At 39.2% G+C, this 225,040-nt stretch overlaps 3 protein-coding genes and 1 long non-coding RNA gene across 7 annotated transcripts; 2 read left to right on the forward strand and 2 right to left on the reverse strand.

The window, feature by feature from the left end:
- Positions 1-6,949: 6,949 nt before the first annotated feature.
- waca (WW domain containing adaptor with coiled-coil a) lies at positions 6,950-30,749 on the reverse strand. Of its 2 annotated transcripts, none has more exons than XM_026364455.1 (13): positions 30,502-30,749; positions 30,282-30,312; positions 29,356-29,548; positions 23,083-23,174; positions 20,957-21,072; positions 20,727-20,842; positions 16,281-16,535; positions 10,009-10,131; positions 9,604-9,752; positions 9,323-9,447; positions 8,848-9,040; positions 8,596-8,723; positions 6,950-8,474 (listed from the first exon to the last, which is right to left on the reverse strand). In XM_026364455.1, the coding sequence occupies exons 1-13, from the start codon at positions 30,540-30,542 to the stop codon at positions 8,405-8,407; spliced, it is 1,632 nt and encodes a 543-aa protein (XP_026220240.1). In that variant the 5' UTR covers positions 30,543-30,749; the 3' UTR covers positions 6,950-8,404. The 2 variants fall into 2 exon arrangements, with proteins under 2 accessions (XP_026220240.1, XP_026220238.1); XM_026364453.1 differs by having other exon boundaries at positions 9,604-9,755.
- Positions 30,750-31,067: 318 nt separating this feature from the next.
- Positions 31,068-148,698, forward strand: mpp7a (membrane protein, palmitoylated 7a (MAGUK p55 subfamily member 7)). 2 transcript variants are annotated; one of them, XM_026364451.1, is made up of 17 exons: positions 31,068-32,018; positions 52,866-53,034; positions 64,681-64,799; positions 76,545-76,622; positions 90,322-90,402; positions 94,313-94,444; positions 107,756-107,837; positions 108,252-108,337; positions 108,795-108,869; positions 109,683-109,879; positions 110,549-110,613; positions 122,843-123,013; positions 128,600-128,680; positions 138,916-139,009; positions 141,139-141,247; positions 142,186-142,329; positions 146,569-148,698. In XM_026364451.1, the coding sequence occupies exons 2-17, from the start codon at positions 52,998-53,000 to the stop codon at positions 146,746-146,748; spliced, it is 1,731 nt and encodes a 576-aa protein (XP_026220236.1). In that variant the 5' UTR covers positions 31,068-32,018; positions 52,866-52,997; the 3' UTR covers positions 146,749-148,698. The 2 variants fall into 2 exon arrangements, with proteins under 2 accessions (XP_026220236.1, XP_026220237.1); XM_026364452.1 differs by lacking the exon at positions 31,068-32,018 and adding an exon at positions 46,764-46,835.
- LOC113164912 lies at positions 81,060-83,987 on the reverse strand. Its single transcript, XR_003299045.2, has 5 exons — positions 83,916-83,987; positions 83,583-83,732; positions 82,687-83,042; positions 82,188-82,352; positions 81,060-81,785 (listed from the first exon to the last, which is right to left on the reverse strand). It is a non-coding gene; the product is annotated as an uncharacterized LOC113164912 (long non-coding RNA).
- Positions 148,699-166,181: 17,483 nt separating the features above from the next.
- Positions 166,182-212,995, forward strand: armc4 (armadillo repeat containing 4). Of its 2 annotated transcripts, none has more exons than XM_026364445.1 (21): positions 166,182-166,247; positions 166,772-167,013; positions 167,359-167,513; positions 167,920-168,118; positions 168,268-168,374; positions 168,918-169,054; positions 170,381-170,497; positions 173,220-173,437; positions 174,085-174,234; positions 174,672-174,825; positions 181,919-182,065; positions 190,986-191,195; positions 192,485-192,718; positions 193,080-193,190; positions 193,307-193,461; positions 198,932-199,112; positions 199,212-199,273; positions 202,449-202,563; positions 205,786-205,974; positions 206,198-206,419; positions 212,296-212,995. In XM_026364445.1, exons 1-21 carry the CDS (start codon positions 166,185-166,187, stop codon positions 212,410-212,412), a joined length of 3,285 nt encoding a protein of 1,094 aa, XP_026220230.1. In that variant the 5' UTR covers positions 166,182-166,184; the 3' UTR covers positions 212,413-212,995. The 2 variants fall into 2 exon arrangements, with proteins under 2 accessions (XP_026220230.1, XP_026220231.1); XM_026364446.1 differs by having other exon boundaries at positions 167,443-167,513.
- Positions 212,996-225,040: the final 12,045 nt, after the last annotated feature.

A 225,040-nucleotide genomic window follows, 5' to 3' on the forward strand; every position in this document is an offset into this window, starting at 1 on the left:
TTTGAAAATCAATCTCACAGGACACACCAGGGTAACAAGAAACACTTGTTCCATGTTCCATGCTCACTTAAATTTTGGGTCAATGGATCAATACAATGATCTAGATGTAAACACAATCAAATAAAGTAGTTGATGTTGATTCATCTGTTGATCTTATGCTCAAATGTCTTCGGTGTACATTGAACACAAATAATTTCCAATATTTTTAGAGTAAAGTGTATGTGTAACAGAGGCCAGCATGACTTTTAGTTCCTGTTTTGGGGGAAACTTCGAAGCTTTTTAATTCTTAAATTTTTGAAAATGCTTTGAAATCATGTTGATAACTTCATGTTGCCTTTTGTTTGACCTTAACAGCTATTTGTTACTGTCTGATGGCCTTCGAGCTCCTCAGAGGGTAATGTAAATGTTCCTTTAGGGAATGATAATACTTCAAAGATGTGTTTGCTTTCCCACGTTAGGAGACATTTGTAGGTGTAACCTACCTAGTTGGGATTTTGCCTCACAAAAGAATGCTACTGTTGGGAGCATGGCGTGGGGGATCTGACTGAAATAGTTAACTATAACCACAACTCAGTTCTCACCTTTAAAACAAAGCTTTCAAAGAGGACTAAATGTCCCTATTTTGCTAAATAATACATATAGATAGAATTTTTAAATTTTTAATTTATTTATTTTTAAACTAAAAAACCTAATAAAAATAAAGACGACTCCTCTCTCAGAACAAAATAACAAGACAACAATCAAATGTGGACTTTTAAATATCAGGTCTCTCTCGTCTAAATAAATCCCTTTTAGTGAATGATTTGATAATTGACCTGGCTGCAGCAGGATGAACATGTCTCTCTGAATGAGTCGACCCCCTCAAGTCATGTTAATTATCATGTTCCTAGAAACACAGGTCGGGGTGGAGGAGTAGCAGGAATCTTCCACTCAAGTTTGTTAATCAACCCCAGACCTAAACATAGTTTGAATTCATTTGAGAGCCTCACTCTTACCCTCTCTGATCCTAACTGGAAAAATCAAAAACCAGTCCTGTTTGTTATTGTGTACCGTCCTCCTGTCCCTTACTCTGAGTTTTTAACTGAATTCACAGACTTTCTATCTGATTTAGTTCTTGGTGCAGATAAAGTCATTATAGTGGGTGACTTTAATATCCATGTAGATGTTGATGATAACTGCCTCAACACTGCATTTAATTCACTATTAGACTCCATTGGTTTTACTCAAAATGTAAATAAACCCACTCACTGTTTTAACCACACCTTGATCTTATTCTGACATACGGTGTGGAAGTTGATCAGTTAATAGTTTTTCCCCAAAACCCTCTTTTATCTGACCATTTCTTAATTACATTTGAATTTACAGTACCAGACTTTACTAAACCTACAGATAAGATTCACTACAGTAGATGTTTATGTGAAAATGCTGTTGACAAATTTAAGGAACTGATTCCATCTTTTATTTCAGAGCCATGTACCAACACAGAGGAAGGCAGTTATTTCAATGTTACTCCAGCACAATTGGACTATCTTGTTAATAGTACCTGCTGCTTCACTTGGAACAATACTTGATGCTGTTGCTCCTCTGAAAAAGAAGCTAGTGAGTCAGAGGAAGTTAGTTCCATGGTACAATTCACAAATCCGTAGCTTAAAGCAGAAGCTGGAAAGGAGGTGGCGTTCCACCAATTTAGATGAATCTTGCCTAGCCTGGAAAGATAGTTTAATAATATATAAAAAACAATAACATACAATAACTTGTATGAAGATTTCCAGTCAGGATTTAGAGTACATCATAGTACAGAAACAGCACTGGTAAAGGTCACTAATGATCTCCTATTAGCATCAGACAACTGTCTACTCTCTATACTCGTCTTGTTAGATCTTAGTGCTGCATTCGACACTATAGATCACAACATTTTATTACACAGACTGGAACATGTCATATATGTATATATCAGATAGATTTCAGTTTGTACATGTAAATGATGAATCTTCCATGCACAGCAAAGTTAGATATGGAGTTCCACAGGGATCTGTGCTTGGAAACACTCTATAAATTTCCATTGTTATGCAGATGATACCCAGCTATATTTATCTATGAAACCAGGAGAAACTGATCAATTAGTCAAACTTCCAGCATGCTTAAAAGACATAAAGGCCTGGATGTCCTCCAATTTCCTTCTCCTAAATCCAGACAAGACAGAGGTTATACTGTTTGGGCCTAAAAATCTCAGAGACACTATGTCTTCTCACCCTTGATGACCTAGTATTGGCTTCAAGTAATACTGTAAGAAATCTCGGAGTTATCTTTGACCAGGATATCTCCTTCACTTCATACATCAAAGATATCTCTAGAACTGCCTTTTTTCACCTGAGAAACATTGCTAAAATTAGGAGCATCAATGCAAATGCCACCATTTCATGTCATTAACTTTGTGTCTTCTCTCTCCTGTAGTTGTGTTTCCTCCTCGGCCTGGAGCTGTACATCTCCAGAATCCAGTTGACCTGCCCAATGTTCTTGCTGCTTGTTGTTGTCGTTATTGTCTGCTGTTCTTGTCTCTCTTCTCTTTCCACTCACCCCAACCGGTCGAGGCAGATGGCCTCCCACTATGAGCCTGGTTCTGCTGGAGGTTTCTTCCTCTAAAGGGAGTTTTTCCTCTCCACTGTTGCCTAAAGCTTGCTCAAATGGGATTGTTGGGTTTTCTCTATAATTTTTTGTATAAATATTTTCTTTAAGGTCTTAAATCTTACACTGTAAAGTGCCTTGAGATAACTTCTGTTGTGAATTGGTACTATAGAAATAAAACTGAATTGAATTGAATTGAAATAATCTTCAAATTATTTTCAATTTGAAGATTTAAACTGCAAACTGGTGCTCTTCATGATTAGTCAGTCACACACCTCGTCAGACAGACTTCCCCTAACACCTCCTGGCTTTCTGTCTTTGATGTGAACCATGTCAAGGCCTCTGTAGAATCACAGACAGACTGTCTCTATCTTCCTTGATCTAATTTATTTTCTTCAAGTTAATAGAGCAATTATTCTCTACATGAGAGTGAGTGCTTTAAATGGTAAATGGTCTGCACTTATATAGTGCTTTTCTACCTAACTGGTACTCAAAGCGCTTTTACACTGCATCTCATTCACCCATTCACACACATAGTCACACACAGATGGCAGATGGCTGACCTGATCTGACTCACCGGGGGAAACTTGGGGTTCAGCATCTTGCCCAAGGACACTTTTGCATATGACATGGCAGCTGGGAATCAATCCACTGATCCTATGATTAGCAGACAACTGCTCTACCTATTGAGCCACGACACCCATAACTGGTTAACTGATCTGTGAATACATAATGTGATGATACCTAACTGTTATCTCTCCTCTTCTGCTCTCCCCTCTCCTCTTCTCTCTCTTTCCCTCTCTATTTCCCTCTTCCTGTCTCTCTGTCGAGCTACATGTTGTTCCACCCTCTGCCCTCTGGACCTGTCTGACTCGTCCTGGTGCCCCACTTCTGGTCGGAGGTCTCTTCCCTTGGATCCCTCGTATGGTCCCTATGGGATGCGTGTGGTGACTGGGGTTTGTCACACGCTACCATTAAGATGGTCCTGGCCTTGGCGGATGTCGGAAGCTGTTTCTCTGAGGTCTTGACTCAACGCTTGATAGTCCAGGACTGGAATTTTATACGAGTCCAACAGAGCCTGCAATAACTAACTGGACTCCACAATAGCTTATAGACACTAACTGTTATACTGGACTGCCTGCTGCCTACATAGCATGTAATCACCCATATGAGGATGGGTTCCCTGTTGAGTCTGGTTCCTCTCAAGGTTTCTTCCTGTTGCCTTCTCAGGGAGTTTTTCCTTGCCACCGTTGCCCTCGACCTGTTCATGTAAACTTCCATAATTTATTTGCTTGTATAAAGCTGCTTTGTGACAATGTCAATTGTAAAAAGAGCTATACAAATAAAATTGATTTGAATTGAATTGAATAATGTGTTGCACAGGTTGTTTTAGAGACATTCAGAAGCATTCATGGATTCAGCTGATGACATTCACATTTGTTTTTGTTTGTTTCAAGTTGAGAATATTCTCAGTAGCATTCTCTGTGTGTATCTTCATAGAGTGGTGACTTTGTAGCTAATATGTGTTTAATGCTTAGGACCATCTTTAGTGCCTGACCACATAATATAGAAAAATGAAAATAGTGCAGCCTTATTTTTATTCTGCAAGATTTTATATACAGTATATACAGTATGACTATTCATTTAGGCATATTAAATTAAATTATTAAATTAAATTATTTAGTTCTAGAGGGTGGAACTATTTTGGTTTCAAAATGGTAAAGATTTATGCATAACACAATATACACATCTTCTCATCTATCGCAATAAATATTGTAGGATATGATTTGTCTTGAGTGGAGTCAAAAGAGTTTGACATACTATATATATATATATATATATATATATATATATATATATATATATATATATATATATAGAGAGAGAGAGAGAGAGAGAGAGAGAGAGAGAGAGAGAGAGAGAGAGAGAGAGAGACATTGCCAAAATAATTAAAACAAACATAACTGACACATAAACAGGTAAAAAGTGGTTAGTAAGTTAATGAATTAAGTAAGATGTCTAATAAGTTAAAACAGTATATACGTGCACAGATGTACAATGTAAAGATGCAAAAAAAAAACCCAACAGTTTAATTATGAAAAATATTTAAATGACCTTGTCATCACGCCACATGGGTGATTCTTTTTTTATAGACACAAACTTAGATGAGTTTGACTTGTTTTCTTTTACGACTGACACCACAGTTGTTGGTATGTTACGCAACTTTTTAATACACATATACAATTTATTATTTAGCATTCTTATTTCGTATCTTAAGCAGGTGGGTATTGCCATGGAAATGTGAAGTCAGAACTCAGAAGACCTTCGAAAATCCACCATGTTCTTGGTTTTAGAGGTGTTTTCAGTAGGAAGCAGTTTTTCTGACTCCAGTCACTGAAAGATTTTACCAGTGTACTCTTCCTTACCATTCCTGATACATGCAACAACTGCAGTATCATCAGAGTACCTCTGAATTTGGCATCACTTGTAAGTCTGCTGTGAACAGTGTGTACAGTAATGGAACCAAAACAGTTTCCTGTGTAGCCCCAGTGCTACTTCAAACTTTACCAGAGATGCAGTTCCCCAGCTTGACAAACTGTGGTTTTTCTGTCAGGTAATCATTGGTCTAGGAAACAAATGAGGGGTCAACCCCCATCCCTTTCAGTTTTTCTCTAAGGATGATTGATTGTATTGTATGCACTTAAAAAATCCAAGGACATAATCCTCACATAACTTGCAGGTTCTTTAAACCCTCTCAGATCATATTGTTCGAGAGTTTTTATCTCTGTTTTTACCTTTGAAGTCATACTTTCACTCATCCGAAAGACCGGAGCGCGGCAGCTGCTCCATCACCATGGAGCCAGCTCCATTGTTTAAACCCGGGATCAGCTGATCGTACTGAGGACGGCCGGAGTAAAAGATGTAACTTTGTCCAGGACTTTAAACATTCCCTAAGAGATCAGAAGGAGGACAACGAGGGGATGTAGGGAAGGCAGAAAACAGCAAGGAGGAAATAAAGAGCGGAGAAGAGCGATGCGCAGAGAGAAGGTGAGAAGATTTAAGCTGCATCTCCCCTCTCTGATTATGGGTAATGTGAGGTCACTGGACAATAAGATGGACGAACTGACAGCTCTGGTGAAGATAGAGAAAATCTTTGTAGATTGAAATCTGATGTATTTTACACAGACTGAATGAGAAAAAGAAGGCATTCAGGTCAGGAAACAGGGAAGCAGCTAGGAGGGTCCAGTGACTGCTGTCTCTCAGGATCAGGGAAGGGAAGGAGGCTTGCTGGAGGAAACTGGAAAAAAGCTGCACAAGCCTGGGGGCTTAGTGAGGATCACGTTTTTTGATTGATCGAGTGCATTCAACATCATCTGGTCTGCACTGCTGGGAGAGAAATTAAATAACATGCAGGTTGATTTTGTGGATGATGGACTACCTCACCAATTGTAACCAACCAGAACTGTGTGTCTGACACTGTGTTCTGTAGCACAGGTGCTCCACAGGGGACAGTTCTGTCTCCATTCCTATTCACCCTGTACACCTCAGACTTCAGGTACAACTCAGAGTCCTGTCATCTTCACAAGTTCTCTGATGACTCTACAGTTACTGCAACATGAAGGTGACACTAACAGACTAAACAAACTGATCTGGAGAGCTGGCTCTGTTCTGGGGGTGGAGCTGGACCCTCTACATGTTGTAGCTGAGAGGAGGATGCTGTCCAAACTCTTCTCAGTCCTGGACAATCCCTCCCACCCACTACACAGGGTGTTGGTTGGACAGAGGAGCACGTTCAGCCGGAGACTGATCAACATTAAGTGCTTCACAGCACGTCACAGGAGGTCCTTTCTACCTGTGGTCATCAATCTTTACAATTCCTCCTGTCTGTAAGGGGGTAGATAGCTAAGTACACAATTTAAATGTCTCTTTCTTGATCACAAAGATGAAAAAGTATTTCAGGATATCTGTCTGTGATTTATTGTTGTTTATACATTTGATATTGAAGAACAGATTTTAGGAATGTGTAATACTACAGTTAAAAACCATGTATATAAATCACACTAGAGCAGAAACACAGCTTATCACTAGAATTTCTAGCTACATTATACAGCTGTATAGTACTGTAATGGATTTTACAGTAATTAACTGTTCAAATAAATTAAGTAGCCAAAAACACCAGCAGGGGTTAACAGTGAATTTAACTTGAACTGTTAACAGACAACTGATCATGACAACACAAAGCATCCATTTCAACTTGGACCAAAAATCTTAAGTTAGAAGACAGGCTGAATTTAAAGAAACATAAAAACCAAAGAACAAGATGGCCCTGTGAAGGCATACTTTATTTGTCAATATACTTCAAGAAACAATGTACAAAGCAATTATGTGGTCACATGTACTGAATGTGTGGCGTAGTTCAATTACAGACTCAGTACATAGTATGGTGGCAAATGGGCATCTGCAGCTGAGGACACTGCTCTTCAACAGTGGAGGAAAAAGGCGGGACGTATAGAAAAATCAACCATCTGAATGACAGTCCCGCTGAGAATTTTTGTTCTTGGTCAAATAGGATAAAGGAAGATTTGGGGTTTACAGATAAATGAGGATATTCAACAAGGCACTAGTGTATGAATTAGCTCTAATAATCCAATAAAACAACCAGTGCATTGTTTTAGATTAACATGTTTATTACAATACATACATTTCACATTTGAACCTTCTTGCGCTGCACTGAGGTGATCCACATCATATCTGCCACCTGTAATACCACTCCTACACTAGGTGCAAATGAAAACACATGGATATCACTGTGATTGACTGCTCTTATAAATACAGCGTTTTTATTCTGCACGCTCTTCTTAAAAGTTGACCTTTATGTTAGCAACTGTACAAAGGAATGAAACAATGGTAACACCTCAGCTTTAAAAGTTGGACAAAAATGAAGAGTGCAAAGTATTGATGATGAAGTGAGGATAGTAGGATTGGTCCAATGCAGGATGCCGTCACATCGCTAATTTTTGTTTCAAATTGCTCTCTCCACCAGGCACTATTTTTCAAACTGGGAAATGCAGGGCCAACTGAAGCTGCGAATAGATCACTGAACCATTGTGTGCACTTAAGATAGACCTGCAGAGGGGTATGTTTAGCCAAGCCTGAGGACATTTTACAGTTTATCCAGAGAGGGCAGAGGAAGAGAATCTATATAGTTGTCAGTTTACCAAGATCTGAAGAAAAGAACTACTTCGACAACAGTGTGTTATGCTTTACGCTTTAGGCGTCTGTGTATATAGATGGCTTCATTCTTTTCTCTTTTTACATGCATGTTACACATGTTCAATGGTTCAATGATCTATAAATTGACAAAATTAAGCTTTAAGTTTGTAGACAAGTTAACATGTAGGAAAGGCTAGCTAATGAACATAGCAGCCTAGACATTAATTAGTTTGGATGACAAAAGCTTTGATACTGGCTTTCCATGGCTTCAATCTACAAAACATATTTACAACAAAGACAACATCTACAATAAATCTACATTTTCTTCCTCTGTGGGTTTTTACAAAACTTGTAAATTACCCTAACCTTCTCCCACAACAGCTCCTCATTTCTCCTTCTTGGTTCTCCCAGCTCAAGAGTCCAAATCCAACCTGACTGCAGCTCATCTATGTGTAAAGAGTCGGCTCAAGAAGAAGTGAACAAGCTGTCTCATCAGCTTTCAACTATGTGCAATGGGTATTCCCTCCTTTTCCAAACACCTGCATCGACTCGCAGCCAGAAGTTCTCAGACCATAAAAGAATTTTGATTCTTTAACTTTTCAAGTTCTTTGATTTGCTGTCTTAGAAAAAGTATCCTGGGGGTAAGAAATTGAAACAACAATAATTAGTTGTATTTACAGTTTTCTTTCACATGTCATCTGGTGCATGTCTATATTCTATAAAAATAAATAAATAAATAAATAAATAAATTTGTACCTCTGCTCACGCAATGTTGCTTGTATTTCACAGACTCTGACCAAAGACCGGAGGTTTTTGAGCTCAGTGCAGTTTTCAGACATACAAATGCTCCCCATGGTATGTGCCTCTTCTCTGAGCCGTGAAGCCTTTGATAATGTTTTAAAGAGAAAAAAAAAAAAATCAAGAATACTGCAATTAATAGCCAGAACCAGCTTTAAAGCCATTATTTCGTTATTAATTTAAACTGTTTTAACAGTAGGCACAACAAACCTGTTTTTCTGCATGTTCAGCAGGCCAACCCTGCACATGTTTGATAAGATTCTCATTAAAGTGTGCAGCAAGGGTTGGAGTGAAGGAGCAGGATGGTCGGCTTGTGGTTGCACTGGGCAAAGCTGAGGAAGAAGCAGCATTGCTGCTGCTGGAGGTGATGTGGTTGGGACCTGGGGAGGGACTCCTCTGACTGCTGCAAAAAACACAAAGATGAATGTAAGCGTTGAGACATTATGATTTAATATGAGCTTTCTGAAACTGCTGGTCTGTCACAAGACAAGACTTATCAACCTGTTGTCAGACACCAATAACCAAGCAGTGCAAAACTGGAGCTGTTGCCTGGCTATTGGATATTATGGCATAAACAAGACACATATCCTCAGACATTAACCATGGCTATTATTTGACTTCCCATGCTTCCTACTCTTGTTGAACTTCAAAGAGATTATTGTTGTAATGGTATGGTTGTACCTACCCTTGGCGCTGCAGGGTGCGCGGGGAGGCTGTGGTGGCATCGTGACTATGCTGCTTATCACTAGAAAGGGCTTGTTGGCATGTGGGTTGCGGATGACATGCCTGCTTCACTGCTGGCGTGTTCACCTGAATGTGGAAATTTATGACTACTACATCAAAACTGGTCCTCTCCACAGAAACAAGATATCTCACTTAAATCTTATGCTTGCCTCTATTAAGCTACTTTTTCCACCCAACTCAATACTGCTGCTAGACCCTTAAGACACTGTAAATCATTCTTACTTTTTGCTGGGAGATGACAGGCTGCGTGCTGAGGATGGGCTTTAGGGGACCAGCATTAGTTTGTGGTGTGCTAATCCTTGGAGAAACATAGGACCTGGGTGACGAAGCGTCCGATGTTAATGACATTGGTGACTGGCTTGATTGCTGTGCTGCTAGAGACACACAAAGGAAAGACAAAACATAAGCAGATTCAAAAGCTACTGCTCCTTAAGTAAACCCTCTTAAATACAAGCAAGAATTTTAGTATGGTATTTTGGTTTTCCATTGGCTGATAACCCTAATCACAGGAAACCAAAAGGAAACTCAGAAGTTGAACATTTTTGTCACCATCCATACTGATCACCTAACTGACTATATTTGCACACCCTGGCAGATAAAATGTGCTTCTGCACAGACTTCACTTACCTTGGTTGGAGAGCTGAGCAGCTTGAGAGAGGATAGTAGTGATATTGAAAGCTGACGGTCCTGCAGTGAGGATCTTATGGAGCATTGTCTGTAATGAAGCTTGTGTGACAGCAGCTGTGAGAACTACAGAAAACAAAAACAGATTGCATCAGCATCAAGAGTCACAATTAAAGGAAACAACTCAAAATCAATGGCAGTTTCCAAATAATGTCACAGTCAAGTTTGACTGGTTTAATGTAAACAACTACAACAGAGGGTAAACCATTTTTCCCTTACAAATATAGTCCCTCTTGCCCTAGGTTGCAAACAGCAGCAGCAGAGTGGCATAAAATGAAAATCTGTATAAATCACCTCTAATGAGAGACCATGTTCACCTGAAGATCATTAAAGAAGATCCTTTTAAGATTTTCAAGCAGTGAGAAAATGTAATTACAAGTAATGTATACCAGTGTTTCCCGCACATAGACAATACCTGGGCGAGCCGCCTAAGTATATTTGGCCACCCGTGATCAATTAACTACAGATTATTATGATTTATACACATTCACTGTTCATGTAACTTCCATAGTTTCTTTGGTTGTTTAAAGCTGCTTTGCGACAATGTCAATTGTAAAAAGTGCTATACAAATAAATTTAATTGAATTGAACTACAGGAAGCTTTCCCCTGTGCTGTACCTGTAGGTTACCTATTTGCTGCTTAAAATGTCAAACAGCAGCTTAGCTGTCACTAACATTAATTCCATGATGACACTCAAATGTATTATTGTCGATGTGTACACTTTGCGAGAGCTGGTGGAGAAACAGGCAACAGCACTATATGTAGCCAAAGATTCTCTATTGTAGGTAAGAGGTATCAGCTCATAACACCTCTCAACAATCAGTGCTACAAGAGACCAAACATCATCTATAGAACATAAGATATCAATCCGTAACACCTCTTACCCTGGTAAAGGTCACTAATTATCTTCTCTTAGCGTCTGACTTCTCTCTATAGTTTTCTTGTTAGAGCTTAGTGCTTTTGACACTATAGATCACAACATTTTATCACAGACTGGGACATATCATTGAGGTAAAACAGGCAGCACCACGCAGGTTTAATTCTCATCTCAGATCAGATAGATTCCAGTATGTGAATGTTTATTAGATTACGCAGGACAGATACTCAATCTCAGAAGGGATTACATGCAGAAGATAAAAGGAATAACAGAAAAAAACACACATCTAACAGAACTAGACAGAAAACAAATTGCACCTCGAGTTGCACACAGTTAAATCTACAGAACAAAAAAGGCAAATATTAAGCATTCTGTGCAGTTGTATGTTGAGATGATGCAGAATGCTGAAATGCATGTAAAAAAAGATAATGAATTACAGAATATGTCACAAGCTAGTTTGGATAGGTTGAAGCAAGAGAGATCATATCTCTCATCCGTTAGCTTCTCTCCATTGGCTCCTTGTAAAATCCAGAATAGAGTTTAAAACACTCACATTTAAAGCATTTAATAATCAGGCTCCATCTCATCTTAAAGACAAAGGCAAACGCCCTCTTTTCATTTAGACTAGGCTTAAAACTTTCCTTTTTTTTTATAGAGCTTATAGTTAAGAGATGTCTCTGTCTCCCTCTTTCTGTACTCCTCTACAGGTATTCTCAGCCCCAGGAGATGTGTATCTCCTAAATGCAGTTACTGGCCCTACCAACCCAATCAGTGTTTTTGCTGCTTGGTGGTGTTTTTTTTGTTGCCTGCCGTTCTTTTCTCTCTTCTCGTTTCACTCACTCCAACTAGTTGAGGCAGAAGGCCGCCCACCCTGAGCCTGGTTCTGCTAGAGTCTGTTAAAGGGAGTTTTCCCTCTCCACTGTCACCTAGTGCTTGCTCAAGTGGGGTTGTTGGATTTCTTATAATTTTGTATAGTTATATTTTGCAACGTCTTAAACCTTACACTGTAAAGTGCCTTGAGATGGCTTCTGTTGTGGTTTGGTGCTATGCAAAAAAAAGCGAATTAAAGAAAAGTCTTCAGTTTCAGAAACACTTGAATCAGGACCATCAGCCAGATCTTTAAGGTAAACAGTTGTTGGAAAACAAGCTCTGCCAATGTCAGGAGGGTGTTGGGAAATGTGAAAACTCAATTACATACACTCACCGGCCACTTTATTAGTTATATCTGTCCAACTGCTCGTTAACGCAAATTTCTAATCATCACATGGCAGCCACTCAATGCATTTAAGCATGTAGACATGGTCAAGACAAGCCAAGACAGTCAATATCTGCTGCAGTTCAAACTGAGCATCAGAATGGGGAAGAAAGGTGATTAAGTGAGTTTGAATGTGGCATGGTTGTTGGTGCCAGATGGGCTGGTCTGAGTATTTCAGAAACTGGTGAACTACTGGGATTTCCACGCACAACCATCTCTTGGGTTTACAGAGAATGGTCCGAAAAAGAGAAAATATCCAGTGAGTGTCTTCCAGTACCTTGTTGAATCTATGCCACAAAGGATTAAGGCAGTTCTGAAGGCTAAAAGGGGGTCCAACCTGGTACTAGTAAGGTGTACCTAATAAAGTGTCCGGTGAGTGTACCATACAATCAATAAATAATCTTCTTCTGCATATATAAAAAAATTTAAAATAAAAAAATAATAATAAAAAATAAAAATCATGAAGTCACTGCTGCTCAAAATTAAGGGAAGACTAGACTCAGAGCTATGACTCTGTCAAACTGGCTACAGTGAAGTGAAATTAGGGTAAATTGAAATGTTAACAATGGTCAGATAAAAAAGGTTTTATGGGAAAATTATTAAATGATCACATGATTACATGAATGTCACAGTCACCCACTATAGTTACTTTAAGTTCTAAAAACTAAATTAGATAGTCTGAAAACTCAAAAGGGACTGAAGGATGGTATACAATAACAGAACTGCTTTCTGACTTTTTCAGTTTGAATCAGAGTTACAAAGAGTGAGACTAATTAATTAATTATTATACTGAATTATTACCAGGTCTGAATAATAAGCTTAAGTAGAAGATTGCTTCAACCGAAAACATATGGGTTTGGCATCAAAAGGTCAATAACAAAAAGATGAAGATTTCAGCTTTTATTTCTAGGTGTTTACATCTGGATCCAATACACAACTTAGAAAATAGCACCTTTAGCCAGTACAACCATTTGGATGTCCTGAAAAAGAAAGAAACCACTGGTAAGAAAAAAACTGCTAATGACCACCAGAGGGCAGGCAGGAATGTATCACAATCTACTGTTGGCAGAAGACTTTATAAACAAAAGTACAGGGGCTACACCAGAAAATGGTAATCACTCAGTAGCAAGAAGAATAGGAAGGCCAGGATAGAATTTGCTAAAAAGTAAAAAAATAAAGAAATTAGCCAAAAAAATTCTGGGACGGAAAGTCCGGGAAGTTAAATGGACTGAAGAGACAAAGATGAACCTTCACCCTAGCGATGGAAAGACCAAAGTTCAGAGAAAGAAAGATGCTCATGATCCCAAACATAGAAAGCTCATGTATGAAACACATTGGAGGTAATGTCATTGCGTGGGCTTGCATGGTTCCTTCTGGGACAGACTCAATATTCTTCATTGGTTGAACATTGAACAACTGAATGAGGCTGCAGTGAAAGCCTGGAATAACATCACAAATCAAGAATGCAAAGGTTTGGTAATGTGGATGTCATAGACTCGATGTAGTTACAAGAAATGGATCTGTAACTAAATATTCAATAGTCAGTCTCTGCTGGGCTTACTTAAAGACCTGGTGTCACAAAGCATCCCCAGGGCAGTCACATGATTTGCCCACAGTGGAATGTAACCCGTAAGTGGAAACACAGTGGTAACTTGGTAAATACTATATGGTCTGCACTGCAGCAACAACAGTTCAATATGAGCTGAACAGTACTTTTCAACAACCCGCACGTCCCCACACGAATACCAGGTCTGGCTTGCTTTCTGAGAGTCAGGTTTCTGTAAAAACAAAAGCACTGCATTCCCTTATCTCACACTGAGTTGTAGTTCTTGTTCTCAGCTCATCCATCTTGTTTTCAAGTAAACAGACAGTGTCATTTAGCAGACGCTTTTATCCAAAGAGACTTACAAGTAAGGAACAAGGCAGGCAAACAAGTGGTAGTGGTTGAGTAGCCGTAGCTAAGCAATCTTTCTTGCCACATCTCTGCCTTGGGCGCACTGTGTGTCGGCTGTGTTGCTCACGTGACCCCTGTGCTGCTTTGTTCTGCAGGCTAGAGTTGGCTGAGACCTGACACAGGAGGAAGTCACAGACGCCTTATCGGAGAAAGTGAAGCAAACATATCAGCCACGGTGGGCGCCATGTTTTTTTTCTAAAACTAACATTAAACAGCAACTTTCAACATGGCATGTAAACATTTTACAGTGTTTCAGTTTTCTTACAGCTTATACTTAGAGCCAAATATTACACACCTTGCTCTGTTTAAACATAAATAATGTTAGCTTGACTGATACCCTCTTAGTCAAAAGTTGTTAATCAGCTGTTTGTAACAATGTTACCATACAGTGCTTCGAGGTGAATAATACAAAATTCTAATTCTACTACCACTGGAATTTTATGCAGTGTGTGTCACACATGACTATCTGAACATAAAAAAGAAAATGAAAAAAAGAATGCCCTGCAATAATTTACACAGACTGCTGTTGAAAGATTAGGTCACTCACCACATCTGATGGATTTAAGAGTTCAGTCAGATCTTATGAGGGCACACAAGATAACTTAGATAGTAAGAGTACTTAGATATTTAAATGCATACATGCTATAAAAAATGTGTACAGGTTGAAAGGTCTGCTTCATTAGGTGCAGATGCGTTTACAGGTAAAATGGTGAATACATGCTAAATACTTAGGATCCAAATGTACAGGTGCTGGTCATATAATTAGATCATCATCAAAAAGTTGATTTATTTCACTAATTCTGTTCAAAAAGTGAAACTTGTATAATATATTTATCCATTACACACAGACTCAAGGGTTTATTTCTTTTAATTTTGATGATTAGAACTGACAACTAATGAAAAATCCAAATTCAGTATCTCAGAAAATTAGATTATTGCTTGATCAACTCTTTTAAGATATTTCTGTCATTGTGCTGAAATATTTTAACTTCCATGTGATGGTCATACACTTTGCACGTGAGCATGTAGGGAGAGTTGACCACAAATGCTCTGTACAGATTGGATAAAAAAATGTGGAGAGGTTTTCAACCTGTGAAGAACTTGGGTACTTAAAGTTAAAGCAGAAAAGAAGAAATCATCTCTAGGAATACGCTTTGGAGCTGTGAGTGAAGACATTTCAGGTGAAACATGTCATGCAGCAAGTATCTCAACCTGACCAGCTTAAATTTTGTTTATTCCACTGCGAATTATTGTTTATGGTTACTTGAATGTAAATTGCCTGTTTTTTTATGTTTTTCCAAAACGTGGATTTACAGATTTTGAGTTCAAGCTACTTAAAAGACTTTACGTAATGTTTCACAATATTCAAATTATATTCAAAGTTATGCAAAGTTTTAAGTTACAGTTCTTTTTTTCCCCCCACAGGTAATGAATATGTACAAGTTAACCATTATTGATTTTGATTGGTACTCTGGAAACAAAATATCAAGTAAAAAGTTGTTATAGTTAAGAGATGTCTCTGTTTTTTTATGAAATAAGTTTAAACTATTTGTTAATGTATATTAATTTATTGGATTTTACAGTGTGCACAAAGAGAGGTTGAAAGTGTTGTGGGTTACCTCCTGTGCTCCCACCCTTCCAGCACAATCAGAAAACAAAACTTAAAATTACACACAGACTTTTTTGTCTTGAAAACCCAGACTCTGTTCAAGTTTTCAGCTGAGATTGTTGTGTTCTGTTTTTAGGCTGAGCCTGAGGAGGGACTGTGTGAATTTTGAATTGACAATTCAAAGACTGGTTTCCTCAAAACAAAAGGAGGGAGTGCACTTCTAATTTGATGTGTGTCTACATGCAGTAATATCTGTACAAAATAACCAAATACTGGATTGCGATAGATAATATGAGGTCTTTAAGGTAACAACACGAACACTACAGTATATAATGGTATCAAGTAAGATTGGGCTCAAAACTGTAAATAGACTGTGTAAAGATCATGTCCAAGCTTCTGACCCTGAGAAGTCAAACCAAAGCAGTACAAACATCACTTCACTACAATTAGTTTTTCAATATTGCTCATTAAACCCAGTCGACAGCGCCACAAGATTATATATATCAACCATTTTCTTACCTTCATTGATTTTTGCCATGTCTACACTGGCATTGTTGAGCTGCAAGGCAGTCTGAAGTGCTGGTAGAAGTTGGCGAAGGAGGGTAGGATCCTGAAGTAGTGGAGGAACAGGGGACTGTGGGACTGGAGAGACAGGCACTGTAGAGGCTGATGAACTAGGGGGAGCTGATGACGGGTTCAAGCTTCCTGAGCCTGAAAATGATGACTGAGATTGGATGGCTATGGCTACTGAAGGCTTCTCCACCTGGACTGACTCTGTGGAGGGAGCAGAAAGGAAGATTTCACTAACAAAGGCATTCTAATAAATCCATCCACATAATGTGGATGCAGTGTGTAGTGTATATTAAGGTATATTAACATTGGAAAGAGACTAAAAGACTTGCACATGCTGTTTTATAGATAATTACAATTCTAGACTGCATCAAGGAAATTATGCAGTCATTAACAGTTTAAAAAAAAAAAAGATCACACATCATAGTAAACAATAATAAAGTATATATATATAAAAAAAAGGATGAAACAAATAACATGCTATTAAACATCATATTTTATTTAACAATTTAACAGAAGCCCTGTAAACAATCATTATGGAGCCTCAGCTGTACAGTCATGCAAGTGTCCAATATTGTAAACTTGCACCTGCCCCGCAAAGCTCGATACAGGACCCAACCCCTTACACACACTTCATCTCCAAATTAAATCTGCACCTAACCAGATGCATTACTGTAAAACAAGTAACTTATAAAACTATTTAAGCACATACAGCAATCAGCTACAACATGAATATCACCAGGTGGTTTTAGCGTTCTGGTCAACAGGGACTCAGCATGGGCACTCCAACTACTCTGTGGCTATGCAGACTCAGACCCAGAAAGTTGTAATGCACTGTGTGTGATCTAGCCCACTGGACATTAAAACCAGGGGCCTTATTTTGTTATTTTACCACAGAATCAGTATTGACACTGCTGCCATTGACAGGTCTATAGTATATTTTTCTACTATTCTTGTTGCACATCAATAAGAATAAATAAGCTAATTCACTGTGTTGTGAATTAGGGATGTACCTATCTGATATTAATATTGGATATCAGCACCAACATCAACTAAAAAGCTAGATCAGGTATAGACAATTCTATGATTGTGATGTGTGGTATGTCACGCATTAGCAGTATGGCTGTTGCCTTCATTAGATATATGTACACCACCGCTCAAAAGTTTGGGATTGCTTGCAAATTTCTTTGTTTTCCAAAGAAAAACATTTACATGCAATAGAGCTTTAACGTTTTCACAAACTATTAAAATTAATCAGATGATTTTTAAAGAAAGATTTACATTTTTGCATATATGTCTGTTATTAGAAATTGCCAGTCCTCTGCATCAATCTCCTGGCATGGCTGCTAATTCAAGTTAATTATTTTATAAGGCTAATTGATTATGAGAAAACCCTTTTGCAATTGTGTAGTACAGCTTACAACCAGTGTAATAATGGAGCAAACAAGGAAGTATGGCATTCTTTAGGTTTGACTGGGGACAATTTCATCCTACAACAAGAGAATAACCCAAAGCACACCTCCAAAATGTGTCTGCAATATTTGAAGAATAAGCAGTCAGCCGGAATTCTGACTGAAATGGAGAAGCCAGCTCAGTCTCCAGATCTGAACTCTATTGATCTGTTGTGGGAGTAGCTTGACCGTGGTACGGAGGTCCATCAAGCCAATATATCTTGTTGGAGAAACAGGAAGCACGGGTTAAAATCTCATCAGATTACCTTGAAAAATTGACAGCTTGTATGCCTAAGGTCTGCCAGGCTGCAATTGCTATAAAAGGCGTTTCTTTATATTAAGGCAAGTCAAGGTTAACTGACAATGTCAGCATGTCCTATTCTTTTGCTATATTTTCTATTGAGACTAATTTTGTGTGTTTCCTTGAAAAACAATACAATTTTTAACTGATCCCAAACTTTTCAGCAGTATATGTGGAAGTATACAGTTTATTAATTCAACAATAGGACTGGATTGGGAATTGGTCAAAAAGCCAAGTTAAGGTATTGATTTCAGAACTGAAAATGTCAGATTGGTACATCTCTAGTTGCAATATATATCAGGTTGTATGTTCCTAGTTACATACAGGAAGACTTCAACCACTGCTCCTTAAACAATACGCTCAAACTTTAATCAATTGTTAGATATTGACAAATTAATCTAATAACTATACTTATTTTCCATCAGATTTCTTCTGTGGTGGCTATCCTCATTCTCTCTCTGGTGCTACCCACCCGCATTTAGTTATTTATTAGAGGGGAAATTGCCGTTATGGCTCAATAAAAGGAGCATAAAAATCTGTCCATCTTCTGTTGCTGTTTTCCTTAGATCACAACTGCGTGCACCTTATCCCTGCCTACCAAACTTGTCTACAAAGGGGGAAAGTGACCACTAAAAAGTTACAATTTGTTAAAAGATAGCACTGCTGAAAATTTCAAGGCTCTCCTGGACAGTATTGTGTGGGATGAATTCACTCAATTATCCAGTGAAACTGATCAGCTAACAGATGTGGTCAGCTTGTGGATATCTTGCAAACTGAAACTGGTATTTAATAACAAAAGACCTATTTCTAAGAAGGGACATTTTCAGAGTTACACTCTCTGCAGAAGGAAATCGAATGTGAAATCCACAAAGCTAAACTACACTACAAATAGGTCGAACATAAACTCAGCATAAATAGAGAGTCTGCCTGGAACAGCATCAGGGCCATGGATAGATAAATGACAAGGACAGTAGTAAGGTGGCACCAGAAGAGATTTTATCTGACCTAGAACTGGCCCAAGGGCTGAATAAATTATTTTCCAGATTTGATGTGCATGCTTCTAACATAGAAACAACTGCTTTGAAAAATAAAATCTGAACAATTCCTTTCACTTATGCCCTGTCTTTGAGGAACAACAGTTTGGGCAGACTCAAGTATTCATGGTCCTAATGCCAACAACAGCCTAACTCCAAGGAAATGTGCAGAGCACCTTGGTCACGTTTTTACATACAGCACATCCAGCCTTATTTATGTTACAGCCAAAATGGATTAAATTCATTGATTGCCTCAAAATTCTACAAAAAATACCCCATTATGTAAAATTTAACTTTTTTTTTTTTTAAATCTTGATATTTAAAAAAACAAAACATGTATTTACAGCCTCTGCTCAATAATTTGTTGAATAAATTTTAGCACCAATTACAGCCTCAAGCCTTTTTGAGTATGATGCCACAAGCTTGGCCCACTTAGTCTTGGGCAGTTTCTCACATTCTTGAGGTACCTCTAAAGTTCTATCAGGTTTGATGAGGAGCGTCGGTGCACAGCTAATTTTCAGATGTCTCCAGACATATTAAATCGAGTTCAAGTCGGGGATCTGGCTGCACCACTCAAGGACATTCACAGAGTTGTCCTGTAGCCACCCCTTGGTTATCTTGGCTGTGTGCTTAGGGTTGTTGTCCTGTTGATGAACTGTCGCCTCAGCCTGAGGTACAGAGTGCTCTGGAGCAGATTTTCACAAAAATGTCTCAGTACTTTTCTAATTTTTCTGTACCCTTTCCCAGATCTGTGCCTTAATACAGTCTGTCTTGGAGGTCTACAGACAATTCCTTGGATTCATGGCTTGACATGCACTGTTAACTGTTGTAGAAACATCTCAAGGATAATCAGTCAAAACAGAATTCACCAGAGCTCAATTTTGAGTGTCATGGCAAAGGCTGTGAATACTTATGTACATGTGATTTTTTCCCATTTATTTACTTTCTGGATACACTCTACATCTTCAATTGGTCTCTCAGCCAGCAGAGAGAGTTGATACTATGGAAACAATCGACGGCTGTCTCTGTTGCTAAGGTTTCCCACCCTAAAGTTGCTTCCACACACGTACTGACACCCTAAACTTCTCCGGACCCAAGCGTTTGTGAGAACACAAACTTTCAAGCTTTGAGATTACCTGGAATCTATCCTGAGTTTTCCCAGTGAGCAAAGTAGGCGTTTCTTTTTAGCTGGTCTTCTCAGCACAACAACAGAAAGTTTAGGAGCTTAGTTTTTTTGTTGTTGGACCACACTTCTTTTTGTTCAGGAAGTTATATTTCCAATCACGTGTATGTATGTATATTTAAAATGGTGCTCTGAATCACTGCTTCTTGAGTTGAATGTAACCACAAATAAGGATATGTGTATTTATTTTAGGCGTGATGTAGCAGGCTCTGACAGCACAGTACATGGCTATAGAAAGAGATAAGATTAATTTAAATGGTGTAAACAGTGTTATAAAAGTTAGAGAAGAATTAAAAATGTGATTATTGTGAGATCACGAGCAAATCAAAGAAGCATACATATATAGAAGACAACATAAGACATCTGGATTATTCACAGAAGACCAGTGAGGATAAAATGTGGTATACTAGTGTAATTAAGACTTACTAGAACCAGTAAAGGCAGAAGCTCCCGTTGCTTGCATAGCCTCCCTTCTGTAATCCCGGTCCTTGGGGAAACTGTTGACAATCGCAGTCTTTATTGTCTCTTTATGCCTCTGCTCTCTATGAAACACACATACAAGCATGACTGCAAACAGATTTTAGCCATGTACCATGTCCAACCTATTTGACACATCAAAAGCTTTTAATCAAGTGTTGCACAACAATTATTGTTACCTTTCCACCCACTCTTTGGGCTTCTCCCATTGAGACACCTCTGTCCTGCAGTTGTAGTAGTACTTTTTTCCAGATGAGCTGATGTGCTCTGACCAGTCATCACCAGGTTCGTAGGGCTGTGAAAAAGTGCAAATATTTAGGAATAGGAGGTTAACCTGACAGAAAGCAATGGAGCATGTTTTTAGATGGTCCAATACAATAGCTTGCAATGTAATCACAAATATACAAAAGAAACTGGAGTTGTAGAACAGCAGACTAGCTTTAGTTGGGTCATTTTCAGATGAGCTGTTAGAGTGGGAGAGAAGGCTTATTTCAGAAATAAGTCCCAGAGATAGACTGATGAAGTCATCAAGGTGAAACAGTTTGCTTTTTAAAAATGTCTAGTGTATTGTTATCATTAGCATTTCATTTGTGTAGCGGCAGAGTAACAGTGCGGGAGGGGACAAAACACACATTGTCTGAATCAAAGAAATCTACGGTGCAAAATTTAATTATATTTCACTTTTGTGTAATTTTTATTTGCAGTGAAACTGAAGCAGCATGACTCTTTGCCTCATTCACTTTCGCTGGCATGTTGCTCTCATTTGTAGACACTGGGCGTTGTTCGTTGCACTAGGTAATGTAAATGTATCATATGCCATTGCATCATTATACACAGTATGTAAACAAAGTGGCCAAAACATTGGAAATAAGCAAACTGAAAATATATTGTTAGAGAAAAACTTAAAAACTTGCTGTAATTCTCAATTTGGCTCATTACATAATTTAAAAACAGGACTGCATGATGTTACTGAATGACAAGAAATTAAGATAATGAAAGTACACGTTCTAAGCTCTCTCCTGCCCAGTTAACCCCTCCCTACATTACATCTTCTATATCACTACAATAACTGAACATTCCATACCACGCTTCCCTCCATAATCCAGGTTTTGCCAATAAAAATTTATTAAAAATTAGTTTGTAGATTCTAACCGTATGTAGAATCCTGTCAGTTTACTGAACAACTGTAGCCATTACATAAGTGCCACAACAGCGGTAACTTAAAAAATGATTCATCATTATTAATAGTCTAACACAGAATCGTCAGTCGGAATGCAAATTCTCTTGTGTACTTTCTACACTCGGTCCTCATGTTGCGTTCTGCGTTGCATCATAGATTTTAATTTTACTGTAGGGCTGATCCATTTGCTGTGTAAAGTCAGTTTGTTTTCTGTTTTTCTGCTTAATTGCAACATCACACCGTATTTACAACACTGGCATTTATGTGTGTATCGTCTGATGAGACTTCCCAAATTATTATTATTATAAAGAAAACAACATGGACAGTACAGTCTGTGATAAGTGCCACTAAAGACATATGTCACTGCAAAGTTCAGTATAGCCAGCAAACCGTAAACACATAGCTTCAGATATCTACAGCATGAAGTTAGTGCTGCTTAGAAATTATAAATTGGGACAGCTACTCATTCCCAGTACCATTCATCTTGGAGCCAAATATCCACTCTCTGCTTTCTTCTTCTTTCCTGTCCGTCTCTTTTCCTTTTGCAGTTTGTGAGTGAAAGTCACGTTATAAGTCATGCCAATGCAAGACATAACACTCAAATCCAAAACAAATTAGTAATTTAAAGAACTATAACTCTAACTTATCATAGGTAGATTAAATATAAATATGTATTATTTAGTCTATGTTACATCTTACAATTTGAAACATGATTAAAAATAAGACTTTTAAGACATTTTAAGACAATAAATTTTAAAATTTTAATTTAATACTTTAAGGATCTGCAGGAACCCCGTAAATATAAACAAAAAATGTAATAAAATAAAAATACAATAATACAATAATAGCAATAAAAGTAATACAGATTAATACAAATTTTGTTTTCAGTCTTTAGTCTTTTCAGTAGACTCCGTCAGTGGCTGAATCTGCCAGAGTTCATTGTGAGCTGGATTTTTGTTAGTGACAAAAGTTTATGTATCTTTTAGCTGACAGGTCAGGATGTGCCAGTAGTGAGATATTTTAACACAATGTTAATGCACAAACCTTGCCTATTCCTATGTTATTTTTGCAAATAAACTAGATAATATACTTGACTCACATCAGTCTTCAAAGTGCAACACTTACTGTGTCTGACGTCTTGCTGGGGTTAGAATGTGTGTTGGAGTTGTGAAGGGAACTGTGGTTGTGAGAATTTTCTTGTGGAGAATAACTGGTCCCTGCAACAAAACACGTATGAACAAATAACGTTATCAGTAACAGCCAACAGCAAGCTAAGCTTAGAACAATAGCATAGCCAGAAACCTGAAAAAATATAATCATTCAACATTTGTACTACTGTTGAAAGGTTTGGGTTCCATGAAAATATACATAAAATGAACAGTACTGCAGCTATTGATTACTTTAGTAATCAAGTATTCTGTAGACTATTGCAGCAATTAGATTAATATATTAAAAATTGATTAAATTGACGATTGTCCACATAATTCTGCCAACTATAACCCAAAACACATTTACGTAAGCATTCCCAGCGTTTGCTCAATACTAAGTTAAAGCACCTTTAGCACCAATTACAGCCTCAAGTCTTTGGAGTCTGATTTTGGGGAGTTTCTCCCATTCTTCTTTGCAGTACCACTCAAGCTCCATCAGGTTGGATGGGGAGCATCAGTACACAGCCATTTTCAGATCTTTCCAGAGATGTTCAATCAGGTTCAAATCTGGGCTATGGCTTAACCACTCAAGGACATTCACAGAGATGTCCCATAGCCATTGCTTTGTTATCTTGGCTGTTTGCTTAGTGTCATTTTGTGGAAAGATGAATCATCTAGTCTGAGGTCTAAAGCACTACGGAAACTGGTATTCACCAAGTAGGCCTCTTTACATTGCTGCATTAACCTTTCCCTCAATTCTAACAAGCCTCCCAGTGAACTGAAAAACATTCTCGTCTCTCCACAGAGAAATGCTGGAGCTCTTACAGAGTGACCATCGGGTTCCTGATCACCTCCCTGATTAAGGGTCTTCTCTCTCCATTGCTCAGTTTTGCTGCATGGCCTGCTCTAGTAAGAGTCCTAGTGGTTACAAGCTTCTTCTATTTATGGATAATGGAGGCCACTGTGTTCATTGGGACCTTCTAATGCTGCAGAACTTTTTCTGTACCTTTTTGCCCAGATCTATGCTCCAATGCAGTACTGTCTGAGGTCTACAGACAATTCCTTGGACTTGATAGCTTAGTTTGTGAGCTGACATGCACTGTTAACTGTGGGACCTTATATAGACAAGTGTATGCCTTTTCAAATCATGTCCAATCAACTAAATTTCCCACAGGTGGACTCCAATCAAGATGTAGAAATACAGTATCTTAAGGATGATCTGTGAAAACCTGATTCACCAGAGCTCAATTTTGAGTGACATGGCACGGCATGACATTGTTTGTAGAATTTTGAGGAAAACAATCAATTTATTCAATTTTGGAAAAAGGCTGTAAAATAACACAATGTGAAAAAGTTAAATACTGTAAATACTTTCTGGATGCACTGTGTGTCAGTCAATGAATTATTGTCATTATCATTAATAATGTAAAACTGTGCAGTTGTATGCTTTTGCTAAGCAGTTACATTGTAGTTTACATGAATGTCTGCTCAGACTCATAGTTCTAATAAGTTTATGCATAAGTCCATGTGGATATTTGTTCCATGAAAAGAGCTCCTATCATAATGAGGACTGTCAAAACATGGCGTGAAGGTGCCTCTAATCACTTGCAGGACTGCTACAATAGAACCATCTGGGATATTTTTTTACACAAAGACCTAGAAGACTACACAGCAGCTGTTCTAAGCTACATAAAGTATTGTACAGACACCGTTACTGTGGATAACATGAAGGAGAGAAACATTGCTTTCAAGTCTGGTGATGCAGCACAATATAGTGCTACTAGAGCAAACCTGAGGAGATGCATCAGAGAGGCCAAGGTGGCATGTAAGCACACAATAGAGGACCATATTAAAGGCTGTTATTTTTAGATTTTACCTCTGCGTTTAACACTATCCTCCACCATAGGTGTTTAAACTGGCAGACCTGGGACTTTCTTTAGCACTGAGCGGGTGCATACAGCGCAATGTCATTATATGTGGCTTAAACAAAGGTTCAAGGCAAATAACTTGCATCAAGGATTTTTTGTAATTGTGTTGTCCAGCTTACTCAAGTCATTGTCTCAGCCCTAACATAACTAAATACACATGAAATACACTCATCGGCAAATGTGAAAATAATGATTTGCAATTGAAATAGTAACTGTCCCGCTTTACTAAATCTTAAAACCCGGAAAAAAGTTAGCATTTTTGCACTTCAAGTTCTTATAAAGTTAAAGGGTTTTTTGACTGGATTTTTGGTTACATGTAGTATGAAATTCATACTACCCCACCCCCCACACCAGATAAAATACAAAATTTAAACAGACAAGAGGCTGCAGCAGGAACACCGAACTGTATTCTTATTCTTTTCTCTCATGTACGGTGGCAAGAAAAACTTCATGGTTTTCTGCATTAATTTGTCATACAATGTGCTCTGATCTTCATCTAACTGACAACAATAGAAAAACACAGTCTGCTGAAAATAATAGTACACAAACATTATATGTTGTCATGTTTTTATTGAACATAACATGTAAACATTCACAGTGCAGGGTGAAAAAGTATGTGAACCCCTAGCCTAATGACTTCTCCAAGAGCTAATTGGAGCCAGGAGTGAGCAAACCTTGAGTCCAATCAGTGTGATGATATTGGATGTGTTGCTGAAAGCTGTCCTGCCCTTTAAAAACACACACCAGTTTTGGGTTTACTGTTGCAGCACCATTGCTAGTCTCCCTAGGCATGGTCGTCCTGTAACTGCAAGTGCACAGCGCAGAATGCTGAATGAGGTAAAGAAGCATCCTAGATGATAGTATCAACTAAAGACTTACAGAAATCTCTGGCACATGCTAACATTTTTGTTGACACGTCTACAATAAGGAAAACATTAAACAAGAATGGAGTACATGGGAGGACACCACAGAGGAAGCCATTGCTGTCCAAAATAAATATTGCAGCATGTTTGAAGTTTGCAAAAGAGCACCTGGATGTTCCACAGCACTATTGGAGAAAAAAAAGGCACAGCACACCAACATCAAAACCTCATCCCCACTGTAAAACATGGCAGAGGGAGCATCATGGTTTGGGGCTGCTTTGCTGCCTCAGGGCCTGGACGGATTGTTGTCATTGATGGAAAAATGAATTCCAGAGTTTATCAAGACATTTTGCAGGAAAATGTAAGACCATCTGTCGCCAACTGAAGCTCGACAGAGGATGGAAGTGATGCAAAAGGGACAATGACCGAAAGCATACAAGTAATTCAACAAAAGAATAGCTCCAACAGAACAAAATACACCTTGTGGAGTGGCTCAGTCAGAGTCCTGACCTCAACCCAATTGAAATGCTGTGACATGACCTTAAGAGAGCGATTCACACCAGACATCCCAAGAATATTGCTACACTGAAACAGTTTTGTGAAGAGGAGTGGTCCAAAATTACTCCAGATCGTTGCAAATACAGGAAACGGAGGAGGGTCAACCAGTTATTAAGTCCAAAGGTTCACATACTTTTTCACCCTACACCGTGAATGTTTACATGTTATGTTCAATAAAAACATGACAACATATAATGTTTGTGTACTATTATTTCCAGCAGACTGTGTTTTTGTATTGTTGTGAGTTAGATGAAGATCGGAGCACATTTTATGACAAATTAATGCAGAAAACCATGAAATTCCAAAAGGTTCACAAAGTTTTTCTTGCAACTGTATGTATGCCTGCTTATTACACTCAAATCAGGTAAAGCTGGCAAAACAATAGCAAGCGGTGGCACATGTGCTAATGTTTGGCTACAATAGCCATGCAGATCAAGAGTTGGAGGAGGATCAATGAGATGAATATTACAGAAAATGTAACAAAAACTCAAGGGACAGCATTAAAGACATTCCAACAGAAACACCACAAAGCTCAAAAGATGAGGAGATTGTTGACAAAAAAACGTCCAAGGAATTTGGTAATGAGGATATATTTTGGCTATTTAAAAAAAAATTAAAATCCAACTTTTTAGAAAAAGATACTGTCAAGATTTAAGCTGCTGAATTAATTAAATATCTCCACATCAAAAAAGTAAAAAAGAAAATTTTAAGCTCAACAGAAGCAGCGATTTAATTTATATGTTGATGTATTTCAATTACGGATGTCAGCAAGTATGCCCATTGTTGGCGAGCAGCTTAACTGCTGACGACTGAAGACAAATGCCTTTTTTCCTAAAATCTGAATATTTTCACATTCACCAATATTTTCTTATTTGGGATTTTTTCATACTGTACATAAGTAAATCTATGTACACTTATGTACATTTGAGTACTGAAATAAAATGCTCAAATGTCATGTATATGTAAAATAATAGATTACTGCATTTACAGATCACAGATTCTACAGAATTTTAAGTAGAATAGTATTTTAATCATCAATAATCTTTTTAATAGCATTGTCCTTAGGGATGCACCCAAATCGATCTTAATATCAAATATCGTCTCTAATGTTGCCTAAAAAGCTGTATCAGGTATCGTATATGGGACCAATCAACTGAACTGAGTTATTCATTTATTTCTATGTATTGCGATGTGTGCTACATTATGTGCCAGCGGCATGTGGAGCAAGTAAACTTGACTAAAAACAACATGGAAACAGACAAAGACTCAGCTCTACAGAGGTAGCCTATGCCATTTCACACTTGCTACACCAACAAGTTTAACAACTACTGTATTTTCCGCGCAAAAACATGCGAAACGTGCTAACTTATTTTTAATTTCAGGAGAATTAGGTCCAGATAATGTGCACAGTTGTCCTTTGTCAGACTCAGATTTGTTCTCTAATTAAACTCCTCTTTATTCCAGTGAAGGGTGGGGTGGCTGTGTAAGGCATGCAGAAGGAGCGACATGACACAGCAGACTTTGCACTAGCAGAACTTGTGGGATAAAGTCTAGGTAACCTCCAGACTGTCTGACATGAATATTAGCATTCTTACTTTCAGTTCACTTAGTTACTGTCTAAACATGTGATCAGGGCTCCGGTGCATGTCTTATGATTTTGAATTCCTGTTTGCACCAATTTTTTACAAAGCTATTTGAGGCACAAGTTTAAGTCAAAGCTGACGTCCTCATTGTCATCCATAAGTGGAGGAATACAGTCTATTAAATCAACAATTGCATCAGCTTTGTATTATTGGATATAATAATAATTAAAAAAAAACTCTGGTGAATGATGCCCAACAATTGCCCCTAATTTAAAGCATCCCATTTATGTGCCTTTTTCTCCATTTCTGTGAATCTCCATTTCTAATTCCACTCCTACACAGGTGGAGTCTGTGTCGATCACTAGATCTGATCACTCATTCCTTCATTTACATACATACTTATACAATAATGGCAGAGCTGCCACACAATTTGCCCAACCCTCTGAGGGCAACTTGAACTTCAGTGTCTTGACAGGAAGGGCCAGACAAGGAAGAGCCAGATATCAAACCACCAACCCTAATATGAGTGTAGGACTCCTATACCCTCTTTCCACAGCTGCACCTGCTACAGACAAACTTAATATTTTTACAATCACTACATTGTCTGACAAAATGAACCAAATGCAGGCAATTGACAGCTGCTTTGATGCGAGGTCACCAATACTGACATTTATCCACCACTTGCCAAACTCATTCAGAACAACTTATATGCAATTTCTAAATATAACAATATTCTCAACTCAATAATTCAGGTCTAACCCCCCCAACCCCCCGTCCACTGTGCTCGGCCAGTGAACGATGTCTGGGTACCAGCACCCCACAGTAGACACCAAGGAAAACTCTTCAGCTCAATAATCCCACAATAGTGGAATGAGCTGCCAAACGCTCAGCCACCTCACTTTCAATATAAAAAACCCCCAGAATTTTTCCGCATCTTCCAAAGAAAAAAACTTTTCTGCTTTCTTGTACTTACATCTCTTGAAACAGAAACCCTTTATGATAGCACTTTGCTTTGACGTTTTTTTCTCCTTGACTTAGATTTTGTTTGCTTCCCTTGTTCCTCACTTGTAAGTTGCTTTGGATAAAAGCGTCTGCTAAATGACTAAATGTAAATGTAAACAATATAACAATATGCAAACACATTTATTTTCCAAACGCTAATGTTTTCTCACATTTCTAAACATTGTACAGTGGTAAAAATAGCATCACTGTTTCTGGCTTATGTATGTCTATGCAGCAACATATATTGTTTGTAGCCATTGAAGTTAACATGTTTGTGTCTAAACATATTTTATTCTCAATAACTGCTGTACCTCACCTCCATCCCTGTCTCTGGCCCGGTGTGTGTGCACAGCCTTTGATCTGCTATGCCCTGTACTGTCGATGGGCTTGCTTTCAGGGCTGTCAGACCTTCTGAGTATTTTGCACGGAGGAGTCGCATCTGAGGAGTCTCGCATCTTTTCAAGTCTGTGGTCCCCTCCTGGATGGCTCTTAGATGAGTATTTGAGAGTCTGCAGAGATAAATAAAACATGTCACTATAAAATAGTGTCTTGTGTAGACCTATTAAAGTACTATATACAAATAATGTACACATCAAGCTTTCTCTGCAATGGTAATATCCACTCATGCATTTAATTATTGATGACTTCAGAGCAGTCAATTCTTTCTAATACTGTATTACTAAATAGCCATTATAGTTATGCTGGTATGGCTGTTTACTGGTTTCTTACCTGATAATAAGTATTGTATGTTTATTGACATGTTTATAGTTTATGACAATAACGTAATGAAGTAAACAACATCAAACAACACGGTATTAGCCAATTTATTGTCTAGTAACTATGTTTGCAATTTAAATACGATTACAATTATTTGGCGTATACAGTGAAAAGAACATAATGTTCTGAGAGCTTTGTTACTTATATCCTTGAAATTTCAGATTGTGGTTAGGCCTTAATCGTACAGGCTAGCAAGCAAGCTAACAGTATCTGGCTATGTACTCGCTTTTATCTTTCCCAAAACCGCGGAATTTGACAGGTTTTTGCTGTCTCTCTTGTCTAGCCTGACAATACGTACGTTAGGAAACAGTTGCAGCGCTCAGACATGAATTTCAAGTAAAATAATTTACTTTTCAGATTATTTTCCGCACTGCCTGGGGCCTGTTGTGCTCTCCAGAAGCCTGAACTAGAGAATCCATTTTAATCTTATTTGCTGCTAGCATGCTACGGTTAGCTAGGCAGTACCTGATAGGGCTGAGAATCTCTTCGGTCGCACCTGGAAAGACAAAGAATACATAGTAAATATGAAACTTGACATGTCAATACTGACAAATAGTTAAAAGTGCAACAGCTAAACACGCAAGTTTGCAGACACTTATTTTGAATTCAGTAAAAATGGCGGATTGTCAAGGCGTAACGTTAGCTACAAGAAAAAGATGCTAAGTAACATTTAAAATGTGTTTACCCATCGCCGAGTCTCGGTTGTTTCCTTGCATACATTACCATCAATGCCGTGTTAGTGTGTTTGGAGTAGGATATGAAAGATTTATAACGGTACTATATTTGTCTTGTTAATTTAGCAACCTAGAGTCGTCACTTATGTCGACCTAGCTTATATGCAACTATTTCAATGCTATCGACAGCACTAGTTGAAAGAGCGCCCTCACTCAGTCCATGTCCTCCTCACACAGCCAACCGTATCACCATCACTATCTATCGAGAACCGGAGCGCAGGAGCGGCGCGCAGGGCTGCCAGATATTACACATTGACGAGTATGTCAAATGCTCGTAAAGTCCATGCTATCTAAAATATTTACATTTGCTAAATAAACACAGATTCTGTAACACAACAAAATCATCCACTGTCAGGCTCAAAGGTAAAAATCATAATTTTTATATATCTATTCGAAGACATCGAATATATGTAAAAACTTTAAAATACAACAGACAAAAGTGGATATTGTTTCAGATCTGGCAACATCGTCTGCAACTCAATTTTCAAACTCCCCCTTCCGATGGCAACATCCGGGAAACTGTAGGCTGGCTGGAGAGGAACCGCTCCTCCCCTGGAAGACGGAGTCAGACAAGACGCTACAATCAAAAAAGACCGTTTCTAACTTTTCTAGCAGCACTCAAGCTTTTTACAGAATGAATAAAATCTATTTTGTTCTCCGGTGTGTTTATGGTTTAACCTTCATGTGACTAGTTCGAGACGAGCTGCGCCTCGGACGGGAGCACGGGGTGAAGACAAGACGCTACAATAAAAACGGGACAGTTTGAAATTCAAGCTGCTGTTTTATACTCACACACATCCTGTGAGGTCGGATAGAGAATCTATAAAAGTCTATTCTATTGCACTTATAAATGAGTTACAACTGTAATGACTCAGTCATTAGGAGTTTATAATGAAACTATAAATGTACAACATAAATCAATCAATACAAACCGAGATATACATTTGAGAAAGATTATGTAGAGATCATGGTTAAATATTTTAGCATCAGGTTTTAATGAGGCCACTGTTTCAGATGACTAAAATAACATCTGCACAGATGCTTTATCCCTGATCATCTAAACAGGCCATTAAGTCATTTGACTGACTGTTTTACATTTATAGTTTAATCGGCCACTGACATTATGGCATGAAAGACATGTAATAGATCGTGTGTCAGACCTCACAGGATGGGAGCAGGGTACAAACAGAACTCCGGAGCTGTCCGTCTCCGCAGCGTCTTGTCTCCGCCCCCTGCTGCCGCCGCCTGTTCCCGTTCGAGGCGCAGTTCATCTCGAACGAGCCTGTTTGGAAAAGTCGTACAGAGTGTGTCGGCACACACAGACGAGGGTGATCTCTTCAGCATCAAATAATCACGGGTTCTAAAGTGGAGAATAAAACAACGGAAAAGTTTGGATTTCGAAGAAGCCACAGGAGTGGGCTGCACCGCGGCCAACAATAAACCACTGAACTTCGACCTCCGATGCAAAGTGAGTAAGGCTACCATGTTGTATCAAATGTTAGCTAATAAAAAGCTCAATTTACAGCTTCGAATCAGTGGAAACTAAGACGGAGCCCCAACTGGAATCTGAGAAATAGAGTTGTTTAATGGTGAATGCATAATATCGATGTTGCATACGAACGGCTGCTAATATTATTAGATTAGACTTGGTGTGTGGTGCCTAAAACCACAATCCAGACATAATAAAGGAACTCTGTGTGGGAGCCCTTGTTCACGTTTGTGAACATGTTAAAACAGTTTTCCTTAAAGAAAAAAAACGATTGATTTTTCTCTCTGACACCCTTAAATGTCGAATTAACTTAACTCAAGTTAGTTAATGTTGCTGCAACAACAACAAAAAAAAACACCTGTTGTTGTTGATGTTTTGTATTAAAGCACATTCCCTTCGAAAGGTGGGTGCAGGGAGACTTCACGTTCACACAAACGTCTAGTGACCGCCCACCTAACGCTAAAGACTAAATGAAACACTTGCAGCAATGATAACATACACATAACAGGCAATATTTCTCGTGACAACTTCCCAAACCCACACCCTGTGTAGAGCCTCCAGCTTTCCAGGAAGTATAGCGTGTGATCAGCCGCAGCTGACTGAAGGGAAGAGTCCCTCCCTTCGCCCTGCGAGCTCAGGTGTGGGAAGACGGAGCTCGTCATTTGGGTGACAGCCTTTGGCCAGCTCCCATTACTTCTCCAACTCAAATCACGTGTTTTTCATTCTTTGAGAAATTCTTTCTCTTGCTGTTCCTGCTCACACTGCTTAGTGTAGTGGTGAGCTCACCACCTTCTTGAGATGGGGGGTTCGAATCCCAGCCGTGGCCTAGCTTCAGTATGGGTCCTTAGGCAAGACCTCCGTGCGCTTCCCCTGCCTTCCGTTGTAAGTCTCTTTGGAAAAAAGCGACTTGTAAATACTAATGTAGATTTCTATTGCCCAATGATTACTAAATTTATAAAAAAAAAACTAAAGTCCAATGCGATTATACACAGCATTTTATTAGTATATACATAGTACCAATGTTGTAACACAGTACTAATTACACACTAATATTGTCCACACTGTTATTTCTAGGTACTACTACTACTAGGTATTATCTCTTTTGTAAGTAGACTTCCAGCCTCACCTTGCTTTAGTTTATCAGTTCTTCCTCTCTTTCTGGTTTAACAAACAGCAAGTTGCTCATTACTGCCCCCAATTCAAAAACACATCTGGAGGATGCAGAGGATGATTTTACCTATTGTAATATAATTACCACAATGTTAGAAAGTTTGTACTGTACATGTTTGGTAGAAATTGGGGTGTATTTGTAAGGTAACTGCCATGATTATTGTCTAATTATTATAGGGTTAGAAAATTGAGAAATTGAAATTGTGATGGATTTTGTGATTATGCCCACACCCCCCAAAAATATCACACACTCTAATATATTTATATTTATATTTTGTTGGGCCGCATTTAGCTTTGATTACAGCACACATACGCTGTGGCATAGTTTTGATAAGCTTCTGCAATGACACAGCATTTATTCCTGTCCATTGCATTCATTTTTCACCAAGATCTTGTTTTAATGATGGGAGAGTTGGACTATTGCGCAAAGATTCTCAATTGAGTTAAGGTCTGGACTCTGTGGTGGCCAATCCATGTGTAAAAATGATGTGTCATGCTCCCTGAACCACTCTCACAACTTGATCCCGATGAATCCTGGTATTGTCATCTTGGAATATGGCTGTGCCATCAGGGAAGAAAAAAATCCATTGATGGAATAACCTGGTCATTCAGTATATTCATGTAGTCAGCTGACCTTATTCTTTGAACACATAATGTTGCTGAACCTAGACCTGACCAACTGCAGCAACCTCAGATCATAGCACTGCCCCCACATGCTTGTGTGGTAGGCAGTAGGCATGATGGGTGCATAACTTCTCTTCTCTCCAGCTATTTTGTTATAAACTGGAGGGGTTCAAGTGAGGGTTGCCAAGAGACACCACAGTGGTGTGGATGACATGTTATGATCACCATTTATTCGTACACTGCCATTTCATTTACCCTAAATGAAAGAGGAAATGAATGGAGTAATTTATTCCCATACAAAAATAGGCAAGTGAGTGTTGTTATTTATTGTTGTGTTTATGATTTCCTTTTGACTGTGGACAAAAGGATAATGGCTATTCTTTTTTTTCATCATGAGGAATTTGCTTGTCATGATATCTGCAAAAAACTACAGTAATTCTGGTGCTGTACTGAAGTAAAACACTAAAGCAGTAGGTACGATAAACTTTTAGTGTGTTCAGTATTTCTGTATGAAGCATGTGAGGGGTTTCTCAGCTCAGGTCTTTGATTGCTGCGTCATTGACATATTAGGGTGAACCGACTTTGAAATATGAAAACAAGAATGTTATTTGCAGTTGCTCAATCCCATTACAGCCTGAAGAGTAAGACAGAGTGCTCACGTAATGTTTTTGTGGTCTTAAAAGTGACATTGTTTATAGTTATAATTGTGTGTTGGAATTTTATAAAAAAAATAAAAGCAAACATGTTAGAACTACAAAGACAAACCTGCCATCAGTGTAAGAGACCATCTGTGAATCACTCTACATTCACTTAGTGAATGTAGAGTGAGTGCCTTTAAAAAATATTGACCCCCTTGAATATTTTATCCTTTTACTGACATTATAAATCATTATAAATCATGGTCAATAAAAGTTGGTGGCTTTGACAAAAAAAAAAATCAGAAAAATAACTTGACTTTTCTACAAAGTAATTTCAATTAAATAAAAATATCTAAGGTAAAATCAGTGTTTGCATTAATATTCACTCCCTTCAGGTCGGTATTTAGTAGATGCGCATTTGGCTGCAATCACAGCATGGAGTCTATGTGGATAGGTCTCAATTAGGCTTGCACATCTGGACAACACAAATTCTCTATTGGATTGAGCTCTGGGCTTTGACTTGGTCACTCCAGAACATTCACCTTGTTGTTGGTAAACTATTTCTGTGTAGCTTTCGCTGTATGCTTCAGGTCATTGTCTTGCTGAAAAAAACAAACATTAAGCTTTAGGTGTCTTGCTGACTGAATAAGATTGTCCTCCAGGATCTTCTGCGAAGAAGCATCCCCACAGCATGATGCTGCCACCATCGTATTTCACTGTGGGAATGGTGTGTGTGGTAATGTGCAGTGTTTGGTGTGTGCCAACCATAGCGTCTTGTCTGATGGCAAAAAAGCATAATTTTGGTCTCATCAGACCAAAGAACACTCTTCCACTTGACCATGGAGTCTTTCACATGCCTATTGGCAAACTCAAGTTGTGATTTAAGATGAGTTTTCTTCAACAGTGGCTTTATCCCTGCCACTCTCCCAGAAAGCAGTCTCTCCAATCTCAGGTGTTGAAGCTTGTAACTCCCTCAGACTAGTAATCAGTGTGTTAGGGGCCTCTCTCACTATTCTCTTTCTTGCACGGTCACTCAGTTTGTGTGAACGTCCTGTTCTAGGCAGATTTAGACATAAACCTTCCATTTCTTGATGATGGATTTGGAGATTTGTTCTTATCCGTCCCCTGATTTATGCTTTTCAATGACCTGTTCTCTGAGTTGCTGGGAGTGTTCTTTTGTCCTCATGGTGTAATGGCAGACAGGAATACTGATTAACCAGTGACTGGATCTTTCAGACACAAGTGTCTTTATACTGAAGTCATTCAAGACACTTTCACTGCACTCAGGTGATCCCCATTTCTTTATTGTGAACCATAAAAACCTTAGTGCTAGGGAACATTTTGAATATATTGTCAAGTCAATTAAACTTCTGAAATATTGATCTAATTAGTTAAGTAGCAGAGGGGATGTTAACCAGTTTCAGCTGCTTTGGTGTTAATAAAATAAGCAACAGGTGCACTAGAGGAGCAACAATGAGACCACTCCCAAAACAGGAATGATTTTACAAGTGGTGGCCACTGACATTTTTTCGCTCCTCATCTTTTCTGACTTTTTTTTTCACTGGATTTGCAGGGTCAGTGTCACTACCGGTAGCTTAAGGTGATACCTGGACTCTACAGAGGTTGCACAGGCAGTCCAACTCCTTTAGGGTGGCACATTGATATGTGCCATTGTCTTAATGTTTACAGTGTCTCCCAGGACAGTCTCAAGAGCATGGAGGAGATTCTAGGAGACAGACAGTTAAACTAGGAGATTTGGACAGGGCTGTAGAAGGCCCTTAATCCATTAGCAAGACGGGTACCTGCTCCTTTGTGCAAGGAGTAACAAAATGAGCAATGCAAGAGCTCTACTAAATGACCTCCACTGGGTCACTGGTGTGAATATTTCTGGCCAAACATTTAGAAACAGACTTCATGAGAATTTTCTGAAGGCCCGATGTCTCTTGTAGTCTTGAGTTGCTGCAATTAAATTTTAGGAAAATGGACTAACCTGCATAATTTTTTGGGATGTTGTTAAGTTCAGTCCTCTGAAGGTAGGTTGCTAATTTTTATTTCCATCAAATTATATGGCCGTCTTTTGTTCCAAACATATAACTTAGTCCTTATCAGTATAAATATCCAAGATGAATTTCCCCCCTTATGTATTTTCAAAGTGTTCTTTTAGTTTTTTTGAGCAGTGCATATATAAAACATCTACTACACTAATTGAATCAGTCCCCGTACTTACTAATATTTTTGTCAGTTATATTATGCAGTCATGTATTTTTGTCCAACTCAAGTTGTGTGTTTTTCTGAGCTGATGGACAGAAGTGAACTTATTGGGATCTTTCTGATCTCCTGTGTTTATGAGAAGACATAGAGGCATGCATTACCATGAATACATCATTGTTTGTGTATGGCTGCTATTAACGTAACTGTGTCAAAATCAGACTGCTTTTTAGATCACATTAGTTCACATTCTATCTCTTTTTTACTTTAAATACTATGTTTAAAGCTGACTCTTGTCCAAAACCTCTATTTGTTCGATGCATCCGCATTGTGCTGCTACATTTACAGCGTTATCATTGTTTCTGACTCGACCAAGTTTACAACAACATTTTTAACACATTCAGGTACATATTTCTGTGCTTAATTCCATGCTTAATTCTTATTTTAATCACTTTTTAACAGAACACAAAATTTACAATTATATAATCACCCTCACTAGAAAGGGTCAAAAGCAATCACAAGTAGCAGGGTGATTTTTGCAGTGTGACTGGAAAAAAGACTGGATCCCAATTTTTTTACATCAAAACAAATGACAAGCACACAGGCACATATGATTCATATAAGAATTATTTCTTAGATTTAAAATTAACAAGCAAAAATATTTACAAATAAATAAATAAAAATTTAATTAAATATACCAATATGCTTCATCAAGCTCCTCCTCCCAACTAACACAAATGGTGTGAAACCATTTGCTGCAGATCTCACACTTTTCTGTCTGGTTTGACCTAAAAAGAAATTTAAGTTAGGAAATGCAAAGACTTCTTTATGTTTCCTGCTGGTTGATGCAGTAGGTCCAGTGGTTGAGGAGGAGGAGTTAAAGAGGTATATTAATATATATATTTAAGACAATACAATAAGAGAAAAGGCTAAGAAACATTTTGTTTATGCTTCATCTGAGTTATTGCTCCCAGCATTTAAAAACATTTTTTTTTCCATTCAACCTATATCAAGCATTTACATTGGTGGAGGGGAGTTGTTTGGGATCCCCAGAGACCACTGCTCATGGCTGATGCTAAAAATATGTTATACATATAAATACATTTCTAAATAACTTCTATTCATTGCCATTCTTAATAGATTTCAATTTTCAGATGTACCAATATGTAAACAAAATATGCTTTACCATCTTCTTTGGAGGTGGCGGATGATATTGTTGTCCTTCAGCAGGCGAGCTCATGGGGGATGGTGCTGCTGGAGGCATGCAGCTTAGGTCTGTGAGAGGCAAAAGAGGGGGCCCTGTGGGCTGACGGACTGGCAATGGAAGTGCTGAAGGTGGCAGGTGGAGCTTCCCCCGAGAGGTACTCTTCTTCTGCTGCTGGGGTGAGAGCAACCCCAGCAGCAGAGGTACAGGAAGTGGGTGCTGAGCTGATGTCTTCAGCCCGCTATTGCTCCTGGTCTCTTCTGGCCAGAGCTTGGGCCTCTATCCTTCCACATCCTCCATGATAATGCTGATCATCTCCTGAGCCATCAGCACTCTGACCATGCTGGTGTAGTGAGCATAATTGATGTCTAGGATACCCTCCCACGGTCAATGATGTCTAGGGTCTGGGACATTAAGCGATGGTGTTGCCGCTCCCTGAACTTGATCCACAACGTCTGGCCAAGCACTGTCTTCAGAGCTTCTGGGTGGTGGAAGTTATAAATGGCCAGAGCATGGGCCATGAAGTGGGACTTCATCAGTGGAAACCCATGACTGGCAGAACAAAAACAGTAGCCTACTCTAACAGGGAATTTTCATCTTCAGGGGTGAGAAAAGCCCTGCCCTCTGCTCTGGACACCCTTCCACCATTCCCTTCTCTAAGATTAGATATTTGTTCATGTTTCAGTGATTAACAAAAAGAATGTCTGCATGTTGATCCTATAAAATCTTGTCTGCATCTACATCTTTTCAGTCTGCTTACCGTAACGTATAAGCCAGTTTATCTTACACTAACATAACATTTTTTATGTGTAGATTTCGTCTGTTCACCATTTTGCTAGCGATCAATAAAACATTACCTGCGAAAAGACAGAAAACGGCATAAAACCAGAAGTAACAGCAAACAGCAGTCTGATGTACATTTACAGTCATTTGTCAGATGCTTTTATCCAAAGCGACTTACAAGGGTAGGCACGGTAAGCATAAGGAGGTCTTGCCAAAGGAGGTACACTACACTAGCCAGCGGATGTGGACACGTATCCACCCTGTAGAACACAGGTCTGATCCCCAGGCAGAAGACCTGAAATCCACCAGGAGCTGAGGAGTTGAAGGTGTGGAGCAGGAGAGAAGTGCTGAGAAAAGCTGCTGAGATGAGTCAACTGCACTGATCGCAGACCAGACTGGACATGACTTAAGGAAGACAGTGCTGACAAGGTCCTGCTGCCATCTGACTTCTCGGTTTCCATTGCTTCCAGCAAACTCAAGTAACCTGGAGAAACTTAGACTGACTGCTTGATTTCTTAACTTAAAGGCACCTCTCAATTTACTGCCGTTGCTTCCCACAAACTTTATCTGCTGTGTCTCACCTCTCTAATTTTATATTATTATCATGCTATTTATCTACTCTGTATTTTTGTACTACATTTTAAACTTATTCTAGATTAGTTTTGTTGTTTAACTTTTAATGTCAGTTTAACTCTGCTGCTGACTCTGACTCTATGACATATGAATTTTCCCTTCGGGTATGAATAAAGTGTTATTTATCTTATTTTGGAGGTCAAATATCTAAAGCTGTCTTTAGCTCAATAATTTGAGCCTAATGACACCACCGATTTTATTTTTAATTTGCCCCTTCTTTTAAAGATTTACTTAACTAATCATATTGGACTGTCCGTCACATGGTGCCATATCAAGCTGACTAGCTGTGAGCCAAACACTAATTGTTAAACAAATTTATTGAAATTCCTTTGACTGGAAGTTTGGACTATAGCTCTGAAATTAAAGAGTTATGTTTATAGTTTGCTTTGGATTGTCAAACCTTGATAACCAAAGGCATGTGGTGTCCATGCTGCAGTGTGTATCGGAGTAGTTGACTTTGTCTACAATGATGACGATTGCTCCATCATGAAGTTTGTACAGTCAGTTTAATTTGAATAGAGTTTGAATAGGTGGACTCGACAGGGTGGAGTTAGAGTTTGGTTTGTAGGTTCGCTAGGTCATAAATATACGATAATTGATATGAATAATCAAAAATCCATAGCAACTATATTTAATCTAATTTTAACAGCATCACAGTACTAAACAATAACACACACAATTAGCCACAATTAAACATCTTTCTGTTGAAATAATCTGACACTGTTACATAAAATAGTTTTTTGAATGTATTTAATGTAGGGTTGCTTGATATCTTGAATATAGGCTACGTAGGATATTGCATTCTGGAATACCTTGGTGACAGAAAAGGGGGACAAACGATGCTGAAACATGGTGAACGTAACTTAAGAAGACAAACTTGAAACTTTAACATTTTTTAAATCATAATCTAAATTAAACTCAGGATTGCAACCTGCTATATGTTAATAGATAGTTTGAAACAAGAATAGAAATGTAACAATCTATGTATAGAGTCTTATGTGATTTTTTTCCTATAACAACTTGAACAATTCGTTGTGCTTTCCCCTTTTTTGCATGCAAGTTTAAAATTGTCCCAATAGAGACCACTAACGAATATAAACATACATGCAGGCATATGTTGCAGGAGCTACTAGAACCATCATACTGGTGTGATTGTGTCCATCAAAGGGTTGAATTTAGCATCTAAAAATACTTTTAAGGAGATTTCAAAATGTTAATTTTATGTCACTTATACAACACCAGTTTTTGGACTTTCAGTGTTTAAAGCAAGTAGCTGTTGGAAAATAGGATGTGCCAACTTGATTGAACTTGAATGCAATCTTCTGCTTTGCGAGGATGTATTGCTAGACAGGAGATAAAGTAAACTAGCAATAGTCTTCTGTAGCTCCTTTTCTGTATTAGTGCAACTCAGATAACTAAACATAACTAAAACAGACTCTTTGTAAACTAATCGCAAATAATATAATTCAAATACTGATCGGTCCATGATTATAGTCCTTTAGGAAGCCTTTCTAAAATTTGGTCATTACTCTTGTAATGCTAAGATGGCTTTTTCTGTTTCTTCCAGGTTCATAGAAACAAAGCAACTCTTTCTTTGTTTGTTTTAAGTCATTCCTTCAGTGGCTGGAGTCTAATCTACTGACTATCAGCAGCTTCTGCCACAGACAGGGAAAGCCAGATACAGAAAAAAGGACTGAGATATATAGGGCTGTTGGGGGGGTTGGGATGGAGGGTGATGACTGGACTATTTGGCATCAAGTGAACAGAGCAGTATTGTGTGCCAGTGGACCAATGTGACATAGACTGCTTCATTATAGGATATAAGTGCAACAAAATGCAACAAAACCATGTGGGACATCTGCTTGGAAGACATTCACAGTTTAGTGCAATTTGAGATCTGCAGTCCAAGAAAATTAGGAAATATAAAATATTAAAACAGTCAGTTCTATGTTTTTAAAGTTATGTAGACCCAGTGGTGGAAAACATTTTCAGTGATTGGGCAGTCAAAAATGTCTTCCCTTACACGTAATAAAACTTCTTTAAAAAGAGGCAAAAAGATAAAATTTACCAAGCCACTAACCACCTCTGCACTCTCAGCTGCCTCACTCTCAATCTTTAAAAACCTGTTGAAAACAGAACTCAAACCTTTCTCTGCACTTAAATCTTTCTTTGCACATAAATCTATCTCTTATGATTCTCTAAGGTTCTTCTCCTTGGCTTAGATATTTTGCTTTCCTTGCACCTCACTTGTAAGTCACTTTGGATAATGGCAATTTCTACAATGTCTACGTCCTTCTTCTATTCATGGACTATAATAATAATGAATACTTTATTGATCCCCTTGGGGAAATTGTGGGTGGACAGCTGCTAGACGGTATGTCAGCGCTACACTACGGGGTTTCGGTGTCTTGTCCAAGGACACCTCAGCAAGTAGCCAGGAGGAACCGGGAATCGAACCACTCACCCTGGGGTTCATAGGCGACTGCTCCCCAGTAGCTCAGGGGACTATCACCTGTTGTGTGGTGTAAAAAAAGCATGTCAAGACCTGACTTTCCAGACATTAGCCAGAGCCTAATGCCTGTTTTTCATTAATGCCTGCCCACTTATTATTTTCTATTTTGCACTAGAGGGGAAAATCTGTTTCTGATGCACTTTTACATCAGTCTTCTACATATGGTCACATTTACTGTACGTTAATGTATGTTTGTCATTTTGTAACATTCTAAATTATTTAAAATATTTGAACAACATGAGACAATGTTAAATGTGTAATGCCAACTCCCCTCATTAGCTTTGAGTGTTTCGTGATTATTATTCATCATAATGAAGGAGTGAACTTTTATCTGTCTCTTCTTGTGTGTCTTATTTATTAGACAGTGAGACCATTTAATTCACTCCAACTTCTGACTAGACTGGTAAGCTGCATATGAGAATGCAAATGTCCAAGTCATTCAGCTCAGAGATTACCCAGACTTTATCTCGCAAGCCCCTTACACAGTACAATGTAGTGTAACCAGTTTCACTTGGAAAGTTGGGTTCCTCGATCAATCACATAGTTCTCTTTGTGTTGCGTTCTCATGTTTTCCCTTACATAAAGAGTAGGAACTTTTTAAATCAATTAATTAACCAATGAAAATCTGAAACATCTTTTGTGCAGACACATCATTATCTGAGATTTTACATTTCAGACTCAAATTTAGATCTTTTATTGTTACGTATTAGTTTACAATCGTTTACAAGTAAAAAATATTTTTTTTCATCTCCAAAACAGCAGGGCAGCTTTATCTGGAACATAAATAAATTATTAAATAAATAAATTATATTGCAGTGTAACAGTAAGAATAGTTAAACAGGGTGTGTTGTGCCTGTGTAGGTGTGGATATATGTGTGTGTGTGTGTGTGTGTGTGTGTGTGTGTGTGTGTGTAGTATCTATAAAGCAAAGTCCGATGTGGAATGAGAAGAGGAAGAGCTGTTGTCGTAGCATGCTTTAATGCAGCTAGTGGTTCTTCTCAATGGTTCCTCAATAGAATATGTGGTCCCCAAAGAACTTAAATTTACTAACCCTCTCAACAACAGACCTTATTATGATGTGGTATGGTCTCTTTGTGTAGTTTGCAATCACCTCCTTAGTTCTTTTTAATATTGAGTGAGAGGTTATTCTGACACCCCTGACATGTCAGGTTGCTGAAGACTCTCTCAGCTTTGTCAGTAATCAGTCCAATTAACATGGTGTCGCTGATGAATGATCACTACTTGTAGATAGTTGTGTAGCTGTGGTTCTACAGCGAGAGGTCTCAGGATACAGCCTGTTTCAGTCTATGGGTGCCTCCCAGTTAGGCACAGAGGATGCAGCCTATCCACAATTCAGTTGCACAGACTGTGATTGAGGCCTAACTCTGTGAGTCTGATGTCTGGAGAGAGTTATGCTATTGAATACTGAGCTATAATCCAAGAATAGCATCCTAATGCTTCCTCCATAAGGTTCAGGGTTGGTGGCATCTTGTTGGAGATATGGTCTTTGACAGTGTCAACACTGTTTCTAAATTAGTTATTTTTACCAGTTCATTGTATAGCTAGGCACAAGTATCTGCAGCAGCTAACATAAGTTGATGATACATCAGGGTTTTCAGGACTGTTTGAGGAAGTTGGCCTGACATAACCAGTTTCGGCCTTGAGCCTCGAATTCAAACACAAATGTTTGTTGATAGCATGACAGATACATTTTTAGTAGTTTACTAGTGATGAGTGAAAACTGAACTAGAGTTCTTTTTGCGTCCAACAGCACAGTGTTACTCATGTACTAATAGGAGCATCCATATTTCTTCTTTTTTTTTATTAGCTCTCTTTCCTTGTCTTTTCTTTTCATTTCCAAACTTTAATTGATCTTTGTCCTTCTTTGTTATTGTTTTCTATCCCTATGTTATTCTTTCTCTTCTCTTGTTGTTGTGCTGCCAGCTCTATAAATAATTCATTTGTTAATAGGCTCACTTTTACTTCCAGCTGCAGCTCTGTTAACTCATCCTGTGCATGTGTAAGAGAAGCATGTAGACCTGAATTTTTGTCTCAGTTTGACTGTTGCATCTGTCTATCTATCTACGTATCTATTTACGTTTATCCTTACACAGGAGTTTTAAATAGGACTTGGCGTCGCCCATTCTGGCCCCAGGAATACACTTGACTATGGCCGCTGGAGTCTCTAACGTCACGTTTCTCACTATAGAGCTGCCAATGACCAGGGTAGGTTTCTCAGTGGGTGTGTCACTGAGTGAGGAATTGGTTAGAAACGTGAACCTGGTTGTGGTGAACATTGGATGACTGTCTAGGATTATGCTTCCTAAAAACCGTCACCCAGCTGGCCTCACTTCCTGGCTGCTTGGGGAACTGCCGGAGGACAGCTATCTAAAGGCCTATCTAAAGGCTAGGTGGCTCCACTCCGGCTACTGGGACCTGCCTAGGTGGCTTGTTTTCCATAGTGCAGAGCCAACTTTCCAATTCTGTCAGCCTCGCCTCCAATGCTGCAAATAACCTATATTTATTACAAATCCCCTTATCGCTAAAGGAGGCCCAAGTTAGTTAAAGCTAGGGTTAGTTGAGCAATCAACCGGAATACTGAGCTATAATCTAAATAAAGATAGAATCCTAATGCTTCCTCCATAGGTTGGTGAGTGCAGTGTAGAAATTAGTGCATCTCTTTTGACTTTAGAAGGGTTCAGGGTGGGTGGCAAGCTGAGCAGCAAGCAACAGCTGCAGCTCTGCAGCATCTGTGAACATAGAGTTGATGTGACTTGCCAACTTGCCAACTCCAACTCTGCTCAAACAGTGACTGATGGTGCAAGCTGACACTGATGTATTTTGGCTTTGGAGTCAAGACCTCTAGTCTCTTTGTAATATGTTGGGCTCTTTGGTTAACATGGGTTAAATGTCTCTTCAATTTCTCATCAATTCTCCTCTTGCGGCCACATCCAGGGAGGTTGGCTACAATCTTGTGAAACCTCAATTTCTGAATAATATGTGCAACTGTATTCACAGGAGAATCAATCTGCTTGGAGATGGTCTTATAGCCTTCACCTTTAAGATGCTTGTCTATAATTTTCTTTCAAATCTCCTGAGATAACTTTCTCCATAGCTTTCTGTGGTCCATGTTCATTGTGGTTCACACTACAATACCAAACAGCTCAGTGGCTACTTTTCACCCTTTTAGTGAAAAGTCAGGCAGACTGACTCTTTAAAAGGGGTACTATCTTTAACAGAAGTCTGCATGTATTGTTTTGAGGATTAATGCTTTGGTCTCTCCCTCCTCATAAATAAATACAATTTAATTCAAGCATCTTGGGTTCTGCAGGATTAAACAAAGCAGTGAAGCACTCACTATTGTATATGTATTTTGAGTGTGTGTTTTACTCCTGCTTTGTCACTTCCACCAACCTCCATCCATCCATCTTTCTGCGTGAATTTATAGGATAATCCTCCCATTTCAGTTTTAACACTAATTGAAGTGGTCATTAACAATTTATGGGAACCTGCACACTATGAATGGGTGTGTGGGTGAGAGACAGACAGTGGAATGTGTGAAGGGTGACTGATAGTGACTGTGACGTCCTTCCCTGTTAATGGGTCAGACAGAGACAAAGAGCTGCTGTATCTGCATGGGAACCAAAGGGGAAACATGGGGAGGGGGCAAAGAGGTGGAAGAGGTTGAGAGTGCAATGTAGGGCTGTGACTCATAATTATAGTTAGGATATTGTGAATTGTAGTTATAGCATAATATATAATTATTCTATATTTATGTGAAGAGGAGATAAAAGTATATAAACTGAATATTCAGTGTAAACTCAGTACAGTTATGGTAAGTACTGCACTACACGTAGAAGCACCACTTCAGTTCATTTACTAAGTTGAAGTACTACATACATACTTAAAATTTAGTCTGCGTTACTGATCCAAAAAAATATCAAAACCACATTATAACATGAATGTAAAAATAAAAAAAGTAAACTGCAAAGAAATATATTTGTTTATATTTGTATGATATTATATTTTTTATTTCACTATTTCTGCTAGTATGAGGAGCGGTGGAAGGAATAGTCGTCTGTGATTGTACACATAATTAAAAATATTATTGCCACAGTGTAGAAGTACTGTATTAGAAATCAAAGTTGCTACTTCTGACACTAGTGACAAAATACATGTAATAGGAACAGTTGAGATGTTAATGACAAATGCTGCAAAAATAATAAGTACTACGTGATACGATTTTTGTCATATAGTCATTATCGGTGCTTGTGTGGCGACAGAACTACGTCAGCGTGACAAACAAAACAGGCTGCTTGCTGTCACTATTGTCATTACTATGTTATCTGTCGTACTCTTGTCAAACGAGTGCAGTGTTTCCCTTTGGGGACAAGTCAAAGTGTGTATGTGGCACTTTTGGCCTTTGCGGTTCCTCCTTGGTTATACAGGTATTTCCACTGTGACAGTGACAGTGGATGAGATTCTGTTCTGTTACATCTGAGGTCACGATGAGGCCAGAGAGGAAAGAGACCAACACATAAAGTTATGCAGTCAATTATAAAGAAGCTCACACACAAACACACAGACAATGCAGTCTTACATTTTGTATTACTTTTCAGAATAGTTTCTCTGCACACTGTCCGACTGAAGGTTTTTAGTGAGCTGGTTACACCACCTAGTGGTCATGTATTGTCACTGTATTACAGCATATTTGATTAGGTTATTCTAGTCTGGTTTGATCAAGGATGGATACTAAAAGGCTCTGTGAGCTGCTTGTAAAGTCATGAAAAAAGTCATACTGGTAATATACTAAGCTGCATTGTGTGGGTACTTTAAGTGTAAAGTAATTTGAAAAAAGGGTGTGTGAGAATGTTTTCAGGAAGCGATAGAAACTAGAGTTTCAGGTCTGTTCAGGTGTGCCAATTCCCCAGGCGGGTGCTTGTCTTCCTGCATTGGAGGATTTAGTTTTCATGCACTGTAATAGTTGTATGGGAGTGCCTGCTACCCCAAAATAAAATATTCTGGTAAGACCAGAGCTGCTGAGCTTTTATCTCTGACTGTTTTCATGATTGACCTGAATTTGTTAAAACTATATTTTAGGTGTTCTATATTCATTCTGATCTGTGCTGGAACATGCAAAGTCGTTTATTTTTGGTGCACAGGTTTCACTCTGCTTGTTGCTGGTTGTTATAGGGACAAAGTCACCCTCACATTTAACCATCAGATGTTTTATTCTTAATATCAACTCATCTGGTTAACTTTGTTTAACATGTTAAGACAATAATGCAGGAATAACTTTGTTAAGTGTGTTTAAGAGAACGCTATACTGCAGACCTGGAGGTGTGACATCAGGAAATAGCGTGGTTGCAAAGACTTAATGTCTAGCTTATCTAGTTTGAACGAGAGCTCACATTCCCATTTATCTGGTCATTTCTTACATAGAACATTCTCATGTTCATTGGCATTCCACATTTGATCCCTTCATCAGTTTCTATAAATATTTTAGTTGTATGCATATAATTCCCGATGCTCGTCATTGTAACTGCTCTTCCACAGCAGTTGCTAATTCGAGAAATTTTGCAAAAATGCTGTGCTTTGATAATAAATATATAATACTGGATTAAATATAAATGTAAACTGTGTATTAAATGAGCTAATTGATTTAAAGAAAAAACACATTTACTACTACTGCTATTACTACTAAGAGTAATATCAAATAATGCTATAACATTGAGTTCTTTATTTCAGTGTTTATGCAGACGGAAGAGAGAGAGTACATGTGTGTGTGTTGACTTGTGTACAGTAATAATTTGTGAGGTAACTTTGGAGGGAAGCTAACTGATGTTATCTGACTAATTATTTGGCCCAGGAGCAAAACCTGCAGTATTTATTTCACCATTGCTAGACACTCTAACTCTCGTTGTTCGTTGCAAATGTGCTTCAAGAGATCATTACTATAAATTTGATAAAGAGAGGTACGTAATGCTCCTGTAGATATAAAGTCATATTTTGTAAATTGTAGATAACCTCAGATTGGAGTAAATCAGCATATATTGGTGTTAGTGGATAGTTTGGTAGTTATAGTTTATAGATAGATGTTGATAGTTTACTCTGAACTGGTCTTGTGAGCTCTCCCCAGAGCAAGTATGACTGCGTTAGCTTTAGATGGGCTTCTGTCATTTGATGATGGTCAGTATTATTCATGGTGGCCCTGTAGAAACTGCAAATAGCAAATAGATCTCCTTTCTGTCACATATGAGACAGTCCAAAAAAGAAAAACCTAACACTCCAACAGCATCCTGGTGAGATTTCAGTGCCTCTGAATGGCAAAGCTCACCGATGCTGTGTCCTGGTGTAGCATATCCTGTTCAGATGGAGGAAGCATTAATGCAGAACTATTTCATCCAGTGTGTGTTGTATGTGCATGACATGTTACCAGTATGTTTTTTTTTATTATGATCTTGTTGCCATTTGCTGTCATCTTTTTACTGTATAGTTCACTCTTCAAAGAAGGAAAACAGAAAAACGAATATAAATGTCCACATTTGTTAAGAGGTTCTTAGAAGAAGCTAAATGACAGACAGTTCCACTCTTTCCATCTTTCCACTCATCATTCCATCTCATTTAGATATGCTGATCAGCCAGGAAAGCATGGGGAAAATTCAATTCAATTCAATTCAGTTTTATTTGTATGGCACCAATTCACAACAGAAGTTATCTCAAGGCACTTTACAGTGTTTAAGGTTTAAGACCTTACAGAGAATAATTATACAAAAACGATATAGAGAAAACCCAACAATCCCATTTGAGCAAGCTTTAGGCAACAGTGGAGAGGAAAAACTCCCTTTAGAGGAAGAAACCTCCAGCAGAACCAGGCTCATAGTGGGCGGCCATCTGCCTCGACCGTTTGGGGTGAGTGGAAAGAGAAGAGAGAAAAGAACATCAGGCAATAAGACAACAACAAGCAGCAAGAACATTGGGCAGGTGAACTGGATTCTGGAGATGTACAGCTCCAGGCCGAGGATACCTGCAGAAAAGTACAGAGAGAGGGAGACAGAGAGGAGGAAACACAACTAAAAGAGAGAGAAGACACAAAGTTAATGACATGCAATGGTGGTATTTGCATTGATACAGGAGAAAGGAGAGAGGAGAGGAGTTCAGTGTATCAGTAGAGGTCCCCCAGCAGACTAAGCTATATCAGCATAACTAAGAGATGGTTCAGAGTCACCTGATCCATCTCTAACTATAAACTTTATAAAAAAGGAAAGTTTTAAGTCTAGTCTTAAATGTGGAGAGGGTGTCTGCCTCCAGAACCAGAACTGGGAGCTGGTTCCACAGGAGAACCACAAGTAAACCTGCAGTCTGAGAAGGTAGAGTTCTGCTTGGAAGATAAGGAACTATGAGGTCTTTAAGATAAGATGGAGCCTGATTATTAAGGGATTTATAAGTGAGGAGAAGAATTTTAAATATAATTCTGGACTTTACAGGGAGCCAATGGTCTCTCCATCTCTGTCCATTGGGACAGGATGCTCCTAATTTTAACAATATTTCTCAAGTGAAAAAAGGCAGTTCTAGAGATTTCTTTTATGTATTAAGTGAAGAATCGCAAGGCCCTACAGCAGATAGTGAGGACAGCTGAGAAGATCATTGGAGTCTCTCTCCCCTCCATCACGGACATTTACACAACACGCTGCATCCGCAAAGCTACCTGCATTGTGGACGACCCCACCCACCCCTCACACCCAATCTTCACACTTCTGCCATCAGGGAAGAGGTTCCGGAGCATCCGGGCCCTCACAACCAGACTGTTGAACAGCTTCTTCCCTCAAGCCATCAGGCTCCTCAACACACACACACAAAAAAACTGAACTGAGCACACACATACACACACACACACACACACACACTGGATTTGACATGTCCAACTTGCTTTTCTTGCACATCATTTCCACCATTGTTTTTATAGTACCTCAGATGTAAATTGTACATTTCAGCTACTGGTCGCTGCTGTTTTGTGTTTTGTGTTCTGTTTTTGCACTGTCTTCAGATGTCTGTCTGCACTTTCTCTTTGTGTTATTGCACTGTTTGCACTAGGTTGCACAGGATGCACTTTATGTGGCTAGGACCTCAGCCCCATGTTCTGTCTTCTTAATGTCTTATGTAGCACCATGGTTCTGGAGAAACGTTGTCTCATGCAGCACTAAGATCTAACATGACGAGTATAGAGAGTAGTCCATTGTCTGATGCTAATAGAAGATCATTAGTGACCTTTACCAGTGCTGTTTCTGTACTATGATGTACTCTAAATCCTGACTGGAAATCTTCATACAAGTTATTGCTGCGCAGGTGGTCATACAATTGCTTAAACTACCTTTTCAAGAATTTTAGAGAAAAAGGACAGATTGGATATTGGTCTATAATTCACTACAACCCCTGAGTCCAGAGTAGGCTTTTTGAGTAGGGGCTTGATGTAAAATGTAATGCTGCTATGATTAACAACACCACTAAGGCATTCTTCCTCAGGTTTCACAAATTGAACAAGCACACACAGACAGCATCTGCCATACTGTACATACAGAACTTTATTAGTGAGAGATGTTTCAGGGAGTGTCCAAGCTATGCTTTTAGGTTGTCTACTCTCTGCCACTAGATGGTGGCAGAACCAAACCAAAGGGGAAACATTTTCATCAACAGAGCACTTCATTGTACTCCATGGTTTGTCCACATGGCAAAATTTGTTTTTACTCCCTCCATAATCTGATATTGTGTGATCTGAATGGCAATGGTTAAAGCAATTTGACAGTTGTAAATGTTTTTTTTCCTGTTATTATCCTTTTGGGCCTTGTAAATAGTTCCACCTGTTTCCATTTTTGCAGTGTTCTTTTTATCCTTCAGAAGCTCTATGAAAGGAAATATAGATCCTTCTTCAGATCTGGAAATATGTGTTTTTTTCCTTGATTGCAACTAAATGCAAACAACTGACATTACAGTTCAACAAACCCCTTTTCAATCCTCCTCTTTCAGTTGTCTTCGCTTAAAGACATAGCATGTGATGTTTTAAAAATATACTTCAAAACACCTCATAACTCCTATCCTCTCCTCTCCTCTAGCCATTCAAATGCCACTGTTGCACGTCATTAACTGTTGTGTTTTCTCTCTCGTAGTTGTGTTTACTCTTCTTTTTCTATAGGAGCTGTATATTTCCTGAGTGCAGTTGCTGGCCCTACTAACATGACCAAACTGGTTTTTCCTGCTTGCTGTTGCTTTTTTGTTGTTGTTGTGTACTGTTCTTTTAGCTCTCCTCTTTCCACTCACCCCAACCAGTAGAGGCAGATGGCCATGGCTGAGTCTGGTTCTGCGTGAGGTTTCTTTCGTTAAAGGGAGTTTTTTCCACTTTCTCCTAGTGCTTGCTTAAGTGGGGTTATTGGGTTTTCTATGTATATTCTATATTCTAATTCAGTATACAGTTATATTTTGTAAGGTCTTAAACCTTAAACAATATAAAGTTCCTTGAGATGAAATCTGTTGTGATTTGGCACTATATAAATAAAACTGAATTGAGTCGAATATTCTCTAATTGTTTGTCCAAAAGGCTCCACTGAGGCCTTCAGCTGAAGTCAAATCATAGAACAATGGCATTTTTTTCACATTTGTTACGTTGAGCCATTTAGGCTTGTTTGATACTTGACCTCTGTGTGTGCTCCTTTCCACAATATCAACATCATTGTGAAAGGCACTGGTAATAGCTTGTCTCAACTACTACAATGTCTCACGGGGTTACTGGTATGCACTATAAAACCCCATCATATGATCTACGAAAGTGGAATGAGCTACCAACCCCTGCATGCTTAGCAGCCTCGCTCTCGGTTTTCCAAAAATCTGCTCAAAACAGAACTCTTCCACAATTTTCTCTGCATTTCCCAGAGCACTTTACTTTGGTGTTTTTCTTCTTGGCTTAGATATTTTGCTTGCCTTGAACTTCAGTTGTAAGTTACTTTTTATAAATTCATCTGCCAAATAACTACATGTAAATGTAGATGTTTGTACACACATAGGGCTTACTGTCCACTCAGATGTTGTCATAGAACTTGAGTGAGTGTGTGGCTGACATCCTCTAGACATTGAGAGGGGTCCCTGTTCCCAATCAGTTCATTTACAGCAGTCATATAAAACGGTTACAGTTGACTTTCTCGAGAAAGTTCATTTCCTATCCTGGTTACTGTCATCGGGGTAAGGGATCAGAGAAACCCGATTTCCTGAGGTAGATTTCTCCTGGAGTACGTGGATTACTCTGCCATCTAAACGCATAACCATGTTTCTAATTGACTTTCTGCAAGAGCGCATGTGCATAACAAAGGCTCCACAGACTCACCACTCTACTACTATCAGCTAAGAAGTGCTGCTGAATGAAAGGAGATATCATTACACAGAGCGATACAATCTTGTCTTCTCAAGTCTGCCTGAAATTAAAATATAACGAAAACCAACACAAAGTTCCTTGTAGACATCTGAATAATCCACTTTCACTGTTCATTTCTTTCTCTCCATACAGCTGAAAGCTGTAGACCACGCTCCAAAAATCAGCCCTGGGCAGAGGAGAAATCAGATTACTCTTTTTCTGCATATATACTCTGATTTCCATAACAAGGTTTCTTGAGTGCATGTGAATGTAAATGCATTCCCCTGTTACCCGAGAAACCTGGTTTCGCTCAGTAACCTGGTTACCTGAGTCCAGATAAACACAAGACTCAGTTTGACCTAGGGGCCTGTTGAGTTTTCTGGTGGCCTTTCAAAAGATGCTACAGTGTCTTTTGTTTTTACAAAGCTGGGACCGGGTCCCTCCAGTTCCCAAGGTGTTCAGGATTTTGTGGTGGGATAGTTCTGTGTGTCTCTTTGTCTGTGTGTGTGACAGCTACTGACTCACTGAATAAGTTAGGATTCCATAACAAACACTGCAATATCTGTGCACACATCATATTGTCTGAAAGACTCACACATGCTTGTGACCATTTTGCCATTTGACAAGTAGGCATTAAAATCTTGTTTTCATTCAGGACACCATGGCATAAGACCTGTCTTCAGATTCAGCTAGTCTACAGAGTAATCAACAGAGAACCCCACTACTGCGACACACTACTGCCATTTTCCACAGTCTGTGGGGAAACGGGAAACAGCCTTTAGGAGCCATGCCTGCCTTGGCCTCAGAAGCCAGCCACGAGCCAGGTATGGATCCTTCAACGTTAAGTACAATCTGTAAAGAATTTCTGCATAAAACAACTAAGTCTTTAAGTTGGCCTCAGTCTTTTTCTATTTTCTTTCTCTGTGTGTGTGTGTGTGTGTGTGTGTGTGTGTGAGGGTGTGATGTCAGACTGAGGAGCATTTCAAGCTTGTCAATGCCAGAATTGCTGCCAAATATGACCACGTCCCTCAGGGACCTCCTTTTCCTCCTTCTCCTCCTCCTCCTTAGTCTTGCTTAATGGCTGGTTACGTCATCACACACCAACTTGCACATGTAGAGGACCAATATGTATGAAAGGACTAAACAGAAATTTTAAGTACCGCTCTGATGAATAAAGATTATGTGTGTTACTGCGTCCAGACTTTTAACAGAATTATTGTACCCCCCGTCATCTTGGAAATTCATGCAGACAAAGTAGAAAGCCATATTGTCAATTATGATTAAAGTCATTTCGGGCAATTATTAGGGAAGGACTCGGGTTTCCAAATAAAGCGTATATATACTCCTTTGGCCCATCTCTTCTGGTTGCCCTTTGATGTTCTGTGCAGAAGTTTTGTGTGCATGTGAATTGTGAATGTTATGTTACGGATTTCAAGGCTGGGTGAATTTAGAAATACTAAGATGTATTATGGTACCAAAGTTTACACAGAACTATCTTCATTCATCATAGTATTACACTTGGTATCATAATAATGTTGTTGATTTATTAGGTAAAGATCAAGATCATCAAGTCATCTGAACAGGTAAGCATTGAGCTCGAGCTAAGGTTAGCTAACTTTAATGTATCAAAGCTACCAGTAGAGATGGTATTTTAAGTATTAATACTCTGTGGTGCTCGTCACATGCTGTATGTATTTGCAACATCCTCAATCTGGCAATTTGGTTGAACTTTGAGTCTAAGGAGGAGGGGTGGGGTTAGACAATGCTATTCAGTATTTTGAATTTACACTGCAGTACCACTTTTAAATGTCTGATGTCAGTCTTACATATTTAATAATAATAACAATAATAATAGCTTTATTTATAGAGCACTTATCAAAATAGAGTACAAAGCGTACAATAAATCAGACAATAATTAAAATAAAATAAAGTCAGACAATTTTAAGGATAAAAAAGATGGTTAAAAATTGACAGCACAAGCATCTCACATACAATCAAAAATGGCAGTTTGGTAAAAATGCGTTTTAAGATGATACTTAAAAGATGACACTGAGTCAGAAAGCCTGATTTTCGTCAGGCAGATCATTCCAGAGTTTTGGAGCCATGACGGAAAAGGCTCTTTCTCCCTTTGATCTTAACCTGGACCTTGGTACAGATAGAGGTCTACTACCTGAGGATCTCAGGTGGCGTGGAGGATTATATGAAATTAAAAGACCTAAGAGCTTTAAATGTAATCAATACAATCTTAAAATTACCTCTATAATGAACTGGTAGCCAATGCAGGGCGGCAAGAATAGGTGATAAATGGCTAAATCTCCCTGTTATAGTCAAAAGTCATGCAACTTAGTTCTGGACAATTTGAAATAGTTTTAAGTCCTTTTGGTGAAGACCAGAGAAAAGGCTGTTCCAATATTCGAATAATCGTCTCTGCATAACTAAAAGTTAACATATATCTAATTTTACCTATATTCCCATGGTGATAAAAACATGACTGGACCTTAGTTGTGTGTCATTTATTAAACTTGGATTACTATTGAGAAGAATCCACATACACAACTATAGAGAACTCAGCTTAGCACGGTCAATGGGTGTGATAGGTAGATACAACTGTGTGTCATCAGCGTAACAGTGGAATGAAATATTATGTCTGTGTATAACATCTCAGAGGGGAAGCATGTATAATGAGAATAATAATGGACCAAGTATTGAGGCCTGGGGCACAATATATTGAGTAACTGAGAGGGAAGATGTAAAGTTGTCATTAGACATACAAGACTTCCTATTAGTCAAATATAATGCAAACCAAAGTAATGTTGTGCTAGATAGACCCACCCAGTGCTTTAATCTAGCAGAACTGCATGATCAATGGTGTCGAAGGCAGCACTTAAATCCAACAACACTAGGATAGAACATTTACCAGCAGCATCACCAATTAAAAGGTTGTTTATGCCTCATAGAAGGGCTGTCTCTGTGCTGTAATTTTTACAGAAACCAGACTGGAACTTTTAAAAAATATTATTTTTATTCACAGTTTTTACGACAACAAGCATTGGTTAGAGTTTTTTTTGAGAATCTTTGTTAATAGGGTAATTTGGAGATGGGGCAATAACTGTCAGGTAAATCAGGTCCAGGTTTCTTTAACATAACAACAACCTTTAAATAATCAAGGACACAGCCAGTACACAGTGATCTGTTGAATATAGAGAGCAAATGTGGTTGTAAACATTTAATAAAAACTTATTTGAAATAAAATCACACAGACTAGATGTCGCATTCTGGTAAATTATGGTAAGTACCTCTGACAGCGTAATGGGCATCCATGGACTTCAGATATGGATAAGTCACTTCCAAGAATGAAGGATTTTGAATGATCCCACATCTTATTGACTCTACTTTAGAGACAAAGCGTGACTGGAACTTTTTGCAGTCAGTAACAGAAGGTACAGAGTACCAACACTTCCATGGAAGCCAATCCTAGTGGACACTGAGTGAGAGGCAGAGAACACCTTGGACATGTCACCAGTCTATAATATGGCTAGGGTGGAGGCATTGTTGGGAAGTTCTGTGAAGGAATTAGATAACTGGAAGTAATAATTTTTATATTATTTATTTGTTAAATGCAGCTACACTTCTGAAAACCTGCACATCAGCTACAGCAGGATCCTCTATGTAGCTACAATCCAGCAAAAATTCACATAGACAAACAATATCTGCTGCCAATGTTTGTGTGTGTGCAGTGGCTGCCAATAATGACAGTACGGCATCAACAACTTTACTTTATTTTCTTTACCTGTCCAGCTACAGAGAGGAAGAAACACAAAGTTAATGAAATGACATGCAATGGTAGCATGAGTGGATAGAGGAGAGGAGCTTAGTGTGCCAAGGAAGGTATCCGAAGCAAGCTAAGCTTAGAGCCCACAAATTTATGCTCCAGGTTTGGTTATACTCCTCACCTGGCCTGAATAGGCTCGTTAGGTGAAACAATGGAGGGGAAATTGTGAAGGATGTAATACTCACACCTCTGCCAACCCCTCCTATCCCCTAAGGTGGGTGGTTGGGTGTGTCCAACCTGGTGCAGGTGTGAATTGGGAGCTTTCTGGGGCTTGATGAAAGGGCAGCATGATAAATATGAGACAGGTTCTGTCTAAGGCATACACCTCTGTTGAGTGAGGGAGAGTTGATTTGCACATGCAAGGTTTCCTTCACACCTCTCTCAAACCACGTTGGTGAAGATTCTCAGCCATCTCCAGGTGACTGGAGTCTCAAACCTTCAAACTTCATTGTCCTCGAAAGAGTGTCCCAAGATGACGTGTAGCAGCTGTTTGGTTTCTCCAATGTACAGCTCAGAGCATTCTTCACTGCACTCGACCGCATACACTATTTTGCTCTTCTTGTCTTTTGGAGTCTGATCTTTGTGGTGAACGAGTCTCTGCTTGAGTGTGTTGGTGGGTTTGAAATAGACATGTATGCTGTCTTTCTTCAATTAAGCTTCTGTGGAAGTGGGGATGTTTTGCGCTCGATGGTTCAGGGTCCTGATTACTCCTAGCTTGCGTTATAGTGAATTATGTGAGTCAAACAAAAGGTACTGGGCAGTGTTGTTTTCTGTAAATCTCTATATCCTGTCTGCCATCTGTCCCAATGATGATTGCACAGTCCGGGAAAGCCAACCGGTGTCTTTAGTGTCCTCCCTGGTGAATTTGATAGTATGTGGTCTGTGAAGACCTGTACCTCCTAGATCTTGATCTTCACCCAGATGTCATCCACATATCTGAACCAATGGGTTGGTGTCATCCCCGGGAAGGAGTTGAGAGCTTTCTTCACCACTTCTTCTATATATAAGTTGGCTATAATGGCTGACACAGCCATGTTTCTGTCATCTCTGTAAGTAAGGTAGGTGTTCACTTGACATTTCTACACCAATGGAAGCTCAGTGCCTGCAGATGAGGACTTTTCTTTGCCTACCTTTCATGAAGTAATTGCTGCTGAGAGTTAAGCAGGGATTAGGCTCAACAGAGCTATGTGTTTAAGAAACCTGGGGTTGTTCCTATGTGTCTCTAATGATGAATGATTTGAGGTTCTTTTTTCTATATTATATATAAATGGTCTTTTCAGGCTTGGCAAGAATTATCTAAATAAGTGGAACGCTTACTGACATACAACATCTGGTTTATACTGTTGAGTGGTCAATAAGACACCTGGGGAGAGAATGGGTGTTTGCTCCTTGTAGTCCCATTTCCTCCCTGCTTCTGCACTTACAGTATGTGATTGCAGTCATGCAGTAGACTGGTTCATTTGTGGGGGGGTAGGTAGACTACTATTTATACCATATTTGATACATGAGTTTTTGAAACCTCTAAGTCATCAACAAAATCACTACTTTGTCTTTTGTATACAATCTAAAATGTGTTCTATTATCTCTGCACTGCATCAAGTAGAGTGATAATATTTAGGTAGAGAAATCTTTGCCAGTTTTAGAATTAATTGGCAAGGTTATTGTTACTAATATTTCAGTATGAGTATACAATGTTTTGAAGCAACTTATAATTAATATATATTTTTTACATTTTTTTCTTAATGTTTTAATGGTGTAATAATAGATTTAAGACTTTTCTAAAAACTCTTAGCAGTGACTGACTGCAAGTCTGCATGTTTTTGCGGAAAGTGATAGATGAAGCATTTCAGCCATCTTATTTATTTCATTTCTGAACACCTGTTTGAGAAGGTGATAGCTGGATAATAATACTGTGTAAAGCAGATATTCCTATGCTGAATCCTTCTGATTGCTTTATTCCTACCACATACTCATATTCCAGTGGGCAAATGAATACAGACAAACAAATCTCTGAACAAATATGTTGAGTTATACATTTTTTTTCCTTTTTTTTTTTAAATCAAGGCTAACAGTACATTTTCCATTCTGATTTCAAGAGTCAAACATCTGGCCTTGGCCAGTTTCAGCTTGTGGGAGACACTTGGGAAGGTTGGGGTAGGATGTGCTGCTTCAAACCATTTGTTGTGATCCCTAGCCAGTTGCTGGCTCTGTACTACGGTAATATATAGTACACATGGAAACACAACGATTTGTTGCTACTGGAAGAACTCTGTTCCCATTTACATCAGAACTTAACATTAAGGGTGCAACTGAGAGAGATAATTATTTGAATAGTGCAGCATAGTTGTATAGTGTTTCGCACTCCGAGTAGAAGAGCCTATGTTAAAATCTACAGGTCTTCTCTTGCCTTTTTTGTGTAGTTTATATGTTCTCCCAATGTTTGCATGGATTTCCCCTGGTACTCTAGCTTCCCCCAACCATTCAAAGACATGCAGTTGCAGTTAGGGGTTAGTGTTAATTAATTACTCTAAATTGCCCATAGGAATGATTGGTTGTCTGTTTCTATATATCGGCCCTGTGATAGACTGGTGACCTGTCCAGATTGACCTCTGCCTCTCGCCCATGACAGCTGGAATATGCTCCAGCACTCCCGTTACCCTTGAGAGGAAAAGTGGTTAGGATAATGGATGGATGGATTTGTTTGAATATGAAGAATTATTTGTGTGATCAAAATAAAGACTTTCAGGTGGTATTGGTACGTCTCTTTCTGATACTTCTGATACTTCTTTAGGACTTGTTAGAAATAGGTAGCTGGCTATGACTTTAGACAGAGCATGATGGCATTTTGCATGCTGTTCCACAGTAAACAAAGTTGTAAGTTCATCTGGATCTAACCAGCTTCTTACAACTTCTGTGTTTTGTCATCATCTTCATCATCAAGACTCTGAGAGGGGATGAGGTAGATGTGCACTGTAACTTTGACTAAGTAAGTACCAAGTTCTCTTCATTCTGTTGCAGGTAGTTCCACCAAAATCTTAATTGTGTTTGTGATGTGATTGTTGATTGCATTCAGTTAGTTGCATTCAGGCCTGAGCTCCTTTCATAATGTGTTGATAACACTTTACACACTCACGTGTAAAGATATGATGAAGCATGAAAGAGAGGATCGCTGAAACCCTTGCTACTGTATGTAAAATACAGTGTGATGTTTAAAATGACTTGCAATAAAGGTCTGTGTCTGCTCTCGTGTTATTACCCTGCCACTGTGAGTACACTTTGGGTGGCTCAGTGGAGAACATCCTGTTTATTCTCCTGGTTTCAACTTCTCTTCAGCCGTGTTAGCCTTTGCTTGGCAGTCTCCAACGCCTCAGGTATGGTCATGTTACTGTACCCTTAAGTACGTCATTCTTCTTCATGATGCCTTTCTCTAATTCTGATAGTTGGATAACTTCTCTCCGTGTTGCCTTGATCTTAGCCTCCAACCGTTTCCATGGAGGATACTGCACCTTATGGCTTGTGTTGATCTTAAAGCCAAGTACCTCAAGGGTCAAAGTTGCTGTGCTGTATTTCAGCTGATTGGTCTCAGTGATGGTCATAGTAGGTATTGTCTGTAGTGCTGCATTCACATCTTCTAGCAGACTTTCAGAAGGTACTTATTCCACTTATTCTTGGTAACCGGCCTCGAGGGCTCCAGGTGTCCATCTTAGCCATTAGCCAAAGGTCTGAAATTCAAAATTACCTCTAAATAAATAGCAGATGATTTAATGTGGCAGAAGACACTCTGTCTGCCCAGTAGCACCACATGACATGAACTAGCAGCTGGAGTGTGTAGTGTAGTGGTAAGATCTGTGAGATATGCTTACCCATGCTAAGGGGTTACCCCAGCAAGACCTCCTTGCACTTAACCTGCTTTTGCCTCATGCTCTTTTAGGTCGATTTGGATAAAAGCGTCTGCCAAATGACTAAATGTAAATGTAAACTAAACTGCTTGCTCTAACCCAGTTCTAACCCAGTTCCCCAGTCCAACAGTTCAGTGAGTCAGTCATTCACCCAGCCAATGACGTCAACCATTGTTTTCAATCAGTCATTCTCAGCTATGAATTACTCCAGTTGTGTTTTTTTTTCTTCTCTCCTTCCTCTTTTGCACTCTGTACTTTGATGAAAGTCTCTGAGAGCTGGCCAAGCTGTTCAACTTTGTTTTGACATTTCAATGGTTCCACCATTAATGTGTTTAGAGTTTCTTCACTTGATCAGTGACCTCTAATGTATACACTAGTTTAGGAAATCATGGCCATGCTGAAAACCAGAACAAATGAGTATGCTACTACTCCATCACCTACTGGTTTTGTGTTCTTTCCTTCTGAGTGTTTCACCTCCTCTCTGCTTAATCTTAAAAACAATCCACAGGTAATTTCTGTTTCAATTAAATTTGAAATATTCATTAATTAAATATTTATTTTATAATCTATTATATTTATTTTATAAATAAACCCCGAAAGGGAGTTCAGCAATTATTGCTCTCAGGGATTTACTAGAGTACTAAGCCGATCTATGCTGATCTATTTCTCAAAAATCAAAAATTAACTGTTTGATGATCTCCACATACACCTGGAAAAAAGCAAAGGTCTGCTGTCCTTGTAAGCTCATGATATCAGTTGGTATACATCTAAGCCTGTTCACTTTAGTCATGCCCTTGCACAAGTTTGAAGGTTACTGGAAATCCATGTATACAGTGGGTATGGAAAGTATTCAGACCCCCTTAAATTTTTCACTCTTTGTTATATTGCAGCCATATGCTAAAATCATTTAAGTTCATTTTTTTCCTCATTAATGTCAGTACCCCATATTGATACAAAAACACAGAATTGTTGACATTTTTGCAGATTTACTAAAAAAAATCGAAACATCACATGGTCATAAGTATTCAGACCCTTTGCTGTGACACACATTTTTAACTCAGGTGATGTCCATTTCTTCTAATCATCCTTGAGATGGCTCTACACCTTTATTTGAGTCCAGCTGCTGTTGATTAGGAAAGCCACACACCTGTCTATATAAGACCTTACAGCTCACAGTGCATGCATGCATGCATGCCTTTTATTGTCACTGTTCACATATACAATATGCATTATATACATGTACAATGAGATTGAAAGCATCTCACTGTTGGTGCAGCATGCTTAAATATAACATAAATAAATAACAGTTTCAACAGTAGCACCACAAAAAAGGTAGCAGTCATATGTAAATATATCAATATGAAGGTGGATAAAAAAATTGCACAGCAATTGTGAGTATAACATTCAGTGGTGCATACAAGGTGTTTTTTTTACAACTACGTTTAGTAGTTCGGATGATTCAGTGCATATGTGGCAATGATGGCTTTTGGGAAAAAGCTGTTCTTGAGTCTTTGTCCTCGTTCTGTGGCACCTGTAGCACCAGAAGAGAGAGCCGTGAGCCGCTGCGACTGTCCGTCGCGCCGCCATCTTGGATGAGGTCAAAGGAACTGCCTGAAGAGCTCAGAGACAGAATTGTGGAAAGGCACAGATCTGGCCAAGGTTACAAAAAAAATTCTGCTGCACTTAAGGTTCCTAAGAGCACAGTAGCCTCTATAATCCTTAAATGGAAGACGTTTGGGATGACCAGAACCCTTCCTAGAGCTGGCCGTCCGGCAAAACTGAGCTATCGGGGGAGAAGAGCCTTGGTGAGAGAGGTAAAGAAGAACCCAAAGACCACTGTGGCTGAGCTCCAGAGATGCAGTTGGGAGATGGGAAAAAGTTGGAGAAAGTCAACCATCACTGCAGCCCTCCACCAGTCGGGGCTTTATGGCAGAGTGGCCCAATGGAAGCCTCTCCTCAGTGCAAGACACATGAAAGCCTGCATGGAGTTTGCTAAAAACACCTGAAGGACTCCAAGATGGTGAGAAATAAGATTCTCTGGTCTGATAAGACCAAGATAGAACTTTTTAGCCTTAATTCTAAGAGGTATGTGTGGAGAAAACCAGGCACTGCTCATCACCTGTCCAATACACTCTCAACAGTGAAGCATGGTGGTGGCAGCATCATGCTGTGGGGGTGTTTTTCAGCTGGACGACTGGTTGCAATCGAGGGAAAGATGAATGTGGCCAATTACAGGGATATCCTGGACAAATACCTTCTCCAGAGTGCTCAGGACCTCAGACTGGGCAGAAGGTTCACCTTCCAACAAGACAATGACCCTAAGCACACAGCTAAAATAACGAAGGAGTGGCTTCACAACAACTCCGTGACTGTTCTTGAATGGCCCAGCTAGAGCCCTGAGCTGCAAGGAGAAATGGCAGAAACTTGTTGCATCTTTCCCAAAAAGACTCATGACTGTATTAGAGCAAAAGGGTGCTTCTACTAAATACTGAGCAAAGGGTCTGAATACTTATGACCATGTGATAGGTCAGATTTTCTTTTTTAATAAATCAGCAAAAATGTCAACAATTCTGTGATTTTCTGTCAATATGGGGTGCTGTGTCTACATTAATGAGGAAAAAATAAACTTAAACGATTTTAGCAAATGGCTGCAATATAACAAAGAGTGAAAAATTTAGGGGGGTCTGAATACTTTCCGTACCCACTGTATATCCAGTAAATGAGTAGAGTGGCAACCTGTCTGCAGCCTTTGTCCTGCACATGTAAAAAGCTTTTTTTGTAAAAAGCTAATTAGAAACCCAGCTAGATATAATACATGGCTTTCTAATCAGAGTTAACTGGGAGAAATATACCTGGGGAAATCAGGTTTCTCTAATCTCCTACCCCGGTTACGGTAAGCAGGTTTCTCATTTACATGACAGTTAAGAAATCAGCTTACTCCTTCCTTTGACAGCTGGGTAATGTGTAATAAAATGTGAAATAATTATATAAAGCCATATATATTATATGAACTTTTGCACATATATATATATACAATGCTGCTCAAAAGTTTTAGGCAGGGGTGAAAAAATGCTGTAAACAAAGAATGCTTTCAGAAATATAAATGATGAACTTATGGCAGCATCAATTCTTATAGGCACAGTTGCACAAAGTCAGGGGTTTTGTAGGATTATAGTCAGGTGTATGATCAACCTATTATACCAAACAGGTTCTAATGATCATCAATGTCACACGTTGGTTGAAACCTAGTCATGAACTGAAACAGAAACAGCTGTGTGGGAAGCTTAAAACTGTGTGAGGAACAACCGAACTCTGCTACCAAGGTGAGGTTGCGAAAGACAGTTTCATGTCATGGCAAGATTGAGCACAGCAACAAGACACAAGGTAGTTATACTGCATCAACAAGGTCTCTCCCAGACAAAAATATTAGAGCACACTGGGGTTTCATGATGTGCTGTTCAATCTCTTTTGAAGAAGCACAAAGAAACGGGCCATGTTGAGGATCGTAGAGGCAGTGGTTGGCCAAGGAAACTTAATGCAGCAGATGAAAGAAACATCGAGCTTATTACCCTTCGAAATCGGAAGATGTCCAGCAGTGCCATCAGCTCAGAACTGGCAGAGACCAGTGGGACCCAGGTATACCCATCTACTGTCCGGAGAAGTTTGGCCAGAAGTGGTCTTTATGGAAGAGTTGCAGCCAAAAAGCCATACCCCCGATGTGGGAACAAGGCCAAGTGACAGTATGGACGAAAACATAGGAACTGGGGTGCAGAAGAATGGCATCAGGTGCTTTGGACTGATGAGTCAAAATTTGAAATATTTGGCTGTGGCAGAGGGCTGTTTGTTCGTCGAAGGGCTGGAGAGCAGTATAATGAGTGTCTGCAGGCATGATGGAAGTTCCTTGAACGTTTGGGGCTGCATTTCTGCAAATAGAGTTGGAGTTGTTCAGAATTAATGGTGTTCTCAATACTGAGAAATACAGGCAGATACTTATCCATCATGCAATACCATCAGGGAAGCATATGATTGGCCCCAAATTTATTCTGCAGCAGGACAACGACCCCAAACATACAGCGAAAGTCATTAAGAACTGTCTTCACTGTAAAGAAGAACAAGAAGTACTGAAAGTGATGGCATGGCCCCCACAGAGCCCTGATCTCAACATCATCGAGTGTGTCCTGGATTACATGAAGAGACAGAAGGATGTGAGAAAGCCACACAGAAGATCTGTGGTTAGTTCTCCAAGATGTTTGGAGCAACCTACCAGCCGAGTTCTTTCAAAAACTATGTGCAAGTGTACCTAGAAGAATTGCTGCTGTTTTGAAGGCAAAGGGTGGTCACACCAAATATTGATTTTATTTAGATTTCTCTTTTGTTCATTCACTGCATTTTGTTCATGAAAAGGTTTAACACTTCAATTTCTGAAAGCATTCTATGTTTACAGCATTTTTTCACACCTGCCTAAAACCTTTTCACAGTACTGCATGATTATATATGTATATGTCAACACATGCATAAAGTGGCTATGTCTCCTGACTGCATTTGTTTGTGTATACAATATGTGTTCCTGCACATGCATCCCTTTTCTTTAATGCAGTATTATGTAAATCTTGAATACATGGATATCTCATCGTACATCTTACATGCAAGATGTATACTATTCTTTCTAAATGTATGTGTATATGTGACCATGCATGGATACATTCATACTGACCCTGTTTCATCTGACACTTGTTCAGGTCTGTGGGAGCTGCTGGCAGGTCTGCCCTCCCAGTTGCAGCCCCATGTCAGCTGCCCAGAAGACAACAACTTCCTGCAAAATATGTTTGGGGAGAGAAACCTCTGCTCGCTGGTTAAGGTAAAACAAAAAACAAAATGTCTATAGTGTTGAATGTATGTGTAAGATCTCACATAATGGGTATAGGGACAAGGTGCATTGTCTGAAGCTAAGAGAATATTGTTAGTGAAGTCAATGCAGCTGCGAGGTTAAAGGTATAGTTGGCTCAACAGAGGTATGACTCTTTGTCAGCCTGGATACAGTGCTGAAAAGAAACCTGGGATTGGGCTTTTTTAGATATTATTTTTAAAACTGTCTTTCCAGACAGGAAGATTCCTCTAAATTCTAGAGTTTTGGGATAATGCTGCCTCTATTTTTAAATGAAGGTTGGTGTACAGACGTCACAGTGTTGAAGAAATTCTGCAGCCCTCACTTAGAGTGTTTTTTATCTACTGCCATCCCTTTTATTCACCGTGGGAGTTTGCCTCGTTTGTTCTGGTCAGGGTTCTGGAGAGGCCTGCGGCACATCACCAACTACAGGAAACCATCTCCACACCCTGAGGCTAGCAAACGCCTGGCAGACGACCTGAACAACTTTTACTGCTGGTTTGAAAAGAACCACCTCACACCTCCTGGCCACACAATAGGCTTACCTGCCCCCCCCCCCCAACATTCACACCCTCCCATCTTCAGACCCCCTACCTGCACTAAAGATCTATGAAGAAGATGTCTGTTGCCTCCTTCAAAGGCAGAAAATCAGAAAGGCTATGGGACCCGACGGTGTGTCCCCAGCCTGTCTGAAAGTCTGCGCTGACCAGCTGGCGCCGATCTTCACTCAGATCTTCAACCATTCTCTGCAGCTGTGTACAGTGCTCAACTGCTTCAGACAGTCCACCATCGTGCTGCTTCCTAAGCAGTCAATCATCACCAGCCTGAACGACTACATACCTGTCCCCCTGACTTCTGTGGTCATGAAGGCATTTGAGAGGCTGGTGATGAACCACCTGAAGGACATCACAGACCCCCTGCTGGACCCCCTGCAGTTCGCCTATAGGAAAAACGGGTCAGCTGATGATGCAGTAAACCTAGGACGTATGCAGTATGCAGACGACATGACTGTTATTGGACTGATCCGGGACAGTGATTAGTCTGCATACAGGCAGGAGGTGGAGCAGCTGGTCCAGTGGTGTAGTCAGAACCAGCTGGAGCTCAACATGCTCAAGACTGTGGAGATGACAGTGGACTTTAGGAAGAACCGCCTGTCTCCCCTCCCCCTCACCATTCACTATACCACAGTATCTACCGTGAACTCATTTGGGTTCCTAGGTTCCATAATCTCCCAGGACATGAAGTGGTCCTCCCACATAGAAACAGTCCACAAAAAGTCTCACCAGAGGCTGTTCCTGAGACAGCTCAGGAAGTTCAATCTGCCCCAGGAGCTGCTGTCCATGTTCTATACCGTCATCATCCAGTCCTCTGCACCTCCATCACTGTGTGGTTTGGTTCAGCCAGCAAGCAGGACAGGCACAGACTGCAGCGAGTGATCCGGTCAGCAGAGAAGATCATTGGGACTGAGCTTCCTTCCATCCAACACCTGTACCGGTCCAGACTCAGAAATCGCGCTGTCAGTATCACTGCTGACCCCACACACCCTGCACACAAACTGTGCAAGCTCCTCCCCTCTGGCAGGTGCCACAGAGCTATAGCCACCAGACACAGAGTCAGCTTCTTCCCCCAAGCTGTGTCTGAGCTGAACTGTCCAATCCCATAAAGCAAGGACTCAGCAATAACCCCATGTGATATAGTGTGCTGTATATTATGTAAATAATTGCAACTAAGCATGTAAATAATTAATGTTTCATGCAACCAGAGGGTACAAAAGACAGTCAGACCACATCCAATTCCTTGCTTGTCCTGTGCAAACTTGGCCAATAAAGCTGATTCTGAAGGATGTGATGCTCATACCTCTGCCAACCCCTCTTATCCCCTAAAGTGGGTCCAACCTGGTGCAGGTCTAAATTGGGCCTCCATTTTCTCGGGAATGATGAAAGGGAAGCATTATAAACATGAGACAGGTTTTGTCTGGTGCCTCCACCTCTGAGGGCTTAATTATTTGCACATGCAAGGCTTCCCTCACACCTCTTTCAAACCACTTGTCTTCTAATGTGTCTGTCTAATGTGTGGACCTCATTGTCCTCGAAAAAATGCCCTTTGTCCTTAAGATGAGCAACTGATTCAGTTTCTGAGGTGTTACTCCTCCTGTGCTTTGCCATCCTCCTGTGTAGCGACTGGTTTCTCGAATGTACAGCTCAGAGCATTCCTCCTGGACCACATACACTAAATTGCTCATCTTGTGTTGGGGGGTGAACGAGTCTCTGAATGAGTGTGTTGGTGGGTTTGAACTAAAGAGGAATGCTGCTTTTCTAAAAATGCTTTTCAGCTTCTCCAAAACCCCAGCCACGTAAGGCATGACCAAGTTTTTGCTTTGGACCTGGGACTGGTTATTCCATTGTTCTTTTTCTGCAACAGGATGCTTTGAAGGCTGACTTGGGGTATCCACAGGTCTATGTGTCAAGCAAAAGGTACTGATCAGTGTGGGTGGGTTTTCTGTAAATCTCTACGCCCAGTCTGCCGTCTGTCCAAATGATGACTGCACAGACCAGGAAGGCCACCGGTGTCTTTAGTGTCCTCCTTGGTGAATTTGATGTTTTGATTTCTGTGGTTTTAATCTTGGCCAAGAGAGAAGTACATAAACAGCACACAAGGCTCTCTCAGTGTAGTTCTAATGTTAATGGCCACATACATTCCTCCATATAGCTTAATGACATCCAAGCCTACAACTCATTTCTGATTAGCTATACTCAGTTACATTATTATTATGTACATTATATATTATTGTATTATTTGACTTATTATTATTTATTATTATTTGTTACTTATTATTATTATTATTATGTTACTTATTTATTATGTATATTATATTGTTACATGTCAATGTCTAATTATTATATTATGTTACATTTTTTTTATTGTTTTATTATTATTTTGTTATAGTTAGCATGTTTTATTTATTATTTTATTATTATTATATTCACAATTTTATTCATTATTACAATTATTATTATTATTCTTATTAAGTTATATCTATTATTATTTTATTATTCCATTATTATATTCTTATATTATTATTCAATGTATTAGTATTATTATAATACCAATTCAATCAGTTTATTGATATAGCACCAATTAAAACAGAAGTTATCCAGGCACTCAGTACAGACTTACAGAAATCCCAAAAATCCCATTTGAGCAAGCTTTAGGCAACAGTGGAGAGGAAAAACTCAACTATTTGGGGTGAGTGGAAAGAGAAGAGAGAAAAGAACAGCAGGCAATAAGACAACAACAAGCAGCAAGAACATTGGGCAGGTCAACTGGATTCTGGAGATGTACAGTTCCAGGCCGAGGATACCTGCAGAAAAGTACAGAGAGAGGGAGACAGAGAGGAGGAAACAACTACAGGAGAGAGAAGACACAAAGTTAATGACATGCAATGGTGGCATTTACATTGATATAGGAGAAAGGAGAGGAGTTTATCAAGAGTTCCCCCAGCAGACTAACCTATATCAGCATAACTAAGAGATAGTTCAGAGTCACCTGATCCATCTCTATACTAACTATAAGCTTTATAAAAAAGGAAAGTTTTAAATCTAGTCTTAAATGTAGAGAGGGTGTCTCGCTCCAGAACCTGAACTGGGAGCTGGTTCCACAGGAGAGGGGCTTGATGAATTACAATAGTCCAGTCTGGAAGTAACAAATGCATGGACTAGTTTTTCAGCATCACATAGTTTGTCTGAGATTTTAAGGTTCAAATAAAATAACCTCTGTCTTGTCTGAATTTAGGAGAAGGAAATTGGAGGACATCCAGGCCTTTATGTCTTAAGCATGCTTGAAGTTTGACTAATTGATTAGTTTCTCCTGGTTTCATAGATAAGTATATCTGGGTATCATCTGCATAACAATGGAAATTTATAGAGTGTTTCCTAATAATATTGCTTAAGGGGGACATATGTAAAGTGAAAAGAATCGGTCCAAGCACAGATCCCTGTGGGTTGCACACCATAGCTAACTTTGGTGTGCATGGAAGATTCATCATTAACATGTACAAACTGAAAACTGATAGATATGATTTAAACCACTCTAAAAACCAGACAGCACTAAGATCTAACATGACAAGTATAGAGAGTAGTCCATTGTCTGATGCCAATAGAAGATTGTTAGTGACCTTTACCAGTGCTGTTTCTGTGCTATGATGTACTCTGAATCCTGAAATCTTCTTACAAGTTATTGCTGCGCAGGTGGTCATACAATTGCTTAGAAACTACCTTTTCAAGAATTTTAGAGATAAAGGGCAGATTGGATATTGGTCTATAATTTACTAAAACCCTTGAGTCCAGAGTAGGCTTTTTGAGTAGGGGCTCGACTACAGCAACCTTAAAAGCCCGTGGTACGTAGCCTATTTGTTAAGATAGATTGATCTGATCTAGTATGGACATGCTGATCAAAGGTAAGACATCTTTGAGGAGTCTAGTCGGGATGGGATCTAAAAGACATGTTGATGGTTTAGAGGAATTAATTACTGAAATTAATTCAGAATGATCTACGGGGAGGAAGCAGTTTAAGTACTGTCCATGCTGTATGCAGGGAGGATCTGCATAATGGTCAGATAAAAGAGGGTTTTGGGGAAAAACTATTAACTGATCAATTTCCACACCGTATGTCAGAATAAGATCAAGGTGTGATTAAAACAGTGAGAGGGTTTATTTACATTTTGGGTAAAACCAATGGAGTCTAATAGTGAATTAAATGCAGTGCTGAGGCAGTTATCATCAACATCTACATGGATATTAAAGTCACCCACTATAATGACTTTATCTGCACTAAGAACTAAATCAGATAGAAAGTCTGAGAATTCAGGTAAAACTGAGTGTAAGGGACCGGAGGACGGTACACAATAACAAATAGGACTGTTTTTTGATTTTTCCAGTTAGAATCAGTGAGGCTCTCAAATGAATTCAAACTATGTTTAGGTCTGGGGTTCATTAACAAACTTGAGTGGAAGATTGCTGCTACTCCTCCACCCCGACCTGTTTTTCTAGGAACATGATAATTAAAATGACTTGAAGGGGTTGACTCATTTTTTCATGAATTAAGGGAAGGGGACAAGGCAGACATGAACTGAGAATAGGATTTATTAGAGAAAACTACCAAAACCGGGAAACTAAGGGGGGTGTCAACAGACACTACAAAAACCAGTCAGAAACACGAGGACAAAGTAAAAACATAAAACTACAAAAATGGTGGAAGTAACAAACCAGGAACCAAAGTACAAACGAAAACCGCTGCTCAATGGCAGGAAAACACTCACATAAAACCAGGGAATAATGTCCAAAGTTCAGAGTAGGGCAAAGTCCAGAGAATTCAGGGAGGAAAGCAGACGGGACTGAGGAGGACGAGCAGGAGCAGGCCTGAGAGCAAGCAGGTTTTAGCAGGCAGGGGAAAGACGCTGGAAACAGGTTGAGCACTGGCTGGTAACTGGTTCGGGAACAACGACGATCCGACATGGGGAAAAGGACTGAGGAGAGTTTTTGTAGATTGAGGGAAACTCAGGTGGAGCCAATATGCAGGTGATTACAGGGAGCAGAGGGAGAGAAGTGGCTGGTGGGAGGAGTCCAGAGGGAGAGGGAGAGGGGAAAATCCAAGGCTGGCCGGGGCCAGGCTGAAACCGTGACACATTCAGACTGACATTTTCATCCTGCTGCAGCCAGTGTATGTGCAAGTGTATGTGTGCTGATCAATGCTTCCGTTCTTCTGTCTCAACTCAAATTTTTTTTAGAGGAGGTTGACGCTGAGTATTCAGGTTGTCGACTTTTCACCTTCAGCTGACTTCCCTTGTGGGATGCGCTGACGACCATCAGCACACCAAATTGTGGCAAATTCTGCAGCCATAGTGAGATCAATAAAGAATCACAAACCCAATCTGTCTATCCTCAGACTGAAGACACTACTTGGATGAGTGAAATGTTTCAACCTTACAAGAAGGAAATCCAGTTGCCATGAATCAACTTCCAGATACCTTTACTTGGATGACTGAGAATCTTCTCCAACAACAAGAAATTAGGGAAGAGAGTCAGGTTTTTTATTGTTTCCTGACCTTATGTATGTGGCAATGCATGTATTGATATACAGGAACACTTTCTCACTGCAATACCAACCAACCAACTATGCCAATGGCAAAAAGGTGTGCGTGCACTTGCGTGTCAAGTCACTTTTTCTATTTTAGTAGAAAAAAGTACACCCAATACAGTACAGTTACTGCAGGTATGGAATGGAGTGCAGGCATTTATGATCAAACAATTTCAGCACATCAAAGAATCACATTGTTCAGCAGTAAGTGCCCGTTCTACTTTTACTACTTTACTTTTTTTACTCCTTTTATTTCAATGGAGGAGAACTTGAACTGCTTTTTGCGTCTCTTAGAATAAACACAGAGGTATAAGCGGAACCTGCACCACTCTAGAGAAGCACAACTATGTGTTTCCTCTGGTCTCAACTTGGTACTGTGATGTGAACCAGCCTGTCAACTAGTGAGCCAAATAGACAGCTAAGTAGACTTTGAATCACTCAGAAGTAGAGAACAACCTTCTCCTCTTACACCAGAGACCCGTACTCAGATGCAACATTCAAATGAACATGTCTAACATCAATGGCACACCATTAATAAAGCCTTAATTGCTCCTTTCCTTTAAATCTCCACCACCAGATCTCCAGAGATTTCAACTTTTAGTCCACAAGGTTGAGAAGGGGATACTTAGAGAATGGCTAAACAGCAGAAAGAAAACACACACATCATGTTAATCTGACGGGCTCAGCATCTACTCAGATTGCTCATATGGAAACACTCAGGCCTCACCTGGGTAATTATAGAGCATTAGTCAGTCTGTCTGGAGGGAGAAACAAGGACCATAGGAGGAAGTTTCAGATATGGAAAAAGAGACAAGAAACAATTTGTCTCATTTTGCACACTTTTCATCAGTACAATATTAGAGCTGACATGAGATGTACGTAAGTACTGGTCTGTATAGTCATATAGATAGTTACTTGTGTGCTTTCTATAAATTCTACTACACAGTCTGTTCTACTGCCTCAAAAGTTTTGACTTTCCACTCCACAAAAAGAAAAACAAACAAATAAACACAAGAAATATAATACAATATTTAAGTTCTACCTGCTTTAGGTAGGACTCGTTATGAAGACCAAATTTCTGTCAGCAGGTTTTTAGCTATGCTTTGCAATCCCTCATCATGTGGTCATTTGATTTTTCTTTAAATTAGTTGCTAATAGGTTTGGCATTTGCATTAGTGTAATACAGTGATGTGGGGTTGCCATGTAAAAGCACTGTAGCTGCTGCTCGAAAGTTGCTAAATGATACCAACAATGGTTTTCTTTTGACCATTTATGCTTTCCACACACCAAAACCTTACTACTTTGTTCCTGGCCTCCATTATCATGGAAGATCACAAAAAGAGAATTGTTCTAAGCCTCTCTCTTTAAGTTGTTTAAGTCTACTGTAGGAAAATGATGTGTCATGCTGCCCGAACTACTCTTTCACATTTTAATCCCGATGAATCCTGGCGTTGTCATCTTGGAATATGCCCGTGCCAACAGGGAAGACAAAAATTCCATTGATGGAATAACCTGGTCATTCAGTATATTCAGGTAGTCAGCTAAGCTCATTCTTTGGGCACATAACATTGCAGAACCTAGACCTGACCAACTGCAGCAACCTCAAATCATAACACTGCCCCCACAGGCTTGTTCAGTAGGCACTGGGCATGATGGGTGCATCACTTCATCCACCTCTCTTCTTGCCCTGATGTGCCTGTCACTCTGAAATAGGGTAAATCTGGACTCATCAGACTACATGACCTTATTCCATTGCTCCAGAGTACAATCATTATGCTCCCTAGCAAATTAAAGCCTTTTCCAATTAGCCTCACTCCAGTTTTTATTCATGGATTGGACAATTCTTCCCAATTTTAGTAGTTTCAGCAATCTCCTTAGATGTTTTCTTTGCTTTATCCATGCCAATAATTTGACCTTTCTAAATCGGATTAACATTTTTTAATGACCACAGGATGTCTTCCAGCATGGTTGTTTAAGAAATCAACTCACTGAATCTTACCTATTTGCTTAGTTAAATCCAGGTATGGATTTTGTTGGACAGAAAATGTATAATTTAATAGCACACACTTGGGAAATAAAATACACCTCACAACCACATTTTTAATACTTTTACACATGAGAAATGGGTGGCTTAAAATAAAAGGTGCTATCTTCCAAGTTGTGTATCAGATCCAGATGTAAACACCTGGAAATAAAAGCTGAAATGTTGATATTTTTTCTCATGTTCATTGAGGAGAGTGTATACTACCTCACAGCATCACAAAAAATACAAACCGTAAGCAATTACAAACAATGTTTTTTCCTTTTCTGGTGTTTTTACTCTCAATTTCATTTAAACTTGGACCTTTTTTGACATGGACTTGACTCAGACTCAACTAGCTTGGAATTGGAAGTAAAGATGGACTTGATTTTGAACCTGTCTCTTCTGCCTTGTTTTACATACTAATACCACTACAATTGTTAGAGAAGATTTTGAATCCTAGTCTTTGATTCAGATGTGTGTCCAGGAGTTGATCTCTAGCCTGAGTTACACTGTCCTTGGCTCCTTAGCTGCCTGACCAATAGGAGAGAGAATGCATTATGCAAAAAGCTGGGTAATGACTTTAAAATACATTACTGCACCGTTGTCAGGCACTTGGAAAGTGTCCTGAACTCTAAATGAAGGCATTTCAATCTTACAACAGAGAAATTCCACTGCAAATAAGTATATGGAGGTGCTGGAGAAACAACTACCTAAGCAGATGTCACTAAGACTGTGGTATGTTGGCACACTGAAGCCACTGGCAACCTCTCATTTATTTAATCTAATTTCTTACAAAGATGATCAAGATAGATGAAATAACCAGTCTTTCTTGCCTGTTGTTTTTATAGGCGTCTACAGTAGAATAGACAGAGTAGGTAAAGCACGGGTGTTGTTAGAGTTTCATGAACAGTAGAGAAAAACTGTTATGAATAAGTGGGTATATGGAATTAAACAACAACATTTTTCCAGGAATTGTCCTAAGTGGCAGTCTTCAATTTGATGTCATAAAACACGGAACACACTTAATAGAGTTGAATTCAGCAGCATTTAAACACTGAAATGTGCTGTGCTTGGCTTACTGTTTTTTAGCACCATTAAATTCTTTTTTCCATTTTCAGCAAAGTAAATGCAAGTTGCTTTCTTTTCACTACTATAATGTTGATTATTATATTATGGAGATTTTTCTCTGATTTGAATTGTCTGGTGGTGCCAACTTTGTTGGTCAAACTCCATACAGTAAAAACTAAATGTAGAATATGATGGAAATATGACATTTTTGTTTGTTTTGTTCAGTGCTGCACACAGATCTGTTATTGTCTGAGGCTACTTTTCATGTTTCTAAGTCTTTTACCTTTATCATAATTTTCTTTATTAATACATCTTTTTTTTTACTTTAAGTTTCCTTCTTTTTAATTTTCAGTTTTTCCACTGATGGATTTAAACTCACCTTTTGTCCCCATCCTTATGTCTGTTCATGTACCTCTCCAGGTATTTGCAGACATACTCTATTGCTTGCTCTTACCACACGACAGTCCTATCTGTCTTGTCCTGGAGGTCCTCAAGTAACAGCTTTTTGCACTCTACAGCTGAATTGTGCAGCCATCTGCCTTCCTTAGACCATCAACAGATTCGCTCCCTGACATACCTAATGCACCATGTTTTATAGCCTCATAGTGTTGGCTTTTTCACAAGTATTTGAGCTGACCTTGAAACATTGCTGTTCTGTTGGCCTAATAGGCCGTGATTTATCAATGGAGACTGTGTGAATAAGTCCAGCTAAAGGCAAAGCTTTTAAGGCCAATGTTGAACTAGAAATGTGGAGAGCAGAGAGTGGCTTGAATATATGTGTAACTCATAGCTACATTGTGTTTTATTACCAGAAGTCAGAAAAGTGTAATACTTAGATAAACCTGCTTGGTTTGTGACATCTTGTTTTGTTTAAAAAAAAAAAAACATTTTTCTAAAATGTGCAAAACTAGCAAAAGCACATGAAGGTTTATTCACCAGTAATGTTTTGAAGGTGATGTACACTATAGTTTGGGATCACTTAGAATATTTATTGTTTTCCACACACAAAATTAATCTGAATAGGAAATATATCAAAACAAATTATTTAGATGGAAATGATGAATGTACTCTTCAATTGTACTCTTTAATGATAGTTCTTTCTCTCTGGCTATGTTGAACCTGTAAACAAATAAACAACTGCTGATGTTAAGGTACTAAACTGACCTAAAATGCCATGGTCCCTTGTTTGCTCCATTATTACAATGGTTCTCAGCTGTGCAACATAATTGCAAAAGGGTTTTCTCATAATCAATTAGTGTTATAAAATGATTAACTTGAATTAGCAGGCATACCAGGAGACTGATGCAGAGGACAATTGCTAATAATAGGCCTCTATACAAAAATGTAAATCATTCATTAAAAATTATTTGATTAATTGTTTGTGAAATGGATAGAATAGTTTGTGAATTGCATGAAAATGTATTTTTCTTAGGAAAACAAAGAACTTGTTTGATCCCACACTTTTGAGCATATGCGTTATACATCACATTAAACGTCACTTCGCTAAAGCCAGGGTGCCAGTTACCTGTGTAAAATGCACACTCGAGCATCTTTAAGATGGCGTGTTGAAGAATAACCTTCTCACCAATATTATGCCGTTTTTGTGTAAAAGAGGCTATAGTATCATTGTACTGTGGTGTGTGTGTGTGTGTGTGTAAATGTGCATATTCAAGATTCCATGTGTGAATTTAGCCTTGGAGACACTAAGCTGGCCAAGGGGGTTATCTGTTACTCTCTTCCCAGTCAGAGGTTGCTTTTTTCCACCATTGTGCTGCAATGAGACATTCAGTTGGATCGCCAAGCTAGAGCCCAGCTATCAGTCAGACCCCCAGCCTAGTCGCCCTTAATATGGTGGGCATAAGACAGACTCAGGATTACTGTTGGGTTTATAGTTTTCCCTGTCTCTTCTCTTCTCTAATGGGACCTGAGAGCATACTGTCAACACATTCCTGCAGAGCTACTCTTGAATCGGGAATTCAAGGGATGGTTGTAGACTTTTTGTGACTGCGTGTGGGTTGAACGTGTGATTTTGGTATTTGACTCTGTGTGTGTGTATACTGTGTGTTCCATCTCTGTTTTACATATTAGTTTGTTTTTGTTATTGTGTTTTTCTGTGTGTAAATGTCTAAACACATAAGTCAGACCTGTTTTCCATTTTAGTAAGTCTTTATAGATGAAGCTTTTTCTCTCAACATTGTGCAGTTGCTGTGTTGAACGTGACAAAAAAATGTTTAGCCAATTTAACCAGACTCTTGAAATGATTTGGAATCACCAGACTACTCAAAGGCATAATGGAAACTTTTTATACAGTGACTGTACAGAGTCTTGTGTGAATGTGTGTGTGCTTGTGTAATTTTGATGCAAGGTCAGTCAATATACTGTTATACTTCTATAATATGTGGTTGTGAACTTGTTTTTACGTCTGTTTGCTGAGCGAAGTGTTGTCTAATGTTGACCCCCTTCCTGTCTTTTTTCACAATTTGTCCTTTTAGATCCATGAACGGCTGCAGCACTATGAGAAGAACAAACCCATCCCCATTCTGAACAGTGCTTCAGCTCTGGCCCATAAAGTAAGTTGATTACACTGACTGATGGCAACAAATGAAATGAAAACAAACAAACAAACAAACAAACAAAAAAACATTTGCATGTCTTACTAAGGTGTCACCATGCACATTCAACATGACTTCAGTCCTCTATGGCAGACATTCTTCAAGTCTGTGGAACTGTGTTGAAGAAACCTCTTTCCAAAGATATTTCTTAAGCTAGCATTTTGATGATAACTGTGAGCGTTGTCCAACATTACAACATAGGTATATCATTAGGACAACTTGCCTAATATTGTGCTGTTCCCCCATTTGCTGCCAAAACACCCTTGACCCATCAAGGCATGGACTCTACTAGACCCCTGAACGTGTGCTGAGGTGTGTGGCACCAAGATGTTAGCAGCAGATCCTTTAGTCCTGTAAGTTGCAAGGACTTGTTTGTCCAGCACATCTCACAGATGCTAGATTGGATTGAGATGTGGGTAATTTGATGGCAAAGTCATCACTTCAAACTCGTGCTCCTCAAATCATTTCTGAACCATTTTTGCTTTGTGGCAGGGTGCATTAACTTGCTGAAAGAAGCCACAGTCATCAGGGAATACTCTTTCCATGAAAAGGTGTACATGGTCTGCAACAATCCTTAGGTAGGTGGTAGATGTCAAAATAACATTCACATGGAGGGCTGAGTCCAAGTTTTCACAGCAGAACAATGCCCAAAGCATCAAACTGCCTCTGCCAACTTGACTTCTTCTCATAGTGCATTCTTGTGCCATGCGTTCCTCAGGTAAGCAATGGCCAGCCTTCACTCCCCTTGTGCATCAATGAGCCTTGGCAACCCATGACCCGGTCCCCGGTTCACAACTGTTCTTGCTTTTACCCAGACATTTAGTCATCACAATTTGGCCGTCGTTCATGGTAAATGGTAAATGGTCTGCACTTATATAGCGCTTTTCTACCTAGCTGGTACTCAAAGCGCTTTACACTGCATCTCATTCACCCATTCACACACACACCGATGGCAGAGCTGCTATGCAGCTGACCTGACTCACCGGGGGCAAATAAGGGTTCAGTATCTTGCCCAAGGACACTTTGGCATGTGACATGGCAGCTGGGAATTGAACCACCAATCCTGTGATTGACAGTCAACTGCTCTACCTATTGAGCCACAGCCACCCACCTTTGCGCATGACAAATCAACTTTGAGAACAAAATATTCACTTGCTACCTACTATACCCCACTCACTAACAGTTGAGATAGTCAGTGTTATTCACTTCACCTGTTAGTGGTCATAATGTTATGTCTGATCTGTGTACAAATAACCTTCTATATATATATCATATATAGATATATATCATCTAGTGCTTATGTGTCACAACCTTATGCACACTGCTATGCAAAGTAGAACTAGAACACATTTAAATTGATAGTGAAAGTGCAGTGCCTATGAAAAGTATTTACCCCCTTGGATGTTTCATCATTTATTGACATCATAAATCAGTCATGGTCAATAAAAGTTTGCGACTTTGACAAAATGAAAAACTTAAGTGAAAACAGGTTCAAAAACAGTAATGTCAATCAAATAAAAATATGTAAGATGAAATCAGTGTTTGCATTAATATTCACCCCCACTAAAATGACCTAATCCAACAGAGGTCCAGATATTTGGTGCTAGCAGTCCCACAATTAATTAAATGGGGATCACTTGAGTGCAGTGAATGTGTCTCAAGTGATTGCAGTATAAAGACACTTGTGTCTGGAAGGTCCAATCACTGGTAATTAGTATTCCTGGCTAACATTACACCATGAGGACATAAGAACACTCCCAGCAACTCTTAGAACAGGTAATTGTAAAACATAAGTCAGGGGATGGCAACAAGAAAAAATCTCCCCGGAGTTCAGTGAAATCATCATCAAGAAATTGAAGGAATATGGCACATGTCTGTATCTGCCTAGAACAGGCCATCCACACAAACTGAGTAGTACAAGTAGTAGTAGAAAGAAACTATTGAGAGAGGCCACTAACACACAGATGACCTTTCCAGCAGGACAATGACCTGAAGCATACATCGAAAGCTACACAGAAATTATTTATCAACAATAAGGTGAATATTCTGGAGTGGCCGAGTCAAAGCCCTGACCTCAAAAGAATTTGTGGATGTACTTGAAAAGGGCTGTTCACACCGATCCCAACGCAACCTGACAGAGCTTAAGCAGTTTTGCAAAGAAGAATGGCAGAAAATTCCAGTGTCCTGATGTGCAAGCTTAATTGAGACCTACCCACACAGACTACATGCTGTGATTCCAGCTAAAGATGCATCTACTAAATACTGGCTTGAGGAGGTGAATATTAATGCAAAACCTTTATTGACCATTATTGATTTATAATGTTAATAAAATTATGAAACATTCAAGGGAGTGAATACTTTTTATAGGCACTGTAGATATTTGGGCCTTTGACACATGAAGGACCACCTGTGTGGACCAAATGTAGAAGTTATTTAGTCTCAATCAAGTTATGACACAAAAATAACGTAATAATGTGACACTTGAAAGTGCTGTGGAGCAGAAAAAGCAGAACGTACTTGGTGATATAAGATTCAAATAATCAAACTACATGATACCTTGATTTATAATCAATTGCAGGTTACTTTGTAATAAAAATCCAAAACATTTATGCCAGGAAATGTAAGTTATCAAGCTAGCATGGGATATGAGGAGTGGCAGCTCACCATTGGCCTCTGTGTAACATAACTAACACCATTAACATTTTCATCTGTCTTTATTCGGCTGTTGAATAAAACATAAGGATTTAATAATAATAGACATTTAGAACAAGTAAAATGAAGTCCGTGAAGTTTGATTGTCCATTGAGAAGCTAATAACAGAACACATTTTTTACAGAAGTATTAGGCATGTAGTATTCCATATTGCATCTAATTGTTGTTAATTCTAAACATCCTTAACCTTGTGAACCAGGTGCATTAAAGGTACCGTACTGTAAAGAGAAAACACTTGTAAAGAACTCAGAGAAAAAGGCCAGTTTGTCTCAGGGCTTAATTTTAAGTGATTTCATCTCAATTGCACACCAATGTTTTTTCACATGGTCTAATCACATGAAGTTGATTGGATTGGCATATTTAAAATATTACATCAATGACAATTTATCAAGATTCGCATTGACCTTAAACCAGAGATGCCCAAATTTCCTACACTCACATTTTGCCAGTAGTTGTTAGTAGCCTTGACCAGCTTTCCTCTCCCTCTTGCCTAAATGACTAGCCTTATGCCAATAAATTGAAATCCCAGCTCTTCAAAAACAGACTAAGACTGCATACAAAAACGACTCATTAGGAAAGACAAAACATGACAGCTAAAGATGACAGCAGCAGAAAAACAACAGATGATTAAGTTTCATCATATAAAAACAAGTGAGGAGGAGAGGCAACATAGTAAATATTTTCTTTCCATTACCCCTGCTGCTCTATACAAGCTGTGGAAGACATTTAGTCTGATTTATTGCACAAGCGTCTAGTATCCTGACATTTGTTGCATTATTGTTCATGTGCAATATTTATTAAAAGCCACGTCTGCAAATAATCATGCATTGTTCCCCTCATGTTCACATGTGTGCCCCCACAAAAAATGTGCACCTGTGAAACCCCAAAAACCATCCTGGCATGGTGAAGGGAGGGGAGGAAAAAACACATTTACTGATGTGTGGTTTAGTTTTAAATCACCAGGCTTTGTTTATTGTAATCAATGTGTCTCGGACTGTTTCATCTCTTCTAAAGAGCCCACAGCCATACGTAATGTTAATGAGTACTGAAACATAAGAAGACAAAGCCCAAAGTACAAGCTGGATGTATGTTGCTCTTTTTCTTTTTGTCTACCCAGCTGTTAGTACAGACAAAAGTCACGGCTAACCAGGTTACGCCACAAGATTTCAAGCACCCAACCCATACATTCAAGCACCCAACAGAATGTAAAGGATTTCTTGTGCTTCTCTTTTCATCCCATATTGTGGTAAGAGTTGATAGACTGTTGAAGAGACTCCAAACAATTAGCCTCTATAAGCTTTTTACACTTTCTTTTCTCATTCTTTTTGTTGAATCACAGGCTTTCAAATTTATGCTTCCTGCACTGTAAAAAAAAAATTGTGTTATTAACGGTGAAATACCGGCAGCTGTGGTTGCCAGAATTTCACCGCATAAAATAGGGTGAAAATGTATGACACATTACGGTATATTTAATAAGAAACCGTACATTTTATACTTGGCAACTTTTTTGGTTTACATGAAATTACTATAAAAACACAGGTTTACTGTAAACCTGTTTACGGTAATTTACTATAAAAATAACTGCTATAGTTAAATCTATTGACAGATAAACTATGTAAAATAACAGGTATACTGTAAACCTAGATACAGTTCTTTTTCAGTTATAAACACAGTACAACAGTATACAACATTACTGCATTTTATTGCAAAGATTCACAGTTACGGTAAAATACCGGCAGCTGTGGTTGCCAGAATTTCACCGTAAAAAATAGGGTGACAATGTATGACACATTATTACAAAGATTAAAAGTTGCGGTAAAATACCGGCAGCTGTGGTTGCCAGAATTTCACCGTAAAAAATAGGGTGACAATGTATGACACATTATTACAAAGATTAAAAGTTGCGGTAAAATACCGGCAGCTGGGGTTGCCAGAATTTTACTGTAAAAAGTACGGTAAATCAAATAAGGCATTACAGCTGATTGGCATAGATTTTACAGTCAACAATTACTTATAATAAATTCCAAAATAAACATATAAATACATTGTAAAACAACAAACTATAATCATTAAAAGTTAAGGTTGTGCCTTTAAGCATTCTGTGTTGATCTGCTCCAGTAAACTGCCCATTTAACTCACAAAGTAGTTTTAAGAGCTTGAAAAACAGCATGTATTTTTAGGTCAATGTACAGTGAAATTAACAATATAAACATCATAAGAAAATGTGGCCACTTGCCCAGGATGAGTAATAGGTCAGACATGACTGAAGATGGTGCTCAACATGGTTTAGAGTCTCTCATGAACGTGATATTCCATAAACTAGAACCCATGATGTATGTTGTCATCATTTCTTCTAGAACATTCCCAAGATGTCCATAAGGTGCACACTGTGGACTGGCAGGTTTTTCTCTGCAGCCAGAAAACATAAACAAAGCAAAATTAAAATTGATGCAGTGATGAGCATTATACCCACACACATATATACAGCCTTACATACACAGTTCCAATTAATTTTACGTGATAGAAAGTTGAAGTATAGTTTTGCAGAGCATGTTATGAGTATATGGGCAAAATATAGAATCTGACATATTAATCACCAAGCAATCAACAGCATTACCAGCCTAAATACTCAGGTGTCTCCACTTAGGCAGGCAGACAATTCACAACTATACTTTAGAGTTCTGGTTTCTTCTGTGTATAATGAAGCTGTTGCTTTGAGAAAGATCAAGTTGAGTCAAGTTTAAATTTTGATTGCACCTTTCTATTTTTTATTACACTAACATGAATGAGGGGGGCAATAATACAGCTTACCTCTAATTTGTCTAAACATCAGCGGTGTTTAACTCATAAGGTTCACACTTGAATGAAGTCTGAAGTCCTCTACAGATGTGGAATGATGTTCAGGAACTGGAACTTTGAACAGGTCTTGTCATCATTCGCGTTCGTCAAGTATGACGTGGACTGGCATGATCCACTCTGCAGCCAGAAAATAGAAGCAAATGTTACATTGATGCAGCGTTTAAGCATAATGCCTAAACACAGATATTTGATATATAGTTTTACAGGTCATATGTTTATCAACAGTATCAGTGTGACACACAGACACTAACATATTTGTCACTAAGACACAATGCAACAACAACAATACAATTATACATTCACTGAACCAGTCACAAAATCCACAGTCACATTTCAGACTGCTTGTTTCTTTTGTGTACGATGAGGCTGTTTTCTTGAGGAACATAAACTCTATGAAATTGAAATTGTGCTTGCATCTACATATTGTTTGCTAAACTATGCCACAGCTTACCTCTAATTTGCCTTGACATCGCTGGGGTTGACATGATGGAAGACAGACATGGAACAATGTTCTGAACAGGGAACAGTAAGCAGATGTTGGCACCAGTTTGGCTTTAAGACTCAAGTTGCCCATCATGTTTACGTTCTGGACTGTCACGATCCTCTCTGCAGCCAGAAAACAACTTGTTAGACAAGGTACTGAAGACAGATAACTAAGACTCAACTAAACAAATAATATAATTTTTTATATTATTTATTTTTTAAATAAAAAATAATAAATATAAATGCAATTTACTTAACTTAAAAGAGATTGCTAGGGAAATCTCTATGTTCTCGTGACATGTGGCCAGTAGAGGAAGATCTGACCTTGAAAACATTAGTAGATCCTGTTACTGGAGAGTTCACTGCTCATTTTCACACTGGTACTGCGCTATTGCCTCCCAACAGTAACGCTAACATTAACAAGAGCAGATACCTTGTGCCTCCACTAAATGTGAGCTTTAAAAGCTCTATATCTACAAAATGTCTCGTTGCAACCAGCTCAACACTTGAATAAACAATGTGGTTCATTACGATGAAGTCTGCCGTGAAGGACTTAGTACTTCAATGTTGTAAGCAGAAATCACAGAAATTACATCTACACATTTTGTTGTACACTTAGCTAGCTAGCTAAACACATTAATGTTTAACACAAATATATCTAAGACAGTTAGATGTAAGACAAATGTTAGCTAGCAAGTTAACTTGTAAGATTAGCATTAAGGTTAGCTAGCGGCTACCGTTAAAAACGTTAAATAAATAACGTTTTGGGAACACGTCGTTAACCTCAACTTTAATGTCAATTACAATAACCGTAACTTTTAAGAAGAAAAATGACCGAAGCGTTATTTTAAAGCTCAAACTTACCTCCACACATTGCTCCTCCAGGGTAACATTCAGGAGACGCTGTATTCCGCGGTGCTGCTCGGACAGAAGCGGCGCCAACTGTTCAGTGTCCGTTAACATTTGAACCACAGTTTCCCGCTCTCTGAATACGTCAGTGCTCCGTCTGTTAGTCTTTAAATGACGGTGGTTCACAGTTAGTTTGAGAAAATAAAATAAAATAAAATACATTTACAACCAGTAAACCATATGTTACGGTAACTCACCATATATTACGGTAACTCACCATATGTTACGGTAACTCACCATACTTTCATTATTAAGTATTACGGTGATATAAATGGACCTGGTCATTACCAGTATGGAGGCTGATCCCAGTGTGGGCCGCATTTCAAATCCTATTTATTATATTTCCAGTTTGTGCTGTAGGTACATTAGAGGTCAGAGGTCAACAACAAAACTAATAACAACATAATTAAGACAAACTTTTCCAGAAACTTGATACATGAGATATTTTTCAACACCAATGACTTTAATTTCTTCAAGAAATGTATTATTCATGTTTTAGTTTTCCATCACACATTAAAGCCTTACAAGTGCATAACATAAAATGACAGATAATAACAGTATATGTAAACATATATTTTATTTCAAAATCAACATAAATACCATATTTTTAACATCTCCTTTCTGTAGAAAAAAGAAAATGTTTTTGTTGAATTATAAAAGGTTTTAAACCGTAAATTTCAATGTATACGTCAACAAAATCTGTAATTTAAACCAAATAATACCATTAATTTTACGATATTTACTTGCTTGTGGCCTTACGGTATTTTCCCATTAATTTTAGCTAAATTTTATGTTTTAACGGTAAAACTGTGTTTTTTTACTTTCACAGTAAAAAGTACAGTTACATACTGTTTCTTGATTAACAGTAAAAAAGTGTATCTATTACTGTGATATATTGTTTTGCATTTAACGGTAATATACTGTTGCTATTTAACAGTTTTTTACCGTAATTTCTACAAACATTTCTTACAGTGTGCTATGCCCCACAAATACCACAATATCGAGTCCCCCTGCCTTGGCTAGTGAAAAAAAAAAAAAAAATCCTAGCCTGGAATATTTTTACAGCAGATTGTTTTTCATCCATGTCACTGCTCCAAATGAATGCTATTGAAGTGGTAGCTGATGCTTTAAGTGTTATGGGAGAGATCTACATCCTATCTTGCTCTGGCTTCATTGCCTAGCACACACACTGACACTGCTCAAGCAAATATAGTACTGCCACACACAATGATGCACAGTCTCTTTCTGGTGCCAATTTAGACTGAAACAGGGTCATTATGGAATGTAAAATTAAATCTATCACAAGGGTTAAAACAGGTTTACACACAAACCATCACTATGCAAGTTGAAGGCTGCTGATTCAATCAGTAACTGTTAGTCCTGTTAAAAGATAACAACATCAATAGTGTGCTGACTGCCAGCACCTTGTTCCAGCTCAGTGTTCACTGCTTGAACTAAGACTCTCAATCCTCCTCCTTTACTCAGTTCTTCCTTCTTTAAAGCAAACTGTTTTTATTTCTTCTGGCCAGTTTCCTAAATTCTTTACATTAACCCAAACACCTTCTGTAACTTGGGAATACCTCTGGGTGCCATCAGAGAACACTGATGTGGAGCACCTGATAAATGAGAATGAATGAAACTCAGGCCAAGGATCACCAGAATCTGACTGAATAAAGATTTAATCTGAGAGTTTAGCTCTAAAATGTTAAATTAAAAGTAGATGTGTTCCAGTTTTCATTTTAAGGGTCAATAATGATTAGAAAATGACTTTTTGATGTGGGTGATTTTTATGCATAACTAATAGCACTTTCAATACAGCTACCCTTTTGTTTTGTTTGACCAGTATATTATAAGGTAAATTTTTGTAGTTTTTGTCTGGTGCATTCTGTCACCAATGATCATCCTTGAGATGCTTCAAAAACTTGATTGAAATCTACCTTTGGGAGATTCATTTCATTGGACCTTATTTGGAAAGGCATACACCTATCTATAGAAGGTCCCACAATTAACAGTGCATGTCAGTGCACAAGCCAAACTATTACTCACATCTCTTGAAACAGTAACACTTTTTCGATAGCACTTTGCTTTGATGATTTTCTCCTTGACTTAGATTTTGTTTGCTTGCCTTGTTCCTCACTTGTAAGTTGCTTTGGATAAAAGCGTCTGCTAAATGACTAAATGTAAATGTAAATGTAAAGTCCAAGGAAATGTCTGAAGACCGCTGAGACAGGATTGTAAAGAGGCACAGAGGTAGGGAAGGGTACAGAAAATATTCTGCAGTACTGAAGGTCGCAATGAACACATTGGCCTCCATTAGCCGTAAATGTAAGAAGTTTGGAATCACCAGGACTCTTTCTAGAGTGTGCTGCCCAGCCAAACTTTGAAAGAGCTCCAGCATTTCTTTGTGGAGAGAGGAAAACATTCAAGAAGAACAACTATCTCTGCAGCACTCCATCAATTAGGCCTGTATGGATTGGCCAGACGGAAACCACTTCTCAGTAAAGCTTTGCCAAAATGCACCTGAAGGACTCTCAGATCGTGAGAAACAAAAAATGTCTGTACTGATGTAAAAAAGATTGAACTTTTTGACCTGAATGCCAAGCGTCATGTCTGGATGAAACCAGGCACTGCTCAGCACTTGGCCAATACCATCCCTACAGTGAACCATCATGGTGACAGCATCATCCTTAGTGGCAGGAACTAGGAGACTAGTCAGAATTGAGGGAAAGACAAATGCAACAATGTACAGAAACATCCTTGATGAAAAGAAGTTCCAGAGCACTCTGTACCTCAGACTGAGGCGACAGTTCATAAACAGGACAACCACCCTAAGAACACACTCAAGATGACAAAGGATTGGCTATGGGACAAATCTGTGAATGTCCATGATTGGTCCAGCCAGAGCCCAGACTTGAATTCGATTGAACATCTCTGGAAAAATCTGCCCAAAACTAGGTGTGCCAAGCTTGTAGCATGATACTCAAAAGACTTGAAACTGAAATTGGTGCTAAAGGTGCTTCAAAAAAGTATTGAGCAAAGACTGTGAATACTTATGTACATGTAATTTGTATACATGTAATATGTATAATCATTTTTTATTTTTAATAAATTTGCAAACATTTCAAACTTCTTCCACTTCATTATGGGGTATTGTTTGTAGAGTTTTGAAGTAAATAATGAATTTAACCCAATGTGGAATAAGGCTGTAACATAACAAAATGTGAATAAAGATTAAGCCCTGTGAATTCTTTCTGGATGCACTGTATCAACTTAGTGAGACCTTAGGATCTTAGACCTTAGATCTCAGGGTCAGCACATAGCTATAACGCGGCATGCAGTAAATATCATCACACATAACAAATGAAATACAATCTCAGCGGAGACCATCGTTTTTTGCATTCTCCCTCTCTATAGGTCTGATCTAAAAATGGAATATGTGATTCTAACAGGGAATCCTGAAGGTAGAGACCAGAGGGCTTTGTTAAGCATGTTCCATCAATCTTCCACACTGAGTTATAGGAAAACATGAGGAACGGAAAATTTACAGTTTTGTCTGTGCCTCCCTCACTGTAAAGGGCTTGGTGATGAGATGATGGATGTATCGGAGCAAGAGATGTTCCTTCACTAAAGACCTGACTCCATCTTTACCTTGCCTTTCCTGTATTTTGGTCTCTTTTCTGACACCTTTTACACATGTGCTTTTTCTTTTCTGTAATTTTGATACAGTGAAGTATTAATGCAGTGTTCATTAAGGTTCAGTAGCCTTGGACATTTTGTCTATTCAAATCCCATAGGGATGGTGTGAAGGGGTCAAAACTCACAAAGGTCAATCTGAAGACAGCAGAGTAATGACTCCTCTCCCTCCCCTCAACATCCTGTGGGTCTGTTGGGGCAGTGTCCCCTCCTTAAACACAGTCTAACTTTCAAGCCCTGTGCTTTTACTCCTCCCTTATTCCGCCACCACAGGGATCATTAGTCAAACAAACTGTTTTTTTCTAGCTTCTGTCATACACACCTTAGTCTCACTAACACACACACACACACAAGGATACTACATTCTGATGAGATTTCCCTTTTCACCTTATCTATTGTGTGATGACAGCAGGCACAAGATGATGTATGATTCATGATTCAAAATTTAAAAATGTTAATAATCCCAGCACTCTGTTCCAGAGGGATTAGGGTAAGAAGAGAGGTGGATGAAGTGATGCACCCATCATCCCTGTTGCCTACCCTACAAGCCTGTGGGGACAGTGCTTTGATCTAGGGTTGCTGCAATTGGTCAGGTCTAGGCCAATGGTCTAGCAATGTTATATGGCCAAAGAATAATGTCAGCTGACTACCTGAATATACAGGTTATTCCTCCAATGGAATTTTTCTTCCCTGATGGCATGGGCATATTTCAAGATGACAATACCAGGATTCATCGGGTTCAAATTGTGAAAGAGTGGTTCAAGGAGAATGACACATCATTTTCACACATGGATTGGCAACTGCAGAGTCCAGATCCTAACCCCATTGCAGTCCGACTCTCCCATCATCAATGCAAGATTTTGTCAAAAAATTAATGCAACTCTGGACAGGAATAAATGTTGTGACATTGCAGAAGCTAATTGAAATGATGTCACGGTGTATGTGTGCCGTAATGAAAATGTAAAACAAAACACACTCACAAAATATTAGTGATTGTGTAACTTTTTTTTTGGACGGCCTGTGTATTTTAATAGCTCACATCAAGATCTGTACTAAGATGAATAGTTTCAGACAGTTTTCACTGCCAGATGTTATTTAACTGTTTTGTTAATTTATGGTATCCACTGACCATCACTTTGAAAGCAGAGAGAACATACGCTTTTAAAAAATTCTTTTACATCAGTTTTTCAGTTTTCAGCTTCAAGAAAAAATAGACTTTCGTATTCCAGCAAGTTCTTATTCGATAAGAGTTAAACATGAATTATTGTTTTCACTATCAATTCAAATGGGGGATGGGATTGGTTTTCTAAATAGGGCCTTTGAGATTGTGGATTGAGAAATATCTTCAATGTCTGTACTGCTCCATCTGATGTTGAAAACACATCGTATGACCATCTGTATACACTTTCTTGTACAGTCCTTCCTTCCACTTAAAGATACATGATGGCCTAGTCTGTAATTTCTATAGTATAGTTGAGATTAGCCCCTGATCCCAGTTCAGTATAAGTTTTTTTTTTTGTTTTTTGTGGGATAGGGCACTACTTCTCTCTACACTTCACATTCTGTAGGACCATCCATAAATCAGACTGCAGACAGAGGAGCGTGGCCTAGGCCTTAGAAGCAGTCACTTGTCTTAGAGCTACAAGAGATAAATCATGAATAATGTCCAGCTCAATCCCACTGCTCAGAGCCTGGAAACACTGTTTCCTAAGGGAAATAGACCCTGCATTCTGCCAATAAATGTTTTGTAGGACATCTGGACCTCCTACCCCCTAAATTGGGTGGTTTTGTGTGGCCAGTCTTGTGATTGTGTGAGTTGAGCCTAAACTTTTTTGGGATGGATGAAGGGGCAGCATGAATAAATAGAAGACAGGTTATGTCTAAGGCCTCCGCTTCTGTTAAGTGAGGGGGTTAATTAAATATCACCTCACACCTGGCTATTCAGTGTGAAGTGAAACCAACCTTGAATATATATTTGTCGTCTCTAACTGACTATCCTCAGACTAAAGATTGTGTGTCTCAGGTATGAAGGGTGCCTTCTCCAGACCTGTGTCTTAGACCAAGCTTTCTGACACTGGGCAGCATATTATGCTCCAGTCTTAAGATTTTATTTTACCCTGCACAGATTCAAGACACCCTGTGCCAGATGCAGTAAAGCAGCCGCAGAACATAACCAAGCGTCCTCCATGTGTAACAGAAGGCAGAGTGTTCTTTTCTTTTTATAGTTGTTTGCGTCTGTGAACATAGAACGTCACATGCAAAAAAGTTTTTTTCTTATCTCCTGAGACAACTCTCTCCTCAGCTTTCTGTGGCCCATGTTCAGTGTGGTACACACCATAATAGCAAACAGCACAGTGACCACTTTTTACCCTTAAAATAGGCAGACTGACTGATTACAAGTTTGAAGATACCTGTGATGCTAATTACAGGACACAGTTTAGTTGTCCATATAGTTAAATTATCTTCAATCTTCTCTAGGTGTACAATCATTTTTGTCCAAGTCAGATTCATCAGTTCTTTGTTTTTAAATGTCTTGTGAACTGCGTCTCAAAAGCAATGTCTGATTTTAATTTTTAGTACATTTTTATTTATTATTACTTTTGTCAGTTTTAAGTTATTTCAGTGACTATTGTGGGTTTTTCTTACATTAATATAAAGGTACCAACAATTTTGTCAATGTGTGTATATGTTTTCCATATTATTCTGTAAGCCTTAATGCCATAAAGTAAATTGCCTTGAGATTATTTTTGTATTGAATTGGTGCTATATAAATAAACTGAATTGAAAATTGACAGTAATACAATACATTTTTTGAACTTAGTTAAAGCAAGTTTGACTTTAGCATGGCATTTGTTGTTTCTGGTTTTCTTTTTTGTAGTCTAGGTGTAGGTGGAACATGGTCTGTGAGAGGTTAGAGGAATGAAATAGAGCAATGAATAAGATGTTTTGAGAAACATTGTAAATGTATTTATGTGAACACTCTGTGTCTTCTCTTATTTAGGTGTCTGAGGAACTGGGGGAGAAATTAGCCAATGGAGAGATTAAAGAGCTTCGTAAACTACTGGCAAAACCCCACATGAAGGTGAGTTTGACTGTTGTTTTTAAATATAGTTTTTCTTCATTGTATAGTCAGTAACAACCACAACCATGTTATTTCTGGAATCTTGGCATTAATCATACAGGTATCACTGATGTCATTACACAAACAGTATGAACTGTTTCTGTTTCTAAGATCCAGGTTTCTCTTGGCTTTTGCCACTGACCTTGTTAGTCAGACGAAGAAATTTACACTTGTCAGGTATGTCAGGCAGATCTGTCTGTAGTGATAGTAGTGATACACACACATATAATAATAGAATCACACTCAAACGCTCTCACACAGGCATTGTCCTGTTTTCTTGTACCTTACCTCTCACAGAATGTTGGCTTCAAGAATTATGTATTAAAACTTAGCTCATTTTCAGACTCAGTCTGTCTTCCTGGGCACTTATATACCAGCCAGTCTCAGTGTAAATCATAGGACCAGTGGTGTAAAACACAGGCAGATGTCTGCAGCCTTTGAATAGCATCTCTGTGTCATAGTATCTGTATCACTCCTGATTATGGCTGAAAGGATCCATTCCTAGGTAGGAAATATATATTGACCCATATTACCCCTCCTTAGCAAGCTCTGTGTATTCTTTGTAGTGTGCAAACCCAGCCATAAATTAACTCATTACCAGTTTCAAAAGGCCATAGGATGTGTAAGGTGTAAGGTTATGAGTGTAAGGTTTAGGACCTTACAAGATATAATTGTAAGGTACAGAATTATATCGAAAACCAAACAATCCTATTTGAGCAAGCACTAGGGAACAGTGGAGAACAAAAACTCCCTTTAGAGGAACAAATCTGCAGCAAAAGCAAGTTCAGGGTGGGTGGCCATCTGCCTCGACCAGTTGGGGTGAGTGGAAAAAGAAGAGAGAAAAGTAAATGGTAAATGTTCTGCACTTATATAGCGCTTTTCTACCTTGCTGGTACTCAAAGCGCTCTACACTGATGTACTGAAATAATATGATTTGACAGTCAAGTATTCATTACATGCAGGCTACTTAATAATATATTGCAAAAAAGTTGTGTAACCGGACCTCTTTAAATTTCAGTTGAATACCCCTGCTCTACACTGATCCCAGCTGAAAAATGAGCAGTCCAGTGACACGGCCATGGACTTTAATTAGAGGCCAATACCAGGAATGTATGTGAAGGTTTATTTAGTCAAGGACAGTGATCTGTTTTTCTAGGCTCTCTATTAAGCATAATGAACACAATTAACACATAATGAACACCTTGTTCATATTGCTGTTTACCTGCTTCCCTCCCAGCTCAAAGCTGTCACTGTGGGTCAGAAATAGCCATGCTTCAGGCTCATGGTGTCAGCAGTAATGAAGTAAAATTGGATCACACTTTTTGTTTAAAAAAAAAAAAAACAAAGAAAAAAACTTCTCTGCATAATGTCCAGAAGTTTGTTTTGGTTACATTGTGTCACATAGGTACACAGACAGAAGCATAAGAACCATGCACTCATTGGCATGAAAATTCTTTACTGTCAATACACATGTACTGCATTATGCAATTTGTAATACATGTACATCTTTTCCACATTTTCTCACATTATGACCACAAACATAAATATATTTTATTGGAATGTTATGCAAAATACGCGGCATACAATTAGAAGTACAAGTAGAAAGAAAATTATACATGAGTTTTGTTTTTTATTACAAATAAAAAACTCAAAAGTGCAGTGTGCAAAAGTATTCAGCCCCCCTCAGTCAATACTTTGTGGAACCCCCTTTTGCTGCAATTACAGCTGCAAGTCTTTTGGGGTATGTCTCCACCAGCTTTGCACATCTAGAGACTGAAATCTTTGCCCATTGTTCCTTGCAAAACAATTCAAGCTGAGTCAGATAAGAAGTGTTTTGTAGACTCCAACAGGTTTTCCTCCAAGATTGCCCTGTATTTGGCTCCATCTTCCCATCAATGATGTGCAGTGTTACATTTCCACCACACATAGCATTTTGCATTTAGGCCAAAAAGTCTGACCAGAGCACCTTCTTCCATGTTTGCTGGGTCACTCACATGGCTTCTGGCAAACTGCAAACGGGACTTCTTGTGGTTTTCTTTGAGCAATGGCTTTCTTCTTGCCCCCACCTGAGCTGTAGATCTCTGCAGTTCATCCAGAGTCATCATGGGCATCTTGGCTGCATCTCTGATCAGTGCTCTTCTTGTTCGGCCTGTTAGTTTAGGTGGACGACCATGTCTCGGTAGGTTTGCAGTTGTGCCATTTTCTTTCCATTTGCGGATGATGGACTGAACAGTGGTCCGTGAGATGTTCAAAGCTTGGGAAATCTTTTTATAGCCTAACCCTGCTTTAAATTTCTCCACAGTTTTATCCCTGACCTGTCTGGTGTGTTCCTTGGACTTCATGATGCTGTTTGCTCCCCAATATTCTCTTAACAAACCTCAGAGGCTGTCACAGAACAGCTGTATTTGTACTGAGATTAAATTACACACAGGTGGACTCTATTCAGTCATTAGGTCAACATTCAATCAGTCAGCAACCATCAGGCAACTTCTGCAGGCAAATGCACTCAGAGAAAAGGGGGCTGAATACTTTTGCACACTGCAATTTTTTAGTTTTTTATTTGTAAAAAAAAAAAAAAAGAACTCATGTATAGTGTGTGTATAGAGGTACCTGCCAGTTTGGTGTGATTGTTGTCTCTCACAACAATCACACCAAACAGACAGTAGGGACTATGACAGAGAAGGCTAGAGAGTTGGTTGACATGATGCAGAGAAGGAAGGTGGAGATATGGTGTGTCCATGAGACTCAGGTGGAAAGGTAGCAAAACTAGAAGCTTAGGATCAGGGTTCAAGTTTGGAATAGGAGTTATGCTGAAAGAGAAGTTTGTCAGGAATGCTCTGGAGGTAAAAAGAGTATCAAAGTGATCACTCTGAATCTGAAATTGAAGTTGTGATGTTCAATGTTGTTAGTGGTTATGCCCCACAGGTAGGATGTGAATTAGGAGAAAAGTAGAAATTTTGAACAATTTCCTTATATTTACAGTTAGGACAAAGGGAATCAATGCAACCAAGTACTCAAGTATACACAAAAACTGCGTGTGCATTTGTGTGTATGCTTGTCACCTTTCTCAGTTGATCTCAGCCAGGGAGACTCAGTTATGACTCCTCCTCTCATCTGGCCCAAGGTAGTAACATCTTGAACACTGTACTGCAGCATGCTACCATGTCATAAAGCATAGTACTTTCTTTTCCGTCATATCCTTCTCTCAGTCCCTCTCTTGCTCTATAGTTTGTTCTGGCACAGAGGGTGGAAGATGTTTTTCCTCACTCCCCCCCCCCCATCTTCAACCATGGAAAAGTACCACAGTGCCAGTTGAATTTTGGTGTTGGACATGGAGTTGTTAAATAGTTTGAAAATAAACGTTTCAATGGCATCGTTCTTGTCTGCGTCCTGTCTCTTTTTCATGTCTGCTCGTGAAGGTGTGAAATATCTTAAATGGTTGAGAACTACATTACTTTGAGCCTGCTGCGAAACAGCACAGAGCATTGCTGAGTGATCACTACTTTGTCCTGGAAAGCATTTGTACTAAAATCAGTAGCCAAAAACAGTTGCCACCCCCAACTTACACTTAAAGGCCCTGGTGAGCAGTGGTCCAGGGAAGGTGGTAGTTGCTATTGATCATCAAGGTATATGCAGACAGAACAGAAGTTACTGACCCTGAATAACCCAGCACCTTAGTCAGACACCCTAATACATATTCATCCTCCCTGCAGGCTGCATTTTTCCTGCCATGCTGAAATAAACAAATGATAGATTGAACTCTTAGTAACATGTATTGCTATACTCTATTTCTAATTAGATTAGGGTAAGGCTAAGGCCTTTGCCTGTTTTTTTTCCTCCTATTAATCTTCCATTTTTTGTCTTCTTCTAGATCCTACTGTCAGTCCACGACACAGTTGCCCAGAAGAGTTATGACCCTGAATTACCTCCATTACCTGAAGACATAGAGGGTGATGAAGATTCAGTGAAAATCATAAGACTGGTTAAAAACAAGGAGCCTCTTGTAAGTAACCTTGTCAGTTATCTGTAGAAATTATGTATTTAACTTGTACATACTTGTTTTCAGAAACCCCTAGGTTTACAAGGTTACAAGTAAAATAATTCCTGTTAATGCCTGGTTAACCAAAGGATACAACAACCTTATTTTGAGTTATGGATTTCCAATTCAAAAACCATCCTGGCAGCATCAAGTTGGCTGGTATTCTCATTTTCACTTCACCCCTTGAAATCCTGACCATATGCTTTTTTTAAGCCTTCTTGCATGTTTCCCCTTTCCACCCTTTCTGTGCCTTTGTTGTGATTCCGTGATTCTCTAAACTGACCTCTCTGACCAACAATACATAAAAAATCAACTGCTTAACTTCTTGATGGCTTTTCAAAGACTCCCATCTGTCATCATAGCACTTTGCCATGTGCTAAGGCCCTGAATATAACTGTATACAGAATTATATAGAAAACCCAATAATCTCAGTTAAGCCAGCACTGGTTGACAGTGGAGAGGAAACACTCCCTTTAACTGAGGAAACCTCCAGCAGAACAAGGCTTAGGGTGGGCAGCCATCTGCCTTGACGAGTTGGGCTGAATGGAAAGAAGAGAGAGAAAAGAAAAGCAGAAACCAAAAGAACAACAACTGTGTTTGGGTTTATTTACATTTTACGTAAAAGCAATGGAGTCTTGCAGTGTATTAAATGCACTGTTGAGGCCGTTATTTTCAACATCTGCATTAAAGTTAAGGTCACCCACTGTAATTACTTTATCTATACTAAGAACTAAATCAGATAGAAAGTCTGAGATTTCAGTTAAGAACTCAGAGTAAGGGACAGGAAGACAGTATACAATAACAAACAGAACAGTTATTTCACTTTTCTAGTTAGGATTAGAGAGGCTTAGAGTGAGGCTCCCAAATGAATTGAAGCTATGTTTAGGTCTAAAGCTAGATTAATATGTATATTAAGCTTGAGTGGAAGATTGCTTCCACTCTTCCATCCTGACCTGTACTTCTAGGTGATAACATAATGATGTGACTTGAAAGTTTACGCATTCAGACTGACATATTCTTCCTGCTGCAGCCAGGTTTCAGTAAGACACAATAAATATATTTGATGGTCACTCATCAAATAACTTACTATCACTTACTGTGATGTGATGTCTCAGAAATTACTTCAGGTAATTTTATTCAAATCTGACACAAATTGTCACCTTGGGTCACGGATGAACAGATCAGAATTTGGTGGCCAAAGGTAGAAGTAACTGTGATCTCATGTACATCCCATTCTTGTTAATGCTATGTCTCAGAAATACCTGAAAGGAATTTCTTTACATCTGGAACAAATGTCTGCTTGGATTTATTAGAGTATGAGTCTAGACATATGTGCGCTCAAACTATACAGTAAACTTCACTGGTTAGTAGATGTACATGGTACATGTATACTTTTAATGAATACATTTGGGTGTGCTTATGTGAAATGATAGTATTCAGTAGCTCTGATTAACTGCTATGATCACTGTAAAAACTAAATTCTCTGGCAGGACAACCTTCCTTTTCTTCTACCTTAACCATTTTCTGTTGTAAACTTACTGACTTACTATTGATTTATTAGCTCAAGTTTCCGGACAAATAAAAACCTTGACTTTGGAGAGAGTTATAGATGGCACAACTGCTCAGTCATTCCCTTTTATTGATAGAATATGTTATTTTGGATAACACAAATGTTTAGGTGGGAGTCTAATATGAGGGAGGTTGCGTCACGATTAATCAATCGTCACAGTATGTGACATTGTAGATGATATACTGTTGAAATTTGCCTCAAGTGATAAATGGCTTGAGTTGATAAGATATGATAAGATAAGATTTATTTATTTATTTAGACTTTATTTATCCCACGATGGGGAAATTCTTTTGTCTACAGCAGCAAGGTGAGACAGTATAGAAGAATAGAAGAACAGTTTACAGCAGACAGCATCAATATTAACTATACAAGAAAAAAAAAAAAGTACAATCAAGTAAAACATTTTTAAGTAAAGAGTCAGTAAAAAAATCTTTAAATTATACAACAATTAAATTACATATCAAACAACAATAATATAACCAGTGAGTACATATTGTGTCACTATAGTAGTGTATTGTAAAGTCTGATGGATGTGGGGAGGAATGTCCTGCGCTAGCGCTCCTTCTTGAACTGTGGGTGTAACAGTCTCATGCTGAAGGAGCTGGTCAGGGCCTCTACAGTTTGGTACAGGGGAAGGCAGGGGTTACCCATGATGGATGTTAGTTTAGCCAACATCCTCCTGTCCGCCACCTCCTCGATGGACTGACTCAGACTGATTAATAGAAAAATTATTGACTAAAGTTGGAGGAAACCAGAAGGCATTGGAGATACACAATTTATATGTTGCAGCTAAACAAAGAGAATTTTTTTTCACCTTGACTAGGTGTGATTTGGTATACCTGTAGAAAGACTACAATGTATGTACCATCCATTTGACAGTCTACATAGCATTCTAAATGACATCATCTTGTCACCATTTTGGCCTGGCACCCGGCCAGCTTTGGATTTTCCCCAGTTCTTCCTCTCCCTCTCCCTCTGGTCTCCACCCACCAGCCACTTACCTGCTACCTGCTCTCCCAGTCACTGTTTGCACATTGGCTCCACCTGTGTTCCCCTCTGCCTACAAAACCTCTCCTCAGTCCTCTCCCCGGTGTCAGATCGTCATCATTCCCCTGCTTTCTACCAACCTGCCTGCTCTCGGCCTGCTCGCAATCTGCTTCCAACCTGCTTCCAGCCTGTTATCAATTGTCCATTCCCGACCTGCTATCAACCCTGCTCCTGCTATCAGCCCTGCTCCTAGCCTTCCTCCTGAGCCCTGTTTTCTTCCCCCTCTGGACCCTCTGGACCTTGCCCCTCTGAACTTTGGACATTAATCACCAATTTCTGTGAGTTGTCTGCCTGCCATTGAGCAGTGGTTTTCTTTTGTACTTTGGTTTTTTTTGTTTGTTACTTTGTACCCTGCCATATTGGTAGTTTTATGTTGTTACTTTGTCCTTGTGTTTTTGCCAGTTTTTGTAGTGTCCGTTGACACCCCCCTTAGTTCCCTGTTTTGTGTGGTTTTCTGTAAATAAATCTAGTTTTCCATCCCTTCCCTAATGTGTGACACAGCACCATTCAATACTGGATTCAGCAGCCCAGCTAGAAGATACCAATGGGTCAGCTGGGTTTCTCATCATAATCCGAGAGCTTCATAGCTATATTTGTTACTACACCTACAAATGTAGATGACATGTCCAACATTAATATTATAAAGGCTCCAACTGTATGATTGATTTCAGTGGATTTTCTTTTCTTAATAAGTAACCTGATAATTGCAATGAGACATGAAAGTCTTGTGATTTAGGTTTCCATGGATGGTGGTAACTAGAATGAGCTATTGGCAGTTTAACATTCCATGGTTTCCTCATCTGTGGCAGGCAGGCCTTTTCTTCTGTCATAATCAGGAGGGTAAGTTTGCGGATGCTCTGTTTCCATTTGTCTGGAAGCCTTCATGAGGTAATTTGTCTGGATAGTTGCAGTAACTATCCTTCTCAGCTGAGTCTAAATAACAGCTAAATTATTATATATTTAACTATGCAGCCTCACAGGATGAAATGAAGATTGAGTTTTTGGAGAAAGGTTGTTTATTGAGTAAGTTATCAAAGGACACTAGACTAGATAGATGGATGTGTTTTAGAAAAAACATTGTCTGTTTACATCAAAAAGTGGAAAGCAAGAGGAAAGTAATGTCACTAACTGGGAATTAATGGAACACCTAATGAGATTAGCACAGGGAACACATATGTTAGTGTTTTACAGATAGATCTATGTGCTTTAAAAGCAATATATTTTTCACTTGATGGATTAGACCACTGTGCCTTGGGACTGCTGTAAAAGAAGATGGAGCACCACATTTGAAAACATGCAGTGCTGATTTGAATGGCTTGCTGTAAGTAGTACTGCCATCCTTACTAAAAAGAGGTTGTTATTTTATACTGAGAAAGTATTGTTTAAACTATTGACAAACTCACTGTAGATCATAAAACTTCTAAATAAAAAGGGGCACAAATTACTTAATGTTTTTCTATAATCTAAATAACTACCTCAATCACTGATGTTATTGTGTAACATTATACAGTAACATCACATTTTATATCCTATATTATATATGTACAGTATTTTGTAATGTAGGTAGCCATTTAAATAATGTAAATGCAATACCAATGGAAACTGGAGCGGTTATGTCTTCTATAAAAGAAAATAAGAAGTAATATGTAAGGCATTGTTTTGCATAGACATTTTACATTTACATTTACATTTACATTTACATTTTTACATTTAGTCATTTAGCAGACGCTTTTATCCAAAGCGACTTACAAGTGAGGAACAAGGCAAGCAAACAAAATCTAAGTCTAAGTCAGGGATTCTATTCTCATATGTAACGCTATGGAAGATGCATAATAGAGCTGTCCCCTCTATTGTTACTATGTATTAATTCCAGTAAGTTCAAATTATCATCAATGTTGTAAGCTCTGGCCTCAGTTAGACAGTAAACAATGACTGGCAGTGCTAAGCTTATGTTCCCTAAAATGGACTCCCCTATTATTAAGGTGGTTTGTTTGGCCCCATTGTCAGAATCTGAGCCGGCATGCAGTCCAGCAGGGCTAGAAACAGGGTCCTCAAGGCCCACAAAACAGCTGGCAGTCAGAATAGGTAACTGCAAACTATGCTATGCAACCAGTTGCTTACCCTTTTGGCCTTTCTGACACTGATGAACAGATACAAACTTGTGCTAGTGCTATCAGGCTTGCTGTTAAGCCTGAGGGTAATCCTGTCTGAATTCAGCATGCCCGTTGCTTCTACAGTAAGATTAGGAGCTTTAACTGGCGGCCTAACTGACCTGTAACACTGTAACGCTACAAATGTTTAGATAAAAGCACTGCAAATATATAAATCAGACAACACTTAAATTGAAAGTTTATGATCTAGTCTATCACAAATTATCATAGGTCAGATTTAGGTGGTTATGCTGCAGCTTTATGCTAGTGTGCATAATATGTCTATATGTATAAGAGTGTGTTTGCATTGGCTATGTTCCATACCTGTTGAGAATGTTCAGGGATCATAAATACACAGAACAATAATACAAAATCTAACAAAGCAAAAAAGAAATTTGTTTTATGCAAAGCAGTTTGTTATGTGTGTGCTTGTACAGCAGCTGTTATACTACCCTCTCAGCAGTTAAGTTGTGAACATATAAAACATATTCAGGCAAGGTTTCAGGGTGCTTTTACACCTACAGGCTTTAGTTCGATTAAATCATTAAATCATCAAAGTTCTTTGTTGTCTTGGTGCAGTTTGTTTTGTCTGGTGTGAACACAGTAATTGCACTCGAGTGCGCACCAAAATAACCGCAGCGAGATCCCCAAAAAGAGGTGGTCTCGTTCCACATTATTTAGTGAACTCTGGAGCGGTCCTCCTGGTTAGAAAGCGTACCGAACCAAAACGGGACCAAATGCTATGAATCGCATAATTTGAAGGCTTTGGGTAGTGTGTAGATTTCCATTTCTTTCATTTGTCCACCAAAAACATGCTGTCTGATTAATTGAGGACAAACGTGGAGATGTGAGGAGGTGTGCCTCAAAAACACCAGGCCTAATGACTATGTAAGCGATGTAACAAAATAAACAATAATGAATGGGATGACCAATTACCGTTAACATTCATTGTGAATTCATCCCTCTCCTGTCACACAAACGTACGTACGAACTTTTTCTGTTCCTGCGGCAGACACATCTGACTAATAAGTGGAGAGAACGTGGGATGCTTTCACACCCTAAGGTCACACCCTAATGTGGGAAAGCAACCTCAAAAATGGCTGGAGAGTGTCTTCTGGATTGATGGTGACTTCATGAAAGAAGTTGCATAATGGCGGGTTGGCTTATATGGAGAGACTGGTGAACAGCTTATACACGACACATACAAGAAACGTGCATATAATACAAAATGACCAAAAATCTTATACTATTATAATAGACTATACTAGTCTATCATAACTTGACTCAGTTTACTTGATGATTCATGCAGACAGTATGGAAACAATCAAGATCCAAAGGTGTGAAATACAGTAACCACACATGAAGAGTACATACAGATTCACAGACCCAGTTTCACAGGCACTGTCTGAAGAACTGAGGTAAGCTGCTATGTGTGTTATCCTTAGCAACTGGGTAATGAGTTGCTCTACCATTAAGGCAGGTGAGGAAAAGGAAAGAGGTGGTCAAAAAAGACCTGAAGTTAAGCTCTCTTGTCAGAGGGCGGTCTGTTGCACCTGGCAGCTTTTCGTTCCAGTGACTAGGAATGAGAGCTGAAGTATAGGCTGGGAAAATAGCTTTTATTAGTTGCAATCAAGCCATTCCACCTAACTCCCCTACATGTTTTTCTGGGTTTTGGGTAATTCTTTACAGAGCTGTATTGATCTGTAAATGTGACCATTACATCTGATCATGAACAAATACACTAATATTACATGATTTTACTCTTTCTGAGCAACACTGGAATATGTAGCAATTGAGGAGCTTTGGTACTCATAACTATTTTGGGCTTGGTATGTGTATGGAATGGTCATTTGTGTTAAGTATGTGGGGCTCTTTACCATGTCAGTGAGGTAAGACTAAATGACACACTTTAATACCAGATATGACTGGTGGTAATTGTATTTTAATGTCCATGAGGCCCATTTCCACTTTGTATTTGGTTTTTCCATGGTCAACATGTGGTGTGAAGACCACTAACATGTGTTTCCAATATACTGGTATTTATAACTCCAAACATAGCAGTCAACACAGCAGTCGGTCAGGAGTTTATTGTTGCCGCTGCACTTTTACAGTTAAGTGACATCATGTCAAAACACATAGATCCTTCTGTCTAGGCCATTTGTGTTAGCTTTCCTTCATCACTGTCAGTTTGTATGGAAAATGAATGTTTGTCAAATGCAACAGTGTTCTATGTGGTTTACAGGGAAATGTTTTGAGTGGTTGTTACAGCTGGAGGACTTAAAATGTTTAAAATGGATTTCCATGCTTGTTTTTCCCAGCGGTGTTAAGAATAGTGAAGTGACTAGTTGTTAACATGGCTAAGATAAAGAGCTCTTAGGATTCTTCTATTCCACTGTGGCACTTTGTAGTCTGACGACACATAGCTTGCTCTACTGTAAAGCCTGAGACATAAGTACAAGCCTGCCAGGTTCCATCAGCCATCCAGCTTGTTCAGCAGCCAGAGGGCACGCAAATTGCTCCATAAAGACTCAATCTGCCTAGATTCTGCTCTTACTCCTCTTATCTGCTGCGGTTTCATGAGACGTCTGTGCTGACAGTTCCCTGGACAATAAATTATACATTCCAATCAGTCTAATCAGTCACACGCACATACACAAAAGTGTGGATCCAAATTTCAATCCCTTTTCTCTCTTTTTTTCTGTACTGTATGAGGTGTAAGCCATTTGTCATCATGTGTGCTCCAGTGCATGTGCTGGGAGGGGTTATAGCTTGATATGGACACTCAACAGTAACAATCAGACATTTATCTAGAACTTAAGGAACAGATCTGGGACCCATGGCTGCCTATAAAGCTGATCACATTAGGAGTGGAGTCTTCAGATTGACTTACTCATAGCTAATTGACTGAAGCTAGAAGGCTGCCCTCAGTCCAGAGTGACCCACCTCTCATCTCTTTTTGTTTGTTGCTGCTTAGTGTTAGTGTAACAAACACCTGGAAATAAAAGATGAAATGTTGATCTTTCGTCCAAACCCAAATGTTTTCAGATTACAGTAAAAATCAAGGAACTGGCCTCACTCCCCACCAATACCTTTGGAGGGGAATGGACATTCTTAGTGGGAGCAATATATTATGAGCAAATGAACTGATTATACTGTAGTCATGCACACATGTACAGATGTATAACTTCCAAAAGTCAGTCTCTGCCATATTATTGACCACTTTTACTGCAACTGCTCTACATTTGCATTATAAAGTAATTAAATCCTGTATTATTTAAAGTCAGTCTCACATGGAGGAAGAATGCCTTGCTTCTGGCTATAAAGTATTTTTCAAAACATTGCAGCCCCCACCACAAGTCAGATCCACACATATGCTAATTGTGTCCTATATTAGGTGGACTCATATTCACCTTGTCTTTGTCAACCTTGCTGAACAGAATACACGTCTTTCTCTCTCTGCTGATATTTTGCAGCTCAAAACAGTCTGAAAGTAAGACTTAATTTTCTGTAGAGCTTTAAAGTAAAAAAAAAAACAAAACATACCAGTGCAGTTGCAAAAAAAGGTATCAATGCAATTTTCATCCAACAAATGAAAAAAATATTCCTCACATATTTAAAACAAAAACACACATTGGAAGGCAGTGGATCACATGAAAATTGCATTTGAGTATTTTGACTGACTGCAGCTTTAAATAACTTCTGGAACTCCTCCTACAAATCTGTCTAGTGATAACATAATATGTTTCTAATCTGGTCTAAAAACACAGAAAACAGTCTATTTTAAATGGGCATACTCACTTCATAGGGATTTTGGTTCTGAACCCCATAATTTTTACGTGCTTATTGTGCTGCTCTATAATAAACACACCCTGTGTTGTGATACTATCAATAAAAGCCATAAAAATGGTTTTCTAAATGGTATCACAGTTTCAACATGCAGTTTAACCCATATATATCTAAACACGATTTACAGTCGCAACAAAAAGTATGTGAACCCTTTGAGGTTACGTAGAGTGTTGCATGAATTGGTCATAAAATGTGCTCCGATCTTCATCTAACTCATAACAATACAAAAAAACAGTCTGCTGAAAATAATTGCTTTGCTGCCTCAGGGCCTGGACGGATTGTTGTCATTGATGGAAAAATGAACTCCAGAGTTTATCAAGGCATTTTGCAGGAAAACGTAAGACCATCTGTCCATCAACTGAAGCTCCACAGAGGATGGGTTATGCACCTTAAGAGAGCCATTCACACCAGACATCCCGAGATTATTGTTACACTGAAAGAGTTTTGTGAAGAGGAGTGGTCCAAAATTACTCCAGATCGTTGTGCAGGTCTGATCTGCAACTACAGGAAACGTTTGGTTGAGGTTATTGCTGCCAAAGGAGGGTCAACCAGTTATTAAGTCCAAAGGTTCACATACTTTTTTTGTAGTATGTTTGTGTTTTTGTTTGTGTAGTATTATTTTCAGCAGACATTTGTATTGTTGTGAGTTAGATGAAGATCGGAGCACATTTTATGACCAATTTATACAAAACTCTACGTAACCTCAAAGGGGTCACATACTTTTTCTTGCCACTTGTATATCTCCACACCATATGAGTCCACAGATAGATATAGACATGCAGTGCAGAGTACATCTGTGTAAATTGTGTGGACAGCCCATTGTCATTCCAGACTCTAAGGTCCAAGGCTGGCTCTCTGTTGTTTCAGACTGCCACCAGGGACCCCAAGAGACTCAATGAAAACATCTATCAAACCACTGGAAATTAGCCAGAAGGGGAATAAGAGAGAAAAAGGAGAAAAAGAAAGTTAATAACCACATGTTGGAATACTCTCTGTTGTCTGTCACAGTCTGACTTTCCTTGCAGTACTCTACTTTTAAGGCTCCAAAAAAGGTATCTCTGGGGTCCACTGGATCACAGAAAGATGCTTCAGGTCAGGCTGTGGGTGCTATATTTGACCCTGACACTGGGGAATGACAGTGCCTTACCCTCTTGCTGACCTGTTCCATTGATTTCTCTCCTACTGCATTTTCTCAGGTTTTTTTAATAAGTCCAATTATTCTGTTAAATTCAGCTCTCAGCAGACACTACCACTGTGTTATCCTGATGTCTTTTCCTGCTCCATGTCTTTACCAACACCGAAGGCCTTGAGGAAACCATTATATAGGAGGAAAACCATTAAGTGTTAATAGGTCATGAAAACAACAAAGATGACATCCTAATAGACTGGTAAAGTGGCCCAAACCAGAAGGTCTTTGGTCTTCTAGCCAATTGTTTTGATATCTTCTCTTGTGCTTTTGGTCAGTGGTAATAGTCAGAACTACATTAGGCCTGATGGAGATCAAAAGGAGAAAATGACACAAACTGGAGCAGCATGACACATGGTGAGCTTTTGTTACAATATGAGTTACAAACCAGAGTGGTAATGGGTTTGTGGGGACAGTCAAAGAAAGCATGACTGCTGAGCCCTGTTCCTAGTTGTGTAACAGAAACAAAAACAATTTCAAGTATAATTGGAATAGCAGCTAGGAAAGTGTGGAAGGATAAATTGACATTGCAACAAATTCTATGTAGACTAGACAACACATCTGTCTAAGTTGGGTTGTCAAACCCAACTAAGAACTGCAGCCCTAACCCATGTTAAGGTGAAGTGTGCTCGCCTATTACATCCTAAATCCCAAATGGTAAGAGTGATCCATTGAACAGTGTTCCTGTGACTGATTTAAAATAATACATGAATACATCCTATTGTTATTTTGGAAGGAGAAACATTATTTAGGTTTACTGATAAATGCATCATCATAGTTTATGTTTATATCCACCCTAAGGTGAATGCAAACGCTGCCTCAGAACTCATTGTACAAATGGTGGGGAAACCTGAGTCACTGTTCCCATAAGGATCCTAATTTTATTATGGGTCACATGAACCACCGCTCTTTAGGCAATACTTGTAGGATGTTGTATCATGTTCTGCGCCATGGCAGTTATACATTCAGCTACCTTATTTTTAAACAGCCACTAGACACAATCAACTTATATAAAGACTAGTTTTACCCTCTGCTATTACTATGCTAAATTCAGAGAGCAGTGTGGGTGGCTGTGGCTCGATCATTGAACCCTTATTTTAAAAAGTTGAAAGTTGAAACTCTTCTTCTCTGTGCCTTATTAGCCAAGCACCCAGAACACAGAAGAGGAGAGGGAAGACTTGAACAACTGTGTATTTGTGTGTGTTCTCAACCTTCTATGACCACCTTTCAACTTTTCTCCACTTTGTTGATACTGCCTTGGTTTACAGCATGTGTTTTGCCCCACACCCATAACCTTTTTCAAAAGGGTTTACACACTGCTCGAAAGAATTAAAGGAACACTTTTTAATCTGAGTACCAGATAACTTCACCTGGGCGACTGAGAATCTTCACCATTTGGTCAGTTAAATAGCAGAGGTGGTTGTTAATTAGTTTCAGCTGCTTTTGTGTTAAATTGAAATTGATATTAACAACAGGTTAACTAGACGGGCAACAATGAGACGACCCAAAACTGGAATGGTTTTACAGGCAACATTTTTTCTCTCATCTTTTCTGACTAGTTTTGCATTTGGCTACAGTCAGTGTCACTACTGGTAGCATAGGAACCTGGATCCTACAGAGGTTGAACAGGTACTCCAATATAATACATCAATCCGTACCATTGTAAGAAGGTTTGCGTTGTCTCCCAGCACACGCTTAAGAGCACAGAGATTTCAGGAGACAGGCAGTTAGTCTAGGAGAGCTGGATAGGGCCATAGAAGGTCCTTCAACCATCAACAGGACCAGTATCTATCCTTTGTGCAAGGATGAACAAGATGAGCACTGTCAGAGCACTACAAAATTACTTTCAGCAGGCCACTGGTGTGAATGTCACTAACCAAAAAATCAGAAACAGACTTTATCAGGGTGACCTGAGGGCTAGACATCCTCTTGTGGATCCTGTGTTCACTGCCCGGCACCGTGAAGCTCGATTAGCATTTGGCATAGAACACTAGAATTGGCAGGTCTGCCACTGGGCCCCTGTGCTTTTCATAAATGAGAGCAGGTTCACTCTAAACACATGTGACAGACATGAAAGGTTTTTTGAGAAGCCGTGGAGAACATTATGCTGCCTGTCTTTAGCATGACTGGTTTGGTGGTGGGTAAGTGATGTTCTAGGGAGGCATATCAATGGAGGGAAGAACAGACCTCTCCAGGCTAGACAACAACACCCTAAATGCCATTAGGTATCTGGATGAAATCCTTGGACCCACTGTCAGACCTTACACTGGTGCAGTGGGTCTTGAGTTACTCTTGGTGACAACAATGCCCAGCTTCATGTGGTGAGAGTATGCTGGTAGTTCCTGGAGGATAAAGGAATTGATACCATTGACTGACCCCCATGCTAGTCTAACCTAAATCCAATAGAACATCTCTGGGACATTATGTTTTGGTTCATCCAATGCCGCCAGTTTGCACCTCAGACTGTCCGGGGGCTCAGTGATGCCTTCTGGGAGGAAATACCCCTGGGCATCATTTGTTGTCTCATTAGAAGCATGCCCTTATGTTGTCAGTCATGCATACAAGCATGTGGGGGCCATACAAAGTATCATTTTGAGTTGCTAAATAAAATTTTAGTAAAATGGACTAACCTTCAACCAATTAAGGTTGATAATTTTAATTCCATAGTTTTTTCAAAGTGTGCCCAATGTACTGTAACAAGTAAAATGTAAAAAAAAAAAACTTTTATAGGTTTAATGTGAAATGTAGGTTTGTCATGGCAAATGTCTTTGTTTTCCAAGTCAAGTATGTATAAATATACTTTGATTAAAACAACCAGATGTTGTTAATCTTGAGGTGGACAGGGATTGGCTTATATTCAGGCCACAGCAGACTGTGATGCATTGTTATTGCTTTTCAGCCAACGGAGAACAAGTTCAGTTCTCATTTGGAAACCACTTCTAGCTTGCAAGCTAATTTATTTTTGGTCAAATTGATCTTGAAAAGCACTATGTGTGTTTTAATGCCTGTCAATCATGACCAGTGCTACATTTTTCCTTCCACTGATTCGTGTATATACAAAATACTGTATTTCAAATAAAACTAATATTGTTGTGTCAACCAAATCTACATCTTCGTAAAATTGTTTATAAAATATATTTTAATTGCACTCAAAAAAAGCATTTTTCCTTAAAATGAGTCCCCAAAATATGTCCCCCAAACTTAGAATAAGTGTTTTAAACACAAAATTCAATACTCATACATGAACTACATACATGTATGAAATGCATACAACACATACATGTATTTCAAACATGTATGTTTTTCATGTATGCAGTGTAGGTTCTAATATTTTTTAATAAGATAAAAAAGAGATAAGATAAATCTTTACTGATTCCTCAGTGGGGAAATTCAATTGTTACTGCTTGCTGACATTATTGGACATTATCATTAACCATGAATTTAAATTCTCCTGTTTCTTTTTTATTGCTTTGTAGGGAGCAACAATAAGGCGTGATGAACACACCAAAGCAATCATTGTGGCCCGGATCATGAAAGGAGGAGCCGCTGACAGAAGCGGTCAGTTCTCTTTTACTCTCTTACATGGGGTCAACTTTGTAGATTTTTCTTTTGATATGAGAATGTGATTTACCGTACCACTAGATTATATGGAGTATGCAACCATGAAGGGCAACTGTGTATTCATTTGAATTAATTTGAATCCAGTTATGTCCAGAAATTCTACCATCCCATTTTGTAAATAAAAACATTGTTTTCATTGTGTCCAGTCTATTCCTTAGCTCTCCCATAGTGGAGCCAAAGGCACGTTTTATTGTGTGTCATCAATAATGATTTGATTGTTCTCCAATCTCTAATGCGACAGTGGCATTATACATTAATCCCCAGGCTTTATAAACAATGGACTTTAATGCGTTAGCCTTATATTAGAACATTAGAATATGGAATATATGATTAGATCTTTTTCTGTGGTAGGACTGATTCATGTTGGGGATGAACTGAAAGAGGTCAATGGAATCCCTGTGGATGACAAGAAACCAGAGGAAATTATTCATATTCTGGTAAGTCTCATCTATTTGTGTGTTTGACTTCTGTCCTTCTGTGCTTCTGCTCCACTAATTTGGTAAAAATAATATTTTTTGTTTGTGATTACAAAAACCTCTGTTAATTTATCCATGAACCCACGCATGCCACAAATGGGCTGAAAACCAATCTACTGGCCCAGGTTTAGCCTGATAGTTAGTTTGTCCAGGTAGGCTCTGTAGATCTCAAATGAGCTCCAACATGGGCCTAAGCCTAAGGAGGACAACTGTAAAAATAGAGAGTCTCTCTCTGGAGGTCTTCTCAGACACCAAGGCTTTCAAAGCAAATGATACTATATATCCTTCCAATGCAAATTAAACATTGCTTTAAAATTGTGTGACTATGATTGGATCAGGTTCCCTGTAAAATATTTGCAAAGAGAGAGGACTTGAGTTTCTCACTCATTTAACTCTACTTAATGTAACATATCTGCAGGCACAGTCACAAGGAGCCATTACCTTTAAAGTTCTTCCTGGAGTCAAGGAGGAGGTACTGCTCAACGAACCAAAGGTACTACTGTATGTTCTGACCTGGCTCAACTGTACTCCTGCTGAACATTTCTGTATGAATGAGTGTTCCAACAGATTTAAATTGTCCTTAAGTACTGATCAGCACAATAAGTTGTAGTAGACTGTAGCAATAGACTGAATGACATATTGCCATCATTCATGGTGACTGCACCAGTAGCCATAAATCTTGAGTGTTGTTTAACTGCCATTCCTATCAGCATACCATTGTCATGAATCTCACCCACTATGTTGCTGATACACCTCACTTGTTGAGCTCACATGCTCATCTGTCATGAGCATCTGGATTCAGTGGTTGAAAACTGTTTAATATAATGCACAGCCCAACTCTATATGTGCAACCAAGGTGAATAGGGAAGTTTGAATCACCAACACTGTTTGTCATTGTGCAATGCTTGAAATTGGCTGGAGATTTTAGGAATTCTTCTGAAACACAACAAGGCTGTGCCTAATACTCAACCACATATGCATGAAAACAACCTTTACACTTACATCAGGTAATGGAGATGCATCACCATGCAGCTAAGTGGTGAACAAACAGGGCAAAAAAGTGTTAATAGAACAACATGCAGAGATTTATTTGCCCAGTAGTTAAAGCTTTCAACATCTTATTGTTATACCCTTTACAGAATTTACCCTGAATATTGACTGGGGATCATCATTGTCTGCACGTGTTGTGATGACTAGGAGTTCAAATATGCTATCAACATGTAATTGAATTTTCAGAAGCATTGTTTTTTTCTGTTGTTACTTCTGTCCAGCTCTTTGTTGTGATCTCTTTCTTTCTTCTCCTGAGGTGTTTGTGAAGGCACTTTTTGACTATGATCCCAAAGAGGACAAAGCTATCCCATGTAAGGAGGCGGGACTGGCCTTCAATAAGGCCTCCATCCTTCAGATCATGAGCCAAGATGATGCAACCTGGTGGCAGGCCAAACTTGAGGGTGATGCCAACCCCCGCGCTGGTCTTATCCCATCCAAACACTTCCAGGAAAGGTAAGAAATAATACATAGAGAGCAACGGCACTGTCTGCTGTTGCTGATTGCAGAAAACTGTATTTATTGTGATCACATAAGTTTTATCCCCTTTTTTCTTTCCTCCTTTCTTCCTTTTTTCTTGCTTCACTCTGCCAAAATAGTCTGGATTTCCACACAATGTCTGGCCTGAAATGAGTAATGACAGAAAATGATAGCGCTGGTACCGATCCACTTTGGACAGCAAGTGGATGGAAAATCGCACTTCACTGTGCACTAGGACGGTCATACTTGATATGCAACACAGAGCTCAGGAGACCTGGGCTGTTTCTTGGCACCATCTGAGTGCACCCTAGGAGAAAAAGAAACACACACGCACATAGGAAAAGGCAAAGGAAAGAGGGCAAAAGAAGAGTTAGAACATTTCACAAACATTCAGATTTATTTGTGCAGTTTTGTGAACACCTAGTGTGTTTTTCCTTTACCTTCTTACTTTTCCCCTGTTTTCTTTCACCAAGTTCAGCTGACAGAATGAAACTGGTGAATAGTGAAATATAGGTTCCCTGTAGTGTAGCAGGAAGTGTTTATTATTAATAGTGTATTCATTGGTACTTATGGTATTTATTATGCATTACTTTCCATTTCTAAACTTTCTTCTATCTATCCTTGTCTCTCTTTTCTTTCTTTCAGGAGATTTGCACTGCGACAACCTGTTGAAACTATCCCATTCCAGCGGGCCTCTAGCAGGCGATCATGTAAGGACATATTATCTACTGTAAAACCTGAACAAACCAGATCACAACACAAAACGCTACAGCATATTGCAACTGGTGGGTGAGCTTATTAACTTTAAGAGAAGTATTGTCAGGACTCACTTTCACTCTCAGGCAACTTCTGAGGGCTCAAGCCAAGGGCTACACTGTTTCACACATGTCATCAGAAGAAGTTTTGTGTCTGGATTTACCTTCTTTCTTTTTTTCCTGTCTGCTTCATGTTCCACTTTCTCAGTGGTGTCTCTGGCCCTGAAGCTACAGGGAAGAAAACGTGCCAAAAGAAATCGGGGGCAAATTGTATAGCTGTAGTTCAGTAGACTCATTAACCTAAATCATTTTGGTATATTTTAGAGATAAGGTTATTTCTTTTTTGGCTGAGCTTGACAGAAGCATAAATTCTAGAGCTAGGCCACTTTTACTTGTAGTGGAGCATTTAGATATTGCAGGACTACAACTTTCAGAATAAATATTTCCTCCAATTCTGATCAATATAGTGCTTCTGTGGTGTTGTACTATGACATCCTTATCTAACATTATGTTTGTCTCAGACATTTGTACTTCCAACTTGTAACATGTAATTATTCTCAGAGGGTTTTTACTTGTTTGCTTTGTATTTGTAGTTGTTTGAGCTCTGGATTGCAAGCAAATCATTTGTTTCTCAACATTTAGCAAGAATTCTCCCCAGGCTTGGTGCAGAATGAATTACTGCTTTGAAGGGACTTGCAACACTTTAATGTGTTCCCTTTAAAGTTTCAAAATTCCTTTTATAAGATGAGGTAGTTTCAAGTGCATAATAGTATACTGGTTGTCTAGGTCAGGAGAAAGAATCAAAATTCTAAATTTCACCCCACACAAACTTATGTTTTTGTTTTACTCACATGACTTTATGTATGATCGTCTCCTCAGTGTTGGTGATTTTAATATATAAGTGTGTGAGAGACTTTTTAACCATTATTGACTCTTTTAATCTGGTACAATGAGTGGCTGGTCCCACACACAAGCAGGGGCATACATTAGATCTTGTTCTCTCTCATGGCTTGTCTCTGTCAAACTTAAAGACCTGCATTAATGTGTTCTCTGATCACCTGTCCATTTTATTTGATGCTGACTTTTCCTGTGCAGCAGTTAAATCGCCTGCTCCTGCTTGCCTGTGTCGGATTTTTAATTCTTCCACTGCTGGTCAGTTTGTTCTCCCTCTTGCTTGACTGTTGATGTTACAACAGAGGAACTCAGCTCCTGGTTTCACTCCTCCTGTTGTGCCCTACTGGACACTGTGGCCCCATTAAAAACTGTGTTGCCTAAAGCTAAATCTGAGCCTTTGCTCAGCAGCAGGACTTGTGAAGCTTGGCAAAAGTGTCGAAAAGCTGAGCGCAGGTGGAAGAAGGATGGTCTGCAGGTCTCCTTTCAAATTCTAAAGGGTTGCTGGTGTCAGTATCAAAATACTGTTAAAGATGCTAAAAAAAGAATACCTTTCAAACATTATTGCATCAAATAGCCAAAATCCACGTGTGTTATTTAAGACAATTGACTTTGTTTTAAGCCCCTCAACAAGATTGTGCTGCCTGGAATCCTCTGCTGAAATGTGCAATAATTTCCTGCACTTTTTTACTGAGAAGGTTGTCGCCACAAGGGCCTCCATCTCAGCTCCTGCTGTTGACCCATCTGATTGTGCTCCTTGTTTGGCTGTGTTTCATACGCTTGAGCTGGTAATACTCCCGCTTTTGGAGGAAGTGATTAACCACATCAAGCCATCGGGCTCCCCTCGAGATGCTCTCCCTCCTCATTTTCTTAAAGTGGTTTTCCCCAGTATAGGGCAGTTGGTTTTTTCCACTATAAACGACTGCCTGACTTCAGGTGTTGTCCCGGCAAATTTGAACATGCAGTGATACAACCCCTGCTTAAGAAACCAGGTCTCGACCATACTGAGTTGGCAAATTTTAGGCCCATCTCCAAGCTGCCCTTTATCTCTAAAATCCTAGAGAAAATTGTTTATGTGCAGTTGAAATCTTTTTTAGTTGAGCAAATTCTTTTAGAGTTTTTTTCAATCCGGTTTTAAAACCCTGCATAGCACAGAGTCAGCATTGCTAATCGTTTTTAATGACATTCTCCTGGCAACTGATGCTGGTGATTTTATAATCCTTGTTTTGCTGGATCTGACTACTGCTTTTATTATTTATTTATTTAATATTTTATTATCTCGGCTGCAGCATCTGGTAGGCATTCATGGTACCGCTTTGGTCCTATTTGGTGGACAGAACCATAAGCATGAACCTTGCTGGTTCTGAATCATCTTCAGCTCCCCTGTTATATGGAGTTCCTCAAGGGTCAATTTTAGGGCATCTCCTTTTTTCCCTTTACCTACTTCTCTGGCTTCCATCCTGAGGAAGCATGGTATTTCTTTTCATTGTTATGCTGATGATGGTCAAATTTATATGCCACTGAAGAAAAGTGATGACTTCTGTATAAAATTCCTTTTCACATTGCTGACATTAAGGAGTGGATGGCCCTAAGTTTTTAAAAGTTTAACAATAAAAAAAACGAGGTGATGTTGATCGGTCCAAATGGCTTCGGTAAACCCTCCCTGGTTGACCTTGAGAAGCAGACTGTGTCAAACTTAGGTTTTAAGATGGACTGTGATTTCAAATTGGATCAAATTTGGAGTCAATCAATTTTCCCTTGCACGTCTCCAACTGGTCCAAAATGCAGCTGTTCGTCTTATGGTTGGGGCACGGAAAAGGGAGCACATAACTCCCATCCAGGCATCTCTCCACTGGTTGCCTGTGCATTTTAGAGTTCATTTTAAAATGCCTTTATTTGTTTTTAAATCCTGCCCCCACTTATCTTGCTGAGCTACTTATCCCCTATGCTCCTTCCCAGTCTCTCAGGTCAGCTGACCAGCTTCTCCTGACAGTACCGAAGTCAAGGCGGAAGCCTAGAGGGGACATATATGTGGTTTTATAGGTCTGTTCTGATCTTGCAAAGCCTACTGAACAAAAACCTAGTTCTTATTGGTCATATTTTTCATGTAGATTACCACTCTAAGACAGAAATGTCCATTTTCTCTTATCATGGCAGTAAGCCATTAATGTAACATCACTCTTTCAATATGTAGCTCTAAACTTAGCATTAAGCTATTTTTCCTGAGATTCAGACCTGCAGTTGAATTAGGGATGTTGTCATTTCCTGGTGATGTTCAAACTTACACTGGCATACATGGAGCAGAAAGGCCAAAAATAACTTTTAAAATGTTGTAGCCTGACTGTTCATTTACTATTTCAATTTAATAGCCCCCCTTTTAAACAGTGAGCAGATGTAAAATGAAGTCTGCTGGGGCTCCAACCAATTAAACATTATTTTCCTTTTGAAGTTTAGCAGTATATTCTGGTGTTCAGAATAATCTATTTGGATTGTGAGCAACACATTGAGTAAATAAAATTGAATTGTGTTTAGAAAAATCCAAACTGAAAAGATAAAAAAGTCCCCACATTTCTGCATTATGTATTAATGGAGGACTAGAATCAAGAGAAAAACTGTTTTTAGCAGATGTAGTTCTGTGGAGGAATTGTGGCTGGGTCAAGAGAGATGGGGGAAGATAAAGTTTGGGTTCTGGCCCTGTATAGACCTGCCCAGCTGGGCTTTTGGGGCTATAAACTACAGCCTAATTGAAGGATGCTGTTGAGACCCCACTATTCATGAGCAGAGGCAAGAGGTGGTGATTGAGAAGGGGGTCCCCTTTTCTCTCTCTCTCTTTCCAGCCCGGGAACTCTATTGGCTTGTACAATATTGATCTTGGCGACAAGCTGTGGTGAGCAATGCTTATCCATGTCCATTTACACCTAACATTTGCAAGATATAAATAATCATTTTCTGGACTTCTGCTTTTTCTGCTTCTGTGGATTTATACCTTGGTTATAAAACAATAATTTAAAGTACCATCAGCACCTCTGTTTAATCCAATTACTAATCAGGCAGAGGGGTTAGATCTACTAAACAAAACCTAGTTCTTATTGGCCATACTTTTTATTGTAGAGTACCACTCTGAGACAGACATGTCCATTTTTCCTTAACATGGCAGTGAGCCTTAATGTAACATGACACTTACAATATGTAGCTCCAAAATAACCAATGGAGCTACACTGACCACCTCTAAACCTAGCATTAAGCTCTTTTTCCTTTATTTAAACTTGTAGTTGAATTATGGATGTTGTCATTTACTGGTTATGTTCAACCCTATACTGGCATGGTGCAGAATGGCCGAAAATAACCTTTTAAAATGTTTTAAAATCACCAGGCTGTTCGTTTACTATTTCAATTTAATAGCCCAGTTCCTCTTATGAGTTATGGGATTTGTATCCCCTTTTTTGTAAAGTGAGCAGGTGTAAAATGTCAATTTACACCTAACATTTGCAAGATAAAAATAATCACTTTACAAACCTTTGCTGTTTCTGTGGATTTATACTTTGGTTATAAAACAAATGTTTAAACAGTTGATCTGTTTAATCCAATAACTAATCAGGCAAAGGGGGTTAGGCTAACTTTTTAAAATCTATAGTTGTTAACCAAACATGGCACACCACAGCTCTTCTGTTGATACCTGGCTCTTCCCCAGCTTCACCGTCTGCTCTCTCTGAACATCCTAGTGACCCTCTGGGTTTTCATACAGCATGCCTGTTTGTCTGACATACCAGCTGGGGAAGAGCCAGGTATCAACAGAAGAGCTGTGGTGTGCCATGTTTGGTTAACAACTATAGATTTTAAAAAGTTAGCCTAACCCCCTTTGCCTGATAGAAGAAAATAGAAGAAATTGCAGAAATCTTGCAGTAATCAAAGCTAAAAGCAGTCCAACAAAATATTAGAGTGTATGACTTTTTTTTGGAAAGGCAGTGTATGTGTCCTGCATTCAATAGTTTACATTACATTTTACATTTAGTCATTTGGCAGATGGTTTTATCCAATGCAACTTACAATTGAGGTACAAAGCAAGCGTAGAAGCCAGGAAGACAAAAACCTCCAAGTAAAGTGCTTGAGAAAGAGCTGTTTCAGTTCATGAGGTATAAGTGCAAAAAAAAAAGTTTTTCCTTTTTTTTTTTGAGCTAGAAAAGTGGAAGTTGAAGGCATAAGTGGTCCCCATGGTAATTGGAACACTTGAGGCAGTGACCCTCAAACTCACAGATTGGCTTCAACATAGACTTCAACTAAGATACTGCGCAGGACCCTGAAGATTCCACGACTCATACAGCGAACCCCCACTTGAAGGGCAAAGACAGGGGTTGAGTTTCTACATCCTACTTTTTTTTTTGTGCATGGACTCCCATGTAAAAACAGTTCTGTAGTGGTACACTAACTTGTGGTGTGCTATTTCTGCTCTCTTGCTGACAGAATGAGTTTGCTAGCAGATCCTTTCACAGATTTGCAGAATGTTTGCCTCTGCTGTGGGTCTGAAAACATCCTTGAATAGGGCTCTGGTTGGATTTGGGCTAGAAGTATAATTTGTTTTCCATGCTTTGTTCTGGAAGTCCGGCTAAGAGCCAGCCTTATTGATGTGGTCCTGGTCGGACTTATTGACAATTATACGGGCCTACTTAGGTTCGGCAGACCTTTCCAGATAGCTGCTTCCAATACCCTTACTTGTACAGACAGTGTTCCCCATAATGTTTTTATTATCCCTGTCATTTTCTTGACATTGGATAAGATATTGTGCCCAGGGAGACAAGTCCATTTTAGCTGGCTCAGAGAAAAATCCTGTCTGTCCATTTTTTTTCTCACTCTCTCTCTCTCTCGCAGCTTCTAAACTGCTGGATTGGGATGTAAAAATGAAAAATTTCGGCATGTCCAGTCCCTGAGGAGGCAGGTTTTTATGTACCTGGACTCTCCAACACAGTTACTGGAGGTTTTGTTTAAAGTACTCATATTACATGGTGTATGCTAGCTCTGGCACTATGAAATGCTTTTTGTATAGAGATCTAGGCCACAAGCACCTCACCTGTCCTCACCAGCAGTGAGAGGCTGTGGCTGGGGCTGAAACGCCCAGCGCTGGGCAGAGTGCTGAGACGACCTGAAATGGTTCTGAGGGTTTGTCGTCTTCAGGGACAGCTTCACAGAGTTACACACCACAAGAGAATAATAACTTTTTGGTTGAAACTTTTCGCAAATCTGGCTAGCGCTCTAACTAGCGGATTATTTTCCAGAAACCGAAAAATGTATCAGGTCTGCTCATTTATTGGATGAAAGGACAAGATTACTGAGAACATTTTTCAGTGGTTTGAGGAAGGAGTCTCTGCTAAAGAATGCAAAAATGGTAAAATGTTTAAGAGAAAATAAGTAAATATGTTTGTGAGCACTGTCAAAGCCCTGCAAAATGACCTCTGGCCGGCCACTGATGCAAATGTCTCTAACCAAACAATCAGAAACAGACTTCATCAGGGTGGCCTGAGAGCCAGATGTCCTCTGCCCGGCACTGTGGAGCTCAATTAGCATTTGCTATACAACACTAGACACTAACACTAGAATTGGCATGTCTACCACTGGGCCCCTATACGTTTCACAGATGAGAGCAGGTTCACCCTGAACACGTGACAGACATGAAAGGTTTGGAGAAGCCGTGGAGAATGTTATGCTGCTTGTGCTGCATGACCGGTTCGGTGGTGGGTCAGTGATGGTCTGGGAAGGCATATCAATGAAAGGACTCACAGACATCTCCAGGCTAGACAACAACACCCTGAGTGTCATCAGGTATCGCGATGAAATCTTTGAACCCACTGTCAGACCCTACAGTTGTCCAGTGGGTCTTGAGTGAGAGTCTGTTGGCAGTTCTTCGAGGATAAAGGAATTAATACCAGTTACTGACCCCCACGCTCGCCTGGCCTAAATCCAATAGAACACCTCTGGGACATTATGTCTGGGTCCATCCAATGCCATTTCATCAAATGATGTGGCATCCTTTCATTCCTAACACATGCAGTCCATATAGTATACATATCCAGCAAGATTTCTTTCTCCCAAGTATTCCTTTAATTTTTTCGAGCAGTGTATATATTGAACGAGATGTCACCTGTGACAACATAATATAATATAATCTTTTTAAATAAAGCACAGATTACAGTATAATAAAAAGACTGTATAAATCAGGGGTCACTAACAGGCGGACCGCAGTCCAGATCCGGACCCAGAAGCTGTCCCATATGGACCGGGAGCTACAGACCAAACCCAACGTTTTGATTCAAAATCTAGCGGGAAATTTAACCGTCACGGCTATTTCGATCTTTACAGTATTTATTTAGTGGACGCGTGAATGCATTGTCTAATTGAATGCGAGTTAAGCGATCCCACGTGACTTTACTTAGCCAATCGATTCTGTGGATCACAGGGGGTAAATTTAGCGACTCAACAGTAGATGAGAGAAAGTTCAAGGTTGGAAAGAATTAATAAAGAAAGACAGTGATAACAGAGAGACGAAAGAGGAGAAAGGGCGGGGGGGGGGGGGGGGGGACAGACGACAGAGAGGGAGAGATACAGACGACAGAGAAGAGAGATACAGACGACAGAGAGGAGAGATACAGACATCAGAGAGGAGAGATACAGACGACAGTTGATAAAGGGACGGTAAGACTCAAAAAACAAGAGATAAATATAAAAGGACTAGGGGAAAGGGGTAAAAAGGACTTACACTACAACTGTGTTAAAGTGTTACACTTAAGCTCTCGAGTGTTATATCTGGGCTCAGTGGTCAACTGATTGTATGCAAATATTGAGTGGGCACTGCAGGGATTTTTCCCCCAAAATGTGTTGCATAATAAGGTTCTTTTCCATTTTCATGGGGATATGCTGCTTGTGCTCTTGAGTTTTTTTCCTTGTTGGTTTCTAACTTAGAAACCTTTTCTTATGCGTTACACTATTTAAACTTCAGGTTTCACAGAATATTCAGTGAACACACAAATGTATAAACTCTGAGTGGCAGCTTTTTTGCCAACCTCAGGATTACTTCCCAAGACCTATGCCAAACACCAGTTCATTTTCCACTCCTTTATTTTCCCTTCAGGCCTGCCCTTCCTGTCACCCTGCCTCCTGTATGAGGCCAGTGACCTCAGACTCTCCCTTGCTACTTTGAACCCAAACAATATCCAGCATTTTATGGCGTTAGCAACATTTTTGGACTTGTAACAGTCCAGAGTGAGAATGAACTCTGGACTGGAAATGGAGAATAAAGAAAAATGTGAGTTATAATAATATCTTCTCTATGAGAATATGTGTTGCTTTGCTTCTCTGTCTGTTGAATGTGGTTGTATGATTTGAAGTCTGCCTGCCCCAAACGGTTTAAAATCCTAGAATTACTGATGCTTTTACATTGCAACTGAGGGAAAATTATGAGGTGGTGGGAGGGAATGTGCAGTTGTCCTACGTTTGTTTTGCCTTTCTCAGTGATGCAACATGTGTAAGGTCCATTGCCAAAAACAATTCTTGGGTACTACTTCTACATTCCTGTGCTCAGATGCAGTCTAGACAACAAAGGCCAACATGACAAGAGGAAAAGCTGTATGCTTTTTTTTTTTTTTTAACAAAGTTTTCCAACTTCAAAGTTTCCCTTTAAGTATTTTATTACCATACAAAGAATTGAAGAAAGAAAAATGGTTTGTTTTCAAGAAGAAACTCCACATCACATATCTATGAGCTTCTCACAATCGCTTTAAGTTGTAGTTATCCAGCAAAAAATTGAGACACACTATACAGTACACTGTGTTTCTACCCTTTCGTTCTCACATCTCTTGAAACAGAAACACTTCTTTGATAGCACTCTGCTTTGATGTTGTTTCTTCTTGACTTAAATTTTGTTTGCTTACCTTGTTCCTCACTTGTAAGTCGCTTTGGATAAAAGCGTCTGTTAAATGACTAAATGTAAATGTAAATGTAAGATGTTTTACCTTAAATTAGCATGTCCATATTAGATCTGAGTAATTTATATTTACTAACAGGCTAAGTACCACAAGGTTTTATGGTTGCTGTAGTCCAATCACTACTCAAGAAACAAATCAATTAGTCAAACTTCAAACATGCTGAAAAGACATAAAGGCCTGGAAAAAATAACCTCTGTCCTCTAAAGACAGAGGTTATTTTGATTGGTTTTAAAAACCTCTGAGACATGATGTCTAATCATATTGATCATAGTTATGCTTTTATTTTGGCACAATTCTGGTTCTTCACCTTGTCTACAGTTTTCAGCTTTTCGCAATCACCTTGATTACTCTCATCTGTCTCTCATTGCCTTCCTCTTCCTTTATAAACCCTACCCCATCCAGTACTCACATTCAGATAGTTTTTTTTTTCTTAGTTTTTGTGCCTGGTCTCACTTTTGAAGGATATCTCCTTTTGTTTGGTACTTTGTTTTTTTTCTCTTATTACGTGGTTAATCTCTACGATGCTCATTTACCTGTGCTTCCAGCATGGTCAGGCAGATATTTATTTTCAGTTTTTCACTGTGGTCTTGCACTTTATTGTGTATAGAATAAGGTTTACACAAACTGTAGCCAATTTGAATACAGCCAGAGCCGACTGACAGTGTGGAAAGTGTCCTGCCCCTCCCTACCATAAGCCTTCCTCACCACTTCCTATCTATCAATCCAGTATTAGACATGCCTAATGAAGCAGAAAGAACTGGTAATGCTTCTTACAGTTGGTACACACAAATGGAACTTACAAGATGCAGCATCATGCTGAGAGAGTTTTACTAACATCATTTCCAGCTGCCTTTACTTGTTAATTCCTTACCTGTTGTCTCCATTACTCCTGAGGACAGAGGGCCACTGTCAGGACAATCAGGATGTCACCTTCAGTGTGGTCTCGTATACAGTAGTTAGAACACTGGGACATCGCAACCAGTGGTTGAACCTTTTTCTTTTTGTGTCTGGAAGACCTGATGTTGTATTGTCCTCAGGCTTCTCCTTTTTCAGTAGACAAATAGTTGACTTAAGTCTTTTTGAAGCTGTTTTTTATGAACATTATATTATTTTTAACACTGCATATTTGTCTGTGGTCTACCTTTGTTGTACTTAAGAGTTTTAGCAATTCACAGGATCTGTCAAAGGGCAGTTTAAATTCAAAACAGCTGAGGCCTTTCTGCAATTTATCTGCACTGACTTTTCTACGTGTCAGTAAGATACCACATTGGAATTACATGCATACATTTATGACGATGTTTTGACGAAAAAGCTAATCTTCTCCCAAGTCATAGTTTTCCTGCCGACTGAATAAGATTGTCCTACAGTTTGCCGCATTCATTCTACCCTCTACCTTAACAAGCCTTGAGTGTTTAGTGTGCTGTGTTTAGTGTGAGCCAAATATAGCTTCTTGTCTGATGACTAAAAAGCACCATTTTGGTCTCATCAGACCAAAGAACCCTCTTCTACTTGACCATGGAGTCTTTCACAAGCCTATTGGCAAACTCAAGTCATGATTTAACATACAGTTTTTTTTCAGCAGTGGCTTTCTCCTTGCCACATTCCTATAAAGCTGTGACTGGTGAAGAACCCAGGCAACAGTTGTTGTATGTACAGTCACTACTATCTCAGTTGCTGAAGCTTGTAACTCCCTCAGAGTAGTCATCAGTGTATTAGTGGCCACTCTCACTAGTCTCCTTCTTGCATGGTCACTCAGTTTGTGTGGAAGGCTTGTTCTAGGCAGATTTACACATGTACCATATTCCTATAATTTCTTGATGGTGGATTTTACTCAACTATGAGGGATTTTCAGTGCCTTGGAGAGATTTGTTTTGCATCCATCCCATCACTTATGCTTTTCAATGACCTGTTCTCTGAGTTGCTGGGAGTGTTCTTTTTGTCTTCATGGTGTAATGGTGGCCAGGAATACTGATTATCCAGTGACTGCACCTTGCAGACACTGGTTACACGGTCAAGTGTCTTTATACTGCAATCACTTGAGACACATTCACTGTACTCAGGTGATCCCCATTTCACTAATTGTGGGAGCACGAAATATCTGGACCTCCGTTATATTAGGTCAGTCATTGTAAAGGTGGTGAATATTAATGCAAACACTGATTTCACCTTACATATTTTATTTAATTGACTATACTTTGGTTTATACCTGTTTTCACTTTGACATTAATGAGGTATCTTTCTGAACTTTTATTGACCATGATGGATTAATAATGTCAATAAAAGGATGAAACATCCAAGGGGGTGAATACTTTTTATAGGCACTGTATTTTTGTGAAAGTTCAACGTCTACACAGTCAAGATGTGATACATGATGTTATTTCAAATCTATTCAGGTGTGTATAAAGGCAAAATCATAAAACCTCTGTCATTGTCAGAATACTTCTGGACCTAACTATACACATGCACATGTAATACATCATTATTCTGCTCCTGTGACATACAGTGTGTTTCTTTGTAACTTAGCAGAGCTCAGTTTTTTATTACGAGACTATTGTGCCATTTCCAACGAGTTGTGGAAAATATTATAAGGTGGCATCAGGAGGCATTTCAACTTCTGTTTCTCCTCTCAATCCATAAATTCTATGCTGCCTTAATTTGATTCTGACATTTTAATTTTTAGTTCATTTATTACTCATTAAACACTGAAATAATGACAGAAAATGATAAAAATAAATACGGCCTAGACAACAACATAAAAATGAAATTACTGATTCCCTTGGGGAATTTGTTGTTGGGCTGCCAGAGAGTATATATCATAATTACAGGGTGTTGGTGTCTTGTCCAAGGAAACCTTGAAGCACATCATAAACTGACAGTTATGTGAACATTTATTAACCAAGTTGCAGCAATTTCACATGCTGTAGCAGTTAGTTATATGAAAAGAACATCTAAGTTATTCTGTGCTACACAGTTAAAAAAAAATTGCGAAACAAATTTAGACAAATGGGGATGTGACACTCATACTTTGATTGAAAAGTAATTTACTGTGTAAATTAAGACTAATTTAGATAAACTGGATGGTATTAAGGAAAACTGACAGTGGGTTAAAAGGTATTTATCTACAGCAAAGATAGCTATATCAAAAAAACGAGCTCTGAGGAGGTATTTTCCATTACCCTCAAACAGCTATAAATCGAAATGCACAGCTGCAGACTTATATGTACATACAACCTTGTTGGAATTTACACCCATACTTTTTTCTGCTTTGTAAATTAATGTGTTTCTTTCTGTCTCCTATGTCTTTTCATCTGGACTTCCAGCTGGGTTCAGAAGAAGCTTCCGTCTCAGCAGGAGGGACAGAAAGACCAATAAATCCATGTACGAGTGTAAGAAAAGTGAAATGTATGACATGGCTGATGTGCCCACATATGAGGAGGTCACCACATACTGCAGGCAGAGTGGAGCTAAACACAGGCTGGTGGTTCTAATAGGTGAGTCGAGAGCATGAATCAAAAAATATCATTCCTTACTTCATACTTTGTTTTTCAGTTTGGGCAGGGGGGGCACTCTTACTTTGAAATCTGGCACAGAAAAGACTATAGATTTTAATACAGATTTTTTTCATAGTCACACATCACCAAAACGACTCTGTCACTCTGTGAGTTTTGCAGCTCCAGAAGCTACAGGTGGCTTGGCCTTGGCCTCCTACAGCCCCTTCTTCAATGCTCTCCTGCAGTCATACTGGGTCTTTTAATGTAGACTTTTAGCACTCACTGGAATCATCGAGGCAGACTGCATATTAATCAGTCACATTTAGTAGTTCCATCTACAGCACCTCACTCTCAATGTCGTTTTAATTTTTCAAGATGATGGAATTGTTAACACTTGGCTGGAGGAGCAGGTATTACAGATCGCTCCAAAGAGCTTTACATCATGCCAAAGTCTTGAAATGAATTTAGTGGTTCTTCATTCTGTTTTTATTGTTAGAGGACGAGCATTGCCAGGAAATGGTGGAACAATATGCTAAGCCAGGTGCAACAGTAAAAACTTAAATCTTTCTCAGGACCAATGGTGCCATAAGTGACTTTTAGAATTTTCCTTTTTAGGTTTGCTACTCTTAATAAAAAATGACAACAATGTCTCAGACAGAGATGGAACAAAACATTCCCTAGTTTTTAAGTGTAATTCCCTCCAATCTATTTCCGTTCAGATGCACCAATGCAAGAGGAGCTCAAAAACTAGTTGCCGTATTTAAACATTTGTGAATTTTATCAACAAGTAAATTCCACTGTAACAATGTCTTACTCTTGTTTTCTTGTGCAAGTTCTTTATAGAGTGGTGCTCCCTGCCTGATTAGCTAGGTCTTGTTTCACTTAAAACACAGCACACAGAGCATGGACTTCATCAGACATGTTGCTAATTAACAGGCCCATTTTCATTACAGCATGTCATAGTTTCTCACCGGCATTTCTGAAGCTGTGCCTGTCATGCTAATGTAAATATTTTCAATTAACTTCCACAATTTAGAGGACAACCTTTAGACAGTTTTACATGAAACAAAGCAGAGTGCCAAGGAAAGCCCTGCTTTATGTTTCCCTGTCTCCCCCTTACCTTCTTCCCCTCCCCAGAGTCTCTTGATTTGTCTTTTTAAAAATCTTTTCTGTACAGCTTTTTTTTTTCCTGTAACTTCTCTTGCTTTTTCTTTATTACTTAGGGGTGAGACACTTTATGTGCCACATATGCATCCTCATAAAAAGAAAACTAAAGAAATCTTGAAATGAATAAAGAAATGTGTAAATGGAAATAGTAAATGGCTGAATGCCATACTCACCATTTCCCTGTATCTTTTTTGGGAATGCCTAAAGCTGGTTCCACATTTCCATGTAACCTGACAAATGTTTTTTACTTATTTATTTTTTTATACATTTTTTGCAACATCATACAATAATGCATGTATGATGGTTTACATGGTAACCAATATATAAAATAGGAAATCAGTTTTTTCCTATTTAATATGTAGTACTAGTGCTTTGCAAATGATTTGTGGTTTAGTATTACTACCATCCTTTTATTGTGTTACCAGCATAGCTTGTGCTTTGTGTAGCCTTTTAATAAGACTTGGCCTTTCTGCACAAACTGTAGGTCTGTAATGTTAAAGACAGCTTCTGTAATGAATGTGGTAATGAAGTCTGACACTTACGGGTACAACAATGCCAAGCCCAGAAGTACCACGAAAGGGGCCCGTAGGAAAGACAGATGGAGGAAGAGAAAACACATGAACACATTGTAAAACCTGCAGCGTGGTCTAGAAAGGTTTGGTGAGTTAGGCTTTTTTGTGGTTTGTGGTTTGATTTATTTGTGATTTATGCACATGTTGCTGTTGTATTGGGGCATTGTTAAAAACAAACAATGCTCAAAGAGGTAAATTGTCTGCACTTATAGTTATGTTCAGAATAATAGCAGTACAATGTGACTAACCAGAATAATCCAGGTTTTTAGTATATTTTTTATTGCTACATGGCAAACAAGTTACCATTAGGGGCAGTAGACCCAGCATTCATGACATGCATGCTCTTAATTGGGCAATTAGTTGAAAGGGAGGGTGGGGGGTGTTCAAAAAAATAGCAGTGTGGTAGTCAATCAGTTAGGTCATCAATTTTGTAAAAAACAGGTGTGAATCAGGTGGCCCCTATTTAAGGATGAAGCCAGCACTTGTTGAACGTGCATTTAAAAGCCTGGAAAATGGGTCGTTCAAGACACTGTTCAGAAGAACAGTGTACTTTGATTAAAAAGTTTATTGGAGAGGGGAAAACCTATAAAGAGGTAAAAATGTATTTAAAAAAAAATTATAGGCTGTTCAGCTAAAATTATCTCCAATGCCTTAAAATGGAGCGCAAAACCAGAGAGATGTGGAAGAAAAAGGAAGACAACCATCAAAATGGATTGAAGAATAACCAGAATGGCAAAGGCTCAGCCAATGATCAGCTCCAGGATGATCAAAGACAGTCTGGAGTTACCTGTAAGTACTGTGACAGTTAGAAGACGTCTGTGTGACACTAATCTATTTTCAAGAATCCCCCACAAAGTCCCTCTGTTAAAAAAAAGGCATGTGCAGAAGAGGTTCCAATTTGCCAAAGAACACATCAACTGGCCTAAAAAGAAATGGGAGGAACATTTTGTGGACTGATGAGAGTAAAATTGTTTTTTTTGGGTGAAATGGCCACAGACAGTTTGTGAGATGACCCCCAAACCCTGGATTCAAGCCACAATACACAGTGAAGACAGTGAAGCATGGTGGTGCAAGCATTATGATATGGGCATGTTTCTCCTACTATGGTGTTGGGCCTATTTATCGCATACCAGGGATCATGGATCAGTTTGCATATGTCAAAATACTTGAAGAGGTCATGTTGCCTTATGCTGAAGAGGACATGCACTTGAAATTGTTGTTTCAACAACACAATGACCCCAAACACACTAGTAAACGAGCTAAGTCTTGGTTCCAAACCAACAAAATTAATGTTAGGGAGTGACCAGCCCAATCCCCAAACCTTAATCCAATCGAGAACTTGTGGGGGGATATTGAAAAGGCTGTTTCTGAAGCAAAACCAAGAAATGTAAATGAATTGTGAAATGTTGTTAAAGAATCATGGAGTGGAATAACAGCTGAAAGGTGCCACAAGGTGGTTGACTCCATGCCACACAGATGTGAAGCAATTAAAAAAAACTGTGGTCATACAACTAAATATTAGTTTAGTGATTCACAGGATTGTTAAATCCTAGAAACAAAAGCATTTGTACAAAATAGTTTTGAGTTTGTACAACCAACGGCAGACACTGCTATTCTTTTGAACACCCCCCCACCGTCCCTTTCAACTGATTGCCAAATTTCACAGCCTTAAGAGCGTGCATATCATGAATGCTGGGTCTTGTTTGTTTTCTGAGAATCTACTGCACTAGTGTACTGTACTATAGCAATAAAAATACACTAAAAACCTGGGTTATTCTGGTTAGTCACATTGTACTGCTATTATTTTGAACATAACTGTATATAGCGCTTTTCTACCTAACTTGTACTCAAAGCGCTTTACACTGCATCTCGTTTGCCCATTCGTGCACACACTAATGGCAGAGCTGCTATGCAGCTGACCTGACTCACCGGGGCAACTTGGGGACAACTGCTCTACCTATTGAGCCACAGCCACCCCGACCAGGCTGGCTGCAACTTATCATTGATGTCATAAGCAGCAAGCAAGTGAGCAATATACAAGGTGAAAATGGTTTTATGAGCATGCAGAAATTGGAATGTTAGTCATTCCAAGGGTAGCATAAATCACTCGGTCCCTGATGGCCCCTGATATCTGTCAGTTTGTGGACTTCTGGGACCACATGTAGTGGACCATCTGTACATTTGTGATAGTGCCTCTATTGCCACCTCCACATATGTGTATAACAACATTGGTCTACAGCACTGCGTTCAAACAACCCTTCTGCATTCCTCCCAATTCCTCTGAATACCATCAGTCCAAAGGGGATCAGATCATTTTTTCCAAGTGTATTGAAGAAAAAGCTTTTATCACTTAACAGCAGCTGCACATTAGGTCTTAAAACCATATGTTAGTGCGTGTAGAAGAGGGAAAGCATAGGGTGTGAATTTGTCTATGTAAAGGCTGCCTGTGTTTAGAGATTTATCTAAAAAAAAAACCTTGTTGTCCACACCTGTATATCAGGTTATGATTCAATCCAAAATCTTTGTGCTTTACACCAGACCAAATGTAGAGAAATAGTGCCGATGGCACAATAGAAAACAGGAGCACCTTCACTCTTAAAACTTCAGAGCTATTTTTTTTTCTTCTGTTACTCCCACTTTCCACCTAATCCACATCACTGAGTGAACTCATTGTCCATTTGTTTCAGAGGAGCAACCTGTTAAACACATTTGCCTGGAGAAATGAATTTCCATAAGGGTTTGATTGTAGTGCATGCCCAGAACGTCAGGCATGAAAAGAATGTCAAGCCCAGATCAAGCGCTGTATCCAACTGTCCACACACTACAGAGCCGTGGTAAAACACTAAGCCAGGCACTTGTAATTCCAAAACAGATTTCTTGTCCAGTTCATTGAAGACATTGATGGCAGTCAGTTTAAATTAGGATGATGTAGCACCCTGGTATTACAAAACAAAACACTGGAGAACAGCTTTCAGAGTGAGTACAAAATGAGGCAGAGAAAAAAACGCTAGAGAAACAGAGAGAACAGATTCAGTGACTTTCACCAAACTAAAACCAGTGCAAACGAATCCCCATGAGCATCTACAACTTTTGTATTTCTATTAAATTAGGATCTGTGTATGTTTTAGTTATTTGTTCAAAATATTTTGACATAGTCAACAATTTAAATTTCTTCAGTGTGACTGAACTTTACTGTCTCCATAAAGTAGCCTCGCTTGTGGCTCTCAGTGGTCAAGTGTAGGCCATGATCTGAGGTCACCCTGATCACCCCAAAACTCCCAACAGAAAAATGAAGAGTTTTGTGCTATGACACCAGTTGTGTCTATTGTGATCAATACATGAATGTAGATTTAAACATGCATTTGGTCATAAACTCATGTTTTGGACTAGGACTGCAACAAGTAGTTTCACCATTAATTAACTGACCAAAACAATTAAACAGTTGTGAAATTAAAGTAGCCAGGTAATGGAGCTAAGTTTAGGTTTTGGAGCTAAAGATGCATCACTTGTCAACATTCCAATAATGTCTACAAAATTGTAGTACTGTCATGAACATATTTTCATTAGAGATGACGTACACCTAGGGATTCATAGACAACTGCCCTACCAATTGATCCACAGTTGTGTCTTAAAAATCAATACAGTATAAATTCAGTATAGTCTCAGTTCTGCCTTTTCAGCTGTGTGTTTGTTGCATACTGTAACTTGAGAATGGCTATCTACATAGTTTAAGTGAAGACACTTGAATTAATATGTTCAACTTAGCAGATATTTCTCTTTGGAGAGAGGTGGTGATAGATTCTGTAGCGTTTTGTGATTTTCATGGTGTACTTCTTTGTTTATGTAGGACCCACAGGTGTTGGCTTGCATGAGCTTAAGAAGAAACTGTTAATTTCTGACCCTCAGCACTTCAGTGTGACCATCCCACGTAAGTTACCTTCTCTCTTTGTGGTACAGTCCATCTTCACATTTATTTAATTTATTTTTCAGTCTTCATCATGCTTTCTGTGTATCTTCTTTTTTGTTGCCAAATATATTTTAAATGGAATGAAGAGGTTTGACTTTGTCCACATGCTGCACTTACATTAGTTTAAAAGTAAACATGCTGGACTGTGGGAACCCTTTTAATTGCAGAAAAAATAAAATTGAATAAAGCTGACATATAATAAACTTTACTACATTTTTTGCAGGTGAGCTTACCTATTACTACAGTTGAAAACAAACAATCCTTGCTGTGAGTTCACTGTATCTATAATATACAGAGGTTATCAAATGAAATTTAAAGAGGTACGGTTACACAAATTTCTTGGAAGCAAAGGTCCAGAAGATAATAATGTCTAACTATCTACTGTGATATTATTAAGTAGACTGCATGTAATCAGTACTTGACTGTCAAATCAAATTATTTCAGTACAATTTAAAAACCTTTTGACAAATTTATTGTTATGTAACATCGAACTGAGCATGTGGATCAAGATCCCGGTGGACTGGTCATACTGGGCTCTGTCGTCTGTATCTCTCTCCTCTCTGTCGTCTGTATCTCTCTCCTCTGTGTCGTCTGTATCTCTCCTCTCTCTCCTCTCTCTCGTCTGTATCTCTCCTCTCTCTCGTCTGTATCTATCCTCTCTGTCGTCTGTATCTCTCTCCTCTCTGTCGTCTGTATCTCTCTCCTCTCTGTCGTCTGTCTCTCTCTCCTTTCTGTCGTCTGTATCTCTCCTTTCTGTCGTCTGTCTCTCTCCTCTGTCGTCTGTATCTCTCTCCTCTGTCGTCTGTATCTCTCCTCTCTGTCGTCTGTATCTCTCTCCTCTCTGCCGTCTGTATCTCTCCTCTCTGTCGTCTGTATCTCTCCTCTCTGTCGTCTGTATCTCTCTCCTCTCTGTCGTCTGTATCTCTCCTCTCTGTCGTCTGTATCTCTCCTCTCTGTCGTCTGTATCTCTCTCCTCTCTGTCGTCTGTATCTCTCTCCTCTCTGTCGTCTGTCTCTCTCTCCTTTCTGTCGTCTGTATCTCTCCTTTCTGTCGTCTGTCTCTCTCCTCTGTCGTCTGTATCTCTCTCCTCTGTCGTCTGTATCTCTCCTCTCTGTCGTCTGTATCTCTCTCCTCTCTGTTGTCTGTATCTCTCCTCTCTGTCGTCTGTATCTCTCCTCTCTGTCGTCTGTATCTCTCTCCTCTCTGTCTCTCTCCTCTGTCGTCTGTATCTCTCTCCTCTCTGTCGTCTGTATCTCTCCCTCTCTCCTCTTTGTCGTCTGTCTCTCTCCTCTCTGTCGTCTGTATCTCTCCTCTCTCTCGTCTGTATCTCTCCCTCTCTCCTCTCTCTTGTCTGTATCTCTCCTTTCTGTCGTCTGTATCTCTCCTCTCTCTCGTCTGTATCTCTCCCTCTCTCCTCTTTGTCGTCTGTCTCTCTCCTCTCTGTCGTCTGTATCTCTCCTCTCTGTCGTCTGTATCTCTCTCCTTTCTGTCGTCTGTATCTCTCCTCTCTGTCGTCTGTATCTCTCCTCTCTGTCGTCTGTCTCTCTCCTCTCTGTCGTCTGTATCTCTCTCCTCTGTCGTCTGTCTCTCTCCTCTCTGTCGTCTGTATCTCTCTCCTCTCTGTCGTCTGTCTCTCTCCTCTCTGTCGTCTGTATCTCTCCTCTCTGTCGATTGGCTAAGTGAAGTCACGTGGGATGGCTTAACTCGCATTCAATTGGCCAATGCGTTCTCGCATCCACTAAGTAAATAGCTGCGCCGTTTAAAATTAAGGTGTCCCACTAGATTTTGAAACAAAACGTTCGGTTTGGTCTGTAGCTCCGGGTCCGTATGGGACAGCTTCTGGGTCCGGATCCGGAACGCGGTCCGCCTGTTAGTGACCCCTGATCTATAATGTAACAGCACTTCCTGCTGAGAACATAAAATTGCTCAGAAAGATGAAATAAGCACAAGGTAAATTGATTAAATAAAGCTTTGTCAGGATCATGTGTTGGTGAAATGTTGTTTACTTCATTTCAATTCAATGTAAGATCATGCTTTGCATCATAAGCTGTTCCTTTCCTTCTCCATACTTTTCTCTTTCCATCTTTCTGGTACGAGTTAATGTTGTCAGTCAAACGAATGTGATTCCAAAACTGGGAATGATCTTTGTGTTTTCTGGTAAAGTCTAATTATGTTCTTGAACCTAACCAGTGGTTTGCACCTTGTTGTGAACACTGTTTTGACAATGACACGCCTACCTCCTCAAGAGTGTTCTTAACTTGGTTAGTTGTCAAATGGTTCTTCTTCATTGTGAACAGAACTTTGTGGTTTACATAGGCCAAGTGCTACAAAAACCTACCTTAATTTTATTTTTTATTAACCTAACTGCATGTATAGTGTATGCATTTAAGCAAGGCAATGACAGTAATTATACAGCTATTCAATTCAATTCAATTCAATTCAATTCAGTTTTATTTGTATAGCGCCAATTTACAACAAGTTATCTCAAGGCACTTTACAGTGTAAGGTTTAAGACCTTACAGAGTATAATTATACAAAAAATTATAGAGAAAACCCAACAATCCCATTTGAGCAAGCTTTAGGCAACAGTGGAGAGGAAAAATTCCCTTTAGAGGAAGAAACCTCCAGCAGAACCAGGCTCATAGTGGGCGGCCATCTGCCTCGACCGGTTGGGGTGAGTGGAAAGAGAAGAGAGAAAAGAACATCAGGCAATAAGACAACAACAAGCAGCAAGAACATTGGGCAGGTGAACTGGATTCTGAAGATGTACAGCTCCAGGCCGAGGATACCTGCAGAAAAGTACAGAGAGAGGGAGACAGAGAGGAGGAAACACAACTACAGGAGAGAGAAGACACAAAGTTAATGACATAGAATGGTGGCATTTGCATTGATACAGGAGAAAGGAGAGAGGAGAGAGCAGAGGAGCTCAGTTTATCAGTGGAGATCCCCCAGCAGACTAACCTATATCAGCATAACTAAGAGATGGTTCAGAGTCACCTGATCCATCTCTAACTATAAGCTTTATAAAAAAGGAAAGTTTTTAGTCTAGTCTTAAATGTGGAGAGGGTGTCTGCCTCCCGAACCTGCAAATCATAAAAAAACGTCAGGCCACAAGGCTTTTAGAAGAATGTCCTTTGGACAGATGAGACCAAACTGGAACTTGATACCTAATGTGAAACATGGAGGATGCTTGCTTATGTTCTGGGGCTGCTTTACTGCATTTAGCACAGAGTGTCTTGATTCTGTGAAGGGTACAATGAACTCTCAAGACTATCAAAGCATTCTGGAGCAAAATGTGCTACCCAGTTTCAGAAAGATGGGTGTCAGTCACAGGTCATGGTTCCAACAGTAAAATAACCCAAAACAAAGAGCTAAAAAAACAGAAGAATAGCTAAGAACAATTCGCAGGACTATGTTAATTGGGCTTTTATATGTCCTAATCTATATTGAACATCTGTGGAAGGAGGAAGGCCCTGAAATGCCAGTCTGGAGAAATCACCCTTCAAACCTAAGCAGGACCAAAATATCTGTTATGCAGAGGTTTTATTGAGAGCTACAGGAATTGCTTGATTGCAGTTGTGCAATAAAATATTAAGTTGAGGTATAATTTTTGTCCAAGCCAGTTTTATTGATTTGTTTTTTAGATAGATAGATAGATACTTTATTGATCCCCAAGGGGAAATTTTGGTGTTGCAGCAGCATTACACACAAAAACATTTGAACATTGAGTAACATGATCTACACAACAATACACGAGACACAGTACAAGAATAACACACAGAATAGACAGTAATACCAACTAAACACACAGTAGGACTTGAATGTAAAGTGACTTAGTTACACATTGTTAAACCATCAGCATGGACACTGACTCTCTGTCAGGGAATCATTGTATAGGCTGATGGCTGTTGGCACAAATGACTTCCTGAACCGTTCCTTGTCACAGCGGAGCTGGAGAAGTCTCTGGCTAAAACTGCTCCACTGTTTGACAAGTGTGCTGTGGAGAGGATGTGAGCTGTTCTCCATGATGCTCAGCAGTTTGTGCAGCATCCTCTTCTCCACCACCTGCTCTAAAGGTTCCAGAGAAGCCCCCAGCACAGAGCCAGCTTTCCTGATCAGCTTATTCAGTTTCTTAGTGTCACTGGCTCTGATGCTGCTGCCCCAGCAGATGACAGCAAAGAATATTGCACTGGCTACAACAGACTGGTAGAAGATCTGCAGCATCTTGTTGCACACATTAAAGGACCTGAGCTTCCTCAGGAAGTAGAGTCTACTCTGGCCCTTCCTGTATACAGCCTCTGTGTTGAACTTCCAGTCCAGTCTGTTGTCCAGGTGAACTCTCAGGTATTTGTACCTCTCCACCACCTCCACCTTCTCACCCAGAATGGACACGGAGTCAAAGCCAGTTTTCTTCCTCCTGAAGTCCAGAACCATCTCCTTGGTCTTGCTTACATTCAAGGTGAGATGATTGTTCCCACACCACTTCACAAAGCTGTCCACCAGACCTCTGTACTCGGTCTCCTCCCCACCGCTGATACACCCAACCACTGCAGAGTCATCTGAGAACTTCTGTTCTTGATAGGCAAACTGCAGTGGGTCTAGTGATGTCTCAACCTGAGGTCTCAAATGAGTCAGAAGTTTTAAAAGACTTCTGTTGAACCACAACTGAAAGGCAATGTCTGATTTCCAATATGTATTTGTACATTTCTATTCAATATTACTTTTGTCGGTTTTAAGGTTTTTTAGTGACCTTTGTGGATTTTTTCTTTCTTTGACAATGAGCATACATACATAACAACAGTTTTATCCATGTGTTAATATGTCCCCCTTAGGCAATTTTATTCATTCAAGTCACACATACATTTATATTGTTATGCAGATGACACCCAGCTATATTTACCTATGAAACCAGATTAAACAAATCAAGCGAAGTCATCTTCAAAGTTCAAGCATGCTTTAAAGACATACACATCCAGGCATGGATATCCTCTAATTTTGTACTCCTCAATTCAAACAAGAGTGTTTCTTCTGTTTGGTCCTCAGACATGTTATCTGATCATATTGTTACCCTAGGTAACATAACATCAAACCACAATACTATAAGAAATCGCTGAGTTATCTTTCACCAGGCTATCTCCTTTACATCTTACATAAAAGAAATCTCTGGAACTGCCTTCTTCCACCTGAGGAATATTGCTAAAATTAGGAGCATCCTGTCTCAAAGTAATGCTGAAAAACTAGTCCATTTGTTACTTCTATAGTGGGTTACTGTAATTCATTATCAATAGGATGTTGTAATAACTCCCTTAAAAGCCTCCAATCAATCCAAAATGTTGCAGCCAGAGTTATGACTGAATTTAGCAAGAGAGATCATATTTCTCCATCATTAGCCGCTCTCCACTGGCTCACTGTAAAATTTGGAAAAGAATTTAAAATATAGAATCCCAGGCTGAGCCTCAGAAACCCCCGGCACTTCTCTACAGGCTCCTCAGTGCCTCCTCCATATGACTCACCCACCACCCACATGATGTCTATTTCAGCAGATCAGGTGAGAAGAGAGCTGAACAGGCTTCACTCCACAAAGGCTGCAGGGCCAGATGGAATTGGCCCAAAAGGGCTGAAAGCCTGTGCTCCTCAGCTGTGTGGTGTTCTCCAACTCATCTTCAACCTCAGCCTGCATCTGAAGAAAGTTTCTCTTGGGTGGAAAAAGTGGTGCCTAGTTCCCATGAATAAGATGCCACGTCCCAGTGTCCTCAAATGACTACAGACCAGTGGCTGTGACCTCCCATATTATGAAGTCTTTTGAGAGGCTGATCCTTGAGTCCCTCTCACCTCTGGTAAAACCATCACTTGATTCCCTCCTGTTTGCCTATCACCCCCAACTTTAGGTGGATGATGCCATCATACATTCAATTCAATTCAGTTTTATTTGTATAGCGCCAATTCACAACAGTCATCTCAAGGCACTTTACAGTGTAAGGTTTAAGACCTTACAGAGTATAATTATATAAAAATGGTATAGAAAACCCAACAATCCCATTTGAGCAAGCTTTAGGCAACAGTGGAGAGAAAAAACTCCCTTTTGCAGGTGGCTGTGGCTCAATAGGTAGAGCAGTTGTTTCCCAATCATAGGATTGGTGGTTAGGTTCCTGGCTGCCATGTCACATGCCAAAGTGTCCTTGGGCAAGATACTGAACCCCAAGTTTCCCCCGGTAAGTCAGGTCAGCTGCATAGCATCTCTGCCATCGGTGTGTGAGTGTGTGTGTGAATGGGTGAAAGAGACGTAGTGTAAAGCGCTTTGAGTAACAGCTAGGTAGAAAAGTGCTATATAAGTGCAGACCATTTACCATTTACGTTCAGAAGAAGAAACCTCCAGCAGAACCAGGCTCATGGTGGGCGGCCATCTGCCTTGACCGGTTGGGGTGAGTGGAAAGAGAAGAGAGAAAAGAACAGCAGGCAATAAAGGCAACAACAAGCAGCAAGAACATTGGACAGGTCAACTGGATTCTGGAGATGTACAGCTCCAGGCCGAGGATACCTGCAGAAAAGTACAGAGAGAGGGAGACAGAGAGGAGGAAGCAGAACTACAGGAGAGAGAAGACACAAAGTTAATGAAAAGCAATGGTGGCATTTTCATTGATATAGGAAAAAGGAGAGAGGAGAGGAGCTTATAGCAGCTTATAGCAGCATAACTAAGAGATGGTTCAGAGTCACCTGATCCATCTCAAACTATAAGCTTTATAAAAAAGGAAAGTTTTAAGTCTAGTCTTAAATGTAGAGAGGGGGTCTGCCTCCTGAACCTGAACTGGGAGCTGGTTCCACAGGAGAGGAGCTTGATAGCTAAAGGCTCTGCCTCCCATTCTACATTTGGAAACTCTAGGGGCCAGAGGTAAACCTGCAGTCTGAGAACATAGAGTTCTGCTTGGAAAATATGGAACTATGAGGTCTTTAAGATAAGATGGTCAGTGGTCTGCACTTGTATAGTGCTTTTCTACCTAACTGGTACTTAAAGCGCTTTACACTGCATCTCATTCACCCATTCACACACACAAGCACTCACACTCACACACTGATGGCAGAGCTGCCTTGCAGCTGATCTGACTCACCGGGGCAACTTGGGGTTCAGTGTCTTTCCCAAGGACACTTTGGCATGTGACATGGCAGCCAGGAATTGATAACTGGAAAACTATGATTAGCAGACAACTGCTCTACTTATTGAGCCACAGCCACCCTGTAAAGATGGAGCCTAAGTGCTTCATATGTGAGGAGAATAATTTTAAATTCAATTCTGTATTTAACAGGGAGCCAATGGAGAGAAGCTAACGTAGGACAAATATAATCTCTCTTGTTAATTCCAGTCAGAACTCTGTCTGCAGCATTTGGATTAACTGGAGGCTTTTTAATGAGTTATTGGGACAAACTATTAATAATGAATTACAATAGTCCAGTCTGGAAGTAACAAATGCATGGACTAGTTTTTCAGCATCACTTTGGGACAGGATGCTCCTAATATTAACAATGTTTCTTAGGTGGAGATTTCTTTGACGTATGAAGTGAAGGAGAAATTCTGATCAAAGATAACTCCAAGATTTCTTACAGTGTTACTTGAGGCCAGAACTAAGTCATCTATGGTAAGAATGTGTTTAGACATAGTGTCTCTGAGATTTTTGGGACCAAACAAAATAATCTCTGTCTTGTCTGAATTTAGGAGAAGGAAATTGGAGGACATCCAGGCCTTTATGTCTTTAAAGCATGCTTGACACATCCATCTGCTCCATTACACCTACACCCACCTGGACAGGTCTGGGGCCTTAGTGAGGATTATGTTTTTTTAATTCTCCAGTGCATACAACAGCATCCAGCCTGCACTGCTGGGAAAGAAATTAAAAAACACACAGGTTGTCACTGATTTTGTAGATTGTGGACTACCTCACCAACTGCCCCCAGTACGTTTTGCCTGTAGAACTGTGTGTCTGACACTGTGGTCTGTAGTACAGGTGCTCCACAGGGGACAGTTCTGTCTCCATTCCTCTTCACCCTGTTTACTTCAGACGTCAGGTACAACTCAGAGTCCTGCCATTTTCAGAAGTTCTCTAATGACTCTGCAGTTGTAGGATGTATTCAGGGTGGAGGTGTCACCAGGGTCGACAGTTTTCTGGACTGATGTGGACTCAACCATCTTTAACTCAACATCAGTAAAACAAAGGAACTGGTGATGGACTTTAGGAAATCTGCAAGTCTTCTCATCCATCTCTCTATACAGGATGAGGAAATTGAGGTTGTATCCGAGTACAAATACCTGGGAGTGTACTTGGACAACAAACTGCACTGGTCAAAGAACTCAGCAGCAACTACAGATTAAACTTGTCAAAAAGATGATGCTGTCAAATATGGTCATGCATCACGCTGTGTTTTCTTTTCTCTTCCTTTACGTTCTTGCCCTGTCTGTCTTCCCTATCTGGTTTTCTAATGCAGGACACAAAATTAATCTCTTTAAACATTAATGGAGAGAGAGACACACAGAAAATATCTTTAATATCCTAAATGTGTCTTTACCTTTTTTTCTAAACAGAACAGCCACCCCTGAACTGAAGTTACTTGCACAGCTAATGTAGGTGTTCTATTTACTAGAGAGGTGGTGATAGGTAGTCTCCTGATTCTTAGAGTAGAAATTGAGTGGTCTGTGTTTTTGTCTTTTTAAGATGTCTGTAAATATTCTCAGTCATTCAGGTGAAGTTATCTAGAAGTTGAGTTATGGCAACTGGACTACCTTCTTCTTAGGTCAAAACATTAAACTACTTATCCAAGTAGCTTCTTCAGTCGGAGGAAAATTGGTTGGAGGCTACAAATTTATCCTCCAGGTTGGTTTCACTTTACACCTGGTCTGAATAGGCTTGTTAGATAAAGCAATGGAGGGGAGGTTGTGAAAAGATGTAATAGTCTCACCTCTGCCAACCCCTTTAACCCCCTAAAGTTGGTCATTAGGCGTCGCAAACCTGGTGGATGTGTGTATTGGGCCTGATCTTTCTGGGAATAGCTGAAAGGGCAGCATGACAAACAGGGTCTGATAAAGTCTATCATTCCCATTTATTTTCTGTACCTCAGGCATTTGCTATGGGTGATGACTTTTTGCTTGGTTACATTTGGTTACACAGTTGGATGTATGGTGAAGCTGGGGATAGGACTGAGTCGGCTGCTCCCTGTACCATGGAGATTAAGACAGGGCTGCCCTATTTCAGGACAGTTATACAGTCTTGCTATCACAACTTTGTTGTGCAGGCTAAGGAGCTGGCAAAGTGGTGTCTAATTGCCAGGGCTCTCCAACTTATGTTCCCCTCTTACTGTATTTGCTTATACAAATGATTTAAATATTTTTGTTACAAATCACAGGGATATTCATTGTTCAGACTAGTTAAGACCAGTTCAGTGTTCAGGAGTTAAGATTAAGGTTTGCGTTCGGTTGTCTAAATGGAAATGGTTTCTACTCCTGTTGCCCTGACTCCACCAAACAGCCTAATAGAAGACATTGAAAGAATCATCATGAAGGGGGGCCAACGCCTGATTGACATCCATTCCAAGATTGCGTCATTCAGGCTTTACATTGCACAGAAACTGCTGTATAGCTGTGGTCTACACTGGCTAGACACTTCTTCACTGTAGCTGAGGAGAATAGGATGCTTGGGGTATGACAACTTTTCATCCTATGAACTTAAGAAGTGAATTTCACTGGTCTGACACCATTCTACAGCTCTGTACTGTAGGCATTGCAGGTTTTTAAATCTGTGCATACCTTTATTTTTTTAACTACTTTATAAGGACTCAAACACTGCAGTCTATGAGCTTTCAAACTAACTTTAAAGTGGCTAGGTGCACTAAACTGGGACGTGTAATATGTGTAATAATGTTGTCTATGGACACCTTGAAAGGGACCACCAGAGACAGGTTTTGCTTTTTCAACATGTAATAAGACACAGTAAACCTCTGATAGATGGCAGTTAAGTGTGTGAGATTAGTGGTACAGGTTGTGTAATTTATAGTGTTATTGCACAATAATATATACAAGGCCTGGCGTAAAGCACTATGGGTTCCAGACCTCCAGTGATGTTAATAAGCAGCTCAGTGCCGATTTTTCTGCCCCAAAAGTGAGTCAGGCAGTCTGGGTTTGAGGTAATCACTCTTTCTCTTCTCTCTGTCAGACACCAGTCGGACCAAGAGGAACCAAGAGAGTGACGGTGTGGAGTATCACTTTATCTCCAAGCATCTTTTTGAGACAGATATCCACAACAACAGGTAGGCAAAGTAAAGAAAAAAATGTATATATAAGTAGAAAAAAGTAACTAAACAATGTTTAAACTTTAGAAGCCTGTAAACTGTTATTTGTGAACAAACAAACTTTTCCAGTTTTGACAGGTTAAAGTGAAAATAGGTTGTAACACCCTACTGCATATGGTTAGTTTCTTGCTGCCCCCCTTAAAAAGCCAGTTTATGGACTTGGATACGGTCACCAGCCTTACATTCACCCTCTTTTAAAGCATTAACTGACAGACTGCTTTCACCTGTTTACAGCCACAATAGACAAAGCACCTGTAATGTAGTATTTTTATTCTTAAAATATTTGTACTTTTTCTACTTTTCTGCTACTTCATTACAGTTTCATTAGAATTTCTAGATGTAAAATTACAACTTTGGTCCCATAACATAGCATTATTTTAAATTATCAAATACTGTGTTTAGAGTATGTGAGATTTGAAACTCCAGCAACAGAATACCTCTCTATCTGTCCTCTAAACCTCTAAAAGCATAACAACAGTGAACCCAGCAGTCTGACAGTTCCAGTTGCTGATTCTGGTAAAACATAGCCTCCTTGCTGTTGTCTGTGTGTCTTTCTAACTGAGTGTGAGCTGGTGTTGACAGGGCCAGACCCTGAGCTGGTAACATATCACAGTTGCACCAAGGACTTCTGTCTCTGCTTGCTTCTTTTCCAAGACATGCTCTATGAAGCCACTCCATGACCCGCCTTGACACTTTGTGCCAAGAAATATGAAGTGAAAGTTGTAGACTAGTAATAGTCATATGAAAGATCAATGCCTTTCTCCTCGTCTCACTCAAGCTGGTGCAGTGCACATGCAAAATAAACGAAAACATTTATGGATACAAAAACACATATAACCTACTGTACATATGACATAGATACCTATTACAATGATTACACACAGTTTCCATCCAATTCAATTTTCTTTGTATAGCGCCAAAATATAGCAACAAATGTCATCTCAAGCCACTGTACAGTATTTTAAGACCTTGCAAAATATTATTGTATACAGATTTATATAGAAAAGCCAATAACCCCACTTGAGCAAATACTAGGCGACAGTGGAGGGGAAAAACTCCCTTTTACAGAAGAACCCTCTGGCAGAACCTCCAGCAGAACCAGGCTCATGGTGGGCGGCCATCTGCCTCAACCTGTTGGGGTGAGTGGAAAGAGGAGAAAGAAAAGAAAAGAAGGCAATAAAAAACAACAACAACAAGCAGGAAAAACAATACACAGGTTGGTAGGGCAAGTAAGTACACTATGAAAATATACTGCTCCAAGGCTTAGGATACCTGCAGAAAAAGAGAAGGAAGACAGAGAGAAGAAAGCACAACTACTGGAGAGGGAAAACAGAAAGGGTGTCAGAGCTTGCAGAGAAAATAAGGGAAATTGAGGACTGCATATTTAGACCATGTTGCGGTGTAGGTCGAGGCATGCAATGTTTTTAAGGACTCTGTGGGGTGAGTGACAGAGCTGTGATGTGGGGTAGTTGCGTGGGACACATTCCACACTGAAATTACAAGGTAACAAAGTAGATGAGAAGTGAGGTGAACTTGTTTGTGTTATACCTCATTGCATGCAGTAAAAATAATGCAGCTGTGCTCTGTGCAGAAATACTGTACCATGTGTTTAGCTTGAACTACTTTCCCAAGGGAAGCCCTGTTTTCTGTCTAAATGGCAACAGTTCTACAACACATTCTCAATGTAGCAAACCTGCACTGGCATATTTCACTGTAGTCTCTATGCCTTCTCTTCTGACAGCAAATGGTGCAGAATGCTGAACGATGTGAGTTTTAGTAAAACGTTTTACTAAACGGGCAATTACCATAAACCAGTTTAAGAATAGTGTAGCATTAAATACTGTATAAAAACGTTACAACAGACTGTCTGTTTTTTTAGGTTCTGCTGTCTTCAGATATGCCAGCATTTGTATGAGTAATTATGTATTTGTGGGGTTGTTATATACTGTATATATTTTTTCATAGTGAATGTGAGGAGTGTGCTGACAGCCAACCAGATTAGGACAGGATACAGTATTATTTTTCCAAGGAAAAATTACTGTTGCAATCCCGAACAAGGCAAATTGTTTTTCCTTCTCGCCTTACAGGTTCATTGAATATGGCGAGTACAAAGGCAATTACTATGGGACAAGTCTGGACTCGATACACTCTGTTCTCTCCAAGAACAAAGTCTGCCTATTGGATGTTCAGCCTCACGTGAGACATACCTTTCTTCTGCATTCCATCATCCCAGCACATAATTTCGCTGTATTTTAATCCTTTGTCACTTCTGCCATTACCTATTTTAGAAGCTGATCTCTCTTTTCTGGCTTTTCCTATTTAAAATGCTAAAAGCATTAGTGTATCTTCATGAGATTTAGCTTTGTGCACACTGTGCTTTATGTGCAGTGTGCTTCATGGTGCACCATGACCAGATATTAGAAGAATTGTGGTCTACTTTATAAGTAAGGAACAGCTTACCTGACTTAACATCTATAATACAAAGGTCAGGGTGAATGCCTTTTTTGTCTTTAATGATGCTGAACCAAAGTTTCAACATAAATGAACAATGGTTTTAGGTGTAGTCTCCAATCTCAGTTTCAGTCTCAATTCTACTACCTCGTTGCACATTGTCACCTCTTGTTGTCGAAGAGGGACACACAGACATAATAAGCTCAATCTGATATTCCCCAAGTAACAGGGATAATACAGTTGTTCTGATCTGATTCTGATTGTACTGATCACACGTTGTTTTGAAGCAGCCACGTATTTGCATACATGGCTAATGTTTATATTTTTAGTTTGTTTTGTTTATTAACATTAATTTAAATTTAAAAATTAATGTAATTTTCACATTTTCATTTAATTTAATAATTATAGTTTAAATATTGAATTTAAACCACTTGATTGAATTTAATAATCATGAGGAAATTCAAGACACCCAAGTGGTGTAGCTGCCTTGCAAGGTGCCAGGGCAACTTGGGCTTTAGTGTGTTAATCAAAGAAACATGTACATAAGCACAGCATCAAGTATGCAATTGAGATGTCCCAACCTAACTATTATGACAATGATAAAACTACTTCATCAACACCATCTTACTTGCTTGGAGCTTTGTTCCTTTACATTTATATCTGCTCTCCTTTATTCTGTTTAGACAATAAAGCACCTGCGAACGCCAGAGTTTAAACCCTTCATAGTGTTTGTGAAGCCTCCGACAATTGAGAGGTTGAGGGAGACCAGAAAGAATGCCAAAATGATATCAGGCAAGGGTGACAAGGAATCTGCCAAAACATTCACGGTAAGATGATGTCTAGAGAGAAATACAATACTTCTAACACAGAATCTCAAACAATGATAACCATAATACAGTATGCTGTTTAAAGAGTGATTTTTCCTTCTTGAAGTATCACATAGGTCAGGTTTGCCTTCAGACGGGCAGAATTAACAGCCAGCTGTATTTGCAGCAGCTTGCAGAATGTCTGTCGGCTGGTTAAACATGTTCTCATCTCCTGTCTTAAAATTATGTCTAAGCATATAGGGTTTTACTGCAACCCTAAATATTACCATTAAATCCTATTTCACCTCAGAATCTACATGGTCTGGACCCTGTGTACACACATCTTTATCCTAGCCCAGTGGTGACACAGCTCAGACCAATTAACCAGTATTCTAACCCTAACCCATATATCATGGATAGAAACATTACATTATAGCTTGCATGTACAGGCACAAGTAAAAGTGAACTTATTCCAGGTGGGCATTGCAGGAAATAAACAAACAGAAAACACATATGACAAAACAGAAATGTGAATACAGGAACCCAAACTAACATAATTTTTAATCCTACTACTAATCTAACTCTCTCCCTAACTCTCTCGCCCTTTAAATTCATCAGCATTGCACAACTGACAATATTTTGTTGCCTCTATGTGTTTTGACCTGCCACAGCATTCTGATTCCTAAGACAAGACAGGTAACAGTGTCACCCTTAAACTATTATTATAAGTATATATCTCTCTGTTGCATCACGTCATAAATACAGAGTGGAGCTAGGTCAAAGCTGAGCTGCGCTGAAACTCCAATTTATTTAAATTCAAGAAATACAAATACACCTCTATAAAAATGTGTGGAGACATAATTTAGCTCGGTATCAAACCAGTTTTTCTGTAACTGTTTAACTGTAGCTGTATGTGTGCTTTAATGATAAAGGCAGGAACTTATTTGTAAAAACCAGCTGGGTTTTTTTAGCAGTTATTTAAATAGAGAGGAAATGTGGTTTTATCGGAATAGCTGTCTACACGAGAACACAGACACAGGTAAGTTCTTTGAAACTGTATTTATGAATGAACAGTACAAAAATACAATGCAAATTACACACTACCATGCAGTGAATGAAATACAAATACAAGGTACTTTTTTGATTTTCTTTCTGCCTTTCTTCTGCTAAATCTTAACGACATTCTTGCAAGACACGTCCCTTAACAGTGACAAATGAATCGTAACACATAGATTTACTATACATTACATCTTTTTAAGCTTAAATTTAAACTAGAATTATATATTTATAAAATGCTATAATTCATAAACACGTATTAGTTTGCATTGTGAGCTTCACATAAAACATTATTCAGCAGCATTTACAACTGGCATCTATAAATCAGATTTCCTGGTAAGGGCAATGTGTTTATGTTTTAAGCAATGATAATTAAAGCTGACTCATGACTCATTTGTGAAGTTGTGAAAAGGTGAAGAGGGATTCCCATTTCAGAAGAATTTCCAATAACATGGTCACAGTAAAACAGTGGTAAAATCAAACTGAGAGTCCATATCCTCATGTTGTGTACTGCAATTATCTATGCTATATTAAAGTATTTAAACAGATTAATGGGGAAATTACTCCTGGCAGTGGTGATAAATGACCCACTGGTGTTTTTCTTCTCAAGTTTGGCCCTCCAGAAGTGGCATCACCTCAAACAGCGGTCCGTTTTTTTGGTCTAGATGACAGCAAATATAGAACTGGAACAGAATAACAAACCTTCTGCCCTCTGAAGTCATTTCTTCTCAGCCTGTATTCTTCCTATCACTCTCTGTGAAAATCTAGTCTGCTTTTCTTACATGGCTGTCTAGCATGTACAGTTTCTACTGAACAGAAGTAATTTGCCCAAAGATTAAGTTAAATTACAACCATTTAATATGAAAAAAGTTTGCAAAATTAATGTAATTACCTGGAACTTTGTGTAGTATTACAACATTATTTCAACTAATTTACTTTGCCAAAAAGAGCAACTTGCATGGGGAATGGGAAGCAGAGCCTTTAGCTACCAAGCCCCTCTCCTGTGGAACCAGCTCCCAGTTCAGGTTCTGGAGGCAGACACCCTCTCCACATTTAAGACTAGACTTAAAACTTTCCTTTTTTATAAAGCTTATAGTTAAAGATGGATCAGGTGACTCTGAGCCATCTCTTAATTATGCTGCTATAGGTTAGTCTGCTGGGGGAACTCTACTGATAAACTGAGCTCCTCTCCTCTCTCCTCTCTCCTATATCAATGCAAATGCCACCATTGCATGTCATTAACTTTGTGTCTTCTCTCTCCTGTAGTTGTGTTTCCTCCTCTCTGTCTCCCTCTCTCTGTACTTTTCTGCAGGTATCCTCGGCCTGGAGCTGTACATCTCCAGAACCCAGTTGACCTGCCCAATGTTCTTGCTGCTTGTTGTTTTCTTTATTGCCTGCTGTTCTTTTCTCTCCTCTTTCTACTCACCCCAACCAGTCGAGGCAGATGGCCGCCCACTATGAGCCTGGTTCTGCTGGAGGTTTCTTCCTCTAAAGGGAGTTTTTCCTCTCCACTGTTGCCTAAAGCTTGCTCAAATTGGGTTATTAGGTTTTCCATATCATTTTTTGTATAATTATACTCTGTAAGGTCTTAAACCTTACGCCTTGAGATTGTGAATTGGAGCTATACAAATAAAACTGAATTGAATTGAATTGAGCTTTTATAGAGCAAGCACTAGGCATCAGTGGAGAGGAAAAACTCTCTTTAATGGAAGAAACCTCCAGCAGACCCAGGCTCAGGGTGGGTGGCAATCTGCCTCAACTAGTTGGGGTGAGTGGAAAGCGGAGAAAGAAAAGAACAGCAGGTGACAACAAACAACAACAAGCAGAAAAAACACTGGGCAGGTTTGTAGGGCCAGTAACTGCACTCTGGAATGCTCTAAGGCTGAGGATACTTGCAGAAAAGATTAGCAACAGAGAGGAGGAAGCACAACTACAGGAGAGAGAAAGCATAAAGTTAATGACATGCAATGGTCAGTCTAGAACTGTGAGACAGGCTGCTCCTAATTTTAGCAATATTCCTCAGGTGGAAGAAGGCAGTTCTAGAGATTTCTTTTATGTATGAGGTAAAGGAGATATCCTGGTCAAAGATAACTCAGAGATTCCTCACAGTAGTACTTGAGGCTGATGCTATGCAAATGCGGGGCGACATGTAGGTCAGTTTTTTGAGCAGTTGTCTGTTAACCCCAGGGTCAGTGGTTCAACTCCCAGTTCCCCCTGGCTACATGTTGAGGTGTCCTTGGACAAGACACCAAAACCCCACAGTAGCACTGTCATCTACTGCAGCTGTCCAAACAACAATTTCCCCAAGCAGTCAATAAAGTATGTCATTATAACAATAATTTAAAACTCTTTGAGATCATGTTTTTATAAGTTAGTTTGTGCCAATATTCTGTGTTTCTGTGTATTCTACCATGTCTCTAGAAGACATTGTGATTTGCAGTGAGAGTAGAGAGCAGGTAGAGGAACAGCTGAAGAGGTGGAGGTTTGCTCTGGAAAGAAGAGGCATGAAGGTCAGTCGTAGTAAGACAGAATACATGTGTCTGAATGAGAGGGATCAAGGTAGAAGCGTTAGGTTACAGGGGGCGGAGGTGAAGAAGGTGCAGGAGTTTAAGTACTTGGGGTCAACAGTTCAGTGTGATGGGGAGTGTGGAAAAGAGGTGAAGAGGCGAGTGCAGGCAGGTTGGAGCGGGTGGAGGAAAGTGTCAGGAGTGTTGTGTGACAAAAGAGTGTCAGCAAGACTCAAAGGAAAGGTGTACAAGACAGTGGTGAGACCAGCTCTGCTCTATGGGTTAGAGACGGTAGCAGTGAGACAGAGACAAGAGGCTGAGATGGAGGTAGCAGAGATGAAGATGTTGAGGTTCTCCTTAGGAGTGACCAGGTTAGACAGAATAAGGAACGAGCACATCAGAGGGACGGCTCACGTTGCCTGTGTTAGCGACAAAGTCAGAGAGGCCAGACTGAGATGGTTCGGACATGTTCAGAGGAGGGATAGTGAGTATATTGGTAGAAGGATGTTGGAGATTGAGCTGCCAGGCAGGAGGACAAGAGAAGTGTATAACAGGTTCTGTACAAGCCTCTTTACATTTATTTGCATGTTTTTACACTGTGTAATTTGTGTTTACAATTTGTAAAGTTTTCTGTCATGTTTACATGTGTACGGTAGTTTTCACCTCCATCTTCTTTTTTTCTATTGTCATGTCACAGGAGGAGGACTTTCAGGAGATGGTGAACACAGCCTTGATAATGGAGACTCAATATGGCCATCTTTTTGACAAGGTCATAGTGAACGATGACCTCTCAGCAGCCTTTAGCGAACTGCAGTTGACACTAAAGAAAGTGGAGACTGAAGCTCACTGGGTTCCAGTCAGCTGGATTCACTCCTGAATCAAAAAGTAGAAGTAGGAAAGGTTTTTGACAAAAATATGCAGGTTTTTCTTTTAGTTATATTGTGGCTGGTTTTAGGTGTGGATTACAAGACTGCTTCTGTGTTGCCACACATTGGTGCACAGAACTAAAAATATGCTTTTGTCTGGTTTGATTTAAACCTCAGCTATAACCTGGATGTGAGGCTCTAGATCTGACCAGGTCTGACAGGATCAAGGCTTAGGGCATCTTTCCAGAGTATGTGCTTGAGCATTGATCTGAGTCACTAGACTATGGCCACAAGTTGAAAGTCCAAACCAGAATGTGGAAGGAGTCGGAACTATTGCAGTGCCAGCAATCCTGCCAGCACATGTGAGACCCCTGTCAACCAGGACTACTTTTAAGTGTATAGTGTGTTTATGATAGATAATAAGAAACCAAAGAGATTGACAGAGATTGATAAAATGTTTTGGTGGACAACTTAAATGCACTGTTACTCACAACAAAATATTGTGAAATACACTCTGAAGAAAGGTCAATAAGTGTAATTATATTTAAGAGAAATTAATATATTTTCTCATATCTTTACAAGTTTTGTATATCTTCTATCTGTGTACCTATAGTAACTTTTTGGGAACCATTATCTTATCTAGCGACCTCTATTTTTTCAGTAGATGCTTTCCTTTAGTCTCTCATTCTCTCTTGTGCTTTGATTTTATTGCCCTGGTATTCTACAACAATTAATATTATTTTATTGTGAAAGGAAGTATTTTAAAGGTATTTGTATTTTGTTATATTTCATTAAGTAGCATTTTCAAAGACCACCATTTTTATGAAGGTGCCCAGCACAACATCATTGCCATTGAGGTTTCCCCTTGGTTGTCTGCTTGAAAAAAATTATTGTGTTCTATTAGAATTAGAATTTTACTTACATAAAAAAAATACTTAGCTGGGCTGCCAGGATTTTAACACAAAAATGCTATGGAGTTGAGAATTACTTATTACAATAAGTTGCTGATTTGAGTGATGTATTCACAGTGTAACTCACTTATTTTCTACTCAGGACCTTTATTTTTTAAGTTTCTATAGAGATATTTTTAACTTTTAGGACAAGAATCTGCTGTTAAATTATCATTAATATTTATATTTGATACATTTCCAAGATGATTACATTAATCCAATGTCCATTTACATTGAATATTAAATGACTATATTAGCATAGCCTGGGACCTCCCTGCTCAGATATATGCCAGCTAACACATTTGTTTTGTAAAGATATGCATTATTTTGTAAGCTTGGGGTGCTCGCCCCTGCTTTTTTTATTTTCCTACTATTTCCAGTGTCTGTTCTAGCCTAAATATCTCTAGCTTTATACATACCATACCATACGTAAGTACAGTATCAAGCTTTTTATGTAACTCATAGAAGAAAGCAAGTAAGCACCCCACAGTCAAACTGAATACAATTTTTTAAACATACTTGAAAAATCTACTACTGTAGGAATTCTCTTCACATGCACTAGCTTTATGGTTTAAAGTTTAATTTCCCAAATTCTCTGTGTTTGTCTGTGTTTATTTTCTACCGCTGACTATGATAATGATTTGTTTGATTTCTGTCCATTTTTAAAAAGGGTAATATGTGAGTATCTTTCTACTCTGTATAAATACATATTTACAACAAAGGGCTTGAACACTTCCTGTCCTGTTCTACTAAGCTTCTCCATGTCTTTATTCTTATTAGTAAAGTGGGTTACGATTCTACATGTTATTTGTTGACCTCTTCATATCTCACTCGGCACAGTGTCCATGAAATATTTTAAATTTTTGTGAATATTTTTCGAATTTTTTTGAATATTTCTTGATTTGTTGCTGTAAATGAAATGCTACTTAGATCCAAGGTGTATGCATTTACATTATACTTGATAACATCTAAGTTTGTATTAAAGGATATTGGACTTGTGCCATACATATCGATCAGATTATAGTATCTCTCTATCAGAAAAATACTAGTACTAGTATGTTCTAGCTGCTCCACAGAAGTAGTCATGCTAAAGTCATACTATTAAATTTGATGTTGACTATGTTTGTGTTCATTGCTTGACAATGCAATACATTTACATTTACATTTACATTTACATTTAGTCATTTAGCAGACGCTTTTATCCAAAGCGACTTACAAGTGAGGAACAAGGCAAGCAAACAAAATCTAAGTCAAGGAGAAACAACATCAAAGCAAAGTGCTATCAAAAAAGTGTTTCTGTTTCAAGAGATGTGAGAATGAAAGGGTAGAAAAGTTTTTTTTTGTTTGTTTTTTTTTTTAAGTGCAAAGGAAGATGAGGAAGAGTTCTGTTTTCAGCAGTTTTTTAAAGTTCAATACTATTAATGAAATCATGAATTGAATCAATGAATGTCAAGTTCTGTTTGTCTTACTGCTGATGGAGGGGTCAGAACACCTTAAAAATCTTGGATAAATAAACCATGTAAAAAAATGTTAATATAACACTGTAGATAAAAAATGGAAATTACTGCAGTTGCACCACTCCACACAAATCTATTGATTTCTTCTCCTGCCCTTATTAGTCTCTTCAGTGAAGCTTTGAATGTTTAAGTCGTATGCTTTATTGCACTTTTGAACTCTATAAATTGACCAACCTTTACACCAAAACTAATTTTTGCAGTATTTTGAAATGGAACATGCAAATGAACATTATTGGATGGAAACACATTTTTAGGATTTACCTTTGAATATAGGTGGAGTAAATAAACCCCAGTGTCCTGCTAAAGCTGTGTACCAATTTGCTAACTCAGATGTAACTTGAGCATATGGATGAATTGGGGTAGTAAAAAGGGTCCCTCAGTGTCCAAGTAGCAACCCACTGGGGAATTTGAACATCTCCACTTGATGAAGTTAAAAAACAATCCCATCAGTCCAAAACAGATTCAAGATTCAAAAAACTTTATTAACCCAAGAGGCAACATGTTTTGCCTTAATTCAGACAGAAGAACCACAACCAGAAAAGATCTAAGCCAACACAAATACAAAATAAGATCAATACAAAAAAAGTCAATATATACACAGAATATGTAAAGATGGATGACAATAGGTCAATAATAATAGTGTGAAATGACAACAAATATGTAAGTTAACTTGTGTCAACCTGCAAGTTTTTTTATTTCTCTTCCAGCAGTGCCGGCCAGATGATATTAAATGCACTGGAGAAATCAAAAAACATGATCCTCACGAAGGTCCTGGGCTTGTCCAGGTGGGTATAGGTGTGATGGAGCCGATGAATGATGGCATCATCCACTCCAAGTTGGGGTAGGTAGGCAAACTGGAGGGGGTGAAGTGAGGGCTTGACCAGAGATTGTAGGGACTCCATGTCAGCCTTTTTAAAACCCTTCATAATACGTGAGGATGGAGCCACTGGTCTGTAGTCATTGAGACTGTAGACACTGAGACATGGCTTCTTTTTACGGGGACAAAGCACAACTTTTTCCACCCAAGAGGAACTTTCCAGATGTAGGCTAAGATTGAAAATATGTTGGAGAACACCACATAGCTGTAGCGCACAGGAGCACAGGTTTTCAGTACCCTTGAACTAATTCCATCTGGCCCTGTAGCATTTGTGGAGTGAAGCCTGTTCAGCTTTCTCCTCTCTCACCTCATCTGATGAGAAAGACATTGTGTGGGTGGTGGCTAAGTCATGTGGGGGAGGGACAGAGGAACCTGTAGTTAAGCTGAAATGCAGGGGGTTCTAAGGCTCAACCTGGAATCTATTGATGCTGGACTTGCAGCCAGTGATGATCCTCATGCCCTTCCAGACCTCCCTGGTGTTGTTTTGCTTAAGGCTTTGTTTGGGCTTCCTCCTGTAAGCCTCCTTCCCCTTCCTGACAGATAGCAATCTCTGGACTCTCTTCGCTGCCTCCCCTCCTATTCAGTGATGCAGTCTGTTAGTCTATCAGTGTCCTGACTATGAGGCTCACACAAAGTCTTCCAGTCTGTAAAGTCAGTCTGTAAGTCAAAGCATCCTGCAGGACAACAGTGGCCTCCTCTGTCCATCTTATTATGGTTTTAATGGTGGCAGGCTACCTCTGAACCAAAGGTGTGTACTGTGGGAGGACATATACCAGGTTGTGATCTGACTTGCCCAGAGGGGGGAGGGCAGTGGTTACCTTAGGTGACATTTCCTTCAATTTTCCTCCTTTCCATACTGCTCACTTTAATGGCTGTGTGAAGCACGAAGGCAGATGAAGTGATGTGGAGAGAAATGTGCCACAGATAGTCAGAAAGAGTTAACAACATTCACTCACACACATTAAGAGCTAGGCATAGTATCGATGGCCCCGCCCTTCTAATTACCATAAGAAAGTAACGGGAGACTCAGTGGCTACCATCTTTATATACAGGAACATGAGCAAAGGCAGGGTGAGTGAGTGAGTAGGTAAGTGAGCAAAGTTTTCCCTTTCCACAAGCCATCAAGCTAAGTTGTCTATGTTTAACCTCAGTCTATTAAACTGCTAAATCACAGCTTAGGCCTCAATGATTAACAGTAAGTAAGAGTCTGCACTGCAGCTGTTTTGCCATTTAAGGGAAAACTTAAACAGTGACATACTATAGACAGTGTGAATTGACTTCAGTTCTTTTTTTTTAACTAAGATTCTCATAAAGTGAAGTAATTTGTTGCTAAGTAGATTGTTCTTTAAAGCAGCTTTTACAGTAAACACTGAAAGGTCTGCAAAATTGCACTCCACAGCTACAGCCAGCCTGGCATTAGAAATATTAGAGATGATGGTATTATATGTACAGTTAGGGTTGGAGTGTGTTGCAAGCATCAAACCCACATTTAGCAACTGCTTATACACTGCCAGTCCAAAAAAAAAGTCACACACTCTAATATTTTGTTGGACCGCCTTTAGCTTTAATTATTTCATGCATTTGCTGTGGCATCATTTAGATAAGCTTTTGAAATGTCACAACAGTTATTCCTGTCCAGAGTTGCATTAATCTTTTGTCGATATCTTGTTTTGAACAGCTGCGTAAAGTCTTCTCCAGCACATTCGAAAGATTCTCGATGGGGTTAAAGTCTGGACTCTGTGGTCGTCAATCCATGCTGTGTCATACTCCCTGAACCACTCTTTCACAATTTGTGGCATATGAATCCTGTCATTGTCATCTTAGATACCACCCATACCACCAGGAAAGAAAAAATCCATTGATGCAATAACCTGGTCATTCAGTATATTCAGGTAGTCAGTTGACATAATTCTTTGGGCACATAACATTGATGAACCTTGACCTATTTAACAGCAGCAATTCTAGATCAGATAGCACTGCCCCCCCAGTTCTGTGTGGTGGGCACTAGGTATGATGGGTGCATCATTTAATCTGCCTCTCTTCTTTCTTTTTTTTTTTAGTATGGCCAACGTATTTACAAAATGCAATGACATTGTTCAGTAAAAACACTAAAAATCTTTTCTTGTACTTTTGTCAGATAAATAAAGATTCAATCAAATAAACAAATCAAATTTTAGTTCTTATTTAATTAAAGGTTCTGGACATTGTGGACATTCTGGACATTGCGTTGCAGTTTTTGCTTCTGGTTGTGTTTGTATTGTAGTCTGTGGTCAACATGTCATGAGATCTAAGAATCTAAGAAATGCTTACCTGGAAAATTAACCTGCAAAATAGTCTAGGGTTATTTTTTCTACATCTTGTACTTTCACCCATTACTTTGTCTGTATAACTGATTCTGATGACAGAGAGTTTCAGCCACTGTCAGCTACACTATTATGCCCCTGGTTAACTAAAGGTAAACCTGATAACACCTGCAAAAATGGCATAAGCTGATCTACAAAGGGTGCGGACCGCATCTTTGACATAAGCAAAATAGCACATGTTGTGGATTTTGCCACGTCTACTCGGCCAAGTTCCTTTTGACAGTGCACTTTCTCTTGTCCTAGCAGCTGTTAGAAAACACAGTGTCTCACAGAAAATTAAATCACTAGAGAGTGCCTACACTGCTTCTTTACACAATGACATCATGAATAACTAGAGAAAACTAAAACTGGAATGAAATAAATTAATTGGGAGGAAAACTCAATTTTAGGTAGAATGACTGCGCCAGATGTGGCAAATTCTTAACCAACCATTTAAAAAACAACAAGAAAAGGAAAACTATACATTTAATAACTAACAAAAATAGAAACATTACTCACAACCCCCAAGAAATTAATAATAATTAAAAAAAAGGATTTTTTATCAAAACAGATAGACCCACCTATTTTAGCCATAGAATCTTTCCTAAATAAATTGGAATTACCAAAATTAGATGACAAACAGACTTCAACTCTGGAGTTATTACTCTTTTTGGCTGAACTTCATGCAGCCCTATAGCAGATGCCAAATAAAAAAACCCTGGGATGGATGGTTTCCCCTGAATTTTGAACTTAAATCCATATTTAAGGGAAAATAAACAAAAACACCCCCATGGAATTGCAGTTCTAAATGGATCTCACTCACTCAAACATTTGCCCACACTTTTGTTACAAACTTAAAAACAGAACACAAGTATAATGAACAAAAAAAGGATTTTATTTTAACCCGGTCTCAAAACAGAGGACACAGGAAACCAACTAGGTGGGATAATTAAATGAACATGACACACAGATTAAATGTGACAACTAAAAGAGAGCCGAAACACGGTGGAGAACAAAGTAAGAAACAAAGTATGAACAAACAAAGTGGCAACATAAACCACTGCACTGACGCAGGTAAAATACAAATTAACCCACTAACCAAAATACAAAGTAACAACAAAAATCACTGCTCTAATGTAGACAAAATACAAACTAATTCACTTATCAGAAATACAAAGTAACAACCAAAAATCAATGCAAAAGACAGGCAAACAACTCACAAGTAAAGTAAGGCAGGGTCCAGGGTGCAACAAAGTGGTAAGTCTGTGTAACAATCCATGAGATTCATTGTGCAAACAATCAAGGTACAACAATCTGGCGACAAACAGGTAACACAGGTAAAACTGATCCATAATAAATATGGCGCCGGGGAGTGGAGAGTGAGGTGGTCTAAATATGGGCATCAGAAGGTGGCCGGAGAGCAGAGCCACAGGAGTGAGATGAGGTGAGAACTGGAAGGAGACAGACAAAACCAACTGAACCCGGATGAGGCAGGAATCGTAACAACTATACAGGTGACTCAGCCTATAGGCAGCTGCATGCACTCTGGTCATGTACATGCACACATATGTACCTTTGAATACAGCACAAGGTATGTGTGTGTTTAAGTGCTTTGTACTGCACGGGGGTAAATTTGAGCATGCGTTACAGAATGGGCGTATCGATGTGTATGAGTGAAGAGCCAGCACCATCAGGCCTGCTTTTCTGGCGAGGGCAGACAGGGTAGTTGCTGTCTGGTCATCTGTGATGCCCTGGGCTTCACTGCGATGCCCACTGGGGCCGGTGGGCCTCACAGGAGGGTCAGGAGGGGTGGCAGCTTAACAGCAGTCCACCAGAACGACTGTAAATGCAGTTGGCGGCTTGCTCTAAGTCGAGTCTAATGTGTGTATGTGTGGATCCTGGGCGGTCCCCCCTATGTGGTGGGTCCTCTGACCCCCTGGCCCTAGGGGTGTGGGCCATTAATAATTAATATCATTAATAATGTTATTGGTTGTTTTTGTTATGATGATTGTGTATTTATTACTATATTTTATTTTGTTGTTGTTGTACTCACTTTAGCTAGGTGTTTGTCTCCTCCTTGTCCGTCTCTGTCTCCCCCTTTTGCCCTTTTCTCTCTCTGTCCCCTCTCCCACCTGTTCGATCCCTAAGCCAGTGATATTGATCTTATACAGGTAACTAGCTGACATTGGCAGCCCTCTCAGCTCGTTACCTGTATAAAAGAGACCTGTCCACAGAAGCAATCAATCAATCCAGATTCCAAACTCTTCACCATGGCCAAGAACAAAGAGCTTTCCAAGGATGTCAGGGACAAGATTGTGGACCTACACAAGGCTGGAATGGGCTACAAGACCATCGCCAAGCAGCTGGGTGAGAAGGTGACAACAGTTGGTGCAATTATTCGCAAATGGAAGAAACATAAATTAACTGCCAATCTCCCTCGGTCTGAAACTCCATGCAAGATCTCACCTCGTGGAGTTTCAATGATAATGAGAACGGTGAGGAATCAGCCCAGAACTACTCGGGAGGAACTTGTCAATGATCTCAAGGCAGCTGGGACCATAGTCACCAAAAAAAACAGTTGGTAACACACTACGCCGTGAAGGACTGAAATCCTGCTGTGCCTGCAAGGTCCCCCTGCTCAAGAAAGCCCATCTACAGGCCCGTTTGAAGTTTGCCACTGAACATCTGACTGATTCAGAGGAAGACTGGGTGAAAGTGTTGTGGTCAGATGAGACCAAAATCGAGCTCTTTGGCATCAACTCAACTCGCCGTGTTTGGAGGAGGAGGAATGCTGCCTACGACTCCAAAAACACCGTCCCCACCGTCAAATATGGAGGTGGAAACATTATGCTTTGGGGGTGTTTTTCTGCCAAGGGGACAGGACAATTGCACCTGCAAAGGGAGGATGGATGGGGCCATGTACCGTCAAATCTTGGGTGAGAACCTCCTTCCCTCAGTCAGGGCATTGAAAATGGGTCGTGGTTGGGTATTCCAGCATGACAATGATCCAAAACACACGGCCAAGGCAACAAAGGATCGGCTCAATATGAAACATATTAGGGTCATGGAGTGGTCTAGTCAGTCTCCAGACCTTACTCCCATAGAAAATCTATGGAGGGAGCTGAAGGTTCGAGTTGCCAAACATCAGCCAAAAAACATTAATGACTTGGAGAGGATCTGCAAAGAGGAGTGGGCCAAAATCCCCCCTGAGATGTGTGCAAACCTTGTGGCCAACTACAAGAAACGGCTGACCTCTGTGATTGCCAACAAAGGTTTTGCCACCAAGTACTAAAGCACGTTTTTCAAAGGGATCAAATACTTATTTCCTTCGTGGAAATGCAAATTAATTTATAACTCTTTTTGAAACGCATTTTTCTGGATTTTTTTTGTCATTGTTGTGTCTCACTGTTCAAATAAACCTACCATTGAAATTATAGACTGATCATTTCTTTGTTAGTGGGCAAACTTACAAAATCAGCTGGGGTTCAAATAATTTTTTCCCTCACTGTATATGCATACTGGAGCATATAAAAATAAATACAGGTCACCCATCAAGAGGAGTAAACTACACCCTAATTACACCTGGATAAAAACACATACTCCACTTGAAAAAGCAAAACTGTCCAATACTCACATGTTGCATACTAGGCTGCCAGACAGGACACAGTTTAAAAAAACAAGAAAACAGTGTCTCTGACTCTGCAACTCTGCAAGCACTTTTTCAGAGAGAGAACTTCAGTGTACAGTGTGGCAGAATTATTTGCCAGGAAGGTGACGATTCTGGAAGTACGGTTAGGGAACAGGTGAGTGCAGAGCCGAGGAGTTTGGCCAGGTGAGAAAGAGTGTGAGTCTGTTTGAGCTAACGCTAATGTTAGTTTCAATTATATAATCATCTACAGGTGTACTGAAATCTGTACCCTATCATTAAGACTACGCCCAGCCATGCTAGAGAGGAAGCTTATTTTGTCTACATGTATTCACAATCTGACCATAGAAAAATTGAGCTTCCTTCTGGATCAGCTTGCTCTTCACTGGTTGAGTTCATGTCTGCATTTCTCCTGAGGCTGCACAAATCCACCTATTGAGCTTGCTATCCCTTTTGCGTTTCCTCACTCTTGAACAAAACCCTGAGATAATTCAATTCCTTCACTTGGGGCAGCAACTCAGTCCTAACCTAAAATGAGCAAACCACACCAGAGAACCATGGCCTCAGACTGAGAGGTACTGACAGATTGCTTGGCCTTCCTTGAGGCCAACGTCAAGTCTGTCTCTATAGTCTCCTCAAACTCTGCCACCACCAGTGCAACAGCCTTGGCCAGTCTATATCGGATGCTTCAGGAAACCTATGGGCCAACCATGCCTGAAATCTTTCTAAAATCTTGCAGCCTCTTTCACCAGGTTACCACCATGACAGGGACCTATGACTAAAATATAGAGAAGCTACATCTACACTGGAGACCGCTCACCTTTTAAATCCCAAACTGGGAGTGATTTGTGAAATTTGCTACCTTTTATGCCAGCTTAAATAGGTCAACAATGACTCCCTCATGCTTGTATTGCACTTTCTCTACAGGGACAGCATGGCAACAAAATAACCACCTGAGGCAGCAAAAACACTGGGCAGGTTGGTTGGGTCAGCAACAACAGCTGTACTGGAAATGTGCAGCTGAGGGGATTCCTGCAGATAGGTACAGAGAGAGGGAGACAGAGAGGAAGAAGTACTACTATGGTAGAGAGAAGAAACAAAGTTAATGACATGCAATGGTGGCATAAATTGATGTGATAATCCTGCTTTGAACAAACAATGTAAATATAAATGGTCTGCACTTATATAGCGCTTTTCTACCTAATTGGTACTCAAAGTGCTTTACACTGCGTCTCATTCACACACACACACAAGCACACACACATTCACACACCGATGGCAGAGCTGCAATGCAGCTGACCTGACTCACCAGGGGAACCTTGGGGTTCAGTATCTTGCCCAAGGACACCTTGGCATTTGACATGGCAGCCAGGAATCGAACCACCGATCCTATGATTGGTAGACAACTGCTTTACCTATTGAACCACAGCCACCCTCTGAAAGTCTGACTGTAGCCCTTGAATGATTTAAGATAACCAATTAGCATTTTCCACTTTGTTCACCTTTCTGACATCCTCTCTGACATCCTTTGGTAAGTGAGCTGCTATGTGAACAAAGCCAAGTAATGGCTTTCCCAGCTCAGACATGATCATGTGATGAACACTATCAGTCACTAAATCATTTACCTATGCTCACTGTAAGAGTGTAACAGTCCCTTACACATTAGAAATCTGAGGCTTAATAGTAAGTAGCAATAGTAAGTCAAACATTTATTTCAGATTTGTAGGATTAATGTTGTCCTTGTTACACCAAAACAAAGTCATGAATCATTTTTGCTCTTTTGATGTATTTATTTTCATGTCCATTAATATGTTCATTAAATTAACCTTTTTTAGTAGATGAGCACTATTAAATAAATCAGTTTATTTAATAGTGCGTGTTACCTTGAGTTGTTTTTCTCTGTTACAGGACATATGGAATCAGGGGATCAAGAATGAAAAGTTAATGGGGAATGCCCTTTGTTCCTCCGTGGCCTGGCAATACCTTTTTCCCCGGTTGAGAATGAGTGGAAATCATAACAGCACTTTCAGCCTGTAGCTGCAGCACAGTTAGTCATTAATTTTAAGCAGATTATCTAAACTCTTGTGTGTCTGAAAATGAAACAAGCAGTAAATGTCTCCATCTTAGTGCTGAAATGTTACGCACATGGAGGTACAGTAGGGTACAGGGCCAAGGTAGCACATAAACATTAGTTGTAAGTGTGAGTGAGTGTTCGATATTACCTGATCTCGGTTCTCGTTCTTTTAACAGTTTGTCAGTTTGTGAGTTGAGTCATGGAAACTGGACTCCCTTTTGTTAGGTTGAAACGTTTTGCTACTCATCCAAGTAGCTTCTTCAGTCTGAAGACAGTTAGTTAGAGGCCACAAATATATGCTCCAGGTTTGGTTTCACTCAAACCCTTGGCCTCAATAGGCTCGTTAGGCGAAACAAAGGATGGGGAGGATGTGAAGGATGTAATAGTCACACCTCTGCCCAACTTCTCTTAAAACCTAAAATTGGTCAGTGGTTAAATGTGTCCAACCTGTTGCAAGTATGAATTGGGCCTGCTCTTTTTGGGGATAGATGAAAGGGCAGCATGATAAATAGAAGAGCTTGTGTCTAAGTCCTCCACCTCTGTTGAGTGAGGGGGTGTTGATTTGCACATGCAAGGCTTCCCCCACCCCCCTCTCAAACTATTTGTCCTCTTTATCCAATATTTGAACCTCATAGTCCTCAAACGAGTGTCCTTTGTCCTTAAGATAGTGGAAGGTACACAGCTGATTCAGGTTCTGAGGTGTTAATCCTCCTGTGCTGTGCCATTCTCCTGTGTTTGGTTTCTCCAATGTACAGCTCAGAGCATTCTTCGCTGCACTGGGCTGCATACACTCTATTGCTCATTTTGTGTTTTGGAGTCTGGTCTTTGGGGTGGATGAGTTTCTGTCTAAGTGTGTTGGTGGGTTTGAAATAGGTATGCTGTGTTTTCTGAAAATCATTTTCAGCTTCTCTGAAACCCCAGCCATGTAAGGAATGACTTGAAGTTTTTGTGTTGGACCTGGGAGTCCGACTGTTCCCTTGTTCTTTTATTGGAACAGGATGCTGCCTTGTTGAAGGTCCACTTGGGGTATCCACAGGTCTTGAGAGCTGTCTTCAGATACCTGTCTTCCTTCTTTTTGGCTTCTGCGGAAGTGGGAATGTTTTTTGCTCTATGGTTCAGGGTCCCGATGACTCCTGTTTTGTGTTGTAGTGGGTGATGTGAGTCACCCACCATTTCAGGCTGAAGAAGCTACTTGGATGAGTAGCGAAACATTTCAACCTAACAAAAGGAAATCCAGTTGCCATTACTCAACTTTTAGATAACTTCACCTGGACGACTGAGAATCTTCACCAACAGTTTGTATTATTCTGCTGAATGCAATTTCAATGAACAAATTACATGCCAATTTAAAGTAAGTAGAACAGTGTTTGTCTTCTAATTATTCAACACTTAAATGGAATGTATCAGATCATATCATCCAACTGTGGTATGAGTGCCCAGCAGGCACAGCAGCCTCGCTGACCCTGTGTAAAAACTGTAAGTGAAATACAAGGAGACCCTGGTCATTGGGTCACTGGTCATTTATACAAAGCCACATAAGGTACATCCATATATAAGCAACTACACCAAAGGAAGTGGGCCCAGCATATCCAAGATACCTAACCCAGTGTGGTTGTGTAGGCCCTTTCAGAGAGCTTACAACACAGAAATTGAAGCACTCTTTTGTAAATGTATTTTATGGTATTAAGATGCTGTGTATGCATTAGAAAATCATACTGTGTTGCATGTTGGGGGATGAGGTCACCAAATTGTGAGCTGGCGTTCCACCAATTTAGATGAATCTTGTGTAGCCTAGAAAGACAGTTTAATATTATATATAAAAGCCCTCCGTAATGCTAAAACTACTATTATTCATTATTGATAGAGGCAAATAAGAACAACCCCAGGCTTCTTTTTAGCACTTTAGCCAGGCTAAAGTGATACCAGTCATACCTTTGTTGAGCTTAGTGTTGTCATGGGTTAATGCAGCATAGCCTTTTCTTTTATTTTCTCTTCTTTTCTCTCAACTGTTGCCCTCCTCTCATTTCATGTGCTGTTCCTCCCTCTGCCTGGTCTCTTCCTGTGTGTTCCCGTGCATGTTCATTCCACCTCATCATCCCTCATAACCTACACCTGATTGTCTCTGCCCCTCTCTTCCTCTTAAGCTGGCTCAACTTTCCATCCCCTTGTGAATCTGTTGCTATTCTGCAGAACTTTGCCTTTCTTCATAGCAGTGCTTTGACTTAGAGTAGTTTAGTGTTTCAGCTAAGGATAATCATTTGTGTTTTTTCCTAGTTTTATACTTTATACTTTTTGTTTAATAAAGAACCTCCTCCTTGTTCCAACCTGGGACAACCAAAACCGCACTCCAGCTGGTAATTAAGATGGAGCCTCTCTCTGAGTCTATTCATGCTGAAGCTATTAACAACAGACCCTTGCCTATGATCACACACCGGAACCAGCCTGATCAATAAACTACCTGTGATCCTAGGTAACCCATGGCTGTGCAGACATCAGCCTCACATTGACTTGGGGTGGCACCCTCAATGGTAATTTTCACATTTAATGTCGGCCCCCAGTGGAGTCACTGGGAGCAACACCTCCTCAGAGACATCCTTGCATTGATTCTGTTTGAGTTGTGTACCATGATTTAAGAGAGGTGTTTAATAAACCCAGAGACACAGCCCTTCCACACAGACCCTAAGGCTATGCCATAGACCTTCTCCCTGGCACCATCCTGCCCAGAGAACATCTGTTTTCTCTGTTACCCCCAGACAGATTGGCCATGGGTAAATTGACAAAAGACGCAACTCTGGACGGGCTTGTTGGGCCCTGTTCTTGTTGTAGTCAGACTTCTTTCAAAAAGTCTAATCTTCTCTCTTTCTTTAAAATACGTGAAAAAGTAGTTTCAAAGTAATTATGTGAACACATGCAAGAATAACCTGTATGTGTATTTCCAATCGGGATTTAGATATCATAGTCCAGAAACAGCACTGGTTAGGTCCACTAACGATCTTCTCTTGGCTTAGTGCTGCATTCGACACTGTAGATCACAACATTTCATTACACAGATTGGTACATGTCATTGGAATTAAAGGAACAGCACTAAGCTGGTTTAAATTTTATCCATCAGACTCCAGTTTGGGCATGTTGATGAGTCTTCCATGCACACAAAAGTTAGTTTTACACGTTGGAGTTTCACATGGTTCTGTGCATGGACTGATTCTTTTTACTCTATATATGACCTCCTTAGGCAAAGATTATGAGGAAACTATTTACATTTCCACTGCTATGCAGATGACACCCAGCTATATATATTTATTCACTATTAATGAAGTGTTCCCATAAATTAAAAAAAAGCCTCCAGTTAATCCAAAATGCTGCAGCCAGTCAGAGTTCTGACTGGAATTAGCAAGAGAGACCATATTTCTCCCACATTAGCTTCTCTCCATTGGCTCCCTGTACAATCCAGGATAGAATTTAAAAAACTTAACCTCACATTTAGCACTTAATAAACAAGCATCATCATATCTTAAAGCCCGTATAGTATAGTATTTTCCCAGCAGAACACTATCTAGAGTGTAGGACTACTTGTGATTTATAGAGTTCCAAATGCAGAATGTGAGGCAGATTCTTTAGTTTCTCTCCTGTGGAACCAGCTCCTAGTTCAGTTTTGGGGGGGCAGACACCCTCTTAACATTTAAGACTAGGCCTAAAACTTTCCTTTTTTAAAAAGCCTATAGTTAGTGCTGGTTCAGGTGACTCTGAACCATCTCTTACTTATGCTGCTATCAGTTAGTCTGGTCGGGAACCTCTCACAATAAACTCAGCTCCTCCCCTCTCTCCACTTATATGCCACTATTGCATGACATTAACTTTGTGTCTTCTTTCTCCTGTAGTTGTGTATTCTCCTTCTGTCTCCTTCTCCCTGTACTTTTCTGCAGGTATCCCTGGCCTCTGAGCTGTATAATTCCAGAGTGCAGTTGCGAGCCCTACCTTACCAATCTGCCCAGTGTTTTTGCTGCTTCTTGTTCTTTTGTTGCCTGCTTTTCTTTTATCTCTCCTCTTTCCACTCAACCCAACCAATTAAGGCAGATGGCCGCCCACCCTGAGCCTGATTCTACTGGAGGTTTCTTCTGTTAAAAGGAGTTTTTCCTTTCCACTTGCTTAAGTGGGATTGTTGGGTTTTTTACAGTATATATTTCTGTATTGCAGTATTTTGTTCTGCAAGGTCTATTTTTGTTGTTCTTTGGTGCCATATAAATAAAATTGAATTGTTTGGATTTTATAAAGTTGCCTAAATTGTTGATGTTTTATGGATGAGGGAAGAGATGAAGAAAGGGATGAAAAAGAAGAAGAGTTCTCAGCAGTCATCCACAGGTCATAGGTGTTCATGGTGGGAAGTGGTCATGCAGCAACCCAGGAAGCAATTAAGGCCTAAGGAAAAATGGGAAATGCCCATAGTCTAAAGTCTGAATGGGAATGTCTCTTGGAGAGGTTATAAAGCAAAAGTCAAATTGTATTAGAGCTACACTGTAAGTGTTAGTGAGTAAAGGATAGGCACAGGTGGATGGCCTCAGACTGCACTTTCAGAATAATAATTACACTGGAGAGCTGAAGCAAAAGGAGGCAGATGAGCTATCAGCTGAAGGAAAAGAAAAGAAAGAGAGGCAAGATCTGTGTTTAATTGTGTCTGAATAACATTGAATTTTACCCAGGTGTAATATAGTATACTCCCTTTTATTGGGATCACCAATCACCAACACTTTAAGAAATGTGCTCCACATTGATCCATTTGGTTTGTTTCATATCCAATATGATTTTCTTTTCAGTAGAAATCAGTCTGGGTTCTTACATAGGTTAGAGACACTTATCTAGTAGACAAGACGAGGTGGGAGAACACATGAATACATGAACTGTACAAATACATATTTTACTTTTGCCCTATAAATCACATTTACTACTTCTGTACGACTCTTGCAACAGTTGCCTTCAGATGTTTTTTCATGGCTCTGCTATTGTCAGCCTCTTCTCAAATGAGAATAACAGGGAGGTCAGAGAACTGATCCAGGTATTTCTAGACTGGTGTCTACAAAAATCACCTTCAGATCAACACAGGTAGGGGCAAAGCGGTAGTGGTGGATTTCTGCAGGCGCAGACACCCCTCTCTAAAACCAGTGAACATCCAAGTTATGGACATTGTGAGAATAATACCTAGTTCATCTCAACTGCAAACACTGCTGCACTTTCCAGAAAGGGCCAGAGGAGGTTCTATCTCATAAGGACACTCCTATAGACCTTCTTCAACACAGCAATGGCATTAGTCATTTTTAATGGTCTTCTGAGGCAGGAGCAGATAGAAAGAGGCTTGACAAACTGGTTAAACAAGCCAGCTCTTGTCTTAGTGACTTTTTCCACCCTGCACTGTGAATGTTTACATGTTAAGTTCAATAAAAACATGACAACATATAATGTTTGTGTACTATTATTTTCAGCAGACTGTGTTTTTGTATTGTTGTGAGTTAGATCAAGATTGGAGCACATTTTATGACCAATTCATGCAAAACTCTATGTAACCTCAAAGGATTCACATACTTTTGCTTGACACTGTATAGTAATATTGCAAGGTTGTCCTAACATGACAATATTGTGTAACTGACTGTCATTTGTCCACTTCACTAAGACAAGAATCTTGCCACTGTGGTACAGGTTAGTGCAGGTAAGTGTTATTGAATTCAATCCATTCAAACTGGAACTGCTATCATAGTTAATAAAAAGGTGAACAGAGCAGAGGAGAATTGACATCAAAGATCCATGCTATGACAAGATAAACATTTTGTGTGGGGACAGGTTCTAATGAGATCCAACATAAATTAAGAGGCAAATAATACAACACACTAATACAGTAGGTAATTAAGAAAACTGCTGGGAAATGAGACAGGGGAATTTTTGCTCTGATGGGACAATCTAGCAATACATGTGTACCCAAAGCTAAATAACATGTTGGCATCTGATTACTTAGATGGACAGTAGGTGAGTGTGGGTAAAGAAAACTAAGTGAGAGTGAAACTGACTGAGAATGTACAGAGTGAAAGGGACCTTAAGGAAGGAAAGCTATCAAAATTAACAGCTCGAATGCCTAAGGTCTGCCAGGCTGTACTTTCTGCAAAAGGTGTCTTTTTTTTTTTGGTGCAGGCAAAGTTTGAACAATTATCTCCATCTAAATCATTATTTCTAACTCTGACAATGTCAGCATGTCCTGTTCTTTTGCTATATTTTCTATTCTAATTCTAATTTCGTGTGTGTTTCCTTGGAAAACAAGAAAATTTTTAAGTGATCCCAAATTTTGTATCTGTGCCTGTGAGCTTACAAAAAGAGGAAAAGCTAGAATACATGGTGGAGCAATATCTTGTCCATTGTAAGACACACATACTAGTTAGGGTTAGGGTTATCTATTATCCTATTTCTTGTCCTCTTAAGGGTCATGGGAGTGCTGGAGCCAATTCCAGCTGTCATGAGGCAAGAGGCGGGGTACACCCTAGACAGGTCACTAGTCTATCACAATGCTGACATACACAGACAGACAAACATCCAGATAGTATTTACAGTGCACTTTTTCTACATTTTGTTATGTTACATCCTTATTCCAAAATGGATTAAATTCATTATTTTCCTCATAATTCTACAAAAATACCCCATAATGTCAAAATAAAATAGGATTGTAATCTTTGCAAATGTATTAAAAATAAAAAATAAAAAAAATCATACGTAAGTATTCACAGTCTTAGCTCAATACTTTGTTGAAGCACCTTTAGCATCAATTACAGCCTCAAGTGTTTTTGGGAATGATAGCTTGGCACACCTATTTTTTAGGCAGTTTCTTCCATTCTTCTATGCAGTACCTCTCAAGCTTCCTCAGGTTGGACAGGGAACAACGGTGTATAACCATTTTTAGATCTCTCCAGCGATGTTTAATGGGGTTCAAGTCTGGTCCCTGTCTTGACAACTCAAGGACATTCACAGAGTTGAGTTCTGTCCGGCCTGATTGGTGGAGTGCTGCACATATGGTTGTTCTTCTGGAAACATATGAAAAAATAAGGCTTAAGATACTGAGCCTTTCTTGACTGCTATAAGATTTATTAACTCTGAACTGAGTCAACTAATTTGTTGTCTAAACAGAGAATATCAGGGGTTTTCACTGCCCAGTGTTTGTCTGCAGGACAGTGCCAGCAGTGAGAGAGGAAATAGGCTCTCAAATATTCTCTAAAAATAATTACTATCATGCTTGTTGAATATTTAGAGTCTCTGACCTTGCAGTCACGCTTTACATTTATTTTTCTAATTTAAATTTTAAAAGTCGATTGTAAGACTCTAAGGCCTAGGCAAGTAAAGAGGAACAGCAAAAAAGTACTGTGTCATCGGCATAAAATGATGCAAGGCATTTGAGAGGATGTCACATAGATTATTAATATAAATAGAGAACAAAATTGGTCCTTAGAACAAGCCCTGCAGCACTCCCTTAGAAATTCTTAGGAAGGATGAGTTAGAACAAGTCTATTATACACATTGTGCTTTATTTGAGAGACACTTAACAAACAAATAAGTGGCTTGGTCTGACATGACAATTTATAAAAAAAAAGATTTAATTAAAAGTATGTGATCAACAGTGTTAAATGCCTTGGAGAGAGCAATAAAAAGGAAACACAATATTTATTACAATCCAGTGCCTGAATACTGCCATGCTAATTCTACAGAGAGAGACCATACCCCACTCAAAACGAGTCAAGTCATGGACAAAAGCTAGCCTTGATATATTGCAAATGCAAAGTATTAAAAGTATACCACCGTATTTAAATAAATATTATGTGATAACAATTCTGTATGGCACTGCATTTCATTTTTTTTTTACTGTATTATCCTTTCTGTGTTTGCACAAATCTCATTTCTCGCTGATCAAATTTCAGGTTTGGTGATTTTTGACTAAACTCGCTTTCCGTTGTGTGTATCTGTATCATAGCAACAGGACGGCGTGTAGGGGACAGAACGTGCGCTTGTCGTTTCCATGGACACAGCTGATAACACATTTGTAAACGTTTTGAAAGGGAAAAGCTGCCTGAAATTCACGGTAGGTTTGTATTTAAGTTCACAGATGGATGTAATAGATAATGGTACAAACACACTTTATTTTATGTTAATGAGGAAACGCTGAACATTAAAATTGTACTAGATAATGTTGTAGCTTAGCGTTGACGTAAGCTAAGGATGAACTAGATAGCTAACAGCTTGTTAACTGGAGTCCAGTTAGCAAACGCCAGCTAACTGAACAAGCGTTAATTAGCATAGTTAAAGTGAACTAGTCACCTAATGAGCTACTACAAACATGATTGCTGTGCTCAACTGGGATAAGTCTCTAGTAAGTCTCTAGTAAGCACTTTGAGATATGTGATTTAGAAAGATGCTACAAAAATAAACATACTGTATAGTTATTTCCATGATTGATTCATAATTTAATAATAATAATAAATTGTATGCATTGCAATGCATCTCAACTCAAGTTATTAAAATGTGCAATAGAGGGTAGTGTAAAATTATGCTGAGCCTTTATTATCCACACACACCATTTACTATTGCGTCATTGTTCAATTTCAGACTATTCCAGCTGATAAAATGGGAATATTGCTGAGCAGGGCAGCCCAGTGGACTACAGCCAGCTCTGGTACTGGAAAACTGGCATTTACACCGATGAATGAGTCCTTGTTGGAAGAAATCCTGTGCTTTGTTGAGCAGTTCAACTCTCAACACCCACAGGAGGCAGAGCATGTGTTCGATGAGCCACTCCAGTGGAGAACCACTTTAGTGGCATCTGATTTCAAAACAGACTATGACATCAGGTTAGTGTAATCATGAGGCAGGCAGCTAGCTGGCAAGTGCTTTTAGTATCACATGTCTGCACAGGATATGCTGTTACTGTGATGCCCAAATGTATTTAATCTGGCTATATTCAAAGCAGTAGGCTATAGTTTTAATATATAATTTTATTTTTAAGTAATACTGTGAACATTCTATTTTATTTCATTAGAAGGTTCTGGTCTGCTCTAAGTGTGTGGTTTGCTTTGTGATTGTGGCTCAGAAGCAAAGACATAGTAAAATGAAAATAACAGACTCCTCAGTTACGTTTATAATCTACTACAAAATAAATTATAATAGTGATAATAGTGTTTTATTTTTTTCCTCAGTAACTTAGGTGTACAGTCTTCTGAGAAAGACAGTAAAGGCCATCCTTTGTTGCTGCTCTCCCCTCCTACTGTTTATGTACGCAGCTTCAGCCAGCTCTCTAAACTAGTTAATCTGGCAGATAAGAAACTGGATGAGATTCGAGCATGTCTAGAAGGTAAGCACGACAACAGATGAAGTCTAAATAACTAATTTTTATCTTAAGTAGTCCAGCCACCAACATGTTTCCATTCTCCACAGGCACAGTTTGTCGGTCTTCTGAAACCAATCGATTAGTTATTCTTTACAGATATGGGGTCACCTTCAAAAAGATATACAATAAGATCAGTATCAGAAGTATTTGTCTGAATGAAGGATACACATAATGCCATATATGTGGTATAACTTATTTGGTGGAGGTTTTATAGAGACTAAATGTTGGCTAAGTTTGAGAAAAGAAATGTCTGTGGAAGAAATACAGTAAATTTAGAACCTGCTGTATCACATAAACTATTTTTTTTCAACCACTGTGATCAGCATATGAATCTTAACATTAAGATAAGTCTAACCTCTTTTTTGTTTAGAAAATAGAGACCCTTTAGTTAAGATTCTAGGTACTGGCTTTGCAAAGGTCCTGGAGAGAGAAGATGATACTGATGCCCTGCTTCTGGAAGACAAAGGGAAAGATGAGAGACTTGACTCAGAGGTCAAGGTCATGCTGTTTCACTTGCTCCAAAATATTGACAAACAACTCCTCAACAAGCTATTAGAAAAAATATCAGAGTAGGTGCTTCTCTTTTATCTCCTGCAACTTTAAATTTTAAACAGATTACCCATCCATACTGCACAGCTTTCCTCTCTCAGATACACCTAGTTTTACATATGCTTGTTTCTGATTGTAACAGAAAAGTTTTTCTACATTTTCATTACAGACAAGTCAGGCTCGACCCTACTGCAGTGAAAACTGAAGTGGAGTTGTTGAAACAATTCTGCAGTAAAGGCGAAAATAGGTTGTTGAAGTCTGTTCAATACACATCAGGTTTGAATTATCTTTACATTTTACTGGGCTGCAAGGAACACTAATTCTGGATATTCTTACAGTGTAATTACTCAGTCAGTACGTGCTGTTTGTTACATTGCAATGAAAACAATAAAAATATAGAAAAAATATATGATCTACATTGATATGTCATAAAATGTTATCTGATCTTCATCTAAGTCTAAGTATTAACAAAAATGGTGTGCCTAAAATTCTGATCTTTCATGTCTTTATTGAGAACAATCATACAAACCTCATAGTGATAGTGGAAAATTTATTTGAAACCTTGTAATAATGACCTCAAAGAAAGCTAACTGGAGTCAGGTGCTAGCATACCTGGAGACTTGTTATGAAAATTACTTAGAATTAGTTTGTAGGTGTGGACTAGAGCAACTTTGACTGACAAAAACGACTCAAACTTTTTGAGTTTGCCAAATGGGGACAGAGCTGTTGTAATTGTTCCCATGTTGCACTACATGTTATGAAGTTTGCAGCTAAATGTTTGTGGGTTTAAACTTGTTCACTTTTTTCTTGTTCTTTTAGATTATGAGTTTTTAAATGGCTGTCGTGCCCCTCTGTGGAGGCAGGTGCATGGTGAAATGTTTTACCTTGTAATTGAGCCCTATGACACTGAAAAACTCTACATTACCTGCAGCAACGCTGGAGTTTTTCTCAATGGGGTAAGACTATGAAGAGAAAGCATTACTGACTACAGCATTTGCCTTGAGTTGCTTGTCCTTTTTTATCAGCTCAATGTAAAATGTGACTTTTGGGAACTCTTACCAAAAGATTGCTGCTGCAAACCTCACTTTGCTTTTAAGAATGCTGGTGTACTGGGAAAGTTATCCCAGGGATAGCAATGCTGACTGTAAGTATATGAATGCTGTCATGTATGGTTGTTTGCATGATAAAAAAGAATACCATTCCAAAAGTCTGGCATGCCCTCAGTGCATAAACCAAAGGTTTTAACTGGGTTTTATGGCAAGAAAACAATCCCAAGCAATTTACTCTAACTAACTTTTTCTAATGAAAATAATAATAGCAATAATAATTTTTCATAGTGGCCAAAGGCTGCTCAACAAAATATTATGGGGTTGAATAATGTTGTCTGTTCTCTTGTTGGGAAAAAATTGGATTTCTCTTCAGTATTATTAATAAGATTAACAATTCTGAAAATAATAATGAATACTTTGTTCATGCCCTTATGAAAATTGTGGTTGGACAGCTGCCAGATGGTATGCCGGTGCTACTACGGGATTTCAGTCCCTTGTCTGACACCTCAGCAAGTAGCCAGAAGGAACCGGGAATCGAACCACTCAGACTATCATATGGGGTTGAATCATTTTTATTGCAAATGCAAGTAGTCTTTTTTAAGCAAAATTTATACCCTGTATTTATTTACATTGTGGCAAATTTGTGTAATTAAAAGTATGCTACAATAGCTGTCAGCACTCCTTTTTGGCAGTGCACCCATGGGTGTACAGACCACTGTCACTGCATTACTTTCATGCTGCCAAATAAAATGATTTTGTTGTGTCTATGTTTTAACTTGTTTATGGCTGTGTACTTGAGATGGGCATCAGAAATAATGAAATCCATTAGAAGTGTAAGTCACACTGTATGATATATGTATATGCGTTGAGATTTGACTGAGTTATGACTCTAAGAGGGGATCACTTTTTGAGCCAAAATGTACCTCATGCAGCATCTTTGCTTCCACTGTTTCCACAACTCTCCTTTCCCTCACTTGTGAGGCTTTTGGCTTTGTCCCAGAGTTTGTCTCAGTGGAAATAATTCTGATAATGTGAAAAAACAACATTAATGCATCAGTAATCCCAAAGGGCAATAGTATCTTAGGCCTAATTTGGTGGTTTTACACTTCCTCTTTGAGGCTGCCTACAGATAGTCTGAGCTTTCTTACACACAGATATTCCAGCTGACATGTGGGTGATATTACAATTGTGGTTTTTAGAATTGATAGGTATATTTTCTCTTTGTTTTCACAGGGCATAAAACAGATGGGGCAGGAAAGTGGCTATGAGAGAACAAGTGAGGTATTCAAGGACCTGCTAACACTTCTGAAGAACAGCTTGCATAATTTTGCCGAGAACATAAACAAACAGGTACAGTTGAAAACAGGCAGCTACAATTATCATCAACACGTTAAGACATCATTTTTGTAGCCTTAGGTTAGCTCCTAAGGCAAAGATTTGCCGGTGTCTTTGTCCTATGAACAAGGTTTTTTGTCTAACACTGATTTGATCTCAATTGCCGTGTGATTCATATTCATGAAGAGTTAGGATTGTGTAGTCAGTTCCTATGCTATTCCATGCAGGTGAGCTACTTTCTGGTTGTCAGTGTGTTGAAAACTTTCTGCATCTGCCTCTGTGTTCTAACATCAAAACACTAAATGTGGCATCATAAGTTCATCAGAGCCTTTAATGACCCCTTACTGCTCACTGCTATGTATAGACCTTAGATATGTGCAATGCAAAATGGAAAGGATATTGATGGTCTGGTCTAGTGCAGTCTAGTGTATATCTTATTCTTAAAGCAAAAATAATTATATATCTGTTCGAGCAAAGTGAGCAGTGTGAGTGGCCAGATTATTTCCCAGAACTTTTAAGACAAAGGTTCAAGTCAACACAAATAAAACAAAACAAGCATGAATTCTGAATTTAAATATTAAGATTTTCCACGTTAGAATTTATTTGGAAAGTTAGTACACAAGGCAAAGTTTCTATTACTGCCATTCATGTTTACTCTTTTCTTTTGGCTCTATCTTTGGCAATGTCAGTCTACCTCTTTAGTCCAAACTGATATATCTCTGCAAGTACTGGATTGCCATAGATCTTCAGTGATCCTTATATCTTTGGTGGGTGGTTTCTTGACTTTTCCTCAAGCCCCAATAGCAAATGTTAACATGTACAGCTAGCTAAATACCTACTGGAACAATTTGGTACAGACCTTTATGTTTCCCCTGAGAGGAACTATAATAACTTTGGCGATCCTTGGACTTTTCGTTTAGCCATTTCCAGGTCAAAACTTTGCTTTCCTTAATGAAAAAAAACTAAAAAACTTCAGTTAAGCCAAGTCTAAACCAAGACCAATATATTGAGTTTAATTGAAAAATTCAGTTATGCCGCTAAATCATCAGAAATTCTCTCAAGGCACTTTACATAGTCAGATGTTTGTGAAGATTTTCCGTCATCCAGGTGATGTTATCTGGAAGTTGAGTCATTGCAGCTGGTCTTGTTAGATAGAAATGTTTCACTATTCATCCAAAAGCAACTTCCAGTTTACATAGCAAGGTTAGGACCTTTAAGAATTATATAGAAAACCTAACAAATCCATGTTGAATCAATACTAGGCGAGCATGAAAATCTCTCTTTAACGGAATAAATCTCAAGTAGAACTAGACTCAGCAGCATACATAAGAGATGGTTTAGAGTCACCTAAGACAGCTCTAACTAAAGGCTTTATCAAATGTACACTGTCATGCTCTAAAGCTGTGTAGATTATAGTAAGCAGCAAGTCTAAAAATGTCGAAGGCAAATGTTGAATGGACCACTCAGAGACTAGTTTCTACAAAACCAGAAAATTTAAAAAAAAGGATGAAGTGCACTACATACTTGGTGTTTGTCTACATGCAGCATAGAGCCATATAAATGTACCAAAAATGACCAGAATGTGGATTTTGCAAAATTTGGGCACTTTACCTTTGCATGTAAAAAGAATCTCTAGATCTGCCTTCTTCACTGGAAAAAAATTGCTACACTAAAATGAGGAGCATCCTGTTTCATAGTGAGATGAAATACTAGTGCACACATTTGTTATTTCTAGACTAGACTAATGATGGGTGTTGTCACAATAACCCCTTAAGCCTTAAATTAATCAAAAAATGTGTATTGACCAAAATTATCTCCTCCATTAGGTTTTTTTCATTGGCATAGGATTTAAAATTAATCTCCTTAGATGTAACACACTTAGATATGATTGACTTATGATAAGCATATCTTAAAAAAACCTAATTTCACCACATTATCCCAATAGGGCACTTCACTTTTAGTGCAGGTCTACTTGTGTATCAAGTATGTAGACACCCTGTTTACTTTTAAAGGGTAGGCTTAAGGGGAAATCCTTGTGAAAAAACTCCTGTCTGAAAATGATCATATAGATATAGATCATAGGAATAATCCTATGCATGTGGTCACACAATTGCTTCGCTAATTATTTTTCAAGGATTTTAGAAATAAAAGGCAGATTGGAAAGAGGTTGTCTAAAACACCTGCATCTAAAGTATGTTTTTAGCAGGCGATATTGAACATGCTAAATATTCTGAACTTTAAAAAAAAAAAAGAATTAAATAACAGTGACTTTAAGACTATTTTTAATAAAAAGAAACAATACACCTTTTAATAACCAAAAGGGGAACTATTCTGTGTAAAGTTTTGAAGAATTGTTATTTAATTCCAATACCTTAATAAATACTGAATTGTCACGTGGGCCTGCATACTGTTGAGCACAGGCAATTTTATGTATTTCATGTGTCAGTGAGACTGTTCTGTATTTTTAATATGTATCCTTTTGGAATGAAATAGCCAACACTTTTGTCTCAAATAAACCGAGGCACCATATAAGATGGTGGGTGGAAAATGGTGCACAGATTTAGAAGAAGCACCAATGAACATTAGAACATTAGAATTATTTTGTTTTATTAGGGCTCAACCCAAGTATTTACAGTTTTACTGGTGGAATTTATAGTATACAATGCTCACCAGTAGCATTTCTGGGCAAGTCCTTTTCCTTACTCTTCAGCCTCTGTCATTTCCCCCTTACTAACAGGATTTTGCAGTTCAAGAAATGCATTTAACACAAATGATCGAGCATGTGGAATCAGTTGATGCAGAGGAACAAGGCCAACCCCAGAGGTCTTACGAACAACAGGAAAATAATGTGGATAACAAGGCTAGACAACAGCATATGCCTATCGAGGCAGATGGCGAGAAGACATATGAACCTTGTCCAAGATGGAAGAATCTTGTTCTCTTGTCTCTATGTGGGTATGTCATGATTCTTTAGAAGATATGACCGAAATATCTTCAGGCTACTATGTACTATGCTTACTATGCTTACTATGTATGAGTGGTGGGGATTCAACTTGCTGAAAAGAAGCACTTCAGATAATGGTGATGGCAAGCCTGAACATACTGTATGTGTTTAATGTACACTGCCCGTCTTAATAAAAAAACGGAGAAAACTAAACTACTAAACTAAATAAATAGGTAAGAGCCTCTTATTGGATAATTACTGCATGGATTCATATTTTCAGTGTATCTTCCAGGAGACAAACTACAACAATGATTAAATGGTTTCTAAATATTAGAGAAAGTGCAAATATTTCACAGTGACCTGTGTTAATAAAATCATCCATAGTGTGGAAACTGCCCAATTACTCACAGAACACTTGGCAAACGGGCTCTAAAAGATCTATTGCATATAGGCTTTGATTGATTGAAGTTGTTGCAGCTGTATCTTGTGATATCTGTGATACCAATTTCAGGAGAAACTGGCTCAGGATAAAAGTATCTCAGTTTCTGAAAACCCATTTGAACTCTCAACTCCAATTGTTAAATAATGATTATGTTATATAAAGAATAATTTTCAAATTAGAAACAGGCATAATGACTCTTATTTCACATCATTACAGTAAAACAGAAGAAGCAAACCCTAGTAAGAGATCAGGAGAGGAGAAGTCTGGTGAAATACAGAATAAAAAGCTGGGACTCGCAGCCAAGAGCAAGATGAAAGCAGAATTCTCTGTGTCCTCTTTACATGGACGTGTGTCCTCTCAGAAAATGTAAGTGTCCTCTCCTTTATTAGAATGTAAAACAGGGTCTTTCTTTAGACAGAGGCAGGAAGAACTTGAGGTCAACCGATATTGATAATAAGAAGTAATGCTTTTCTTATTAGTATTAAAGTTTGTTTTGGAACGTATCAGTCCATGTGCTGAAAACATGTGGTGAATGATATTATATGATGGCGACTTCAGTCATTCAGTGATTTTATTCCAGTCTTTATTTACCTGTTGCTAATATTCTGGGGAGGTTTAGACTTGACAATTGAATTTCAAAATTTGTAATAGGTCTCTTTGTGTGGGATGATCATGTTGTTTTTTTCATTTGATTTCATACTATTATATTTCATTTGTTGTGTGTATATGTATTACATAGGTATTACACTTTTCCACACCTTAGCAGAACGGCAACTTTTGTAAAAACTGCTTTTTTTGTTCAGTAAAACCCCAGGAAGAGCACTTCCAGTGGAACTTTTCAGTGAGAGTTCATCTGAAAGTGAGGAAGAAGAGGAGCAGGCAGAGCGCCGTCCAGAGAGTAACACAGACCTGCCTGCTGAATACTGGCAGATCCAGAAACTGGTCAAGTACCTTAAGGTATGGGAAAATCATCCTTTACTGTGACAGCATCCCACAACAAACAAGTTAACGGTAAAGTACATGCTTTTTTCATCTGTACAAGAATAATAATGCTAACCTCAATCAGTATTTATATTCAAAAACCTCTAGATTGCAGTGTGTGGAAAATTAAACAGTGCATCTCGAAAGTGTTCACAGCACATAACTTCTTCCACATTTTGTTAAGCCTTATTCCAAAATAGATTAAATGCATAATTTTCCTCAAAATTCTACAAACAGTACCCCATAATGATAATGTGAAAGAAGTTTGTTTAAAATCTTTGCAAATTTATTAAAAATAAAATTGAACGTGAAATCACATGTACATAAGTGTTCATACACCCTTGCCATGACACTCAAAAAAAGCACTTAAGATAGCTAATGTCACAGAAGATCATTTTCCAGTCACATACTTCCATCTGGCTGTCTGTCTCAGTCATATAAAGGTACTACTAAGTTAAAAAGAGGATTAAATTACATAGATTATTCCTATTTAAAATCATGCTTTGTAGAAAGATGCTTATTGAAGTGGTTGGCTTGGCCTTTGGATTCCTGGTTTCTGACACAGGCCTGTTTGTTTGCACATGCAAACCAAGGTTACGGAGAAAAGAGCTGTCTGACAATAGCAGCTGCACACATTGTTTACCTTAGACCAAAGAAGCATGAAGTTGCATGTCTTATAGGTCTGACAGGACATGACTATTAATGTTTCAAAACATGGAAAGAAAAGAATAGAGAACTATAACAATGACCACTGGACTTTAGGAATTATTATGTCTCACTTGGTGGATCCTATTACTGTATATATGTATCTGGGCAGTTCATGTAGACAGATTATATGCAATTACTTCTGCAGTAATTTCCTTTAGACCAGATTTGTTCAGCACTTTCATTGCTGGAAAAAATATTGTGTAAATGAATTAATGCTGTCTCAATGTACTGTAACAACCTGTGGTCCCCAACCTTTTTTCGCACCACAGACCTGTTTAATGGCAGGCAATATTTTCACGACCGGCCTTTAAGGTGTGACGGATAAATACAACGAAATAAAATGATATGACCGGAACTGGTATTTTCTAAATATATAGGGATTTTCGATCAAAATGATATGCATATTATGCAGAGCGAGCTTGGTGCGTGGGAACAACCTGTCCCACTAAATCCATATTTCAAGTACGTCTCCTGGTATTGTTTGTTAAATCCAACTTTCTTTTTCTTTGAAGTCGTAGGCTCTTCTTTTGTCTCCTCACTGGCTCTTTCATCCTGCGCAAAGAAACTTTCCAAAGACGTTTGTTTTTTGTTCATTTTGCTAGCTTGGGGGTTTCAATTTAGAGATAATGTATTATGTATTACCAGCCGGTGCAGCCCCTTTAAGAAGATAGCAGATGTAGGTAATATGAGCGAGGCAAGTATCTTGACATGCATTACGAGGGAGTCATAGACAGATGTGGAGGAGAGAATCCAGTACTTCAAAAATAAAACATTGTTTAGAATCAGATAATGAATAAAACGAAAATAATGTAAGTTATGTATTCTTTCTGTGGTATCAATTGACCCACGGACCGGTGCCAGTCTGCGGCCCGGGGGTTGGGGACCACTGATCTACATGACATATTTTAATACAGCATAGAATTTCTTGATATTACCAACAGATTTGTGTTCTAACTTGTGTTTACAGTAAATTTTTAAGGTAGACATTTTTAAAATGGAAGGAATTTCTCTCTCTAAAAGAAAACTGCTTTACAAGAATATGTATAGAGGTGAATTCAGATAAACAAAATCTTAAATTGAGTTTTAGGCTTGTGTATGCATTACTTTTTCAACAAGATGCAGCACTGCAATAACCAACATGTCCCAGATTTCTATCTGTCTGGAAACCACAAAGCACAGTTATTTATGGGACTTGTCCAGTAGTAATTTTATAATATCATTACCATCAGATGCTGAATCTTGCCATGAGCCAAGGTAAATATCTGTTTTATTTTAGAAGATTTTTTCCCCTCTTTTTTCTTGCACTATTAACAGCCGTTTGTACTCTAGGAAGTTTAACCCTTTTATAAGGTGACATATACATGTGTTTTAATTATATTTATGTAAGAATACTTGCTTAGGGTTTTAGGTGTGTTTATTTTTATACCTGTAAGACTGGAGACCTGTGACTAAGTGATTGTGTCGGTGTAGTGCACTATAAGAAAACCTGGCTTTTAAGAAAATTTACCTGCCTTATTCTTGGATGTAATAAGGTAAGATAAGATCAAACTTTATTGATCCCACTGCAGGAAAATTTACATTTACAATTAGTCATTTGGCAGACGCTTTTATCCAAAGCAACTTACAAGTGAGATACAAGGTACAAGGCAAAGTCAGGGTAAGTGTAAAGGTCTAGTCTCAGGACCCCTACTAGAGCTAGGCCACAGCTGGGATTCGTACCCCAGTCTTCTGCATGGAGGAAGGCGATCTTACCACTACACTATCCAGACGCCAAAAATCAACTTGTTTAGAAGCTCACAAAACAGTTAAGGTGCAAGCAGTGCAAAAAGAGCAGTAAATACACTGCCCGTCCAAAACAGAAAGTCACAAACTCTAATATTTTGTTGAACTGCCTTTAGCTTTGATCGCATTCGCCGTAGCATTGTTTCGATAAGCTTCTGCAGTGTCACAACATTATTCCCATTCAGAGTTGCCATAATGTTTTTGCCAGGATCTTTGATGATTGGAGATTTGGACCGCTGTGCAAAGTCTTCTCCAGTGCACTCCAAATATTCTCAATGGGATTAAGGTCTGGACCCTGTTGAAAATATCTCTGTCTGAAAATGATGTGTCATGCTCCCTGAACCACTCTTTCACAATTTGAGCCCCTCTAATCCTGGCATTGTCATCTTAGAATATAGCCATGCCTTCAGGGAAGAGAAAATCCATTGATGGAATAACCTGGTCTTTCAATATATTCAGGTAGTCAGCTGACCTCATTCTTCAGGCACATAATGTTGCTGAACCTAGACCTGACCAACTGCAGCAACCCCAGATCATCCCACTGCCCCCCTAGGCTTGTACTGTAGGCATTAGGCATCACCCGCCCCACCCAACACTCTGGAACAGGGTAAATCTGGACTCATCAGACCTTCTTCCATTAGACAGTTCCTAACCTAATTTTATCAGTTTCAGTATTCTCCTTAGATGTATTCTTTGCTAGATCCATGCCAATAATTTGACTATTCTGAAACAGATTAACATCTTTTCCACAACCATAGGAAGTCTATTTCGCATGGTTGTTTAAGAAATGAGAAGCTACTCAAAGCCCAGTTCGGGTTAAATGACTTGTTGGCAGCTAAAGCATAATCCTCCATGAAGTAATTATCCAAGGGAGGCTCTTACCTAGTTGCTTACTTATATCCAGGTGGTGACTTTTTTTTGGCGGACAGTGTATATGATTTTAGAAATGTACACCAGCAACTTAGTAATTATAACACTACTATGTCAACATGAGAAGGGAAAATCTGCGCTTTGGTTTTAAACCTAAGTCTCCCTACATATAAAGGGCAGGTTCAGATTTCTGTTTAACAACTATTTTACTGTTTTCTTCTAAATGTAGTGACCCTTTTTTCTCGATTCAAATAATCTCCTACTACAGCTGTGAATAAATGAAAGCATGCAAGCAGAACTTTAAATACAGTTTTTAGACTTCGCGCTTAGAGATTATTACTATTCAGACAAGCAGCAATGGTATTTCTATTATATATATTATCACATACAGTTAGTATCCTTTGAGGTTACCTACTAGATACCTACAGTATAACATCCAGACCAAAATCTCCTAGCAAGGGAATAATTAAATATTATTCATATCTTACAGATTTGCCACAGATAGAATTCTGATTTAATGGATTCAAAGTAATTGTCTTAAACTGTTGAGTTGCACAGTCTTACAGCGTTAGGAATGAAAGATCTGTGTGATGTTATGTAATGTGTAAAGTAGTGTGTGATATTTTGTAATCATTTCTCAAAATTAAATAAATAAAAAGCTTTTATCCCTATTAAGCACCACATGACTTTTAATGGTAAGTTTGGCAGCTAAGCTGAAAAATGCCATGTTTTGTCTGTGTTTAAAGACAAAATTTACCAGCTATTATAAGTTAATTTGATCTGTCTCGTTCCAAATTATTAAACAATTAGCATATTCTCACAAGGCTTTAATAGTTTACAGGTAAACAATTGAATATTATGTGTTTTGCACATTTTCTTACTTTTAGTTGTTTTTTACTTCCTACATCAAACTATTAGTAATACTATACAGCTTTCATAAAATGTAATGTCATCATAGCTTTCTCCATAGTTTTCAAATCATATTTCAGTTACTAAAAGTTTATTTTCAGTGTGAAAATATCTGATGATCTGGGTCTTGACACATATGGTTGTGTGTTCAGCCCAGTTTCAGTACTACTACCCTGCAGTTATATCTAGTCCGATTCTAAGGTTGCTTTTACACCACAGTGCATTTGCTTTGGTCCGAATCAGTGGATGAGTATGTAAACTTGGAGCGTTTTCCTCTGTTTCAGTGTACAAAAATGCGCCACGTCAAATCATGGGAGAACGTTCTCTCCGCTTATTGGTCAGATGTGTCTGCCACAGGAACAAAAAAAGGAAAATGTAGAAAGAAGGTAAAATGTTGTGGACTACAGACCTGGTGTCTGTAAGGAACCTCACCTTCTCCGCAATCAATCAGATATATCTTGATCCGCAACATCTAGCGAACTCTGGTGCGGTCCTGGTGAGAAAGTGTGCCAAACAAAAACATGTTGTCTGAGTACAACGTACAGTAGTCCACAACATTCTACCTTCTACCTGTATTTTTTATTTTTTTGTTCTGCTGCAGACACATCTGACCAATAAGCGGAGAGACCATTCTTACGTAATTTGACTTGACGCATTTTCGTACACTTTTTCTTAGTGTGTAAAGAAACCGAACCAAGAGGAAAACGCTCCAAGTTTACAAACTCATCCACTGATTCGGATCAAAGCAAATGCACTGGAAAATGCATTCTGCTTCTTCAGGGGAACCAGGCTAGAATAAGACCTCCATTCAATAAAGTCAAGACCTCAGCTCTGGCTGAGACACCTGCAGTAAAGGAAGGAGCTAAATGCATCTTGAAGTGTCTAATATCAAGTTCCCCTCATGAATTGAATTTTCTGCTCTACACAGTTTAATCTCTTCTAAACACACTTTGAAATATGTAATTCCAACAGGTAAAACCTTTATATAGTGGCAGTAGCTCAGTTGGTAGATCAGTCTTCCATGAGTTACATGGGAAAGTGTCTTTGGGCAAGACACTGAAATCCTAGTAACACCACCATTTATATGCAGCTGTTCAGCAACAATTTTCCCAAAAGGATTAATAAAGGATGCTATTATTATTTATTTTGTTATTATACAGTTGTCTTTTATCATTAATGTATGTGCTGATTTTAAATGTCTCATTAATGAATAGTATCTGGTTAGCTGAGGATTTTTTTTATATAGGGAACATGGCAGTTCCATTACAACATTTATGCTACATTTTCAGTGATGTTCCCGTCATGTCCCTCCTTTAGACTATATTCGCCAACCTCCTAAAATGTCAAATTGTTGTGAAGCTAATAAAGCATAAGGTTTGGAATATTAGAGATGTCTTTGAATCCTCTAAATGAGAATTTGTATATATATATATATATTTATGGCAACCTGGAACATACATGGAAGATATCAATAATATTTAATTATTCACTTGCCAGGAGATTTTGGTCTGGATTTTATACTGTAGTTATGTAGTAGGTATATATGATACTAACTACATGTGAAATTATGAAAATACCATTGCTGCTTGTTGGAATAATAACTATCTCTAAGCGCCTAGCCTAAAAACTGTATTTAAAGTTCCATAATGCTTTCCTTTTATTCACAGCTATAGTAGGAGATTATTTGAATTGAAAGAAAAGGGTCACTACATTTAGAAGAAAATAGTAAAAATCTAGTTAAATAGTCAAATAGTCAAATTATTGGCAAGCATCAAGCAAAGAAAACAAGTAAGGATATTGCTGAAGTTGCTAAAATTGGGTTAAGAAATGTTCAATAGAAGAAGGTCATGTGGTCTGATGAGTCCAGATTTACCCTGTTCCAGAGTGATGGGTGCATCAGGATTAGAAGAGAGGCAAGTGAAGTGATGCACCCATTATGCCTAGTGCCTACAGTACAAGCCTGTGGCGGCAGTGCTATGATCTGGGGTTGCTGCAGTTGGTCAGGTCTAGGTTCAGCAACATTATGTGCCCGAAGAATGAGGTCAGCTGACTACATGAATATACTGAATGACCAGGTTATTCCAATAATGGATTTTTTCTTCCATGATTTTACGGGCATATTCTACGATGACAATGCCAGGATTCAGGGGGCTCAAATTGTGAAAGAGTGGTTCAGGAAGCATGACACATCATTTTCACACATGGATTGGCGACCACAGAGTCCAGACCTCAACCCCATTGAAAATCTTTGGAATGTGCTGGAGAAGACTTTGCACAGCGGTCCAACTCTCTCATCATCAATACAAGATCTTAGAGAAAAATGAATGCAACTCTGATGGAATAAATGTTGTGACATTGCAGAAGCTTATCAAAACAATGCCATGGTGAATGTGTGCCTTTACCAAAGCAAAAGGCAGTATATATGGCAACTGTCAAAACATATTCTATTTTTCAGATGCTAACTCTTCATTAGTTTCAGGGTTTTAGCACTAATTGTGTCCTATTTTATCTTGGGACCAACATCTAATGGTTTCTAGCCATAATGCTGTGGTCAAAGCTAAGTGCTATGTTAGCAAATAATTTCTTTACATTATTGTTTAACCCCACAATTATGAGCAACAACCAACTGTAGTATAAACAGAACAGTGTCAGCAGGAGTGGTACACAAATTGAAAAATGGTGAGGGAATAGAGGAAGATTTGTATCCCCACTTTTACAGAGGTCTATTTAATGTCTCATTTACTCCTCCTTTCTACCTTTTTGTCTGCCATTTTTGTTCATTCTGCATTTGTTATTTCAGGGAGGCGACCCCACGGCCACTGTACTCACTTTGTGTGCCATGATGGACTTTAATTTAATGCAAGAGGCGTGCCAACTGGCCATCCGGGATGTGGGTGGCCTTGAAGTCCTTATTAACTTGCTGGATACAGATGAAGTTAAATGCAAAGTAAGTGCTAACCCAGGTGTTTCTAGACCTTTTTTTATCCCAGCCCCCCTATAAAAAATTACCAGAGTTTTTTTTCTCTTTGTCCCTGAATGTGGGTGTCCAGTTTGGCAGATAGGTCAGCAGTTTCCCAAGTGAAAGACAAGAGTTGGTAGTTCAGGCTATTTTCCTCCAAAAGGAAAACTAAAACATTCAAAAGCAAATATATATAAATTAACCATATCAAAAAGCACATTTACATATCTACAACAGAATGACATATGTCCCATCCTAGTCAAATGACATTGAAAGCGTGCCATGATGTGCTAAAAACTAGCCTATTAGCTCAATGCAAATACATAATTGAATTCCCTCTTATCTACATGCTAACTGAGATTGACATCAGTAGTTGTTGGATGATTTGTGTGCTTCCGCTAGTTAAGCGTAACACCAATTAAATCTTCATCGGTCAGAAGGAATTGGGAGACATCTCTAGGTTAAGTTCTTTCCATTTATTCTCCTCACAGCAGTTCAACAACATGCAACATCCAGTATCCAAAGTCTACAAATGATGCATGGATGTGAGTTTGTGGTTGTATATAACTATGTGTGTGGTTACCTTGAATTTGAAACAGCATAACAATAAATAAACACAAAGGTCTGTGGCATCTGGTAATCAAAGAATAACTAAATACAACCAAATGTATGGGTAAGATAACATGGTGCCATTTCCAGTAAAACACAAACGTAATTAGCCATACAGCTTCATATGGCCACAAGAGGGAGCTCTAAGATCACAAATGACCATATGCAATATTTTAAATGGTTGTATCAAGAAAAATCTTCCATTGTTGGTTATATTGTACAAAGACAGTTATTATTTAGAACTTGTAAAACAACTATATCAACAATAATCAGCCTAGAATGTCTATGCAATAGATCTATAGATGCGATCATACAACAGAGCTCCTGTTTAGCTGGTGCTAATGCTAGCAACACGTTAATTACTTACATACATTGAATAGCAACTGTGATTGAACCTTTCTTACAGTAAGTACAAATAAGTAATGTACAAACTTACAGTGAAATAGATGCACACAAGAACTCACTCCTACTACGCAGACCACAGTATCCCAAACATTCTCCACCATTCAGCTCAACGGATGGCACACTGAAGGGGAGCTTGGGAGCTCAAACTTTAATAAAGAGGAGAAGTGCATGTTGGGTAATGTAGTTCCCTACGACTTTTAGCAAAATTAGTCTGAAAATTCTATGACCACAGGGAGTTTTAACAGCCACCCCTGAATTTGCACTGCAAATACACTCACAAGTGCCTGGTAAGTAGACAATAAGCTGCTGTCATTGTCAGACATTTTTGAGAGTTATACCAGTTTAGTGACTAGACGAACATAAGTATGATTTTTCACGTGAACCTCTGATGATCAGACAATACCTTCTGTTCTTGGGAAAACATTTGTTATAGTACCTGCCAGCCATAGGGCTCTAGCAAGGTGCGTGTCCACAACCATGACTACTTGTCCCGCTGTAAGATTAGAAGTGAATGTTTTCCATTTCTATGGATATTGTAGACTGGAAAGAGAATTCTGAATGAAGTGACTCCAGAAATGATCAGCAATTACCTGACTGTGTCTCCATCTTCTCTTTGATAGACAGTCTTAAGGTCCATACACAGTTTGTGGAAGTAAGGTGTCTTGGCGCCCCATTAACAAAAGCTCCTTAAATCCACCTCTCAAATTCATTCTCTGGTCTGACCATGAATCTACAACCATTCTAGGGATGAGATGGAGGTGGATGCATGTTGTTGTTAGGCATTTATAAATGATCCCCCAACGTTCCTCATGCCTGCGACCTACCTTGATAGTGTAGGGTCCGGAACAGCCTACCGTGGACTAGAATGGAGGCTTGTAAAGGCTGTGTTGCATGCTGAGGGAGGATTTACCATTTTAGGTGTAGAAGGTGTGCCATGCCTTTTCTTGCCATCTACACAAAGATGTTGATGTTTCTGAATGACTCGTTGTCTTCTGGGGATTCAGTATGTGTGCCTGATCTCTGCATACAGCCTTTTGGCATCAGGATGAAGGAGCAATTACTTGGAACCATTAGCTAGAACTATCCGATGAATGCTGTCTAGTTCCAGACCTGAGGCTTGACGCAGTCGACCACCCTGATAAGGCCAGTCATAGTGTCATATTCAGGTGAGAAATTAGTGAGGTGATGACCTGAAGAAACTGAACGACCTGCTTCTTATTCCTCTGTAAAACTGTGTTGTGGGGATTGTAGCAATTTTGTCTCAGTCTCTATCCATCCATTTGTTGACATGTCATTGGCAATTGCCCCATTTAAGGACTGATAAGCAGCAAGCGATTATGTAACTGCTCAGGTCTGGCATACTAGGGGTTCTGACAGATGTTTGGCCACAAAAGACAGCTGTCTGCTTCAAGAATTGAGGGCCTTATGTACAGTAGTGGAGTCTGTCCACAGACCAATGCATTGCAAGGGCAGGGTGAGTTCTGTTCTGAGAATCTTTGCTAGCTGTGCACCGGACAAAGCCCCATAGAGCTTTAGGCCAAGCACTTACAACTTCTGCTGAGGAGCTATGCAAGATCTGGCCATTAGGAACGAAGTGCAGATCTGGCCTTGTGGATTTGTCATTCTGAGATAGACTACAGCTCGATATATCTGTTCTGAGGCATCGCAGAACACATGCACCTCATAGATTGACTCATTTCTGTTGGCACAAAAAAGTCACTTTCTTCTATAGGTTTATCCCATCCTCTCTCCTTGTTCCACAAGGCCTTTACAATGAGCTTTGATATAGTGGTTTCTTGGCCATATTGGCTGGCAAACACTATAGATGTGACAAAGGTTAGGCTCTGAAGGGTGCACTGCACAGTCCATCCATCCATCCATCCATCCATTTTCCACTGCTTATCTGGGTCGCGGGGGGAGCAGCTTAAGCAGAGATGCCCAGACTTCCCTCTCCCTAGACACCTCCTCCAGCTCTTCCGGGGGAACACCGAGGCGTTCCCAGGCCAGCCGAGAGACATAGTCTCTCCGGTGGGACAGGACCGGAAAACCTCCCCTGTGAGGCGTCCCTGGGGCATCCGAAACAGATGCCCAAGCCACCTCAACTGGCCCCTCTCGATGCAGAGGAGCAGCGGCTCGACTCCGAGCTCCTCCCGGGTGACTGGGCTCCTCACCCTATCACTAAGGGTGCGCCCAGCCACTCTGCGGAGGAAACTCATTTCGGCCGCTTGTATCCGCGACCTTGTCCTTTCGGTCATGACCCAAAGCTCATGACCATAGGTGAGGGTAGGAACGTAGACCGACCGGTAAATCGAGAGCTTCGCCTTTCGGCTCAGCTCCTTTTTCACCACGACGGACCGGTACACCTACCCGCATTACTGCTGCCGATGCACCAATCCGTCTGTCAATCTCACGCTCCCTTTTTCTCTCACTCGTGAACAAGACCCCAAGATACTTAAACTCCTCCACTTGAGGGAGGATCTCCCCCCAACCTGGAGGGTGCAAGCCACTTTTTTCCGGTTGAGAACCATGGCCTCGGACTTGGAGGTGCTGATTCTCATCCCAGCCATTTCACACTCGGCTGCAAACCGCCCCAGTGCCTGCTGGAGGTCCCGGTCTGATGAGGCCAACAGGACAACATCATCTGCAAAAAGCAGAGATGAGATCCTGTGGTCCCCAAACCGGATTCCCTCCGGCCCCTGGCTGCGCCTAGAAATCCTGTCCATAAAAGTAATGAACAGGATCAGTGACAAAGGGCAGCCCTGTCGGAGTCCAACGTGCACCGGGAACAAGTCTGACTTACTGCTGGCAATGCGAACCAAGCTCCTACTCCGGACCGAACGGCCCTTAACAAAGGGCCCCGAATCCCGTAGTCCCGAAGTACCTCCCACAGGATGCCACGAGGGACACGGTCAAACGCCTTCTCCAAGTCCACAAAACACATGTAGACTGGATGGGCGAACTCCCATGAGCTGGTCCAGTGTTCCACGGCCAGGACGAATTTCATCCACCCCTGGTGCCTTGCCCCTGAGGAGCTTACTGACTACCTCAGTGACTTCGACCAGGGAAATGGACGAGTCAGCCTCTGAGTCCCCAGCCTCTGCTTCCTCAACAGAAGGCGTGTCGACAGGGTTGAGGAGATCCTCAAAGTATTCCTTCCACCGTCCCCAGTCGAAGTCAGCAGCTCCCCACCTCCACTGTAAACAGTGTTGGCAGGAAACTGCTTTCCCTTTCTGAGGCGCATAGTAAATGGTAGATGGTCTGCACTTATATAGCGCTTTTCTACCTAGCTGGTACTCAAATCGCTTTACATTGCGTCTCATTCACCCATTCACACACACAAGCACACACACATTCACACACCGATGGCAGAGCTGCTATGCAGCTGACCTGACTCACCGGGGGCAACTAGGGGTTCAGTATCTTGCCCAAGGACACTTTGGCATGTGACGTGGAAGCCGGGAATCAAACCACCAATCCTGTGATTGGCAGTCAACTGCTCTACCTATTGAGCCACAGCCACCCCAATGCCATCCATGGCCTCGCCGAACTTCTCCCAGGTCTGAGTTTTTGCCTCTGTGGCTGAGCGGGCTGCGGCACGTTTGGCCTGCCGATACCCATCAGCTGTGTCAGGACAACAGGCCAACCAGGCCTGGTAAGACTCCTTCTTCAGCTTGACAGCTTCCCTTACTTGCGGTGTCCACCACCGAGTTCGGGGATTGCCGCCACGACCAGCACCAGAGACCCTATGGCCACAGCTCCGAACAGCGGCATTGACAATGGAGGTGGAAAATTTGGTCCACTCGGACTCAATGTCTCCAGGCTCCCTCGGGACCTGGTTGTAGCTCTCCCGGAGGTGGGAGTTGAAGACCTCTCTGACAGCCGCCACCAAACGTTCCCAGCAGACCCTCACAATACGTTTGGGCCTGCCAAGTCTATCCAGCTTCCTCCTCCTCCACCGGATCCAACTCACCACCAGGTGGTGATCAGTTGACAGCTCAGCCCCTCTCTTCACCCGAGTGTCCAAGACATATGGTCGGAAGTCAGATGACACAACCACAAAGTCGATCATAGACCTCCAACCTAGGGTGTCCTGGTGCCACGTGCACTGATGGACACTCTTAGGTTTAAAGATGGGGTTTGTTAAGGACAAACTTTGACTAGCACAGAAGTCCAATAAGAAAACACCCCTCAGGTTCAGATCCGGGAGGCCATTTCCTCCCAATCACGCCCCTCCAGGTATCACTGTCATTGCCCACGTGGGCGTTGAAATCCCCCAGTAGGACGACAGAGTCCCCAGTCGGAGCACCTTCCAGTACCCCTTCCAGAGACCCAATGAAAGCCGGGTACTCTACACTGCTATTTGGCCCGTAGGCACAAACAACAGTGAGAGCTGGGGGGCTATAAGCAAGCCCACCCCTGCCCGTCGCCTCTCACCATGGGCAACTCCAGAGTAGAAGAGAGTCCAACCTCTCTCAAGGAGTTGTGTTCCAGAGCCCAGACTGTGTGTGGAAGTGAGCCCAACTATCTCTAGCCGGTACCGCTCAACCTCCAACACAAGTTCAGGCTCCTTTCCACTCAGTGAGGTGACATTCCATGTCCCAATTGCCAGATTCCTTGTCCAGGGATTGGGTTGTCGAGGCAACCGTAACCGACCTTGATCCACACTGCACCGACCCCCTATGCGCCTTCCTGCAGGTGGTGGGCCTACTGGAAGGCGGTCCCACATCGCTCCTTCGGGCAGCGCCCGGTCGGGTCCCGTGGGAAAGATCCCGGCCACCAAGCGCTCGCCTATGTGCCCCAACCCCAGGCCTGGCTCCAGGGTGGGGCCCCGGTGACGCCAATCCGGGCGACGTAACCGACCTTGATGTTATATTCATCATAAAGGGTTTATGAACTGCTCTTAGTCTGCCGTCGCCTAGGACCTGTTTGCCTTGGGAGACCCTACCAGGGGCTTAAGCCCCCGGCAACATAGCTCCTAGGGTCATTCGGACACGCAAACCCCTCCACCACAGTAAGGTGGCAGTTCGGGGAGGGGACACACTGCACAGTGTTTATAGCAAATCATGTCAGTTGGGCAGTGCCAGCTTAGTCCCAGTGTTGTTCATCAAGGAAGATGTGAAACCACTCCTGGAACATTGCTTGCCCACTGTCGGATTTCTAATCCTCCCTCTTTGAGCAGCTCCCTCATTCTTTGAATGAGCTCCTTTGCCTCATGCGGATCTGAGAGGGACTGCAAGCAGTTGTCCATGTAGAAGGAATTGTGCACAGCTTCATAAATATCCTTGATAGTAGTCCTCGACTCCAGCATAGCAATAGTCTCTTCATCCTCCTTAGAGTGGGTGACCTCTCACTCTGATCTGTAAAGCAGGATGTCCAACTGCCAGAGACGTAAGGTTCATGCAGTGTATTTCTCCTTTCTGTGATGGCATACTGTTTGCAGGCCTATCCTAACTTAGTACATACAGCTACCGGTTCTTGCTGTGGTCCTCGAGCACTAAACAGATGGGACTGACCAGGTATAGGTTGAACCATTCAGGATCGTGGGCTACACTTGCTTAAATCCTTCAAGAGGGACCTGTATTACATTCTGTCTAATGTTTTTTCTGTGAGAGAACCTCATCCTTCTGATTTAGGACCAGGTACTTCACAGCAGGTGGAAGTACAGTGGTCATTTCTGAACTATCGTTCAAGACAACAAAGGTATCCAGGGAGCTTAACTACTTTGAGCATTACGCAACCAGAGTGACTGGAGTTATCAAAGTAGATCATCCTGGTACTCACAGCAAGGATATCGGGATTCTGCTTTCTAGCTTCGGCAAAGTCATGAAGCACTGATAAATGTTGATTGCCACAAGAGCTGCATGGTTTTTGTACAGTACAGTGTTCAGCTGCATGTTTGCGACCACAGCACCAGCACTTGTCCTTCTCTCTTATCCAGGCTGCAACCACTTGGAGGGCAAGCCTGCCAAATGCAATGCATCCATTCAGATAATGCTCTGTACCCTCACAGTAAGGACAATAGGGTTTAAACTGCTATCTTTTTTTTGTCTGTTCTTGTAAGCTTAGACAACAGTCAATCCAAAACAGTTCAGTTCAGTGTAGCTCACTACCAGCAATATCATCCAAGGTACTGAGCATCCCAGCCAAGCTTGATACGTCAAGAAAGAAATCCTCAAACGCCTGAGAATCACTTGCTCTCATGGCTGGACAGTTCAGTATAGCATTCAGCTCACTTTGTATTAACTGTGTTAGTTGATCTAGAGCACTTATTTCACTGGTGTAGCACGTTGGATCATGCATGTAGCACTTGGCAACCTGAATAGCACTTGGAAGCTCCAGTTGTTCTAGCAGAATGTGGTATTCATAGTCCTTTGACAGCTGTACATGTGGTCCAAGAACACTATCTTTTCTTTTCGTTTTCTACCGAGTTTTAGGCACAGTGTGATTCAGTTCTGGTTAGTTACTCAGATTCAAGGTTCTCTATGTTCATTAATCACTAGTTTCTGTAAGGAGACTGGCAGTAGCAACTCTACACAGAGAGTGAAAAGACCTCCATCCCACTAGGATCCACACATACACCCTTTAACTCTCCTACAATAAAGTTACCTGTGCTAACCAGCTAGTTTGGAATGCCAGCTCACCAGGATAATCCACTTCAATGAGAGGAACGCCCGTTGGAGTTTTTTTCTCTCGCCTCTTTCAAATCAGTTACATTCAGTAGCTCTATTGAGTGCAGCAAATGTCCAGTCAAGAATGTCCTACTTAACTTTTATACCTTTCAACTATGTTTTCTTCTGCTCACACACCTGTATGAGTTGTGTGGTCTGCTAGAGTCCTGGGTGGGAGTGTAGAAACTTCCATGTGCGCAGTACTCTCACATCTCGCGCTAACCTGTTCATGATGCATTTAGGAACACTGTGTAATTCAGAACTCTAAAATAATAACCTGGGTTACACTAGCGTTGGCACCATATACTTTACTGGTGAGTGGGCGCAGGCTCTGTCAATATAACTGACTCACAAGAACCTGTACAGCAGTACAGGCCTCCAGAGCAAACTGGTGGAACCCATGGCTGAAATCCATGATTAGATGGTAGAGGTTATATTGTACAAAGACATTTATTATTTAGGACTTGTAAAACAACTCTATCAACAATAATCAACCTAGCATGTCTTTGTAACAGACCGACAGATATGGCATTGGCAACACAAATTACTCTGCAATCATACAACAGAGCTATTATTTGGATGGTGCTAATGCTAGCAACATGCTAGCTACTTACATACATTGAACAGCCACAGTGATTGAACCTTTCTCACAGTAAGTAAGTAAGTAATGCACAAACTTACAGTCAAATGGAAACACACAGGAACTCACTGTTACTATACCGACCAACTAACAGCATCCTGAACTCTCTCCACTGAAGGCACACAAACCATGTCAGGAGCTCAAACTGTAATAACAAGATGAAGTGCATTAAGGGTAATGTAGTTCCGTATGACTTTCAGCTAACATAGTCTGAAAATCCTATGACCACAGGGAGTTTTAACAGTAGTAATGTGATACAGTTTTGAGGGCCAAGACCCCCTACGGATGAAATCCTATAACCGACCCTGATGCTGGCCAAAACTGAACCTCAATGGCTTGCAGGCAACTAAGCAGTCTTTGTGTGCTGGGCTGTGTTTTACTGTAGTTACAGTACATACACACTAGCACTGGGCCCTCATAGACGAAGCAATTATTCTCCTATATGCTGAATGACAGTTTAGGTTATTATATACCTCTGTTTATTATGGCTTTATGTCCTGTCTATTTTTAGTTGAGAGTGAGATCTTAATAGATTTAATGAATTTGAAATGATCATACTGATTGTTTGATGTGTTTTTTTCATTAGATTGGATCTCTGAAAATCCTTAGAAAGATAAGTCACAATGTGCAAATCCGTCAGACCATTGTTGACATAGGAGGCCTGCAGAGCATTGTGAAGATTCTGGACTCACCAGTCAAAGACCTAAAAGCCTTAGCTGCTGAGACCATTGCTAATGTGGCTAGGTTCCATAGAGCAAGGAGAATTGTCAGACAGTATGCTGGTATCAAGAAACTGGTGAGTATGAGCACAGGAACTTGTAATTTTAGTGATGCGTAACAAGATGTCTGTATTTCAGACAGATAGAACCTGATCTTTGCATTTGTTTGCATTATATTAATAATAATAATATAGCCTGTTCTACCATGGCAGATATCCCATTGAAACAGTTGCATGTACAGTAATTGCTTTGTAATTTAATACAAACCTTTTTTACCAAACCTCGGACATCTTGGAAACTTGAGAAAAAAGTATAATGTGTTATGTTTGTGCAATCCATCTATTACATAAACCATTTGATTTTAGTTTAAATTATAAATCAATAATTGATCACTTACCCATGGCCGTTTCATTCTTTACCAAATACTAAGTAGAGGTTGTATAGTTTCTGAAAACCTCCATTTCTGAAAATGCATGCAGGGCTTAAAGAGATAGAATGTCCCTTACATTCTCTGTCCTGCAATCATGTTTGTTGACAGAGGGACCAATGATTAAAGCCTTTATGTCTTGTATAGTTTCCTCAGCCCCAAATCAGATGTTCTCATGTGTAAGTCACTTACAAAAACAGATTAATTTCAGTCAGTGCAATTTGACTGCCTTTGAACTGTGCAGTGTGCAGTAACAGTTTTGCCTGCTCTTGCTCTTTGGCCAGGAACTATGGATTGGAATAATAACTAAACTACCAGGCCTAATATCTATGCTGACAATTTTCTACTTCCTGCATCTCTAGCTTTTGGATCCTTGAAGAGTAAATTAATCCCTTAATTACAGCCAAGAACTTGTTATTTCCATTTGCAACAATCTATTTTCACACATATCCTGCAAGCACACATTCTAGAAGCCTAAAATTTATGTCAAGTTGGTCAATTTGTGTAGGGTTTTGTGTGTTAATCCACATGGACTGTATATCAAGTTAATTGTTCTCCATAAAAAACAAAATGGTGATATGTTTTTTTTGCATTTGGCATCTGTACACAACCACACTGAATCTGAAATACAACACTGAAGATTTAAGTTTAATCATTAAGCTTTAAGTCAAGATGTGTTTCAAGTGTGGTATTATCCATTCAGGAATTACCGACATTTTCATACACACACACACACACACACACACACACACACACACACACACACACACACACACACACACACACACACACACACAAACACAAACACACACATTTTGGGGAGTCATGAATAAATTACAGGAAAAATATATGAAATGACCACTATAGGTCATCAGACATATAAGAAACATGCTAAGTTGAACTATTAGCTTCTCAGACATGCAATGTCTCACTGTTCAGGTAAAACTGCTGGACTGTGTTACTAATTTCACCAACCTGACTGCAAATCAGAAGAAGGATATAGATGTGGCCCGCTGTGGAGCGTTAGCACTGTGGAGCTGTAGCAAGAGTACCAAAAACAAGGAGGCCATCCGTAAGGCTGAGGGTATCCCTCTACTGGGACGTCTGCTCAAGTCTCCACATGAGAACATGCTTATTCCTGTCGTGGGCACCCTGCAGGAGTGTGCCTCAGAGGTGACTGGGGGAATATGTTTATTGTGGAAATTTATAATATACAGCTACAGAATATATCTCAGTATCTGAGTAAAAGTAAAAATGGGGAGACAGTATGCTTGGGTTTATCAATAAATTTGTTGACAATGAAATATAGAATAAAACCTGCCTGATCCACCCAACTGTGGTTATATTATTGAAAGTATAAAATATCTGCAGGGTGTGCACAATAAAAATAATACATGGAATCAACACAATGAAAGATATAACTAAGATCTGTAAGGTATGAGATTTACTATGATTAAGAATGTATGATATTTAAAAATCTAAGGTAAAAGAAATGATGATAGACATGTGATGTTTATGTGGTTCCTTAATTCAGGAGCGCTACAGGATTGCCATTCAAACAGAGGGCATGATTAAAGATTTGGTCAAAAACCTTAGCAGTGACAGTGATGAGCTACAAATGCATTGTGCCAGTGCAATATTTAAGGTACTTCTTTTCCATATACATATCCTTTTTGTATTTTGTTTTGTACTACTTTTTTTCCCAAAAAGATGTAGACTGTGAAGGTGATGTAGAACTTGACATTCTAATTCTCTTTGTAGTGTGCTGAGGACAAGCAAACCCGTGACCTGGTGCGTAAATATAGAGGTTTGCAGCCACTGGTTTCACTGTTGGAAAAAGCAGATAATGAGCAGCTCCTTGCCGCTGCCACTGGGGCCATCTGGAAGTGTTCTATCAGCATGGAGAATGTGGCTAAGTATGATTGGAATCAGGGTGTAAATCTGAGTACCTCTTATTAACACAAAAGAAAATGTGTTTTCTCGAAGTAGGGTACCGGCCCAAATACATGTCTTAACTCCAGGCATCTTATATGTTATAGTCTTTTTGTAGTGTTTTATATATCTTATGGGTTGTATGACGTTGATAGTATGACTGTATGTGTAACAGAGGATAGCAGTAGTCACAGATTAGTAAGTCTTTGACAAATGTTTAATGTACATAGGCGCAGCAGTCTAATAAACCTCAATGTAGAAGGAAGTTAATAGGCATTTAGTTATGGGCTCACGTACCCATAACTAAATGTGTTTGCAAAGTTGACGCATCTTACATATACTGTACAATGCAGTACAGTGTACATAGATGAATTACACCACAGGATACATAAATAATAATAAATAGTGTGTAATTCAATACAGTAATAAAAAGAGTAAACTTACCTGAATCATCATATGACATATTTTACAGGGACAGGGCATTCTATTATGACTAGCTGTGTCACTTTTTCAGTCTCACACTGTTGTCATACAGTATTTCCCTTTCCTTTTTCATGGAAAGAATGATTTAGCTGTATTTATTTTCTTATTAAATGTGAGACCAGGGACATAATATATCGACGCAAGAAAATGTGTTGGTACACTTCTATTAAAGAAAGAAAAACCTATGATGGTTATTGAAATAATGTGAAACTGACAAAAGTAAAAATAAATCAAAATGTCCTAAAAATTAACTAATGAAACCACATTGTTACGAACCAGACTGATGGGGACCAAACAGGTGAGAACAAAAGGATATTTATCTTTATCTATTTTATCTAACAAACACTAACAAAGTATACACTTAAAGAGACCCGAAAACATGTTGGAAAAATACAAACAAAAACATAACCTGACTCACAAAGTATCAACTGAAAACACTGTGGTAACACAGGCAAAAGACAAACTAGAAACCAACACACTACCACAAAACAAGATAAGAACACAAACAAACTCCGAAACAAGAAATTCAAAGTAGCAACGAAAACAACAAACTAGATGTACAAAGTAACAAACAAAAATCACTGCGGAAGACAGGATGGACGGGAACAAACATACAAAACTAACAGGACAAAGTGACAACAAAAAATGCACTGCAAAAGGCAGGCAACTCACAAACAAAACAAGGGTCAAACAAAGTGCAGACCAGGGTGAAACAAGTCCAGAGTCCAGAGTATACATAAGAGCGACTAACTGACAAACTAGTGGTGAGGATCTATGAACAGTTTGCAACAAACCAGCAATCAACTAAGGACTGAGGGGTGCTTATAAAACAGAGGGATGTACAGGTGAAACGAGTCAGGTGTGGCAGGAGAGCGAGCACAAAACAAAACATAACCTACGGACAGGGGCAAAGGGAGGAATTGTAACACACATTGCTTTTGAGTTTTGGTTCAACAGAAGCATTTTAAAAAACAAACTATGATGGTACCCCCAGAAAAGATTGAAAATAATGTGACCATAGGGACATGTTAAACTAAAGTGTGTCCTATATTAGCGCCACAGGTGTCTTCAAACTTGTAGTAGGTCATTCTGACTATTTAAAGGGTAAGAAAGTAGTCACTGTGCTGTTTAGTATAATGGTGTGGACCACACTGAACATGAACCACAGTAAGCTAAGAAGAGAGTTGTCTCAAGAGATTAGAAAGAAAATTATAGACAAATATGTTAAAAGTAAAGATCATCTCCAAACAGCTTGATGTTTTTGTGACTACAGTTGCACATAATATTCAGACGTCTATCGTCCATGAGACTGTAGCCAACCTCCCTGGACACGTCAGCAAGAGGAAATTTGATGAGAAATTGAAGAGACGAATAACACGAATGGTAAGCAAATGGTAAGCAAAGAGCCCAGAACAACTTCCAAAGAGAGGTGAACTCCAAGGTGCAGGGTGCAATTAAATTTCATGACTATCAATGCATTCTAAAGAAAGTCAAGCAGTGTCACAAAGCTTGGTCTCAGTCACACGTCATGGGTCCTCCAACACAATAATAACCCTGTTTTGGGTTATTACAGCTAACAATACACAAAGAATAGCTAAGAACAAACCACTGGATTAGTCTAAAGAGTCAAGATACAAGATTCAAAAAACTTTATTAATCCCAGAGGGAAATTGTTTAGTGGTCTTCTTTGAGTCTTGATCTAAATCAAGGGTGCCCAATCCTGGTCCTCAAGGGCCACTGTCTTGCTTGTTTTGCAACCAGCCCTGCAGCTCTAGCTTCTGATTGGCTGAACACACCTGATCCAGGTAATCAGCAGTGTGTAGGACAGAGATGGCAAGAAAACTTGCAGGATAGTGGCCCTCGAGGACCGGGATTGGACACCCCTGATCTAAATCATATTGAACATCTGTGAAAGGATTCCAGCCTGAGACAGCTGTTAAGGGCACTATAAGTATTGATAAGACCAGTTTATTAGATTGTTTTTTAAAATGCTTCTGTTGAACCACAACTCAAAAGCATTGTCTGATTTTCATTAGTTACCAGTGACCAATTCAGACCAATTCAGTGACACATACAGTGATTTTAATACTTTGGTCAATTCAAAAGCTGTTTATTTCCAGTGAAGACAATACGTTATAAGGAATCATCTTTTAATAATTTTCAGTGTTTTTTTTTTCAGTTAAGGGTTTTCCTTTTTTTTTTTTTTCATTTTTTACTGAGGTGAGATTATGTGAAATGGCTTCCTTTTTACTCAGAAGATCAGATTGCAGTGGAATTCTAAAAATAAGAAAAAAGCTCAGTAGCACTCACATACTCATCATACTGCACTTCATATATCACAAGACATTATTGACAGAATGATATCCTATATTTAAAGTCTTAGTTAAGTCCTTCCAACTGGCATTGAGTTAGTACTGCCACATTGAATTAAGCAAAGATTCCTTTACAGAAACAAAAGCATGGCAATAATATTCTTTTAAAGAAAGAATACAATTATTTCAAGAAGTATATTTAAACAACGATTTAAAGATATTAACAACATGTTTGCTTTGTTTATATTTCTAAAGAAACCAAGCTTGTAAGATTTCATTCTAATAATGTTCAACTAAAAAGTTAATTTGACATGGGGATCAAGACAAGTAGCAGCACATGTTATCCATTTTCCTGATTAATGATGATGAAAATGATAGATGATTGATGCCCCAATATATATTTAATGGTCTGCACTTCTCTACCTAACTGGTACTCAAAGCACGTTACACTGCATCTCATTCACCCATTCACACACTCTCACACACCGATGGCAGAGCTGCTATGCAGCTGATCTGACTCACCGGGGCAATTTTGGGTGCAGTATCTTGCCCAAGGACACTTTGGCATGTGACATGGGAATCGAACCACAAACTCTATGATTTGTAGACAACTGCCCTGCCTATTGAGCCACAAGTTGTGTAAAATTTGACATTTTACACAACTTAAGCATGCTTGTCCACACACAGTAAGCTTTCGTGTTTTTGTACAACTTCCAATATTAATGTGGGCTATAGCTGAGCCAAAATCATATTTTCTAGGAAATTATCTTTGTAAAAATCCTGCCTAGAAACTATGAAACTTTAACAATGAAAATTTAAAAAAGCATCAGTATATGCGCACTTGAGTCTATATACGAAGCAAACAAAAATGCTATAGAAAGCTTTACCAAGAGAATGAAGGAATAACTTTACAATGGAAAGTCACTCTTCCCAGCCCAGTCTTCAGCTATAGTTGCCAGCTAAGTAATGTCTGGGGTCAAGATTGTTGAGTTTGATTCGAAATATTGCCTACCTCTCTATCTTACCTCTGTTATAGACCTTTGATGAACAGATCATAATGATACTTTTCTTGACCTCACAAAGGTTCTATGCTCATCCAAGTTATTCACTGTTTTTGTACTCACTTTTGTTATCAAAGGTAGGTACTTTATAGCTCTTCTTACTTTCTTGATAACCCCCCCAAAAAAGAGACAATTGTCAAGTGTGGAACAATGAAGTGCCATATTTCCATTATTTTGCCTTTTAACATTCTGTTTTTGGTTCATGCGTTGCTAACTGGGCACAGCCAGTCCAACATCCAGTTCTTAAAATCGAATAAACGTAATTGGAGAATAAGCTGGCAATATCTATTGGACACTAAGTTTCAGAAAACAAAGAAAAAAAACAAAGGTCGCAGATCAAGAAAAGGCAGCTTCTAAGATTTATGCACTTAGATCAATGAGAAAAGGAAAAGGCAAACAATCAATCATAAGTGTTTGCTGCACAGAAGCCCCACTGTGGTTCATGTGTTTTCTGACAGGCTTTAATAAACATCCAGTTGTGTGGAGCTCAGTGTTTGTAATAGAAACAGCTTGAGGCAGCTTTGTGTAATGTTACTCTTTCCATCACATAATTACTGTACTTCAGTTGGGATTGGCTTAACAAAAATAGACCTGACCTACCATTCATTTATCAAAAGCTATGCCTGTGATTACAAGATAATTCTACTGTAGTCAGTTACTGTAGTCAACTGCGGACTATATTTTTTTGTCTTTATGGTGAATTTCACCAAAGTAAAGATGGGCAACTCCTCTGTTCATTAGCAGTGTTTTCATTTGCAAGAATAGGCTGTGTGTCAGTGGACCCTGACCAAAACCATTTGACCTTGGCTATTTACAATAGCTTATGGACCATGATGCCAGCAACCGTAACTGTGAATAAAAACAGTTGTAGAACTTAGCTGTACATCAGAGGTTTGTTGAGGTTTTTTGCAACCACATTATATCCCTTTTAAATGTTTACTATAGTTCCCCACTGTATACCATTGGCAAACACGGCAAAATCACAGCAAAAGAGGGAGGGAGAGTTTCCAAGCCACAGAAAAGCTTTTATTATGTAAAGTATGTACAAGGGACAACAGTGAGCAGTCATGGGAAAACAGCCCATAATTCTGGGTTATAGGAAGAGGTCTGAACACTTGGAGCACTGTAGTCACTGCCTGTTGCTTAGACTGCCAGTCTAGCTATGCTGTAGGGATGTCAATATTGGACTGGTACATCAGTCAGTTGGTTAGCATGTACATTATTCATGTTCCCTTATAATGCATTGAAATAACCTTTAACTTTGTCTATGGTGCCATCATTGGGTTATTTTATATCATATACTTCTCTGCAAACTAATGACAAATCTGCAAAACTAATGTCTTTCTAATCATGCTCAGCAAATGTTAGCATGCTAACATGCTAAACTAAGTTGAAGAACATGAAAACCACCATAAGTGCTTAATACCAGCATAACATTGTCATTGTGAGCATGGTAGTATGCTGATGCTAGCATTAGCCCCAAACACACTTCTTAATGTTGTTTCCTGTTCATTGATGTCTCTTTGAGTTAATGTAATAAAAGCAAAATTGTCCATGATATAATATCTGCCTCTCTTTCTGTTTTCAACTCTCTGAAGGTTTCAGGAGTACAAAGCTTTAGAGATCCTGGTTGGTCTGCTGACTGATCAGCCAGAAGAAGTGCTGGTCAATGTAGTTGGTGCCCTGGGAGAATTTGCCCAGATACCTGCTAACAAGGCCACAATCCGCAAGTGTGGAGGCATCAAGCCACTAGTTAACCTTCTCACTGGGACAAACCAGGCATGTTGAATCTTGTCATGTTGGATAAAGGGTTAATTTCATGTTCCTATATTGATTCATGCAACTGTTTTTTTTTTTATGTGTGTGTCATTTAAACAGGCGCTGCTTGTGAATGTAACAAAGGCAGTGGGTGCCTGTGCCACAGATAAGGATAACATGGCGTAAGTCTTTGTTTCTTCTGAGATAGTTTGCACAAGGCAGAAAATCCTGTTTGTCATGTCTTAAAATGTGATACATGCCATAATGAATTATTGATTTAGGTCTAAACACATTAAGTGTTCTCAGCCATGCATTGTTTGAGTAGGGAATGACACCAACTCCAGGATCCGAACACTGTATTGTTACCATGTCATGGGCTTATAGAAATCTACCTGCCTTTAATTTGTAAGACTGCAATTAGGTTCCCTCTTTATCACCAGCCTAATAGCATATTTTCAAAGCTTTGTTTATTGTACCTGTGGTGCTACATGGGGTTGTGGTTTAATTCCCAGTGTTTTACTATTTCATACCTGCCTATGCCTATTCTGTCTAAAACTAAATGTGTGGGATAACACAGTGAACCACAAAGTAGAGCAGTCTTTGTTCTGCCTTCATTTAACCTCACCCTTAATACTACAGAACACTGAAGCTTCCATCTGTGTCTTTTGGTTTTACAAGGCTGTTATGGAATCCCTTAATAATAACTGCTGTGCAGAAATACAACTTAATGTCTTAGTTTACATTTTTAGTTAGCTGTTAATGCTATCATGCAAGCTTTTGCATTTGTTTGGAGACAAAAACCAAGGACTTACAATAAAAAGTGATGCAAAATAAAGCCACTAACCGTGGTCATCTTTCAAAGTTTTTTTGTACAATACACCTTTTCTACACCAGCCTTCGCTGGTTTATAGCATTTAGCTATAAACACAAATGTTTACATTTTTAAGTTTTAAAATGAATCAGTTGTTTATTTTGTGATGTACTGTATAAAGTAGGTGCAGAGTATTTGCTGAGCAATTAACATAATTCACACTTCATTGTTTCTTCATCCAAGCCAACACAGCCAGGGCTGCTTTTTAGATTAATAGTGATTAAATGGCGCTTTACTAGCTAATAAATGTGGTGTATGCATGATATCACAAAGTCAACAAAAAATCCTCTCAATTGACATGATCAAATTTTACTACGTAACAGGTTATTCTCTCATTTTTTGGCTTTAACACTGTCAAAGTCAACTGGGAAATCTCTTTGGGTGGTGAGGTGATTTAGACAAGCATGATATACTTAATATTGGTGAGAGTGGACAGATACCTAATGATAGAATTATGACTGACAGTATGGTTTAATGAAAGGACCAGGGAGAATGGAGCATGGGAGAATGGATGATGTGAGTCAGGAACAAGTGTCCTCAGTTAAGAAAGATGGCAGAGGTCCAGGTGATGGGACTTGTAGTCCACAGTGAATTGGAAAAGGGATATAGTTCAGTTACTCGGGGTGGTTGCTGAGATCTGTAAAGGAATGACAAAACTCCAAAAGAAAAAACAAAGGTCAGGGTAATAGGGCCAAGACACATTACCCAAGCAATCAAAACCAAGTCCAGAATGCAGAAGTCCAAGAGGTCCAAGTGCAATCCATGTTTCATACAAAGTCACCAAGGTATAGATCCACAGGCCAAATCTCCAGAAAAGGCAGAGTCAGTAATCAAAGCAGAGGGTCAAATTACAAAGAAAGCTGATTTTCAAAAATGGAGGGCAAGGCAAAGGTTCAGGTCAGAGGCAGGTCACAGGTCAAAACAGAGTAGGAACAAGACGGCTGTAAAGTGGTTTCTGGTGAGTGAAGCACAATCTGGCAGGGGACTGCAAACCTGCTTATGAAGGGCAGAGCACATGAGCTCAAATCAGGTTAATTAAGAGAGAGAGTGAGCAGAGTGAGGGTAGTTAAACCAAATATGGGCAAGGAAGTGGGACTGGAAACGCTGATGTATGTATGACCTATTGTTGATAAATGCAATAATTTTCTCAACACTATTGTGATTCAGTTTATCAGCTTAAACAAATCTCTTTCAGGTTTTCATCATATCACATGCTACAATTCTTAGCAAGTAGGCAGTATGTTGCTAATGACATTAGCACTTCCTCTGATGACTCATGTATAAAAATAAACATACTGTTTAATATCTCCAGCTTTTCCTCCATTCTTCTCATCTAATCCGTTACTGTCAGCTGCAACTTCATTGTTAATCATTTCAAACCTGCTGCATGGGAAGGAGGTGTTTTGGCAGATGCTACAGTATAATACTACTACTACTACTACTACTACTAATACTAATGATAATAATGATACTAATAATACTACTAATAATAATAAATACTTCATTGATCCCCTTGGGAAAATTGTTGTTTGGACAGCTGCAGTAGATGACGGCGCTACTGTGGGGTGTTAGTGTCTTGTCCGAGGAAACCTCGACATATAGTCAGGAGGAACAAGGAATCGAACCAGTAACCCTGGTGTTTATAGACGACTGCCCTACCAACTTTTTTGATCTGGATTTAAAAAGCCCTGCAGACTGAATGTTATGATCCATCTAGACTGATTTATGTACAAACGGATGACAGATGACAAAGGGGACATCCCTGATGAGTGTTGTTGCAAATCACAGATATACTAAGATTAAGGAGTGTTAATGTAATTATGACAGCATTCAATGTTGGCCTTGTTAGTGGAAGCACACATAAGGAACACATTTTTTATACCAGACAACAGGTGCTCTGTGGTGTAAATCTTTGAGTTCCCAGACCTTGACTGCACTTTTGACTACAGTCATATATACAACATAAAATACAGCTCATGATTAAGAACAAGAGACAGGTTTCTCTATAGTTCATGAAATATAGAGAAACCTGTCTCACAGTGACATCACTGTGACCCCATGAAATATAGAGAAACCTGTCTCTTGCTCTGTTTAATTTGGAATAAGGGCTGGTTGGAAAATAAGCTACTAACAAAAAGTGTAAGTACATTTCAGTTTCTATTTATAAATCCATGTATGAAATACTTTACACAGTTGTACAGAATGTGACCTTTAGCCCTAAAATCAAATAGTTTTTCCATTGAGAATGATTTGAGTAAGAACATGTGGGTGCTGGACCTGGATAGGAACTGAAGGCAGGTTATGATGAAAAGTGCTGAGATTGGTTAGTGTTTTGAACCTAACGTATTTGACTGTAGTTGGTTAAGCTTTCTAATGGTCAGACTGATTCAGCTAGACCTCTGAGAGACAAACATGATGAAAACAATTGCACAAACCCTTCAAGCATGAAAGGATGGTCCTTGTTTATCTTTTTTTTCTCTCTATAGGATCATTGATCAGCTTGATGGGGTTCGCCTGGTGTGGTCCTTATTGAAAAATCCCAACGCAGATGTCCAGTCTGGTGCTGCATGGGCCCTTTGTCCATGCATCGAGAATGCAAAGGTACAGTACAGTAAATATGCTTTTACTTCAACTTCGTTTTTTTTAGTGAAGCACATTAAAAGAATGTAGATAGCTTGTAAATCAAATAGAAAACAGAAGGCTGCTTATATTGCCATGCTTGTCTAATAAGCTCTCTTTCCATCTGCTGCTGCTGGGAGGTTTGCATGAACAGAACACTGTTAGGAGGCTTACATGAACCTTATGTGAATATGAAGAGGAGAGGCCTTTTTGGCACACTGGGATTGGGGAACTGGAAAATAGACAGCGAGAAAGAGTAATATCCTGTGGCATTGCTTCTGATTTCCCAGCTGAATAACTTCCCTGAATATTGTTGGACACACAATGCTTGCATAGTATCTGTGAACCCACGGTGTCTGTGAACCCACTTCTTCATAGAAAACACTGCATGTCCTACACTAATTTTACATAAAATTATGCACAGAAAATAATTAAAGGGTATTTGTAGGTATTCAAATGCAGATTCTACACATCAGTTTCTGTTTACAGGTTGTGGGGGGTACTACTGTGTTAAAAACTAAAACTAAACTAGACTAGACTAAGACTGACTAGACATCTGTAGCTCACTCCTCTTCTATGTAAGAGAACAGAGGTGCCAGGTTACATTTGTTGCTACTAAAATGACAAATCAAAATCTGCCACCACACTGTCAGAAGTCAAATTTCTTTTATGTTAATTTAGGTAATGCATTTCTCTGTATATTTGTCATTTCTTGTTGCCAGACGAAACAGTAAAAAAACTGTCCCTTCAACATGTTTGTAGATTTCACATTGTACAATATGTACTTTTTCTATTCGGATTTTATGTTTCTTGTGTGCTCTTGAGGTTCAATGTTTAATACAGTATGTCAAAATCAAGAAATAACTGTGAATCACACATTGTGCTGAAAAAAATTATACTAAACATTGACATGACAAATAGTTTTAGTTAAATTATAGAGCACAAATCAAAAGTAGTCAAAACCAATAATACCTATAAGACCCAGAGGTTTAACAAAGTTTGACAATGTTTGTCTGAATGCCGGTGTGCCAGTTTTGAGGGAAAGTCATTAACAAGCTTTATAGACGTGTTTTTTTTTTTTTTGTTTTGATACAAGGGCAATGACCAGACTTAAACAATGCTATTTACACATTGTTGTGGTGCAGTTGCTCTTTCTTTGAATTTAAGAAAGAGCTGTGCTATAAATGCATCAGCTGGATGCTCCATAAACTGCTGCTGCCTCATGAAAATGCACTCTGTTCTATGGTCACAGGCCCACAAATTAATCTCACTACTACTATGTTTTGACAGTACATATGTCTAACTGAGACACAATTACTGTTAAAACATTCAATTATTTATTATTACCATTTGATGTAATGGAGCATATCATTAATGTGCCTGGATTAATTTGTTTTTGCTTTACATCGCAGCCATGTATGTTATAGTAGCACGATTGCTCCCAAGCTCTGCCATTTTTCTTGGCTTGCTCCCCTCGGTCATGCACAGCAGATAATGTGTTTTCTATTTTATTTCATCCTGGGTAAGAAACGAAAAGAGGGAGGATAGAGTGAAAGCCCTTTTCGTGTGCAGCCTTATAATGCTGCAATTTTCAGATCTGGCAGCCTCAAAGAGATTCTGGTTAGTCTGTCGCAGCTGGTGGCTTGAGAGAGCTTCCTCTGTCACAGTGATCCCCGGCCAGCTATCATCAGTATTCCTCAGAAAAGGCTTCCTGTGTGTCGGGGGTCAGCTCCTGGCCCTGGCCCTTCTCCCTGTCCTGTATTGAACACATGGCTCATCCCCTGGCACAGCATTACAGGGTCCAAAGACCACACCCTGACATGAGTGCTCTGTAAGAGAGGATAACACAACAGTACATCCAGCTCCTCCAAAGTAGTTACAACAGTAGCTACTACAATGCTATATTTAATGAAATCACATCATTTATTGAAGAGCAAATAACGAGTGCATGTAATGCATTTTGTGCCATACAGCTCAGGTCATGTATGTAGATTGGTGAGTTAAACTAAGCATACTTTGTGATTTCCATCCCATACTCAATCAGTCGTAATAACTTTATTGTCCCCAATTCAATTTCTTACATACCAGTGCAGTAATACAAGACAAGACAAAATATAGTAAAGTATATAAAGAAGAAATGCTCACTGTGATTTCACCACAATGGTAGCATAAGGTAGAAAAGAGTGTTTCTATTTGTTGGTTCTGGCTAGTGGCTGCCCAAAGAGAAAGTCAGAATGCAGGCTTGGGAACTGTCAGACAGGATGGACTGTACTTTGTTCAGTGACGGCTTTCAATGTATGTCATACAGGCTGCTTAAATTAAATTCCAATGATTATACTCCTAACTTTAATCATTATCTTGTTTAATGAACTTCTGTAACACTAAAAGTACCAAACCATCAGATAAAAGAAAGTGTGAAGACGCTTTTAAATAAATTTCAGAGGAACAATGTCATCAAACATCTGTCAACCTGAAACTTTGCTAGCCTTCGTAAATGGAGAAGATGTTGACTTTTCTTGCACAGCATATTTGTATTTTGCAAAACTGACAATTTGTGGTCAATTGTGGTGCCCAGATGGTTGCAGCATGCTCCCTGTTCTTGCTCTAATAGAATGCTCTTTGGGTAAAGTCCTATTCTATTTTCACAGCACTAAACATTACGGGCTCATTCACAATGATTTATTATTCTGTGGCTAGCAATATGATGAGTTGTGATTTTAAACAGTGACCTGATGTGTCATTCTGAACACAGTGTCTGTGTCACCTCTTCCACTGTAGTTCCCTCAGAACTCCCTGCCATCCTCTTGCTTTGGTAGGCATTGCCCCTAGGTGTTTAGAGTACTAGCCACAAATTCAAGTGTTAAATCTACAGTATGTGTCAGCCTGGGGCAAATTATATGTTTTGTCTTTATGACTAAAGTGAACAGAATGGACAACAAACATGTCAAATTTATTGTAACAAAATACAGTTGTATTGTAGAAGAAAGTATTTTTAGTTTTGAAAGGCTAGATAGACTAAAGATTGTTTTACAAGTTACTTAGCACTAATTGTACTATGATTGTTGCCTGGGCTGATGAAAATACTTTTTGTATATTATTTTTTGTGTACTTTCTTTTGCTTTGCTTAAATGCCCATCTGTCTCCTCTTTCTTTATTACATAGCTTCCCCCTCCATCATCGTTTTTTTTTTACTCTTTAATATAGGATGCAGGGGAAATGGTACGCTCTCTCGTCGGTGGATTGGAGCTTATTGTAAATTTGTTGAACACAACAAACAACGAGGTTTTGGCAAGTATATGTGCCTCCATCGCCAAAATTGCTAAAGACAAGGAGAATCTGGCGGTCCTCACCGATCACGGGGTTGTTCCATTGCTGGCTAAGTTGACCAACACGGTAAGTTCACCTCACCTTACTGTTTTACACCTTACTGTCAATATTCAAATGATGAAAATGGTACGAATGACGAAATGGTTTTACAAAGGATTTTAGTTTATATTTTCCTACTCAATGCATCGCAAATCCAGCTAGAAAGAATAACATTGGATTCTTGCAGAGTGTGTTGTTATATAAAGACAGGTCTCTCTGTACAAAGAGTGTCTTGTTGTCTTCTCTACAGAGTGATGATAGACTACGTCGGTACCTGGCTGAAGCCATTGGTCACTGCTGCATATGGGGCAGCAACAGGTCATCCTTTGGTGATGCTGGGGCCGTGGCCCCACTAGTTCACTACCTAAAATCAAAAGACAGTGCAGTCCACCAGAGCACAGCCATGGCCCTGTACCAACTGTCCAAGGACCCTAGTAATTGTATAACAATGCATGAGAGAGGCGTGGTCAAGGTGAGTTGTGGTGACATGTAGTAAGGACACTTTGTAGTACTGTGTAGGTGGATTTCTAACTTTTTAAAACATTGTTTTGTAGAAAATTTACAAAGCAGCCTGTTGCACATGTTAAATGAGCAACCTTTTTTTAGGAAAAATAATTCACCCTGTCCTTTCTGGATGAGAGCATCTGTATTGCTTGACGTTGTTCTGCCTCATCTTATCTACTATTCCCTCACTATAGAGCTAGTTTCCCTCTTTCAGTTTCCTTCTGGACAGTTTTCCATTTGCCATTAAAGCTATTTTGTTCCTGTTGAGAAGACTCTTGAAGTCCTTATCAATGCATGACTTGTTATTTGGAAAACAATAGACTATCTTGGGTGTTACAACATTCTTCAAGTTATAGATGTGGTCTGTTATGCAAGGAGAGAGACCCTAACTGTCCTCAATATGGTCCTCCAGGAACAGATACTATTTTTTAACATTGAAACATTTCCAGACTAAACCTTCACTCACCTTTTAGTGTGAAACTGTAACACAAACATTATATTTGTTGTTACCTGGCATAATTCAATGTGGTCTGATATGCTAAGTAGGGGGAGAGCTTAGTATACCCCCTTGATGCTGGCATGCAGGAAGTCAATAATCTTATTTTCCCATGTTTCACAGTTCATATATTGTTTGAAGTTGGTCAGGACTCCAGAAATAGAGATATGGTTGAGTCCCTGTAAGGGACAGAAAGGCCACCCTCCTTAAAAAGTATTATAGCTTTTAAAATTCCAAAATCTGAATTTTAAAAACTCTACTCTACCTGACATTAGTTTTAGTTAGTCCTGCTTTTATTTTTTTTTGGGAAATGTTTCACTTTGACATAACAGTTCTGCCTATGGCAAAGCCTTTCAGAGGAAAATGGAGGGTATGTATAAAGACATGCTCTACTATTATTTGGGGTTGCTGCCACGTGGTCTCTGCAAGTGGGGAAACATGACACCACTGTATGTAAACCCAAACCTTTTTTGAAACAAGGGACATCACTTTGTAACACTTTCTGTAGCCTAGTTACAATTCAGACATAGTAAGACATTATCTCGACACCATTATTAAAGGCTGTGGTGCTGTGGACTTCACTAAATTTTAAAATGTTCTTGTGAACATATTCATACTCAACATGAAAAATGTTTTCATGTTGAGGAACTCTCTGCAATTTCTTTTTTTTCCATATTTTTTTTCTGTCTATAAATTAGGTCTTACACTGCATGTAAAGTGGTCTAAAGTGGTCTAAAAATTCTTGAATTGTTAAAACCTGCACAAACTATGTTTTGTGTTTTGAGATTAAATCTTGCATAATTACACTGAGGATATTGTGCTTGTTTCTAAAAGCCAAAGCACAATTTTCAAAAATACAGAAGGAATACATTTAAAAAAAAAAGAAAGATTTATTGTCATCAAACATCTGTCAAAGCTCTATTTTCAGAGCCTTTTACTGATGGAGCAAAAACAAAGTATTGTGTATTATGTATTATTCAGTGTGGAAACATGACACTTGTTTTTAGCCGTCATGGGAAGTCAGAAAAGCAAACAGCTCAGTGTGTATGAAGAGCCATTTCTCTGGTAGACCCTAAATGCCATTATAGTGCAAGTCAAAGGGCTGTAGCTGGGGGTAATTGTTGCCAAGAGTTGTTCCTGGACATCAGGGTAGAATGCAGCAGCGATATGATTCAGGCCAAGGAACAGAGTCACTTTTATGTTAAGATTAAACTGTAACTGACATCTTGTGATGATCAAGTGAAATTATTTCATATTCCAGCATTTTTAGGAATACATTGCTAGCTCAATTTATGATTTGATCATGTTTTACATAGAACCACTTTTACATGAGAAATCTTTTTGTGGCCACAGTGACTTTACATTCCATCCCACCTTCCCCACCCACCTATCTCCACTCCTCCCCAAATAACAACTGAAGTATAAATTATAAAGTGTTTATGCCACTGTAGCCAGATATTTTTTCCCATGTTCATTAAATGGTGTACTTTAGCTTGATCTGCTGTTACAGTGTATGTGGTTCAACACCAGCCATAATTGGTAGCTGAACTAAACATTGGGTGTTCCAAAAGAGTTATATTCAATTTGCAAAAGTCGTTAAGTGTAGTGCTTTTTGTACTTTGAGCCATGACAAAAACTACACAAAAAATGTTTGTGTGTGTGTGTGTGTGTGTGTGTGTGTGTGTGTGTGTGTGTGTGCGTGTGCATATATGTCTATATATGAAAATCTAGTGTGAGTGTGCGTGCAAATGCAAGAGACGCCACCCTTTTTAATCTGTCTTGGTGTTTGACCCTATTAATGTGCCAGTTACGAGTTGCAGCACTACACCATAATATATTTTTGGACTTTTAAAGAGCTTATTTATGAAAGACCACATAACTTCACTAGAATTACATTTGTTCCAAATCTCAGACATGGAAACACAGCACAGGCAGCCTTATTGCTCAGTCTGGCATTAGTCTTAGCCAGTCTGGATGAGGCCGATCCTTATCTGCTTGACCAGGGAGGAAATAGTGTGGGAGTTTGTCAGTTTCAATCCACGTGCACTGTAATGCTGTGCTTCATGATAAATAGGCAGCTGGAAGGAACAACATGTTCAAAAAATGTCTATTATAGTTGTATTAGACCCTGTATCTAATTTAAAGCCCTCTTTAAAGTTCTGGACTTGTGCTATTGCAGCCATATTTCTGTAACAGTAAAACTTTATCTGTAAGAGTTTTTTCTGTGCCGTTGAGAAGCTCCCAAAACTTGGTCACCAAAGTGTAGAATACAATTTTAAATGAGTAAAGATTTAGTAATATGGCCCAGTCCCATAAGGTTCACGGAGGAAATTGAGTACTGAAAAAAAAAAGCATTTTTACACTGGAAAACCTGTTTAACTTCCTGTTGTGGATAAGAAACCTAATGTTGTCATTTCAGTTTGTTGACTCCATTTTTTGTGGAGTGTTTTATGATGTCACACCTTGTTCAAGAAAAGGGATTCAGGTACTTGATCTCACAGGAAATGTATACCTGGGCATAGAGAAAATAGGAATTTTGGTGTTTGAGTCAATCCCTCTCATCATATAATTTTGACATCCACAGTATATCACAGTTTAAGATGGATGTGCTTCATTTTGTGTCATGTATAGAATCAACATGCCTCCCCCCCTGTGCTTTACACTGCTTCCAAAGTACTGGGGATTGTTTACTAAGAAAAAATCTTTTACATAAGAAAAGCTTTTTGAAGTAAATTGATGAAAATTACAAAATTTGAATGGTAATTATTGGTAATTTTCAACTGACGTTATTCCAGAACCTAGCTTTTGCCAGGTCCTGGTATGTGTGTAAGCCTTTACTAATCCAAATGAGAAAAACATTTGCACTTTTCTAACCATGAACACACTTCCACTCCAGTGTGATTAATGTTTGTTTTAGTTTTTCTCTCTGACTTGCTCAGACTGCAGAAGTCAAAGTGTAGTGCAGTGAGACTATGGAGCACATAAATGACACACACATAAGGCAGGGAATAAAAAACGAGCAAGTCACCTTAGGTTTGGTTGGTTTGTGTGTAACACCACCTTAGGTTGTAGGTTTAGTGAGGAAATCATACAAGCTGTGTGTGCTGCCTGCTCTGTTATGACTGCCATATCACTGAGATCCATGGAGTGTAATGTTTTCGAGCCTTTGGCTTAAGTGTCCCTCTATCATGTCTGGCCCAGAAATGCTAAGCCATATTACTCAAATTAAAAAGATTTAGGATTCAGACTGATACTTTCCCCTTAAAGTGACAGCTGCCCTGCCTCCTTTTCGTCTTCCTCTTTAGAGTCACAGAACAAGCACCTTGTCTCTCACTGGAGGCTTCAGGGAATGCTGTTTACCTTGACTTCCCTGACCAACTTCCACTCTGCCCAGCTAAACACTGCTGTGTGTCTGTCTGTGCTGTTTGCCTCCACAGTAGAGTGTAAACATCACCACCCCTTTTGTACGATATGATTTGTGTGCACACATGCAATAATATGTGCAGCCCTCTTAAACTGCATGCCTGCTTTTCCTCTCAGCTGGGGAGTACTATGTCCCCACCTCCCTTCTTGGAGGTCCATACTCACTGGAACTCTCTGCAGTACAAATACTCACAGTTTGGCTTTCAAACGTGAGGCAAGTATTCACGTTACCACAGTTAGGGAATATTTAACAAGTGGCATATTATGTTCTTAAAGATCCCAGGTGGGAGGGAAAGCAATAAATAGAAAAAAAGGCTGCAAAGAGAGACACGCTTATCATAGACTAGCTGTGTACTTCAGGAGACCTTATTTGGCGACGTCTGAATATCATGCTATGAGGTTGGCAAAAACGCTGCGGCTGGCACTTCTCAGGCATCCTCTCTCTTCACAAAAGGGACTTGTTTAGTGAGCTGCATGTTTTCTGGAGCCTGTGGATATGAGTTTGCTTTTGGAGCTGTTTTAGATGCTATTTAAAAATCATATAAAACCCAAGGGCAAACGTTTCACATATACTTCTTGACACTGGTTGACTGCTGCATGCCTTTTCCCAACAAATGATATGAATATACCGGTAATCAGGAAATATTTTATTTTTATAGTTTGTACTGGATTTAGAATAACAACAGATTTACCTTGAGTGTATGCACAAAATATGAGTATTATGACTTGACTGTGATGTCTTGTGTGTAATAAACAAAGGAATCCCATCACTTCCTATGCTGATACATGCTGCCAGTGCTGAACAAGATAGTAGACTAGAAACAGAACAAAGGGAGATTGGATATTGTAGATAGCCAGAGGTTTTTGGTCTTTCTGCTGGGTGTGGTTCTAAGTGTTAAAGAGGCTTAGTTCTTGAATTGTTTCCTTTGACATTGTTTTGCTCCAAAAATATATATATATAATATGTGAAATTGCTGCACTAAAACCAGCAAAACTAACATTTGGTTTCAAAGCACAATTTGTAAGCATGTTCTTTGTTAAATAAATCTTTGTCATAACCCTTTTTCATTCTGTTGAGAACAAGGACTTGATATATGGAGCATAAAAGTGCCAAAGACATCACAGTATTTACGGCGCCTATGAAGGCTTCATTAGTTGAAGGATGTTGCTTTTTCTTTATTATGAATGTAAACAAGACTATCAGAAATAATTGTGCCTTGGGAAACTTCATTGTCATTTTACAACATGGCACACATTGAACAAATTTAGATTTAACCATTGCACCAGAGTTACATTCACCTTTGTTTTGATTCAGCCCCACAGCCACCCACAAACATAACATAGTGATTTTGCTGCAGATAAAACGGAAAAAAAAGCTCACACCTAGAACACATGCCACTCAGTGGTATTTCATAAATCCAGTTTTTTTCTTAGTTTTAAGTAATACACAACTTTTTGAATGCTCAGAAATCTTTAAAATTTTCAGTTTTATGTAACTAAAACATAAAAGCTAAAGATCTCTGGACAGCAGAAAGCCTTGTTCTACAGTAAGATCTAACAAGATCCATTCCACAAGCCAGTAATAGTTGTGACCTATGGAGTGGCAGACTGCTAAGTGGTGTGGTACTTGCTTTTTTAATGTCAAGTCTACCCTGCAGAACTTATATCTGAACAAACCTACTGAAACGTGTGCTTGCAGCTGTAACCCCTTTGCTGAGGCATGTTTTGGGCACACACATACACACTTGAATATAAACATACCCACACACATAGAAGGACACATATCAATACAACTTCAAACTGTACACTGACAACTGATGACATGGCTCCATTTCCCAGTAGCCAGTTGACTCTGGAACTGCATAAAATAGTGATTTAGTATATGTTCTGCAGCCACCTGTAACATATGTCCTGTCCTCCTGTAGCCCCTCATCCATATCATGGGCTCTAACGACGAGATGCTCCAGGAAGCTGCTGCTGGCTGCGTGCGCAACATCCGACTTCTGGCCATGGCTAATAGGAAGGCAAGATTATTTCAGTGACAATCAATGATAACAATACTCCTGGAAATCTAGTAGGGTGCTATACAGAAATACTTGGGGTTGGGGAGGGAGATTGTACTTTATGTTTTTATTTATAGACCTTCCCAGGATTATTTCTACTTATGTTTAAACATAAACATAAGTTTATGTTTAAACTCCCACCTAACATAGCCTCCCACCGAACATCTCTTAACTAAACTCTGATTTCAGGTAAAGTGTAAAGTCATGTGTAAAAGTAGTAATTCTTACATTGATCAAAGCAAACATTTGGAGCAGAATACCAGAATAACAGCATGGATCATATAATTGAATGTGATGAAATTTTGTTTGATTGTTCTTTTCTAATTCTAAACTCAAAGTGACTGCTGGCCCTTCTTAAACAGAAATGGTGGCATTTAGTTGTTAAATTGTGTCTTCTTTATTTTCTTCTTTTATTATTCATACTGAACTATTTTTATGGTCATACAATCCCACTTGTAATCCCACGTGTAAGTATAAATCCCTACTAAGGGTGGAATCCACATCTACTGTTTTTCAAAACTACATATAGTTTTTATATGGAGTTTAACTGTAATAAAATTTGTACTGGAATACTTTGTGTGTGTCTATTTGCTTCTTGCTTGGTTTTAGTGGAAGACATTCAGCCTGAGCTCCTAATTTACAGGAATTAATGTTCGTTAAAAATAAAATTCTTTGTATCTCAACTCTATTCTCGAAATTGTACTGATAAAAATAATATGTATACCCATGCACTGATCAGAGTGTAGCAGAGTAAAGTCTAATGAATGAGACCACCTTATCTAAACTCTCCTCAACCCTCAGCAGCAATGATTTCATGAATTTCTTTACAAATAAAATCATAACTATTAGAGAAAAAATTGATCAGATCCTCCCTGCATACGGCATGGATGGTCTCACAACAACTCTAGATTCATTTTAAAGACCCCTTCCTTCCCGTAGATCAGTCTGAATTAATTTCAATAATGAATTCCTCTAAACCTCTAAAGAACTCATAGTTCCATATCTTCCAAGCAGAACTCTCCGTTCTCAGACTGCAGGTTTACTTGTGGTTCCTAGAGTTTCCAAATGTAGAATGGGAGGCAGAGCCTTTAGCTATCAAGCCCCTCTCCTGTGGAACCAGCTCCCAGTTCAGGTTCTGGAGGCAGACACCCTCTCTACATTTAAGACTAGACTTAAAACTTTCCTTTTTTATAAAGCTTATAGTTAGAGATGGATCCGGTGACTCTGAACCATCTCTTAGTTATGCTGCTATAGGTTAGTCTGCTGGGGGACCTCTACTGATAAACTGAGCTCCTCTCCTCTCTCCTTTCTTCTGTATCGATGCAAATGCCACCATTTCATGTCATTAACTTTGTGTCTTCTCTCTCCTGTAGTTGTGTTTCCTCCTCTCTGTCTCCCTCTCTCTGTACTTTTCTGCAGGTATCCTCGGCCTGGAGCTGTACATCTCCAGAATCCAGTTCATTTGCCCAATGTTCTTACTATTTGTTGTTGTCTTATTGCCTGCTGTTCTTTTCTCTCTTCTCTTTCCACTCACCCCAACCGGTCGAGGCAGATGGCCTCCCACTATGAGCCTGGTTCTGCCGGAGATTTCTTCCTCTAAAGGGAGTTTTTCCTCTCCACTGTTACCTAAAGCTTGCTCAAATGGGATTGTTGGGTTTTCTCTATAATGTTTTTGTATAAATATTTTCTGTAAGGTCTTAAATCTTATACTGTAAAGTGCCCTGAGATAACTTCTGTTGTGAATTGGTGCTATACAAATACAACTGAATTGAATTGAATTGAATTGAATTAAACAAATCCCTCAGCTCAGCTATATATACTCTGCACAGATGTTCTGTATAAAAAACAAAGATCACTATAAACACATAAATCAATCATTTTAAGTGGATATGGAATTATTATAACAATAGTGTGTACCGTTTTTACCCCAAATATCTTCAATAATCACTTTAAATCCTGGTTTTCCTCATGTTGTAATTTATTTCAGATTATTTCAGATTTTGTAGGGGCAATTACTATAAATCATAAAGACATATTTTATAAACAAGCTCATTATTTTCGTCAGTAAAACCATAAACGTACATGCCATTCAGCTAGTTGGGACATCTCTCTATTAAAACACTTAAATAACACCAACTATAAAACTATGTAATGAAGGATTTTTGGGAAAATACAGCACACTGTTCTGTTGTTTTCCAAGAGTAGTTATTATTGTTACACAAAAATAATTATATTTTCCAAATTAATAATGCTAATAAATGCTTAAGGGTTTATCCTTAAATACATCCTAAATTCTAAAATAGAAAATTAATAAAATAAAATAAAACATAAAACATTTTTTAGTTGAAAGTTTTTAAGTTAAACACAACCATTTGTTTGCAGGGGTCATTGAAGGAGCACAGATGAAGGGAAAGCAAATATGAACAGTGAGCCTACTACTTCGTCCAAACAAAAAAAACTAGGAGCTGAAGGAAGACACTTACAAACATTTATTTAATCTGAGTAGTTAGGAAACCACTCACAATAAATAAATGAATGAATGACTAATGGCCCTTTAATTCCAAGCTACAAGATGTATGGCCGCTGAACATTTTATGCGCCCTTTTTTATATTTTGCCTCTCAAAATTCCCTCAATATTAGCTCCATTTCTATCTACCCCCCTATTATAAAATATAAAAATTATTCAAAATTTGGGGAATAGAAAGAGAGAAAACATGTTGTCGTTTTTTTACTAAACCTGGCACTGAAAGTGGCAGACCACAGGGAGGAGGCTAAGAGGAAGTAGTAAGTTTGTTTCAGGAGCTGGCCCTCAGGCCCATTGGTCATAAAACCACCATTGAGTGTATTAGTTGAACCACAAGCTCTCTGAGAAAAGAAACTTCCACTTTCTTTGACTTACCATCCGACACAGGGACATTATTCATGGGAAATTAGAGGTCTGTCTCCCAGCCTCAGCAGAGGCAGCAATTACAGCTCCGGCCTTTCTGTTCACTATTCAGATCCCATGCTTCTCATCACTTACATGGAAGGAATGGAAATAGTGAAGGTATATCCCAATGTTGTTCTGAGGAAGCATGTGGGCACTGGTATCTACCACACTCCTGTATGTCAACTGGTCTTACCACTGGCCTGACCTTCACCCTGTGTCGACTCTGGCAGACATTTCCCATAAGTCAGACTGATGGATGCAACCACACTAGAGTAATTAAATTAAATTATTAAACACCACACAGGGTTTATGTGTAGACAAAATTCTTTCTGCAGTAATGAAATATGATATATAATGAAATATGTCTATATTTTGGATGGACATAGAGAATTAAATATATATCATTTATTTCATTTAGCCCTTCAGAGAGTGTATTGTGATACATTCTGAAGCAATATTTCGTAAAAGAAACTACTGAACAATATAGGTTCTTTCCAAATATTAGAAATAGCTTTCTGCCCCCTCCAGCGTCTAAAAAAATATTTTTAATATAAAATCACTGCACAGTAACATGGTCATTAAAAATATCAATCAATTCACTGGTCATGACAGCTGTGGCTTTTGGTAACGTAAACAGCTTTTTCAGAGGAAGTTTTAAGTCTCAGTAGTAATAGTTTGACCACATATAAAGGCAAACATTTCTGCCTAATGAATGGCCTTGAATGGCTGTTTAGGGCTCTGGCATAATATTTGAGTCTCAGATTAGATTATTTATATTTTTAATACAAAAACAAGAAAACAAATTATATTTTGTACATATTCGATGAATGGAATCATTTCATTTTAGCTAATAAAAAAGCTATTTTATCCAAATAAGCACACAATAATAGCCACTCTCAGTGTGAGCAAGTGTTGAAAGCTGAGTACACCCAAATATGGTGTCAGAAGAAATACAAATAATTTATTTTATTTATTTAGTTAGTTATTTTGATAATGGCAACTTGCAAATCTTGTTAAGCAAGAACACATTTTGCAAAAAAAATATTTTTTGTGCTTAGAATGTCCCTTTGTTTGCTCATACACTTTTGTTTCCAAAGAACAACAAAAACTTTTTTTACATTTAAAACTACACCACTCTGTAAAAGACTGCATAGTTCAACAAATTAAGAATAACATTTTCAAGTTTTCTATAGTATTTAGTATTCAGTAGTATACAGTTATATTTTGTAAGGTCTTAAACCTTTACATTAAAAATAAAAGATTCACAGACTCTCTAAACAGACTGGCTGTGTCACTTTCTAATCTGACAAAACAACTATAAAACATAACACTGTGACCATCCATCCATTATGTCCTTAGAGGTCACAGGAGTGCTGCAGCCTATTACAGCTGTCATAGGACAAAAGGCAGGTATATGGAGAACGTGCAACCTCCACACATAAATCGGACTAGGATATGCCTGTCAACTGCATTAACAGATAATAGCTTTTATTTTTCGTACCTAACCTTGACTGAGGTAATTGAGGAAATTGTGAAATCTTAGACACGGCTGCTCTGATTTGATGAATGTTGGAAAGTATGAGTCTACCTTTTAAAAAAATCCCACTGATTGGCCTAAAGGGAACTGCTTTTTTTTTATTAACAACTATGGTTACTTTTTTATATTTTGATTTTACTGTAACTCTACAACTTTCTTTGTAATTTGTCAGGTAATGTCCAACACATACCTCAGTTTTGGGGTGGCCTAAAGCCTTTTTGGAACTGGTTGTATTTAAACCAGTTTTCATGAGCAAATGCTGATAGCCAGTAGATAGTTATATTCACTGCAGACGAAGGATAATGTCTAATAAAAATGCTTAAAAATGGCAAGTTCCTCACACTACTCTTGTGATCTATTGATACAATGGTGTGAAAGGAAGTTTGCCCCCTTACTGATTTCTCAATGGATTTAATTATTAGTCAAAGATAACACAAGTAAACACATCATGCAGTTTTTAAATGATTTTTATTATTAAGGGTAAAAATAAATCAAAAACTGTTACGATTCCTCCCTTTGCCCCTGTCTGTGGGTTTTAGTTTTGTTTTTGTTCGTTGCTCACTCTCCTGCCACACCATATATGGACTTCCTCTTCCTCCATTCTCCACTCCCCGGACTCATTACTGCTCATTCATTTCACACGTTAGTCTTTGTTCTTTAAAAGCAGCCCTCTGTGTGTCATTCATGCTGCACCCTGTTCATGGATCCACGCCACTACTTCGTCAGTTAGTCACTCTTTTTTGGATAACTCTGGAATCTCTGTTTGTTTCACCCCAGACTGCACCTTGTTTGTTTGACCCTGGTTTTCGTTTGAGTTTGTGAGTTGCCTGCCTTTTGCAGTGCATTTTTTGTTGTTACTCTGTCCTTTTAGCTTTGTTTGTTCCCGTCCATCCTGCCTTCCGTAGTGATTTTTGTTTGTTACTTTGTACATCTACTTTGTCTGTTAGTTTTGTCCACATTAGTGCGTATTTTTTCGTTGTTACTTTGTATGTCAGATCTAGGGTTTTGTTTGTACTTTACCACTGTGTTTTTGGGTCCCTTTTGGTTGATACTTTGTTAATGTTTGTTTGTTCCCTGTGTCCCCTGTCCTTTTTGTTAATAAAATATCCTTTTGTTCGTACTCCTTTGCTTCCCCGTCAGTTCGTTTGTAACAAAAACTACATTTCCCTTTGTGAAAAAATGTTTGCCCCCGTTAAAATATAACTTAACTCTGGTTCATCACACCTGAGCTCAATTTCTCTAGCTGCACCCAGGCCTGATTGCTGCGATGCCTGTTTGAAATCAAGAAATCACTTAAATAGGACCTGCCTGACAAAGTGAAGTAGACCAAAAGATCCTCAAAAGCTGGACATCATGCTGAGATCCAAAGACATTCAAAAACCAATGAGAAAGAGAATAATTGAGATTTATCAGTCTGGAAAAGGTTATAAACTCATTTCTAAAGCTTTGGGACTGCAGTGAACCACAGTGAGCCATTATTTACAAATGGCAAAAACATGGAACAGCGGAGAACCTTCCCAGGAGTGGCCAGCTGACCAAAATTAAAACAAGAGCGCAGCGACAGCTCATCCAAGAGGTCACAAAAGACCCCACAACAACATCCAAAGAACTGCAGGCCTCATTTGCCTCAATTAAGGTGAGTGTTCATGACTCCACAATAAGACAGAGACTGGGCAAAAATGGTTTGCATGGCAGAGTTCCAAGACGAAAACCACTGCTGAGCAAAAAGAACATAAAGGCTCGTCTCAGTTTTGCCAGAAAACATATTGATGATCCTCAAGACTTTTGGGACAATTTTCTGTGGACTGACGAGACAAAAGTTGAACTTTTTGAAAGGTGTGTGTCCCATTATGTGTGGCGTAAAAGTGACAACGCATTTCAGAAAAAGAACATCATACCAACAGTAAAATATGGCGGTGGTAGTGTGATGGTCTGGGGCTGTTTTGCTGCATCAGGACCTGGAAGACTTGCTGTGATAAATGGAACCATGTATTCTGCTGTGTACCAAAATATCCTGAAGGAGGATGTCCGAATCTAATTGAGATGCTGTGGTGAGGTGGTTCATGCTCGAAAACCCTCCAATGTGGCTGAATTACAACAATTCTGCAAAGATGAGTGGGCCAAACTTCCTCCACAGCACTGTATCAGACTCATTGCAAGTTATCGAAGACACTTGATTGCAGTTGTTGCTGCTAAGGGTGGCCCAACCAGTTATTAGGTTTTTTCACACAGGGCAATGTAGTTTTTGATTTATTTTTACCCTTAATAATAAAAACCTTCCTTTAAAAACTGCATGATGTGTTTACTTGTGTTATATTTAACTAATAATTAAATTTGTTTGATGATCAGAAACATTAAAGTGTGACAAACAAGCAAAAAAAATAAGAAATCAGTAAGGGGGCAAACTCTTTTTCACACCACTGTATGTGCTCACAGCTGCACAGCTGCAAACCATAAACACAGCCAGGTTTCCCTCATAGCGTGATGAGTCAGCTTGAGAGCGTCTGAGAGCGAGTATGGCACTCCACCAAAAATGATATTATCCCAACATTTTCATCAGAATCCTTTCATCAAGCTATCACAACTCTGGACCTGAGGTCAAGACTTGAAACTGAGAGGAATAGCACTATTTCAACAAATCACCAGCAAGGCATTTTTGAACATCCTAATGAAATCTGTAACTGATTGTATAGTTTGACACAGGGGCAAAGTACAAAACTCCACTAGACGCTCCCTGTTTGAGTTTCTTTGCAGAATAAAGAATAATATTTGTAAAAGAGGTCAATAAAGCAAATGTTCAAGTCTGGCATGGTATTAAATGGTAAATGGTCTGCACTTATATAATGCTTTTTGACCTTGGCTGGTACTCAAAGCGCTTTACACTGCGTCTCATTCACCCATTCACACACACTCTCACACACCTATGGCAGAGCTGCTATGCAGCTGACCTGACTCACCAGGGGCAACTTGGGGTTCAGTATCTTGCCCAAGGAGACTTTGACATATGACATGGCAGCTGGGAATTGAACCACCAATCCTGTGATTGGCAGACAACTGCTCCACCTATTATGATTTTTACTACTATTTGTGGGCGGTACTGCAACACACATTCTATGAATGTACATATCCTCTATATTATAGCTTTTACTGTTTGTGGTGTAGTCCAGCCTTCCAACATTAAATTTCCAATTTTGCCTACATTTCAAATGAAACTGTATGTTTCAATGATGAAACAACACCTGAAACTTTCTTTTAGTGTGCTCTGCAGTTTCTCAAACTTTTTTCCAAAAACATTTGGCTGTTGTGAAAAAAAATCTAATTTTTTCCTTTCACCATTTAATGTTGTCTTTCTACTATTTTTAATCAAATATGGGTTTTAAATTATGTGCAAATGATGACATTCTGTTATTATTTACGTTAAACTTTTTTTGGAAGCCGCACTGTAAAAATATTAAAAATACCTTGTAAATAATAGTAAGTGAAAAAAAATAAGTCCTCTTCATGGAAACTTTGGTACTGTGGTTTTGGTGCTCAGTGCTGAATCTTCTGGTGCCTTTTGAGATTGCTGGAATGGGAGAAGCGTCAGTTGCAGACAGAGCAGGATTGACACAAATATGTGTGTCCAAATTTTTGACTAGTAGTGTATATACAGCATGTGTACCACTGGTTTCTTCACTCACTCCTATTAACCTCTCCATGTCTTCAGTATGTGACATTTGCTTAGCAAAACTTTACATTTGGTTGCTGATCGTGAGTTTTGGTGTGACAGTGGGATAAGTGTGCTTTTAGTGCATTGAATAAGTTAAACATAAATATGGATTCCTGATGTAAACAAGGAAATGGTTGTGTTCTTGCATAACCTCAATGTTTAAATAGCCATGCTCTCTTTTCACCTCTCTTTTATCAGTAATTCTTCCAAAGCATCTCTTCGTGGGACCTGCAACATATTAAGAAAAAGCAAATGAGGAAAAAAAAAAAGAATGTTTTCACAACATTGCATCTGTATTTTGTATTTAATCTGTGATAACTGTCACGATCCCAGGTTTCTCCTGCCTGTCTGTCTGCCTGACCTGAACTTGCCTCTGCTTATCCTTTCAGTACCATGAGTGTTTTCTGCCTGACCTGTTTTCTCCTCCATCCTCCTTCCCCTCACAGTATCGAACTGGATCCTGTTCCTGCTCCCCTTTGCCTTCTACCCTGTTCTGTCTTTGTGTTGGATATTCCTGTGTATGGCCTGGACCTTCTCTTGATATAGCTTTCCTGCCCTATTGGATCTCTGTTATCGGTACTGCCTTTCTATGTTGACCTGGATTGTTGTTTGGACCTCTGCATTAGCTTTATGGACTCTACTGTATGGACGGCGTTTGTATAAGACCTTGGATTTGTCTTTTGTTCTACACCTTGGATATCTGGAAAACTGCCTACTGACATTATGTGTTTCATTAACTGATTGTGCTTGTGCAAAGTAGCTCACTCTCCAGTCAACACATGCTTCACTCTGCTCTTGGCCATCTTGGAAGATCTGCCATATTCACCGGTTAACAGCCACCACCTCTTCTGGTTCACCACTCAACCCCCTACGACACCTCACAGCCTTCTATCTGGTTCACTCCTCCCTGCCACTCGACCACCACTCACCAATACTTGACGTGAATATTCCTCAATAACATTATCCAAAATTCAGCCAAAGACTCAACCTAACTCTGTCTCCTCTCCTAGACTACCATACTCACCTTACGACAGCACTGTTCGGCTGCTAACTCCTGTGATTCTTCCATTATTGGTAATAAACCTTTAGTTATTTATCATTTATTTTAGATTCTTGTCGTGTGGTCTGGTAATGGAGTCGGATCCTAGGTTTGTGACAGATACCTACTTCAAACTGGTTAACATTAAGGCCATATAAATCTGAAGTTTATGTTCCTTTCTGGCTAGGTATTAGCTAGGTAGTGCTACATTATAATTAATCCGGCCTAGCAACTTAACAACTAGACAATAAGAAAGCAACAGGTTCCTACTTTTTACCAATATAACTCACCAGATTCAGTAGACAGTGGTACAACAGTTGCACGATCACCCTCCTCTCCGCTCTTCTCTTGTCTTCTGGAACTCGTACTAGTCCACTGGTGTCTCGTCCTTCGCCTGACATTACAGTAGTTGGGTTATTATATTTCAGTGCCTGCACAATAAGTTGTGTTGCATAGTTGAAAGGGAAAATCTGCACGCCCTTGACACAGAGGAGATGTGGTCAATAAAGTTCAGTTGATCATCAATTATCACCACAAGGTTTCTGGCAGACTTGGTGGGGACAATCACTGAAGTCCCTATATTGATACTGATGTCGTATTGCATTGAATGTCTTGGTGGGAAGACTAGAACTTGTGTCGAGAGGTTAGGTTAAAGATGCCTATCTCTCATCCAGTCAGAAGAGATGTCAGAGAGACGTGCAGAGATGCCTAATGAGACAGTGGTGTCATCTGGTAGTAATGACCGTATTAATAATTATATTAATATTATTATTATATTTATTATTATACAAATATAATTATATTTTTACTTCTCTTTATTTAAGTCATTGTTACTCAATGTCACTTAATGATTATTTATTTTGACACTGTATATCCAATTTATCATCAGATGGAAAGTCTGAGAATTCAGTTAAAAAGTCAGAGTAAGAGACGGGAGGACGGTACACAATAACAAACTGAATAGTTTTTTGACTTTTCCAGTTTGGATCAGAAAGGCTAAGGTGAGGGTCACAAATGAATTAAAACTATGTTTAGTAAAACTATAATAATCATTTAACAAATCATATACTAACAATTTTAACAATTTTAACAATTTTTTCTCTTTATTTTGTACTGTAAGAGGACTTGTGTTTGTTTTTGTTTTTGCGAAGTTCTAATGAATCACTCTTCTTGAGACAGTGTCTTCTTGCAGATACTGTCTCTATGGGGTTTTGCTACTAGATATTATTTGTGTGTAGTATTGTTAAAGAGTTGCGTCTTTAACATAAGAGACACAGGGACTAACCCTAAAAGCGCAATTTCAGAGATTATCAGAGAGACTGATGATCAAGTAAAATACTTATGAAGCTCTCGTGAACTTTGGAGTGGTAAAGCCAGAAATTATGTAACTGAAAGACTTTATAACACTGTAAATGTTTTCTATAATAGTACACATGTGTTTATACACTATGTTGCCAAAACTATTCGCTCACCTTCCCTGACTCGCATATGAACTTAAGTGACATCCCATTCTTAATCCATAGGGTTCACTATGATGTCGGTCCACCTTTTGCAGCTACAACAGCTTCAACTCTTCTGGGAAGGCTGTCCACAATGTTTAGGAGTGTGTTTATGGGAATTTTTGACCATTCTTCCAGAAGCGCATTTGTGAGGTCACATGCTGATGTTGGACGAGAAGGCCTGGCTCTCAGTCTCCGCTCTAATCCCAAAGGTGTTTGAGGTCAGGACTCTGTGCTCTGTGCAGGTCAGTCAAGTTCATCAACACCAGACTCTGTCATCCATGTCTTTATGGACTTTGCTTTGGGCACTGGTGCACAGTCATGTTGGAAGAGGAAGGGGCCAGCTCCAAACTGTTCCCACAAAGTTGGTAGCATGGAATTGTCCAAAGTGTCTTGGTATGCTGAAGCATTCAGAGTTCAGAGTCCAGAACTAAGGGACCAAGCCCATCTCCTCAAAAACAACCCCACACCATAATCCCCCCTCCACCAAACTTTACACTTGGCACAATGCAGTCAGACAAGTACTGTTCTCCTGGCAACCGCCAAACCCAGACTCGTCCATCTTATTGCCAGATGGAGAAGCAAGATTCGTCACTCCAGAGAACGTGTCTCTACTGCTCTAGAGCCCAGTGGCGGTGTGCTTTACACCATTACATCCAACACTTAGCCTTGAACTTGGTGATGTAGGGCTTGGATGCAGCTGCCATGGAGGCCCATTCCTAATGGGCTAATCTGAAAGCCACATGAAGTTTGAAGGTCTGTAGCATTTGACTCTGCAGAAAGTTGGCGATCTCTTCGCACTATGCGCCTCAGCATGCGCTGACCCTGCTCCGTCGCTTCCACGTTCTTATAATACACCTGACAGCTTAATTCTTTGTATGCCTGTAGAATAATTCAATTTTTCCTATTAGTTTAATTCAAATGTATTCATTTCTAGGACTAGTGTGCAAATGCAATCATGTTTTATGCAGAAATAGAAAAAACTTTTTTCTGTGCTGAGGTCTGCTGGGGCAGCAACATGAAGGTAGCTGACACTAACAGGCTGAATGAACCACTCAGTAGGGCTGGCTCTGTCCTGGGTGTGAAGCTCAACCGTCTAGATGTTGTAGCGGAGTTGTAGATGCTGTCCAAACTCCTCTTAATTATTGACAATCTCTCCCACCCACTATACAGTGTGCTGCTGGACAGATGAGGATGTTCAGTCAGAGACTGATCCACATCAAGTGCTTCACATCCACACATTATTTTGTATTTGTGTTGGTGTAGATCTTTTCTGGTTGTGGTTTTCCTTTCTGTCTAAATTGAGAGCAACTGTAACAAGGCAAAACAATTTCCCTCTAGGAGTTTTTTGAATCTTAAACAATTAGTATGTCAACTGATCTTGATTTGTAAAATTGAAGTTATCCTTAAACCAGAAATCAGAGACTTCAATAGCTTGTGTGAAAGATTTTACCACTTAATGATTAGTTTTTTTATGTACTTTACTTTTTATTTATTTGTATTTAGTACAACAAAGTTCAACGTTATTTTCTTTTATTTTTAACTATAATAATTCATTAATGGCTTCAATCAATTGAATTATCGTTTTTATTTATATCTGCACCTTAGCTACATGTCACTTAAAATATTGGTATATTGGTGCAAGACTTCAGAAACCACTGGTCAAGTGAACCTTACAGCTGCAAAGATTAGAGGCCATTGTAAGCGAATAAACCCTCTCCAGTTTTATTTAAAGTCATGACTGGGCCAGTCACAGCATGTTTGCACAACCTGTTATAAAAACTTCCCCCATTAAATGAAAATAAGTACAAATAAACACTAAAGAGATTCCTAAACCAGCATATGGCTTTGGCTGCTTTGTCACTTCCTTGGATCACTACTTTGGATAAACCC

The sequence above is a fragment of the Anabas testudineus genome, chromosome 2 (assembly GCF_900324465.2).
Source record: "Anabas testudineus chromosome 2, fAnaTes1.2, whole genome shotgun sequence".
NCBI lineage: Eukaryota > Metazoa > Chordata > Actinopteri > Anabantiformes > Anabantidae > Anabas > Anabas testudineus.

Coding starts and splice junctions, on each gene's coding strand:
- mpp7a (XM_026364451.1), top strand. CDS start 52,998: ATGCCTGCCTTGGCCTCAGAAGCCAGCCACGAGCCAG. Junction 109,880..110,548: donor TCCAAACACTTCCAGGAAAG/GTAAGAAATAAT, acceptor TCTTTCTTTCAG/GAGATTTGCACTGCGACAAC. Junction 139,010..141,138: donor ACAGATATCCACAACAACAG/GTAGGCAAAGTA, acceptor CTCGCCTTACAG/GTTCATTGAATATGGCGAGT.
- armc4 (XM_026364445.1), top strand. CDS start 166,185: ATGGACACAGCTGATAACACATTTGTAAACGTTTTGAAAGGGAAAAGC. Junction 193,191..193,306: donor GTGCCAGTGCAATATTTAAG/GTACTTCTTTTC, acceptor TTCTCTTTGTAG/TGTGCTGAGGACAAGCAAAC. Junction 199,274..202,448: donor ACAGATAAGGATAACATGGC/GTAAGTCTTTGT, acceptor TTCTCTCTATAG/GATCATTGATCAGCTTGATG.
- waca (XM_026364453.1), bottom strand. CDS start 30,542: ATGGTAATGTATGCAAGGAAACAACCGAGACTCGGCGATGG. Junction 21,073..23,082: donor CCAGCAAGACGTCAGACACA/GTAAGTGTTGCA, acceptor ACTTTTTCACAG/CCCTACGAACCTGGTGATGA. Junction 9,756..10,008: donor TGCTCAGCTCTCCAACCAAG/GTAAGTGAAGTC, acceptor GTGTGTCTCTAG/CAGCACAGCAATCAAGCCAG.